The sequence below is a fragment of the Pristis pectinata genome, chromosome 1 (genome assembly GCF_009764475.1).
Source record: "Pristis pectinata isolate sPriPec2 chromosome 1, sPriPec2.1.pri, whole genome shotgun sequence".
Lineage (NCBI taxonomy): Eukaryota > Metazoa > Chordata > Chondrichthyes > Rhinopristiformes > Pristidae > Pristis > Pristis pectinata.
Window position 1 is genome coordinate 91,203,677 of NC_067405.1, and position 248,208 is coordinate 91,451,884.

The 248,208-nt window shown below is 45.1% G+C and overlaps 2 protein-coding genes across 2 annotated transcripts; one reads left to right on the top strand and one right to left on the bottom strand.

The window, feature by feature from the left end:
• The first annotated feature begins 47,129 nt into the window (after positions 1 to 47,129).
• srp14 (signal recognition particle 14) lies at positions 47,130 to 60,987 on the top strand. The gene is made up of 5 exons (XM_052041427.1): positions 47,130 to 47,221; positions 49,170 to 49,242; positions 51,867 to 51,979; positions 53,657 to 53,689; positions 59,839 to 60,987. The coding sequence occupies exons 1-5, from the start codon at positions 47,198 to 47,200 to the stop codon at positions 59,926 to 59,928; spliced, it is 333 nt and encodes a 110-aa protein (XP_051897387.1). The 5' UTR covers positions 47,130 to 47,197; the 3' UTR covers positions 59,929 to 60,987.
• Positions 60,988 to 65,056: 4,069 nt separating this feature from the next.
• Positions 65,057 to 236,558, bottom strand: LOC127584657 (pleckstrin homology domain-containing family G member 3-like). Its single transcript, XM_052041548.1, has 20 exons — positions 236,376 to 236,558; positions 198,469 to 198,544; positions 175,154 to 175,258; positions 129,760 to 130,187; positions 109,635 to 109,735; positions 104,673 to 104,742; positions 103,356 to 103,402; positions 101,522 to 101,672; positions 96,904 to 97,035; positions 96,482 to 96,664; positions 95,581 to 95,673; positions 93,149 to 93,235; positions 92,279 to 92,312; positions 91,028 to 91,123; positions 89,693 to 89,721; positions 85,411 to 85,425; positions 84,587 to 84,922; positions 80,696 to 80,812; positions 73,020 to 74,808; positions 65,057 to 68,784 (listed from the first exon to the last, which is right to left on the bottom strand). Exons 2-20 carry the CDS (start codon positions 198,515 to 198,517, stop codon positions 67,640 to 67,642), a joined length of 5,007 nt encoding a protein of 1,668 aa, XP_051897508.1. The 5' UTR covers positions 198,518 to 198,544; positions 236,376 to 236,558; the 3' UTR covers positions 65,057 to 67,639.
• Positions 236,559 to 248,208: the final 11,650 nt, after the last annotated feature.

Sequence of the window (248,208 nt, forward strand, 5' to 3'; positions counted from 1 at the left end):
ACTCGTGCTGGTCGTCACAATGCCTGAATCCTGTGAGCTTAGTTTTTATACAATGGAAGGTGAAGAATAAGTTACCACCATTGCCAATTCCGAAATTATAAGTCCTTTTATTTATGTGTCCACTGAGTAATTGTACTCCATTTTGTGTCTCCCAATGTCCTTTGATACCCAGACATAGGACTTCCTGTTGTGTTCCCAGGTTTACTTATATCCTGCAGTTGTGTTATATTCAGAGAAAAGCCTTTCAAGATCTACGACCAGAGGATGCAGTTCAGGAAGTTGTTGAATAAGTTTTTATTCCGCCAGTGACAGCTGAATCACTGAATCGAGAAAGAACTCCATCTTGAAAAGCATATCTATGTTTTGATAAATTACTGGGAGTAAAGGATATGACATCAATGGGTTTCTGTAGGTGGAGTTAATGGCTTCAAATGAATGGGTAGAGATCTACACTCTCAGCAGGTTGTCCTTGTGAAGTTAGTTTGGGCAGAGTCATGCTAATTCAGAGTGGGGCAGGGTAAAGTAACCGTAGTATTAATAGGATGAAGTGGTTCTAAAAATTCACATTCTCATTTTCAAATCCCTTTGTAGCCTTCACCACCCTATAACCCTTTGAGATATCTGTAATCCTCAGCTTTTCACTCTCTTGGCAGATTTGCCTGGAACTGCCTCCACCTTTCTAGGTCCAAAATTATGGACTATCCTTGCTAATCTTCCTTTCTATTATGCTCTCTTCCTTTAAACTGCTCCTTAAAACAACCTCAGTCTAATAAAAAAGGAGTTTTGTAAATTGCTCCTGTAATGTGCCTTAGGTTTAACTGTATTGGAGGTGCTATGAAAATGTTGGTTGCTGTTACTCTCAGGGTACTGAGAATTTGTCTAATTTCAATAAATTAGGAACCTCATTGATATGGTATCTTTCGTTCCCTTAAAATGTCCAAGAGTGCTCAGCAATCATTGTTGTTACATAAGAATATAAGAAATAGAAGCAGGAGTAGGACATTTGGCCTGTTTTGGCTTACTCTTTTGTTCAATTAGATCATGGCTAACCTTTTACCTTTCCTGCACTAACCTTTTCCCTTTAACAGATGACTCTCCATCCTCAATATACTCAGTGACTAGGCCTCTGAAGACTAACTACTCTCGAGCAGAGGAAATTTCTTCTCATCTCCATCTTGAATGGCTGTCCCCTTATTTTGAAACTGTAATCTCTGGTTCCAGATACACAAGCCCTGGGAAACATAAGCTCTACACCCACCCTGTCAAACCCATAAGAATTTTGTATGTTTCAATGAGATGATATCTCATTCTTCTAAACTCTAGAAGGTGTCAGTCCAGCCTGCTTAATCTCCCTTCAATAATTAACAAGTTGGAATTATTGGAAATCGGAAATAAAAACAGAAAATGCTGGAAACACTCAGCAGGTCAGGCAGCATCTGTGGAGAGAGAAACAGAGTTAATGTTTCTGGTCAAATTCCCTTTGTCAGAACAACTATGGCTATACTTCAGAAGTACTTTGGTGGTTGTAAAGCACTTCAACACAACAGAAAGTGTGAAGGGCTTCTCTGCTTTCCCTTCTAGACTGAGACATGAAGAACACTAGGGAGAGAGAGTTCTATTCCACTGCAACATTCAGGACACCAGGAAAAATCAGGACGTTTTGCTTAAACGTCTTCTGCAATTTCTGTGTGCTGCAAAATAATATTTCTGTAATTATTGATGGAGTCTATCCAATTTTATTTCATTAAATGGCTTTAGCCAGCTGTGACTCTGGGAGGTCCATGTGGAAATTTAATTTCTCTGTGGCAATGATGGTATGTGATGACAAATACAAGTCATTGACTGCATGTAATAAGGACCAAAGGAGAAAGGAAGAACCTGCATGTCTTGTGACATCAAGATGTGTCATAGCAGTTAACATCCAATGCAGTATTTTTTGAGAAACAAAGGACTGCATATGCTGGAATCTAGATGAAAAACACGATGATGCTGGAGGAACTCAGTAGGCCAGGCAGATTCATGGAGAAAAGCAAGTGGTCAATGTTTCGTGTTAGGACCCTTCTTCAGGACCTGACACAAAACATTGACCACCTGCTTTTCTCCACAGATGCTGCCTGGCCTGCTGAGTTCCTCCAGCATCACAGTATTTTTTGAGGTGTGTTCATTGATATAATGTAGGAACTACAACAACTATGTTATGTATAAAACAAGCTCCACTTGAGGGGTGAATATTAAGGGACGAATATAAGGGAGAATTCTTCAGAATAATTCTCTGGGACCTGAGAGGTGGACAATGCTCAGTTTAATTCTTCATCTGAAAGAGTGCATGGGATCTATTAAATACCCCCAATAGAACAGATAAATCCTCAGTTCACATTTTGTATTTCCATTTTTTTCTTACAACAGTAAAGAAGGCCATTTGGCCCATTGAGTCAATGCCAACTCACAGAGAAATCTCAATCCCTCACTAATTTTCCTTGTTACCTATTTTCCCTTCATGCCCACCATCTCCCCCCAGATTCTACCACTCACCTACACGCCAAGGGCAATTTACATGGGGGCAATTAACCTAATAATCTGCATGTCTTTGAGATGAGGGAGCACCTGGGGGAGACCAACGCAATCACAGGGAGAACACGCAAACTTCACACAGACAGCACCCAAGGTTAGGATCAAACCTGAGTCGCTGGCACCATGAGGCAGCAGCTCGACCAGATGCACCACTAGGCCACGTGGTTTAATGCTTCATCTAAAAGATAGCACTTCTGACGGTGTAGCATTCTGAAGTACAGGCTGTCCCTGAGTTACAAAAACCCAACTTATGGAAACCCCTACATACGAATGAGCTCCCATAATATTATTAAATTCAAAATTCTGATGTGTGCATATATGTGCGTTCCCACAAATGGTAGAACTGTTTTCCTCTCTCTCTCCACTTTTTCTGATTGTTATTTCTTATCAGCCTTTTGTGATGCCATTCATTACAATACTGTGGAGATATGGTTACCATATTGAGTGATTTTTGTGTATTTTCCAACTTACGGACAAAATCAACTGAAGGATGTTCGTAAACCCATTCGTTACCCAGGGAGGGCCTGTACTGCACTTGAGTGTTTGCTTGAATTAATTCACAGAAGTTTGTGGACCCACAAACTCTTGACTCAAAAGGTGAAATGTGCTGCATAGTACATAACAGCACATGGGCATATGCTGACAGATCAGATCCAGATACCTAAAGAAGGAACGTGGTTCTATGATAAAAGGAGATCTAGATGTCATTGTCAGGTCACAGGATAGCTTCAGTCCTCTCTGATGATCTGCAACACTGTGCATCTCCACTGGATAAAGAGAATGTAGAATCTTGAGAAGGCAAGGGTGTGCCTTGTACTGAGGTAATACAACAGGCGATACAAGGAGGAGAAAAGATAAAGTAAAGTAGACAAGCTGGTAAATAATTTGACAGCTGGAAATCTGTAAAAACCAGATCAGGAAGAATAGATATCTTGTTGCTTCCTGGAGGAGAAACTAATGTTCCATGCTGACAGAATGGGAGAGGGAGCATTGAAGGACACAGCCAGTGGTGTAAACATGGGAGTACGTTACACAGGCAGAAGTAGACAAGAGGACAACACTTAAGGGATTGGGAGGGAACCTTATGAGAATGGTGTACTCAAGTATAATGCAAGCTGTATCACAGGCCAGTGAAGAGGGACAGAGTGTTAACAGAGAGATCAGTGCTTTGGTGCAGGGAATCATGGCTTTGGTTTGGAGATATACACTGTTGCAGATCATCAGAGAGGACTGAAGCTGTCCTGTGACCTGACCACGACATCTAGATCTCCTTCTATCATAGAACCACATTCCTTCTTAAGGTGTCTGGATCTGACCTGTCAAGCAATAGTACAACATTTGGAAGGTAGGGAGCCCAGAAAGAGCCATTGAAACAAAAGAGGGGCATTGAGTTATTGGCAGGGAGGAAAGACAGACTGTTTAAGCTGAAGATGGAGGTGATTTCAATAGTTACGGGAGTGTCTCCATGCTGATAGGACAAACATTGAGTCACACTAGTGAAATTGTACATCAGTATTTAATTAATCTAATTTTAATAGTGGGAGATTTTAAAAAAAGTAAAAATATTAATAAAGGGAGAGATGGAACCTGAGCTTGCATTAATGTAAGAAGTATGTCAAAAAAGATGTGAATAGAATGTATTGCAGGAGTTGACAGATTGGTCATCTTAGGGTTGAATGGCTACAATCAATGGGAAACCTATTTGAAAAGACATATATTGTTCAGGAAAGGAAGTAATGTGGCAGTACAGTAAATGAACTTCAATACTGAAGCACAGGTGAGAAAGGACATACAAAAGAAGAGGACAGACACAGAATCTCTTTGGGCAGAATTAATAGATGCTAACAGATGTAATCTCTTACGAGGGATGTGCTGCAGACAGTCCAGGGTGAAAGCCTTGATCTGCAACTATAGAAGGAGATAAGGTTGGCGACTGGTGAGAGACCAACCACACACAAACGGAGATTTCAGTTTAGACTGGGACAATAATGCATCTATTGCTAAAACAGAAGGGATTGCTAGAGTTCATGGAAGACTGTCTCATGAATCAATTTGTAAACAAGCCATGGGGTGAAAACATCCTGGATTTGATTAATAGAGCTGATCAAATCTCCAGTGTAAGTATGGGTGAGGCTCTAATGTGATCACATTCCACCCATGACAACCCAAGCAAAATTGGAGAGAGGAGGAATTGTAGAGTTCTTTCAAAGAGGTGATTCTGAATAAAATGGATCAACGTGTGTCTGTAGCGTATATCAATGTATGAAATGAAATGAATCAATGTGTACCAATTCCAGCAAAGGATTGTGGTTAAAGGCATACATGTCTGGTTGGTATATTAAGTTGGTGAATTGGTAAATTGGTTTATCATTGTCAAATGCACCGAAGATACCAAGGTACAGTGAAAAACTTTGTTTTGCATACCATCCATACAGATCATTCATTACAACAGTGCATTGAGGTACTACAAGGGAAAACAATAACAGGATGCAGAATAAAGTGTTACAGTTACAGAGAAAGTGCAGTGCAGGCAGACAATAAGGCACAAGGCCATAATGAGGTAGATTGTGAGGTCAAGAGTCCCTCTTATTGCACTAGACTATTGGACTATTGGACTGTTCAGTAGTCTTATAACAGTGGGATAGAAGCTGTCCTTGAGCCTGGTGGTACATGCTTTCAGGTTTTTGTATCTTCTGCCCGATGGGAGGGGGGAGAAGAGAGAATGACTGGGGTGGGTGGGTCTTTGATTATGCTGGCTGCCTTACCGAGGAAGCGAGAAGTGTAGACAGAGTCAATGGAAGGAACTTTCAGGTACACTAGAAGATATCCAGTTCCAATATCCATATTGTAAAAACATCTGAAATTTAAATTGATTTTCAAGAACTATTTATGGTGATAATTAATACAATAAATAAATACAATAAATGCTTTTATGTATTTGCATAGATTTTTTTTACTTGTACACACAAGGACCCTGGATATATGATCCAAAGGTATCCATAATCTGGACACTGCTCAGTCCCAAGGAATGTGGATTAAAGATCTTAAACTGTAGTTCATGAAGAAGTTGACAAAAACAGTTAAGGCCGGGAAGGGAAATGGAAAAAGTAAAGATAGATTCAGTTACAATAGGACTCTTAGGAGTGTAAAATGGGTTTCAAAGTAAATAATTCAGTCAAACATAGCAATTGAGATGTTAGGAATTTGTGTAGTTTGTTAGAAGGAACTGAGTGATAGACTGGGGATGTTGAAAATGTTGAAGGTGTGTTCAGGTGTAGCTGTGACAATTGTAACACAGAGGCTGCAAACATGTGCAATAGGCTTTTTGACTCTAGTTTTCACCATGAAGGAGACAAGTAACTTATCTGACCTGAAAACGGATCCAGAACGTTTTGTGGATTTGAGCTGGGATTCTTCACATTTCTACCAGAGCAGCTGTGGAAACTTAAGGTGAATACATCTCAAGGGCTGGATAAGATGCACAGACAACAAGGGAGGAAAGTGCAGAAACTCTGGCCTGAAGCTGCTAAAAATGACTGAACAATGAGGACTGGCCTGCAGACTGAAGACAGATACTGTTCCTATTTCTCTTTTGTTACAGGAAACAAAGGTTGCCCAGGAGACAAGGGGGTAGTGAGTTTAACATCTATGGTAGGTAATGTTATGGAAATGCTTCTTAAGGAATAATCATAGAGTGCATGGACAGAAAAAAGATCAGAAAAGATATTGCCAATCTAATTAATTTCCTTTGAGTTAAATAGGGACAAGAGCGTAGATATGGCTGAATTTCAGGAGGGCCTTGGCATGATTCCCCAAAGCAAAGTGCTGAGGATCCTCCCTCAATACTATTCAGGGCCCCAAACAGTCCTTCCAGATGAGGCAGCACTTCACACGTGAATCCATCAGTGTCATTTATTGCATCCAGTGCTGCCGGTGTGGACTCCTCTACATCAGTGAGACCCGACTCAGATTGGGGGATCGCTTTGTTGAGCACATTTGCTCCGCCTGCTGTAACAGCCAGCATCTCCTGGTGGCCAACCATTTTAATTCCACTTCCCATTCCCACACTGACATGTCTGTCCACGGCCTCCTCTACTGCAAAAGTGAGGCTAGACACAGATTAGAGGAACGACACCTCATATTTCATCTTGGTAGTCTCCAACATGACGGCATCAACATCGATTTCTCTATCATCTGGTAACCACTCCCCTCTGTCCCTCGCTGTCCCTTTGTTTTCCCTTATCCCTCTGGCCCCTTTACCCCTTCTCTTTCCCCACCCTCATGACCTGCCCATCACCCACACCTTCCTCCTCCTGGTTCCCCACCTCCTTCCCTTTATTCCATGGTCCACTGTTCCACTGTCCTCTCCTATCAGATTCTATCTTCTTCAGCCCTTTTCCTCTTCTACTTATCACATCCCAGCTTCTTACACCTTTCTCACTTCACCCCCTCCCCTCTCCAATAACCTTCCCCTTCTCACTTGGATTCACCTATCACCCGCCAGCTCATGCTCCTCCCACTCTCACTCCTCCCATCCTTTTATTCTGGCTTCTGCCCTCTTTCTTTCCAGTCCCAATGAAGGGTCTCAGCCAGAAACATCGACTGTCTATTTCCCTCCATAGATGCTGCCTGACCTGCTGAGTTCCTCCAGCATTTTGTGTGTGAAAGAATTGGTGGTTCCTTCATCTCACATCTCAATAATAAAACTGCAGAACTTTACAACAGAGATGGAGTTCATTTGGCTCATCATGTCCATGCCTTCCAAAAATGAAGCTATTTAGGTTGTTCCAACTTCCAGCTCCCTCATTTGGGATTTTTGCTGGTTCCAGGTCCACCAGTGCTCATCCAAGTACTGTTTGAATTACAATAAGAACACAAGACAATAGGATTAAGAGTAGGCCACTTGGCCCCTGCCCCACCTTTCAATACAATCATGGCTGATCCGCCCCAGGCCCCTTCTGCGCCAGTTCCCTGTAGCCCTCAATTCCTTGATCTTTCAACCACATCAATTTCCTCTTTAAATACCCCTAATGATCCCGCCTCCACAACTGTCTGGGTTAGAGAATTCCAGAGATTCACCTGCTCCCTCTGTGAGAAGAAAATTGGAGTTTCTGCTTCCACCATCCTTTCAGGCTCTGATTTCTAGACTCTCAGCTTAGCTTGGATGAAAGTATTTTCCTTCATCTGCCCTGGATCAGTTAGCAAAGAGTGATTGTAATGAGTAGTCAACTCTTACATGTTTGTATTTTGCAAAGATGAACCAAAAAGATCATTGATCATTGGCTTATTAATTCCAACACCCTAGTTAAGACGCTCAACAACTGCAAGTTCTTCCTTTCTCTTAAACAAATGGAGCTTGGTTTGCTATTCCATCCAAAGGATGGCACCTCCAACTAACACTGGACCCTATCAGCACTATGTTGATATGTTGGCCTAGGTGCTGTAGCCAAGCCCTCGGAGCATGTCCTGAGCTCTCAAACCTTTGGCGTCTCAACTGAGGCAAGCTGACATGAAAAGAGGGGGAGAAAGATCATTGCAGGCAAAAAGCTAAAGGAAAAGGACGGGAAGAAAGACGCATGGTTGGGCAACGCAAGCACGATAAGGTACAAGAGGATCAAAGATGCAAGAGGGAGTTGGGGGGACTGGTGGAAGGGAGAGATCACACAGGGAGAAAGAACCTTGTTTGGCTCTCAAATGACCTTGAGATCAGAGAGTGTGATCAAACTGATTCTCTGTATAATTCTGGACGAAATAATGTTGTTAAATGTAACCTTCCTCTAGAAGGGGCTACCCAAGCAGACGCTTAATGGCATTTGGACTGTTGGCAAGCCATCACGGATAGGGAGGTAAGAAGCGAAGAATGGTTTATATTGTCCCTTTGCAATATGTCTTCTAATTTCTCCTGCAGATCTGATGTATTGTACAGATTATGATACAGAATGAGTGGTTCTTACTGCTTTTGACTTTATGCCCAGGAACGTGTACACATCCATTTAGACTATTATGGAAAACTTGGGACCATAGTTACAGGGAGCTGGCAATGGAAGAACATTTAAAATTATGGTTAGAGGGAGAGAATTAATGGCTTCTGACAAAGGGCAGTGTTCTGGAAGTCGTCCTGGAGCATTTAAGGTGTGATTGATTGACTAAGAGCCCGAATTGCCAAGTGAGCCATGCATTCTGCATCTGACGAGTGGGAGTGTTGCCTATTTTCCCACCCAAGTAGGCCTCAGGCTGATTCACTAAATGTGAACCAGATATTGTACACTTTGCAAGATAGTGACACATGGGAGGAATTTTAACCCCAAAAGTAGGCAGGTTTTAGTCTATGAGTAGAGTCATTCAAACAGTTCAAGCACAATCTAACACACTTCCAGTGGGCCCTTGTTTAGCTTTAATGGAGGAACATTTGGCTCAGTTTGGGAAACCTTCTCTTTGGAAATGACTAGATCATTATTAGCAACATCAGCAACTGGTACCTATATTGTGCCTTTAACATAGATAATGTTGCAAGGCACTTCAAAGGAACATCAGCAAAATAAAATTAATATAACATAATAAAAGACCCTTCCCACCCTGGTCATTCTCTCTTCTCATCCTTCCATCGGGCAGAAGATACAAAAGCTTGACAACTCATACCACCAGGCTCAAGGACTGCTTCTAAGCCACTGTCATAAGACTCTTGAATGGACTTCTTGTTCAATAAAGATGAACTCTTGATCTCACAATCTACCATGTCATAGTCCTTGCACCTTATCAGCCAAAAGACCATAAGGCAATAACATTTAAGAGCAGGATTAGGCCATTCAGCCCACTGAGTCTGCTCCGCCATTCAATCATGGCTGATTTTTTTTTCAACCCCATTCTCCCACTTTCTCCCCGTAACACTTAATCCCCTTACCTATCAAGCCTACTTTCACTGCACTTTCATTGGAACCATAACACTATAATCTGCATTCTATTATTGTTTTTTTTTCCTTTTGTACTAACTTGATGTACTTATGTTTGGAATGATCTGTCTGAATGGCATGCAAAACAATGCTTTTCACTGTATTTCAGTACATGTGTCAATAATAAACCAATTACCAAATTTGATAACATACGACAAGGAGATCTTAGAGCTAATGTGTCAAAGATTTAAGTGCTGAGGACCTTCTTAAAAGAAGGAATGAGAGGTGCAAAGGCAGAGCTGTTTAGGGAGGTATTTGCAGAGCCTGGGGTGTGTTCATTTGAAAGCACAACAGCCATATCTAAACTTAGAGTTGAACAGTATCCAGAATGTCAATATCTCAGAAGGTTATAGGAATGAAGGAGGTGCCAGAGATAGAGAGAAATGACCAAAGAGATTTGAAAACAAAAGTGAGAATTTTACAATCACTGTAATACATAGCTGGGAGTCAATTTAAGTCAAGGGGTGATGAGTGAACTGGATGGAGCAAGTTAGGACTTGAGCTGTTAAGATTTGGATGATCTCAGGATATACTGAGGACAGCCAGGAGAGAGTCTGAATGGCCAGTGATAGAGGTGGAAAGGCATGGGAATGGATTTCAGCAGCAAGGCCAGAGTCAAGCAACCTTACAAAGGTGGAAGTAGGCAGTTCCATGAGGACACAGATACTGATCTAAGCTCACCTCTGGTCAAGTGTTGCAAGCAGTCTGGTTCAGTTTCAGACAGTTATCAAGAGAACAAGTGGAGTGGGTCGATAGGAACAGGGTTTGTGACTGGAACCAATGAGAGATTCTTTGGTCTTCCCAATATTCAGCTGTAGAAACATTTCTACTCTGTTGGATGAATAAATTTAGAGGCAATCTAAAGCCTTTACAGGGTTCGAGGGAGGTGATGGTCTGGAAGAGCTGAGTATCATTGGCATACATGTAAAAACCAGGGAATGATGAGAGTTTGGGCTAAAGAAGAACCTTAGTTCTTATCATATACATCTAACACACAGAGGAGGACATTCAGCCCATTGCGTCCTTGTTGGTTCCCAAGGGAGCTATCCTATTAGTCCTATTCCCTCCTCTCTTTACTTCCCTGGGCTGGATGATCCAGGGAAAGAGCAACACATGGCAGAGCTGTCAGATGGTCTTAATCTTAGTGCCAGAGGAAATAGTTGAGGCGGGTACAATGACAACATTTAAAAGACACTTGGACAGGTATATGGATAGGAAAGGTATAGAGGGATATGTACCAAATGTGGGCAAATAGGGCTACATCAGATGGGCATCTTCGTCGGCATGAATGAGCTGGGCTGAAGGGCCTGTTTCCATGCTGTATTACTCTATGACTCTATGACAAAGAAATCCATGAGTCATTTGCACTTGTTGGGCCAGAATGCTAAACCTGCCATTCACCAGATACTTACCTGCAGACTGGGAACATACTGCACACCACTCATCAGACCTTTGCCAATCCTGTCAAACTACCCATGACACCCCAACCATTAGCAAGTTTCTTTGATCTCACCGGTGAGTGCGGGAGGGCACGTGACCTGTCTTCTCTCACCAGCATTATATACACACCCTCAGAAACCGGGGTTTCATGTTCACAGGCTGTCCCTGATGCTACATTAAGATGTAGCAAATGTGATCATTGCTCCTGGATCAGTGCTGAGCCCAGTGACGTGGAGTGAAATTTGAAACAAATGTCAGTACTATCTGATCTTAAGCCCATTAAGGACAAGCTATGGGAAAACCTAATTACAGTACCATAAATAGAGAGGTGAACAAAGTCAGTTTGGGGTATATCTCTGTGCAAATAGAGATGTGAGCGCTGTCAATGCACAGGTATCCCTGTGTAAATAGGCAGATGAGCATTTCCAATGTGAGTATATCCCCGTGAAAATAGCTTTTAAATTTCGACATTGACCTTCCTGGATTTCACTCACAGATGATTACATGTGCAGATGTTAAAAGCAAAAGCACGTAATGCCAGACGGGTCATCAATGCCTTTAACTGGCCAACTCAATTAGACTCTGCTGAACAGGAACGTTTGCTTACCTATCAAGAGACCTAACATAAGCATGTTTGTTTAGGCATGAGGCGAGAGCTAGTGATGGAATGTACCCAGTGCACACAGAGGGAAGCCAGGATAAACACCCTGGCTGTCTCCCCTTTCCAGAGATAATGGATCATGTTGCAGCTCAGTAGAGTTTCATAGTTGGGGATGAATTGAATTTTGCGATTAGACTTTCTCTTACTTCTGGGATCTCTTGGAGTTGTCAAAAAGCACTTCACACAATTTGAAATGAAGTGCCTCTTATGTAAGCATGTTCAGCAGCCAATTGCGACACTGCAAAGGTCCTATGTAAGTAAGCAAGATGAGTGGCAGCTCATTTTGCTTTTGTTGGTGTTGGCTGAGGGAGGAATATTGGTCAGGACTCCGGGAAACTCTCAGCTCTCTACACAGTGCCATGAGATTGTTATTGCTCACTTGGATATCTTGATCTAACATCTCACCAAAGGCTTAGGGTGACACATCAGTGGTCCCTCCTTCATAGTGTGCCAGTTCTGAGGAGAACTTTTGCCAAAATGTAGTCAAAGTCAAAGTCAAATTTGAGTTTATTGTCATCTGCACAAGTACATGTATGCACAGGTGCAATGAAAATTTTACTTGCAGCAGCATCACAGGCACATTGCATCAGATAAACACCATTCACAAGTAAAACATATATTAAACATAAATTATGAACAATTTTTACAAGAAATAACACAATTAGAACAAATAAAAAAACAAGGTCCATTGTAGTGCAAAGTGATCAAAGTGGTCATAGTGTTGCCATATTGAGGTAGTGACTAGTGTTGTGCCAGCTGGTTCAAGAACCAAACGGTTGAAGGGAAGTAGCTGTTCTTGAACCTGGTGGTGTGGGACTTCAGGCTTCTGTAACTCCTGCCCGATGGTAGCTGTGAGAAGGTGGTATGGCCTGGATGGTAGGGATCTTTGATGATGGATGTTCCTTCTTGAGGCAGCGCTTCCTGTAAATACTACTGACGGTGGGGAGGGATGTGCCCGTGATGTATTGAGTTGAATCCACTACTCTCTACAGCTTTGTATGTTCCTGCACATTCGAATTGCCATACTAGACCATGATGACTAGTCAGGATACTTTCAACAATACATCTGTAGAAGTTTGTTAGAGTGTTCGGTGACAAGCCGAACCTCCTTAACCTCTTAAGAAAGTAAAGACGCTGGCACGCCTCCCTTGTGATTGCATCTATGTGCTGGGTCCAGGACAGCTCATCCGATATGTTAATGCCCAGGAATTTAAAGCTGCAGTCTCTCTCCACCCTCGATCCTCCAATATAGACTGGTGCATGTTCGCCTTCCTTCCCCTTCCTGAAGTTAATAATCAGTTCTTCGGTTTTACTGATGTTGAACAAGAGGTTGTTGTTGCGGCACCACTCAACCAGGTGTCCTATCTTGCTCCTGTACGCTGACCCATCACCACCTGTGATACGTCCAACAACAGATATATGGATATAAAAGATAGATGGGTGGGTTAGTAGGTTTGAGAATGACACAAAGATTGTGGACAGCGTAGAGGGATGTCAAAGGATACAGCAGAAAGTAGATCAGTTACAGATATGGGCAGACAAATAGCAGATGGAGTTTAATCCGAGCAAGTATGAAATATTGCACTTTGGGAGGTGTAATGTAAGGGAAAGTATATAGTTAATGACAGGATCCTTAGCAGCATTGACGTACAGAGGGATCTTGGAGTCCAAGCCCACAGCTCACTGAAAGTGGCAATGCAAGTAGATAAGGTTGTAAAGAAGGCATATGACATGCTTTCCTTTATTGGACAGGGCATTGAGTATCAGAGTCAGGAAGTCATGTTGCCGCTATACAAAACTTTGGTTAGGCTGCACCTGGAGTATTGTGTGCAGTTCTGGTTGCTCCATTACAGGAAGGATGTGGAGGCTTTGAAAAGGGTGCGGTAGATGTTTACCAGGATGCGGCCTGGATTAGAGGGTATGAGCTATAAGGAGATGTCGGACAAACTTGGGTTGTTTTCTTTGGAGCATCAGAGGCTGAGGGGAGACCTGATAGAAGCTTATAAGATTATGAGAGGCATTGATAGGCTAGACAGTCAGAATCTGTTTCCCAGGGTGGGAATGTCAAGTACTGGAGGACGTGCATTTAAGGTGGGGGGGGGGGGGTGGAGTTTAAAGGTAATGTGAGGGGCAATTTCTTTTATGCAGAGAGCAATAGGTGCCTGAAATACATTACCCAGAGTAGTGGTGGAAGCAGTTATGATAGTGGCACTTAAGAGGCTGTTAGATAGACACATGAATGTGCAGGAATGGAGGGATATAGATCATAGATTTAGATTAGATTTAGTAGAATAGACTTAGTTTAATTTGGTATTGTGTTCGGCAAAGACATTGTGGGCTAAAGTGCCTGTTCCTGTGCTGTGTGTTCTCTGTTCTAAAATGGGCTCATTCAGTGAGACACCTGAGAAAATTCACCAATGTATGGGATAGAATCATACTTAATTAATGTTGTGTTTCTTGGAGTTGTTGGACTGTGCTATTTACCCTTCATTCCTACCTAAGAGTCTCTTGCTTACCCCTGCCTTGCTCAGTTTTGACTATCACACCACTGCGAGCCGAAAATAGAGAGAATGATTCTTTAGTCAGAGTAGTTTTGTAGTTTTTTTTGTAATTTGTTGTTTGGCACTGAGCAATAGCCAGGGATGTTAAGTTCTGCTGATTTTTGCACAGTAGGGGAATTTTTTGCATAGTAGGGGAATTAAGGGTTTTGGGGAAAAGGCAGGTAGGTGGATCTGAGTCCACGGCCAGATCAACCATGATCTTATTGAATAGCGGAGCAGGCTTGATGGGCCAGATGGCCTACTCCTGCTCCTATTTCTTATACTCTTATTACCTCTTGTGTCATCCTGCACATATAATCAACCAAAGCAGCCATAAAGGAAATATCACAGGGTAGCCTATGGTCTTGTGGGCACCAAGGCCATGCCCGACTCAATGACACTATGCAAAACTAAAGCTATGACGAAGCAAGATTTTCTGCTGTCACTGCTTAATTCAGTCACAAAAGTGGAAACAAGTCATAGATATCAACACAGATGGTCAGAAGTTGGCTAGTTAGACAACCAGTGAGAGACTCCACCAATCCAGCCACTTTCCTTCCCACATGAAATGAAGGAAAGTTTTCAATTACCCTGAAATATCTGCAGAAAGTTCATGATGAATCGAGAACTGCACCTACCACAGATCCTGTGTGAGGAAGTATATGTTTTGTCATTACATATTGTTATAACATTATTCACAAAGGCTGTCAAGGAATTACAAAAACTAAACAATTACAGGTGTTCCTCAATTTACCGGCATACAATTTATACATTTTCTTATTCCATTAACTCTTTAGGGTATGAGTTTTTGATTAACAGAGCTGTTTTTCACCATAATGAATAGTGTAGCAAAGTAACCATAATGCATTTCATCTTTTATTATTCACAAAATTTAGCTCATCAAAATAATTTCCAAGAATGCAAACCCCTTGTAAATCGAGGAATATATGTATTGAGGGAGAAGGTACAGTCCCCAGGAAGAAATTGTTTGATTGAGCACATATGTCTAGCATATCAAGTAACCTCAAGTCTACAGGAACTGATACAAGTGTCAGAGTTACCCAAAGGGTAGTGTTATTTTATAGATCTACACTCTGATGATCATTTGCTTTTGATTGTCTATGATTAGTAGATTTCCTGTTGTAGAAATTCCACTTCCGTAAAAGCCACTATCCCAAAGCTTGATTGTGCCTTTGCACTGGTTGGTGTACCGCAGGTAGCGAGGATGGATGACGGACCGCCATTCAGCACAGATAACTTCAGGAAGTTTGCAAATTACTTAGGTTTCACACTTATGCAAAACCACACCTCATTGGCCACACGCCAATGGTGAAGCAGAGAGATTTATGTGAAGACTAATGAGAGTCATTTGCACTAATCGTGCTGAAGTAAAATCATGGAAGCCAGAATTTTATATGTTTAAATAGAGTAATGTTGCATTCATTGACAGAAATACCAACAACCATGCTTGTTTGTGCACAACCCAAGTGTACATGTCTGCCAGGGATATCCCATGAGATGATCAACTTCTAAGTGAGTGTGACAAAGCCAAGAAGAACAGCCTGAAAACTAATGCAGAGAAACACATGCAATTCAGATCTCTGCCATTATAGTCAAGGGATGGAATTTTTTGTGAAACGCGATAACCATATGGGCAGTAGAGCAACTCCATATTACATTACACGCACTTGGAGTGATTGCCACGAAAGGCTCAATGATTACACCATTGCATGGTTCACAAAGCATCACTTGAAACACATCGTTCTTCAAAGCATCAAAATTCCACCCACCAGTGGTGAGTCTGAAATGGATAATCAAAAGGTTGAAGAGGAAATAGGGCAACCACTGTTGACCCCTCAGCCAACACGCTCACATCCAGAAAGTGACCCATTTCACAAGCAGAAAGTTCCTTCATTTCTATGAGACATTGTAATAAAGCAATACAAAGACCAAGGGATAGGAATGCTTCTTTTCATTTCCGTATTTTCTGACGACAGAAAATGAGGCCACTTTGGCCCATCGAGCCAATTCCAGCTCTCAGAGCCATCCCATCCCCCTCTTTTGATTCTCCCTTAACCTTTTCTCCCCACATTCCTGTCAACTTATAAGACATTTAGATGAGTAAGAAAGGTTTAGAGGGATATGGGCCAAACGCAGGCAAGTGGGACTAGCTTAGATGAGCGTTTTGGTCAGTGCAGGCCAAAGGGCCTGTTTCCAAGCTGTATTACTCTACGACTCTAACTGCCCACAGCTTCTGCCACTCACTGGGAGAAATTGACCATGGCCAATTAACTGACCAACCCGCGTGTTTTTGGGATGTTGGAAGAAACTGGTGCTCACAGGGAAAATCCACATGGTCACAGGGAGAACATACAAACTCCACACAGAGAGCTTCAGAAGTCAGGATCAATCTTGTGGTTATGGAGCTGTGAGGCAGCAGGTCTAACAGCTGTCCCATTATGACATCCAAAGTAACAAGGAGAGGGACGTAGTGTTGTTACAGTGATGCAATGTTAGTATATTTTCTTTCAAAGAATACTTTGCATGTATTTTTTCCTTAAGACTGTGTATAGCTCTGGAGTGTGGTAATAAGGAAAGTTGCCATTGTGAACCATCATGAACCAGTGAGTTTGTCTAATTAATCATGCACATCAAATGCCTACAATTTACATGTACCAGATTATCTGGCAGCTGTCATGATGTTTCTAGACAGCAGCAATCCAACATTCCAAACCTTCTCATGTTAGGAAACAGGTCCAAAGTCAGGGATATAATATAGGAGACAGGAGATTCTCTTTTCAAACTGTGGGGACCCCAACCTCGCCACGCTGAGAGCCAGCAAGAGACAGAAGGCAACAAGATGTGTCATCATGTGGAATGGGCTGCCGGAAACGGTGGTGGAGGCTGATACGATAGGGTCTTTCAAGAGACTGTTAGATAGGTACACGGAGCTGAGTAAAATAGAGGGCTATGGGTAAGCCTAGTAATTTCTAGGATAGGGACATGTTCGGCACAGCTTTGTGGGCCGAAGGGCCTGAATTGTGCTGTAATTGTTCTATGTTCTAACCATGTTGAACATCTGCCTCACATGCTTACATGGGTCTGGAGGTGTCATGATGTGTGCACCAGCGAGCATCTTCAAGATCACATTGGTGTTCTGCTTCATCCACTACATCACACGGCAGAGGAATGACAAAGAAACTCATCCATCATCTTCAAATGAGGAGGCTGATGCTGGGCCACTCATCACCAGGCCTAGCCTTGTCCACTGCTGCCTGGATTCCAGGATTGCTCCAGTAGCTCAACAATGCAGCTCGTGGAGAATCACGTGAAAAATTTAGAATTAACTTCCTCCCACCTCCACCTAACCCACCAACCAGGCAAAAATTCATTGCATAGCTCGATGGGTCTGGTTACGAAACATGTGAAAGTTGGCAAGACATGGGAGAGGGAAGAGCATCATTAAAGTAGACATTAAGTTACTGAACTAGTAACTTGAAGTCCTTTACTAACAATCTGGAGACACGTTCAAATCCTACCTCAGCAGCTACAGAATTTAGATACAGTTAAATGAAAGTTGTGGAACTGGAGAGCCAGTTTCAGCAAAAATGACCAGGAAAAACAGCAAGGTTATTGTTGAAACCCAACCAGTGCATTAATGACCTTTATATGTTCACCAAGTCTGGCCTGTATGTGAAACACAGCCATGTAGTTGACCATAGTGAACCACTCAGTTTAAGAGCAATTAGTAATGGGAAACAAATAGGCAATAAGCACAAGCATTAGAATCATTGCTCCCATCCTGTGAAAAAAAATCCATGTGGCATTATAATAAAGAAAACTTCACAACATAGCATTTTGTGAAATGCCCTTATATTTACTCTGAGTGAATAATACTGGCCTAGACATTTGACCATATGTTTATCAGGTGAACCCTGCGTTACAGGAGGGGTTGCATCGCTAGAAACAGGCCATATCACGATTTTCCATAACTGTAAAGTCATCTGCACACAAGTCAAGAAACCCCGAGTTGGAAAAAAATTGTGTTGATTTACTTACTTTATTTTCATATAAATTCTGTGAGAACAAATTTTATTCAGTATCTCAAATTTTTGGGTAGTGATTCATGAATTCTGTGAGGGCAGATTTCAAAGGCCGTAACACAGTGATCACCTGTATACTTTTTCAGCACGACACGATCAAAATTAAACTTTGGACGGAGTGAAATGCATTCATGACCATTTATAGGTCATTTCATCTCATTCCGGAAATATGACCGGGTACTCCAGGTGTGAGTCGCACTTGACCACCTGATATGGTTTTAGCAAGAGATATGCATCAAATAACATCATTCCCCATGGAGCAACATTATTGGTCACTCAGCATTGCCAGAATCTCATGGTACTGCATCTGCCCTGCACCCAACCTGATAAGTCCTGTTATTTACCACGGTCCCATTTCCCCTCACATACAAATTCTACAGACAAACCAATTCCATTCTCTGTCCCCAGTTGCCCAAGGAGTCTGCCCCTCTCATCACCTTGGTGACCACCCACTCGGATTCTGCTCGCAGACATGATCTCCCACCCTTTACCTAAACATCAACACAACCCATGATCCCAATCATGGTCTCTGATATGATTCTGACTCCTTACCTGATCACTGACTTGACCACAGACCCTGATCCTCATTAATAGCTGGGCCTTCAGGCTGGCTCAATCAACGTCAAGCCCCAGGCCGTGACTGGGCCTCCAACAACTGTTTTCTCCCCCTGAACCTGCTGTCTTGGACACCTCAGTTTTGTTTGTAAAAAACATGTACGGGTTGGTAGGTTAATTCACCATTATTACTTGTGCCTAGAGTGTAGGTGAGTGATAGAGTCTGGGGGGAGTTAACAGGAATGTGGGGAGAATAAAATGGGTTAGAGTAACTTGGTACTTGATTGTCAGTGCAGACTCAGAGGGCCGAAGGGCCTGTTTCCAAGCTGTGTCGCTCTCTAAAAATTTCATCCAGACATGCCCAAAGTCCACTGGCAGCCCTTTGTGTTCCTGCTTATCTCCCTCCAGCAGCTGTCACCAGCCTTCACGCTCCCCTTCTTCCACCTTGCTCCATCCGCCTCTCAATATATTTTCTCTCCCTCTCTCTCTCCCCCTTTGTCTGTCTCCATCCATCATTCACCTGCCACTTCATCCCAACTCCACCCCTGATCCCCTCCCCTACCTGTCACCACTGGCCTGTCATCTTATGTCCCTCCGCAGTCCACCAATCACCTCAGGCTCCTGCCTCACCACTCCCCTTCCCCTCTGTGTGCTGGCCACCTTGTCTCTCCACTCTCAGTCCTGATGCAGGGTTTCGACCCAAACGTTGACAATTCCTTTCCTCCTACAGACGCTGCTCGACCTGCTGAGTTCCCCAGAAGACTCTTTGATGCTGAACGTCCTGGTGGTGCTGAGCTTTGCAGCAGCAGGTCCATATCCAAAATGGTAGAAGGCGCATCACATATGGAGCGCCGATAGTGGTGCAGTAGAATTTCTAGGCCAATGCACTTTACTAATACTTTCTACCCTTTCTATGTGTTGCACCCCTGTGACTTCAGCCGTGATAGAGGGGATTGCTTAAGTCCCTATCTTGAGTGGGCTGTGTGTGTTGGAGCATGTAAATGCCCCACTACAGACTGCTCCTTTTGTATAGTGCAAGTATGAGTTTGTCAACTGAGAGACCAGGCAGCTTGTCAGACCCTGACTACAGGCAAAGAAGTAAGTGTTTAGTGTGGGCTTCCCACTTCCAAGTTTCTTCGTGCTGTTGCCTCTCTATGTGATGAAGAGACTCCATCAGTAGCTTGTTGAAGATGGGCCACAATCAAGGTAACTGTCATTGTTTTTAAGGTGCCAGCCATCTCCTCAGCAACCTTGGGTCATGGGCTCCATAGACTTACTTGGGAGTCATCCTTCAAGTTCTGAGAAGACAACCACTTCACCCACGGCAGATATTCCCACAGTTCCCTGTACTACCAATCCACTATTGATCAAGTGGGAGTCCTCCATCCTCCCAAATCTGTACCTGTTTGGCCAAAATGCAAGAAATTGAGCTGGTCCCTGGATGTAGGTCCTGTGACAGCATTTCCACAGAAGGGACAGATTTCTCTGAGGAATCATCCTTACACATATCCTGCAACACTTGCTTTATGCATGAAGAACCTGGAAGTCAAAGAACAGGATGTGATTTAGTTGTAGCAGTCATAACTTTCGCCACACTTGGAGTGCTCATTGTATGGTCATTGATGAACAAGGTCAGCATTTGTGCCTCAGAGATATTTGCAAATCTGTCACCAGCTCTCTGATTGATGATCTGCAAATATGCCATTAACCTGTAGGGCCTCTGCATCAGTGAGCCGGAATGTCTGTAGTGGTCCACCTCCAGTTCTCATCCTGTCCCTTGCACTTTGAGCTCTCTTTTCCTGTAAGGGGAAAATACAACTGGATTCCTGAGTATGAAGGTCAATTGTTGTGCCAGTGGATGTAGCGTATTTGGGAAGATGACTGAAGAATCAGGCACCATATTGTATAGGACAGATAAGAGTGAAAGTGGTGACGTGGCTACAAACTGAATTCTGTTTGCTGTGGGAACGGAAGTGGTGGTAGGGATGATCTGATGAAGTAGACTTGGTGAGACAGTGAAAGGAAAGGAACCTGCAAAACACAGGATGTAGGTGAATCAGCAAATTTATTTACCTTATCTGATCTGGTTAGATCATAATACTTGTGTTCCATCCAAAACTTGGAGCCCTGGTTTTATCCACAGAAATGCATAACCACCTCCAAACATGGCTTCTTGGTGATTGAAGCAGATTTTTTCCTCCTCATGCTCAGGTAAACTATGTCCTTTCTGCTTCTGACTATACTTAGCAGTATTCCAATGGAAGCATATTGAATCTGTAAGAGACATTACAACGTTTAGCACCAACTAAATTTAATGCAGCATCCTAAAGCACCGAGCATTTCCAGATTAGCAAGTGCTGCCAAGATATAGGACAAGCAGATTCCAGGCTTCTGAGTAGCTGAGAGGTAATCTTGTGACAAGATTCGCCAACACCCAAAGCATGTAATATGTTATTTAAAGAAAGGACAGACACTGGGTGCAGCATGAAGTAACATGGTGTCAGAAAATTCATTGGGGGCTTTTAAGAGAGGCTTGGATGGGCACATGAATGAGAGGAAAATGGAGGGATATGTGCAATCTGTAGGTAGGAGGGATTAGCTATGCTGGCACAACATTGTAGGCTGAAGGGCCTGTTCTGTGCTGTACTGTTCTATGTTCTAAAGGGTTTTGAACTTGTGTTACATTGACTTCAAGTGTAGTTTTGTCTGGAACATTGATGCTGTTAAGAAATACTGCAGAATGAAAACAAAATGGTGAGGCTTAACAGAGATGGGTTTGGGATCCATCTGCTAGAATGGGCTACCGATGACCATGTGAATAGATGCTAGATAGATATATCCCAAAGATTCGTGGTGCATACAAAGTATACAAAGATTGGTGGTGTTATGGATAATGTAGAAGATTGCCAAAGGATACAATGGGATATAGATCAGTTGTGGAAAGGGGTGGAGAAACGGCAGATAGAGTTTAATCCAGCTAAGTGTGAGGTTTTGCACTTTGGGAGGTCAAACATAAAAGGGACAGTACACAGTTAATGGCAGGACCCTTAACAGTGTTGATGTACAGAGGGATCTTGGCGTTCAAGTCCATAGCTCCCTGGAAGTGGCTACACAGGTTGATAGGGCGGTAAAGAAGGCCTATGGCTTGCTTGACTTTATTAGTCAAGGCACTGAGTTCAAGAGTCAGGAAGTTATGCTGTAGCTTTATAAAACTCTGGTTAGGCCGCATCTGGAGTATTCCATTCAATTCTGGTTGTCCTATTATAAGGATGTGGAGGCTTTGGAGAAGGTGCAGAAGAGGTTTACCAGGATGCTGCCTGGATTAGACAGCATGTGCTATAAGGAGAGGTTGAATAAATTTGGGGTGTTTTCTCTGGAGTGGTGGAGGCTGAGGGGAGACCTGATAGAAGTTTCTAAGATTATGTGGGGCATAGATAGGGTAGACAGCCAGTATCTTTTTCCCAGGGTCGAAATGTCTCATACTAGAGAGCATGCATTTAAGTTGAGAGGTGGTAAGTTCAAAGGAGATGTGTGGGGCAAGTTTTTTTACACAGAGAGTGGTGGGTGCCTGGAATGTGCTGCCAGGGGTGGTGGTGGAGGCAAATATAATAGAGGTGTTTAAGATGCTCTTAGACAGGCACATGATGAAGGGATATGGACATTGTGTAGGCAGAAGGGATTAGTTTAGTTAGGTGTTTAATGACTAGCTTAATTAGTTCAGCACAACATCATGGGCCAGAGGACCTATTCCTGTGCTGTACTGTTTTATGTCCTATGTTAACCCCATTGAGATGGCAGCAATAGACACACTGCTGAAGATGAAAAATTCAAAGAATGGAAAAAGTACAAAACTATTGTCCGTGAAGAGAAATGTGCGCTGATCTTTGGTGGCTGTGCACCCAGTAAGCTGGAGAAAACTTGGTGGGATGACAAGCTACTGCAGATGCAAGTTGTACAGTCAACAAGAAACAGATGCTTGATGTCCTTGCAGGTGTGCTTGAAGGGGGTAGAAAGCTAAATGGAAATTAATATCTAGAACTTGGTGAGAGTCAGTAGTGGCAGATGCGTTTCATGAACTGTTAAAGAGAAACCAAAAGTGGAAGGACCAATGGAGGCAGAGGCCACAGACACCTCTCCCCCTTGGGTACTGATATAGTGTGTGGAAGCTGCAGATCCATTTGGACCCATGTTATCTGGATAAGATGTAGAAGAGGGACTATTCTCCAATGAAGACAACTGAAGATGTCTTGTTAGTTCTGAGTAGAGCAGAAATCTTATTGTGCTAGATAACAAGAATAGATCTTGGCATGTAAAACTCAACAGTGGCAATTCATTTCTAATGGCCTTCAAGTACCTTTTGAGAGATATTGGTGGCTAAGACTGCTTTTTAGCATCAGCATTGCACCTAAAGAGTTTCAGTGAAAGCTGGATCAGGCACTTGAAGGACTTGTTGGTTAAAGTCCATCCTCGTCTTTATTCTGACAGTATGGGAACTGATGTTAGGAAGTATTTTAAACTGCATGGAGACTAAATTGTTTCTGAAATGCAAGGAATATTGATTCTGTTGTATTTAATGTTGTAATTAAAACATTGTTAAACAAATATAAAAAAGAAGGATGTAAGAAACATTGGGTTATCCAGTGCCATCTAATAGTAAAAGAGCAATTGTAAGCACCAAGCATTTCCAGGCTGAAGGGTGTTACCAAGAAGGACAACCACATCTCAGGCTCTTGAGTGGCTCAAAATACATAAGATTATGAAGTGACTTACCCACAAGAAGTACCTGCTTAAAGAAAGAGGTGCTACTGGGGACAGCATAACAGAAGAAACTCCTCCAAATTCCATTTATACCATGTCTCTTTAAAGGAGTGACTTAAGATCATGCCTGATGATTATATAATCATATTTGCTGCACGGCTTAGAGATATGAAACCTGGAAGAAGAAGTTTAGTTTCGCAAGTTTAAAATCAGAGAACCTGGCCCATTAAGGTTTCTAATGGAGCACTTTTTCTCTACTCCCAACCTAAACCAGCTTTATTTTAATGTTAGCAACTGTGAGTCTTGCAAATTAAATTTTTTTTGAATTAATTGTTAGCCATGCACTCTGATAACAACAACTTACCCACCTATACCACAGTGAAACATCCCAACATCAGATATAATTTGACACTAAATAACATATTAGATCAGGTGACCAAACTCCTGGTCAAAAATCCTTAAAGAAGGATTTTATTGGAGGATGGAGAAGTGGAGAGGCAGTGGGAAGACAATTCACAGATGAAACTAGACAGACCCTTCAGACAAATAGGACTAGAGAGCTGAAGACATGTGACCTGTGCAGGGGGCAGTGAAAGTTGGGGATGGGCAATATATCAATGTTGAGGGACCACAGACAGCTTAGAGGGTTGGGCTGAACAAAGGTTAGAGAGTTAGGGAGTGCCATGGTAAGGACCTGATGCCAATCAAAACATAAGGGTAATGGGATATCAAGATTCAGTGCAAAGCAGATTATGGGCAGTAGAGTTTTGGATGCATTAATATATATATTGGATGACCTGTCCTGGGCCCAGCACATAGATGCAATCACAAGGAAGGCGCGCCAGCTTCTTTATTTTCTTAGGATACTAAGGATGTTTGACTTGTCACTGAACACTCTTCTACGAAACTTCTACAGATGTACTATTGAAGGTATCCTGACTGGTTGCATCATGGTCTGGTACAGCAATTTGAATGCGCAGGAATGTAAGAAGCTGCAGAGAGTAGTGGACTAGGCCCAATACAGCACGGGCACATCCCTCCCCACCATCGGTTACATCTACTGCTTCAAGAAGGCAACATACATCATCTTTCTTGTAAAAATTGTGTATAATTTATGTTTTCTTCTGAATCTTGCTTATATGATGCTATGTGCCTGTGATGCTGCTGCAAGTAGGTTTTTCATTGCACCTGTTCAGACATGCACTTGTGCTTATGACAATAAACTTAACTTTGACTTTGATTTTGTTTATGGATGGAGAAATCTGAGAAGCTGATTGGCTAAACAGGGGAGTTTTCAAGTTTAGAAACGATAAAGCCATGATTGGAGCTTTAACAGCAACAATGAACAGACATGTTGATGGGCAATGTCACTGTGGTGGAAATAGACAGTCTTGATGATGAAGGGGAAATTGAGTCGATAGCTCTGCTCAGGTTCAAAGCTTCTGAGCAGTCTGGTTCAGCCTGATACATTGGCCATGAAGAGGGACAGAAGATGAAGGTACATTGCTGGAATAATCAAATGATGACCTGAGCAAGAGTTCAGTGCTCTGGGTGTCACTGGGGAGGCTGTTTGCTACTCTGCAACCTGACGTGGTTAAAGAGGTCATGACTTCCCACATTGCATCCAATTATTTGCTGTGTAAATGAACAACCAACATAACGCTAAAATGATATGTGATATACAGTAATCTAATGCCTGTAAACCTGCTTCTGAATCTTAGATACAAGCTTGCATCTGACCCCCAGGTAACCATTAACCTATACTTAACCATCCGAAACCTACCATTACAGCCCTGCATTCAGCTGACTCCTGAGAAGGCATCAATCAAATTAAAGACCAACTAAATCCATTAATTAAATTTCAGGCTGTAATTCACATCCTGGTGTCTATTATTCCATAAGTTAATCATTAGAATCCCTACTTAGATCCAGCAAGGAACTCAGTCCTAGTTATCTGTATTTTTGAGTGCACAAAATCACTTTAACCCCTCGATTAAATTTTAGCCTAGAATTCAGTATACGAGATTGGAACCCTTTGCTTAATGAGATTTATATATTGTTCCTAGATATTCAAGATTTATATATAAATCTTCTGAAATCAAATCTCACCACCTCAATTAGATTCTGATCTGGAATTCTCCTCCACTCTGTTCATAAACCATCTGAACCCCTTGATTCAATTCTAGATTATTGTACATCCCAAATATCTGTTAATCTATAAATAAGCAACCTGAACTGCAATTAAATAATAGACTTAAACTATCCTCAGGGCAATCTATTAACCAATCAGATTATCAGGATTCTACTATTCTAGCGTTAAACCATGTTCAATTATGTTCAATAAGGATTGTCCTTCATTCTCAGCCATCTGAAACCCTTAACTAAACTCCAGCCTGCAACACATTCCTGAGTATATGAACCATTTGAATCCCATGATTGGATTCCTGTCCATAGCTCACACCCCAATGTCAATTATTCTGTATGTAACCCAACAGAGACTTGAGATTTGATCCCAATCTATAATCCCACCCCAAGTTATCTGGTATCCTACACACTATGCAAAGCATTCAAAAACTTTAATGGATTACCATCTGTAACTCATTTCTGGATAGCCATTATTCTAAATGTTAACAAGTCAAATCCATCAATTAGATTCCAACCTTGAATTGACTTCCAGGTATCCATTTTACTGTGCTTAAGTTATCTGAACTCTGATTAGATTCCAGCCTATGACTCACTCACACATATCTATAGGTCCGTATATAAGCCACCCAAGCATCAGCAAATAAAGCTTACAAAATTCTCAAACAAGTTCCAGTGTTGCATGATGCTGTTATTTTCAGTGCTAATACAATTAAAAGTTGATTCTTTTTTGGGACATTTCTGGGTCATTTTGTGTTAATTAAAAAAATTCAGTCAGACATTTCTGGCATCAGTCATCCTTGCATCCCTGATGTGAATTTTGGGTTAGAGGTGTATGGGATCAGGTCATTTCCCACTCAATACTCTTTTTGCAACGTAGAAAGGGAATAAGGACCACATAGTCCTGGCGATCCCCATCCTGTGACAGCATCGCCCTACCAGCCCAGGAACCCATTCCTTTACACAACTTTTCCAACAACCTGACCAGCAACTTATTCCTTGATGCCCACCCCACTTCCCAACCAAGTGATCCTTCTCCAAGCCCCGGATCCCACCACCATGTGCTGGCACTCTTGTTTTCCCCCACTTCAGAATCTGATCATCAACCCCCCGCCTACCATAAACAAGCGAAACTTTCCCTGACTGCTTCCTGAATCCAAGTGTAGATCATTCATGTAACATATGCAATGTTATTTGTTAACAACACATTGGCGATTTAAGGCTGTACTGCTCTAGCTATTGTATCGCATGACCAGCTGCACCCTGTATTGATGCAACATTGCTTAGTGTGGAAAGTGTCAGAATCTGGCTGGCTTTATGGAGGAACTCACAGCGAAAATGCTCCCTGACTGTGTAAGCTTTTCTTTTATCTAATAATGTTCTCTTGCAGTTGAATTACTGACTATTTTCCAGGAAAAGACATTGACTCTCTTCAATCCCTTCCCAAGTGTCAGCCTCCTCCCTGGTCTTATTCCGAACCCAAGTGAATGTATTCTCCCCAACCAAATGTCAGTTGTAGCCAACCCTTCCTACTCTCAGTCCCACCCCGATACCACCAATCAGTTCTCCACTTCCTAACCCACCCTCACCCCTCCAAATCCAAGCTCCATAAATCCCCAGGCACAAGTGGGCCTGTGGATGATGACCTCCTGGGCTGGCTTTGGGGCAAGAGTACTGGATGGCACTTTTTGCCTATGGCAAGTGAAACCAGTTGTCTGTTATGCCGGAGTTCATTTGAACCTGCCACTGCACCATCCTTATGGGGGCACAGGAATCTCTAGACACATACAAGTTACCTACTTTTGTACATACAAGAAATCTGAATCGATCCATTAAATTTTAGCTTGGAACTCACTCACAGGTATCCATTACTCTGTATATGAATCATCTGAAACACTGGGTTGGATCCCAGCCTTTAACACACTCCTTGCTATCTATTACATATCCTATTAAAAGGTAGGGCAGTTTAAAGAGACAATTGGCAGCAACATGACTGTTCCAAAGGAACCAGCTGCTCTCTATCTCGACTTGGCAAGATCTCTTCTCAAAAGTACTGGTGATTCATTGCTTTCACCTGTTGCATTGGACACTGTCCAACCGCATCACACTGAAGAGCCTCGTAATGATTTAAAGTAATCTTTTGATTAATAAAATTGCTGAATGTACAGAAAGCTGTGTCGGGGTACAGGGAGGATTGGAAGTGAATGATGGACTGCTTTTCGTTTGGAAAGAAATTTCTTTTTTTTTTTCTCTCGCTATTAATTCGTCGGCTGTGAAGTTGAAGAAAGGGCCTTGGCTTCCCTATGGTTATTTGAAACCAGTTTCCCTCAGGTTGCTTCTCTCACCGAACTCAAGTAAAGTGGCTTAGCACTCCTGCTGCCTGCAACGTACCATCCAAGATCTACTCAGAGGAGTTAGATCATCTTTTGCATCTCCCTAGGAATTGCACAGGATGTGCCAGTAAAGAAGGGGGAATGAGTCAACCTTTTTTTCCTGTTGCATGCTATCAGAGGTGTCACCGAGAGCAACAATTCCCATTAAGGCTTACATAAATACATCAAGGAAATACGGCCCAGATCAGACGCCAGCTGGAGTACTGCATTAATTTCTGGGCATCCTACAACGGGAAGAATGTATTGGGCTTGGACAGTGTTCACCAGAAAGTACCTGGGTGCTAAATGGTTAAATTATGAGGATAGTTCCGACAGGATTCTCATGAACCCTGGAACATCATCTCATTTGAGCTCATATCATAGCCACTCCCCTCATCTTCTTTGGACAACCATTGCCACTTATGGCTCTGCCATCCCCAGTGACCCCTATTCTGGACCTAGCTCTTGTTCCTGTGTTAGCCTTCCTTTGTGTTGCTCTCCCTCTACCCTTTCTGCCTCACCGACCCTCTCACCATCTTACCCTCCCCTCCCCCATTCCTCGCTTCTGCGTTTGCTCAAAACCTGTTACCTCTCGAACCGTTTCCCAATTCTGAGGAAAGTCATCAATCTGTGACGTTAACTCTGTTTTCCCCTCCCAATGGACGCTGCCTGACCTGTTGTGTGTTTCCAGCACTTGGTGTTTTTATTGCAGAACAAAGGCTTCCATTGTCTTAAGTGGAGAAGATTAATAAATTTTAAATTGGATCCAGGTCCAATCAGAAGGGCTCGTGCTGCTTTTTAATGTAGATTTTATATCCATATAGCTTCTGTCAGCCTGGGCTCAGCCACATTCTCCCAGCCTTGGCATCCTCTCTTCTGCACCCATCCTTATAGAGCCCCTGCTGCTTGAACTCACCCACCCAATGGACTCCTGCTACCTGGGCTCACCCACTGTCTCCTGAGCACCTCATCCATAGGACCCTGCTATCTGGGCTCACTCACCCACCCTTCCTGAGTACCCACCCATAGGACCCAGCTATACAGGCTCACCAACCCCTTCCTGACTACCCACCCATAGGACCCTGCTATCTGGGCTCTCTCATCCCTTCCTGAGTACCCACCCAGAGGACCTTGGTATCTAGGCTCACCCACCATTCCTGAGGACCCACCCATAGGAGCCTGTCTAGCAGAAGCCCCTTTGCCACCTGAAGGCATATTCAAAAATCAAAATTGATTCTAATTTGGATGCAATTGAGTTGGAGGGGTTGGGGAGGTAGGAGGGTTATTGAATTGGGGGCTTTGGTGGGGACAAGGAGCTTATTGAGTGGGTGGGAGGTATGGACGGGGGGGTATGATTGACAAGGGTTTGGGAAACGGGGATGTGATTTGGTTGGGGAACTTGGGGGACAGGGATGTGTATAAACTGGGAGATTAGGAAGAGATGTGATTGAGTTGATGGGATTGGGGGTGTGGAAGGAATGAAGACCGTACAATCTGTCACAGTGAGAGAATAACTCAGGACAGAAGAGGTTGTCATCAACAAAAGATAAGATATCTTTATTAGTCACATGTACATCGAAACACATAGTGAAATACATCTTTTTGCGTAGTGTTCTGGGGGCAGCCCGCAAGTATCGCCATGCTTCCAGCACCAACATAGCATGCCCACAACTTCCTAGCCTGTACGTCTTTGGAATGTGGGAGGAAACCGGAGCACCCGGTGGAAACCCACGCGGACACGGGGATAACATACAAACTCCTTACAGACAGCGGCAGGATTTGAACCCGGGTCGCTGGTGCTGTAAAGCGTTACGCTAACCGCTACACCACCGTGCCTGCCCTTGATTGGACAAATTCCTTGAAGTTTCATCACATGACCTGCTGCCTCCATCAGCCCCTGCGATTGGCCCCCTTCCCCTAACCCATTTAGATGATTCGATGATCTTCCATCAAGCAGTTTTTATTTCCACGTATCCCACACTCTTAAATAAAATGAACAAAAAGATTACAGAGAATTAAAATAAGCATTTTTATTTAAATGTCCTTACAATACGTTTCTCCTTATGGGAGTTTGTCTTTAATTTCTGGAGAGATGTGCGCAGACTGGAAGGTTGGAATGCCCTGGATAGTGTGGATTTGAGTTCACAGTGTTAACTGACACAATTTCCAGACCCATAGACTTTTATAATCCAAAAGTAATTTTAAGAAGGAGGAAATGAATATGGTTACCGAACTGCAGACAATGGGAGGACTTTTTCCTCTTTGTTCCAACTAACCCTGAGGCCTAGTCACAGAGGGAAGCCTTTCCCACCATTGTTTGAGTGAGAAAAACAGGAAATAATAGCTGGCTACAGAACACTAAAGGCCACACAACAGACAATCAACGGCAACACCTTCACTCACCAACCAGGCAGGTACCGACATGGATAGATTCCAGAAGTCCATCCTAGAAAGACTTGTTTACATCAGGAAGACTTCCCAGGAAGCTCCATTGCTAGAAACATTCCTCGAGATCGGGGAAAACAGGATCCAAGTGACAGAAGTCAGAATTAATGGAGAGTAATAACCCAATCAAATTGGAACGTGTTTTATAAACATTCGGATCTGTCAGTAGAGAAACTACCTGCAAATAAGCTTCCATGACATTTCAAATTCAGGACAGCGGTGTTAGCACAGGCTGCCCCTGGCAGAAGGAGGGTAATGAGGAGATCTTTGTTTATGCAAAGAGTTGTTGCTGCTCAGGTAGTGGAAGCAGAGTTGATTATAACTTTGGAAAAGGAATTGGGTAAATATTTGAAAAGCTTGGAGACTATGGGAGAAAGCAGGAGGGTGCGACTCATTGAACAAAGCAGCCAGAGCAGGAAATGGGCCCCTTCTGCCCTGGATGATCCTCACTCCTCAGGTAGGTGGGTGGATCCTTGCTGGAGGTGGTCATTGCCTGGCAAACGCCTGGGCAGGCACGGTAGTGTAGTGGTTAGCACAACGCTATTACAGCGCCAGCGACCCTGGTTCAATTCTGGCCACTGTCTGTAAGGAGTTTGTACATTCTCCCCATGACTACATGGGTTTCCTCCAGGTGTTCTGGTTTTCTCCCACATTCCAAAGACGTACGAGTTAGGAAGTTGCGGACATGCTATGTTGGCGCCAGAAGTATGGTGACACTTGCGGGCTGCCCCCAGAACGTTCTACGCAAAAGATGCTTTTCACTGTGTGTTTCGATGTACATGTGACTAATAAAGGTATCTTATCTTATCTTAAATGTTGCTTGCCACTTATCAGCCCATGCCTGAATCTTGCAGAAGCAGGCAGGGGCTGTTTTGTGTGCTGAGGAGTTGCGAATAGAATTGAACATTGTGCATTCGTCAGTGGACATCCTCACTTCTGACTTTATGGTGGAAGCAGCTGAAAATGATTGGGGGTAGGACAATGCCCCCAGGAAGTCCTGCAGCAGTGTCCCAGGACTTGGATAGTTCATCTCCAATGACCACAGCCATCTTCCTTTGTGCAAGGTATGACTCCAAACTCTGGAATGCTTTCCCTTTGATGCCTGTTGATTTCAGTTTCATTGGGACTCCTTGATGGCACAATCTGTTAAATCTTACCTTGATGTCAAGGACAGGTACTCTCATCTCAACTCTAGAAATCAGCTCTTTGGTCCATGTTTGGGTCAAAGCCATGATAAGGTCTAGAGCTGAGTCCTGGCAAAACTTAATTTGGGTATTGGCAAGGAGATTATTGATGAGTAGGTGCTACTTGATAGGACCATCAATGACGCTTTTTACTTTGCTTGTGATGGGGAGTAGACTGATCAAGTTGTAATTAGCCAGATTGGATCTGTCCTGTTTATTTCTGAAGCAATGTTTCACATTGTCAGGTAGATGCACTGTGTAATTGCATTGGAACAGTTTGTCTCAAAACCCAACTAATTCTGGAGCATGGGTCTTTAATACCACAGCTGATACATTGTTCGCCCCCACAGCCTTTGCCGTATCCAGTACTCTCGACAGTCACGTGGAGTGAACCTAATTGGCTGAAGACCAGCTGCTGTAATGGTGGGGATCTCGGGAGGAAGCAGAGGTAGATCAGCCACCCGGCACTTCCAGCTGATTATTGCTGCAAATGCTTCAGCCTTGTCATTGGCCCTCACATGTTGGGCCTGTCCTCACTGAGAATGGGGATCATCTCGGAGCATCCTCCTGTTTAATTGTCCACCACCGTTCTGGACCGGATGTGCCAGGACTACAAAGTTTTGATCTGATCCACTGGTTGTGAGATCACTTTACACCGTCCATTACGTGTTGTTTGGCACATACTCCTGTAAGGCTGGCAGCTCATTGCCAGAAAGTTTGGTGCTCCACCCAGCACAAACTTCTGCACTCTTCACTGAACCAGGGTCAATGCCCTGGCTTTACAGTACTAGTAGAGTGAGGTATCTGCCAGGCCTCAGGCTAAAGATTGCAGTGACGGACATTCCTGCTCCTAATGGTAGTCCACACAGCCTCATGGACATCCAATTTTGAGTTGCCAGATCAGTTCTGAGTCTATCCCATTTAGCACATTTGCAGTGCCACGCAATATGATGGAGGGAATCCTCAAAATGAAGATGAGCCTACCTTGCTACAAGGGCTGTGTGGTGGTCACTTGTACCAATGCTATTGTGGACAGATGCATCTGCCACAACTAGATTGGTGAGAATGAGCTCAAGGAGATTTATCCCTTGTATTGGTCCATTCACTATCTGCCACGGACCAAATCTGGAAGCTATGTCCTTCAGGACTTAGCCAGTGGTTGTGCTACCAAATCAGTGACATTGAAATTCCACTGACCTGTATCCTTGCTACATCCAATACTGCTTCTGATTCATCAGCTGAGATTGGTGGTAATCAGTAGGTTTTTTGTGCCTGGGGAGTTTGGCCTGATACCATGAGGACTTCCAGATCTACCTCCTACTACTTGTATACCACTGTACTGCCACCTCCTGCACCCAAGGATTATGATGAAGAAGTTGTTCACATTTTCCGTAAGGTATGACCCTATGTGGACAACAATGTCAGGCTGTTGCTCGAATAGTCTGGGTCACACCAGTCCCCAAATGTTTGTGAAGAGAACTTTACAAGATCAACTGGGCTGGGAGTAACTTTGTTGCATCCGAACCCAGTCCCTAAATTGATGGCAAGTGCTGTGTCCAGTTTTATTCTTCCTCTGTTTCCATTTAGCAGTTATGGCACAACAGAGTAGCTGGCTAGGTTGTTCCGGAGCCAACCATATTTACCAAACTAGTGTCACACACATATAGACACCAGACCAAGAAAGGATTAAAGATTTTCTTCCTGAAGGCCATTCTTGAACCAGGTCAGATTTTGCACCAATGCAGTGGTTATGATGAGTTTTTTTTTAAATTCCAAATTGTTGCCTGAATTTAAATTCCACAACGGCCATGGTGAGAGTTGAACTCTGGTCTCTTGTTAGATTAGGCCTCTGACTTACTGGTCTGGTAACTTAACTGCTGCACAATTTCTGTAGCATATTTCTAATTTGCTTTGAACATTTTTTTTTCTTATTAATTAAAAGGAACATAATAGGGATTGGAAATTGTCATTCAACTGGCGGTTAAAGTGTACGGGATACATGTCACCATTAGCAAGGGCATAGAGTTTAAGAGCAGGAAGGTTATGGTACAAATATTTAAAATATTAATTACTTGTTCTTCTTGCCACACTGTAGGAAGGACGTGATTGCACTGGAGGAGGTTCACCAGGATGTTCCTCGTGATGGATCATTTCAGCTATGAGGAAAGACTGGATAAGCTGTGTTTGTTTTCCTTGGAATGGAAAAGGCTGACGACCTGATTGAGATATACAAAATTATGAAGGATCCAGACAGGGTAGATAGTGGGAAGCTTTTCCTATAACCAGAGGAAGTGGGTTAGGGTATGGGGTAGATGATTTTGAGGGGTTGTAAGGAGAATTTTCTTCCCACCCTGAAGGTGGTTGAAATCTGAAATGAACTGCCTGATGGGTGCTGGATGGGTATTCTCAAACATTTAAAAAGGATTTAGATATGTGATTGAAACATCATGACATAAAAAGCCACAGGCCGAGCGCTGGAAAATGGGATTAGTATGTGTACCCGATTGCTGACATGGGTATGATGTGCCAAAGGGCCTTTTCCCATGCTGTATAGGCCTATGACTGAAATTGAGAATCACCAATTGGGTATTGAAGAGTTTCCTCACTTCGTAGTTGGGGGGTAGTTGGGTCACTGTCAGTGTGTTATGGATGGGAGTATGCTGACCAATGTTGGGAATGTAGGCCAGTTAGAAGCAGGAGTTCATGAGATTAAACTTCCAGGGTTATGGCTGATCAGAGCTGCCAACCACAACAGAGGCCGTATTAGATCAGCTGTCTGCGAAACATCAGTGCCATCAATGGTATCAATGGAAACTAAAAGGTGGGGAGATGTGTAAAGGATAACTAATTCAAAATCACCTCACCTTGAAAGTTAGAACTACCCTCAAAGAGTCTGAAGATCTCCACCTTTGTGTGGACTTGAAAGACATTAGCCTTCCGTTTGTAAGATCACTGCTAGTTTCTGCATTGGTTTGGTTGGTCACATTCACAATCATCTGAACACCAAACACTCCTGCACTTACTGAAGGCTGTCATACTGCTCTCTGACTCATTCTATTGGATGTGCTGTCCTTCAGAAGAAGCATCGACCTGCAACTTGTCCATCATCACCATAAGAAATCCCAGGCCATTACTTTGGAGAATAGCTGGAGAGTTCAAGATTTCTCCTGTATCCTGAGCAATACTCAACTTTCAACCCATACCAACAAAAAAAAATTATGAAGGCATTTACTCTATTGCTATTTGTGGGATCTTACTGTGCACAAACAAGGCTACCATCTATTTTGCGGTACAACAGTGATTATGTTTGAATGAAAGAACTTAGTTGGCTGGCTAACACTTGGGGATCTCCTGAGGTTGTGAAAGGTGCTAAAAGTCCATCCTTTTAGTTAACATCCTTTCAGATTTTTAAATGGACTCTTGACCTCACAATCTTTCTCATCAAGGCCTTGCACCTTACTGTCTGCCTACACTGCACTTTCTCTGTAACTGTAACACTATATCCTACATTCTGTTATTGCTTTTCCCTTGTACTACCTTGATGTACTGATGTTGTAAAATGATCTGTATGGATGGCCTGCAAAACAAAGTTTTTCGCTGTGACAATAATAAACCAATTACCATTCACATTCCTAGCTAAGGGCTGTGACTTCTCCTGAATGGTCTCAAAGTATTTCAAGAACTGCGAATTATTCCCAAAATCATCCAAGGAATTCCATCCAAATTTTCATTTTAACATCTGATCCACCCTTTGGGGTGACACCCGTGACACAGTTAGTAGCACTGTTGCTTCACAGCTGCAGCAACCCAGGTTCAGTCCTGACCTCAGGTGCTATCAGTGTGGAGCTTGCACGTTCTCCCTGTGACTGTGTGAGATTCCTCCCACATCCCAATAATGTGTGGGCTGGTAGGTTAATCAGCCACTGTAAGTTGACCCTAGGTGAGTGGTAGAATCTGGGGAAAGTTGATGAGAATGTCAGGATAATAAAATGGCATTAAGATAAGATTAGTGTAAAAATGGGTGTTTGATGGCATAGACTTGGTTGGCCAAAGGGTCTCTTTCCATTTTATATCTCTACGTGATTCTATGACTCTATCCTTAGGCTGATACTGGCATCTATTAAAACTCTGCAGCGATCCCTTGGTAATGTTCTGGTATGTCATTTTTACTTTTCAGTAAGTTTCTCCAGTTTTTAAGAAAGACTTGCATTTATATAGCACCTTTCATGAACTCGGGATACACTATATGCACATTATTGTCAGTGAAATATGTTTGCAATGGAATTACTGCTGTACCATTGAAAATCCAGGAGCTGGTTTGTCCTCCAACAGCAAAGCTAGACGATGTTTCTTCAGTAATGTTGACTCAGGGATAAATCTAATTGACACAATGAGGTATAACTTTGTCTTGGGATTAAAATCAGATGGGGTGTAAAACAGCTGGCTGATTTGCAATAGCTCATTTTGTACTGCTGCCCAAGGTGAATTTGATACCCTGAAGGCTTTAGGCTCTTATTTAACAAGGTACACCTGACCAGCAAGCAGTTTGTCAATAAAGACAACATCACCATCTAGTGCCGAAAGCTCAAATTGCAGATACATCTCAACTCTGGTGAAATAAATGAGGATTGTCATAGAGGCATACAGCATGGAAACAGGGCATTTGGCCCATCATGTCCATGCTGACTAGTGGGCACCCATTCTTACTACTCCCATTTTCTAGCACTTGGCCTGTAGCCTTCTATGCCTAGGCAATTTAAGTGCCCATCTGGATACTTAAATGCCCCTATTGACTCTGCTTCCACTACTTTCTCTGGCAATGCATTCCAGGAACTCACCACTCTCTGGGTGAAAGAGGTCCCCCTCAAATCCACTCTAAATCTATTGCCCCCTTACCCTAAACCTGTACCCTCTAGTTTTATCCACCTCCGATAAGGGAAAAAGTTTCTTGCACTCTATCTATACCCCACATAATTTTATTTACCTCTATCATGTCCCTTCTTAACTTAACTTCCTCCTCTCTGGAGAAAACTCTGCATATGATGGACAAAGGAGAACATTTGAAGCCAAAATGGAAATTGCAGCACAGAAGAAGGCCACTCAGCCCACCGTCCCTGACCTGGGAATAGTCTCAAATATGTCATTTCACACACTTCCCAGATCCCCTTTTAAATGGTCCATTGTTTGATCTGCCATTTCTCCATCAACCCACCTGGAGGTCTGAACAGGTCACTGACCTGTAATATTCACTGTTTCTCTCTACACACCACAGGTGTTGCCTGACCAGCTGAGTATATCCTACATTTTCTATTTCAGATTCCCAGCACCTGCAGAGTTTTTCTTTCAAACTGGACTACCATTCATCCATTGAAATTGGCCAAATTCTGCTCCAGTCACTGTATATTAGATATGTCTACCCTTTTTTTGTCACATTCAATCTCTGGTCTATTTTTACTATTTTCTCAGCGCAAAACTACTCAAATAAAATTCAAAAATAACTTACATTACCCTAATATCATGGAAAAAGTATACCATCAGAAAAAGAATAGTGATTTATTTCTTAGGCATCAGAGGGTGGAGAGGAAGTTAGTTTAGGTGCACTATAGGGTGGTGAGTTAGATGGTTAGGGGTATACAAGAGAGTGGAGAGTTGTTTGGGGATGTGTACACTCGACACTGGAGAATAATTTAGTTAAGGTACAGTGGAGGGTGGAGAGCTGATTTGTTCAGGTGCACTGAAAAGTTGGATAGGGGTCATGGAGGATGGAGAATTGGTTAGAAATACACTGTTGGGTGGAGATTTAATTAGATAGGGGTATGCTGTAGAGTGAAGGGTCATCAGGTTACGGTACAGTGCACGGTAGAGATTTAGCTTGTTTGAGATATATTGAAAGGTGGAGAGTTAGTTGGTTAGGGGTACACTGGAGGGTTAATGATTAGTTGGTTGGGACTGTATTAGGAGTACAAAATTAATTGGTTAGAGATAAACTGGAGTGTAGTGAGTTTATTAGATAAAAATATATAGGAGCATTAATTGGGTTGGGATGTGTAGGAGAGCGGAGGTATGGTTGGTTTGTAAGGAATCCACATCCAGTGGGATATTTCCTTAATTATTTGCTGTTTGCAGGGCACAATATATTTTTCGTAACAATCTTTAGTGCCTACTTGTGACTGTTTCATGTGGGTTGTGAGTATCTGGGACTCTTCTTCAAAGGATGGTGGAAGCAGAGTTTTTGAATATTTTTAAGGCAGCGGTCATTAAATTCTTGATAAGCAAGGGGGTGAAATGTTCCTGGGGATGGACAGGCATGTGGGTTGAGGTTACGATTGAGTCAGCTGTGATCTTATGGAACGGTAGAGCAGGCTCGAGGGGGTGAGTGGCCCAGTCTTGCTCCTAATTCAGGTGTTTGTCTGTCTGATTGTCTTACAATGAAATCAAGAGCAGCCTAAGGATGTGTCATAATTTGATGGGGTTGTGAATATCAAAGAAAACCAGTGAACAAAATTACTTTGAAAGGTTAATAAAGTGCAGGAGGTGCATGGATATGCCTTCCTGTTGTTTTAATTTTCCTCTCCTGCAGGAGATGACTCAGACTGAGACTTGGGACTTGCCACACCCAACTGACTCCTCGTTCTTTCTTCTGATTTCTGGTTCCTTTGATCATTTTTTGAGATGACTGTTGTGACTTTGAATGAACCACACAGAGACAAGAAATGTGGATGTAACAGGTTCAGCACAAGCAGACACATAAAGTTGTACAGCATGAAAACAGGCCCTTTGGCACAACGTGTCCATGCTGACCAAGTTGTTTACTTGAGCTAGTCCCTGTGTTTGGCTCATAGCCTTCTAAACCTTTCCTGTCCAAATGTCTTTTAATTGTTCTAATTGTACCTGCCTCTACCACTTCCTCTGGCAGCTTGTTCCATATACCTGCCGCCCTCTGTTTTTTTTCTTAAAAAAAGTTGCCCCTCAAATCCCTTTTAAAGCTCTCCCTTTTATCTTAAACCTGTAGCGGCCCGGACCCGCAGGACTCGAACCGCCATCGGCGGCCACGGGCGCATGCGCGGGAGCATGACGCGGACTAACCGCGGGGCAGGCCTTCCGGCGGGGACCGCACATCACGTCCGCCAGAGAGGCCCTCGGTTACTTTAGCGAGCGCGCGCACTTTGTTTGAGTCAGTAAAGTGTGCTCCAGTCCAGCCTCCGTGTTTCTGCGTTTTCTTTCCTGCCACGTGCTGTGTTCGGCTACATTTGGTGACCCCGACGCTCCCAGACGGCATCTGGAACCCGCGACATGAATCCCAACGACTCATACAACGCAGTCCCGCTCAAGCTCCCGACTTTCTGGGCTGCTCAGCCCCATGTTTGGTTCGAGCAGGCTGAGGCCCAGATCAGCATCAGAGGCATTACAGCCGATGCCACGCAGTACTAGTACGTGATCAGCATGCTCGACCAGGACATGGCAGCGCGGATCCTCGATTTCCTGCACCATCCACCAATGGAGGACAGGTACATTAAAATCAAGGCACTCCTCCACCGTGTGCCTTCCCGGGAAGTGCCGGAGCCGGCCGTCGCTAGTGGCTTCGATGGCTGGCCATCGCAACAGCCTCCTGTTCCTCTGGGACCAACACTCCGGGCGACGTTTCCTGGTGGACACCAGGGCCGAGATCAGTGTCCTTCCCCCCTCAAACATGGACACCCGTACCGCGGCCCCAGGCCCCGACCTCACCGCCGCGAACGGCACCACCATCCGGACGTTTGGCTCGCGTACCATCCCGCTGCGTTTCGGCCCCAGCTGTTTTACCTGGACCTTCACAGTAGCAGCAGTGTCACGGCCATTACTAGGCGCGGATTTCCTACGAGCCAACCGCCTTCTGGTCCACGCCGAGACTTTCCAAACCTTCCAGCTCGGGGAAGCCCTGTTCCCAGCCCTTCACCTGCACTCCGTCACGCTCTCGGGTGACGAGTTCGCCAGGGTGCTGATGGATTTCCCCTCCATCATCATCCCACAGTTCTCCGTTATCGGCCCCAAGCACGACGTACGGCACCACATTCCCACACAAGGACCACTGCTGCATGCCCGGGCCCGTAGGCTGCCACCCGACAAGCTTTGCCTCGCCAAGGAGGAGTTCCGGAAAATGGAGGAGATGGGGATCATCCGCTGCTCGGACAGTCCTTGGGCATCGCCGATGCACATGGTGCCCAAGTCCGCAGGAGGTTGGAGGCCCTGCGGGGACTACAGGAGACAATGACGCCACAACCGCTGACAGATATCTGGTGCCCCACATCCAGGACTTCACAGCCAACCTCCATGGGGCGATCATCTTTTCAAAAATCGACCTGGTCCGAGGTTATCGTCCCGACGATGTGCCCAAGACAGCCCTCATCACCTCTTTCGGACTGTTTCAATTCCTAAGGATGCCCTTCGGCCTCAAGAACACCACTCAGACTTTCCAGAGGCTAATGGACTCGGTTGGGCGAGGCCTGGATTTCGTTTTCATCTACCTAGACGACATCCTGGTGGCCAGCAAGTCACGCAAGGAGCACGTGGCACACTTGCGCCAGCTCTGCCAGCGCCTGGGCGGCCACGGACTAGCAATCAACCCGGCGAAGTGCCAGTTTGGGCTGCCGGAAATCAACTTCTTGGGCCACCGGGTCAACCAGCATGGAGCCGCCCCTCTGCCGGACAAAGTTCAGGCCATCTGCCAGTTTCCCAAACCCAGCACGGTCAAGGGCCTGCAAGAGTTCGTGGGGATGGTGAATATCTACCACCGGTTCGTGCTGGCGGCGGCATGCATCATGAAACCCCTGTTTGGTCTGATGGCCGGCAAGGCCAAGGAGGTGGAATGGGACGTGGAGTCCACGGAAGCCTTCGAGCAGACCAAAGAGGCGTTGGTGAAGGCGGCCCTCCTAGTACACCCGAGAGTCAATTTACCCACTGCGCTCACGGTCGACGCTACCGACATGGCGGTCAGCGGAGTCCTGGAGCAGCTCATCGAGGGCCAGTGGCGACCGCTCGCCTTTTTCAGCCGACACCTGCAACTGCCAGAGGTGAAGTACAGCACTTTCGACAGTGAGTTGTTAGCGCTCTACCTAGCCATCTGGCACTTCCGGTATTTCCTCGAAGGAAGGGATTTCACCGCGTATATGGACCACTCACCTTTGCCCTCGCAAAGGTATCGGACCCATGGTCAGCTCGGCAGCAGAGGCACCTATCATTTATCTCGGAGTTTACCACCGACATCCGCCACATTGCGGGGAAGAACAACGTGGTCGCCGACATGCTGTCTCGTCCCCACATCCACTCAGTGACCACCTCAGCTCCAGGGGTTGATTACACAGCGCTGGCGCAGGCACAACAAGCGGACACCGAGATCCCGGCCTATTGCACCGCCGTTTCGGGACTCCGGCTGGAGGACGTCTCCGTCGGCCCTACAGTGGTTCGGCTCCTGTGCGACACGTCGACTGGCAGACCTCGGCCTGTGGTATCAACAGCATGGGGGTGGCGGGTTTTCGACACGCTACACGGCCTGGCCCACCTGTCCATCCGGCGTCCATCAAATTGGTCTCAGACAAATTTGTCTGGCATGGTCTGCGCAAGCAGGTCGGACACTGGGCCAGGACCTGCATACACTGCCAGACCGTCAAAGTGCAGCGGCATGTGAAGGCTCCCCTCCAACAGTTCCAACCGACGCTCGGCAGGTTTCAGCACATCCACGTGGACATCGTTGGCCCCCTGCCCGTCTCCCGGGGCACCAGGTATATCTTCACCATGGTCGACAGGTTCATCAGATGGCCGGAGGCCGTGCCGCTAGCGGACACATCCATGGAGTCCTGCGCCAGGACGCTCATTGCAAACTGGATCGCCAGGTTCGGACTTCCAGTGGACATCACCTCTGACAGAGGGGCACGGTTCACGTCAGGGTTGTGGACAGCCCTGGCACAGTTCCTGGGCACCTGTTTACACCACACCATGGCATACCACCCACAGGCCAATGGTTTGGTCGAGCGTTTCCACAGGCACCTCAAGTCAGCCCTGATGGCGTGCCTCACAGGGCCCAACTGGGCAGATGAACTTCCTTGAGTTCTACTGGGCATCCGCACGGCCCCCAAGGAGGACCTGGGCACCTCTTCGGCGGAGATGGTTTACGGCACCCCCCTGACGGTCCCGGGCGAGTTCATGCCGGAGGCCCAAGGTCCAACAGGGACGCCGGCGGAAGTGCTGAAGAAGCTGCGGGACAAGGCAGGGAGCCTGGCACCGGTTCCAACCTCCAGACATGGCACTACACCGACTTTTGTTCCTAGGGATCTCAGGGACTGTGAGTACGTTTTCATTCGCAGGGCCATGCACAAGTCCCCTCTGCAGAGGCCGTACAAAGGACCCTTCAAGGTGTCGTGGAGGTGGGGGGCAGCCAAGAGACCTTCACAGTGGACCGCCTCAAACCGACGCATTTGGACATCGGACAGCCCGTGAAGGTGTCCTCACCGCGCCGGCGGGGCAGGCCACCCAAGGTGGACACACAGACTGGGGATCCCACGCCTCCGATGGGTGGTTCTGGGGAGGGTGGTGTAGCGGCCCGGACCCACAGGACTCGAACCGCCATCAGCGGCCTCAGGCGCATGCGCGGGACCGCGACGCGGACTAACTGCGACACAGGCTAACCGCGGGGTGGGCCTTCCGGTGGGGACTGCACATCACATCCGCCAGAGAGGCTCTCGGTTACTTTAGCGAGCGCGCGCGCGCGCTTTGTTTTGAGTCAGTAAAGTGTGCTCCAGTCCAGCCTCCATGTTTCTGCCATTTCTTTCCTGCCACACGCTGCGTTTGGCTACAAACTTATGCCCGCTAGTTTTAGACTCCCTTAACCCTGGGAAAAAGACTGTGATTTATCTATTTCCCTCATGATTTTATAAACCTCTATAAGGTCACTTCTCAGCCTTTTTGTGGGTGAGGGGGGAGGGAGGGGGAGTGGGGAGGAGGGGAAGGGGGGAGAGGGGGAGAGTCCCAGCCTATCCAGTCTCTCCTTATAGCTAGAAGGGGACCTGGTGGGAGAATTTGGCAGACTCTCTTTGAACTTGCAGTACATTGAATTTTATACTCTTTTACATACAAAGATAGCAGCAGATGATTGAATACTATTGCTTGGTTTACTTCAATATTTTGGGTGCGGATAAATGGTTCCATAGAATTATATATTTACAGTGGAAGCATATTCTAACTGACAAGATCCATCTCCGAATATTCAAAAATCTTTTGTTGGGACTAAGTAATTCGCATGGATGATCTAAAAGCTTTTCAAGACAAAAGTTCCAGACACTCAAAATATACTTATTTTATTACAGTATTGTGAGGACTGACTCTCTGTGTACACAAATATGATTGACTATAATCATATTTAATGTGCTAAGTGCCAAAAAGCCACTCTGGAACCTTGTTCTCTGTCACAATGGTGCAAAATATCTTGGCTTAAGATGGTGTCGGATCCGGTTATTTTCGAATCCACAGGTTCATTCAGGAGTCCAGGAATGAGTTGAAAATAACTTGGTGCTTCACAAAGTTTTATTGGAAAGGTTTAAAACAAAGAAACAGTCACAGGGCACATGGCACTAACTTTGATGAGCCGAGAAAAAGGGAACAAAAGATGAGCTCAGGCCAGGGGAGAGGAAGAGCAAGAGAGAGATCAACAAAAAGCGACACCTTTTACACCTGAGATAAGAGATGCTCTTCAGCTAACAATAGTCCAATCAGGAAACCTATTAGATACTTGCGGCCAAACCAACTAATGAAAAAACCACATATTCACCTGATGGACGAACCAATAAGCTAGTAAGTGGCCATTCCTTGTGCAGCCACTTGAGGTGTATTAAACACTATACATGTTAAAAAAAAACTAATTAAAACAGTCAAATCCAACAATGGCTGAGGCCCAGTTTGATGTAGGCCCATTATCATGGTTCTTAACATTGTCTGTACATTTGGCCAATGCTTATGGGAATGTCTCATGGCCATGCCATTTTCTTAAATGGCCTCCTAGTGTGAGCCTACAGATTGCTCTCTTCATGGGCACTGGTGTTCATTTATGCAGCTGTCCTTCGTAGATTCAAGACTGACTACTGATAGCTACATTTGGACAGTTTGAAGGCTGGTACTCATTTGTGTTCATGGTTCTTGTACTTTATATTTATGGACTAAGGCTACTTCTCCCAAACAACAAAAGCAAATTTTCTTTCAAAAGCTGGCTTTAAAATGTGTGTTTCAACCAACCAAGATAAGAATAGAAGTCTGGTACTTTATTCAAAGACTTTTCTGAGGTAGGCAGGTATTAAGAATTCATTGGACACCAGTGTAAGGAAATTCAGGAATCAAAGAAGTGTGGGGAAAGAGGCTGAGGAATTACAATATAAGCAACCAGAGGGATGAACTCTCAGACAGTGACCTAGTCATCATAAACCTGCAATCAAAAATTGACTGGGACTCAAAGAGCTCCTCTATTCTTTTGCAAAAGTGTGGTATCCTATGCACCAATTGAATGGGAAAAAGTTTCCTTGGATAGAGCTTTCAACCTTCAGGGAGTCTTTGGACCATAATTACTGCTGTAATTAGTAACGGCAGCAGCACTTTGTACAGAGCCAATTCCCACAAAAAGTAACGTGGAAAATTACCAATTTGTTTCCACAAAGCTAGCTGAGGGATTAATATTGAGCAGAACATGATGGACAATTTTTTGATGTGACAGGGTGTAATAATGAAAGGCATGGAGGCTCTTTTGGCATCTTGACTAACTTTCCTCCCTCAATCAACATCACTTAAAGTAATCGAATGGACATTAGCTACATCTTATGGCCCCAACTAAATGTATTCCAAAATGGCAGATAGGTTTTGGGGGTGCCTTGTGGATCACCATCACACTGCCTGTCTTGTACTGCATGTTGATTAGCCAAGTGAACATAGAACAGCACAGTACAGTACAGGAGCAGGTCCTTTGGCCCATGATGTTGTGCCAAACTAATTAAACCAGTAGTTAAGCACCTAACTAAACTAATCCCTTTGGCCTACACAATGTCCATATCCTTCCATTCTCTGCACATTCTATCTAAGAGCCTCTTAAAAGCTTGTGTTGTATTTGCCTCCACTACCACCCCTGGCAGTGTATTCCAGGCACTCACCACTCTATTTAAAAAAAACTTGCCCTGCACATCTCCTTTGAACATACCCCCTCTCACCTTAAATGCATGCCCTCTAGTTTTAGACATTTCAACCCCAGGGAGAAAAAATACCAGCTGTCTACTCCACGTATTCCTCTCATAATCTTATAAACTTCTATCAGGTCTCCCCTCAGACTCTGTTGCTTCAGACAAAACAACCCAAGTTTGTCCAACTTCTCCTAGCATGTGCCCTCTAATCCAGACAGAAACCTGGTAAACTTCTTCTGCACCTTCTCCAAAGCCTCCACATCTTTACAATAATGGGTCGGAGAGTGAACCTGAGGGAAGCATCTGGCCTGGATGGTGTCCCTGGCCGTGTGCTCAGATATTGTGCTGATCATCTGGCAGGGGTATTTGCAGACATATTTAACCTCTCTGTGCTTCAATCTGAGGTTCCTACCTGTTTTAAGAAGACCACCATCATCCCGGTACCTAAGAAAAACAAAGTAACATGCCTTAATGACTACCAACCAGTGGCTCTGACGTCCACCATCATGAAGTGTTTTGAGAGGCTGGTCATGGCACGCATTAATTCCAGCCTCCCAGACAACCTTGATCCACTGCAATTCACCTACCACCAAAACAGGTCAACAGTGGATGCCATCTCCCTGGCCCTACAGTCATCTCTGAAGCATCTGGACAGTAAAGACATCTACGTTAGACTATTGTTTATTAATTACAGCTCTTCCTTCAATACTCTAATTCCAAGCAAACTCATCACCAAACTCCAAGACCTGGCAATCGACATCTGCCTCTGCAACTGGATCCTTGATTTTCTGACCAACAGATTGCAATCAGTGATGATAGGCAGCAACACCTCCAGCACGATTATTCTCAACGCTGGTGCCCCACAAGGCTGCATCCTCAGCCCTCTACTCCCTTTACACTCATGACTGCATGGCCAGCTTCTGCTCTAACTCCATCTACAAGTTTGCAGATGATACAGAAAGGAGATAGAGAGCTTAGTGACATGGTGTCATGACAACAACCTTTCCCTCAATGTCAGAAAAACAAAAGACCTGGTCATTGGCTTCAGGAAAGGGGTGGTGTACGTGCACCTGTTTACATCAATGGTGCTGAGGTCGAGAGGGTTCACTCTTAGGTTTCATGTTCCTAGGAGTGAACATCAACAATAGCCTGTCCTGGTCCAACCACGTAGACGCCATGGCCAAGAAAGCTCACTGGCACCTCTGCTTCCTCAGAAGGCTAAAGAAATTTGGCATTTCCCCTTTGACACTCACCAACTTTTATCGATGCACCATGGAAAGCATCCTATCTGGATGCATCACAGCTTGGTATGGCAACTGCTCTGCCTGGGACTGCAAGGAACTGCAGAGAGTTTTGGACACTGCCCAGCGCGTCACGGAAACCAGCCTCCCCTCCATGGAGTCTGTCCTGACCTCTTGCTGCCTTGGTGAAGCAGCCACGATAATCAAAGACCCCACCCACCCAGGTCATTTTCTCTTCTCTCCCATCAGGCAGAAGATACAGGAGCCTGAAGGCACGTACCACCGGGCTCAAGGACAGCTTCTATCGCACTGTGATAAGACTATTGAACGGTTCCCTTATACGATGAGATGGACTCTTGACCTCACAATCTACTTTGTTATGACATTGCACCTTATTGTTTACCTGCAATGCACTTCCCTGTAGCTGTGATACTTTACTCTGTATTCTGTTATTGTTTTAACCCCGTGCTACCTCAATGCACTGTGTAATGAATTGATCTGTATAAATGGCACGCAAGATAAGATTTTCACTGTACCTCGGTACAAGTGACAATAATAATCCAACACCAAGTGCAATGTTTATTGTGTGTAATGTGCCTGATTTAGGTTGGTTTTGAAGGGCATTTGTTAGAAAAGGCATACCACGGTGGCATTTCTGCCACTGACAGCGTATTGACAGTCAAGTGAGGTTTCTGACTTGAACCCTCAATTTCGAATCCTAGTCAAATACTTCAAATAACTTGACCCTCTCTTCAATCCGAAGCTTCAGACCCAAACTGTACCCAATAGACAAATGTACCCGCCTTACCCAGCTCATGAAGACTCGTCCAAACCCTGAACCCGGGCTTAAACCCACGGCTGCCAATCATCCCTGTGACGTAACAATCCGTCTGTCCCGCCGCTGTCAAGAAAGCGGGCGGCCGGGCCCCGCACACAACACATTGCCAAGAACCAATAAAAACACACGAGTGGCGGCGCGCGGTCGGGCGTAATTTTGCGCTTCCGGTGGAGTTGGGAGGGGGCTTCCGGCTGAGACTTGCTTGTCATGGTGCTGCTGGAGAACGACTCGGTGAGGGCTTGAGGGCTACATAGCTGGTGCAGGGGACCAGGGGGAGGGTAACACTGGGGCGGGGGAGAACTGGGTCCAGGGGAGAGGGTTATATTGGGGCAGGGGGTGACTGGGTCCGGGGGTGAGGGTGCAGTGGGTGACTGGGTCCGGCGGGGGGAGGGGGGTGCAGAGGGTTACACTGGAGCAGGGGGTGACTGGGTCGGGGGGGGGGGGTGCAGAGGGTTACACTGGGGCCAGGGGGTAACTGAGTCGGGGGGGGGGTGCAGAGGGTTACATTGGGGCAGGGGGTGACTGGGTCTTGGGGGGGAGGGTTACACTGGGGCAGGGGGTGACTAGGTCCGGGGGGAGTGGAGGGTTACACTGGGGCAGGGGGTGACTGGGTCCGGGGGGAGGGGAGGGTTACACTGGGGCAGGGGGTGAACTGGGTCTGTGGGGAGGGTTACACTGGGGCAGGGGGTGACTGGGTTGGGGTGGGGGTGCAGAGGGTTACACTGGAGCAGGGGGTGACTGGGTCCGGCGGAGGGGGGGTGCAGAGGGTTACATTGGGGCCAGGGGGTGACAGGGTCTTGGGGGGGAGGGTTACACTGGGGCAGGGGGTGACTGGGTCTTGGGGGGGAGGGTTACACTGGGGCAGGGGGTGACTGGGTTCGGGGGAGCGGAGGGTTACACTGGGGCAGGGGGTGACTGGGTCTGGGGGAGTGGAGGGTTACACTGGGGCAGGGGGTGACTGGGTCCGGTGGTGGGGGAGGGTTACACTGGGACAGTGGGTAATTAGCCTTGAGATGATGGTTACACTGCTGTCGTGGGTGACTAACTGTCCATATGGGTACAGTTACTGTCAGAAAGGTGGGGTAACTCTGCCTTGGAGACCTTCATGGGTGGCAGTTAATCAGGTCTAGGATTGGTTCCCAGGATAAGGATAAGTGGTACAGGGAACAATGGGGTTTGGGGAGGATTTGCCTGGGCCAGAGGCTGGGCATAGATAGAGCGATACCCAGGGTCAGGAGGTAACGTTGGGCAAAGGGTTTAACAGAAGACCTAGGAGGAGGTGGGATAATGATGGACCCAGATAGGGTTACACTGAGGTAGGGGGTGACTGGGTATTTGGGGAGGGTTACACTGGGACAGGGGTGAGCAGTGGGATGTCGTAGGGTTACATTGGGACGGGTGAGCAGTGGGCTGGCATAGGGTTACAATGAGACAGGGTGATCAGTGGACTGGCGTAGAGTTACATTTCAGCAGTGGTTAATAATGTGCCAATGGGCTGGGTTGTCGTGGGGAAGACAATATCAGTGGGGCAGGGGTTAATAGTGCTCAAGGGGGAGGGTTCCAAAAGGAAGGATATGGGAGGCTGAGGATTACACAGCACACTGGATAATTGTTGGATAAGGGGGTGATGGTGCGGCAAGGTGGGTGGAATAATTGAAGCAGTTGTTGGGGTCGGCCATGCAGGATCAAGTCTGGAGCTCTTGAACAAGTGGTGCAATAGATACAATAGGAAACCAAGTCAGATAGATAGATATATATATGTGTTGTGATGTGGGGGACCATTTGGCCCACTGAGTCTAGTTTGGCTGTCATTGTCCTACTTTCCTGTAATCCCCCTCCCCCCCCGAGGACCATTGATTTCCCTTCAATTTTCCTACCTCCATGTACACTTGCGGATATGTGGGAGGAAACTGGAGCACCCAAAGCAATCCATGTAGTCATGGGGGAAATTTGCATTCTCCACACAGCCTGCACCAAGGGTCAGAATTGAACCTGTGCTGCTGGAGCTGTGATGTAGCAGCAGTACCTCCTGCCTCACTGTGTCACCCAAAATGATGTGTGGTGGTGCCTCTGTGGAACTTGCACCTTACCAGTCCAACATGTACTGTTTCTCTTGTGTTGACAGCTCTGATGTAGTCTATGTGTGTAGTATGCCAACTGATTTTTGTTCCTATTACAGTTCCTGACAGAGCTAACCCGGCTTTTCCAGAAATGCCGAACCTCAGGAAGCATTTACCTCACCATGAAGAAATGTGAGTATCACTGCGTGCATGTCTTGCTTTGTTTTGGACCTGTAGGGGTCATCTGAAAACCCATAGAGCTGCTTGTACATCGTGAGGTGATGCCTGATGCTCAGCCTAAGCATATGGGTATGGTAGCACTGGACTTGGAGCTGGAGTTCTTGATCCAAAGATATGTTTGAATCCAGCCATGGCAGCTGATGAAATTAAATTCAAGTAATTAATTCTTTTGTTTTATGAATGCTAATCTCAGTCATTTTAAACTTGGAAACTACCAGATTGTTTTAAAAAAAAATACCCATTTGGTTCATAATATCTTTCAATTCTGCCACGGGCCCATATATGATACTAGACTCAAACTATTTTTGTGGGTCTAATATCCTGCTCAGTTTGGGAGACGGACAATGACTGCCAATAACATCCACATCTTGTGAATGAAGAAAACAAAATTCCATCTGTTTGGTTGCATATACTTTGATATCCTTTTGTAACAAATATCCATTGGTCTTGAACATTTTGGTTGGCCTAGCGTTCACTGATAGCTGTGGTGTAGCAGTTGTGTTCTTACCTGTGAGTCAGCTCGTTGGTTTTAAATCCCATTCAGATTGAGCATTCAATCCAGGTTGATATTCCCATTGCATTGCTGGGGCTGCGCTGTGTTGTTGGATGTGTTGTCCTTCAGATGAGACATTAAACCCAGGTTTTGCTGATGGATCACTATCCTCTCATGTTGCATACCCCTCTCTTTCAAATTTGCCTTCATCTCCCCATTCCTGAAAATCCAGCTATTGGCATTTCCCTCTGTGGAATCTCCTGCCAATGTCCAACCTACCTAAGCCCTTAAACAATGTTGAATCTCTTAAATTTGTTCCTGAGCTCCTTATTTGAATTGCTCCATTCAGGTTTCCATTCCTGTCAAAATATTGAAAAGCTCTGTTCAAAGCCATAAATGACATCTTGCATGATTGTGAAGATCTATCCTCTTTGTACTTCTCAACCTGTTTGGAGTTTTTTTTTATGCAGTTGTCTGCAACATCCCACTACAATGTTTGTAGATTCCAGATTGGCCTCATCAGCCAACTTGGAACAGAGTGGAAGTAAATTTTTGATTTTGATTCTCTAATCCCGTTGTAACCATGTGAGGTACAACTGCCCTTCCCTGGATCCATTTTAATCTATCCAATCATAACCAGAGGATCACCAGTAATAGCTCCACTTCAGCATTTCCTCCAGAGTTTCTCAAGGATCTATCTTTGACTGCCTCCTGTTTATCATTTGTAATTCACTTCTCAGTCATGTGGTTTATCAATGGTGGGTTTCCACATATGTGCAGATGATACCCATCTTTACCCCACCACTACCTCCCTGCATCAGTGTCTAAATTATCAGGCTGTTTGTCTAGGACTGGATAAGCAGAGATTAGATGTTGGAATCCGTGGACTTCAGTCCCACCACAACCTCAGTCCCTAGCCATCAACATCCCTCTCTCTGGCAACATCTGGAACTGAACTGACCTTCACAATTTTGAAGACAAACTTGACTCTGATTTTTTTTTCATCCCCCTTCTCCAATCCATTTGTAACTACTGATCTCAACCTTCTGATGTTGCCTCAACTGTTGAAACTTGTTCCTGGTCACCCTTATTCTACTCTATCAATCTGAGATACTGGGGGATAGGAATAAAACATTGTGTGATAGGTTTAGGTGCAGGATTGGGAGAGGCTTGTTTGAACCTCAGGCATGGACAGTTTCTTCCTTCTAATTTCTACCCCACCTCCCATTCCTAGTGGCTCTGTAGTGCTTACCTATTTTTATCAACATCTGCCCTCCATAAAGAAAATGGAAGCAGGGATCAAGGTGAAAATTGACAACCATCTTTATTTCATGTTGGTCTGGAAACTCAAATTTTCATTCAAATAAGTTACATTTCTTTCAGAAGCTCATATTTTGCTGTAAAGTTTGAGATGACATCTGCTAAGTGAAGTGTGGGTGGCAGATGAAGATGATTTCCAGAGCATTGCACTGCTGGTGCTTGGTGTTCCATCTGAGTCTCTTGCACACTCTGGACATTAATTGCCATGTTTAGTCAACTGCTCTATTACTCCACTCCACGTAGTGGGATGGCTAGAATGTGAGCGGTGGTCCTGCAACTCTTGTGTTCCCTCTCGGGCAATATCCGTTTGGGTAGAGTTCAGAGGTTAGTCAAAGCCTTGCTTGTGTAGCAACTTTAACATATTTAATAATGTGCCAAAACATTTTGCTGAATGATTTGACACCCAGCCATAAAGGGAAGCTGTTAGGATAGATGAGAGAAGACATCTGACCTCAGGAGCACCTTGACATATGGGGGCCAGCTGCCTTTCCCCACCATAACCACATATCAGACAAAGAGGCATGTTATAAGCAGTATCTTAAAGGAAGGGAATTGTAGAGAGGAGGGAATTCCAGAGCTCGGGGCCAAGGTAGCTGAAGTCACAGCTGTCAGTGGTGAGGCAAATGAAATCAGAACACTGGCTATCGTTGTAGGAACTCTGAAATCTGAGATTGTTGGGCTGGAGGAAGGTAGAGAAAGGCATGAACCATCAGGTATGTGAATTGGAGAGAACTGACAGATATTAACGCATCCCTTTCTGTAGATGATGGTCGGACAAAGCCAGTCCCGCGGAAAGGGAACCCTGACAATTTTGAACCTGCTGATAACAAGTGTCTCCTGCGGGCAACTGATGGAAAAAAGAAGATCAGCACAGTGGTAAGTCTCAGGGTGAAGGTGAGCAGCAGCCCTCAACAAACCAACAAGTAAAAGCAGGAGGTGATTCAGCCCTGCAAGCGTGTTCCTCCTTTTCAGATGGACCATGACTTCATTCACTTACCTTTGTTCTACATTACTTAATACCTTAGCTAAGAAATCTGTCGAGCTCAGTTTAAAAAAATATCTACTGATCCAAAGCATCGAAGGACTTTTGGAAAGCTCCAGAGTATATTCATAGTGACCTGCTTTGAACAATATACTGGTCTACATGATCATACAGGATGGTCTTAATTGAGAATTTAGTCGGAATAGGAATTCAATACACAGGTACATGGGGAAGGAAATGCCTCCACTTCCAGTGGTTCTTGTGAAGTTGAGGCAATAGGTAGTTAACATTTTGCCATGTGTTTTGGTAGCTGATACAAATTTATTGTTTGAACCTTTGTAACATTCTGAAGAGTAAATTATAAATAACATAGATTAAGTTATAACAGTGCAGGCTAACTAGCTGAAAAACAATGTAGTTTCTGGCAAGTAAGACAGATCATACCTGCAAGCTGATATCTCTGTCTCCATCTGTCTGGCTCCAAACCTGAGTTGGAGACACTCTGACATGTAGGAGATGGGGAGGAGTATTTGAATGGTTTGATCCAAGCTTCAGTCACACTTCTGAGAAAAGAGCTGGATCAGATGGGGTTAGTGGGATCAACTGTTTAGAGTAACGGGAACTTGGGTGAGATAACAAATGAGTTTATTCAGAGACTGGTCCTATCTCATAAGTACGATGTACTTGCTACTTGGAGGATAAGGACTGACAGAAGGATAGCCAATAATGTTGACTGTGGCAACTTGGAAGAGGAAGACCGAGGGGAGGAGGTGGGGGAGGGTATGGGGGTAGATGCAAAGGATTCCATATTCAGGAGGTATGAATTTTTTTGTGTGGAGTCAAGAGTCTCATGGGTTACCTACCAGTACCAGCAAGAGGGGCATCTTGTATTAGCTTGAAAGGATATTAGTAAAATGGTTTATAATTGTCACATGTACCAAGGTACAGTGAAATACTTTGTTTTGCATGCCATCCATACAGATCATTTCTTTGGAGAAAAAAAGAGCAAATAATTTGAGGCTAATGTCTTATCCAGATCAGGGCCCTATTCCTTATAGGTTACAATGCTAGAAATGCTGCTTGTTTAAATATGCCGATGATTTCTGTACAGCAATCCCATCTACCCACCCCAGGCCAATATTTCCTTTCTGAGGTGTGATGCCCAGAACTGCTTGCTTTTGGGGATGGGATTGCAGCCAGCAGAATTCTATCTGGGTTCCAAGGGTCTTTTTGCAATGAATTTACAAGGTTTAAGGGGTAGTTTGATTAAAAAATTTCAAGATATCATGTGTAACTTTGGGTAGACTTTATTTTGGTTGATGACCCCAGGTCAAGAGGACATGAGGAGTGGTAGAAATTTGCAGCTTGTCTGGCGTCTGAAGTTAGGTCAATTGTTAATTTTAAATCTACTGGCTTTTCCCATCTTTCTTTAGTCAAAAGTGGAGATGAGTCATAAATCTCACTGAGTACCACAGAATACTCAAGGGGTCAAATGACCTACCCTCCTATTCTTATCGTGGTGAAAGTATTTCTGCAGTTTGTGCAATTAAGTTATGTCCTTTTACTTTCAGATAAGCTCCAAGGAAGTAAACAAGTTTCAGATGGTATGTATATAAGTGCAGTGTGATGCATAATTACAGTTACTTTATTGGTGTACATCTTGAATATGCTCAGTACATAATCATGTAACAAAATGAATGGTGGTTTAACAATTGATGGTTATCCCAGCTGTGGAAAGTTGCCTCTTTCCCCCTTTTGTCAGTACCAGTCTTAAAGGGGGCATAAGTAATATTGCCAAGGGGAATGGATGTTGGGAAAATTTATGGAACAATTTGGAATAATGCCCTGGGGTCATAGCAACTGCAGAATATCTGTGGTGGGAATGGAGTTACTGAAAATGAACATAACTAGTGCAATACACCTTGATGTGTACTATTTTAATTTGATTGACCCAATTAATTATTTTCCTATTGGTGTTCAGTCCTCTTCATCAATTAAGATAACCAGCAACCTTTGACAGTACAGGAAGTCCCCAGATTACGAACAAATTCCATTTTTGAGTCTGTTCGTAAGGTGAATTTGTATGCAAGTCGGAACAGTTACGTACAGTTCACATCTAGCATCAATTAGTCCTAAATCACTACAAGCTTCAGTTACTTATTGCTATATATTAAGATCCAAATGGAATTTTGATTCCAGTTTCATTATAATTCCACACATAATGTGAAGCAATCAAAAATACAGCATAACTTGTTATCGCCAGGCCATGTGAAGACTGTCATCAGTCTTATGTGTGTTTGGTGTCATTCATTACAGTACTGTGGAGGTACAGTTACCACATCGAGTGAATTTTGTGTATTTTCCAACTGACGGACAAAAAAAAACATCTGTAGAAATGGACCTCGGTCATTACCCGGGGACGGCCTGTTGGGGGAGAGCGAGTGCTGGATAGACAGAGGGAGGGAGAGAGAGAGATGGTGGGTGGGTGGGGGCAGCGGGAGAGGGGGCTGGTGACCATTCATGGCGTCCCTCATCATTCGGAACTCCTTGAACATCCCTGCCCCGAAATAGCGGTACGGACTGTAACACATGAAATCCACAATCCAGCTGTTCGCCACCTCCATCACCTGGACAAAGTCAACACTGACAGGCTAACCGTTCTGCACCCAATTCCGTGCCGCCTTCCTGCCGTTCGCAAGTATGGGCGTTCTTAAGTCGGGCATTCGTAACCCGGGGACTTCCTGTACTCTGAAAGGGACAGGCCCTTGCACTTCCTCTGCTGTTGTTTGAACGCAACCCGTCTATACTTTGGTTCCATGTTGTTATCTTTACTGTGCACCTACTAATGTCCGTAGCCTTAAAAAGAGACCTCCAGATTTCCACTACCCTTTGTAGGAGGAGTCTCCTGATTTCACTCTAGCATGCCCAATTTTTAATTTTGTGCTGCTTTGCTCTGGATTCGTGCATCAAAGGAAATGGTTTTCCCTATGAAATATTACAACTTTAAATACCTGATGCCATAACTGATGCAATACAGGCTAATACAGCTTGTTCCCATATGTAACTGTTCATGCTCTTGCATGTAATTCAGGTGAATTTATGAATGGCTTTTCTAACGGCAATACATCATTCCCTGTTGCAGCATCCTAAGCTAAACCCCTATCTATTTCTGCATTAAAATTGCCCATTCAGCTGGAGATTGTGAAGCACAGAACTATTGCAGATTGGAAAGTTCCTAGGTTTATTCCCCCCTCCCCCTGACATGAATTAGTTGACCTTTGCCAAAATAGAAATATTTTACTGCCTCAGGATAGAATAGACCAAAGTACTTCTGACCTGTTGAAGTATGTGGGTAAATAATTAACACAGCAGTGATGGGTAGTTTTTGGTGTGCAGTAATATTGCACACCACCAGGTGTCACTATGGTCTCCAAGATGGACATTTCACTCAGAACTTATTTCATTGGCCTGATTATTTTTCCGGTTTTTATATTATTATATAATATTTATTATATTTAGTATTTATTATATTTAGTATAATGCAAAACACAAAAGCTGTTGTCTTCCTGGCTTCAATCAGTCTTAATCTGAGAATATAAACCAGCTAAACAATTTATATTTAAATAGAAATTGTTTTGCTGGCTTAAAATAACCCTTGCTTTAGAGAACAGAGTTGATGTATTAGGACAGGTAATTAAAAGCTTAGTTACAGGTAGGTTTTGAGGAGAATCTTCAGGGAAGTGCAGAGAGGGAATGCTTGGGGCTGAAGATAACTAAGTTGTTGCAAATGGATAAGGAAGGCCACAATAGGAGGAGCACAGACAGTTATACACAAAGTACTGGAGGAACTCAGCAGGTCAGGCAGCATCCATGGAGGGAAATAAACAGTCGACGTTTTGGGCCGAGACCCTTCATCAGGACTGGAAAGGAAGAGGACAGAAGCTAGAATAAGAAGGTGGGGGGAGGGGGAGGAGCACACAGGAAGGTGATAGATGAGTTCAGGGGATAGGTGAGTCCAGGTGTGAGGGGGAAGGTAGGTGGGTGGGGGAGGGGGAGAAGATGTAATAAGCTGAGAGGTGATAGGCAGAAGAGGCAAAGGGCTGAAGGAGGAATCCAGTAGGAGAGGGCAGTGGACCATGGAATAAAGGATAGGGGAGGAGAGGAGATGGGCAGGTCATCAAGGTGGGGGAAGGGAGCCATAGGAATAAGGGAAGACATAGGAGTTGGGAGGTGGGGGGGGGGGGGAAGAAAAAGGGGTGGGGTTACTGGAAGTTAGAGAAATCAATGTTAAGGCCATCAGGTTGGAGACTCCCAAGGTGGAATAGAAACATAGAAAAACTACAGCACAATTCAGGCCCTTCAGCCCACAAAGCTGTGCCAAACATGTCCCTACCCTAGAAATTACTGGGCTTACCCATAGCCCTCTTTTTCTCAGCTCCATGTACCTATCCAACAGTCTCTTAAAAGACCCTATTGTATCCGCCTCCACCACAGTTGCCGGCAGCCCATTCCATGCACTCACCATCTCTGACTAAAAAACTTAGCCCTGACATCTCCTCTATACCTACTCCCCAGCACCTTAAACCTATGTCCTCTTGTGGCCACCATTTCAGCCCTGGGGAAAAGCCTCTGACTATCTACCTGATCAATACCTCTCATCATCTTATATACCTCTATCAGGTCCCCCCTCATCATCCGTCGCTCCAAGGAGAAAAGGCCGAGTTCCCTCAACCTACTTACATAAGGCATGCTCCGCATTCCAGGCAGCATCCTAGTAAATCTTCTCTGCACCCTTTCTATGGCTTCCACATCCTTCCTATAGTGAGGTGACCAGAAATGAGCAGAGTACTCCAAGTGGGGTCTGACCAGGGACCTATATAGCTGCAACAATACCTCTTGGCTCCTAAATTCAATTCCCCGATTGATGAAGGACAATACACCGTATGCCGCCTTAACCACAGAGTCAACCTGTGCAGCCGCTTTGAGCGTCCTGTGGACTCGGACCCCAAGATCCTTCTGATCCTCCACACTGCCAAGAGTCCTACCATTAAGACTATATTCTGTCATCATATTTGACCTACCAAAATGAACCACTTCACACTTATCTGGGTTGAACTGCATCTGCCACTTCTCAGCCCAACTTTACAGAGATCCCTCTGTAACCTCTGACAGCCCTCCAAACTATCCACAACACCCCCAACCTTTGTGTCATCTGCAAACTTACTAACCCACCCCTCCACTTCCTCAGCCAGGTCATTTATAAAAATCACAAAGAGCAAGGGTCCCAGTACAGATCCCTGAGGTACACCACTGGTCACTGACCTCCACACACAGTACGACCCTTCAACAACCACTCTTCCCCTTCTGTGGTCCAGCCAGTTCTGAATCCACACTGTAATGACCCCTTGGATCCCATGCCTCCTTACTTTCTCAATAAGCCTTGCATGGGGTACTTTATCAAACGCTTTGCTGAAATCCATATACACTACATCTACTGCTCTCCCTTCATCGATGTGTTTAGTCACATCCTCAAAAAATTCAATCAGGCTCGGAAGGCAGGACCTGCCCTTGACAAAGCCATGCTGACTATTCCTAATCATATTATACCTCACCAAATGTTCATAAATCTTGCCTTTCAGGAGCTTTTCCATTAGCTTACCAACCACTGAGGTGAGACTCACGGGTCTACAATTCCCTGGGCTATCCCTACTCCCTTTCTTGAATAAGGGAACAACATTCACAACCCTCCAATCTTCCAGAACCTCTCCCGTCTCCATCGACGATGCAAAGATCATCATCAGAGGCTCAGCAATCTCTTCCCTCGCCTCCCACAGCAGCCTGGGGTACATCTCAATATGAGGTGTTGTTCCATTATCCTGTGCCTGGCCTCAATGTGGCAGTAGAGGAGGCCATGGGATAGATGTGTCGGTATGGGGGTGGGATGTGGAATTGAAGTGGGTGGCCACCAGGAAGTCCTGGCTGTTGCAGTGGACGGAGCGAAAGTGCTCGACGAAGCGGTCATCCAATCTGCGTCGGGTCTCACTGACGTACAGGAGGTTGCACCGGATGCAATAAATGACACCCTCAGACTCTCAGATCAAGTGCTGCCTTACCTGGAAGGATTGTCTGGGACGCTGAATGGTGGTGAGAGGGAGGAGGTGTAGGAACAGGTGTAGCACTTGGTGCGGTTGCAGGGATAAGTGCCGGGGGGGTGGGTACAGTGGGGAGGGACAAGTGGGATCCTGTTGGGGGTGGCGGAAGTTGCAGAGAATGATGTGTTGGATGTGGAGGCTCGTGGGGTAGTAGGTGAGGACAAGGGGAGCCCTGTCCCTTTTATGTCGGCGGGGGAGGGGGCAGACATGCAGGAAGTGGAGGAGATACGGGTAAGGGCAGCATTGATGGTGATGGAAGGGAAACCCTGGTTACTGAAAAAGGACATCTCTGATGTCCTAGAATGGAAAGCCTCATGGGAACAGATGTGGTGGAGGTACTGAGAGAAGGGGGTGGTGTCCTTGCAAGTGACAGGGTGGGAAGAGGTGTAGGCAAGGTAACTATGGGTTTGTAGAAGATGTCTGTGGCTAATCTATCTCCGGAGATGGAGACAGAGAGATCCAGAAAGGGGGGAGAGAGAGGTGTCAGAGATGGACCAAGTGAAATCTGTCTCAGACAGTTCCAGTGCTGGAAAAGTTAAAGGTATGGAGAATGAAATCTTGGAAGGTTTTAAATACTAGGATGAGATTTTTTAAAAATCCAAATTGCTGAGAGCTGGTGTGAAGAATAAAGTAACAAATGAATGGAATTTGGTGAAACTTAGGATTGAGGCAGCAGAAAGTTTGATTTGAAATTAAGGTAGAGAAGGGTAGCAGGCCATGAGAACTCTGGAATACTGGAGTCTAGAGCAAGGTAATGTGTGACAATTCTAATCTTTAATAGACAACTACCTGCTGTCAGGTTTGGGTAGATGCTAAAAGTCAGGCTGGGATTTTTTTTCTTTTGCAGTTGAGAGCCATTAATTACATTCTCAGTGATACTACTTGGTCAACTTCAGGATGTAGGAGTTTGGAATGTAATTGCTGAACTTGAGTAAACTGCTGGGAAAGTTTCCGTATCGGTTGATGAGACAGCCTATTGCAGCACTCTGTCTTGTGGGTGTGCAATACTACTTGACCTCTTTCATCATTGAAAGAGGTTAAGTAGTACTGCACACCCATAAATTATTGGGAGAAGCTTGATTTCCATAGATCAGTGTCTCAGTGGGTGGCACTTGGTTTAAGTCAGTATTTCGTGGTTTCAAAGCTTGCTCTAGGACTTAAACTATGTCACATCCAGAGCAATGTTAGTGTTAGTGATGCTGCCTTTCCTTTTGTTAGTGATGACAAGGCATCAGCTCTAGTCATTATCATCTTATTGTTTGAGGGATCTTGCTGAGTATAAATTGGCTTTTTTTTAAACTGCATTACAACAGTGACTATACATTCAAAATACTTCACCGGCTGTAATGTGTTTTGGGAAGTCCTGAGGTCATGAAAGTCAATGAGTAGTAGTGCAGGTCTTTCTTAAGTGTTTAAAGTAGGAGACTTCTGTACCCAAATCTCACAGATTGGTTATGTCAGGCTCAATACCTTTAATTTATTCCTCTTTCCTCCTGCACCCCCCCCCCCTTGTTCTTTAAGAAATAAGATTTGTTTTCAGTTGATATTATTCAGCTTGACATCCTCTGAGGTTTGTTTCTTTCAATGATCTGATTTTTCAGGCATATTCAAACCTGTTGCGGGCGCACATGGATGGTTTAAAGAAGAAAGACAAAAAGAGCAAGAGTAAGAAGACAAAGGCCACGCAGTGATGGCATAGTGTGGGGATTTCCTGGGAGTGGGGTTAGGGAGAAGAAGGGTTGACTTTACTTGTACCCAGCATCTTAAAAATTGCTTGCGTATCAAATGGAGATGTAAAGGAATCAATGTTGGGAGAGGAATGGGTTCCAGAAGAGCATTGATTAGAAATGCACAACTCCCACAGTAATGGATAACTGTTTCCCCCACTTGTGATGGGTATGTTTATAAATGTCTGTCATGGATACATGGTGGGAATGGCAAGTATGATGAAAGGAATTTGTTGGACATTGGTTAGAAAAGCTTACTATCTAACAATATTTCTCCCCCCTCACTTTTTCTGCAGTTAACCATGTTGTGACAATATTGTTAGGTGTTGCAGGACATGACCAAAAATAATGCCCTGGGCTTCTTTGATCCTGGTTGGGATTTTGCTTCTCATTTGTCCATTATAGGCAAGTAATCACTACAGTCAAAGGTCATTTTACATAGATCATAATTACTGTGCATTCTCCATCTTCAAAGGTGAGCATGTTCCTCTGATCAATACATCTTTGAAATAATTTGAATTAACTTCATTTGATAAAGTTGCACCCTCTGTTTACTTTCTCCCTGCTCCTCTTTCCCACACTATTTGAATGTTATCCTGATGTTCTGACTACCACAGAGACCAAATTCTTAATGTCATGCATAGGCACTGCCTTTTAAGTTTACTATCGGAGCCTTTTCAGTTTAGTATAGGAGCCTTTTCTCCTGCTAGTGCAGAAACCAGCCAGAACGAGCTGGTTTCTGCAATAGCAGAAGAAAAGGCTCATAGAATTAAAAATCCTTAAGGTGAATGTGAAAAAGGAGAATAGAGTTTTGATTTTTCTTATGGGAGCTTTGACCTCCTCTCCTAGAATGGTTTTCTGGTTGACTAGGAGGTAGGTTTTTTTAAAGACTTCAAGAAATTTGTGCAATGTGACTTAAGTTTCATGCAGAGCTCGCTTTGGGTTTAGATTCAATTATATATTGATAATTATTGTAGATCTATATTAAGTACATTAAAAAGCTTTCTCTGACCTGTTTTACTACACCAAGATTTGTTTTTTTTCTTGTAGAGTCTATGTTAGTAAGAGGTTGTAGGCCTGAGCAGCAGTCAGTACTCCCCCCAAACAACTGACTGTGGGTTCAGTTTGCTCCGGGGACTTGTGCATATATTTAGGCTGGCACAGTACAGCACTGCAGGTGTGCTACACTGCTGGAGCTGCTGTCTTTTGGATAAGATATTAAACAAAGGTTCACCTGTCCAGGATGGATGCAGCAGATTCCATGACCCTACTTTTAAGATCAAGGGAGTGAGTTCTTGGTTTGTTCATTTGATTATCCAAAATCATTTAAACAGGTTGAATGGCTATTACCTCATTTACTTTTTGAGATACTTTGCTGTTTTTCCAACATTATAGCAGTGACTTTATTTAAAATACTTTGGCTAGTATGTTCTGAGTTCACCAATGGAGGAGTTTTTTTCTTGCTTGGTTAACCTGCATGCAATAAATATTAGATGATTTCTATACCTGACAGCTGATCTTAACTCTTTTTACACCCAAGTAACAATTAAAGATGTGCTCTAACTCTAAATAGTGTATCTGAATTCAAAGCCAAAGTGGTTAAACAACAAAATATATAATTGAGAAGCCTTTCCACCAGTTTCCTTTAATGAGAACTGCATGCGCAACTAGTCACTCAGCATGTTCCAGCTAAGTTTATTCAGTAAAGCAGTGACAGTACAATAGTGCTCAAGCAGTAACCAAAAAATAATTGGTTCTTTCACAAAGCTGCTGAAAGGTTTTCAATGAAGTGTCAGCTTTCCACACATGCTGCCTGAGCTGTGTTTGTAGCAATCCATTATTATAATAGTGCTGGTTATTTCACTGCAGGTACACAAAGCTGATTCACTTTCTGCTATTTACTTAACTGTTACTAGTCTCCATCATCACTTCCCTTGAGAGCATTGACTTTTGTTGGGGTTTAGTTCTTTGGCTGCTAGATGTCTACTTAATGAGTTGGTTGGCTTTTGCATTTGTTTAAAAAAAATCTGCATGTCTACATTGAGCTTCACATCTCAGCCTTATCCAATCCACTCATCCAACACACTCCTTATCAATGAAATACCAACTGAATCACCATTTCTCTGTAGTGCAGTGGTATTGTATTGATTATATGATTGTAATTAGCTGCAAATCAGTGTTAGCTCTCGCCTCATTCTGCATCAGAAAGCAATTGTACAAGCTCCAGGCAAGAGATTAGCACTTCAATACAGCAATGGAGCACTGTACAGTTTGAGATAGTAGGTTAATTTGCCCTGGCCAGTGAAACCCAAAATAAAATCCAGGTGATTTTGGACCTTACTGTGTACAAAATGGTTGTCACATTCCTTACACAAAAGTGTTACTGCACTTAAAAGCAACTCCATTGCTTTTGTACAGCTTGTATGAAAGGTGCTACATTAACAGTTCTTTCATGGTAACACTTAATTTTCAGTGCAATTCTCTATAAATGCAGAAATTGGCTTGGATTACATTTGTGGACAATCTTGTGTCCTGTTCTGGTCTCATTATAGTAAGGATATGGAAGCTTTAGGAGGTGCAGAGATTTACCAGGATGAGAGGTGACTTGATAGAGGTGTATAAGATTATGAGGGGCATTGATAGAGTGGACAGCCAGCACTTTTTCCCCAGGGTGGCAATGGCCAATACCAGAGGACATCAAGAGGGAGGAAAGTTCAGGGGAGGTGCCAGAGGTAGTTTATTTTCTTTTTAAAATAGAGTGGTGGGTGCCTGGGACACACTGCCGGGGTTGGTGGTAAAGGCTAATATAATAGGGACATTTAAAAGACACTTAAGTAGGCACCTGGATGTAAGAAAAATGGAAGGTTATAGGCGGAGTATGAGGGAAAGGTTAGATTGATCACGGAGTAGGTGTTTACATAGGTCGGCACAACATTGTGGGCTGAAGGGCCTTTACTGTACTGTGCTATGTAAAGGCAAGCTAAAATTACAAATTCATGTTAACTACAAACTTAGTTAATTCTATATTTTTCATCCATAATAGCCAAGTGCTAGCACCACAATAATCAATTGAATAATTTTAAAAACAAGAGCTTTTTCCACTGTTCTGCTTTGATGTCCACTCCAATTGTGGAAAATTCTAAACAGTGATTAATCTCCCTATGAAACAAGCAATAGCATCCTTGTGGAACAGCAGTCAGCAACAACTTGTATAGCACCTTTAACACAGTAAAACATCCCAAAGTGATTTAGAGATACGATCATGAAATAATGTTTGAGTGAGCCACACAATAAGCCCAAGTGAACAACAATTTGATCAAAGGGACTATTTTAAGGAGGGTCTTAGAGTCGAGGTTTAGGGAAGGATTTTGCCAGCAGAGGCATTGTTAATGTTCAGGCACACAGGAGACCAAAATTTGGATCATACAGTGATGAAGGACTAGGACTGCTGAAGGATTTTAAAATCAAGGCATTATTATATCAGAAACTAATGTATGTCAGCAAATACAAGAGTGATGGTGAATGGGACTTGTTACAAGTTGGGATTCACGCAGCAGAGCTGTGGGTTTGCTCATGTTTGGGGAAGATGCAAGGTGGGACTTATCACTGACCCACAAATCTTTCAGTATCACATAAGGAGATTAGTATCTACCACAAGTTGGTGTACACCCACTCACCTAAATATAGTACATTGTGTGTGCTATCCAGATTGTGCATAAACAAAAAAAAAATTCAGGTGGCCACTATAATTTGTCTGATCTAATATGCAAGTATTTTACAAGTACTACAATATAGATCAGTGCTGGAAGGAAACATAATGATAGTCTAATGGCTTGTATTAGCTTTTCATCAATACTGCATTGTTTTCACCACGGACTGAAAAAACAAACCAACACCTTCCATACTGTAAAGGATGCAATATACTTAAAGCAATTCATTGTTGTTCTACTTGTGTTCCTAAACCATACAAACCTCAACTTGGGTGATTTACTGCTTGCAACTCAGTTCCAGTTTATATGAAAATGTGTGCCAATTCTGGTTGTATTCTTGGAGATTAATCATATAATGATGTCAACCCCAACTCCACCCCACCAATATGCAGCCACACCAAACAAAAGGCAGATAAACTCTTCATTATTTTGACTGGACTGCTGGTCACATAACCCTTTTTAAAAACTTTTCCAATTGTTATTTTTTTCCCCATGTAGCTATTTTCATATATATTTATAAGCATAAATAATGCCCTTCAAGGACATTTGGGGTTTGCTTGCAGCAGCAGCAACCTTGTCTTTCATCCTGGAAACTCCAAGGAATTCCTATAGCTTGCATTTGTGAGACATACTGTGGTTATCTAGTGTCAGGAACTCCATGCTGCAGTTGACCTTTTTAAGTTCCAGCATCCCGTGATAGGTGGCCACCAAGCATCTGTCCACCCCAACTCCCATTGAAGGCACATTGGAGAGATTTAAAGTGCTCCCTGCTGACGTACAATTTCTGTAATTGATTAAAAAAAAGGTGGGTGATGCCATAACTGACAAAAAAGGAAAGCCAATCTGGGCCACAATATCTCCTCCGTTCTCCCTCCAGTTCCCACTTCCCTCAGCTGAGGCAGTTTTAAAAAAAAAATAAATCAATTTGTCTCCCTTTTTATCTCCTGTAAGCAGTGAAGTTCCAGGCTTCCCATACCTTCCTGTGTCTTGCTCTTGTTTTCATTCCTCTATAGGGCAAGCAGGATATTTTAAGATGGGGAAACATAATGGCCACAGCAAATTGTACCCTCACCTGAAATCTGCATGCTCACCTTTCATCAACTGGCCTTACCTGCTGGTGGATCTTTGTCCTCTACCAGCCCAAGGACAATTCCAGCATGGGGACAGGCACCAGGCCAAGCCTGGCTAACTCAACCCAATCTTTCGTTTGCTCAGTTTCCCAGTGTCTGTGTGGAGGTGCTGCAGGAGTCAATTTTTGCTTTATCAATGAACTCTCCAGGTACTTGAGGTACTAGATTTCCCTCTTAAAAAAAACTCCAAAGACACATCTTCAAAACCACACACCAGCTCCTTCAAACACAATGAAAGGCACACAATTAATATGCAGTTATTTTGTTTTGCTTCTTTACAAGTGACACAATTCACATCATAGCCATTAAACAGTGTAGTTACAGATTTATAGGGTAATCACAAATTAATCCAGCAAACTTTGGGACTATTATGGAGACAGGTAGTGTGAGATTTTTAATTTTCTTTTCAGGAAGTATTAAAGTGATAAGGTGCCCAGCGATTGATTACAACTCTTAATACAAAATAGCTCAGTCTTTAAGGAGTCACTGCACAGGAGATTCATGCATAGATTCCACAGGACAATGAGCATTGAGAAGGGTTTAAACACAGTACTGGCAGTGAGACTGAAGCTGGCATTCCCACAGAATCTGTAATGTGGTAACACCATGGTGTGAGCCAACCACTAGAGAATCTCAACAAGCAGCTACCTGGTCCCATCAAGTCAATGATCACATCAGATTAAAAACCTTTGACGGGGTCAACCTCAGTTTAATGGGTGGCACTGTTTAATTGGTCAAAGTTTGTCCCACTGCATTGACTTTAGCACATAACCAAACTGACATTTCCAGTGCTAAACTGAGGGAGTACTGCACTGTCACAGGTGCCTTCGGTTAGATAGGACATTAAGCCTTAGTCCTGTCTGCACTGTCATACAAATGTAAAGATCCCACAGCAATATTTTAAAGAGCAGGGGAGTTTTTCCCATTGTCATCGCCAATAAGTGTTCTTTAATCATCATTAGTAAAACAGATTATCTGGTCATTATCACATTATTGTTCATGGGAGTTTGCTGTGTGCAGATTGTTGTAATGTGAGAAATACAACAACTAATGGCTACATCTCCAAAAAGTTCTTAATTGACTGTGAAGCTTTGGTAGGTCCTGATGTCATGAAATGAACTATGTCATTTGGGCAGCACAGTGGCACAGCTGCTGCCTCACAGCTCAGTGACAGGAGGTTCAATCCTGACCTCCGGTGCTGTCTGCAAGTTCTCCCTTGTGATCACATGCATTGGTTTCCTCTAGGTGCTGCAGTTTCTTCCCACGTCCCACAGACATGGGGCTTGCTAGGTTAAATGGTCACTGTGAATTGGCCCTAGTGTGTAGGCAAGGTGGTAAATTTCAGGGGGAGGGGTGGGAGTTGACAGAATGGGATTAATGTGGGGTTAGTCTAAATGGTTCTTGATAATCAGCGTGGACTCAGTGGGCTAAAGGGCCTGTTTCTATGCTGTATAATTGCAAGTGTGCTTTTAAGGCATTATTGTTGGTTGCCTGGACCAATGTTTCTTTATTTTTAACAATGGAAAATGCAAACTGAGATTGCCCCTCCCCAACTGCCATACACCAGGAACAAGGGAGAATGACGTTTTTGTGGAGCTTGTCCAAAGTATATATTAAACTGGTGAGTGCTGGCCATTTGTCAGCAACAGGGAGGACAGCAGAATAGAGACAACCTTGTCATAAACTGATAACCTACATTAATTTTCCAGTCTGGGCTCTGAGGCAGCAACTCCAAACTTGGGGCACTGAAACCAATTCCTGCAACCATACCTGCTGCCATGGCTGAGGGCAGCTCAACCAGCACATAACAAGGCAAAAAAATCTGGATATTTCATACCAAACATTAATCTGGCGATGGTACACTGAGAGCCAATAAGAGTTCCTGAGGGACAGAAAACAATTGCCTATAAATTTATCCCCCACAGTTAGTGCTAAGCATGCTGTAAAGTGACAGAGTGGATTCTACTCTACCACACTGAAATTCACTCCATTGAAGTCAACAGAAACAATTTGAGAGAAGAAAAATGACTGCTCTAATGCAATTGTATAGCATGTTTAGCTCTCTAACAACAGGTAATGAATTTCTTGGCATATAAACATGATTTACACTCCATCTTTAACACAGTAAAACAGCACAAAGTTCTTCACAAAGGGTTATCAAACAAGTTTTGATACACAAAGTGATACTAAGACAGTTTGGTTAAAAAGGTAGGTTCTGAGACAAGCCTTAAAAAGGTCAAAAGCAAGCTGCAGGTGGTTTAGGGGAGGAATTACTGAGCTTTAGGGCCAGGGAAGTTGAAGGCACAGCCACCAATAGAGGCCAGAAGTGGAGGAGAGTAGAAATCACAGATAAAGGACTACAGGTTACAAAGATGGGGAAGAACAGGCCATGGAAGGAGTGGAAAGTATAATTCATTTAAACAAAGAGAGACCCCTTCTCAGAAGGGAAGACACTGTAAAGCATATTGTCAGAGGACGCCCACATCAACAGAGGAAACTGACTGAATATTTAAACAGACAGTGCTCTCGCATGGACCTGACCATTGCTAGGTTGCAGTGACCACAGTAGTTTAAGGAGAATATTTTACTTTTAAATTAACATGAGGGTGTGCAAAATGTAAATCTGTTCAACCATATATTTATTGAGGAATGATAAATAACCTGGCTAAGCATCGCAATGTCATTTACTGGTTTCAGTTGCCATATGGTTCAGTAAAAGTCTTGGCCACATGTCCAAAACAAATTTTCACATCTCAAACAATATTTTACACCCATTTGTTCAGGTACAGTGGTTTGATTTGAATCTGGCACCTGAGAGGGAACCCAGATCAAGCTTTAGCTGGCAGAAGTCAGGCTTTGAAACTTTTCTCTCAGGTTCTTCACCAGGCCTTGTTGGGTCAGATCTGTCCTACTGCCGAGTTGGCGCGTCTCCCTCCTTGGCTCCAGCGGCTGAGTGTTGGAGGTCACCTTCTCTGTTCCTTTGTAACTCCGTTGTTTGGCCTTTGGGTTAGAAGTTCCTGGCCTCCTGCCCTTATCTTCGCCCTCTTGCCTGGACTTGTACTCTTCCGATTCTTGGTAAGCCCTGCACCTTTCCACTACTGCTCGAATAGAGATTTTCTCTCGGGATGTTGGAGACCTGATCTGGACGTAGCCCTCATCATCACTGCTGTTGTCCTTAGCGACCTGCTCATTCCTATGAATACTCCAACTATCACCATCACATGGCAATTTCTCCATGATTATGACTTTCTGATCGTCTTGCAGAGTTAACTCTGAAGATACATAGTGGGTTGTCTCTGTACCTTTAGCAGAGTGGCAGAACTTGCAATCTGAACTGGAACTTTGCTCAGTGCACCTACAATCCAAGGGAGTAGTCCTCGAACATGTGTGGTTGTCGGTCGAACTCTCGGGTGCCACTTCCAGAAGATACTGGATGGAAGAATCGGAATGCAACATTTTCCTGGCCACGGTGTCAGAAACTGCTCGTTTCCCCATTGTGCTAGGGCAGAGGCCAGGTTTAGAATTGCCCTTTTGTTCCAGAAAACCAGAATGGGACATTCTGCCTTCCATCATTCCATTCGGCATGGACATGCTCTTGGCAAATCGGCCCAGCTTTGCGCAACAACTTTCAGATGGCTTGAAGAGGTTTGTTCTGGCTACCCTCAGCATAGAATCTTTTGTGACTTGATCACGCATAGAGGTGTACTTGGAACGGAGCTCCCGAACATCAGGCCATGGAAAGGTTTCCATTTCAGTGGGGCTCAGTGGCCTCTTGGATTGGGGCCTCACTGGAGGTGTCATTAGACTGATAACAGTACGTCTGGGTGAAGTGATCTTGGTGGAAGATGGAAGGAACGTTTGCGCATCCTTATTTTGCAAGACAACATCAGGTTCCTCTATCAATGTCGCCAATGGGACCTGTTCTTGAATAATTACCTGGTCATAGAGAGGCAAAGATGGCAATTCCTTTGGCTTGTCTGCTGGAGATTAAACAGAAATGAGTAATTAAAAAGGATTCTTCTTCTGACATCTGCAATACTGACATTTAAATCTTATTTTAAGTCTTGTAGATGTTCAGGTTCCCAGAGGGAGCAAAGGAGATTTTTCAAACTGGCACTAGAAATGAGCGCTCTTCCTTAAAGGATCCTTAACTAGAAGATTATTAATTAGTCCTTTCACATTGCACCATATTAGGTCCAAAATAGACTATTCCCTTATTGGTTCCTCTACATTCTGGTCTAAAAAATTATATATAACCTATGAATTTGTCCTCCATTCCATTCCATCTAATTTATTGTGCCCAGTCCATCTGTAGATTAAAGTCCTCCATGACAATAGTATTACCTCGTTATGTGCCCAATATTTCCCTTGGTCACCCCATTACAGGAAGGATGTGGAGGCTTTGGAGAGGGTGCAGAAGAGGTTTACCAGGATGCTGCTTGGATTAGAGGGTGTGAGCTAAAAGGAAAGGTTGGACAAACTTGGGTTGTTTTCTTTGAAGTGTCAGAGGCTGAAGAGAGACCTGATAGAAGTTTATAAGATCTTGAGAGGCATAAATCAAGTAGGCAGTCAGAATTGGTTTTCCAGGGTAGAGATGTCAAGTACCAGAGGACATGCATTTAAGGTGAGAGGGAGAAAATTTAAAAGGAGATAAGCAGGGCAAGTTGTCTTTTTTTTACACAGAGAGCAGTAGGTGCCTAGAACTGACTGCCAAGGGTAGTGGTGGAAGCAGGTATATAGTGGCATTTAAGAGGCTGTTAAATAGACACATAAATATGCAGGGAATGGAGGGATAGGGATCATGTGCAGGCAGAAGAGATTTAGTTTAATTCAGCATTGTGCTCAGCACAGACATTGTGGGCTGGAGAGCCCATTCCTGTGCTGTACTGTTCTATGTTCTACCATTTAGGGCCTGTAGATAGCTCCCATCCACTGTTTCCTGCTTCTTGCCGTTTCTTAGCTCCACCTAAACTGATTCCACTGCTTGATTTTTCCGGACTTCGATTCATTCTTTCTTTCCATTCCCTTTATCTCATTCTTTATTATCAGGAACACCCTTCCTCTATTTTGCTTTTCTTGTCTAAAAGTTAAGAATCCTGGAATATTTCATTCTTAATCTCGGTCACTGTATTTGATTCTGTGTTGCACCCATTTATTCCTCTTCGTGCTATTAACTCACCTCTTCTGGTACCAATGACATGATCATTCAGATAGAGCCTTCAATTTGTCTTTGTACCATTTTTCGCTGCTCTGACTCCAATAAGAAGTCTTATCGTTTGCGTGCTCTGTCCCTTTCTGACAAACTCTGGTTATCATTACCCATTTTGCAAAACTAGACTATCACTGTATCCTTTCCCTTTAACTTCCTAAATTTATCCCCCACCAGAACCCTATTTAGTTTATAATCTTAACTACACCTAGATTCACTGGGACAGCTCAAGTGATGCCCTTTGTACGGAACAGCAGTTTCTTTCCCAAAAGTGATGCTGATAGCAGTCCCCAGGAAATGAAACCTGCATGAAATCATGTTCCGCCCCCCCCCCCACTAGAGAAATCCGCACTCCCCTCCTCTTTCCTAACCTATCAAACACTTTCATAATCTACAAGACCTCATTCAGAGGTCTTCAAGACCTCAACCCTCTTTTGGAGAAAGGAGCCTCAGGCTGGTCAATCTTCCCCTTCAGTTCTGCAATTACTCCAGTAAACTTTAATGAAACCTATTCTGATTTTAACTGCACCTTAACTGACACATTAGGTCAAAGGGCCTCACCCCATCAGAGATCATAAGATACAGGAGCAAAATTTGGCCAATCAGCCCATCGAGTTTGCTCCGTCATTCAATTGTGGCTGATTTTCTTTTCCCAACCCCATTCTCCTGCCTTCTCCCCGTAACCCTTTACCAATCAAGAACCTATCAATCTCTGCCTCAAATACACCCAATGACTTGGCCTCAACTGCCCTCTGTGGCAATGAATTCCACAGATTAGCCATCCTCTGTCTGAAGAAATTCCTCCTCATCTCAGTTTTAAAGGGTCGTCACCTTATTCCGAGGCTGTGCCTAGACTCCTACTAACGGAAACCTCCTCTCCATGTCCATTCTGTTCAGGCCTTTCAGTACCTTTTTGTTTTTGATTTTCATTTACTGAACAGTCATGCGGTGTCTGAGTAACTCTAAAATTAGCCAGTGAACATTAGCCCTTCAATTGAAAGGCTAAACTCAAAGTAGTTGCTTCAGACGAAGTCACATCCAAGCTCTGACTTTCACTCACTTTACTCCCACGGCATTTCTACAAAACTACTTTAAGTTGGAAGGTGGTGGTGAGATTCAGCGAAAACACCTCTTCAAATACCGTCAGCAGTGCCGGGAACTGAGAAGCTTGCAGAAGGGTATGACAACAACTACCACAAGACAGGCTGGTTTAGTCACTCTCATAGACCCAGCTCATTGAGGCTATTTACTTTCAAGCAGTGTAAGCTTAAAGGCAATCCAAGTTGGGGTCAAAAGAAGTAGTCAAAGGGCTGAATAGTTTACCTATTATTCCAGCTTGACAGATTGGCCTGGATCAGAGATATAAACTACTCAATATGTCTTATGAGGATAGGCTGAGCAAGCCAGGGTTTTTCTCTTTGGAGAGAAGGAGGATGAGAGGTGACTTGATAGAGGTGTACAAGATGATAAGAGGCATAGATCAAGTGGACAGTCAGAGACTTTTTCCCAGGGTGAAAATGGCTAACACAAGGGGACGTAATTTTAAGGTAACTGGAGGAAGGTATAAGGGGGATGTCAGGGGTAAGTTTTTTTTAAACACCCAGAGTAGTGGGTGCGTGGAACGCACTGCCTGCAGAGGTTGTGGGGGCAGATACATTAGGGGCATTTAAGAGGCCCTTAGATAGACACATGAATGATAGAAAATTAGGGGGTTATGTGGGAAGGAAGGGTTAGATAGATCTTAGAGCAGGATAAAATGTCAGCACAACATTGTGGGCCGAAGGGCCTGTACTGTGCTGTAGTGTTCTATGTTCTAATAATAGGAATGGACAATGTTCAAGTGATTCTTCATTTCCCAGCTAGTAGTTAACCTGTGGAATGTGTTGGCAACTCATGTAGTGCTAGCAGTTTCCTATGGTAGGGGTATCAAAAACAAGGGGGCACAGATTTAAGGTGAGAGGAAGGAAATTTAAAGGGGATCTGAGAGGTGGTTTTGTTTTACACACAGAGTGGTTGATATCTGGAACAATTGCCAGAGGAGGTGTTAGAATCAGATATAATCACTACATTTAAGAGGCACTTAGACAGGCAAGGTGCAGAAGATTGTGGGTAAATGGGATTAGTGTAGCTGGGCAAAAAGGTTGGATGAAGGGCCCACTTCTGTGCTGTATGACTCTGGTTCATTGCTGGTTCACCAATACCTGCCTTAACCTTACAATCCTCATCTGTGTGTTCAAATCTCTGCACCTCTCCAACATCCTTCAGTCTTCCTTTTCTCATAGATCTCTATGTTCCTCCAGTTTACATTATTCCAGTGATTGCTTCTAGATAGCCATGTGAGTTCCATCCCTAACCCTATCTAATTCTTCATCTCCCTTATAACCCATCTCAATGACCAAGCTTTGCACCATCTGTACTTGCATCGCCTCATGTAACACAGTACCAAATATGGTCTCCTGTGAGCCACACCAAGATGTTTTCCATCTTAAGCATCTCAAATCATCCATGAAAATCAAAAGAGCTGCAGATGCTGGAAATCTGAAGGAAAAACAGAAAATGATGGAAAAACTCAACAGGTCAGGCAGCATCTGTGGAAAGAGAAGTGGTCAAACGTTTTAGGTCCACGACCCTTCATCAGAACAGAGAGAGAGAGGGATGCAATAGTTTTCAGTAGAGAAGGTGTGGGATGGATGTGTAGAATGAAGGGAATGTCTGTGATAGGATGTCAAAATAGCTTAATAAAGGCAGTTACTAACACATTAAGCTTCTTGGTCTGTGTAATGCATTGTTAATGGTAGGTTGGTGGGAACTGCCTAAGCAAGCTAGATTTATGCAAGTAGGCTAAGAAAAACTGAGCCAACATGATATACAAACAAAGTGGAAAGTGCTGGAAAAACAACCTGTTGGTTGGTACAAAAATTTCATTGAAATGAACTTTTAGTAAAATGGACAAGTATGTAGAGTCCACAAAACAACAAGAGTGGAAAAAAATAAATGTGCACCCACCAGCAGCAACGATTTCCTTCTCATCTTCCTGAACCGTTATCAGTTTGCTGACTTCACTGCCCTGTTCCTCTTCCTTCTCCAGTGCCTCCTCCAGCAGCTTGCCTCTCTTTCTGACCACTGGCCTGCTGTTCTTAATTCTCTGACTGTATATCCTGGCCAGCTGGTAGACCTTGGTCTTCATCTTCTCCGTCACCTCTCTTAGCAGCTCTTCACTCTGTGCCTGGACTACCTGTGGTCTCGTGATTGGAGCACTGTGGTCACACCTCTTCAGAGTTAGATCGGAACTGGAATCCGGCAGCAATGTGGGTTTGTCTTCTGGTTCCGAGCTTTTGAGTGTTTGCACACACATTGGTGATTGAGACAGTGGAACAGATTCTTTGGTTTGGTTGCAGACCTCGCTTACTGATACAGCATTTGGTCTTTCTTGCAACCCACTTTCTCTAGTGGGCCTTGCTTGGGAAGAAGTGGGAGACACTTCTGTAGTGGCACTTAGATCACCATCTTCTAAAATAACCAATGGTTCGTTGAAATCTTGGCCAAGATTAGCTCTACCGTTACTGAGTCGTTTCATTTTGGATTCCTCTGGGTCCTTGCCTTCCCTTTTCTTTGTATTCTCAGGGTTATGCTCAAAGGACTCAAACCCTTGCACTGTCTCGTGCTTCTGCTCTGTCCTCTTTGGAGACTTTGTGGCAGCGTTCGCCATGCTTTCCATCTCTTGCCAGATCTTAATCATGTCCACAGATGATCGGAATTCACTCTCTGTAATCGGGTCCTGTTCCCCAGGACTGGGCTCCCTCGAGAAGTCCGAAGGTGGCTTTCCTGCCGAAGGATCACTTGACTCTGTCTGCTGCTTTTCCAAAACCTGCCCTGGCTCCGAAGACAAGTGAGCATCTCTACAGGTGCTCGGGTTTGGAAGGTCTTGCACAGCCCGAACTGGTGGACTATTCCTCCGGGGAACAGTGACATTGGAAGACGCCAGTCGTCGCCTCAATGTGGCCTCTCGCAGATCCTCTTCCTTGTTTTGACCATTTAACTTGGACACAGAGTTCCTGACCAGACCCGCTGGGATGTAGGTCAGGCTTTCTCGCCTCTTGATGCTAAAACTGGCGTCTTCATGCTCTGCGTTGTCGTAGTAACTTTTAATCTTCTCGATGAGGAGTCGGTCCTGCCTGGAGAGGGTGGAGTCCCTTCTCTTAGGAACATTCCGATCAGTGTCCGGTTCCATATCCTCCTGGCCTTTCAGGTTAGACTCATCGAAGAGGTTCTCCTTCTCTTGGCCATTGCTGCCCCGGACGACATCACTCAGTTGCCAATCATCACGCACACCCCTGTTCCTCAATGGTTTGTCGCCGCTTTCAAGGCTACTTTGCCTGTTGGTTACCCTTGGCGTCACGCAGCCATAGGAGCTGCCATCGTCTGTCACCAAGCTGTTGCACCTCGACTGGCCGTTCATGAAGTGCTCCGCAATGAGGCTAGCCTGCCCCAGCACCGATGGCGGAAGGATGCTCTGCGAGTCCCGCTCCTGCTCCTCCTCCTCTGAAGAGTCTTCGCTGCTGAAGTGCTTCGGCTCCTCGCCCACTTCGTTGAATGAGCACTCCACGGCAGATTCCACGCTCCCCCTCCCGGAACCACTCAGGTCGGCGTCGATCGCCTCTGGGACCTCGTCTGCTCCCTTGGGTCCCTCTGGGCTGTGAGTAGCCTCGGTGTCCGACTGCATTTCCTCAAGGGCAGACTGGCAGGCCTCAGTCACCATCTGTTGAATGGACATAGGTTCCACATCAGGGGTGACCTAATGATTACAAAAACATAGCAACATTAATTAGGGCAACAAAAGTAGCACAAGAGGCTGCAGATGCTGGAATCTGGAGCAACAAATAACCTGCTGGAGGATCTCAGCGGGTCGAGCAGCACCTATGGAGGGAAATGGACAGTCAACGTTTCGGGTCAAGACCCTTCCTCTGGACCGAAAGAGGGGAGATAGCCAGCGTGAAAAGGTGGAGAAGGGGTGGGACAAGAGCTGGCAGGTAATAGGTGGATTCAAGTGAGGGAGTGTGATAGGCAGATGAGAGAGGGGGTGAGAATGGGAATGATGTCAGAAGCTGGGAGGTGATAGGTGGAGGTGAACCCTCCATCACCCCCCTCACCTGAATCCACCTATCACCTACCAGCTCTTGCCTCACCCCTTCCCTCCACCTTTTCACACTGTCTCCCCTCTTTCTTTTAGTCCAGATGAAGGGTCTTGACCCAAAATGTCAAATGTCCATTTCACTCTTTATAAGTGCTACACATTTCCTCTAGATCTGTTTCCTTTGCACGTTAAGCTATTAGGTACATACATTCACCCCTCTTCACCTCCAGCTCAGAAGTCACTACACTTCCTCCAGATTAACCCTTCCATGCCCATGTTGCCTTTGAACAATGGACAAGACCCACAACCTTTGCCTTCAGGAATTTGCAGTGGTCAAGTAAAAGTACATACACCAGTACGGAATGGTTGGTCTTGTGCCTCTTTTTTGTGCTGTACGTTCAATGAAATAATATCACTGATTTGAAAAGTTAATTAACTGGGCAAAATTAATTTGTGCAATAATGCAAGATCACATCAACACATCCACCATCAGGAACAGAACACTGAATAGATCTGAAGGTGGTGGCGGCAGGTACTCTCACAACAGTTAAGCAGCATCTGGATGAGCACTTGAATCACCAAGGCATAGAAGGCCACGGACCAAGTGCTAGGAAATGAGATGAGTAATAGATAGGTATCAGATGGTCAGCATTGACATGGTGGGCCGAAGGGCCTGTTTCTGTGCTGCATCATTCTATGACTAAAACTATATCAGTTCATTGCAACACCAGCTTCTTCAACACTTTACATTTGCAGGCATATCTGTTTCATCAGGGATTCAGGGAGAAGATGTGCACCCAATAAGATGATCTTGATATTATGAAGAAGTTCAATAAAGTAAAGATGTTCTTCACATCAACATTGTGTACTATAAAACCAGGTTCCTCTCCTGCTAAGTAGTCTTTGGCAAGGAGGTACCTTCTCAGAATTTCCCCAAGCTAAGTCCACTACATTACATGAGATATGTGCCCATTTCCCCTTCTGCATCTAGATTAGTGTTCGGTGGACAATGAAGCCATGATGGCCAAGCATTACGTACACAGCTATCCAATTTTTTCCTGAACTGTTGGACTCGTTATCCAAAGGCCTGACTAATAATCCAGAGAACACGGATACAAGCATGGCAATTAGGAGCAGTTGGAGCTCACTGAGCACGCTCCACCAGTAAGAACATGGCTGATTGGATTGTCCGCACATCCACACATTCTCACCTACCCCAGCAACCTTATCAAGAACCTACCAATCTCTTCGAGCTGCCAAAGGAAGTGGTTGAGGCAGATACAATAACATTTAAAGGACATTTGGACAGGTACATGGATAGGAAAGATCTAGAGGGATCTGGTTCAAATGTGTGAAAATCGGACAAGCATTGATGGGGGTCTTGGTCAGCATGGATGAGTTAGGCCAAAGGGCCTGTTTCCATACTGTATTACTCCTGCGACTCTGCCTTAAAAATATTCAGAGACTCTGCTTCCACTGACTCACATCCCCCAGAGAGGGGGGGAATCACTTATCTGTCTTAAATGGGCAACCCCTTATTTTTAAACAAGTGCTTTGAGAATTTGAATACCCTTTAAAGAAAATGGATTTTTTTTAAAGTTAGTTTAGTAAGAAGTATCAGATTGTTGCAAAGTTATTAACATCGTCTAAGGACCGTCAGCACCCATTTATGGATTATTACCAACTCACAAGACAAAGGAGCAGAAGTAGGCCATTCGGCCCATCGAGTTTGCTCCATGAGCTAAATTAAAACTATTCCTGTCTAGCCCCAATTTCCGGCCTTATCCCCATATCCCTTGATACCTTGACTAATTAGATACCTATCAATCTTCTCCTTAAACGCCCCCAATGATTGGGCCTCCACAGCTGTATGTGGCAAAGAATTCCATAATTTCACGACCCTCTGGCTAAAGAAATTTCTCCTCATTTCTGTTTTAAACCGGTACCCTCTAATTCTAAGACTGTGCCCTCTAGTCCTGGACTCACCCACCAAGGGAAACAGCTTAGCCACATCTACTCTGTCCAGTCCTTTCAACATTTTAAATGTTTCTATGAGGTCCCCTCTCATTCTTCTGTTCTCCAGTGAGTACAGTCCAAGAGCTGACAAACACTCATCGTATGTAAGCCCTTTCATTCCAGGAATCATCCTCGTAAATCTCCTCTGAACCCTCTCCAGCATCAGTACATCCTTCCTAAGATAAGGGGCCCATATAATAACTCCAGTCCCACACTGGTTACCTGAACTGCTCTCTGAAGTGGCAAAATTATCCCGTTGTTTGGAAGTGGTTCAAAAGGAAGTGTTTGGAACCAAAGGAAATGGGAGAGATTTTTAATGAATATTTCTCTTCAGTTTTTACTGTGGTGAAAACGATGGAGGCTAAGGAAATGAGGGAAATGAGTGGTGATATCTTGGACCACAAATAAATTACGAGGGAGGAGGTATTGGAGGCCGTAAGCGCATTAAGGTGGATAAATCCCCAGGGCATGACCTGGTTCATTCTCAGACCTTGTGGGAAGCTAAAGAAGAAATTGTGGAGGTCCTTGCAGAGGTTTTTACTTCATCTTTGGCCACAGGTGAGGTTCAGCTGGACTGGAGAGAGACTAATGTGGTACCATTGTTCAAAAAGAGTAGCAAAAACAAGCCAGAAAACTACAGGCTGGTGAGTCTGACCTTGGTGGTGGGTAAATTGCTGGTGGGGACTCTGAGGGACAGGGGACCTACCAACATTTGGAGAGATGGTCTGATTCAGGCAGTCAGCATGGCTTTGCGCTGGGAAGTCATGTCTGAGAAATCTCTTGGAGTTCTTCAAGGAGGTAACCAAGAGGGTAGGATAGTAGATGTTGTCTATATGGACTTTAGCAAGGCCTTTGACAAGGTCCATCATGGCAGGCTTGTCTGGAAGGTTAGATTGCATGGAATACAGGGGGAGAGTGTGGATTGGATTCATATTTGGCTGAAGTCGTAGGAAGCAGAAGGTGATGGTCGAGGGTTGTTTCTCGGACTGAAGGCCTGTGTCTAGTGGTGTGCCACAGGTGTCGGCGCTGGAAGCTTTGTTTGTAATTTATATAAACGATTTGGGTGTAAATGTACAAGGCACAGTTAGTAGGTTTGTGGATGATACTAAAATAGGTGGTGGTGTAGACAGTGTAGAAAGTTATGAAAAATACAGGGGGATCTTGATCAGCTAGGTACGTGGGCTGAGGACTGGCAAATGGCTTTCAATCCAGATAAATGCAAGGTATCGCATTTTGGGAGATTGAACCAGGGTAGGACTTGTACAGTAAGTGGTAGGGCCCTGGGCAGTAGTGCAAGTGCATAGTTCGTTGAAAGCGACATCTCAGGTAGATAAGGTGATGAAGGTGGCATTTGGCATGCTGGTCTTCATCAGTCAGGGCATTGAGTATAGGAGTTGGGAAATTATGTTGCAGTTATGTAAGATGTTGGTGAAGCCGCACTTGAAGTATCGTATTCAGTTTTGGTCACCCTGTTATAGGAAAGATGTTATTAAACTAGAAAGAGTGCAGAAGAGATTTACCAGGATGTTGCCTGGACTTGACGGCCAGAGTTACAAGGAGAGGTTGCATAGACTAGGACTTTATTCCCTGGAATGTAGGAGATTGAGAGGTGACCCGATAGAGGTATATAAGATCATGAGGGGCATAGACAGGGTGAAAGCACATAGTCTCTTTCCCCAGGGAGGGGGTGCTAAAAACAAGAGGGCATAGGTTTAAGATCAGAGGTGAGAGAATTAAAAGGGACATCAGGGGCAGCTTCTTCATGCAAAGGGTGGTGCGCATTTGGAATGAGCTGCCAGAAATAGTGGTGGAGGCGGGCACATTAGTGACATTTAAAAGTCATCTGGGTAAGTACGTGGATAGGAGAGGTTTAGAGGGCTAAAACACAGGCAGCTGGGACCAGCTTGCTAGGTAACACAGTTGGCATGGAAGAGTTGGACCGAAGGGCCCGTTTCCATGCAGTAAGACTCGATGAAGGCCCAGGACAACTTTCTTCCAGCAACTAGGGACAAGCAACAAATGCCATCTTCAGAACCATCTTAGCCCAACACCTCCTTGTGAGGGTGCAAGTTGTTTGATCAAGTTCCCCTGAAACAACTGGGGATGCTTTACCATGTTACAGCTGCTATACAAATGCAAGGTGTTGTGGTTGCAGTGGCATCAGAAGCTGCTTGCAAAGTTCAGATAAATCCTATCTGTTTATCACATGGAGTTGCTGAATTAGCCAATGCTCCTGGTCAGTATCCAGTAACCCTTGACATTAGGAACAGGATCATACAGCACAGACCATTGTTTGGGGCAAGGACAGGACTAAGACACTTGACACCACAGTGTGTGATGTCCCCTTCTGAAACTCTCTCTCTTGGGGAAGTAGGTGGCTTCAAGTAGGTGGCTCAGTTTCAGGGCTCTCACCTCGAGGTTACAAGGTTGTAGGTTCAAGTCCTACTACAGCAACTTCAGCACAAAAATCTAGGCCTGACGTTTCCAATGCAGATTGGTTGCCAGCATTATACTTCAAAAAAAAAAGATGTTATAGTCATTGCTGCTGCTCCTCCTCTCCTCCCAAAGCAGTTACATGGAAATGGTTGAGAGCTTTGGCTGCAGCTGGCTCAGTGTGCAGGGGTTCTTCTGCCTTGCTGGGTGTGATTCCTTCCAGTGAATCCCAAAAATTCCCAAGGGGTGGATCACAGAGGGCAAAGTGTCAGATTATTTCAAATTAAGCAAAATATGGAACATTTGCTGACTCTGTCCTATTAGAGGTTGTCACCTTTCAGCCAAGATTCTGATATAAAGGTCCCTTTAATCAATGATGTGGAAGCTCTCCCTAACTTCCCGGCCAATATTTGTCCCACAATCAACATTACTGGTGACCCCCGCATTACAGCCATTCAGGCAATGGAAATTTGCCTGAAGGGAATTCACAAATCACTATCCAAAAATTTGAGATACAGAATAAAATTCACTCTAGAACTAATGAAAGAAAATAAACACAAATTTCTTTTCTCCAAGTCACATTTCGCACACACAGATGACACGGCTTCACGTTAAGGATAAACAAAATTCACGATTTAGGCCACTTTCTAGGAACGCAACCCCTGTGTAACACTGTAACACTTGCCTGTACTGTTTTATGCAGCCATTGTCATATTGTTCTTTGCGAAAAAAATAATGCCCAGAAATTGGACCTTAAAGCATTTTTGGTGCACTAAATGGGGACTGCGTAAATTAGAACAGGCAACTAACACAAAAATCAGAAGGCACAAAAACTAATAATTGCAAGATTGTTAAGGAAAGGTTGAAAACATTTCAAAACATGTGAATAATATTTTATGCACAATTTATACACAAGGAACATGTGCAAAACGGTCTAATTCCTGGGCATAACTGTCCTTGGATTAACTGCTGCATTATCTATGTTGATAAAGTGACCTCATTTCAAAGTATTTCATGAAGTGCAAAGCACCTTGGAATGCTTGAAATGGACAATAAATGGGCAATGCAAACTCAAGTCTTTCTTCTTTCTTGTACATACCCCTTCAGATGCACTGGTATCAGCTTCCCAGACACGCCGCTTCTCAGCATTTGCGGATGGCTGGCTGTTCTGCCTTTTGAATCCTTTGGCTTCCTGTAGCTCAACAGGAGTCTCAGTCTGCTGAAAGGCGACATAAATAGTGCTGAGCAAGAGGCTGTGATTGGTGCGGATTGGCCCAGAGCGGGAAGGATGCCGTTCACTCCACTCATCCCCTACCCCCATCAGAATCATAAGCGCAGGTCCCCAAGTCTCTTAACCCTAGATCCCTTCCCACAAGGCTAATCTTGTCCCTGATGAGCCAACCTAATAATTGGATTGTTCTGTTAAATGCAGGTTAGAGATTAACAGCACCAAGTTAGCTGCAAACATGCGAATTATGACTGAATAAGATTACAGCAACATTAGAAGTAACGTGACTGGTGTACAAGTCACTTTATTCAGAGTGTTTATAGCTAACACTTGCTCCATGTTATTTCCTGGACTGGTTTTGCTTCCTTCAGGGAAATAAATCTTCACAAACACTTTTTTTCCCTCTCTTATTGATTCTTTACCTGACCATTGATTTTGTTTGTCCACAGTCACTTAAAAGATCCATCAGAAAGTGAGTTGGTAACATAAGAAATAAAGACAAAGGAATTGGGAATTGAGAGAAATTTAGTGGTGTGGGGGGTGGGGAAGGAGGTGGGAGAGAGTAGGTGCTAAATAAAGCAGCTGATCTAATTAACATAAACTTATAAGCGAAACAAACTAAGAAAATCCAAATCACTAAACCAGCACAGCTACGTTTGAAATCCAAATACAAAGTGGAATGAGCAACAAAAGCCAGAACATCATGGTAGGTAAGGAATCAACAAGTTAGTGCAAAGTAGGTTGAGAAAATGGCACAGAACAGTAGAGCACAACATGACAATTTTAAAAAAGATTTTTTTTACAAAAGGCACAGAAAAAGTACATGCCATGCAAGTGATCAGTGGGGTAGTTTAAGGCTTATAGAATAAGAAGGAAAACAAACAAGATTAAAAGGTGGATAGCAAGGAGAAAATTAGTAGTAGAAAGTTAGGATTGTTTCTCCAGAGTGGTTGGGGGCAGATATTGGCATTCCCAAGAGTTCTGTCCACCGTGCAAGCCAATGATCTGGACAAAAGCCCAAGCCAGTGGTGTTGAAATGTACAAATATCAGCAAAATAGCTTTTGTTACTTCCTTGGAAGGCTGCTATGGGTGGATGTGCTTAAACAGCGGCAGATGGAGTTCAGCGACAATAAATACAAGGTCATACATTTGGTAAGAAAAAATCTGCGGCAGTGAATATACTGCCTGTCAGAGATAGCTCAGTGCTGTGGAAGAGGGGATTCAAGCTGACAGGACACTAAAGGCAGTACCTCAAGTCGTTTAGACCGTTAAAGCAAATAGAATTTGGTTTTTAATCACATATAGGATTTAAGTCTGTAATAAGATCTCAGTTAGAGTACTGTGGAGTGTATTTTGTTCCTCTGTAGAGGAAAGGTGACAAGCCTATCAAGAGGCCACAATGCAGATCAACTGGGATATTGCCTGGGATAAAGACATGAAACAAACAGTGATGGAAATAGCAAAAGATAAAATGCAGATGCTGGAAACCTGAAATAAAAACAGAAAACACTGGAAACCCTCAGCAGGTCAGGCAGCATCTGTGGAAAGAGAAGCACAGAGTGTTTCAGATCATTGGCCAGACATTTCTAACCCAAAACGTGAACCAGTTTTTCCCTCCACAGATGCTGCCTGCCCTGCTGATCATCTCCAGCAGTTTTTCATTTTTATATTCAACAAAGCTGTGTTTCCCCCCCTCCCCCCAATCAGGCAATGCAGGAGACAAGATATGATAATGTTTAAGGTTGTGAAAGGATGGTACATAGTTGATAGAAGAAAACTTTGTTTTCGTGGGGTTGTAACAATGGAGCTACTGGTGCAATATTAAACACAAAAGATAAGCACAGAGGTCAAGGGAGTGTACAGAATTCATGCCCGGGATGTCAATGAAGCAGAAATTGTGATGTAAGATTTGATTGGGTAAGTGGATAAAAGAAAAAATCTAAGACTGGTAGGTAGACCAGTTATGGAGGGTAAACATTGGCATGGACTGATTTGATCAAGTGGCCTGTTTCACTGTTGAAACTCCCATTTCTATGTTGGTTTTATAATTAGGAAAATTTAATGGTGCAGTTGATCAGGCATCAAAATTTCCACCTCTAGAACCTGGCTTCATATCTAGCCCACACATTGGAGATCAGCGCTAAAAGTTCTACACCAAACAAAGTTTTGCCAATCTCCATCCTGCTTTGTAGACGCTGTGCAAGATCACCCTTTCTTTGACACCAAATTGGGGAAACGAGCTGCTTTCTGGTGTCCAAAATTGGAGCTTCAATCTGCTGAACTGCAGAGAAGGATCTGAGGTCTGGAAGTGCGGTAGGGATAGGACTTATTGTTGGGGTACGAGGGGAGAGTTTGATTCTTCATCTAACTGGGCTACACCAGAGTTTGGAGCCAACACGTGGCAGTTCAGAGTCTACAATAGTAACATTCATCACCTAGATAAACAGGCAAACAATAATCCTTTCCATCTTTATTATTTAACATCCATTTCTTCCCAAATGGTAACTCCACAGAATTCCCATTCCAGACAGTCATAACATTATGCACGCATAAAGCTTTTGCAAGGCAGCTGCAGACTAAATCTTCTTTAAAATTGTTCCTCCAAAAACTCCCAGGTCAGTACAGGGCAGATATAAAGTAAAGCTCCCTCAACCCTGTCCCATCAAACTCTGCCCGGCATTTAAGCTATCCTTTATCAGCCAAAGTTCACTTTAGGCAATTCAATCAAAAACTCCTGAGTCAGGTACAAGTTATATTCAGTGCAAAAGTTAGCTCTAGATCTTAACCCAATTCAACAGCTTATTTAATGCACAGTGTTACATTTCCCTTGCCCAAGGTAACCACCCTCGTGCTCCCTCAGGTAAAGTGGTGCATTCATTATTTTGGTACCTGCTTCCATCTACAGTCTAATTTACACCATGAAGATAAGTCCACACATAATTGGTGCAAGGTTGCCCAAACTAATTTACTTAGAAACCTCATGAACATCAAACAGCCACCTATCAGGGTCAGGGCTGGCTTGAACCTCTGTAACAGAATCTTCCCATTCATTCAGCCATTAAGCCCTCTTTCAAACACTAAATTGATACCCAGGTGTAGGAGCAACACACAACATGCTCGAGAAACTCAGTGGGTCAGGCAGCATCTGTGAAGGGAAATGGACAGTCGACGTTTTGGGTCGAGACCCTTCATCTGGACTTCATCAGTACAGATGAAGGGTCTTGACCCAAAACGTCTACTATCCATTTCCCACCACAGGTGCTGCCTGACCTGCTGAGTTCCTCCAGCATTTTTTGTGTGTTGCTCCAGATTCCGGCATCTTGTGTCTCCAGATGTGGGAGGCCTTGTTCATCCTGTTGAGTGTGATAGATTTGAATTGAGTTCCATTCTTAAATTAATCAGCAATCACAAAGGATCACTGACAACACATTCAATGTCATCTGCTTCAGCTTCTATCTGCAGTTCATGGGTTAATGGTTTCTTGACTTGACATTAGGGTTGTCTATTGATCTGGATATATAGACAGTAATGTGCAAACCTGCTGAATTATCCAATGCATTCCTCGTCATAGCAATCAGAGCCCCGGAGCATGCTGGGGATAGCGGCAGCAAACATAAGCAGCAAGGGTTAAGAAGTTAGTGGTGTAGTCACTCCGAGCTGGTTCAAACCAGCAGAGCAGGCAGCCATGGCTTTTTCCATGCAGGAGGGCAGACAGAGAGAGAGAGAGAGAGAGAGAGAAAGACAGAAATAGAGGCGCTCACCATGGAGAACTTAGCAGAAAGCAAAGCTCTGGCTCTATAGTGCCAGCAGGAGATGGCAGCCAGCAGTGAGCTGGCAAAGTCGGCTACCTGGTCGCCCTCTATCATCAACTCCTCTTCTGGCTCCACGTCTCCCAAGGCAAGCTCAGTACCTCTGGACAGCTCCTCTGAGTCACTTGCATTCAGGAAGTTCAGGGAGTCCTTGCTGTGGGCCAGGTCATCCTCGTTGTCATGCTTATCGCTTTCAGGCTCACTCGTACTAGATCCCAGAGAACTGACAACCGTCAGAGTGTTCACAGAGTCTTTATTGCCTAGGAGTTCTCCGTCACTACCTGCGTGCTGTTTGAAGGGGTCAAATGGTTTAGTCATCGGGGAAAAATGCACACTGAGACTTTCTCTAACTTGGAGACATTCTGACTCCTTCCAACAATGGTCATCATTGTAGATGATCACTGGTGAAGATTAACCTGATACTTTCTTTCATGAGTGCTTGTTATGATTCAGTAGGATAATATCATAAAGGACTCCCACTCAGTATTCTCATCTGTTGACATAGGTTGTGGTCTCTCTAAATCAAAAGCAGGCAGTCCTGATAGAGTATTATCTGGAGCAGTTGCATCAGTTTGAACAGTTTGAATTTAGGTTCTTGAACTTTCCTGATGCTTTTAATTCCACTGGTGCAAGACTGAGTGCCAAAATCAGACAAATGGACATTCTCTGACCCCACGTGCAGTCATGTAACTCGTCCCCAAGACAGAAGATTGTGGGTTCACATCCCACTCAAGAAATTCAAGGGCACAGTCCAAGCAGTTCCTCCGGTGTGGTACTGAAAGAATGCTAAACTATCAGAGGAGCCATTGTTCACATCTGACAAACCAAGCCCTTATCTACCTCTCAGGTGGAAATAAAAGATCCTATTTTGAAGACTAGTAGAAGGGTTCACACCAGTATCCGGGACAATATTTATTCTTCAATTGTGTCAATAAAAGAAATTATTCGGAGATAATTACATCTCCTACATTAGCACGCTTCAACAGTAATTCATTGGCTGTGAAATATTTTAGCTGAGGCTGTGAAAGAAATTCAAATCCTTTTACTTGTACACTTTTAATCACTTAAGGCCAGCATTTATTGCCCATCCCTAAAGATCCCGAGAGAATAATTACTGACCGCCATCTCAAGCACAATGGATGCCTTCTTTACCCTGTCCGTCCTCGGTGAGTTCCAATCCCAAATCAATTGGGATGCAACTTAGTGGTTTGGTCGGTCAGTTAGTATCTATCAAAATGGTAGATACTAACTGACCTACCAAACCACGAAGCTGCATCATTCAGGTCTGACAAACATTCTCACCAGTGTCCTAAACTATTACCAAAAACTGAAAATGAATGGAAGTATTAGGACTAATAGCCTATAAAGGTGACAAGAAACAGATAATAAAACACCATCATCTTGCAATCTTTTCGTATTCCTCATGCTAATATACCAGGTCTCTGCCATGATATCCAACTCAACACATAGACTTGTATATCTGGCAGTTTGGGTTGAGAAGTGGCGGAACAGCTAGGGAGAAGCTTCTGAGGACCAGATGCAAGACAGTACATTTGGAATCTGTCTTCACTGAAAGTACTGTAGCCACCTGAAAACATGACAAGCAATGTAGTCTGCTCTGGCTAGCTTTCTTCCAAATCTACAGGTATAAATTCTGGAACTTGTCAGCTTCATATAAGAGGGCGTATTTTAAAGTTTAAAAAGTGGCTGAATTACAACAGCATTTACAAGCAAGCTGAAATCCCAGCTCATCTTAATCCTACTCCTTTCAATGTTATTTCTTAAGAGATTGGTTTATTAATTTTTAGTGTATGGTTTGTTCAACATGGTTGGAAAAGTTATTAGGAGATCCAACGTGCTTCTTGAAGACTTATTATTGATCTTGCAGCCCAGTGACTATTTTCTGCATGATCATGTTTTGGTTGACAGGCAATGTGGACTTCAGGTCGCCTCAAAATTCTCCTGGCTGGAGGCCTCTGGTAGCGACCCCAGAGTCTAAAAGCAACTGAGGAGACATCTCATTTGAATGGGGTTGGTGGGCCTACAAATTAACAGGGGCTCTTGCTGGTGTTCACACCTGCTGCTGGGTACCTTTACCTGGCCAAAAGATACAGGAGCTGAATTAGTCCATTCGCCCCATTGAATCTGCTCTGTCATTCAATCATGGCTGATTTTTTTTTCAACCCCATTCTCCCCGTAACCCTTAACCCCCTTATCAAGAACCTATCAATCTCTGCCTTAAATATACCCAAATAGTGGAACAGTGAGCGAGGAGACATCTCCCCTCAAAGACACCATAAGCATTGCACCCACGCCCCTCCAAACCACCGAGGATGATCCATAACATTTCCTGAATAAATTAATGATCTGGTCTTCAATAATTAATTCTCATTTTCAGATCTACTTATCCTCCTCTAATGTTCAGTCCCATTTTCACTACAATGCTAACCTAGGTGTTCCCCATTAGATTGGCCACAGATGCCTCTAGCCTAATACCAACACCATCAGAGAAGCATCAACTCCCAGTATGTGGTGTCTGTGCCCCTGGTCCCACCCCATTAGGATTTCCTTGGGGCCCAGTACATGTGGGTCCCGGACTTTTCCCAACCCATTCAGAGGATGGAGTTATGGTTGCGTGTGCTTGATAAGGGGCAGGGGTATAACCCAACCACTACTCTTGTGCTCTCACCTCGTACCCCAAAGAACCAAGGGACAAAGCAAGAACAACTCAAAATACTGTCAAGCACCAGTGTGTTTAGATACTCGGCAATTGAGTCATGGGGCATAATAATCAGCCACACATTCTAACAGCAAAGAGGCTTCTGCTGCCGTGAAACCCCAGCCTCGCTCATAATTATCAGCTTGCCTGAAAATTGGCCAGGGATAGCCATCCAGGTGACAGGAGCCGGGGTGACACAACTGCAGTGGGCAGGGCAGCTAAGGCAACAGTGATATATTGCTCGTCCAGGTCCAACAAAAATAATTTGACACCATTTTGGTCAGAGTGAGCACAGTTCAGGCTCAGATGAATGCACTACATAAATTGGTAATTGCAATCTTATTTACGTCATGGAACTCTGACTGAAGAAGGGAGTTGTCATCTGGGGAAAAAAAAAGTTGCTTTGGTCAGTGGGCAAGATGGAACCTCTCTGCTGGAGTAAACCAGGCAAAAAGAGCCAAGGCTTAGCTCCAAATTGCAACCTGTTCTTTGGTCTAACATCTGAAAGTCAATGAGTGAGAGAACCTGCTTCCCCACGCAAGAGAGAGTGTGGGGCTTGGGGTGGTACAGAGGAAAGACCCATGGGACACTGCAGACCAACAGTTCAGCAGAGTTTTCCCCAATGTCCCAATCGTGGGATATTATTTGGGACTGAACCCCTTGGCTTCAGCTGCAAGGTCTTGCAGTACGAGTTATTAACAACTCCATGCTCTAGTTCACAGAAATCAGAGCCATTATAATTGTAGAGCCATAGAGCTGCACAGCTCCAACAGTTCTCTTCAACACCCCTATTTTAGGTGGAGTGGTTGGTGAAGCCTCTTTCCTGATCATTCACATCAAGGCCTAATCATACATGAAGACACAATACAATGCACAGGTAAACAGGCCCTTCTCTCCACCCTCCCCATCTAGGCCTGAAATCCAGAAGGCAGCCAAGGGCTCACGAACCAGTCAACTCCCACACAAGACAAATAACGAAGGCTTCAATTATTACAAAAATGACCCAACATCACCAACACTCACGTCAAGTAAAAAGTAACAGTAACAACTTGGTGAAAGGAAAAGCACTGCTCTTACCTTGAGAGAAACTGGAGTTCAAGGGGAGATCATCAGGAGGACCAAAAGGAGTGCAGGGAAGGGGAAAGAGAGGGAGAGAGAAGGTTAGACATCACGGCTTAGATGATCGGTAATTACTCTTGAATTGAGACTGAAACTGAGGCTTCCTGATCGAGGAGGGATGGGAAAGCAGAGGGTTCAAGGGCCCAATTTGTGAGGGGACCACCACCACCTTGTCAGCTAGGCAGCCCACTCAGTGCCTTGTAATGGGAACAAATAGTGGAGAGGTGTGGGGTTAAACAATTAGTTGCCAAGAAGTGCTTTACAGTCACTTTCAGAAGCGTGGTCACTCGTCAGTAGGAAATTTGCAAACTGCAAAGCCCCACAAACTGAATCAGCAGTTTCTCCCCCAGAGATTTCTCAAAAAAATAAGTATTGGCCAAAGCACCAGCGAGAACTTGGCTACGGTTCCTCAAAGCAAGGTTGTGGTTCTTTTTAGTGTCCACCTGAGAGGTGGATGGGATGTTGGTGTAACATCTCACCCTGGAGATGGCACCTCTCTTGGTGCCACATGATACGAGCACTGCAGTATTATTGTGGACTCCCGTGCTCAGGTCAATTGGACCTGAACTTACAACTTTCTCACTCAGAGGCAACTGCGCCAAGCTGGTGCCCAAGGCTGCTACCCAAAGGGCAATTAGGCAGTAAAGATCAGGAGGATCCCAGATGACGGACCTTTCACTGCAGCTCACTAGCTCGTTACCTCAAAATCCAAATAGAAAATGCAGGAACAAAGGACAAGTGTAGAAAAAACAGGAGTGAAAATGTTTAAAATAAATGGCTGTGGCTTAGTGTATACCACTAAAAGATCTTGGGTTCAAACTTCTCTGGAGGGACATAAACACCTAATCTAAGCTGCCTCTCCAGTGCAACACTGAAGGACTGCTGTACTGTTGGCGATGCTGCCCCTTGGCTGAGACATTAAACTTTTGGATAGACCAGGGCACCATCTGCCCTATGAGGAGGATCCACGAGATCCAATATCAACATCTTGAAGGCTAGGGGAGCTCTCCTTAGTGCCCCACCAATATTATCCACCAGCCAGCATCCTTAATAAAAGATTATACAGTTATTTATCCGATCGGCACTTTGTTGTACTCAAATCAGCTGCTACACTCTGTATGATGATACTTCAGTGGCACTTCCTTGGTTTGAAGCACCTCCTGACATTGTGGCAGGTGCGAGTTACTGTGCACTGGACTCTCTCACTTACCACTCTGCACCAAAGATTTCAGGATCTGTTTTGCTGGCTCTGCAAGAGGAAAAGAAACAAATAAATAAGAGGCTAAAGGCACATTGTCAGAGTATCAACATTATACATTAACAGGGACCAAAAAGATTCCCGTTCTTTTCATCAGCCCAGGTGGCACAGTGGTGCAGCAGGTAGTGCTGCTGCCTCCCAGCTCCAGGGTCCTTGACCTCTTGGTGCTGCCTGTGTGGAATTTATACATTTTCCCCCAACCTTGTGGGTTCCCTATGGGTGCGCCCCACAGCCCAAAGGCTTGTGGTTTGGTAGTTTCATTGGCCATTGTAAATCACCTTGGGGTAGGTGGGTGGCAGGAGGATCAGCCAGGGGGAGGAAGTGATGGGAATATGAGAGAGTACAGGTTGCAGGGAAGTAAATGGGGCCATGGGATTTCTCCGAGCACTGGCATAGACTTGATGGGCTAAATGGACTTCCTGCGTCTTAAGTCAATACAAAGACACCAATGGTGAGCAATGTTAACAGTTGATTCATGTTGCTCCACCCAGTAATGCAAGTTTTTTTTTGAGCAACAATTTTCTAACCTGCAGAGCTTTGAGACCTCAGCACTTTTTAAAAAATATTTCTCTCTTGTCCAATACTCCCTTGTCTTGGCTCCATCTGGTTGCTCAAAGACCATGCGCACAGCAACCTCAGTAAAATGAACATGTAGTGTACTCCCTGAGTTGTTCCTCATACACAAGATTTCGGTAGGAAAGGAACAGATAGTCTCCTGGTGTTTATAGCACCCCACAAGATTCACGGCAGGGCTACAAGGACACTAGTGCTTCTGAGGTGCTGCGAGAGTTCTCAGAGGCACCCTTGGGTAGAACGGGTTGTCTGCTGGTGTTCTAGATGACCTCTCTAGAGGTAGCAATGTTTCTGGACAATAGCGGACCGGGCACCTGGATTGGACGTTCTCCACCCGCCCATGCTTACCATGCCAGGCTCAATCCCCACAATCACCAACGCAGGCCCACTGTCCCACACTCAGTCCCCACTGCCATTTCATCAGGTCCACTGTCCCAGGCTCAATCCCCACCAACACCTTAAGAGAACCCTACTACCACCCTCACCAAGGTCAACCACGGTACTCCAGCAGAGGTGAAGGGCCAGATGGGGTTGTTGAAGGAGAGGATTGCTTCCTCATGGAAACATAGGAAAGTAGAAGCACTTGGCCCTTCGAATCTGCTCTGCCATTCAATGTGATCTTGGATGATTCTCTGTCTCAATACCATATTCCCACACTTCCCTTACACCCTTTGATGCTTCCTTTGTCTACCTCTTGCTTGACTGGCCCCAGACTTGGCCTTACCAGACTGCCTGCGACCCTTACGATAGCCCAATAACTCCTCCTGGGTAGACATTGGCTTTTTTAATCGTTCTGGACTGTATCGGTATTTGGAAGGATCTGGAAGGAACACAGCAGGAAGAGCAGTCAATTACCAATCAGTCACCCGCCTCGCCGCCAAGATACACAGAAGGGATGGAGCAGAACTATTGAGGTTTATGCACACATCACTTGCTGGAGGAGGGAAGACCGAAATTTATTTAGTCGTCTACAATCCTGGCAATAGCAAGTCTGAATGATTATGAAGCTGTTGAACAGTTATAATAATTAATCTTTAGCAATCAGTTTATAGTAGACCCAGATAAAGGGTCCTGGGATCCAATGGTCCAAATTTCTCACTCCTTACCTTAAAGGAATCAATCCAGTTTATAATTGAATGAGTTATCAAATCTCTCTAAGGAATCTCTTCCACTGATTTGCAACCCACTCACTGAAATATTATTTCAAGGACAAAGGCTTCTGGGTCTTTTGTCCTGTACCAGGTAAAGCGGCTCATCATGCTAACGTTATCTCATCCTTTCTTGGAAGGAATGAGCTCACATGGGGATCTTCCTTCAGAGATGATGTGGGTTGATGGAGGAGTCACTTTCTTGGTGGAAGCTGTTCGGAGTGTGTTGAACAGGAGCAGCCTACCAGTGCTGGACATTGGAACACATTTTGATATCTGCTGCATGGAGTCCCTGGCCAGATGTACAATAACGTTTCCTCTACTTTGCCCTGACAAAGGCCACTGGCCCAATCCCCCTGCAACGTTCCCTCAGCTTTCCTCCCTGTTACACACTCTGGGTTTGATCACTCTGAAGATAATGGAACCATGGGGCACCCAGTTTTGGGAAAGTTATTTCCCATGGATACCCTATCACAAGGAAGAAATGCACCTGAGATTTATTGAAGAATCATTGCCAAGGGGTTGATGGAGGTAGACACCCCACTTAAATATTTGGCCACACATTTGAATCACCAGGGCATAAAAGACTATGGACCAAATGCTGATAATTGGGATTAGTAAAGATGGGTGCTCAATGGTTGACATGGACACTGAGCTGAAGGATTTGACAACTCCTCTATGATTCTACAACTCCTCAATCCCTAGGGATGGCTAAATCATCCAGGACCTGCTCTCTCCTGTTGATAAGATGAATTTTACTCGAAGAAATTTGAGATTTACGACTTCAACTTGTAAAGTATTAAGGTAATTTATTGGATTATACTTACAATAGGAGTCCATTTCCAAGATGGCTTCTTTTGCCTGAAAGGAAAGAACAAAGCATTAAGTCACTTCAGACCAAGGGGGGAATAAGTATCGGCAATGGTTATAAAGCTACAACAAACTCCCTAGGAGAGATGGCATCAAGGACAACAGCTCAATTTGCCCCATGTCCTGCATTGAATAAGCACAAAGAATACAATTGAATCTAATCACATAACCAGAACACCAATGCTTCTGCAGTTAAAAGCTCAGCACACCTGGGGTGTGATGGATTTGTGTGGCTCAGATTGAAGTAGGAACAGGCAGAATTGGATAGGGGCTGGGCAGGCTAGATACTGAGTGAGTTAGATTGATAAGAGATAGAGTGGGTTAGACAGAGTAGGATTAGTACGAGCTGGGGACTGGATTGGACTCTATTTTGATGCCAGGATCAGGCTGGTTTGGTTCGATTAGAGTAGGATGGATGGTACCAGGACAAAACCAATGACCCAAGGATAAAACAAAAGGTATGTTATCCATTTCACCCAGCATCCAACCTCCATTGAAGAGAAGATCTTCCTCCTGAAGGCACCCATCTGGGTCCCAGAAGCAAAAAGAAAACATGGTATATGGAATTCCTTCAAAGCCCTTCACCGTAATAGTCTGAAATGAATTAGTGCTGTTTCCTCGAAGGTGAAGGCAAATACGTTTATTTAGTCCTTGGTCTTTGTTGAAAGACTCACATTAGCTCTGTGATTAAACATTACCCTGATTACAGTTCTGAATTAAACTCTACTTCCCAGTATCCTGGTATTATGTGCTTCCTTCTGAAGCCACGATGGGCCTGATATTAAGTAGTGCGTTGTGCGGCCCAGTATGTTTCACCAGGAGCTCACCTTCTGAGGAATGATGGCATGGTGATTCTCTAGGATCAGCCTCTTTATGTGATGAGTCCAGAGGCGCTTCTCTTCCACGGTCTTTGCCTGCGGAAGACGAGAACATCATGGTTACTATGATACAGAGAGACACTGAGGCATCGGAAAGAGCCGAGGGAATGCTCTGGTGTCTTAATGAAATGTTTCTTTACAAAGTGTCAATATCAATCGCTCAGGTAAATTTACTAGGTCAAGGTATAATCCAATGGCAATTTATTATCAAAGTTTCTGAGTCAGAAGGTTTTAGGTTCAAGTCTTGCTTCAGTACAAAGCACAGAAGTTACTGTGTACAATACTGAGGGAGTGCCACACTGTCAAAAGTGCTGTGAAACCTCATAAAGTGACCTTGCCTGCCTCTCTAGTGGGATGTAAAAAAAAATCCCAAGGCACTACTTTGAAGAGTTGGGACATTCTCTATGGCATTTTGAACAATGCCTATTCCTCAGAATGGATTACTTGGCCATTTCGTCACTGCTCTTTGCGGGAGCTTGCTGTGCTCAATCTGAATGCCACCTTTCCTACGTTACAAAAGTGACCATGCAATTGTCTGCAAGCCATTTTTCAGTTGTCCTACAGTGCTATAAATACAAATTCTTTTTTCTTTTCTTTCACTGGCCTGCTGAGGGACAGCATATAGGAGCATCCTGTGCAGTCTCCATATTTGTTTGGACTCATAGTTCTGGTATGTTCTTGCAGTGTTTCTTCAACTGCACAGAAAACAACAGGCCAGATCTCACTAGCAAATGCTAGCGTTTAAGGTATATAAAATTATGAGGGGAATAGATAGTGTAGATAATAAAAATCTTTTTGCCCATGGCAGGACTGTCTAAATCAAGAGAGGATATATTTCAAGTGAGAGAGATGAGGTTCAGGGAGGATTTGAGGGGGCATTTTTCCACACAGCAGGTGGTTGGAGTCTGGAACACACTGCCTGAGGTGGTGATGGAGGCAGATACCCTTACGACATTCATGCAACATCTAAACAAATACTTGAATTACCAAGGCATTGAGTGCTATGGACCTAATGGGAGCAAGTGGGATTAGTGTAGAAAGATACAACGGGCAGCAATGACATGGTGGGCTGAAGGGCCCATTTCAGTGCTCTACGGCACCATATGGAAGAGCAGGACTGCAGTACGTGCATTGTCAAATGTCCAAGTCCCGACGAACTTGATGAACGAGAGATGGAGCTTCCCCTTTCAATATGTTCCCTCGTTAGAATCCTGGGCAGAGCTGCAACTTGCTGAGACTCCCTAGCTGTTACTCTGGGTCAACTAACTGGATAGAGCTTGATGTAGGATCCCAGATCCTACTGGTTCCAAGGAGATTATAAGTCTACAGTTTTCAGGCAAGGGGAAGGTAGCTACTTCTCAAAAAAAAATTATTTTGGTTGTTTAATGTTTGAATTATTTATAAGCTTTTAGAAACTATTAACGTTTTGAAAAAATATTTTAATTACTTATTTGCTGTTTTCGCCTTTATGTGTCTGAGTCTCAGAGACATTTAAGGTAAGATTTCTTTATTAGTCACATGTACATTGAAACACACAGTGAAATGTACCTTTTACAATAGAGTGTTCTGGGGGCAGCCCGCAAGTGTCGCCACACTTCCAGCGCCAACATAGCATGCCCACAACTTCCTAACCCGTATGTCTTTGGAATGTGGGAGGAAACCGGAGCATCTGGAGGAAACCCACACACACATGGGGATAACGTACAAACTCCTTACAGACAGCGGCCAGAATTGAACCCAGGTTGCTGGCACTGTAATAGTGTTACGCTAACCGCTACACTACCTCACCTGCCCTAAATTTAAAAGTGAAGTGTTCCTCAGCTTTTACAACTTGCAAAAATGGAGGGATGGTGGGGGGGCTTTGCCAGCTGTCAAAACTTTCAGCAATGTTTTGAGGTGGGGCTTCACCGCCAATGCTCCTGGAAGGATATACTGCCCTCATGTCTATAATGCCGTTAAGGTGGCAACATTGTGGAAAAGAAGAGAGGAAAACATCATTACATGGCATTCAGTGGCTTAACAAGGCACCAGTCAAACTCTCCTCAACTATTTATCGACATGAAGTGTCTGGGATGTGGGGAGGTTAAGATGGACAATGATGTTTGTGTGGGGAGTGGAAGGAAGTCAAAAGCTCCATGTGGTACTAATGGAGACACAAGAAATTCTGCAGATGCTGGAATCTGGAGCAATACACAAAAAGTGCTGGAGGAACTCAGCAGGTCAGGCAGCATCCATGGAGGGAAATAAATCGTCGCCGTTTCGGGCCGAGACCCTTCATCAGGACCAGAAAGGAAGAGGGCAGAAGCCAGAATAGAAGGTAGGGAGAGGGGGAAGAGCACACACAGGCAGGTGATGTTCTTTAAACCATTGGACTCCCATACCTGGACAGTGTGCTGCTGCTTTGGGTTCTTGTAATGGGACAGTCCGAAGCATAAAGAGTCTCTTGTGCTTTCAATGAGCATTAATGCAGAGCACTGTTAGAGAGAGAGAAGACAAATCCATTACAATGCAAGCTTGACATTTTACTTCCTTCCGTTAGGCTGACCTGAGCTCCCCTTGCTCCCCGAACAAAATGACAACCAGCAACATCCATTCCCATCACCTACTTTTGGTGCCAGCAGCAATTAACCTTGATGCTCCTCTCCATGATACGTCTCGAGTTTGCACAGGGTACAACCCTGAGGTGCTTGGGCAGCACTCACAACATTGGTAGCAAGCAACTCTCTGAAGGCTTCCCGAGTATATACTATTTTACATGTCCGCAGTGAAATTAGCTTCCAGCTGGTTACTCACTTCCTTAAGGACATAGACAAACCACCTGAACCCCTTCAGTAGGTTCTAGCCTGTAACTCACACTCAAAATCACCCAGACTACACGATTAGATTTTAGCCACCACCTCCAGGTACTTATCATACTACATGCAAATCGTCTGGACATGTTGATTAGATTCCAGCCTGTCACTCACACCCAGGAATCCACCCATCAACAGACCTCCGTGTATTTAACTCTGTGCCCTAGAGAAACAAAGGACTGCAGATGCTGGAATCTAGATGAAGAAACAACAGGATGCTGGAGGAACTCAGCAGGCCAGGCAGCACCCATGGAGAAAAGCAGACGGTCAACATTTCAAGTCAGGACCCTTCTTCAGAACAGGTCAGGACCCTTCTGACTGACTGCTTTTCTCCACGGATGCTGCCTGACCTGCCGAGTTCCTCCAGCATCCTGTTATTTTCTTTTTAAACTCTATGCACTGATTTATAAACACTGGATGTAGGAGATACCATGATATGAGTCTTGTAAATGAAGTGTTCGCCTCTTTTCTTGGCCAGTAGCAGGACCTTGTCAAAAAGGAATAAAGTGCGTTCATTTTTGGCTCGGTGAATCCGAAAGGTTCCTTCCAGGACAAGCTCTCCGTACGTCGTCAGGTCCGGCCCATTCCAGTGTATCAGCAAGCTCTGTACTTCCTGGGAAGGCAATGTGAAAGGTCAGCTTCTTCCCAACCATTATCACAGAGGAAGAACATATTCCACATAACCCAACACCCCTACCAGGATTCTACCTGGAACATGTGAGAGAGGAGCGAGGAACAAAAACATGGGATAGAAGATGGAAGAACCAAGGTATAAGGAAGGAGCGAGTTTGTTGTGTGTGTACGCGCCCCTGTGAGAGGGAGCGATTCAGTGTAGGGAGAGTGCTTACGTACCTGCAGTCGGATAGCATGCTCGTGCTTCCTCTTCATGTCATTGATGTACCAGGCCACACCCGTCATAGTATCAATAGCTTCGTCAATCACCTCATAGCCCTCCTGGTTGACATCAAAGTGCTTTGCTATTTCCTGCGGTAAGGACAGATAGGAATATCAGAATGCAGCCACTCAAATCTGCTTCATCATTCAATTAGAACACAGGTTCCTCTCCTTTCTCTTCCACGGTTTTTTCTCTTCAGTTGTTACACTCCACTCGGTTCTCGACTTTCATTAGCAAACTGATACTCTTCTTGCACAAGCTCCTTTTACTACTTCATCCAACTCTCCAGTCTTTCTGCCACCCAGGAAGCTCTGCATTGGGTTGCTCTCCCATGCCAAATTCCCCCATGGACACGCCTGCACTGTGCCCATTACCCAGACCTGCTGAAGAAGCCTTCAGCCTTAATTATGCTCTGCATCCAACCTAAACCTTACAGTACCATGATCATTATTATCCAAGATACACACCAACTATCACAAAATGCTGGAGGAACTCAGCAGGTCAGGCTATGGAGAAAAATTTATTTATTTCTCTCCATAGATGCTGCCTGACCTGCTGAGTTCCTCCAGCATTTTGTGTGTGTTGCTCCAGATTCCAGCATCTGCAGAATCTCTTGTGTACTCACCAACTATGATATTTTCCAAATGACCTACTCCATTCCTGGTATTGCTCAGAAAATATTTGGACCAAGAAAATTCTCTTGAACCCAATTTGTAAATTCCTTCCACTATCCGCTCTTAGTGGAATCAGTTCCACTTCTGAGCCTGTATCAGGGCAATTGGATGATTGGTGTCTTCTGGACAGAGGGGATGGACTGAGAGATTAGAGCCTACAGCGGAAGGGTGGAGATGGGCAATGGAGGATGGGTGTCTAGTGGGGGCTTGGAGATCAGGACACTGTTGCATTAGTGGCTTTGGAATATCAGAGAGTTATGTGATCAGGAAGTGACATTGGTGGCAGTCAGAACCAGGAGGGAAGTAGGAGGCTGATAGATGGAAGGCAAATACAGTGCTTACTTAAGGAAGGTCCTAGTCCAGTGCCCTGCTCTCTAAATATGGTCGCCTGGGACAAATGTGAACCAATTTCCTAAGGATCTTTACATGGGAAATTACATCACTTGATGAGAGATTAACATTTTGTCAGACAGGCAGTTCACACTAGCAGAGGGTCCGTTAAAATTTCCAGAGTGACATGAAACAACCCAGAAGTGGTTGTTAGCGTTCAGCCGAAGGTGAATTTTCAATCACCTGGCACTGAAATAAACAACAGCACACCAAAGAAATTTTAGGCTTTCATATTTTCCGGAAGGAAAAAAGGACTTTGATTAATATAATGCCTTTCAATAACATTAAGATGTCTGAAAACACTTCAGCGGCAATTGAGTGCTTTAGAGTCATACAGCAGGGATACAGGCCCTTCGGCCCATCAAGTCCATGCCGACCACGGTGCCCACCCAGTTAGTCCCAATTTCCTGTGTTCGGCCCATATCCCTCTAAGCCCCACCCAAGTGCTTCTGAAATTATACTATTGTACCTGCCTCTGGCAGCTTGTTCCATATACTCATCACCCTCTGCATGAAAAAATTGCCCCTCAGGTCCCTTTTAAATCTTTCCCCCCTCACCCTAAACCTATGCCCCATTGTTTTGGACTACACGGTCCTGGGGGAAAGACTCTTACCATCTACCTTGTCTAAGCCTCTCATAATTTTGAACATTTCTACAAGGTCACTCCTCATTCTCTTCTGTTCCATGGAATAAAGACATAGCCTGGCCAACCATTCCCTATAACTCAGGCCCACTAATCCTGGCAACATCCTGGTAAATCTTTTCTGCATTCTTTCCAGTTTAACCACATCTTTCCCATAACAGTACACAGTACTCCAAGTACGCCTCACCAGTGACTTATGCAACTGCAACATAATGCCCCAACTCCGATACTCAATGCCCTGACTGATGAAGGCCAGCGTGCTAAACACCTTTTCACCACCATCTACCTGTGATGTCGCTTTCAATGAATGATGCACTTGTACTCCTCGGTCCCTCTGTTCCATTACACTCCCAAGTGCCCCAACATTCATAGTACAAGTCCTACTCTGGTTTGACTTCCCAAAATGCATCACCTCACACTTATCTGTATTGAAATCCATTTGCCACTCCTTGGCCCATTTCCCTAACTGATCAAGACCCTCCTGTAATCTATGATAACCTTCTTCACTATCGTCAACGCCTCCTAATTTTGTGTCATCCACAAACTTACTGATCAAGCCTTGTGCATTTGCATCCAAATCATATATATATATATATATATATATATATATATATATATATATATATATATATATATATATATACACATACATATATATACACACATATAAAACGAACACCAACCCCTGCGGCACACCACTAGTCACCGGTCTCCGTTCCGAGAAATAACCTTCAACCACCGCTGTCTGTTTCCTACCTCTGAACCAATTTTGAATCCACCTAATTAGTTCTCCCTGGATTTCACGGGACCTAACCTTCCAGACCAGCCTACCATGCGGGACCTTGTTGAAGGCCTTACTAAAGTCCAAACAGACAACATCCACTGCCCTGCACTCATCTACCCTTTTGGCTACTTCTTCAATGAAATCTAAAAGATTCATCAAGCACAACTTTCCACGCACAAAGCCATGCTGACTCCTCCTAATCAGAGTTTGCCTGTTCAAATGTTGGTAGAGATCCTGTCCCTCAGAATTCCCTCCAGTAACTTCTCCAATACTGACATCAGGCTAACTGGCCTCTGGTTTCCTGGCTTGTCCTTACTACCCTCTTTAAACAACGGAACGACATTAGCCACCTTCCAGTCTTTGGGAACTTCACCAGAGGCTAACAATGAAACAAATATCTCCGGAGGGCCTCCGCAATTTTTCTCTAACCTCCTACAAAGTCTGAGAATGCCCTTGGTCAGGCCACAGGGATTTATCTACCTTAATGCGTTGTAAGGCTGCAAATACCTCCTCCTTGGTAATATAAATGTTCCCTAAAACATCTCCACTTGTTTTCCTTATCTCTTGAGCAACCATGATTTTCTCCTCAGTAAACACAGAGGAGAAATATCATTAAAAATCCCACCCATCTCCTGTGGCTCGAGATATGGGTGGCCCTGCTGATCTCCAAGGAGTCCAACTCTCTCCCTAGCTTTACTCTTAATATAGCCATGGAACCTCTTGGGATTTTCCTTAACCTTACCTGCCAGATCCATCTCATACCTTCTCTTTGCCCTCCTGATTTTCCTCTCGTGTATTCTTAATCATTTTATAGTCAGAGGAATTCACTTGTCCCCGACCTCATAATCCCAATGTATTCTTCTTTCTTTTTCTTGACCAGAGCCTCAATATCTCTCATCAGCCAGGGTTCCCCTTCACTCGAACAGGAACATCCTGGACTCTTGATATTACATTCTTAAAAGACCCCTACTTGCCATTCATTCCTTTCCTTTCAAACAGGTTCTTCCAATTGACCTTTGCTAGATCTTGCCTAATTTCCCCCAAAATTGGATAACGCAACAGCCAATTTGTGCACGGCAAGCTCCCACAAAAAGCAATGTGTTTTAGTAATCGGAGCTGAGATTTAATCATTGGCCATGACATTGGTGATATTTTCCCTGCTCCTCTCCCATATTCTTATGGAATCTTATTGAGCAGAGTTTAACATCCTTTCTGAAAAACAGCACCTCTATCGGTGCAACACTCCCTCAGCACACTGTTAGCAATGTTAGAATGGATTTTGTTTTAATTAATTTACAAGGCAAGGTCAGCATTTATTTTCAATCCTTAACTGGCCTTGGAAAAAGCGGTGGTGAGTGCTTTCTTGAACCGCTGTGGTCCTTCTGGTGCTGTTGGGTCAGGGGTACCACCATCTAGATCCAGCGATGATAAAGGAATGGCGATCTGTTACCCCAGATAATGCGCCACTTGGAGTGGAACCTGAAGGTGGTGGTGTTTCCACCTGCCTGCTGCCCTTGTCCTTCTTGGTGGTAGAGGTTGCTACCTTCTTGGGAGGTGTTGGCGGAGCAGCCTGGGTGAGGTAGTGCAATGCGTTGTGTCGAAGACACCTCCTGTAGTCAGGGTCCAATGGTGGGGGGATTGGATATTGAATAATGTACTTAAACCTCCTGAGTGGAGCTTTAAACAACAAACACCTGACATAGGTGAGAGTGTCAGTGCTCGGCCAGTGTACACGTCCATGGAAAAGGGAAGAAGGTAACAAAACTCTTTTATCCCGACACCAATCTGAAATAACTACACCTACACTGATACAAAGAGAAGAGCAGCTGGTGATCATGACGTGGTGGTGAGCAGTCTTCTAGAGCCACTGCAGTCCCCTGGTCAAGGAACGCCCACAGTGCTGCTTAGAAGGGAGCTCCAGGATGTGGATCCAGCCATATACTTACAGGATGGGGAACCTGAAGGAGCTGGTGTTACCTGCGCCCTATGTCCTTGCCCTTCATGGTGGCGGAGGTTGCTGGTCGATGCCCTGGGTGGATTCTGACATAAACTAATGATCAGGTCCGACCCTTCATCCTGCTCACCTGCAGCAGGAGGTGGTACTTGAGGATCCTCTGAACTGGCTTCAGCAGATAGGAACCCAGTGGGAGGTAGCGCTTTAGCGTCGACTGGCGTTCCCTGAAGAACTTGGCCAGGACTTTGTTCCTCATGCACTCAGTCAGGGCCGCCACAGAGCTGCAGGAGGCAAAAAGGTGAAGAGGGTAACTCACTCAGTGCGAGGAAGGAGGAAACTAAAGCAACAGTGAGGAGGCTCTTGGAAGACAGACAGATGAAACCCAGTGGGAGTCACACTGTGCTGAAACGGAGTCATTCATCCATTCAAGCTGTGCTCATAAAAGGTATCCAATTGGTTCTAAGCCTAGCTTTTGCATATTCTCAAACACTTAACCAGTTTCCCTTTGAAAGTTACTGCTTGTAGAATTGCTATGTCATTGCTCTTTTTATAATGGGCATGGTAGTGTAGCAGTTAGTGTAATGCTATTACAGCACCAGCAACCTGGGTTCAATTCCGGCTGCTGTCTGTAAGGAGTTTGTATGTTCTCCCCGTGTCTGCGTGGGTTTCCTCTGGGTGCTCCGGTTTCCTCCCACATTCCAAAGACATACGGGTTAGGAAGTTGTGGGCATGCTATGTTGGCGCCGGAAGCGTGGCGACACTTGTGGGCTGCCCCCCAGAACATTCTACACAAAAGGTGCATTTCACTGTGCATTTTGACGTACATGTGACTAATAAAGAAACCTTATCTTGTCTAATGTCTACTGTGGATTTCTCTCCAACACAGATCTGAGGCAAAGCACTCGTAACATCTCCGTTTTTCTGAGTAGCAATGTGTGTGTTTAGTCACTAACATAGGAGCTTACTCATTGGCGTTTACCCCACTGAGCATCCACCTCCCTTCCAGGTTGAGGAGACTAAAGTTTCCACGGCAAAGGGAGAGGGCAGAGAGTAGGACAAGCTGGATTGCTCTGAGAGAGCCGGTATGGCCTGGATGGACCGAATGGCCTCCTTTCGTGCTGTAATCATTCAAAGGTTCAGTGTTCCACTTGAAAATATTAACCTCAACTTGTCTCTGGTTGTTTAGCAAGTCACCTTAAATAATTTTTTTTTCCCTGGATACCGACCTTCCTGCCAGCTGAAACAATTTTTCCTCATTTGCCTCTTATTAATTTTAAGGATCTCTGCTAAATCTTTCCTTCACCTTCTCTATTCTGAGAACAACTTCAGTTTCACTAATCTCTCAGCAAAACCAAACTCTCTTTCATGTTTGATAACGTAGCAGCAACATGACCCAAGTTTAAATTCAGGAGTAGAGCAGAAAGCGAGAGAAATGGGAGCTTAACATCTCATCTGAAATACAGTTTGACATTCCTTCAAGTCATTACATACATTCAAGGAGGAGGTAGTTATGCTTCTCAATGCTGGAAGGCCAAGGACATGGGGAGAATGTAGAAACAGGGTGCAGAAGTAAATGATCAACCATTAAATGGTGAAGCAAGGCCGACAGGTCTACTCTTGCTAATGTTACTGTGTTGTTGCATAGGGGATGGCAGCTTAGATTAGATGCTCTAATATCTGAAGTAGGGACTTGAACCAGTGAACTTTTGACACAGAGACAGAAATGTTATCAGTAACACTCAAAGTCAACCCGCATGGACACAACCAACATCATGGACATGTTGGGTCTGAAACAATGCAAGGAGCCATTCCGGATACCACTACTGGTGACCACCTGCCTTCGTTTACAGAATAGTAACCACTGATAGTGTAATAAAGAACTCCCTTCTTGTGCTCAACCCTAGCACATGCTGTGCCAGAGTGTTAAATGAGTATGATAGCTTGATTAGAAGATATATACTTACTTGGGGTAGTTGGTGCAATACTGGGTGTAGATATCAAAATCCTGACTCTAGAAGAGAGAATAGAAGACTTTGTCATTTCTCCATAATGTAAGCAGTACAACAACTGAACGACTGAATCCTCCCAACATTTCCACTCACCCAGCAACGTTTCCATGTACAGAAGCCCCAGGACTCGCCTCTCAAATAATACAGGGTCCTGAGGTAGGCTTTAGACTTCATTCACAAAATATCATTTCACAATAAAGGACATGGGTAACTGTCCCATATCTAAGGAAGGACATGGTGGCCTTGGAAAAGGTCCCAGAGAAGGTTCACAAGAACGATCCCGGGGATGACAGAGTTAACATATGAGGAGTGTTTGATGTCTCTGGGCCTGTACTCGATGGAGTTCAAAAGGATGAGGGGGAGATCTCATTGAAACCTTCTGGATACTGAAAGGTCTGGATAGAGTGGACATGGAGAGGATTTTTCCATTGGTAGGAGAGTCTAGATTCCGAGGGCACAGCCTCCGAATAAAGAGACGTCCTTTTAAAACTGAGATGAGGAACAATTTCGTCAATTAGAGGATAGTGAATCTGTGGAATTTGTTACCATAGACAGCTGTGGCAGCCAATTCTTTGGGCATATTTAAGGCAGAGATTGGTAAGGGGGTTAAGGGTTACAGGGAGAAAGCAGGAGAATGGGGTCGAAAAAAAAATCAGCCATGATTGAATGGTGGAGCAGGCTCGATGGGCCGAGTGGCCTAATTCTGCTCGTATCTTTTGGTCTTATGACCTTATGTTTGGGAGCCTGTTCCAAATTTAATGGGATTTACTCTCTGGGTTGACCCCAAGCCACAAGTTTTGGGGAGTTTCAGCCCTTTAAAATTCTGATTTTCTGTGCAGATGCCATATTCTTTGTCCCCCTCATACCACGTTCAGTCTGGTGGCCCTCAATAAGCTAATTAACTCCACGATATGCAGTAACTTATTCCCCGGAAGGACTGCCAGGGCAGGAGAAGGAATCCCAGGTTCAGGCTCCAACAGACTAGCTTCTAAAGGCAAGTTTCCCAAGATGCCGAGATCAAAAGTGAAGGAGCCCCTTGCCCCACTGTACATGTTTGTTGAACTTGGATCTGCTAACCACACAACAGCAGATAAAAAAAATGGCATCTCCCTTTAGGGCTAATAAACCAGTTGGTGGATGCCATACCTGGCACAGCTCACGGTTTTGTGCCATTCCTGGGGGAGAAGGTAGCCAGCACAGAGAGCAGGAGATGGCCTACTCCTGCTCCTGTTTTCTTGGGTGCATTCTGGTGCGTGTTAAAACGTAACCCACCTTGTCCACAAAGCACCTTGCAATGGCAACTGGGTCATGGTGACAGCTGTCAAGGTCTTGCAGGAGGTCGCTGTGAAGAGACAAAATCCGTGAGAGAGAGTGAGAGAGAAGTTGGGGGGGGGGGGGTGGGGAGAAACAGAGTGAGAACACCAGAAGTGGGAATGAGGGAGATGCGGGGAGGGAGAAGGTGAAGGAACCAGGGAGCGAGAGCCACAAGAGACTGCAGATGCTGGAAATCTGGACCAACACACAAAGGAGCTGGAAGAACTCAGCAGGTCAGGCGGCATCTACAGAGGGAAATGAACAGTAGGCATTTCAGGACTGATGAAGGGTCTCCACCCGAAATGTCTACTGTTCATTTCCCTCCACAGATGCTGCCCAACTCACTGAGTTCCTCCAGCTCCTTTGTGTTGCAGGGAGTGAAAGAGAGTCTGGAAGAAACAGAGGGAGAGAGACAATTGAAAGGGGGAGAACGGGTTGGGAAACAAAAGGGCATACACTGGAAAAAAGAGTAAAGATATCAGAAAATAACACTTGTTGAAATAAAATTTGCCAACTCAATACTTTCATTCCAACTGATAAATTTACGTAGATTTGCTTAGAAAGGAAACACGAAAACAATCTGTTGGACGGAGTGAGCACATCCAGAGTCCGCAAGTCAATCAGTCATTTGCACTCATTTCCCACATCTGGTCATTCTTTACATTACGTGAGTGGACATCAAGCAACAACAAGTCCGTTTGACGTACCCACTACGTTCAATGCTTTGTTGAAGTGGTTATTATTACCTGATCAGCTGTCTCACACCACAAGTCATGGTCCACGGCTGTCCCTTTACAATGACAGAGCCACTTTGCAATCTCTCCCAGGCAGAGAACCTGCCAAGTTATAGAGCAGGAATCACGGAGCCAGGGAGGGCGAGGACATGAGACAGCTCAACACAAGCTGGACGGCACAGCGGCTAGTAGAGATGCTGCGTTGCAGCTTCAGATGACTTATAACTGCAGGGTGCCAACCTGTTCCGTGCACCATCGCTCCATCTGTACTAGTGTACCATACCATTTGGTAACCATTCTGGACGTTATTCTAAATGAGTATCTATTCCAATGTCCTATCCTATGGACATAGTCTGGTGGTGAGTGTAATTTAGCGTGCCATCAGGATAGGCACAGTAGTGTAGTGGTTAGCGTAACGCTATTACAGTGCCAGCGACCCGGGTTCAATTCCAGCCTCTGTCTGTAAGGAGTTTGTATATTCTCCCTGTGTCTGCGTGGGTTTCCTCCAGGTGCTCCGGTTTCCTCCCACATTCCAAAGATGTATGGGTTAGGAAGTTGTGGGCATGCTATGTTGGCGCCAGAAGCGTGGCAACACTTGCGGGCTGCCCCCAGAACACTCTACGCAAAAGATGTGTTTCACTGTGTGTTTCGATGTACATGTGACTAATAAAGATATCTTTCTCATCTCATCATACATGATTTGCATCTCCTACCTTATAGCTAACGTGTCCAGCATTCCTTTTTAGAACAGTTTTTCAATACCTGAAGATCTCATCAGATCACTGATTACACTGGAGATGGCTGCTAAGTAATACACTGGGGGAAGGAACAGAGAATCTGCCCCCAGTATCTGAAGTTCCACGTTTAATACCAAGTGTAGACGACAAAAATGTCCATTGGTTTCATGATGTTTTGAGCGCAAAAACTGACCGTTTCACGAAATTCAGGATGTTCGATCCATAGCTTGCATTACGTGACGAAGTTCATGTCTATTCCAGTAGCCAGGGACGCACAAGATCTTATAGTGGCTTGTTTTATTTGAAGGAAGGAACTGGAAAATTTCATCCAGTCAAAGGTAGTTAATGATGGATGGCTCTGCATTCAACTAACTGGTGAGCTCAGCATGGGGTGGGGTAGAGGGACTGAAAAATCCTTGATGAGAAGGCAATAGATAAAGCCAGGAACCGACTATCAAGGAGGGCGTTAGGAGAACTGTGAAGTCAGACGGAAGAAGCTGAACAAAAGGAGAAAGTCAGATGCAACCGAAAGGAATGTGTCTAATATGCTGCGGCTAGAATAGACTGAAATGGTAGGTGAATTGCAGTATTCCAGCTTGTGGATCTCAGGAAGGATTGGTGATCTACAAGTCAGAGGTCATAGCAGGAAGATTGCCAGGGGACACAAGAATGGAGATGGTGAGATGGTCAGAGGAACAATGACTTGATGCCTGCTGGAAGCCTAGTTCGGCTGGGTGGCTGCAGTTATCAGAGTCACTGTGCACTCTCTCCCAGGCAGAGAACCTGCTGAGCTATACAGCTGGAATCACAGAGATGAGGAGGGCAAGGACGTGGAGAGAACTAAACACCAGCTGGGTGGCACAGTGGTGCGGCTAGTAGAGCTGCTGCCTTACAGCTCCAGTGACTAGTGTGTGAACCTGACCTCCGGTGCTGTCTGTGTGGAGTTTGCAGGCACTCCCTGTGACCATGTGGGTTTCCCCTGGGTGCTCCAGTCTCCTCCCATATCAGAAAGACTTATGGGTTGGTAGATTGATTGGCCTGTAAATTCCCCTACTCAGTGCGTGTTGGGATCTGGGAAAGTTGGTGGGAATGTTGGGAGAATAAAATGGCTTAGTGTGGAATTAGTGCACATGAGTGCTGGGTAGTCAGTGAGGATTCAGTGGGCTGAAGGGCCTGTTGCAGTGCTGTGTGACTCTGACTATGATCAAGAAGCTAAATTCCAAGGTATTGAGAGGGACTGGACACCGGTGTAGCAATGGTCCCAAACAGGCGCTGCCATCCAGTGACAACTTCACTGCTTTCCTTCACCCTGCCGCAGAAACAAACAGGGAAAGGAGCAGGAGACACAAGAAATTCTGCAGACGCCGGAATCTGGAGCAATACATGAAAAGTGCTGGAGGAACTCAGCAGGTCAGGCAGCATCCATGGAGGGAAATCAACAGTCGGCGTTTCGGGTCGAGACCCTTCATCAGGACTGGAACGGAAGAGGGCAGAAGCCAGAAGGAGAAGGTGGGGGTAGGGGGAGGAGACACGCTGGCAGGTGATAAACCACGTGCTCACCCAGACTCGCTTCCACAGTCACAAGGCCTTCCTGGGCACTTGCATCTGCCGATGACCTGCCCATCTCCTCTCCTCCCCTCCTCCATCGCTTATTCCATGGTCAACTGCCCTCTCCTACTGGATTCCTCCTTCTTCAGCCCCTTTGCCTCTTCTACCTATCACCTCTCAGCTTATTACATCTTCCACCCCCCCCTTCCCTTCCCCCTCTCACCCGAACTCACCAATCCCCTGCCTGCGTGTGCTCCTCCCTCTATCTTCCCAGTCCTGACAAAGGGTCTCGGCCCAAAATGTCGACTGTTTATTTCCCTCCATAGATGCTGCCTGACCTGCTGAGTTCCTGCAGCACTTTTTGTGTATTGGGTAAGGAGCAGGGCTTGGTCCCGTCTCGATCTGGCAATTAGTTGATGACTTTCTCTGGCAGGAGACCGACTGAATGAGGGGAGTGAGGAGACATCAGTGTGGGGCAGATGGTGATGCAACCCTGCCCCTCTAGTCATGCATGGGAGAGGGAGAGGGAGACACACACACATACCTTCATCAGCAAACTCGTGCAGAAGAGCACACACATGCACAGTACACTAGAATGGGAAGTGACAGCAAGATTGTGATGGGGAGATGAAGATCTGTGCACAAAACTCACCGCCAGAAAAGGCACAAGTCCTATCTGAAGGAAAGATCAATTCACAGCAGTGAGATCGACCAACATCAGGTGATTACAATTAACAACCGAGCTACCACAATTAACTTGCCAGCTGTGAACACCACTCTAACCAGTGCCCAAAAGTACCTGTAAACACAGCTTCTCCTACTGAGCTGAGTGGTACATTGCAAGTGAAGAGGAGGAGATGGCGTGGGCAGAGGTGACTTTAACAAGACCAGCAGCCAGACCTCAGAATCTCACATACACCCACATGGTGCTTGGGGTCTGACATGCTGACCCACGCAGTGACAGGAGGTTTCAACCCACCCACTCACCATCTTGGGGTCTCAGCACAAACTCAGCCTGTGAGAGTCAAGAGTGGGCTCACTTTGAGCCAGACGATTATCAGGGCATGTGCTATGTTGGCATAACTTGACAACAGCTTTGTCACACAGGCTCCATCAGAGCTGGCGCACAGCTCCCTAAAGCCGAATTTTCTCCCCAGTCTTTTGTTACTCCAAAGTTTCTGACGGATCGTGTTGGCAATTCCCCGAAAAGCAGCTTTGTGCTCAGGCTGCGCAGACCACAGTAACACACACCATCGACTAGATTTTTACGAAGTGTTACACATGTAATACCAACTTTGCAATGATTAATTTGTATGTAGACAGTGCACACGATTCTCAGGGACCAGGTGAAGACCCCATTATTACTGATCAAGGCCTTACTCTGGAATGCTGGGGATAATATGTACAATTTACATGAAAGAGTACAAAAATTATTAAAATCTTGCAGCTAAGACACCCATTCTTTGAAAGTACCCTCTAAATGGTCTTATTCCCAGGTCATCCCCTTTAATGCTTCCCAAGTACCCAAGGTCCCATTATATCTACTTGCAGCATTCTCTAAAATAGCACTTTTCAGTTCATAACACCTCATGGCATTGAGATGAATTCTCCTGAGTTACCTTCAAGTATCTGAACCAGTGTCCCACATCAGCAGAAATCCCTCCCTCTCTCGGTTCTATCAAAACCACCCTCGATTTATTTTTTTTTTATAAACGCCTCTGTCAAATATCAAAATGAATGCCAGAAAGCAAACCAAGAGCTAAAGAGAGGAATTGCCCTGGTAAACAATCAAAGGAGGAGACTAAAGAGGGAGAAAGTAAGTGGGGATAAAAAAAAGGAATTGAACAAATAATCAGAGATGAGAACACTTAAGTGAGAAGATGCGTCTCCTCTCTCCATACCTGTTAAACTCATAGATGTCCTCAATGTTTCCAAACAGTGCAGAGACGTGCTCAGGTCTGATAGGCAAATCTGAAGCATCAATGATGCAACCAAGGTAGTCCTGGCATGGGAAAATGCAAAGGATACAAGAGGTTAGATGTGCAACCATTGAAACAGAAGTCAATACTGGTGGCCAATGTCTTTTGCCCAACTTTGCCAAGTCACTGACCCACCGACCCCACTACCAGGCCAGTTAGAATGAATCAGACCGTTTGTCACCTGAGCATTCCACTTGACCCTGAGCTGAACTACCATTCCCAAATCCTCCACAAGACTAGAAAAACAAAGGACTGCAGATGCTGGAATCTAGATTATAAACACGATGATGCTGGAGGAACTCAGCAGGCCGGGCAGCATCCATGGAGAAAAACAGGCGGTCAAAGCTTCGAGTCAGGACCCTTCTTCAGGACTGAAGATAGGAAAAGGGGAAGCTCAATAATATAGGAGGGAAAAGCAGGGCAGCGATAGGTGGACACAAGAGGGGAGGCGGGGTGGGCACAAGGTGGTGATAGGTAGATGCAGGTAAGAGACAGTGATAGGCAGGTGCAGGGGAGGAGGGGAGAGCAGATCCACCGGGGGATGGGTCAAAGGTAGGGAGGAAAAAAGGGGGATAGAAAAAAGAGAGAGAGGCTAGGAAAGGGAAGAAAAGAAGAGGCATGGTTGGGGGTGAGGGTGGGGTGTGGGGATTACTCAAAGTGGGAGAATTCAATGCTCATGCTGTTAGGCTGCAAAGCTCCAAGATGGAATATGAGGTGGTGTTCCTCCAGTTTGCGCTTGGAATTCTCCTGGCAGTGGAGAAGGCCGAGGACTGACATATGTGTGATGGAGTGGGAGGGGGCATTGAAGTGACTGGCAACAGGGAGGTGCAAGACTGCTGTCTTTCACTACCCCCCCCCATCACAATTCACGTGCCCCCAAACTCTCATTAGTGTTTTAATTATGTTCAATGTTAATTATGTTAATTATGTTCAATCTTGCCCATTCCAGTAATCTCCAAAGGAACATCCAAACCTCTGCTGACTGTACCCTGCCTTGTATAGCAAATGCAGTTGGTGCTTTCTGATCCACATTGACTCCAGAGTCCATCAATGCCTCAAATCCCTTATGGCCCCACCCTCTTTTTCTGTAACCTGCTCCATCCCACAACCCTCCCTGCAGTCCTCCAATCCTGTCCTCTTGTAAAACACTATTGCTCCTCTACTTGGGGCAATGCTTTCAGCTTGCCCACAGAGTGCTGCAGTGGGTAGACTCACTGCCTCATAGATCTGACAACATAGGCTCAATCTTACCCTTGGGTGCTGTCTTGTGGAGTTTGCATGTGTTCCCTGTGACCACATAGGTGCTCCAGTTTCCTCCCACATCCCAAAGACGTTCAGGTAGATTAATTGGCCACTGTCAACAACCCCCTTGTGTAGACAGAAGGGGTTAGGTGTCATTAGCTTAATTAGTTTGGCACAACATTGTGGGCCGAAGGGCTTGTTCCTGTGCTGTATTGTTCTACAACTGTTGGGAGAATCGGGGGAAGTTGATAGGCATGTATGGGAAAATAAGTTGCAGGAAAAAAAGATAGAGGGATTGCTCTGACAGCCAGCATAGACTCGATGGGCCAAATGTCCTACATCTATGTCAGTAAACAGAGTGAAAACATAATGAACTTGTCTACACCAAATATCTGGCATAAAAACAGAAAATGCTGGAAATACTCAGCAGGTCAGGCCAGGCCAGGCCAGGCCACGCCTGTTGGGGAGAGAAAAAGAGCTAATGTTTCAGGTAGGGGAGGGTATAAAAATGGGAAGGGGTTAGGATGGAAAGGATGAACAAAGGGTGAGAGGCCCTGGGTCGACTGGTGCGAGTGGGAAAGCTCCGGACAGCCCTCCCAGAAACTCTCTCCCATTGTTCATCTTTCCCACCTCTTCTCCCACCTGATTCCATCTGCCCACCATCCCTCCCTTATCTGATCCCTCTCATCACCTCCATCTCCAACTCCCCCTACTTCCCCCATGTGGCTCCATTTTCCCATCATCCCCTCCTTACCTGGTTCCACCCATCACCTTCTAGTCCCTGTCTCACCCCTCCCTTCCACCTATGCACTGGCTATCTTCCCTCAACACACTTAGTCCTGATGCCAGGTCTCGACTCAAAACATCAACCATCCCTCTGCCTCCACAGATGCTGCTCCATCCGCCGAGTTCTTCCAGCAGTTTATTTTTTTTTTTGCACTGGACGTTCCTTGCCCAGTTCTGGCCTTTTAGTTTTTTTGAGATCTCCAGTGAATGATTCTCTTTGGCCAAGCCTTGGTCATCCTTCCTTATACCCATCTCATTGGATGAGCATTCGTCCCTGGGTGACACCGTGACCATTATGGAGACCTTTACCATAAAAGATTGGTTTATCCTTGCAAGTGAGGGCCCCCTGGCAACTTGCCCTTGCTGAAGCAGAGATGAAGGACGTCAAGAGGCAACTTAACGTCCGGGCCACTTCAGTCAATGCAAAATGGTTCTCATCTACACATCGTGCATGGCCCAGTGACAGAAATCAGAAGCTGCATCCTGGCTGCTTTACTCTCCTTGCACCTCCCAGCCCGCACAACATGAGCCACCACCCTCCCCACCATCAGCGCAGCAAAACACTGGTCCGTGTCGGTTCAAGATGAGTTAGCTGGCAGAGGTTCAGTATGAGATCCTTCCTGGTGTGCAGAATTGAACAACTGATTCTTCACTTCATTTGTGAAATTACCGACAGAAAGGCTTGCACCTGCAACATTGACAACGTGAACTTCCATAGCACCTTTCAAGATCTCTCAATGTCCCACAGCATCTTACAGGTAATGAAAAAAAAATTACAGAAAATTTTGGAAACACTCAGCAGGTCAGGTAGCATCTGTGGAGAGACACAGAGTTAACTTTTCAGGTCAAATTTCTGATAGAGGGTCTTTGAGCTGAAACATTAACTTCTTTCTCCTTTCACAGAGGCTACCTGACCCCTTAGCCTTTTCTGTTTTTATTTCAGTTTCCAGCATCTGCAGTTTTCCATGTCCAGCTAATGAAGTGGTACTGAAGTGTGGAACCCATAGAAATGTATGAAAAGTGGCTGCCAAATAGTGCACAGCAAGCTCCCAGAAATAGTTGAAGATGATGATTGAAACAAGTAAGTATTGGGTACAACATAAGGGGAACACCACACTCTTCTGAAACAGTGCTGTGGGATCTTTCACATCCACTGGGGCAGAGAAGACCACCCATTAATATATCATTCAAAAGACAAGTCCTAGGCAGCAGCTGGCACAAGACAATCCAGCTCCCTCACTACTTTTTCAAAAAGCTCGTGGCATGTTCCTCCCTCCCTTCCCGTCTCTCTCTCTGGCAACAGAGATAACACAAACAAGAGATAAGAGAGTGTGCAGAACATACACAGCCTCGCCCATATGTGGTCTCTGCCAAGATTCTTTCTGTATCCAGAATATTGCAAGCTGAAAGAACAGATTTGTAAACATTGGCGGAGGGAGCCATGGTGGGGACTGTCAACTGGGGCACGGCAGAGACTTCCTGGGGAAATAGTTCAAGATAAACACTGTTCTTGGGAATTTTCAACAGAAACTGTGAAAGCTCTCAACTTAACAGTCCATTTGATTGCAAGGCAGCCTAGCAATATTATAAAGGCAGTAGAGACCATAGATGCTGGAATCTGGAACAGAGAACAGAACGCAGGGAGAACTCAGCAGGTCGAGCAGCATCTGTGGATGCAAAGGGACGGTCAATGCTTCGGGTCGAGAACCTGCATCAAAACTGAGAGGGAAGCAGAAGGAATGGCAGTATACAGCAGTACAAGTGAGGATGGGGGAGGCTGGTAGGTGGAACCAGAAGGGCTTCACATCTCAAATTCTCCTGGGGTTGCTTATAACCCAATGGTATGAACACTGAACTTTCCAGTTACATGTAACCCACACCACTGATGCTCTCCTCTCACACACACACACACTCACCCATCCGCCTAGTTTTCTTCCTCCGTTGTTCATCTCTCCCATCTCCCTCTCCCCAACCACCACCCCCCCACCCCCCCCCAACCTGGTTTCATCTGCCCATCATCCCCTCCCCATCTCGTTCCACCTATCAGCCCCTGTCCCTCTTCCCCCTTCTACGGTTATATCCTGGCAATACTTCCTCTTCCCTCTCAGCCCTGATGCAAGGTTTCGACCTGAAACGTTGACTTGCACCTTCTGCCTCCACCGATGCTGCTCGACCTGCTGAGTTCTCCCAGCGTCCTGGTTGTCAGCCTGGCAACATTGCTTCACCGTGGGTTTTTGTTTTTGCATTTGCATTGCAATGAAGCAAAACGGTTGCTGAGTAGAGCTGAGTATAAGCTGTAGCTCGGAGTTTTAAAGCAAGTTCCCTTCCCACTCTGGACGTCAATCCCCAAGAGACTGCAGCAAGATACCAGAAGGGTCTCCTTCCAGTTTTATGACATCCAGCCATTTGCAAGACTGTTGAAGCACTGCAGAATGGGTTTGGAATTGAAGGTACTTGTGGAAAGTGGGAAAAAAAATTCCACAAAGGACTCCCTGCCTGGGTAACAAACTGCAGCTGGATCCCACTGCATGGTCGTCGACTGACGTCAAGATAGGAGCGTCGTCATCAGGACAGGCTCAGTGGGGGTGGTTTGAGGGGACATGGGGGAAGCGGGATGGGCTACAATTTGAGATCTTTAGGTAGGGAGGGACAGGGCAAGGGGTTGAGTGTGGGGCAAGGAAACCAATTGGGCAAACTTTCCAGTCGCAGTGCTCTCGGCGCTTTGCGCTGGGAAGGGTGGGGTGGTAGACAGGACAGTGAAAGGCCTCGAGGCTGAGCGGACTTGGCCAACTGAAGTGCAGCTCAGCACAGGAGGAGGGGGCAAGAGAGGGGAAGGGGTCAGTAAGAGGGGTGGGGAAAATAGGATGAAGGGTAGAGGGAAAGGGTATTAGGGACTGGGATGAGGAGCACCTGATGAGGGAGGGGGCTTGCTGAAATAGCTAATGGACAAGGGGGTGGTGGCTGACTGGGAGGTGGGAGGGAGGGCAAGGTAATGATATTCCTAAGGTGCGTTATTAAGCAAAATATTGAGGCACAACTACAAAGCATGACCGTTGTGGCTTAGTAGGCAACAAGCTGGCCTCTGAGCGTTCTGTTATTGTTTTACCTTGTAAGGAGGAGCTGGGATACAAAGCCCAAGGGTGGTCAGGGTTCGATAGGGAATCTTTTGGGAATGTTGGGTTGGGGAGGTGGGGGGGGGGGGTTGTTGGTGGAGACTGAGGAAGTGGTCAAGGATCAACACAGGTGGGGGAGGTGACAGGGCAGTGGATAGGAGGTACAAACAGAAGTGGTGAAGGTGCATGTGGATAGCACGGGGCGAGGTGGAAGGGCGAGGACTGGAGGAGGAGGAGGAAGAGGCTAAAGGCCCACACTCCAACAACAGACCAGAGGCTGCTGTGTTCTTAAGTACAAAGTGCCACAGGACAGGGCGGGCAGAGCGAGGGCCACGTTTAAGCTGTGTAAACAACCTGTATGAAAGACAACATTGTCTCAGTTTGCATCATTATCTGGAAACTACTGGCACCTACCTGCTTGAACATTGAACACACACCCTGCACGGCAAGAGACTGGAATGAAACAGGATATGGGACCACGCACAGTTTGTACCCGATGACTTGTTAAGGTCAGCTCACAGCCCAAAACCCCAGGCACTGCATTATTACATGCAGAGGCAGTCAGCTGGTGGACTGGGGCTGCCCTGGCCAATTCCCCTACGTCGGACATCCCTCTTTGTCAGATTGGTGAAAGAATTCCCATATAGTGCCTCGCACAGCCTCAGTTGCCCCAATGCATTGCACAACCAATACTGTACTTTGGAAACGTTGCCACCATTGTAAGAAACGCTGCAGCCAATTGTGCACAGAAAGATCCCACACAAAGAGAATAGTCATAACAGCCAGTTAGTTATACTGACCAAATTATACATTTTGGCCAAGACACCAGGGCGTGCCGTGGGAAGAAGGTGGGGATGTTTGCACAATTTTTTTTCACTCCTCAGCAAACAAAGCAGCCCAGACCTGCATACAGCAAGACTAAGACAATATTCTTGCATGGGCTAATAAGTGGGAAACAATATTCATTCCACCTGCAAAAAAAATTTTTATATATATATTTCATTCAAGGGATATGGACTTTGCAGGCTGAGCCCATCCCCAATTGCCCTCAAGAAGGTGACGGTGAGCTGCCTTCTTGAACCACTACAGGTGCTGGAGGTGTGGGTTTACTCACCAAGCTGTTGGGGAGGGAGTTACAGGATTTTCACCCAGTGATGGTGAAGGAACAGCAATAGATTTCCAAGTCATGATGGTGTATGGCTCTGAGGGTAAATTCTACATGGTAGTGTTCCCATGCTTTGCTGCCCTTGTCCTTCTAGCGGGGAGAGATTGTGGGTTTGGAAGGTGCTGTCTGAGGAGTCTTGGCGAGTTGCTGCAGTGCATCCTATAGATGGTGCAAACTGCTGCTGCTGGGAGTCGGTGGAGGAATGGGTGAACGGTTGTGGATGGGGTGCCTATCAGGCAGGCTGCTGTGTTTTGCATGGTGTTGAGCTTCTTGAGTGTTGTTGAAGCTGCACTCATCCAGGCAAGTGGAGAGTATCCCATCACACTCCTGCCTTGAGTCTCGTAGATGACGGACAGGCTTCAGGGAGTTAGGAGGCGAGTTACTTGCCACAGGATTCCTAGCCTTTGACCTGCTCTGGTAACCACATTGTATAGATGGCTACTCCAGTTCCGTTTCTGGTCAATGGTAACCCCCAGGATATTGATAGTGGGGGATTCAGTGATGGTAACGCAATCCAACCACCTACCCCAGACTTGCAACAACATCACCCACACTGAGCTGCTATACCACCTACGCTATTGGGGTCTCCAACTAGAGACCCATTCACAAGTGCAACATTTCCAATGCATGTCTGGTGGAATACTTGCCTGAATCAGCCCTGCTCAACGTCATCTCAGTGAAGCAGTCAGCTTACCTGGAACCTCATTCACCACCTTACTCGTTCACTCCCATCACTGCTCTGGAGAGCGGAGCACAAAATGTAGGCTGGCTGTTGGCCGCTGCACTTGTCAACTTTTGGTAGGAGGTGACAACCTGCTCAAATATCCGATGCCACTTATTTTAAGGAAGAGTTGGGAGTTCAACCAGACATCATGCTCAATACTTCCTCAGCCTACATCCTGACACCCAATTACCTAATCATTTATCAGATTACTGGTAGTGGGACCTCCTTGCTGAGTGCAGGTCCTACATTGCATTTGGCTGTGAAGCATTCTAAGAGCCAAACATTACAAAGGTCACTGTGTATATGCTCTGACCTTTTTAGTCAGGCTCCATTCCTTTTTGTAGCACACAACAGACATTATGGAACCGTTTCATGTTGAATGCTCTGATTAACTTTCAAAAAGAAATATTTTCAGTTGAACTCTCTTAAGGAACACTTCAATGCGATCCCCTTGGGAAAACATTTCCACGGTAACCTGATATATTAAGAAAAATCCATTGCACCTAGGCACAACATCAATTAACACAGAGAAGATGAAAGCAGCTCTAAAGGAAGCTACTATCTGAAGCATGTGGTGGTGGTACACAGATCAAGTTACCAGATGAATAACCCAGAGGCTGACAGTAATGATCTGGAGGCTGAAGTTCAAATCCCACCCTGCAAGCTGTAGCCACAGTTGGTTTCAGTCAATGAATTACTTCCTGAAACAGTTTCTGTCATAACATCAGAACTTCAGCAGCAATCTGTGCACAGCAAAGTCCCACAAACAGTAATGCCACAATAACTAAGTAATTCATTTTACTGATATTACTTGAGGAAAACACAAAAAGCAGAATGTTCCTTGGTTTTATTCTAATTATACTGCGGGATCTTTCAATGCCACCCAAGAGGGAAGATGGTGCCTTGGTTAAACATTCCCATCGGAAGACAATGCCATGCCATTCACAGTGGAGCACGCCCTCAATAATTGATCTGAAACGTCAACCTGGATTAAATTGATGGGATTGCTTCAAGAGTCAGCATAGACTTGAAGGCCCAAATGGCCTCTTGCAATGCCAGGAGGAAACATGAAAAATACAAGAGCCCTTCTGACTAAAAATCACCCCAAATCCGTACTGACAGAATGTCTGGAAAACAATCATGAAACGTATCTCCAGCTTTTCATTCCTTCAGCTCTTGATGCCTGCTCCTTCGGGTGGAATGCATAGGCCTGCCTGCCTCCCCTGCCAGTTACCTCCCTCGTTAGAGCAGCCAGCAGCCTCACGTGACTGCTGCTGCCAACACCAGCAAACTATTTCCATTGCCAGAGAGCAAGTTTGGAATTAACACGGTCACCATGAAACAAGGGAACGTGGGCACAATGTGGGAGCAGGTGCATGCACAAGTGTGGTAGGGAGACAGTGCGAGTGAGAGAGGATGACTGTGTAAGAGCATAGAACATCCAGCATGTGCTTTTTACACCAGAAGGAAGAGTCACAAGTAATCAGAGGTTCCCAAATATTACTGTCTTACTACTGGACAGGAAGCCCATTTGGATGGTCGCCCTACAGCTGAGGTATGATGACTCAATGCCCCGCACCCACTCCACCCTCAAAACGTTTCCCACAGGTGAATCCCTCAATCCTAATGCAGGGCACCAGATCGACAGGCAGGTTCCTGTGGCAGTCACAGCTCTGTTAATGCCTCTGCTTCCCATCTCTGACCGATTGCTCAGGTGTTCTCTTTCCAACTCCAGTCCTCAGCTCATCGACAAAAAAATCTGTACACCTTTGCAATAGAGGAGAAGGTCACCTGTTCCTAGCCTAGGATTTTGGGAAGAGCTGTTCAAGACCTCCCATTCCCCTTACTCTCTGGTCCAATCAAATGTGTCTTTTAAATATTAATCTGATTCCCATTTGAAAGATCCTGTAGAATACATTTCTATTACCCTTTCAGGCAATGCATTCCAGACCGTAATTCACTGTAATATGAAGCAATTCCCTCATTGCCTTTTTCACAATTACCTTGCATCCAGTTGCCAATCCTCCTGCCAGTGACAACTGTTTCACCCCATTAACTCAATGAAAACACCTCATGAATATTTCCACTAAAATCACACCTTAAATGTCTTAGCTCATGCTTAGCCCACTGCTCTACTCTCTCTAAACTCATGACTGTGTGGCTAGGCACAGCTCAAATGCCATCTATAAATTTGCCGATGACATGACTGTTTTTTGCAGAATCTCAGATGGTGATGAGGTGGCGTACAAGAGTGAGGTAGGTCGGCTGGTTGAGTGGTGTCACAACAATAACCTTGCACTCAACATCAACAAGACCAAGTAATTGATTGTGGACTTCAGAAAGGGAAAGTCCAGAGAACACACATCAGTCTTTATTAGGGGTCGGCAGTGGAAAGGGTGAGCAGCTTCAAGTTCCTGGGTGTCAACATCTCGGAGGATTTATCCTGGGCATATTTATCCTATATTGATGCAAACCACAAAGAAGGCACGCCACTGGCTCTACTTCATTCGGAGTTTGAGGAGATTCGGTGCATCACAAAAGACTTACAAATTTCTCTATATTTACGGTGGAGAGTATTCTGACTGGTTGCTTCACCACCTAGTATGGAGGGTCCAATGCACAGGACTGCAAGAGGCTGCAGAGGAATTTAGACTCAGCCAGCTCCCTCATAGGCACAACCCTCCCCACCATCGAGGACCTCACCATCCAGGACATGACCTCTTCTCATTACTACCATTGGGGAGGTGGTACAGGAGCCTGAAGACCCACACTCAACAATTCAGAAACAGCTGCTTCCCTTCCACCATCAGATTTCTAAACAGTCCATGAACACTACCTCGTTATTCCTTTTTTTTGCACTATTTATATTTGTAATTTATTAGTAACTTTACGTCTTTGCACTGTACTGCTGCCGCAGAACAACACATTTCACGTCATTTAAGTCAGTGATAAGAAATCTAATTCTGAGCTCTAAAGAGAGCCATTGCCTAAAGGATACAGCAGCAATGTAGTGTTCAAGTTAGAGACCTGCACTAACAAATTAGAGCGGCAAATTCAGATCCCACAGAGGCTGTAGAATGCAAGTTCAGTTAATCTCGAATTTAAATAAAGGTGAACAATGACAATGGCCACAAAACTAACTCGGTTATTGGTAACTCTTAACTACCCTCTGAACGGCTGAGCAAACCATTCAGTTTATCCAGAAAGAGGATAAAATGAGACAGGCCATCAGCATTGACCTAGGCTGCAATCACCCACAGCCCAGTTGATCTCACAAAGTCCTCCTGACAGACATCTGGTGCTGGTGACCACACTGGGACGGCAGTCAAGCTACAGCCCAGCAGAGGTGCACTTGTGGAACCACAATATGCCCTGGGTACAGCCTGTCCCACCAGATGTGAGGCACAGTGGAATACAGGCAGGAGAGAGTAGCCCTAGGAGTTCTCAACACTGGCTCCAGACCGCATGATATCTCATGGTATCAAGTGAAATACAGGCGAGGTAGCCTCCTCCTGGTTACCACCGACGGTCCTCCCTCAGCTGATGATGAATCAGCGCTCCTCCATGTTGACCGACACCTGGAAGAAGCACTGAAAGTTGCAGGGGCACAGAATGCATTCTGGAACAATAATGTGGCAGCCACCCGTGCACAGCAAGATCCCACAAATGCCACGATAACTAAATAGGTCGAGAGTGGTTCAGTGGCAATACAGAGTCTTGAAGGACAGATCTGCCAGACCTGGTCTGCTGCAGGTAGTGAATGAACTGACAAGAGGGGTGAACTAACTTGACCTAGTCCTCACCAGTGTAACTGTGGCAAGTGTATCTGTCCGTAACAGCACTGGCAGGATTAACCACCACACAGTCTTCAGGGGCAAGCTTGCACCACCCTTCAATGAGGCCGTGACTGATCTGACTGTCCCCTCAGCTCGGCATTCCAGCCTATCCTCAGTTACCTTCCACCCTTGCTCATCAAATGTCCATCTAATTCTGCCTTAAAAAATATTCGAAGACTGCCCTTTGAGGAAGTCCAAAGGCTCACAACCTTCAGGGGAAAAAAAATTCTTCTTCTCCATCCTAAATGGGCAACCATATATTTTTAAACAGTGAACCCAAGCTCTAGATTCTCTGACCTCCCCCCACATCCACCATATTTTTGAAGATCCTAGATTTCAATCATCTCCTCTCATCGTTCTACACTCCAGTGCATACAAGCGCAGCCTGTCCAACCTTTCCCCAGAAGACAGTGTGCCCATTCCAAATACTAGCCTAGTAAATCACCTCTGAACTCTTTGCAATTCATTAACATGCTTCCTTAAATAGAAACCAATTCTGTACACATCTAATTCTGTGATCTCACCAATGCTTTATAATTGAAGCCTAACCTCTTTTTTTGCATTCAATTCTCCTACCAATAAATGATAATATTGTTATCTTTCCTAATTACTTTCTGTAACTGCATACAAACCTTCTCTGAATCATGCACTCAGTGACCCAGGTCCCGCTGCATCTCAGAACTCTCACCACTTAGATAATAAGGGCATTTATTTTTCCTGCAAAAAGTGGACAATTTCACATTTTCCTACATTATACTCCATTTGCCAGATCTTTGTCCACTCTCTTTATCCTGTTTACATCTCTTTGTAACCTTCTTTTGACCTTGCTTTCCTACCTATTTTTGTGTCATCAGCAAATTCAGCAACCATACCTCCAGTGCCTTCACCCAATTGTAAAAGGTTGTGCCCCAGCAATGATTTCTCTGACACACTACCTGTTACATCTTTTCAATCAGGAAAATACCTATTTATGCCTGCTCTCCATTTCCAGCCAATCTTTTACCCATGCCAATAAGTTACCCACTTTACCACAAGTTTTCATTTTCTGCAATACCTTAGATGCAGCACCTTATCAAATGCCTTCTGGAAATCCAAGTATATTGACTGGTTTGCCTTTATCCATGGCACATGTTACTCCTTCAATGAACTCCAATAAACTGGTCATACATAATTTCCACCAATAAACTGTGGCAGGAGATTACATTCATAGCGTGTGGGGAATTCAGCTAGTGATATCCTCGATCATTAACACTTGCACTTTTTGTGACGTGTGTCTGTATTATTAAGTGTGTACCCCCTTAAGAACTGTAGCATGTGACCAATTGCTCACTGAACATCTTTTACAACTCCATATAGCATAGAGTTTGTCAGGGACTTACTGTTTACTTCTGGGGAGAGGCTGTCTCTGTAGACAAAACCACAAGAAATGCTGCTTTACACAATGTAAATCCACATATAATTAAAGTACCTTTCTCATTTTACATCAAGTAACTGGCCATACTACAGAATCTGAGAGAGAGCTCACAAGGGCCAACGATGCACTCTACTCTGCCAGACCGTTTTGGCTCCACGATCTGTAGGACCACTCACAGAGAGCTCTGCTTGACCTCAGGGAGACTCTTTCCGAAAGTGCCCATCAGGATCCCACTTACAACATACGCTTGGTATATAGACTGAAACACCAAAAGGCCGACCTCTTTTGAAATGGGGCTGGTTGCATCGCTGACGTGAACAGGTGCAGGAAGATGTCTGGCCACAGTTCAAATCCACTCCTGTCCGACTAACAGCAGACTGGGGAAGTCAACCCTGCCTCGCCCATGCGCTCCCCATGCACTTTGGACATCTATATTTCAGCTTCAAATTAAGGTTGGGTGTGGGGGCAAAAGAAAGTTTTTTGTTACTTGAATAGTCTGCAGAAAACTAAAGATTGTGCAAAATTGCCTTTGGAAGCTTCTGATGGGGAAGAAATGCATTTTATTTCTAAAAATAATTGCCCTGCTGCTTGAAGGCGTTGCTAGGTATCTGGTTTTGCAATTGGTTTTCTCTCTCTCTCTGAGCACCAGCCTGCTGAGTCATGTTTAAACCCTGATGTCCGAAGGAGTCTGACACCTCAGAATTCTCTGTAACCACAGGCAGCTCTCTCCGCAAACCCCCCCCCCCACCCCCTCCCCCCAATATGCAGGGTTCTGGAGGTGCCAACAGCTCCCCCACCTTAAATCAATCTCATTGTGCTCATGTCCTTGAGAATGCCTGGGGCTGCCAAAATGGAACAAGGATTGAAGTCAGTGGGTGAAAGAAGAATTTGTTGCCTTGTTTTTCCACCTCCCAGATGAGCTGGAGAGGGCGCAGAAAAGATTCACAAGGACATTGCTTATTTAGGAGGGCTAGAGTTACGAGGAGCGATTGGATAGGCTGTGTCTGTTTTCCCTGGAGTGAAGGAAGCTGAGAAGTGACATGATAGAGGCGTATAAAATTCATAATATATATCTCATATAGATAGGGTAGATAGCCAGAGTCTGTTTCCCATGGTAGGTGTGTCTATAACTAAAGGGCATAGGTCTAAGGTGAGAGAGAGGAGGTTTAAAGGAGATCTGAGGGGTAAATTTTACCACACAGAGAGTAGTTGGTATCTGGAATGAGCTGCCGGAGGAGGTGATGAAGGCGGGAACAGTAATGACATTTAAGAGAAATCTGGACAGGTACTTGAATGAGCAGGGTATAGAGGGACATGAAGTTAATGCAGGCAAGTGGGATTAGTATAGATAGGTATAATGGTCAGCATAGAAACAGTGGGCCAAAAGGTTGTACAACTCTATGACCAACCATCTTTGATTCCTGATAGACTGCTGGTATCTCACTCAAGTCAGTTGTGACCCAGGTGGCAGAGACTCTCGCCCTCTCAATCAGTCGCTCAACAGTTTGACTTCAGAGACAAGCACACAGGACCCAGACTGGCATACTCGTATTTACTGAGGGAGCGTTGGATTTCAGATGAAGTGTCAACTCGAGCTCCCATCTGCCTCTCGCGGAGTTGGGGGGGGGGCAGTGGGGACAGGAGCGAAATGACTACTTTGAAGAAATGCAGAGGTCTCTCCCTGGTGTCCGACTCAACATTTATCCCCCAAACATATTAAAGGAATCGAGAGATATGGGGCAAGTGCTGGAAAGTGGTGCTGAGGTAAGAGATCAACTGTGATCTTACTGAATGGCAAACATCTGGCTGCTCTGAATAAGGGGTCAAATCATCTACTCTGGCTTCTAAGAATAAACACCTGAAAACAGATGAAAAGACAGTTTCACAAAAGTCTGTGGAGGTTCCGGTGCATAAATTACCTGCTATGTTTTACATTACAACAGCAATTATGCTTCAAAATTACTTCACTGACTGTGGCACACCTTGCAAATCACTTTACAAACACACCTCTCAATTATTTGACAGCATTCTCTATAGGATTGTTAAACCTTCAGAGCTGACAAACTTCTGTCAACAACAAATATGACCCAATACCAAGTCAGTGAGCAATTGCTCCTTACTAATTATCAAAAACCACTTAGCTCCAAGCGGAGATCTTACCTACACTGCTCCATAGACTGACTCCTCATACCTAGCCTTTGCAATAAAGAGTCTGAATAAAGCTTTTCACCATTTGTCAGTGGTGTGTCCCTTGTATGGGTACAAATTTGGCACAGAACTCCCAAAGCGTTAATTAATACACAATAAAACCTCTCTATGGTTCATGGTGCTGCCTGTGAAATAGTGGTTTCATTGCTTGCAGAGTACTATGGACCTCACCATTAACTTGTGTACCTCCTGCCACTTCACTGCACCCTGGAAGACACAGCACACATCGAGTCTGTGATCAATGATACTGTGCCACATGAAGACAACTTGAGTTCTGATCTCGTCTACTTCAGGTGCAGGGGTGATGGAGATACTGCTGTGGATTTAATGCTGGGACTATGAAACAGAAGGGTGGGGGGGCGTGGTAGACGAGGACGAACCAGAGAGTGGGGCAGGCAGGAAACAGAAAAAAGTTTAAAAAACTGCCGAAATATTCTGGAAATAATTAGCAGGTCAGGAGGCATCTGTGGAAAGAGAAACAAACATTAACTCTGTTTCTCCACTGGTGCTCCCTAACCTCTCAAGTATTTCCAGCATGGTTTTCATGGTAACAAGGGTAATTGGAGCAAGGGTGATGTTAACTGGAAGCTATGATCAGGGAGGAAGTGACGAGTGCATGCATTGGGGGTGGGGGGGGATAGTGGTGGAAGGACTGTCACCATAACAAATTTAAAATTACTTCACAAATCAGTTTGATCAGGAGAGGTTGACTTTAATGTTCAAGTTTTGCAGAAGACACAAGGGTTTTACCATTTCCATTTATTGCCAGGATTTCTACTGTATGGGTGGTATATGAATTCTGGGTTACAACATGTCTGCACCACCATGAATATGATATTATAACATAACAGCTCAAAAACTTCAAGGCTATCACAAGCATGAATCTGTCAGACAATCCCCTGCTGGTTTTTCAGGCTAGTCTGTGGGTTTTGGCGAGGGTAAAGATTAAATTTGATGCAGACAGATAGTCATGCAACAGAAAACAAAGGTTTCCCAGAATGTAGTAGCTCAGACAGGAAGCCACACAGCCCATCGAGCTCCGAACTATCCCAATTAAATGAAAATCCAAATAAGGCAGATACTGAAGGTCAAAAACAAAACTCGAAAATGCTGGAAACACTCAGCAGGTCGGGCAGCATCTGAGAGAAGAGAAATGAAGTTAACATTTCAGTTCTGGTAAAGGGTCTTCAACCTGAAGCATTAACGGTTTCTCTTTCTCCAGATGCTGCCTGACCTGCTGAGTATTTCCAGCATTTTCTATTTTTGATTTAGTTATCCAATCAGTTCCATTTTCCTTGCTCTTTATTCACTGCCTGCAACCGTTTGAAGTTGTATTTATCCTTTTCCGTTTTGTATGCTGCTAATGAATTGTCTTCCACCATCTTTTCAGACAGTACGTCCCAGACCATAACTCCCCATTTAAAAAAAACTCCTCCCCATTCTTCTTGTTTTTACCAACCATCTTAAACCTGCCATCTCCAACCATGGATCACCAGGAAGTAGAAACTACCAGATCAAAACCCTTCAATAACACTGCCATTAAATCTTCCCTTAATGTAGCATGTGTCCAGGAAAACAATCCAAGCTCCTGTAATCACTATAAAGAACTGAGGTCCCTCATATTTTGTAATTCTATTAAATCTTCTCTTTCCCTTCTCAGTGCTGTATCACACTCAGTAGAATGAAGCCTTTGTTTAAACAAGGTTCAAAGGGCAGTCTCCAATCAAATCTTTGCAGGACTATCGCCCAGAAGCAAATTAATTTGCCTGACACAGTGCAATAAATGCCAGCGTAACTGAGCACTCACACCACGTTGGAAGAATCTAATGCAAAGTTAAAGGACCCTCTTCTGTTGGCCTTGATTGCAAAGATCAGATTAGTGGTGTTGCTGTGACAGAGGGAGGAACTGATCCCACTTAACACGTGGGAAAAGAAAAGCAGGGAAGAAAAACAGATTCTGGGTTTTTGAGCATCTGCTACAGATACAATAAAGTTTCAGGCTGGCTGGCCACACCCTGGTTCAAAGCCGGCCAGGAAGCAAGCCGAGACCATTCTTTACGTGTTAGCATTGGAGCACTGGCTCTTCCAACTCAAAACTTGGGGCTTCAATTCCCACTCCGGGGAGGATGTGCTGCACTGTTAGAGCTGCCAACCTTTTGACTGAGTCATAGAATCATAGAGAGACGTAGCAGAGAAACAGACCCTTTGGCCCAATGAGTTTGTGCCAACTGTCAACCAATTTACACCAATCCTACATTAATCCCATTTTTTTTTATTCTCCCCACACTCTCATCAATTCCCCACAGATTCTACCACTCTACCTACACACTAGGGGCAATTTATAGTGGCCAATTAACCCACCAAACTACATGTCTGTGAGATATGGGAGGAAACCAGAACAACTAGAGGAAACCCACGAAGTCAGAGACAAATTCCATACCAGACAGCACCCAGGGTCAGGTTCGAGCCCGGGTCTCTGGCGCTGAGAGGCAGCAGCTCCACCAGCTGTGCCTCTGTGCTGCAAATGTTAAACCAAGACCTCGTCTGCCTTATGACTGCACTATTTGAGAGGAGAACAGTGGCATGTCCCTGATGACCTGGCCGACATTCTTAAACAGCATCCCAAACAGATGGGGACCAAACCAAGTGTTGGAATTTGCCATGCACAAATTGCTGCATTGCCTACTTTTCAGTGTGACTGCATTTTTAAACAACTTCATAGGCTCTAGAGGGGTCCAAGATGTCCTGAAGACACGGAAATATCCTGCACTTAGATCACACCTTTGTTTACATTTTCAGGCGTCATTTGGTCCCAGAGAAACATTAATACCGCAGCATTTGAAGATCATAGAAAGATAGACAAAATTCTTGGCCCAAGAACCAGCAATGTGGAGTTGAACTAAGGTTCAATAGAAAGGTGTGCGCGCGGAACTGGGCAAAGCTCCTTGCGGTACACTTAATTTCTCTTTTTAGATTTGGGAAAAACAGGAATGGGTTTGGTGCATTGGGAATGCGTACACAGATAACAGACAGCCTGAGGTTTTTTCTCCCCCCCCCCAAACTATTGGGAATCTACACTATTGGGAATGAATGGTAAAGGATTTAATCCACTGAGATTGTGCAGGTTCCTTAACGTTCCTGTGTACACAGTTTACGGTGGACAGTTTGCCCTCAGGAGGAATTCAGTACTTCTTATGGTGGGCTCCTGGAATCCTGCACTGCACGCAATGGCATTGTTAGACCTTGGGTTGTCTGTGATTGTGAACTGAAAGCTCTGCTGCTTATGGGTGTGAAGCACAGGTGGTTACTGCACTCTCACTGAGGCGGTAACTAATGAGCAATATTTGAGGTTGTGTCATGCAAGATGACTTCACACAGTTAGGGAGTGTGTCTGTTTTACTTTGATTACTTTTCTAAGTAGTGTAGTCCAATTATGCCTGTTCTCCCCTCTCCATTGCAATACAATGTCACACACTACCTAATGCCAAATACACTAAAAAAAACTCCAGGAGCAGAAAGAACCACATACAGGTGGCAAAAAAGGAATAATTTTTGGGTACTGCAAGTTCCCTTAGACCACTAAATACTCACACATTCCTTCACAAGTCGCCATTATTCAGGGCACAAGCACATGCTCAGTAAACATCTACCAGCACTATGCAGAGAAGGTTCATCATGATCCCTTTTTGCCATCTGGTGAGAGACGACATTTGAGGATGCATTCACCGACCCTAAGCATTCATGTGGAGTTATTAAACTTCTTGCTACTGTGTCAAGGTCGTTGAAACCCAATTCCTACCATTGAACATCACTGCTGTCACCGCCTTTGGAGCAAGTGCCTGGGATTCCGGGCCCCAGGACATATCTGCTAAGCACCTTCTCCACCAGGGTTTGGTGCCCACTCTCTCCACTTCTGGAGCAGTTTCCCAGCTTGGGTTCATGCCCTGTATAAATGCAAGCCCTGCTGCAGTCACAATGCACTTCCCCTGTGGAGATGCAAGCTTACAAGAATCAATATGGGTCAGCTTTAACTGGAGCTAGCCTATCACAATATAGGTTGATGCTTATTGGAATAAGCAGTGCACTTAGCACTGACTGGGTCATTCCAATTAGCAGGCAGCACAAACTTGGCATCTGCCAGCCTTATAATCAAGGGGCACAAGCTAAACCCTTCATCACAACCCTCACACATTTTTGGGACAATCAAATTTAGCTCTCACAATGTCTGCAAGGTCTTAATTGACCTTTCAGCAGTCAAATCTGCGCTCCAGTCTCCTGCCAATGCTGCATTTAAATTTTGAATGAATTAACCATTCTACATTAACTAGTCTTCAACGTGTCACGTGTACACTTCAACAGAAGAATAACAGATTGTCTTTTGAATGAGATCAAGGTCCTGGAGTTGTTTGAGTGGGATTGCTTTCTGACATGAATCAGTACCGATAGGCTAGACAGTTGGTGGATTACAGCTTTGTTGTGGGCACCAATCACTGGAGCAGAACATTCCTGCATTGGGCAAGGGGAACAAGAATTGTTTTCTGCTCATCTGATACCTTCCAGCCTGTAACAGGGCGCTGAGCAATAACAGGGAAATGTCCAGACTGGAGTGCTTATGTGGTATTGTCACTCCCCAGTCTGGTACCAAGCCCATTGATTACCCTAGTTGCTACCTGGAAGTTTGCCAAAATAGGTGGTGATCTCAGCTGAAAAGTATTTAGGACATAGGACAAACAACCTCAGTCTTAGGTAGCGCTGGATAGCAGCACTTGAAGGTTGTGTGTGATTAGAATCCGGTCCAGAGCAGAAGAACCCACCGCCAAGAGATCACACGTAGCCCCAGTGTGAGGGGCCACATATCCCAGAGAGCACAAGATAAAGCACTTAACAGGAGCCAACCAAAGAAACTCCTGTCCCAGCTGAAGGGATATTTCACACTCCACTAATCACAGAAAGCCTGATTAAGAAATCATATTGTTCAATTCAAAGAGATCCTTCCATTATCCAGCAGTGCATCCAGATTAAAGCACATTTGTCCAGGATGTCTGTCCTGTCTCATTGAAAGAACAATCCAATTGGTCCCACCCTTGACATCTTCGCAGAAGACCTGAAAATATCTCTTCTTCAATTAAGGTATCAATGCCAACCTGATACAAAAGTAAAATAATAAGGATGCTGGAAATACTCTCTACACTCATTGCACATCATACAACAACAAATTTCACATCATACAAGTCAGTGATAATAAATCTGATTCTGAAAAACTGGAAATACTCTGCAGATCAGGCACCATCTGTGGAGACGGGAACAGAGTTAAAGTTTCAGGTCAATGACCTTTCAACAGAACACAAAGAAAGTTGTGATAAGTCATTGACTGGAAACAATCACCATTTCTTGCTCCATGATGCTGTCTGAATTTCTAGCCTTTTAACGTCAACATTATCCACATTTCTTAAAGCGTCGCTGGTTTGCTGTCGCCTTTTATTTACATCCTGCCTCATTTGCATTCCGCTCTGAGGGCTTTGTGCCACCAGTGGAAAAGGTGAAAGGTCAGACACCCACCTCAATGATGCTCCTCAGATCCTGCACATACATTCGCTCGGTCTCGATAATTTCCATGACGACCCTGTCCACATACGACAGTTTGGGATTGGGGGCCATGGCCCTGGTTGCTATGGGAGACAAAGGGAGTTGGCGGAAGCTGACGTTCAAGTTTGTCCGGTCCACCAGGTTGTTGTTGTTGTTGCATTCCTGCTCGGCCTTGCGTGCTCGCAGGGGCAGAGCCGACTCCACCTGGACATCATCACCCGGTCGGCTCGTGGTCTCCGAGGGGCCACGGCAATCCTGCAAGGAGCCCAAGGAGCTGGCGCTCACGGGGCGTTCGTTGTCCGAGCAGTCGGTGTTGACCGATGTGGAGCTGGTGGAGACGGTGACTGTAGACATCCTGTCATGGCTGCTCAGTGAAGAGGTGGAAGAAGTCCTGGGAGATTCTGAGGGAGCGGAGAAGAAAAAGAAGAATTCATCATTCCCTTCAAGCTTACGGGAACACTTACTATTTATCCAGAGACCTGGCTTAATAGGCAAACGGTCACAAACTAATTTCATTAATAAATCCATGTGTGCTCAGAGTGCCCAGGAACAGGCCAGTCTCTTCTGCTATACCCCAGTCAAATCATCCCCACCCATTAGCACAATGGGCGGTGCTAAACCTTCATTTATAGCATCATCTAAAAAGGAATGTGTTTATTTCATGCCTTGTACAACCTCAGTGTCCAAAGTATTTTTGAAGGATAGTTACTGTTGCAACATAGGAAGCGTCCCAGCTAATTTGGGCTCAACAAGATCCCACACTCAGAAACATGAGAATGACTGTATCGTCTATTTCAGTGGCATTGGTCAAGGGATAAATATCTTCCAGGACACTATGGAAATCATTCTTGTTCTTCTGCTAGTAGTGACATGGCTTTTTTTCTATCCAATCGAGAGGTGCAGTGTGGAACTTGTCAGTAGCTAGACAGTCCATCACTCTGCTGACACTCCCGGGAGTGTCAGCCTTGATTATGTGCTGAAATCTCCAAAGTGGGACTTCACTCCACAGTGCTTTGATTCTTTTGACTGAAGAGATCATCTTCCATCCCAGACTAACTTCCCATATCCATCCAACCCCCACCAGCAGCCCACCCTCAGCATGTCTTGAAAACCAGCCTCCCCTCCACAGTCTACACTTCTTGCTGCCTCGGTAAACATAATCAAAGACCCCTTCCGACCCGGACATTCACTCTTCTACCCCCCGCCCCCCCCCCAATCGGGCAGAAGATACAAAAGCCTGAAAGCACGTACCACAGACTCAAGGGCAGCTTTTACCCCACTGTTGTAAGACTATTGAATGTTTCCCTAGTACGGTAAAATGGACTCTTGACCTCACAATCTACCTCATTATGGCCTTGCATCTTATTGTCTGCCTGCACTGCACTTTCTCTGTAACTGTAACACTATATTCTGTTGTTGCTTTTCCCTTGTACTGCCTCGATGTACCTGATATGATGAAATGATCTGTATGGATGGCACGCAAAACAAAGTTTTTCCACTGTACCTCGGTACATGTGACAATAATAAGACAATTTACCCTCCTCCATAACTCCATTACTTTGTGTTGTTTTATCATCACTGTGCTCTGTGGCGAACATAGGCTCCTGATGCCAAATTATTAATTATAATCCCTGACCTTCCTCGCCACTCAGAGCATCGGCTGACAAAGAAGGACCTTAAATGGGGAGAATAAAGGACATTTTCTCGGCATTCTTTAAACTGTGGAAGGTGCAGTTCACCTTGTCTCTGACACCAAAACATATCCTCCACTAAAGTCTTTCCGTGAGCTCCTTAACCCATTTTCTGTTGTTCTATTTAGGAGGATTACTTCAGGATTATGGTGGGGGAGGGAGGTTAAGGCGCACCTCCCCTGCACTTCATTGATAATCTCCAGCCATCCTGCAGGGCTGGACAGCCAAGGGTTTGTAAAAACAGGACAAAAACAAATGCTGGAAACAGCAGGTGGGATCCCATTCCAGCTGGGAGGGGAGGAGGAGGAGGAGAAGGGATTTCTCAAGGTTATTAAGACCAAGTAGTTAAACTACACAAACCACTTAGGTCCTGAAATTAGCTTGGAAGAGATCATCTTCCACCATGGCTCAACTTCCCACAACTTCCCATCATTCACCATCTTCCCACCCCCTCCCTGATTCTTATCGCACTCGTTACTTTGTATTACTCTATAATCTTTATAGATGCACCATAGCGCGCATCCTGTCCAGATGCATCACAGCTTGGTATGGTAACTGCTCTGCCCGAGACCGCAAGAAACTGCAGAGAGTTGTGGACACAGCTCAGTCCGTCACAAAAACCAGCCACTCCTACATGGACTCTGCCTCCACTTCTCGCTGCCTCATCAAGTGTTCATCTAATTATGCCTTACAAAAAATTCAAAGACCATGCTTCCACTGCCCTCTGAGGAAGTCCCAAAGGCCCATAACCTTCAGGGAAAAAAAAATTCTTCTTCTCCATCCTAAATGGGCAAACATTGATATTTAAACAGTGAACCCAAGCTCTAGATTCTCTGACCTCCTCTCCACATCCACGTATCAAGACTAATCATCGCCTCTTACCATTCTACACTCTTGTAAATACAAGTGCAGCCTGTTCGACCTTTCCTCATAGGACAATGTGCCCATTCCAGATACTGGCCTAGTAAATCACCTCTGAACTTTGTAACTCATTAGCATCCTTCCTTATATAGAGACCAATTCTGTACACAATACTCCAGATGTGATCTCACCAATGCATTATAACTGAAGCCCAACATCTGTCCTTTTGTATTTAATTCCCCGAGCAACAAATGATAATATTGTTATCTTTCCTAATTACTTTCTGTAACTACATACAAGCCTTCTGTGAATCATGCATTGGGTGACCCAGGTCCCTCTGCTTCTTGGAGCTCTGCTATCTCTCACCACATAGATAATAAAGGTCTTTATTTTTCCTGCAAAAATAGACAATTTTTGCTAAAGAAATTTGGCATGTCCCCGTTGACCCTCACCAGTTTTTAATAGATGCACCATAGAAAACATCCTATCAGGATGCATCATGGATTGGTATGGCACCTGCTCTGCCTGTGACCACAAGAAACCACAGAGAGTTGTGGACACAGCTCAGCATATCATAGAAATCATTTTCCAGCCATGGATATCCCTCCATAAAGAAGCCAACAGAATCAAAGATCCCTCCCATCCTAGGCATTCTCCCTCCTCCCCCCTCCCATTGAGCAGAAGATACAAAAGACTGAAAGCATGTACCACCAGGGTCAAGGACAGTTTCTACCCTACTGTTATAGGACTATTGAACGAACCTCTTACACATTAAGATGGACTCTTGACCTCATAATCTACCTTATCGTGGGCTTACACCTTATTGTCTGCCTACACTGCACTTTCTCTGTAACTGCAACAGTTCATTCTGCATTCTGTTTATGCTTTTCCCTTGTATTACCTCAATGTACCGATGTGATGAAATGATCTGTATGCATGGCATGCGAAGTTTTTCACTGTACCTCAGTGCATGTGACAATAATAAACAAATTTTCCAATCTATCATCACTGTGCACCATGGCCTACACTGGCTCCTGGTGCCAAATTCAGGATTCCAATCCCCAGCTTTCTGCCCTCCTCCTCCCAAAAGAACCCCACCTCCACCCCCACCCCTCTTCTACAACCCTACCGAGCCGCGAGCTCTGGCCTCCTATCCATCATTCACTCACATCGTGGACATGTGTGTCATGAACTGGACCAGGCCCCAGAATACCATTATTAGCTCTCTCTACCTTATTTGCACTCTTTCAAGCTACCTCCTTGACCAAGCATTTAATCAACTTTCCTAATCATCTCTACCTTTGGCTCACAACCAAATTGTGTCAGATGATTGCTCCCACAGCCCCAATGTGCACCTCAAATTAAAGGTATTACACAAATCCATACTGGTCACTCCACTCCACAATGGTCGGGACTTTGTAACCGATTCTGAATCCTGACTGGATGCATTATGGTCTGGTACGGCAATTCAAATGTGCAGGAATGCAAGAAGCTGCAGAGTGTAATGGACTCAGCCCAATACATCACAGACATGTTCCTCCCCACCAATGGTAGTATCTACATTAGGCACTACCTCAAGGCAGCAACATCTACTATCAAAGATGCCCACCATCCAGGCCATGCCATCTTCTCGCAGCTACCATCGGGCAGGAGGTACAGACGCCTGAAGCTCCACACCACCAGGTTCAAGAATGGCTACTTCTTTTCAACCAATCCGTCCTTGAACTAACCTGCACAACCCTAATCACTACCTCAGCATAGCAACACTGACCATTTTGCACTACAATGGACTTTGGGGTTTTTTTTGTTCTAATTTGTGTTCTTTCTTGTATGATTTTGTGTAATTTATGTTTAATTTATGTTTCTTTCATTAATGTTGTGTATCTGGATCTATGTGCATTTGATGCTGCTACAAGTAAATTTTTCATTGCACCTGTGCCTACATGTACTTATGCACATGACAATAAACTCGACTCAGCTTGATTCTAGGGAGCTTTGGGGGCAAAAAGGGTTCCATCACCAGTTTCACCTATTCATTCAAGGTCAAGAAACTACAGGCACCTTCCCATATGTTCGCAACTAAGAAAAATAAATCTTCCATTTATGTAGCACCTTTACAACCTCAGGACACCCCAATGCTTTCCATGCCAGTGAAGTACTTTTGAAGTGTAGACACTGTTTTATGGAGGAAATATTACTCGCTGGGCAAAGGCTTCTGTGCGAGAGATTCATAGTTTTCAGCCATCAAGAGAGGAGGTGGCTTAAAAATGCTCTCACATTCAGAGTGTAAGAATAAGGATTGCCATTAACTTAAAAAACAGTTCACAAGGGTCTTCAAAGCAGTCTTGAAACAAACAAAACACCAAGAGCTGATAACCTAGAAACTGTTGACAGAGGGATGTTTTGAAGGAGTGAACAAATTGGGCGGAGATGAAGATGGTGGGCAGGATTTCTGACACCCTTTGCCTTGGCAGCTGAAGGTGAGTGATGGATGGATTAAGACCGAGGGTGAAGAGGTGTGGGCATGTGTTTCTGGAGCAGATGAACTGAGGCAGGAATGCAACTGGGCACCATTGGTGGGGTAAGAGAAATCATTTCACAAGCAAGACAGTGTATTAGTTTCTCATTGATGGGTAAGTCCTGCAGGCATGCATTTACAATGTTGATTGTTTGACCCAATGTTGAATAACGATAGCCTTTTCATCCAATGGTCTCATCATTACAGGAGGTGGTGCGGTCGGACCTACGGGCCATTCAGCCCTCAAACCCATTCTGTGCCATTAGATCCGATTGACCTGCAGCATTACCTTGAATATTTGTGCCTAATAAAATTCCATCATCTCAGTTTTAAGGTTTTCAATTGACTCCTGGCTCTAACAGCTTTTGGGATGGAAAGTTGGTGGGGGGGGGGGGGGGTCGCTGTCGGGAGGGAGAGAAAGAAAGACTTCCAAATTTCCACTGTGCAAAGCCAAACTTCCTGGAAATCTAACTCAAACAAAATGGGAGAGAGCAAGAGTATCTGTCACGAGCTCATCCAGTTCAAGGGAAGAGAACAGAAGTAGCAGGAGGCGCCCTTAAAATGATTCAGCTGGCAGCAAGTTCATCTTTGTGTATAGGAAGCCATTACTCAAAACAATGCTGAGATATTTTAGATTTAGATATTTATTTATTAGTCTGATGTACATCGAAACACATAGTGAAATGCGTCTTTTTGCGTTATTCAGAATGTGCTGGGGCAGCCCGCAAGTGTCACCACTCTTCCGGCGCCAACATGGCACGCCCACAACTCCTAACCTGTACGTCTTTGGAATGTGGGAGGAAACCGGAGCAACCGGGAGGAAACCCTTTTAAGCTGAGAAAGGCCCATTTCACCAAGCAATCACATTACCCCACTAATTTTCCCTGTAACCTATTCTCTGAACATTCGCATCAACTCCCCTACATTCCATCACTCATCTGCACACTTGGACAATTTGCAGTGGCCCTACTGGTTGAGATGTTATGGTATGTGGAAGAGCCCGGGTCTGCAAATTCCTGTATTTATTGCCCATGTCTAATGGGCACTGAACTGAGGAGGCAGTTAAGAGTAAGCCACAGCAGTCTGTAGTCACACATGGGCAGCATCAGTGAACAAGACGGCTTTTTAAACCACAATCCAATATTTTCATTGTCACTGCCACTAAGATTACTCTATTTTTATTCCAGAGTTAATTACTTAAATTTAAATTCCCCAGCTGCTATTGTGGGATTTGAACTCAGGTCTCTGGATCAGCGGGCCAGAACTCTGGCTGCTAATCTAGTAATTTAACCATTAGGCCACAAGGCCAATTAATGTTAGGTGGCTACCAAGAATGGAAGGAATCTATTTCTGGTTCTCAGAGCAATTCCTTCCTCCCATTAATTTTCCCTGTAACCTATTCTCCCCACATCAACTCCTCTCCCCCAAATTCTACCACTCGCCTGCATACTACGGGCAACATACCATGGACTTAATGGTGAGGTGATATGGTATCTTAAAGAGCAAGTGGCCAATTAACCTACCAACCCACACTGAGGTGGGGGGTAAACTGGAGCACCCAGAAGAAACCCACACCATCACAGGGAGAACGTGCAAGCTCCACACTGACAGCATCTGAGATCAAGGTTGAAGCTGGGAGTTGCTGGAACTGTGAAGTAGTAGATCTACCAGCTGTGCGACTATGCTGCTCAAAGAAAACTTGGTACCTCAAAGTTATTCATTCATAGATGAAAAGGAGAGGCTTTTCTCACTGTATTCATGCAATCTGATCGAGACAGGGAAGGAAATGTTTAGTGCTACATTCTTACCTGCCCCAAGGACTTTGAGTTAAATACAGAGAACAGAACCAGGGTCATTTGTACCCACAGGTTGGAGAAATCAGCAAGTTCCCTTCCCTGAAGGTTATATGACATTCCAGTTACTATCATGGTTTAATTTCTTGGTTCCAGGCAAGTTTAATCAAACTCGATAAATGGGATTTCCAAACTTCCGTTTAATGGGATTTGAACCCACAGCATGCTAATGGTATCAATACATACTCTACAAAAATCTGCGTCCTTGTTCCCATGATCACTTTTCAGAAATGGAATCACAACAAATGGTCTGATCCATTTTACCATGTCTTAAGATAAGATAAGATAAGATATGATATCTTTATTAGTCACATGTACATCGAAACACAGTGAAATGCATCTTGTATAGCGTTCTGGGGCAACCCACAAGTGTCGCCACACTTCCGGCGCCAACACAGCATGCCCACAACTCCTAACCCGTACATCTTTGGAACGTGGGAGGAAACCAGAGCACCCGGTGGAAACCCATGCAGTCACGGGGAGAACATACGAACTCCTTACAGACAGCGGCTGGAATTGAACCCGGGTCGCTGGCGTTGCAATAGCGTCACGCTAACCGCTACATTACCGTGCTGCCCTTAACTGGTTTCTGAAGACATCAAGAGGGAATTAGTCAGGGGAGTGATTGCTGTGTGTGGCAGGAACAACAGCTTGCAATTGCACTCATCTTTGATATAGTGAAACATCTGAAGGTGTATCGCAAGATCACAATCTATCCCGCATGCAGCAATTTAGTGACAGGTCACCGGAACATTGGCCAAAACAGTAGGTTTTAAAGAGCATTTTTAAACAGGTAAGGGTGTGACAGAACGGTGTAGTGAAGAAGTTCCAGGGTGAAGGACTAAATAACCAAAAACACAGCTACCAATACTGGAGAGAATGCAATTGATGCACACCTCAGGAAGACTGGAGCTGAGCCACACAACAGAAGGATCATGAACATCATCGATCGGCACAATGAATTAATGAATTTTCCATTTACAAACTTTAGCTGTGCTCAGAGTCAGAATTTTGGCAGTAGCAAGAGAAAAAATCTCGGCTGCAGTATTGTCCAGTGAGACATCCCCTCTCTGAGGAATAGGTCCCACAAAACTAATCTAAGGAACAGCAACGTTTATCCTCAACCCTTCCTTCAGATTATCCTGGCAGAATCACATGGCTGGCTGTGGGACGAGTTGCTGCCACTATTCTCTTCCCTTGAATTGAAAGTTACACCAAAAAAAAAATCAGACAACACCAAGGCAAAACAGGCTAAATAAGGCCACCTTCAACACAATAACTTTACTCCAATGTCCAAGGCAGAGTGCTGTGATCTGAAAAGACCTCAAGGCAACAAACACCAAATCCAGTGTTGGAGCATCTCTGCCTCTCCTGTTCTCGGGGGTTTCACACCGTCCACCTGAGGAATCAATGCATCAGCAGCCATTCAATTAATCACATTGTTCAGCTCTTCTCCCACAGCCAGGTAATTTTTTTTTCTCTTCCGGGGCATATCTGATTTCATTTTCAACATTACAAATGAAACTGCCACCATTTTAGGCACTGAATACCAGACCACAACAAGTCACTGCACAACACAACTTTTCATCTTGCCCTTGGGTATTTTGCCAACAATCACTATTTGTTCTTGACCCACCTGCCAGTGGAAACAGTTATGAGGAAGAATGAGGGAACTTGATTTTTGCTTTTTTTTGGCCTTTTATTGTCTTTTAACGTGCCAAAAAGCTTCACAGTCAGTGAAATATCTTTGAAGGTCAGTGTTGTAACTTAGGAAGTGCAACAGCCAATTTGAGCACAGCAAATACCACAAACAGTAAAATGATAATCACCAAGTAACCTTCAAGCAGAAAGAAATTTTTTTCCCTGGAACACTGCGGTGAACTCAGCCACTCTTCTTTGAAAAGCACCATGGGATCTTTTACCACCAACTGAGTGGACAGACTGAGCTTCAACTCGAAAGGTTTTTATCTGCTCTTTATAGTTGTCAGATGGTGAGTGTGTTTAACTAAGGCACAGAATTTGGAAGATGGGATTAAAAAAAAAGGTCAAGGTCCATCTATTTCCCCTTCAACATAATGATAATCGCATCATACAACAAATATAGTTATCACTACAGCAACGACACAACCAATTGGTCTACATCGGACCAGAATGCAAAAGAAGGAAAGCCTCAGTGGTGAAAAGCTTTGGTAATCTTAGGTCAAAGTATTATTTCAATTTATATATACAAAGTGGGAGTTGTTGGAAAAGCAGCATTTATAGCCCAATGTTAATTCTTCTTGAAAAGGTAAGTGATGAGCCATCACCTGGAACTTCACTAGTTCATGGGTGATTGTACTCCCACTGCTCTGCTGAGCACCTACAGGATTTGGACCCAGTGACAAAGGAGGTAATCAAAAATTGCATTTGATTGTGATATGACAGTGCTCCCATGTATCTGCTGTCCTAGGGAGGCAGAGGTAGGGGTGTTGGGATTACTATTGAGAAAACGTTGAAGAGTTTCTGTGCTGCATTTGGCAGACAATATGTAGTAGAGTTGTGTGGTGCACCAAATGGTCAGAGAAGTAAATGCATAGAGTGCCAGACAAACAGACCATTTGGCCTGGATAATGTAGAGCTGCTTGTTGTTGTTGGGACTGCACATTGCCAGGCAAATGGAAGGCATTCCTTCACACTTCAGATTTGTGCCACCTACGTGGGGAAATGCTTTGAGAAGCCAAGAGGTGAGTGATTCATCACAGGATACCTAACCTCTACCTGTCGTGGAATTTGTGCGACTGGTTGTTGTCAGCCTTCTGGTCAGTGACTGCACAATGTTGACAGTGGAGAATTTTATGATGGTAATACTGTTGAATGGGAATGGCATTAGACTTTCTTCAGGGATAGTCACTGCCTGGCACTTATGTGGCATAAATGTTACCTGCAACTTGCCAGTCCAAGCCTGACAATAGCCTGCACATGTGGATCACTCTATTCTATGATATATTGCAAAGGGAATTGAACAATGATGCACTATATCAATGATCAATAGATTCCAGACTGCTTCCCACAGATAGGAAGATAGCAAATGTAACCCCACTAAGAAAGGAGGAAGAAAACAGGGAACCATGGACCAGGTCACTGATACCTGGCATGGGGGGAAATGCTGGAATCTGTCATTAAGGAAGTGGCAAATAGAATAATAGGGGTCCACAAGGATTTATAAAAGGGAAATGATGTTTGACAAACTTTGTATATAGCAGAATAAATGAAGAACCTGTTGAAGTGGTATACCTGGACTTTCAGAATGCCAATAAGATTCCACACAAGAAATTATTTAGTTATTCCCAATAACGTGTGCACTAATTTTATTAATTGGCATGGGCTGAGGACTGGTTAACACACAGAAAACAAAATAGTAATAAAGGGAAATCAAAATGTTGACTCTTTTTCTTGCCGCAGATGCTGCCTGACCTGCTTAGGTTTCCAGCATTTTTCATTTCCTGTTTTTATATCATGATGCCTCAGTTTTCCTTATGCTACTTGTATAAGTATAACCTGCAAGGTGGGTCCCACCAACTTATTATTAACAACCATGATACAGACCAAGCAGTTTAATGTACTTATTACTGCCACTGTTAAACCACTTCAACCAGTCCTATCACAGACATTCCCTTTGTTCTGCACATCCCTCCCCCACATTCTCTCCTACTGAAAACTAACTTGCATCTTTCTCTTTCGCAGTTCTGATGAAGGGTCGGGGACCTGAAACGTTAACTGTTCTTTTTCCACAGATGCTGCCCAGTGTTTCCTGTTTTTTTTAATATTAGGAATAAAAAGGTTATTTTTGAGTTGGAAGAATGTTATTAATGGGGTTCTGTGGGGACCTGCCTTGCTCCAATTTCATAGGCACCTGGTGAGTCTGCGAATATTATGTACGGATCTAGTGGTTGTACTGAAGGAACAATAAAGTCGCAATAGAGGGAGTGCAATGAAGCTCACCGGATTGATCCTTAGGATGGTGGGTTTGTTGTATGACAAGAGATTAAGACTGGGTGGAGGTTCATTGAAAAATAAAATTCTTATGGGGTTTGACAAAGTGGTTGTAGAGCTCACATTTCCCTTGGGTGGGATATCTAGAACCAGGAGTCAGCGTCAAGATAAGGGGCCGGCCATTCAGGACTGAGGTGAAAATAAATTTTGTCATCCAGGGCAGTGCTTCTTTGGAATTCTCTACCCAAGAGGACTATGGAGGCTCAGGTGTATTTGCAACAGAGATCAGGAGGTTTTTAGATATTAAGGGAACGAAGGAATACGGGGCTAGTGCAGGAAAAGTGTTGCTGAGGTAGAAGATCACCTGTGATCTCATTGACTAATGCAGCAGGCACGAGGGGCAAATGGACTACTTTTGCTTCCATTTCTTATCTTCTAGGTGAATATTCCCACTTCTACTGTTATAATGAAGAGAAGTAACTGATGAGCAGGTGAAGATAGTTGGGTGCAAGGCACTACTCAGAGGATCTCCTGCAGTTTTGTACTAGGATCAGGGTGATTGACTTCCAACTACCATGTTCATCTTCTCTTGTGCAAGGTACAGCTACAGTGAAGGGTTCCTCCTCAATTGCCATCAGCTTCACTTATAGAGTAATACAGCATGGAAACAGGTCCTTCAGCCCAATTCATCGATGCCGGCCAAGGTATCTATCCAAGCTAGTCCCATTTCCCTGTGCTTGGCCCATAACCCTCTCAACCTTCACTATCAATGTACCTGTCTAAATGTCTTTTAAACATTGTAATTGTACTTGCCTCTACAGCTTCCTTTGGCAGCTTGTTCCATATACCCACCACCCTGTGTGAAAAAGTTACCCCAGGTGCCTTTTAAATCTTTCCCCTCTCACTTTAAATCTACGTTCTCTAGTATTCGACTCCCCTACCCTGGGGAAAGAGACTGTGACTATCCACCGTAACTATGCCCCTCATGATTTTGGGCAGGCACGGTAGTGTAGCAGTTAGCGTAACGCTATTACAGTGCCAGCGACCCAGGTTCAATTCCAGCCACTGTCTGTAAGGAGTTTGTACCTTCTCCCCGTGTCTGCGTGAGTTTCCTCCAGGTGCTCCGGTTTCCTCCCACATTCCAAAGATGTACGGGTTAGGAAGTTGTGGGTGTGCCATGTTGGTGCCGGAAGCGTGGCGACACTTGCGGGCTGCCCCCAGAACATTCTACGCAAAAAGATGTATTTCACTGTGTGTTTCGATGTACATGTGACTAATAAAGAAATCTTATCTTATATACCTGAGCCTCCTACACTCCAGGGGAAAAAGTCCCACATAACTCAAGCCTCTAGTCCCAGCAACATCCTTGTGAATCTTTGCTGCACCCTTTCCAGCTTAATGACGTCCTTCCTATAACTGGGTGACCAGAACGGCACACGATACTCCAAGTGTGGTCTCACCAACAACGTGTACAGTTGCTAATGTTCCTTGATGTCACACTCAGCCACATCGATAACAGTGACTCTGACCTCAGATTTAGAATTCAGATCTTTTGTCCATATTTGGACCAAAGATGGAATGAGGTGTGGAGCCAGGTTGCCCTGGTGAACCCAGCAATGATACCATTGGAGACTTTGCAGATGATTAAGAGCAGAGTAACTGAGAGAAAAATCAGCCATTTGAATTTATCTTTTTTTTTGTGGACAGGGAAGTCAGTGTCGCACTGACTCCAAACCCTCAGAATACCTCAAAGTTTGAAGAGAATAAAACTGGATTAGTGTAGGATGAGCATAAATGGGTGCTTGATGGATGGCACACACCCGATGGGCAGAAGGGCCCATTTCCATGCACAATGATACTATTCAGCACATCACTAGATACTGACGCGAACCACATGGTCACTTTCCTCTCAAGCATGACACACTCACTGCATGCCATGTCTCAAAATATCCATGTACTGTATTCCACAACAGACTTGAGAAAGGCCTTATTTGGAAACATACTGCTCTCTGTTACAAACTTTTACCAATTGGTTGCCAACTCTAATTGGGCATGTTCCTGTGGGTTTCATCACCACCCGTCTTCTGTTATCTTGACATAAAGTTGATAAGATGTAGATCAGTGCCCACTTGGATAAGTGCTAAGTGCCCTGCTTAACCTCAACAAGTGGGTCTCAATGATCTGAATGTAAGCTGGGAGGGACAGGTGGGACAAAAAATGTTTCATGCTGAGCATGGGAACAAAAATAATATTGCTATTTATGGATTTTATTTTGAAGAGCTGACTAAAGTACTGGATAGTGGGTGTTATTTATATGAACGTTATTTATATGGGCTTCTGGAAGGCTATTGATGGATGCCTGCATAAAACACTTTTAGCTCAAAGTGAAGCCCATGGAATCGAAGGCAAATTATTGACCTGACTGGGAGGCTGGAATAACGGGGAAGTCCTCAACTTGGCAGAACATGACCAGTGGAGTCACATAAAGATGTGTTGGGGCCACCACTATTCCCGGTATTGGATGATAGGATGGAAAGTCATACATCCAGGTTTGCTGATTACAGAAAGATAGGTGGCACAGCAAATAGTTTGGATGGAAGCATTAAAATACAGAGATATTAATAGGTTAAGTAAACAGAAACTGCGGCCAATGATTTCAATATAGGCAAATGTGTGATCATCCACCGTGTTTCTAAACAAGGAAGAACAGAGTAAAATAATGAAAAGGTGGAAGCAGAGGAAAGCTAATGAGAGTCTGGATGGAGTCGGGCACGGTCATGAACAGGTACAGGATGTGATCAAGCGGGCTAGTTCAGTTCCAGCTTTTATATCTGGAGGACTACAGTACAATGGAGAGAAGTTATGCTACATTAGAGAATAAAGAGATGTCACTTGAAAACTGAGATGAGGAGGAATTTCCACACCCAGAGGGTGGAAAATCCATGAAATTCTTTGCTGTGGAGGCTAAGTCATTGTGTATATTTAAGGCAGAGACTGATAGGTTCTTGAGTGATAAGGGGGTTAAAGAGTTAGAAACATAGAAAACCTACAGCACAATTGAGGACCTTCAGCCCACAAAGCTGTGCTGAACATGTTCCTACCCTAGAAATTACTAGGCTTACCCATAGCCCTCTATTTTTCTCAGCTCCATGTACCTATCCAACAGTGTCTTAAAAGACCCTATCGTATCCACCTCCACCACTGTTGCTGGCAGCCCGTTCCACGCACTCACCACTCTCTGACTAAAAAACTTACCCCTGACATCTCCTCTATACCTACTCCCCAGCACCTTAAACCTATGTCCTCTTGTGGCCACCATTTCAGCCCTGGGGAAAAGCCTCTGACTATCTACCTGATCAATACCTCTCATCATCTTGTATACCTCTATCAGGTCCCCCCGCATCCTCCGTCGCTCGAAGGAGAAAAGGCCGAGTTCCCTCAACCTGCTTTCATGAGGCATGCTTCGCATTCCAGGCAGCATCCTTGGAGATCTCCGCTGCACCCTTTCTATGGCTTCCACATCCTTCCTATAGTGAGGTGACCAGAACCGAGCACAGTACTCCAAGTGGGGTCTGACCAGGGACCTATATAGCTGCAACAATACCTCTCAGCTCCTAAGGAGAATGGGGTTGGGAAAAAAAAATCAGCCATAATTGAATAGCACAGCAGATTCAATGCACCAAATGGCCTAATTCTGCTCCTATATCTTATGGTCTTATTATACAAAGCCATAGGTTAAACCATACCTAGGGCACAGAGAAGGTCATAAATCATACAGGTCATGGAATCATACAGCACAGGAGGCCATTCAACCCGTCATATCTATACCACCCATTGTACCCATCTGCACTAATCCCAGTTATCTGCATTAGGTCTGTAGCCTTCTGTGCCTTGGCTATTGAATACATGCTTCTAAAATGTCTCCACCACCTCCTTAGGCAGTGCATTTCAGACTCCAAACACCCTCTGTGTGAAAACTGCCTGCCTCAGACTCCCTCCAAACCTACTACGTCTCATCTTAGACACCCCCACCATGGGAAAGGAATTTTACCATCTATCCCCTTATAATTTTATACACCTCTATCTCCTCCACTCCAGGGAAAACAAACCCAGTCTCTCCTTTTATCTGAAAAGTTTCAATCCAAGCAACTTCCTGGTGAATGTCTTCTGCACTCTCACATCCTTCCTCTAATGAGGCAACTTGAACAGCACATAATACTCCAAGTATGTCCTAACCAATGTTTTATAAAGTTGTAACAGAACATCCCAGCTCTTAACTTCTATGCCACAGCTGAAGGCCAGCATCCCATGTACCTTCACCACCACCTTATCCACCTGTGCTGCCACTTTCATGGACCTATGGACTTGCACCCCCAAGGTCCCTCTGTTCATCAATACCTCACTTGGGCCCTAAAGGTACTGTAGGTCCTACTTGTGTTTGCCCTACTGAACTGCATCACCTCAGAATGGTCAGGATTAAATTCCATTTGCCATTATTCCACCCAATTTTCCAGCTAACCTACAGCCTGCTGTAGCCTTAGACAGCCTTCCTTGCTATCCCCGACAACACCAATCTCCGCACTACCTGCGAACCTACTTATCATACCTCCTACATTCACATCCAATTCATTAATGTACATCACAAACATCAAGGTCCCAGCACCTATCCTGTGGCACATGATCAGTGACAGATTTCCAATCAGAAAAGTAATTCTTCCACCACCACCCCTGCCTCCAATTTTGGATCCAATTTGCTAGCTTGCCTTGGATCCCACAGGCTCTGATAAGGTCCTGCATGAAAAGCTGGTCCAAAAGGTTAAAGGCCTTACTGAAGTCCCTGCAGACAATCTCTACCACACTCCCCTCATCAACATACATAGTTATCACCTCAAAAAATTTAAATTGGTGAGACATGATCTCCTGCCACCAAAACCATGCCGACTCTCCTGAATCAATCCCTGCCTTTCCAAGTGAAGATAAATACTGCCCCTTGGAATTTTTTTCCCCAACAGTTTCCCTAGTCAAAAAGTGAGGTGTGCGCAGAACTATATGGCAAGAGGAGACTGCAGGGAAGAGGCCAGGGATGTATACAAAGACAAAATGAGAAGTTTGATACACATGCACTTACAGATTAGGTCAGCAAGGACCAAATCAATGGTTAGATGGGCAAAATCAAAGTAAAAATTTGTTAAGAGTGGCCTGACTTCACATAATGAGGACAGAGGACACCTTCATGGTAATTGGTTTATTATTGTCTCATGTACTGAGGTACAATGAAAAACTTTGTTCTGCATGCCATCCATACAGATCATTTCAAAACACAAGTACATTGAGGTAGTACAAAGGGAAAAGCAATAACAGAATGCAAAATAAAGTGTTACAGTTACAGAGAAAGTGCAGTGCAGGTAGACAATAAGGGGCAAGGGTCATGACGAGGTAGATTGCGAGGTCAAGAGTGTTTCTTAACATACAAGAGGTCCATTCGATAGTCTTATAACAGCGGGATAGAAGCTGTCCTTGAGCCTGGTGTTGCATGTTTTCAAGCTTTTGTATCTTTTGCCTAATGTGGGGGGTGGGGGGGGGGGAGGGGGAGGAGAGAGAGAAGAGGGTACGACTGGGGTGGGAGGGGGTTTTTGATTATGTTGGCTGCTTTCCCGAGGCAGTGGGAAGTGTAGACAGAGTCCTTGGAGGGGAGTCCGGTTCTCATGATGGACTAGGCTGCGTCCACAACTCTCTGCAGTTTCTTGCGGCCTTGGGCAGAGCAGTTGCCATACCGAGTTGTGATGTACCCGGATAGGATGCTTTCTATGGTGCTTCTATAAAAATTGGTGAGGGTCAATCAACCCCACATAAGGCTAAAGCTTACAGCCTGCAAGTAAGATGGGAATCTCAGTTGCTTTTCCACTTTCAACCCATGTTCACGGAAGCCATCTGCAGCAAATCAGATACCCTCCTGAATTACCATCAGACAACTTGGTGCAGAGAGAAGACTGGAACTTCCAGGTCAGTCCCACATACTTACAAATAGAGCCACCAAAACAGGCTCACCACTGCTACAAGGAAGGCTGTACCAATGTAACAAAGGCTGTACAGAAAAACACAGAGCAGCTGAAGTGAAAACCAACTAAAGGCTCCTTGCACGACAAGTTGACACCTGTTCCAGTTCTCCCAGATTCAACAGTTAAGTGTTGGCGAGGCTGCAGCACAAGCTCTGAGATGCCCCAGCATGCTCACCAGGAAGTGTCGAAAGCTGCCACTTTGGAGGAAGTGTGTCACTTTGGAGGCTGCACTACCACACTGGGTCATAGTCCTTTGCAATCATGTAATTTTGATGCTCGTTTTCCTGCGCCCCCACTCGTGCACAGAACAGTGAGCAACGCCAGAATTTATTGCCTTTGCTGGACCATTTCAGAAGGCAGTCAATCACTTTGGTGTGTCTGCAGTCACATACTGACCAGACCAGGCAAGGATGGCACATTTCCTTCCTCATATAAAAAACGTTTGTGAGCCAGATGGGTTTCTACAACAATCCAGCTGTTTTATGATCACTGTTTTCACAAGCTTTTTTTTTGAAAACTCCACATTTACCGAAAGACTTAAATTTAAACTTTCCAGCTACTGTGGTGGGATTTGAACTTGTGTTTCTGGGGTCATTTTCCTGGCCTCTAGATGCTTAATCACTATGCTACCATCTCTCTAGCTGCTGATGGGAGACATGGCTAGCAATTAACACAAGGCATAAACAGCAATGTGATAATGACTAGTTAATTAACATTCCTAAATATTTAAAAAAAATCAGCTATAGATGCAGAATGCTGGGGATAACTTCAACCAGTAGAGTTGGCTTTAATCCACTCAAAGGGTAGGCAGGGCCTTGGTTTAAAGTTCCATTAAAAATAAGGCATTTCTAAAAAGGCAGACTACCTTCAGTGATGCACTGGGACATCAGTCAAGGTTAAGTCCTCAAACGTCTGGAGTAAGATTTGAACTCATATCCTTCTGATTCAGAACCACTGAATGCCTGGAGAGTAAACCTATAACTTAGCGGTGCACCATAATTTCAGGTGGCCAACCACAAATGGCCACTGTATTTTTGTGGTAGACATTGGCCGGGCTATTAAAGGACAGCAATTGTTATAAAAGAAATGTTTTATTTTGGCTTCTGGCACATGTAATTAAGACCCTTTCGATTTAATCAAGAAAGCTTATGCCCAGTAAGAGTTGGCTTAAAAAAAATGGGATGTTTAAAATGTAGGGGCCCGGGTTACATTCATAGGATGGCAACCTGGATCGGAACATTGCAGCACAAACAGGACTTGCCATTGCTCATCCTCCAAGCCAGCTTTTCCTTATCTTAAGCAAAAACAAACAGCTGAAAGAACTCAGCAGGTCAAGCAGCATCTGTGGCTTGACCTGGGTTCTTGGAGTGGTCTGGTTTTTGCTCCAGATTCCAACATCTACAGTCCCTTGCATCTCCTCTCTTTTCCTCCTACCTCACTTCATCCTGCCTAATCGTTGTTTTTCTTCCTTCCTCTTGCCCTTAAATGCAGCTACTCTACCCTGCAAGCCTTGAAGGTTCCATCTCCCCACCTGGTATTGGTATATTATTGTCAAATGTACCGATACGTTGAAAAAGGAACGTGGGAGGAATCTTTATAAAATTTATTAGAGATAGTTTTGGATAACCTGCGGTCTTCCAAGTGGAAACATCATCCCTATCCCTAACCTGTCAAACAATGCCACAATTTTAATGATCCCTTATCAGAGAAAGGACCACTAGCCTGCTCAGGCTTCCCCAAGTTCATTCTTATAAATTTTTGTTGCACCGCCTTTTATTTTTTGATATCTGTATCACACCAAAGAGCAGGAGGTGACAGGGTGTGAATATCCCAGCATGATATATCAGAGTTGAAACAGAGAACTTTACAAAAAGGCTGGTTGTTTAAACATGTTATAATACGGTATAACAAACAAAGGATACAGTCTTGAACTATACCCAAAATTACATAGTAACCCTGCCTGTGTAAGGTTACTATGTAATTTAATGCACAGCACAAGAGGGCCAATGGGCTACTTGAATACCTGTCTGAGAACTGTATTGCCTGGCCAATGTCTACCTGACTGTGTATTGATTCATTAGGCAGGTGTAAAGAGGGAAGAGTCACAGTGCATCAACTTATCCCCTCAGGTCCGCCATTCTCACCATACGCCCCCTCCTACATTGGGAAGAGGGTGAAGGATGACAGCTTAAGTGCATCTGTCAAAGGGCATGGCTGGCACTCAGTGGGAGAAGATCCCCGTCCACCACACACCAGCTCCAACCAACACCATACCACACAAAGAAAACAGGACAGAGCCAGAGAAACAAACAAACCCCGAGAAGATGATCATTCAAATTCAACTCAGGGCCACAGCACACAACCTCAATTGTGTGTGTGGATAAACAAGTGACTCTTTGTACTGCATCAAACAGACAGTGGCTCATTTTGAAAGCTGCACCCAATCTAGACAGCTTTCCCTCTGCTGCTCAGAAAATGTAATTCAGTGGCTATGCTGCAACATTCCAGCTCCTGGTGGGACAGGCTCAACATATACCAGCTCCTAGCCAATAGTCAGTGTACACATCAGTGCCAGTACACGTACCAGCTGGTAGTCAGTGTACACATCAGTGCCAGTACACGTACCAGCTCCCAGCTGGTATTGGTATATTATTGTCACATGTACCGATACATTGAAAAATTTTGTTTGCGTGCCATCCAGGCCGATCATGCTATACACAAGTACATCGGAGTAGTAAAAGGAAAACAGAATGCAAAATGTAGCATTAGTCAATATAGATGGTCAGTGTATGCATCCGAGCCAGTACACATCCCAGCTTCCAGCTGAGAGTCAGTGTACATATCAATGCCTGTACATATACCAGCTCCCACAGGCAAGAAGCAAGGCATATAGTGGTTTCCATCACAATCCCACAGTACCTCCCACCAATGCACTGGGGTAGGACCAGCATGAACAAAAACTCTTAAAAGACACCAATACAAATCCGGTCGACCGGACTTTTTCCTGAGGCAGTCCCTCAGGATTGAGGACACCTTGCAGTCTTGTTCTGTGGTGGTCAGAGTGGCTGATGAGACCTGCAGTTTCTGCAATAATTTCAATAATTTAGGGGAAAGGGAGCCGAGAGAGAGAAAAAGGCCACAGAAGCACAGAGACCTGCTGATCAACTTCAGATGCTAATTACATACAAGCCGGAGGGGGTTAGAGTAGGAAGTTTCCTCACCTAAAAGAAACAAGTGAATTACAGTCGGATTGTTATGAGTAGTCAACTGCTTTGTAATCAATGTCTAAAGCAGAGCTTTGTTTAAACTTATATTTCAAATTCTCAAGCTGTCAATGGTGTGACTTGCACCTTCTCTACCTGCGCAAAAATGCAACCACCCTGCGTCACACCCGATGTAAGTCAGCATGCCACATGATCCAGACACTGTATGCAGTGGAGAATGTCAAGACTGTTGCCACAGAATGGGAGAACAACAGAATGTTAAGCCATTCAACCCATTTTGTTACTGTCAATATTGAAAGTTTTCCAATATAATACCAATTTGGTATGCATTTTCATTTAGGGCAGGATAAACACTCAATTCTACATGCTATCAGAAACAGCATGACTCATTGGCACACAGCTCCTGTTAGCACATGCCCAGAACTGCTTTAACACCAGCCATTGCTCAATATATGTCTTAAAAAAAAGGGCCATGAAAAACAGTTTCCTTGACAACTGTAGATGGCAAGTGGCCCACAATCCAGAGTTCAGCTGATATGAAACACAACCTCTCCTCCTCATGCAGGAACATCAGCCTAGTCCACAGTGACCAACCACAACAGGTGTGATGATGTGGAACAGCCTCCTTGGGCATATCCCTCATGGTCTCTGAGCATGCTCAGGAGTGTAACCGAGCAATCAGGTGGGTCAGTCATGTTTCACCAAACAGACAAGGTAGGGAGACCAGCTATCACTTCCCAAAGAATTGTTCCATTACACTTTCATCTGTTCCTGAATTATACCTTCCCCTCTTCCAATGGATAAACAAGTGTGCTTAAACTACTTGGAGCAGAAAGATCCCAGTTTAAGGTACAACTAAGCTAGATCAATGCAATAAGGGTTGAGGTGCTTTGGCAAATTTGACAACGTCCTCACCCCCTCAGCTTTAACTAGTCATCTCTTCACCGGCATGCATCAAGAATCACGTCAGGTTCAGTTTCGATACCCCAGCAGTTGAATATCCTTCTTCATACACAAACCCTTAATGACATAGAATCAGACTTGATTTTATCTTTTATAATAAATATTAAACTGAGGTCTGGGACCTCAGTCAGGTAGACTTGAACCATTGCACTCTTTGGAGATGAGCAAGGTGCTTAGCTCATGACCTCCACACCCTGAAATAAAGGAGGGCAGGTGGGAAGATTAGGAACAGCCAAGAGGGAGGGAGTGATGAACAAATGGAGTGAAGGAAGGAAAGACAGTAAGCAAGAGGAAAGAAGGGAGGAAGAAATAGGAAAAATAGAGTAAAAAGGTCTTGCTTTTCACAAATTCAGAACACCCCAAAACCCCCAATCAACTAAGTGGGGTCATTGCTGCATTGTAAGGAATGCAACAGCCAGTTTGTACACACGATTCACAAGCACCAAGATAATAGTGACCGATCATCTGCTTCAGTGATGTTGATTGAGGTTTAAATATTGGAAAAGGCACCCGGGAGAAGCATCTTGCTCATCCTCAAATAGTGTCATGGGATCTTTGCAGGCCACTTGAGTGTGCACCCAGGCCTCAGTTTAACATTTCATATGAAAGATGAAACCAACAAGTTAGGTACTGTACACGCACTTCTTGAGCAAGACTTAGACCCAAAACATTCTGAGTCTGTGTTGAAAATATTACCACTGAGCCAAGACTGACACCAACAACTCCTGCCAGTGGTAGCACGAGACCAGCTTTAACGCTTGGCTTGGTTAGTCTACTGACTAAGCTCTTGAGGCATTCCTTATGGGTGGAACAGACTTTGGACGGTGGCAATGGAGTCATCCACCGACATGCGCTGTCCCTTTAAGAGCACTACTTAGGTAGTTTCTTGGAGAAGTCAGCTAACTGTAATGCTGTCAGTTTCTGACATCAAGTGAATTACTACTGCATATTAGAAGAAACCCTACTAAATGCTTATACAGCAGATTGTTTCACATCTATAACATGTGCCCTGTGGCAATGCTGCAAACTTATTCCAGTCTCCAGAATTTTATCCATCTTTGTCTTTCAATGATATGTCAGAAGAAATACAGGCATGTGGAACAATGCTGTAATCTCACTTGAAAGACAAACCAGTATTTTTCCAGTGAAGTATGACTGTGAGACCCAAGTCCAATTGATGTTCAAAAGACACTGGGGTTAACTCATTCAAAGATCCTGCACAATCCTATAGATCAGAACCCGGATTTATTGGACCAAAGGATAATTAAGAGATTGTAAACATTGTAGACCAAGTACTTCATGTTCCTGGAGAGTTTCCTGTACAGTCTCTGCATTTGATAGTGTGTGACATAATAGTGGGATGAACAGGAAGTACAGACAATAAAGTTTTGAGTTTTACACAAATGTCTTGACACAACGTCACTGGCTTAAATTTCACTCATTGCTCCCAGCCCCAGTGTAAGAGCATAACCACCAATCCTTCACACCCCCACATAGCACAGTTTGTAACTGTCTTTCAGAAACAATTCAAGTTCTAAGTCCATCTTTGATGATTTTTGCTCTGTGGGTACAGTGCAAGATTCCACACCTCCACCTCTGCACACGGGAATCCTCGGGATACTGAGGCCATCTACTTTACCAGTTTACATGATAACTGGAATATCAATAAGTCTCTGATCATATAAAGTACAATGTCAGAGCAGGGTTCCAATGGACTAAACCCCTTTTCACTCGCACCTACTGCCCAGCATCTCACAGCTCCTAGTCTTCCTCAGTCTTCTGAGCAGACTAAATTCAGACCCATCTTTTCCCATTGCTTCAATTCCCAACAGAAAGCAAGTGCTTTCCATTAATTGCCATTGTTGTGAAATCCCAATGGGCCAAATCCACTTCCATTCACTGCCACTGCTCAGCGTCCCAAATTTCCTATCTTCCCATGCCTGCTAAACAAGCCCTTCTCACAAGCTCATCGTGCAGTCAGTGGAACAAACCCATCCTGTTCATTACTATGTCACATAACCCTGATGGCCACAACTTTCTCCTGTCCCTTCCAAACCCTTTCCCATCATTCCCAAAACAGCATCACAAAGGTCAGAGCCAGCCATCCAATCCAACTCTCATTCACTCCAATTGAATCAACCTTCCTTTCCCAATTCATTTCCAAGTGTAGAATCCCTATGAACCAAGCCAGTCCCACCGTGAGACCAGATTCACCAAGATATGGGGTTGGGATTTTCCCCCAGGGTTGGGGAATCAAGAACTAGAGGGTGTAGGTTGAAGGTGAGAGGGGAGAGATTTGATAGGAACCAGAGGGGCAACTTTTCAGTACGTGGAATGAGCTGCCAGAGGAAATGGCTGAGGCAGGTATATTAACAATATTTAAAAGGTACTTGGATAGGTAAGGTTTGGAAGAATATGAGCCAAACACGGGCAAAGGAGACTAGTTTAGTTGGGAATCTCGTTTGGCATGGACCAGTTGGGCCAAAGGGCCTGTTTCTGTGCTCTATGGCTCTAACAGAGTAATTCCCCTTGCACTTAAAGTAAATGACCCATTCTGGTTAAAGCAATTGTGGTAACCTGGCCCAGATGGTTACCACAAGCACTTTAACCAGAATGGGTCATTCATGCGTCACCATTTCCATTTTCTGCCTATTGATTACTGAATAATTTTACTACAGAAAGAAGATTCTGTTTCCAACCTCTCCTGTTTTGGAAACACTGCCTCCTTAAGACTGAAGTGCTGCATGGATGATTAAAGGCCCTCAGTCTAGGAACAGGGGTGCTGCCAAAATCAATCCAAATTTGTCAGAATAAGTGGAATCAGTGACATAATAGATTCCAAAGGTTAATGTTTTTTTAGTCAAGTTAGCTGAAAGCAGAGGCGAGGTGTTTTTTTAATACTAAAAGTACTTATACACAGTGGGTTGTTGTGATTTGGGGGACACAGCCAAGAGGAAGCAGGTTCAATGTCAACTTTTAAAAGAGAATCACAGATTTTTTTTTAGAAGTTAAAATCTGCCAGGTTACAGAAAAGTCAGAGGAATAATTAAATAGGAGAGGCCTTTCAATGAGCTGACATAGCCCTCCTTGTGACGTAGGGTTCCGTGAACTTACTCAGCAGTATGCAGGGTTAACAGTCAAGGCAGTGGACCCGAGTCTTCGTTAATCAGCTCGGGGGAGGGGTTGTGGTAATAAAAGGGCAAACACTAGGATACATTTGCTCACCGTCTCATTGGGAACTCCAATGCACTCAAAGCAACTGGCATCTCCTGGAGACGATACCAACTATTTGACGGACGAAAATAAACCCGGCAAAACTGTGACAATTTCCACGTGATACCCGGGCACGGTAAATAGAGACGGTCCCTCGTTGTATCGCCCAGCTCCGAGCCTTCAAACACTGCAGCGGGTCTGGCTCGGCAACACAAGCAGCTTTACTAGTATGGCGCAAAAACAACACTGCACAGACGTTAGCCGGCAGCCTGTAATGTTTCCGCGGCTGGGTCGAGACACATTCTGGGTTGTGTGAACTCTCAGCACAAACCCTAAATGATTACACTGCGGGATGAAAGGGTGTCCGCACAGCACGCTATAGCTCTGAGAGTGGGGACTGCACAGGGGCCGGTCGGTTTCACAAGCCCAGTGTTCGACACGCGACTCGCTGCAAGAGCCAATGCGAGGAAATAAAGAGGGGAAAAACACTTAACCTTACCAAGCCACCTTGTAAATCTTCTGTTCAAAGTCGTCATTGACACATCCTTACAGCCAGCAAGTTTGTAAAGCAATCGCCTCCACTCCGCTGGGAAATAAATCTGAAATTTACTGAGCAGCTCCCACTTTGAATGTAAAGCAAACAACTCGGCTTCCTCGCAGACTTCTGGTGTCAGCTCGCTCTCTCTCTCTCTCTCTGTGGCTTGGAATAATACACAGCTCGCCCACGGTCCCTCTCTCTCTCTGTCTCCCTCCCTCTCCTCCAACAAGGTGTGGCAATGACATCAGAGCACAATCACCTGTCTGCTTCAGGTCATACTTGAAAGCACAGCAGCCAGTTTGCAGAACTGGAACACAGCTCCACCAGACCCTTTTACTGCACACACATGTCCCACAACAGCCAGTTTGCAGAACTGGAACACAGCTCCACCAGGCCCTTTTACTGCACACACATGTCCCACAACAGCCAGTTTGCAGAACTGGAACACAGCTCCACCAGACCCTTTTACTGCACACACGTCCCACAACAGCTCCGGCTTGCTCGTGTCTCTGAACACACGGCCTACCCTTGACTCGCCTGGACACTCCACTACCTTATTTCCTGGAGTGCAAGAGAGTTCCATTTGGCATCTAGAAGACCAGCCAGTGCCACTTCTTTGCACATGCACCATAGACTTGATCAAAATACTCGATCAAAAGTTACCAGGCGGGTCAGAAGGTCATTTCTTTCAAGGTAGCAAATTCTCTTTATTAAGGTAGAATACACCTTGAACAAATTTCAACATCACCAGCAAAGTCCAACTTTTGCTACAGCAAATTTCAGAAGTCACCCATTTAAACCCATACCCTCCCAGGCCCAGCAAATGGATTCTTTGCAAGGTCACGAGTTAAGAGGAGAGATCTGATAGAGGTTTATAAGATTATGAGAGGCATAGATAGAGAAGGCAGCTGGTATCTTTTTCCCAGGGTTGAAATGTCTAATACTAGAGGGCATGCATTTAAGGTGAGAGGGGGAAAGTTCAAAGGAGATGTGTGGGGCGTTTATTTTCGCACAGAGAGTGGTGGGTGTCTGGAATGCACTGCCAGGGGTGGTAGTGGAGGCAAATACGACAGAGGTGTTTAAGAGGCTCTTAGACAGGCAGATGAGTGCGTAGAGAATGGAAGGATAAGGACATTGTGTAGGCAGGCAGAAGGGATTAGTTTAGTTAGGTGTTTAATTAGTCCGGCACAACATCGTGGGCTGAAGGGCCTGTTCCAGTGCATGTTGTTCGAAGACTACTCAAAGAATCTGGGGTTTACATTCTAGTGGGAGTGCCAGAGTGTCATTGTGAGTGTGAGACATTACAGTGAGGTGGCACTCTATCCTCCCAGATGGTCATAAAAGATCTGAAGGCACATTTTTTTTCAAAGAAAGATAGTGGGAGCTCTTTCTGTTACCCCACCCAAAACATATACATCAACCATAACCATGAGCAAAACAAAAATCCCCAGCGCCAGCGACCCGGGTTCAATTCCCGCCGCTGTCTGTAAGGAGTTTGTACGTTCTCCCCGTGACTGTGTGGGTTTCCTCTGCATGCTCCGGTTTCCTCCCACATTCCAAAGACATATGGGTTAGGAAGTTGTGGGCATACTATGTTGGCGCCGGAAGCGTGGCGACACTTGCGGGCTGCCCCCAGAACATTCTACGCAAAAGATGCATTTCACTGTGTGTTTCGATGTACATCTGACTAACAAAGATATCTTATCCTTATCTTAATGCATTGCTTTTTAAAAAAATTGCTGCATGTAGGTCAGTTGCTTCATCTCCTGCATTGCAAGGTGACTATTTTGTTGGCCGTGAAGCACTTTTGGACCATCCCAATATTGCAAAAGACTCTCCAGAAATTCAAAAGTTATTTCTTTCCACCCAGAGACAGTGCCAATAATCACATCGCATCTCCCATCAGCCAGAGGGGAGGGTCACAGGTGCTAGATTCAGGTTGAAGGAGGGTGAATGAGCATTGTTAGAGCATCACCTTGGGGAGGGTCAACAGCAAGAATGTCACGGCGGGAGCTGTGGCTGAAATCCTCGGCAATTCATCTTTACCTTTTGAAACATGACACATACCTTCGAGCTTATGTCATCATGACTGCTTCAGTTTCGGGCGCTGATTACTTCAGAGCAGCCTTGTCAGCCTAATGTGCAAAGACCAATCAATTGGTTGTTTCCTTTGCTCTTGAGGCAGGTATTCTCTCATTCAAGCACTATTCAAAGACTGGTATGGAATCCAGTCAGGTGTTCCCCGTATAGCACTGAGATAGGCAGGGCGTTGGTTTATAATCTTATTTTCCCATCTTTCAGGTAAGACTTTAAACCAAGGCCCTGCCTACCTATTAAAAAAAGTTCTAGGGCACTTTTAAGGAAGACCAGGAGAGCTCTCCCTAATGTTTTGGGCAGTATTTATCCCCCACCCATCATCATCACTGACAGATCTAATAGCAGAAAACTGCAGATGCTGGAAATCTGATGAAAGGTCATTAACTTGAAATGTTAATTCTGTTTCTCGCTCCACAGATGCTGCCCGACCTGCCGAGTTTTTCCAGCACTTTATTTTTATTAAGGACTGATTATCTGGTCACTATCACACTTGTGAAGCATTATTCCAGATCTAACTGCCCTGCTTCTGAGGCAGTCCCCCAAGGTTGAGGATGACTTGCTCGCCAACTACAGTTCTGAGGGCAAGAGATTACTGAAGAGTCTTTTGCAGGATCTCAGACTCAGACAGAAGTGGTATGGGAGGTAGAGTACTCCTTCCTGTTTTTAGGAGGACCCTGTATGCTTGCAAATGGCTGAGATTCTCAGTGCCATTACTCAGGCACGGTGGTGTAGCGGTTAGCGTAACACTAATACAGCGCCAACAACCCTGGGTTCAATTCCGGCTGCTGTCTGTAAGGAGTTTGTACATACTCCATGTGTCTGTGTGGGTTTCCTCCCACATTCCAAAGACGTACAGGTTAGGAAGTTGTGGGCATGCTATGTTGGCACCGGAAGTGTGGTGACACTTGCAGGCTGCCCCCAGAACACTCTACGCAAAGGATGCATTTCACTGTGTGTTTCAATGTACATGTGACTAACAAAGATATCTTATGTTCCTTTTCCATTTTGAACAGTCATGGGCTTGAGATTCCCATGTGTAGGTGGGAGTATTACAGATTTTCAAGTAGACTTTGAGAAAGGACTTGAATCTTTTCCCCTGTCCACCTTCTTGCCACAAAGGAACTTGGAGCAGTGTCTCTTTTGGGAGTCAGATACTGAAAAATGTGGCCTGATTATCAGAGTTGACTGAGCTTAACTAGAGCCTTGCTGCTGGAGAAGCTGGCCTGAGAGTGGACCTGACCTTAGTCTGCTTGTCCTGCCTGTGGAGTTAGAGGATTTTGCAGTGATGGTGTTGATGATATCCCTCCAGTGTTTGGAGGTGCCTCTGTAAGTTATCCAAGTTTCAGTGAGATTTGTGCTGGGCCTGAGGACCTAATCATCAACCCAGGGAGGTGAAAGTAGGCTGGTACAGTGCCTCAGTAAAAAAAAGTCGGCTACTTTCACTCTTGCTTCTAATAGTCTTTTCCTCAGAGAGTCAAGGGCTGTTCTGGTGCTTTGAAGGCAACGATAAATTTCATCATTGAAATCTGACTTCATTGAGACTTGATTCCCTAGATGTAGTAGTGCACATTTTTCAAGGACTTGCTGTGGTCATTATTGTTGGAGGTAGGGTGGTAATGTACAGTGGCAGTAGGTTGGTTGAGGATCTTTGCTGTGTGACTGTTCAATGCAAAACCCTCCTATGTACATTTCAGTGAGCTCAGCCTCTGAACATGCTAGCCTTCCCTGCGTACTCCAGCTTGATGACTGAAGATGGACCAACCTTGGTTCTGCAGTGGAGGGGACAGAGATTGAATAGTTTCCCAATTATCCTGTAGATTAGCTCCATTCCAACAGGAGGTTGGGCCAGTGATGGGTTAAACCTTGCTCCACACTGGTTTGCATTGATGTCAGGTCTATCATGGACCCATGAGTTAAAATTGCAGCACAATGTAGCAGACAGGATGGTGAGGAATTTCAGAAAGAAACCAAACTTGAGAAGGATGCTCCACAGTTCCTCTCTGTTGACAGAGGCAAGATCAAGAACTTTTAATATAGTGACTGCACTTCAACAGTACATGTACTCCTCAAGTTACATCAGGGTTCAACTCCTGAGAACTGTCCATAAGCCAGAAATGTCTGTTTACTAGAGTTACCCATATTATATCATTCTACATACACTTATACAATTCTTTCATTTAATTGAATAATCACCCTAACACTACCTGTAATTAAACTAATAGAATATATACTGCATCCAGTCAGTAAGAAACACCAAGAAATATTTTATTATTACTATCTTGAAAAATGCTTTAAAATATATGGGAGAATTTGGGTAAATTAAGATTTCCGCAAGTCAGGTCATCCTTAACCCAGGGAGCACCTGTATTTCATTGGCTGTAAATCAGTGGATTGCAAAAACATTGCAATAAAAATGCAAGACTTTTCCAGATAAGAGGAACCTCGAGGTTAAACAACACGGCTACTGGAGTTATACCAAAACCTTTCACCCCAAAGTTGGTTGCTCTCGTTCTCTCTCCTCTCTTGCCATTCACACAGCTTCCTCCCGTGCTCAGGGAAATTGCACATTACAAGGAGCAAACACTCTCCAAAGCAATCCCACACCAGGAAACAAATTCCCAATCAGGGAGGTTGGCTCCTTGACCCAACAGCCACAGAACACAAGACAAACTGTTGGGGTGACATCTTTGTTTTACTGGGCAACACCAGCAGGAACCTTGGGAATGAAATGACTGCTGCATGGTAAAACCAGTGACATCGAGAGTCCCAGTGAACAGCCTCAAACTCAATCCAATACCCAGCAGACCTGATTCTCCATAATTCATTAATTCCATATCCTGGTTTGGGGATGAGAACAACAGAATGATACAGAGTCTTTCACAACCTTGGGTATCGCAATATCCTTCACAGATAATGAAGGGCTTCCAAACTGTTTTTAAGGTAGGAAACACAGCAGTCAATTTGCAATGAGCAATCTCCTACAAACGGCATTGTGCTAATGGCCAGATTATCATTTAATATTGGCCAATACACCAAGAGTACGACTTCTCTGCTTTAAAATCAGGCATTGTGACCTCTTCTAGACAGGACCTCGATTTAACATCTCATCCAATATGCTGCAAGGGTAAGGGTGGGAAATGATGTCAAAAACACTTTCCCCACATAAACAACTACATTCAAAGTGATTCACTCTTAACTTTGAGGGCAAGTGAATGAAAGTGATCAAATGAATTGCCTCAGGCCCTGCTGGCACATGTTAAACGATAAGGTTTATTTTAACATAAATGAAGGTTCTACTCACTTGCACATAAGCAAAAAAACTTTGGCTTTACTCAGAGAATAGACCTCTCCCCTGATATGTCCAGAATTCCCCTCTCGGTCAAGATCCCAGGCAGAACAGTCCATCCATTCTGTTTCAGGGTACTTGCTATACACTCCAAAAGGTTCTCCCTGTGACCACATGGGTTTCCTCTAGGTGTTTCGGTTTCCTCCCATGTCCCAAACACGTGCAGGTCGGTAGGTAAAGTGGCCACAGTAAATTGTCCCTATTCTGTAGGTGAATGGTAAAACTGTGGGGGAGGGCAGGTGAGTTGAAGGGGAATGTGGGAGAATACAATGGGATTAATGCACTTAATGATCAGAGCAGACTCAGTGGGCTGTTTTGTAATGACTGTATAAAATCTATATTCTGTGAAATACTGGGAATTTTGGATAAAACAACATAAATGCCGGAACTACTTTATCTCCCTTGATTCTTAATGTCGTTCTTTTAGTATGTTAATGTATGAGGGGTTGGAGGCATGCAGGCAAGGCTGCTCTTGCATCCTCCTCCTCCTCCAGTAGTAGAGTGTAGGGTGGAGCGAGTGAGGCAGGTGGAGAGAAGTGAACCATCTCTGGGCTTGCCAGCCCCCAGGTATCGGTCAGCTCTTAGCACACCTTCTCAAGGGGGCTTCAACATACAGCTGTCCAGCTGGCAGGCAAGCAGGACACCACAGAGGCACTGCAGACTAGACCCTGCAAACTGCTCTGCTACCCAACCAGGCTGTACGCTGGCGCTGCACGGGTGCCCTGTGAAGGTTGTAGCACAACAGAGGGGCGGCAGGTTGGGGAGGGGTGGCATCGCAGGTCAAGGTGACGACAGCAGATCGCAAGCGGACAAGAGTAGGGTTGACGGCGCACTTCAAGGGAATACTTCTGTTAGCATTAAGGCACTGAGTTTTGGAGATTGTGTGCAGTCACGTTTCAAGTTGTTTACAGTCCAATTTTTTTTAAATTGCAGGGTTTGCTAGAAGTCAGCTTCAGCAGCCATTGGTGTGTTGTGTGGGGTCCTGTGTTGTGGAATCCCACACACAGGCATACACACAGAAGAATGCAACTGAGCCCACAGTAAAGGCTGGGGTGGGGTTGGGAGAAGGGGGTGGCTCTGTTGTTTGAATATGCCTTTCCTGCTGCCCTGGAGGCCTTGGAGATCAACAGCTCATCTGATGTGAGCGAACTGAAAACCTCTCAGCTGGAGGGGGGAAGATTGCGGGGTGCTTGGGGAAGAGGGAGGGACCACCTTTGCGTTGTAATTTCCAGCTCCTGCGTAAAGAGGTAAAACAAAGGGAAGAAAAAGGCGTATTTACACAGCATCGTTCCATACTTCAGGAGGTCCTAAAGCACTTTAACAGCCAAGTACTTAAGAAGTACAGCCACTGCAGGAACCAAGGCGGATAGGCTTTGCACAGCAAGAACCCACAAACAGCTGAACAACTAATGACTAGATAATCTCTCTTACCAATATCGTCTGACGAAGTTTTTAAATCGATGACCATAGAAAGCAAGAAACTGCAGAGAGTTGTGGACACAGCTCAGCACATCTCAGAAACTAGCCTCCCCTTCATGGACTCTGTCTACACTTCTCACTGCCCCGGTAAAGCAGCCAGCATAATCAAATACCCCCCTCAGCACATGTGACAATAATAAACCAATTTACCAATTTAAAAGCTCTGATGAATTATGAGGGAAGACTGAAAAGGCTCTGTGTTTTCCTTGGAGCAGAGCAGGTACCTGATAGGAATGTAGAACATAATGAGAGGTGTGGATAGGAGGGGTAACTGTCAGTAGAGGCCACAAGTTTAGGGTTAGGTTGTTAGTCAGCGGGCAGTGGGAAAATGATCCCTCTTGTGTTTATTAATCTCGTTACTGGAGATTCAGTCTCACTGGACCCTGCCACTTTGATCTGGCCCACGCCTTCATTAGCCTGGTCTCCCTCCACTGACCTTTATTGGGATCTGTGCCTTATTCTTTATTCCATACCTTAATAGGGTGGGATAGGGGTCCCAGATATTGTAGTATAGTGTGTGAGGTGGGGGGGGTGGTTATTGGGTTTGTGGGTGCATTGGCTAGGGTCTGTGGGGGATCAGGGTTGTGGGATTGTGGGATTTTAGGATTAGGGGAAGGGGTGGAGATGGTGGTGAATTTTGAATGTGTGGGAATATTTGTGAAGTGGAGGAGGTGTTGGCTAGAATTTGTGGGCAATCAGTGTTGTGGGATCTTAGGGTTAGGGTCAGGGTCAGTGACAAGTTCAGTGGTGGAGTGCGAGGGAGGTGCACTACAACTGACCTCCAGCACATCCTGTACTGCTGCAATGTGCACTCTGTACCGCAGTGGAGAGGGTGCAGAGCAGATTGACAAGTATGTTCTTGGGATGGAGTGTTTCAGCTGTGAGGTAGTCTTCCTTGGAGTGGAGAAAGCTGAGGGGCAACCTGATAGAGGTGTACAAAATTGCAAGTGCCATAGATAAAGTGGACAGTAAGAAACTGTACCCTATGTCAGAGGTGTCTATAACTAGGGGACATGGGTTTAAGGTAAGTAGTAGGGGGAGAGAGAGTCCGAGGATGAAGTTTCCCCACGGCCCAGGGGGTGGTTGGAACCTGGAACGCACTACCTGGGTGAGAAGTGGAGGCAGGTACTCTCATAACATTTAGGAAGTATCTGGACTTCAATCATCAAAGCATAGAAGGCCACAGAGCTGGTAAGTGGATGAATGTACTGTAGATAGGTATTTGACATGATGGGCCAAGGGGCTTTTTCCATGCTGCATGATTCTCTGACTCTAAGAAATATAAGCTGGGAAGAATATCCTGCTCACCTTCAAAGTATTGCCACAGAATTTTTTATTCACCTGTGAAGGTAACACCTCGTCTGAAGGACCGCACCCTTGACAGGGCAGCTCTCTCTCACTGCTGCCCAGTGTGATGTCAGCCTTGACCATGTGCTCAGACCTCCAGGGGAGGGCAACCTCTGACCCAGGGGCAAGAGTGTCACTGACTGACCCACGGTTGATGTTCTCTCCACAGTCCCTGCTAATGCAGTGATGTTGGCCTCCACCTGTACTTCTCCGTGCCTCTGCCACATCACCCAGCTAGTCCAGCAGTGGCCCAGAATGGATGCCCCAGAGGTGCAAACAGTGCAAGGAGAAGGAATGGGGAATGGTGGGGGAGAAATGATGGGGGGGAATGGGAATGGGAATGGGAATGGGGAATGGGCAAATTGGGGAACAGGGAGAGGGAATGGTGGGGGAATGGTGTGTGGGGGAGGGGGAATGGGGTGAAGGGGAATGGGGAGGGGGAATGGTGGGGGAATGGGAGAGGGGATAGGAGGGAATGGGGAAATGGGGAGTGGGGAAATGGGGAGGAGAAATGGTGGAGGGGAAATGGGGAGGTGGGAAATGTGGAAGAGAGGAATGGGGAGGAAGGGGTAATGGGGAAGGAGGAATGGGGAGGGGGAATTGTGAATGGGGGAGTGACAGAATGGGGAATGGGAGGAGGGGAGGAGAATGGGGGAATTGGGAGAAGAATGGGGATGGGGTAGGGGAGAATGGGGGAAGGGGAATGGGGAGGAGAGAGGGGAGTGGGGAATGGAGGGGAGAAGGGGAGAGAATGTGGGGAGAATGGGGAGAGGGAGAATGGAGGGGGAGAATGGGTGGAATAGGGGAGAATGGGGGCGAGTATGGAGGCAGGGGAGAATGGGGGTAGGGGGAGAATGGGGAGGGAGAGAATGGGGGAGGTGGAAATGGGAGGAATGGTGGGAGAGTGGGGAGGGGGAATGGGGAGGAGAAAGGGGGAGAGGGAAATGGGAGGGGGAGTGGGGAATGGAGGGGAGAATGGGGAAGGAGAGGGAGGGAGATGGGGAGGGGGAGAATGGAGGGGGAGAATGTGGTGGGGAGAATGGGTTGATGGGGTAGAATGGGGGCGATTGGGGGAGAATGGGTGGTGGGGAGATTGGGGAGGGGGAGAATGGGCGGGAGGAACGGGGAATGGGTGGGAGTGTGGGGGAATGGGTGGGAGAATGAGCAGGTGGAGGGTGGGAGACAGGAGGGGTAATGGGGAGGGGGTAGTGGAATGGGGTGGGGGAGGGTGATGGAGAATGGGGAGGGGGAATGGGGAGTGAGGGGATTGAGTGGTGGAGGGTGGAATGAGGGAGAAAGAGATGGAGGGAGGGTGGGTGACGCACCTCTAGGTTCATTAGTTGCTGTAGATTACTCTTTAGTGGAAGTAATGGCAAGAAGAATCAAAGGGGTTGATTAGCCTTGTGAAGATCAGAGAGGGCACACTGAAGGGCAACGGGGGGGGGGGGAAGGGAAGGCAAATGGGTCTGATGTGAGAATGCACAGACCCAATGGGTTGCGTGACCTCTTTCTGTGCTGTAATAACTGGGAGAAAGATGGCGAAGAGGACAGGAGATGGAGCGGGAAAAAACTCCCAACCAGGAACAATGTGATCTCTCAAACCCTGTAAATTCCGGCAGGAATCCCAAGCAACTTGTCACCGTGATGTTTTAAGTCACCCACAATTAACACCAGGTTAAAGCGGCCAAAGAGATCCGTGTCGCCAGAGGAAGAACGAGGAGGAGGAGGAGGCGCGGAACGAACCACCTGCCATTCCTCAGCGGCCTGTGTTTGTGCTTTGAAACGCGTGGCTTGGAAATGTAGGTGAGGGGCCAAGGTTCACTCAGCAGGACGTTAGCAAGGTTAGGATTGAACGCGAGGTACATTAGAAGCAGACACCAAACTAGGACCTCTCGAACATTAGACATGGCACAAATTATTTGAACGCAGGGTCCACTAGTTTGCCCATTAATTAGATACGGTTAAACGATACAGCGCAAAAACACACACACACACACACACACATCAATGGTTTCAGCTTCCGACGTGACACGTACCAAGACAGAGAGTTAAGGGGACGGGAGTCAGATTTGAAAGAGTCGGTCGTGGCTCAGTGGGACGTTCATAGGTCCCAGCACCAGTTCAGGGGCTGCGGGAGTGGAGACTGCTGCTGTTTTACACGCCCATACCAAACGGAGATCTTCTTTCCCTCCTTCCCCGCACACTCCATCTTTTGCAACACGCATAAGATTTCAAGGAGATCTTTTGAGCAGAATTTACCTTCCATTAACACCAAAGAGCAGACTGTCCTGCAATTCTCCCACTGCTGTGAGTGGGAGCTTCCCGTGCGTGCCGGGGCGGGGGTGGGGGTACCTGCGCTCCATATTACAACCGCCACATTTTAAAAGTATTGCATTGGCTAGACAGCACTTTGGGACGCCGCGATTGAGAGAAGCGCTAGATCAATGCAAATTCTGTCTCTGGACAGGCGGTAAGGTGCATTGATCAGGTCATAATCTTTCCTCTTGTTATAATAACCAGTGAGCCCCTTATCTCGCCGCCACTGTTTAGCCGGAGCAGGTTGAGTGGGGTGGGGAGGAGCAGGTCCCTGTTTCCCGAGCCAGGGCCCTGTCCTGTTGCTGAATGTCCCTCCCTGGTGTGAGCGTTGAGGCACCAGCAGCCTCCAAAGATTCCGCCAGGGGAGTAGGAGAAGGAGGAAAACTGAGCGATACCTTGGTGCAGATGAACTTCGGTGCTGTCTGCTGGCAGCCCCGCCACGCTGAGACTCCAGCAGGTTGTTGTTGGCGACAGGGCACCGTGCACAGCTGGTGGTGTCAGGCAGTGCCTGCCACCAGCAGTGCCTGTCAATACAGCATTAACCCTCTCCGGGGAGACAGCCATTCAACGCACCTCTCCCTCGTCGCCTCAACCCTTTCCCAATGCATCACTCTGCCCTCTGTTCAAGGATGCACCTGTGTGTATGTTTGTGTGAACTCTCAGTTGATTCAACGCGGCCAGAGGGAGTGAGGGGAATGCAGAACTTTTATCTTACTCCCTGTCCAACTCGAAAACATCGTTTCACCGACACTCCCCGAGTCGGGGAGGAGAGCATCAGCAGTATCTGCGGCCCGCTGGTTTGCTGTTCAAGTGCCTGGGCAGAAAATGTCCACTCCAGCTGAGGAGTTACAGAACTGTCCACCTGTAATGCACCGTGATGGAGAAGCTGGGAAGGAGGGGAGAGGTGGGGTGATAGAAAGGTAGGACGGGGTGGGGGGAAATGGGGTAAGGGAGGTGGGGATGGGGTGGGGAGGGGTTTGGGGCAAGGGTGGGGAGGGTGAGGGGTTTGGGGGCAAGGGTGGGATGTGGAGGTTGAGGGGGTTTGGGGTTGGGAGGAGGGGTGGGGAGGGTGAGGGGTTTGGGGGCAAGGGTGGGGTGGGGAGGGTGAGAGGGTTGGGTGGAGGGTGGGGGGAGCTGTGGAGGGAGGGGAGGGGAGTGGGGAGGTTTCTGACTAAGGGGCATCAACCTGAAATGTTATCTGTTTCTTTTCCCACAGATGCAGCCTGACCTGCTGAGTATTTCCAGCATTTTCTATACGTAGTGGTTAGCATAACGCTATTACAGCGCCAGAGATCAGGGTTCAATTCCTGCCACTGTACGTTCCCCCGTGACTGCGTGGGTTTCCTCCCACATTCCAAAAACATACGGGTTAGTGTAATTGGGCGGCGTGGGTTCATTGGGCCTGAAGGGCCTATTACCGTGCTGTATGAATAAAGTTTAGATGCAGCCTAGCTTTCTGAGAATTTCCAGCATTTTCTGTTTTTATTTAGGATTTCCAGTACGTGCAGATTTTTTTATTTTCTCTTGCCATTACTCTTTTTCCTGCTACTACATGATTTTCTATCCACACTACTATTGTCCCTTTTATTTCATCGCCTTCAGTCTTATTGACAAGCCTACTACTGTATATGGCACCCTAGCAACTGCAACTGCCCTGTGTCACTGGCAAATGGGACTTGGTAATGATAAGATGCACAGCTTTGGACATTGCCAAGTTTACAGAGAGCACAAGGTGGGTGACCAGCCAGGAAAGCATTGGAGTAGAAGAGTTAACACCAAGGGGCAGGTTGCAATGACAAATGAGCTGACAGGTATAATTGTAACTCTCTATTTCGGGAATGTTTCTCCCTCCGCAACTCACCAACTTCCTCCTCCAAAACTGCAGTAGGTTAACAAGCCCACAAGATAGCTCCAGATAATACAAGTCAGGGGGTCCTTACTGATTTGTGCAGCCGGATGGCAAATGAGTGGCAGCCATTATCAAGGCTGGGGAAGGGGAGGGTGCAATGGACACTATCCTAAAATCAGCAAATGACCATACAACCTATGCAGTCCAATCAGGACACAAGAGACTGCAGATGCTGGAATCTGGAGCAACACACAAAACGCTGGAGGAACTCAGCGGGTCAGGCAGCATCTGTGGAGGGAAATTGACAGTCGATGTCTTTGGTCGAGACCATCTGGACTGATGAAGGGTGTTGGCTGATTCAATCCCTCTCGAACACAGAGTGTGACATTTCTACTGCAACAAACAATCTGCTGGAAGAACTCAGCAGGTCGAGCAGCATCTGTGGGAGGAAAGGAACTGTCGATGTTTCGGGTTGAAACCCTGCAATTCCTTTCCTTCCACAGATGCTGCTCAACCCGCCGAGTTCTTCCAGCAGATTGTTTGTTGCTCCGGATTCCGGCACCTGCAGTTTCTTGAGTCCTGACTCTTCTACTTGACTAGAGTAACTGCATTTCACAAGTACTTCAATTACTGTAGAAGATTTGAGGTAAGGTACTTTGGCAAGATACTGCTGAAATGAAAGTTCTTTCTTTGAAGCATACTGTTTTGACAATGCTGCAGGTCACCTGACCTACTATACCTTCTATTGGCTGGGTGTCAGGTTACAATTCTGAGAAGCACCTTGTTTTACTGTCTTAAATGGTGTTATATAGTGGTGCCTTGTTTAATGAGGGGGAAGCAGTCTTGTGGCTCATTAAGTACAAACCAAAGCAATGTGACATCAAGACTCATGACCCAGGTTGAAATGGGAATTTCTCAAGAGTTCCTTAGCCCACACAGAATGGGGCAAATCATCAGTAGCAAGTCTGTTGCTGATATTACTAAAGAATAGCTTCCCCCATCATATTCCGCCTTGGCACACTGAGGCCAGGCGTAGGTTGGAGGAACAACACCTCATATTCCGCCTTGGGACTCTCCAACCTGATGTCCTCAACATCGATTCCACTACCTTCCGGTAACTCCACCCCTTCGTTTCCTCCCCCCACCCCACTCCCCAACTCCCTTTGTCTTCCCTTATTCCTGTGGCTCCCTTCCCCCATCTCGATGACCTGCCCATCTCTTCTCCTCCCCTCCCCCACCCTTTATTCCATGGTCCACTGCCCTCTCCTTCTTCTTCAGCCCTTTGCCTCTTCTACCTATCACTTCTCAGCTTATTACATCTTCTCCCCCCCCACCCACCTACCTTCCCCCCCTCACCTGAACTCGCCTATCACCTGAACTCGCCTATCACCTTCCTGCGTGTGCTCCTCCCCCTCCCCCCCACCTTCCTATTTCTGACTTCTGCCCTCTTCCTTTCCAGTCCTGATCAAGGGTCTCGGCCCAAAATGTCGACTGTTTACTTCCCCCCATGGATACTGCCTGACCTGCTGAGTTCCTCCAGCACTTTTTGTGTATTGCTCCAGATTTCAGCATCTGCAGAATTTCTTGTGTCTCCCTGAGCTTCCCCCCAAAAGGATATCATGCACCACAGAAACAGGTTCTTTGGCCCACTGAGTCCACGTTGATCATCAACCACCCATCTACATTAATCCCGCACTAATCCCATTCCATTCCTCTCCCATTCCCATCAATTTGCCCTCAGATTCTACCACTCATCTGCACACTAGCTGGTAATTTACAGTGGCTGATTAACCTACCAACCCTCACATCTTTGGGATGTGTGCAGGAAACCCATGCGTTCACAGGGAGAACGTGCAAACTCCACACAGACAGCACCCAGGGTTAGGATTGAACCCGGATTGCTTTACTAGCTGCACTGCTTCTCCACCACCGAGTTGTGACAATCCCAGATTCAAATCCCTGGTTGAGGCCAGGTTGCCTGACCTTTAGTCAGACCTGAAATAGGCCGGGAAGCAGGGAGGTAATCATCCAGGGTTCTGACCCATGTACTGCAGTCAGTCCCTGGTGTCAGGGATTCAGATGAGGCAGACTAAGGAAGGCTTGTGATGCCCCAGTCAGCCAAATAGCCCAAGATTCTCGAGTTCACTCACAAAGTGCATAGACTTGGAGAAGGAACTACTGGGGTCCAACTACCAAGATACAGATCAGCCACAATATAATTCAGGCCATCTGCCCACCATTGCTACATTTTCCTCTATTCTGCCCCCAGGCAAAGCTCAAGTTGAGCCCAGGCAACAGCACTTGTACAAGGGGAAGAGAATTGGTTCAAGTTCAAGTTTATAGGCAAACATACCCAGGGTATAAATGCCATATAAAAAAATAGCTTTCTGCAGCAGCAGCACAGTACGTTACAGGATTTGAGATTTCACATGAAAACCTACTTCCCAATTTATTCCCCACTATCCTGTTTATTCCCACTAGAGGAAGTAGATTTTCTGTGTATTCTGTAATAAATTGCTATGATTTTAAATGCCTTCCAAACGCAAGGAAATAATGCCCATCACTTGTTTAAACTGTCAGTGGGCGAGATAAAATTGGAGTATATAAGGGCTGCAGTGTTTCAATCAGTATGAAATCTGAGCAGCGTAGCAGCTTTAAAGGACAGCATCCCTGGCTCACAATCAAACACTGCTTCTACAGTCTTTAATTACAGTATCAAGGAACTATCAGTGTAACATCAGACTACCTGTGCAGTAAGATTCCTAGGCATCAAGTGAATAGTACATACCAGCCTCAGGATAGGGACATATGGGCACCAGGGGAGGGGAGGGAAGGAGGAGGAGTGCACTCAGAGTGCCAGGGCTTGATGTAGTACAGGGAAGTGATGGATCAATGGGAGGGCGGGAAGACAATCGGGGAAGGAAGGATACACACAGGCTCCGAGCATGGAGGGAAAGAGTGCACACAGGAAGCAGAAGCAGGAGAAGTAGAATGGAGCTGCATGCACTGGGATTAAGGGAGGAAGGAAAAAGAGGAGGAGACTATTCAGGACCCCAGCTTTTTCCATCATGCAATTAGCGGACGTGTACCTCCACTTTGTACCTTGATACCCCTACCTAACAACAATCAACCCAGATTATTTTATGATTCTTTTTTACATAGATTATTTTCTCTCTTCCTCTTTTACATAGGTTTTATTATACATATTTTCCAGCTTTTAAACACAGATTATTTTCTTTCCTTTTTTAATTACACTGATTACTTTCTCAGTTTTGTTTAATGAAGATTATATTCTTTCCTTCTGAACTTCTTCATGGTCACACGGCTTTGATGGAGAGGGTGTTTCAGATTTGTACTATTCAACTGTAAGGATTGTATTTACAGAATTCATTCCTAAACAGTCCAAGTTTTAAGAAAATGCCTCTCTTGCTCTGCACTCTACTTAGTGGAAACAGATTCTCTCTCTCTCTGAATCCCTTTAAACAGCCTGATTAGATCACTCATGACATGAATGAGGGGGGATCTGATTGAAACCTACCAGGTACAGAAAGGCTTGGATAGAGTGGACATGGAGAGCATGTTTCCATAAGTAGGAGAGTCTAGGATCTGAGGGCACAGCTTCGGAATAAAGGGACATCCCTTTAAAACTGAGATGAGGAGGAATTTCTTCTGCCAGCGGGTGGTGAATCTGTGGAATTCATTCCCACAGAGGGCTGTGGAGGCCAAGTCATTGTGTGTATTTAAGGCAGAGATTGATAGGTTCTTGATTGGTAAGGGGGGGGGCGGGGTGTTAAGGGTTACGGGAGAAAGCGGGAGAATGGGGTTGAAAGAAAAGTCAGCCGTGATCGAATGGTGGAGCAGACTCGATGGGCTGAATAGCCTAATTCTGCTCCTACTGTATGTCTTATGGAGTAGACAATACGATACTTCAAGCCTGCTCCATCATTCATCGATCATGGCTTAGACTCTACCTCAGCAACATTTTTCTGCACTATCCCCATATCCTGCGATTTCCTCTGTGTTCAGAGATCTATCAATTTTTATTGTGAATGAGCACAATGACTGATCTTCCACAGCACTCCGGGGTACAGAATTCCAAAGTTTCACCACCCGCTGAGTGAAGAAATTTCCCCTCATCTCAGTCCGAAACAGCCTACGTCTTATTCTGAAACTGTGCTTCTGAACCTAGACTCCTCAGCCAGGGGAAACATCTTCCTTACATCCAGTCTGTCAACCCCTTTAAGAATTTTGTAAGTTTCAATGAGATCTCACCTCATTCTTCTAAAATCTAAAGGAATACCGTCTACAAGGAATTGCAGAGAGCTGTGAACACAGCCCAGTCCATCACACAAAACATCCTCCTCTCCATTGACTCCATCTACACTTCCCACTGCCTCGGGAAAGCAGCCAACATAATCAAGGACTCCTCTCACCCTGATCATTCTCTCTTCTTCCCTCTCCTGTCAGGCAGAAGATACAAAAGCCTGAGAGAGTGAGCACCAGACTCAAGGACAGCTTCTATCCCACTGTTAGACTCTTGAACAGACCTCTCATACACTAAAAGATGAGCTTTTGAACTCTTGTTTTACCAATCTACCTTGTCGTGGCTCTCACATTTTATTTGTCTACCTGCAGTGCATTTTCTCTGTAACTGTAACAATATATTTCTACATTCTGTTTTCTTTTTACTACCTTGAAGTAATTATGTATAGTACGATTTGTCTGGATTGCATACAAAATAAAAGCTTTTCACTGTATCTCAGTACATGTGACTAAAATAAACCAACCATAGACCATTTACTTAATCTCTCCTTGTATGACAAACCTGACAACTCGGCAACCAGGACAGTGAATCTTCGCTGCACTGCCTCCATTGGCAAGCACATCCTTTCTTGGGTAAGGAGACCAGGACTGTACAGAACAGTCCAGATGTCGTTTTACGAAGGCCCTGCACAATTGCATTAAGACTTCCTTATTCCTGTATTCAAATCCTCTCATAAGAAAGGTTAACATAATATTTGCCCTCCTCAGTGTTTGCTGCATCTGACTGCTGGCCTTCAGTGACTTGTGTACAAGTCCACCCAGGTTCCTTTGAATGTCAACACTCCGCAATCTCCCACCATTTAATATGCTTTTCTCTTCGGTGTACGCAAGTGGATGACCTCATATTTTCCCACCTCATATTTCCATCTGCCATGTTTTCACCCACACACCGAGCTTGTCCATACCCCCTGGAAGCACCTTCACATCCTCCTTTGTCCTCACAGTCCCACCTAGATTTGTATCGTCAGCAAACTTAGAAAGATGGCATTTGGTCCTCCTTGCCAAATTGTTGATATGTGTCATGGACAGCTCGGGCCCAAGCACCGATCCCTACAGTACCCCACGAGTCACAGCCTGCCAACCTGAGAATGATCCATTTCATCCCACTCTTTGCTAGCTGTCCAGTAACCAGTTCTGTCAGTATATGAACCCCCAATTCCATGTGCTCTAATCTTTTTGCCCAACCTCCTGTCTGGGACCTTATAAAATGTCTTTTGAAAATACACCATGTCCATTGGTTTCCCCACCATCTTCTCCTCATCACATCCTCAAAAGAACTCCAGCAGATTAGGCAAACATAATCTTCATTTCATAAATCCATGTAGAGTCTGCTCAATAGTTTTTTTTCTTCTCAAGGTGTTCTGTATTACATGTTTCATTATGGATCCCAGCATCTTCCCTACCACTCCTCCATCTACTCCCCTCAAGCAATAGAAGACAGGTTGTTGTAACCAATCTTCATAACTTATTCTGCCACAATATTGTGCACTCAATTCTAGAATCCCTTGCAATTGCCCTCCCTCTTTTCCTGAAGGCGCTGACTTAATTCGTTCATCGGCACAGACACAATTGAACATGGCACATCTCAAGAGGGGTTGGGTAAGGATAACCGATGCCTTTGGTCCAACATTCCTTGTGGAAGTACACAGCTGGGTTGGCGTAAGAGAATTGTGGTCCCCATAAAGTCCCTCCTCAGTAAGCCTTTATGAAATCAGGTTGTGTTTCAGGGTGAGGGAAGATATCCATCCACTTCTAGTGCCCCACACCCTCGACAAAATATTTTACATCCTGTTACATCACAACTTCTTTAACTAACAGCTCACCTCCCGACCCACCAAAGGGTTACCGGTTCCCAAAACACTCTGAAAACGCGGGGATGGTTGGGGTTAGGTGGAAATGAATGACCCTGCAGACTGATGGGGAAAAAGTGCGATTGTTCTCGTTGAAAGAAAGAAAAATAACAGGAGGTTTAACAAAAGGAGTTTAAAATTACAAGGGGTATTGATACAGCAAATAGGGAGGAAATATCCCGATTGTAGATTGGTCGGTAACCAGAGCATACAGGGTTAAGGAATTTGGCAAGAAAGGATATGAGGTTTTTTTTGAAAACAACAGCTGTTTGCTGTGGAATGCACTGCTTGAGAGGATGGAGGAAGAACATTTGATAGTAACCAACTTTCAAAAGGAAATTGTGTATATATATATATATATATATATATATATATATATATATATACACACACACTCATGATACAGAAAATGCAATATGACCAAATAATCTACATTTAACTCTGTTGTCTGAGCTCTACATATCAGAGGGGCACTGGAGAGAATCCTTTGAAATATTGCAACAAGATTACTACATCCACCCGAATAGGCAAAGGGGCTTTAGTTTAACGTCTTGTTCAAAAAGGTGGAAATCCAACAGCGTAGCTGTGGATTGCACTGGAATGTCAGCTCGGAATATGAGCTCAAGACTTGAGCCCACGTCTCCCTGACTCGACAGCAAGATTGGTACCAGTGAGCCATAGTAGGCTGCAAGATATAGGTTGGCACACTCCCTCTTCATCAGGTCCAGAGAAGCCAGAATGGTACCACCCTCAAGATACTGGTTGGGGAGCATGACTACAAGTGATAGGCCTGTTGGTTGAGTCTCTTGGTGCCTGGGTTTCATTCAAGACCCTGGAAATAATGTTGACTCAAATGTCCAAGTGGGAAAAGGGAATGAGGCAGTGGTCAGCCCTTAAAGAGCAGTTGTTGCAATATTTGAACGGAAATACCTTGTGTGTTTCAGACTTGCCTTATTGTTCCTGGTGTGTAATCAGAAACCCAGGGATAAAACTCAGGAAAAGCATCATTAGCAGGGAACGTTGCCTATAAACTCCCGTGTAATCCAATCCCAATTCAGCTTCAATGGCAGTAAACAAATGCTTCTACATTTTTCCTTTATACCTGACACCAGCTGTGGCTAACTGATCCATTCTACAATATGCACCTCCTAAATGACATTGTCATTGGTTCCAAGACAGGCTTGCAATTCTCGTGAAAAGTTATAAGATGTTTATTTATTAGTCACATGTACATCGAAACACACAGGGAATTGCGTCTTTTTGCATTACTGAGAATGTACTGGGGGCAGCCCGCAAGTGTCGCCACTCTTCTGGCGCCAACATAGCATGCCCACAACTTCTAACCTGTATGTCTTTGGAATGTGGGAGGAAACCGGAGCACCCGAAGGAAACCCACATAGTCACGGGAAGAAAGTACAAACTCCTTACAGACAGCGGCAGGAATTGAACCCGGGTTGCTGGTGCTGTAATAGCGTTAAACTAACTGCTACATTACCGTGCTGCCCATGGCATCCCAGGCCATTCCAAAACACACTGCAACCAACAAAATACCTCTCACAGGTTATAAACACAGCAGGCAATTTATAGTGAACAAGGTCCCACATAAAGGAACAAAATAACAAGCAGGCTGAGGGATAATTATCAGCCGTGACACTTGAAAGAATTCCCCTGCTTTACTTCAAATAGTCTCCTGGGATCTTTTACATCTAGCCAGATTTGCAGTTTAACAACTCAGATGACACTCTTGACACTGCAGCACTCCTTCAACACAGCACTTAACTGCCGGCCTGGATTTCTGGAGTGGGTCTTCAAGCCGTGATCTTCTACCACCCTACTGCCACAGCCCTCCAAACCTGCCATTTCCTCACCTGGAGCAGCTCGCCTCACAGCTTGCTTCCGATAGAACCGGGCGTTGCATGGGCAAAAGCCAGAGTGCGAAGGTCGAAGATGTCGGACCATCCAATCAGCGGCAGCTGCAGAATATGAAGAGGTGCATCTTGAGTTGTCCTGATGCTCCATTGGGTTATCTCGGTTTGCCCCTGTCGTTTCTGGGCCTTGTGTTTGGAATGACTCACGAGCAGACCCTCTAACCATACAGGACGTTGCCAATCAGGCCCTCTCCACACCAAATCCCAGTCAACCCCCACTAAATGTAGAGACAAGAGACAATAACCCACATGGGTCAGCTTCCTCACGGGGAGAAGCACATTCCTTTATGATACATTTAATTGGAAATTTATTTTTAATTTGCTTCATGTGCTTACACTCTCAAGTCTAAGACAGAAAGTCACGGATTCCAATCCTATTCCAGAGCTGAAAATCTGGGCAGATGATCCCTGAGCTGCCCCGAGGAGCAGTATTCTGAGCAAGCTCTCTACTGTTAGAAGGGAAAACGTTAAGGCGAGATGGTGAACTGAGGTCCCATCTGTTCGCTCAGAAGGTGCAAATCATTTTGTGGTTCTGGTCAAAGGACCGTCCAGTTCTCACCCTTAACCTGAATGAGATTTACCATTCAACCAAGATCACCGAAGCCAATAATTTGGTCATTAGATAATATTGCTGTTTGTGAGGAGGTTACACTGTACAAGGTGACAGACACGTTTCCCCTAACAAAGCATGATGTTAGGGGAAATGCGGATGTTACCTTTTACACCCCCCTCCTCTCGACCTCAGTGACAACCCACTCACAGAGTACCGCGAGGCCGTGTTGTGCTGAGGTTGGGCAGCTGAAGATTTGAGAGAGGTTGTGTGGGGGAAGGGGATTTCAGTGCTAGGTCACAGGGTTCATGTGGCATGGCTACTGGGACAGGGGCTGGAGGAAGGTGATGTTAGCGTAACGCTATTACTGCGCCAGCGACCCGGGTTCAATTCCAGCCGCTGTCTGTAAGGAGTTTGTACGTTCTCCCCGTGTCTGTGTAGGTTTCCTCGGGGTGCTCTGGTTTCCTCCCACGTTCCAAAGACATACGGGTTAGGAAGGTGTGGGCATACTATGTTGGCGCCGGAAGCGTGGCGACACTTGCGGGCTGCCACTGTGTGTTTCGGTGTGCACATGACTAATAAAGAAATCTTATCTTAAACCAGGGAGCAGTCCTGAAGGTGGCAACTGGCAGCAGCCAGGGGCAGCCTCGCTCCAGGAGCTGAGACCTGGGAGAGGATCAGCCCTAATCAGACTGAATGGTGAGGCAGGCCTGAGGGGACAAGTGGCCTATTCCTGCTGCTACTTTCTTGTGGTTCAGTGTGAGCAGCCAGCAGCTGGAGAGCTGGGATGGGGAAGAAGGGGGTGGTGGAAGAAAGGCGCAGAATCAAGAGCAAAAGAAGAGGAAAAGGGCTAAAAGGGAAGAAATTGTATGTGTGGGGGTGGTTGGAGGGGGGGAGACAATGGGAGTCAATTAGAGGAAAAGAGACAGAGGGGAGATGATGTAGGTGTAGGGAAGGTATCGTGGCCAAGAGGAAGGGGATGAGCAATATCACGTTTACGGCCTTGCGTGTGTATGGTCAGGATCTAAACATTCGAATGTGAGTGTGCTAAGGCAGCGCAGTAGAGTCTAGTCTCCCAGATAGTCATAGCGTTCTGGAGCACAGAAACAGGAATCTTTGGTCCATGCTGGCCAAATTATTCTACCTGAGCTAGTCCCACTAGCCTGCGTTTGGTCCATATCACTCTAATCCTTTCCTATCCATGTGCCTGTCTAAATATCTTCTGAACATTACAATTGTCCCCACCTCCACAGCTTCCTCTGACAGCTTGTTCCATATGGAGACGCAAGAGACTGCAGATGCTGGAAGCTGGGGCAAAGAAAACAAGATGCTGGAGGAACTCCGCAGGTCAGGCAGCATCTGTGGAGGGAAATGAACAGTTGACGTTCCAGGTCAAGACCCTTATATTAGATATCTCCACTCTATCTTTCGGTACAGATGAAGGGTCTCAACCCAAAACAGCAACAGTCCATTTCCCTCCACAGATGCTGCCTGACCCACTGAGTTCCTCCAGCACTTTGTTTCTTTTTGTTCCTTTTTTAAAAACTAGTTCCATATACCCACCACCCTCTGTGCGAAAAAGTTGCCTCTCAGGTTACTTTTAAATCTTTCCCTATCACCTTAAGCCTCTGCTCTCCAGTTTTAGACTCCCCAGCTCTGGGAAAAAGACTATGGCCATTCAACTTATTTATGTCTCTCATGATTTGATAAGATGAGATCTCTTTATTAATCACACGTACATCGAAACACACAGCGAAATGCATCTTTTGCGTAGAGTGTTCTGGGGGGCAGCCCGCAAGTGTCGCCACGCTTCCGGCGCCAACGTAGCATGCCCACAACTTCCTAACCCGTACGCCTTTGGAATGTGGGAGGAAACTGGAGCACCCGGAGGAAACCCACGCAGACACGGGGAGAACGTACAAACTCCTTACAGACAGTGGCCAGAATTGAACCCAGGTCGCTGGCGCTGTATAGCGTTACACTAACCGCTACACTACCGTCCCTGTCCACGATAAGACCACCTCTTGGCCACCTACACACCAAGAGAAAGAAGTCCCAGCCTATCCAGCTTCTTCTTATAACTCAAACCTTGGTAACATCCTCATGAATCTTTTCTGCACCCTTTCCCTTAATGACATCCTTCCTATAGCTGGGTGACCAAAACTGCATACAATCCTCCAATAACATTGGAACTCCTTACCATTGGATCAAGACCTCGCTCTGTCAAGACCATGTGGTAGCTGCATGCAGTTTTAAAAGAATTCACATGCAGGAAGAACCTTTTTCTCCTCAGGAGTGGGACCAAATCATCCTCAATCCTGACGGAGTGCCTATGAAGGACCAAAGCATTTCCTTTGCTGCAAAGTGTATTTGTATCCCAAAGTCTTGCAGGCCACGGTCTTAATGACAACCTCTTTATTCTTTAAATGCAGATTATGCTGTAACATTTGGAACGTAATCCCTTTCACTTGTAACGAGAGAGATGATCTTACAATCGTTGAACCGATACCCTCACTCGGCACTTTGCTTTTCAGTCTGCATTGCCAAATGTCATAATAATGTGCTTTTGGTTTCCTGGGAGACCAAGGAAATGTCATCAGATCTTCATGAATCATAAGTCAGCCCTCATCTGGAACATTGGGCAGAGCTGTCTGCCCCAGACTCTGGGAAGTATGTCAGAATCTAGGAGAGGGTGCATAGGAGTTCATGGGAATAGTGGCAGGAACAGGGGGTTCAGTGCACATCAGAGAGAATTCTGTCTGGTTGCATCACGGCCTGGTATAGAAACTCCAATGCACAGGAGCGCAAGAGGCTACAGGGAGTGGTGGACTCAGCCGGTTCCATCACAGTGGTGCAGCAGGTAGTGCTATTGCCTCACAGCTCCTGCGGCCATGGCTCCCTCCCATCTGTGTGGAGTTTGCACATTCTCCCTGTGACTAGGTAGGTTTCCTCCCGGTGCTCTGGTTTCCTCCCACATCCCAAAGGAGGTGCTGGTTGGTAGATTAATCAACCACTGTAAGTTGCCCCTAAGGTGGCTGGCAGAAAATTCAGGGGGAGTTGATGGGCATGTGAAATAAGTCAGGGAGTGGGATTGTCCAGTGAGCTGGCAAAGACTCGATGGGCCAATTGGCCTCCTCAAATGTCTTAAATCCTTATCTCCTGTTTCCTTAAGATAACTGACACAAGATCCAGAGAGAAGATAGGGATTTTCTTTTTTCAAGTGTGGCAAGTTATTACTGTCTGGAATGCACAGTTTGAAAAAGCAGCAGAACCATATTCAAAGTGAATCACTACTTGGAGAGGAATCACAGCATTGCAGGGAAAGGGCGCAGGGGAGCACAAGTAAATGCAGAGGCCGAACAAGACTTCTTCCCTGATGAAAGCTTCCATCATTCACTCAACCTCTTGGACAAATTAAAACAGATTGAGGAGAGCCAGTCAGCTGCAGCCGGTGTCAAGGGTCATAGGGGAAGGCCATTTGGACCAGCGTGAATATGATTACTCTTAAATTTCTCGAATTGGTCCCACGACTTGGGATGGTGTTGCCATGTGCAAGCTGCCTTACTGTTCAAGGTAGAGGAGGCCATGAAATTGGGGAGATGCTGTGGCGGACTTGGGGAAATCGCTGCAGAGCATCTAGTAGCTGGCACACATTGCAGGATCTCTGCTCTTGGACAGGATCAGTTCTGTGAGGTCACTGCGGCTGCTGGTCGACTTTGCATCCACCCCATTATCACCAGCCCACTCTGTTCCCTGGCTGATATTGTCTATTATCAAATCATATACAACTCTGCTTCCTTATTTTACTTTTAGCCAACGAAAGAGGCCTCTGTCCTGCTCACACTCACTCCTGCCCTTGCTGCTATGCAAATTTTCTAAATTAGTGCTTCAAACAGCATAGCTGCTGCTCATCGAGATGTAACAGAGTGGGGCCCATTCCGTCAGCCTTAATTTGAGTGCACTGGTTTAGCAGATGATTAACCTGAGCAGGAGCCCACTTGGCTGCACTCCATTGAAAAATGGATCCAAAAGAAACAAGAGCTGGAAACTTCCATTCAGTAAATAGCAGATATGAGCCTTGAGCATTAAAGCATATCTCCCTCACTGGCCTGTGATGAGAGGCGGGGTTGCTTTGTTGCTGCACCTTGTGGCCTATCACATGCTCCACTCACTCCTGCCACCACCCAATCAGCATTGGGTCTGTCGCAGGTTGGCACAGGTTAGCTACAGATTAACTTGTCCTCAAACATTCAGTACAGAAGGACAGATACAGAGAAAAGATCCCCCTACAACAGCCCAACAAAATCCTTCCCAAGTAAAGGTATGCAAAATCTCCCCCTCAACACCGCCCCAATAGTCAAAGTCACGTAAACAAATGTAGTCAGTCCAGATGAAGGGTCTCGACCTGAAATGTTGACTGTCCATTTTCCTCCATGGATGCTGCCCGACCTGCTGAGTTCCTCCAGCGTTTTGTGTATTGCTCCAGATTCCAGCATCTGCAGTCTCTTGTGTCTCCAAATATATAAAGGTTATGGTCAAGGAGGCTCTGTATCCAATTTGACAACGGCCATTAACAGTCAGGCGAACAGAGTGGGGTGAGTGCATCTATGCCACTATTTTTGGAAAGAGTAAGGTTGTGGGCAGTCACCCCTTAAACATTAAGTGGATCTCTCCAAAAGCTAAGGAACTTGTTCTTACACACACCACTGCTCCAAGTAACAGGGTGCTTAAAGTGTAAAGACTGGAAATACTCCTTGATATCCTAGCCAACGTTTACCTGGCAGCATTAATTTGGATTTATCTAGCACCTTGACATTGTAAAGCTTCCCCAGTGAGTTTCCCAACTTAAAACAGTGACCACACTTCGAAGGTATGTAATTGGGTATAAAATGCTTTGAGATGTCCCGAAGCCATTAAAATACACAGCAGAAATACAAGCTCCTTCTGTTATTCTTTAGGAAAAAAAGAAGTTGGCAGACTCTTTTTTTTCCCCCCGGTATTGCTGCAGCAAGTCTGAGCTGCCACAAACCCTGGGCTGCATGCCCGCCAAGTTAAGCATCTATTAGTGTATCTGAACAGGATGTGTCCGAGACGCAGTGTACCCTGGGGACAGCCCAGTGCCTTCATGGCAAGCTAGGTAAAGAGACTCCACCCTCTATATCCTCAACCTTTCCATCTTAATTCTGCCACGTGCCCCACCATATCCAAGCTGAGATTAATGTTGCTTTATTATGCCATATGGAAACCCATTTCGATTCAACCGTCTTTCCCACAAGGTCGAGGTCAACTCTGTCGCATGAGCCCTGGACCATGGAACTCTGTCCCTTTCCCAGATTTCTAAATTAAAGCAAGTGCTTAACAAAGTCTGGAAGGGGTGCAGAGAATCTTCAACCATGCAAAGCAACATTTTTCCCGTTTTTGCCCAATTGCCTCACCCGTCAATCCCCATTAATCAGCATCAATCCCCATTGGCACACGAGGAGATGTGGGAGTGAGCGTAGCCCCTTCCCATGGTGTCCTGGAAGCAAACAAATGAGTCCCAAAGTTGGTACCCGACACAGTGTGTTTGCAGCTAGTTCCACTCATTTGTCACCCTCCATAATCTCGAGATGATCTGGTGCCCACCTGCTAAATCGCACCATGTCTCATTAACACACGGCCACTTTTTAGATTCTATCATTGTCCAAGCAAGGGACCACAAGCAGCAGGACAACCACCATTGTCTGAAGATAAGACGTAGACGTAGAGAAACATAGAGAGAGTAATTACAAAATCCAAATGTTCCACGATGGAACCCAAGCGACACTTCAGCGTTTACTCGGTAGTGACTTCCTCACCCCGAAAAGCATCCGAATCGTGGTCGTCCACACAAATACCTGTTTCCTTCTACGGTGATGGTTGGACTGACCACCGCTTAACCCCCTCCATTATCTCCATCAGCCAGGCCCCAAAACAACGGCGGCAGCAGAGACACTGCCGAAAGAAAATCAATGTTGAAGGTCTCAAGGACCTCACAAAAGGTAGCTGCCCTTACACAGCACCTCACTGACAACCTGATGATTCCCCCAGCAATGGGAGTCACCCTGCTCACACTATGTGGACTGCCCCAAAAATCCGTCATAATTAACACATTGGAAGAGACTCTACTGGGAAATACTGTGAGATCCAGGAGATAATTAAACGCAAATTCAAATCATTTTTCCACAGGGATATGTTGGCGCCGGAAGTGTGGTGACACTTGCGGGCTGCCCCCAGAACACTTTACTCAAAAAAAGATGTATTTCACTGTGTGTTTCGATGTACATGTCACTAATAAAGATAACTTCTCTTATAAACACATGGGCAGCAATGTCAGCACCACCTTGTCCCATTGGGTTAAAATCAACCAAGTTATGCAGTGGGAACCAGAGCAAAGCAGTGCTGAATTTCACCCATCATCCTTAACAGGCAGCAGTGGCCCTGACTCAGTGTAAGCATGTTGGGTCCTGATGCATCAGGACCAAGGGGCACGGGTCAGGAGGAGGCAGCAATTTTCCATTAGGCCCAACAAAGCAAGGGAAAGAGTTAGGGCCTGAGGAGTTCTGAAGTGGTCATTTTTTCCAGTTAGGAACTCACACAGCAGAAACCATGTGGCCACTGGATTACCAGATGAGCTGCACAACCAGAGCCTTAATTTACCTGTCAACTGCACAAAATGGCAGCTGGATTTACTAACTATCGTCTTTGCAATTCTTTGCCTGACCCTGACCACAGAAGGATCAATGCAATTCAGCGTTTGATGTTGAAGGAAGCAGAGGCTCTTGCTTCTGAGAGTGGGGGGTGGGGGGGGGGGGTTGGAGGGCAGCAGTGGCTAATCCCCTGGTGAGGTGGAATGGTGAACAATTAACTTCCTGGCAATCAGCAGCCTTACAAACTGTGCTCCCCGGACCCTCTGAACAGCTGCAGGCAGTTCACCACACACCGAACATTCCCCTCCCCTAATCCATCCAGACTTGGAATGTTAACAACACCTCAGCGGGGATTAAGCTCCAAATCCAAATGCTGTTGGCAGGGGCTGGCTGGAGAGTTCTCAGGTTGCTGGGTGGAAACGCCTGATAGAAAGAAAGTGCTTCCATTTACGCACCTCCACCACAAGTCTTAGGATGTGTGAGCTCTTCACACCCAAGGCACATTCTAACACTTATGAAATGCGGTCATGGACGTATCACAAGAAACAGGAGTAGGCCACTCAGCCCCTCTAGTCTGCCTTGCCATCCAATATAAGATAAGATAATAAGATAGGATGAGATTTCTTTATTAGTCACGTGTACATTGAAACACACAGTGAAATGCATCTTTTGCGTAGAGTGTTCTGGGGGCAGCCTGCAAGTGTCGCCACACTTCCGGCGCCAACATAGCATGCCCACACCTTCCTAACCCATACGTCTTTGGAAGGTGGGAGGAAACCGGAGCACCCAGAGGAAACCCACACAGACACGGGGAGAACATACAAACTCCTTACAGACAACGACCAGAATTGAACCCGGGTCGCTGGCGCTGTAATAGCGTTACGCTAACCACTGCACTACCGTGCCTGCCTTATGAACCTTGTTGCTCTATACTGGCCTCACCTCCTCTTCCATAGCCCTCAATTCCATGATCTTTCAAATATTTATCTATCCCCACCTTAAATATATCTAATGTTCCTACCTCCACCATTCTCGGGGGCAGGGAACTCCACAGATTTGCAGGCCTCCAAGAGTGGTAGAATCTTTGGGGAGTTAAAGGGAATGTCAATAGAATTTAAACAAAAATGTGGGGTTTATGTAGGATTAGTATAGGTGGGTAGTTGATGGTTGGCATGGACTCAGTGGGCCGAATGGCCCGTTTCCACACTGCGTCTCCCTATGACTCATTCTGGAAGAGATAGGACGCAGGAACCACAGAGTGGACTGCCTCCTCAGGAGGGAGAAGGAAAGGAAAACCTGTGAACAGCAGAGCGGGAGCCAACAGCCTCACCTCGCTGTGATTTACTCGGCCTGGGGTTACGTGGTGTGCTAAGGCCAGCCCTGACCCGTGTCCCCCTGGAGGAAACAGATGGGAAGGTGCTCCCACAGGCTGGGTAAACAAATCTAACCGCAAGAGCCCAGGAAGTTTTGTGTTCAAAGGAAAACCAAACCCAGCCACTTCTGCCCACTGAATGGGTGACCGAGCAAAGGTCAGGCAGTCGAAAAGGGTCAAGCCTGTTTGTTTAGAGATAGGCCCATTCCTTTAAATACATGGCCTGGATCTAACTAAGGCTTCACAGAGGATAAAGTGTAGTCAAGCTCTCTGCCACTGTTTGCTGAGATAGCAATCTAGTGGCTTTCACGTTGCCCCAAATAGCTTTACAGCCAACCAGGTACAGTTACTATCGTAAGGTAGGGAATGCAGCAGCAAGTGTGTGCCAAGCAAGATCCCTCAATTAGCAATGCAGAAACAACTAAGTAACACACCCCAAATGTTGGAAGAACACAGCAGGTCAGGCAGCATCTATGGAGGGAGATAAACAGTCGACGTTTTGGGTCGTGACCCTTCATCAGGACTGGAAAGGAAGAGGGCAGAAGCCAGAATAAGAAGAAGGTCAGAGGAAGGGGGAGGAGCACAGGCTGGCAGGTGATAGGTGAGTCCCGGTGAGAGGGGGAAGGTAGGTGGGTGGGGGAGGGGGGACAAAAGGGAGTGATGTAAGAAGCAGAGAGGTGATAGGTGGAAGAGGCAAAGGGCTGAAGGAGGAGGAATCCGGTAGGAGAGGACAGCAGACCATGGAATAAAGGGAAGGAGGTGGGGAATAGATGGGCAGGTCATGAGGGTGGGGGAGGGGAAAGATAACAGTTGAGGGGACCACAGGAATGAGGGAAAACAAAGAGGGTGGAGGAGGATAAAAAGAAAAGGAGGGGGCAAGAGGGGAGGGGTTACCAGAAGTTAGAGAAGGAGGCCGTGGACAGACATGTCAGTGTGGGAGTGGGATGTGTAATTGAAGTGGGTGGCCACCGGGAGATCCTGGCTTTGGTGGCGGATGGAGCAAAGGTGCTCGATGAAGTAGTCACCCAATCTGCATCGGGTCTCACCGATGTAGAGGAGGCCGCACCAGGTGCAATAAATGACACCCTCAGATTCACAAGTGAAGCGCTGCCTCACCTGGAAGGACTGTCTAGGGCCCTGTATAGTGGTGAGGGAGGAGGTGTAGGGACAGGTGTAGCACCTAGAGCAGTTGCAGGGATAAGTGCTGGGAGGGTCATCAGTGTGGAGGGACGAGTGGACAAGGGAGTCGCAGAGAGAGTGATCCCTGCGGAAAGCGTTGGGGGGGGATGGGGTGGGGAGGGATAGATATGCCTGGTGGTGGGATCCTGTTAGAGGTGGTGGAAGTTACAGAGAGTAATGTTTTGGATATGGAGGCTCATGGGGTGGTAGGTGAGTACAAGGGGAACTCTGTCCCTGTTATGTCGGGGGGGTGGTGGGGTGAGGGCAGATGTGGGTTTTCAGTGACTTTGGTTAATATTGACCAATACCAGGGGAAACTTCTCTGCACTTCTTTGTACAAGACCATGAGATCCTTAGCTGGAGAAGTCATATCCAAAATATGGCTTGTCCAACAATGCAGGATTCCTTCAGTACCACTCTGGGATCGTCAGCTTGGGTGTTGTTTGGAAAGGGCCCAGAGCTTCCTGACTCACTTACTGAGGAGCAGCTGATACCTTTCTGAGAGTGAATGAAAAGCTTCTCTCTCTACCAAGGCCTGACGTGGTTCTCTGGAATCCTGTGGATCAGAGCCATTGGCTCTGGGTATGCGGTAACAGAGCAGTCAATGTGCAGAGTAAACAAAGAATGGAACGTAATTAAATAGACAAGGACTGACTGCAAACTCATCTAATCCAGACAGGCAGGTGTGTGTGTGTGTGTGTGTGTGTGTGTGTGTGTGTGTGTGTGTGTGTGTGTGTGTGTGTGTGTGTGTGTGTGTGTGTGTGTGTGTGTGTGTGTGTGAGAGAGAGAGAGAGAGACAGAGAGAGAGATATTGATCGGTGGGGTGGGGCTATATTTTTAACAAAGTCTTTTGATGATATTTATTTGACAAACATTACATCAAGATTTACTGACCTTGAAAATAGCAGGTTAATAATGAAACTGGGTACATCTGCAACTGGTCATTCACTAAATCAATTTATAATTATGCTACACTTTTAATATTGCAACACAGCCAAGGTGCTTCACAGTAACACATTTTATACAGAGCCAGAAAGGACATTGGGATAGGAGACTAAAAAGTTCAAAGAGGTAGGTTTCAAAGAGCTTTTAAACAGGGGAAAAAGGTGGAACAAACTTAGGGATCAAATTCCATCTCTAGGGGCCTAAACCGTGAAAAGCTCGGCCATTGGTGCAGCATTGAAACTAACTGTGGACATGCTGGAGGCTACAATTGGAGGAATGCAAAGACTGCTGGACATTGCAAGTCTGAAGGAAGATAAAGAGATAAGGATTGGACAAGACCTTGGCTGAATATAAGGACCATAACAACATAAGAAACAGAAGCAGAAGCAGGCCAGTTGGCCCCTGGTTCCTGCTCTGCCATTCCGTAAGATTATAGCTGATCTTTTATCTCAGTGCAACTTTCCTGCACTATCTGCATATCCCTCATTTCTTTAATACCTGAAAGCACATTGCTCTCTGGTTTGAATAGACTCAGTGACTGAGCCTCCACAGCCTTCAGGTAGAGAATTCCAAAGATACACCATGCATGACTGAAGAAATTTCTCCCCATTGTCCTAAATGGCAGTCCTTTATTTTGAGACAGACTCTTGGTTTTAAACACCCCAGTCAGGGGAAGCATCAACTTTTGGCATCCACCCTTTCAAGCCCTGTAATAATTCTCTACATTTCAACGAGATCACCTTTCACTCTTTTAAAATCAGACAGTATAGGCTTAGATTGCTTAAGTCGGGGACAACAAGCCCACCTCCCCAGGAATCAATCTTCATGGTTGGGGTGCTTATAGACAACTCCCGCCCGTTCTTTTCTGCTCCTTGCTGTTTCTGAGCTCCACACAAACTTTTTCTACTACTCAGTTTTCTGAGCTTTGATCCTTCCTCCTGACTACCTTTATTCCATTCTTTAATATCAGGACTTCCCCACCTCCTTTTCCATTCTCGACCCGAAACGTTGACTGTCCATTTCCCTCCACAGATGCGGCCTGACCCATTGAGTTCCTCCAGTTTTTTGTGTATTGCTCTAGATTCCAGCTTCTGCAGTCTCTTGTGTCTCCATTTTACTAGTCCACTGTGAAGTCTCTTCAAGGTACGCCCACTTTGAGGAGGTTTTCCTCCTCTCTTCGGCAGGAGTTGTGTGAGACCCTCTCTCACTGGTTCCCTCTGTGATTTCTGCTGCTCTACAACTCTTCAATCACATTCTCACCCAGACTCACTACCACAAGGGTCTCGACCTGAAACATCGACTGTCCATGTCCTTCCATGTTCCTCCAGCTTTTAGGTTGTTGCTCCAGATTCCAGCATCTGCAGTCTCTTGTGTCTCCTTTTCAAGTTTGCCTGTTTCTTCTAAATGCTAAATTTGCTGGAACATCAAATTTCCAACCATATTTCTGCAGTAGCTATCAGTTTCATTTGTGTCTACTTTGGACTTTTAGTCACCCACCTTGTTATAATGGTTACACAGGGATTTGGAGAAACAACCTTCAATTTCATCTTTTAACCATTTTTCGCAGCTCTGCTTCTATTTGGAGGTACACTCTTACGTTCACGTGCTTTGTCTCTTCACTCTGGTTATCACTACCTAATTTGCTGCCTTGCCTTTCTATTTAACTTTCTGAACTTTCCCCCACCCTCAACATTTAGTTTCGCCTTTGTTATCATTCTTAGTTCTTAGATTCGTTTGCTCATAGCAACAAAGTCGGAGGCCATTTGGCCCATCAACTTCCTGCTGGTCCCCAAGTAATCTATTGCATTATTCCCACTACTCCTCTCCATATTTCCCCAGACCCCACAACATTCTCTCTCACACAGTCCCATCTTTTGATCCTTTTTGCCGCTGACCCACATTAAGGGTGAGTCAGTTAATCTACCATGAGACATGCAAGGTCAGATTCACTAGGACACCTAGGTCCCAGCACAATTTAAGTGGAGCCTGTCTTAGTCGAGGGGCTCCTCCTCTCCTCAGTACTAGTACCAGTGCCTCATGAATGGAAACCCATTTTTTCCCCAAGTGGACCACTGAGCCATGCATTCAGCTCTTTGACCTCATTCACCTTTACGCTGTAGCATAATCTTAGTGAAGAAGGGGAATAAATGATTTGCTTGAAACTTAAAGTCACCACACTGCAACCCAGTGTAGTGCTAGGAAGACTGTAAACCCACAAATCTCAAAATCATCCATTCCAATTCCAGCTTCTGACACACTCCCAGTTTTGGTCATCGCACCTCCTGGCGGCATATCTCAAGCTCCCCATCGCTAGACTCCAAAGTTCCTTCCACAAAGCCTGTGCACATCTTCTCTCTCCCTCCTCACAAAGCTCCTTAAAACCCACAGTTTTGGCCAAGCACTTGACCACTTATCCGATGTGTCTTAGTATCTGATTCTTTTCTGAAGGACCTTGGAGGTGACAGTAAAGCTGTTTTATAAATGCAAGTCTGGATGCAGGGTCACGACCCAAAACATTGACCATCCCTTTGTCCCCACGGATGCTGCTTGACCCATTGAGTTCCTCCAGCAGCTTCTTTGCTTATAAATGCAAGTTCTGTTATTGCATGTATTACCACAGCACTGAAAGCAGAGAATTAAGCACATTATTACACAGACATGATACTGAATGCAATAGACACATCACTACAAAATTGGGCCGTTATGAAGAGTACCAAAAACACCAGTACCACACTTGGTAGTGGGAATATCAAACACACCATCACGTGTGGTAAACACAGGAAGATCACCCCAATCCAGCGTAAAGAGGATTAAACACACCATCAAACGTTCTTGGTACTTAGAGAGTCAGATACGAAGAAAAGGCATTTTGTTGGGTAAGTTTGATTTCATTTGTCCAGTAGCCAGTAAGATTAAAGAACCCAAACCTTAATTCAGCACCTTGCTCCAAGCAAATTTCTGACACTTCACCCAGATACTGAGGTTAGAATTAAGCAGCTGTAAAATATCAACCCATATTTGCTCTAGAGTTTACAGACATTGATCATTTAGTCAAACAATGAAAAGCAAATGCTTTGTTTGATTGCTGTTTGTTTGATCCTGATCAGACCAAATTAACTTATTGCAAGGTTGATAAATGTCTTCAGCTGCTTTGAGGAAATTCAGAACAGAGGAGGGTACAGGATATTTCACACCCGCTATCCAGCTCAACGACCACCAGCACACCAACTCGGGGGAGGACATCCCAGCTATCCACTAATCCATGCCCACTCGAACCAGCCCTCTCCCCACTTCCGCTTCACGCACGTGACCCTCTCCAACACACACACAGTCCCTCTCCCACCTTAGCAATATACTTCCCAATTCCCTACCTTCCCAAATCTGCCCAACATATCCCATCTCCCCAGCCCCCTCGTAATCAATCCCTCTCCCAACTCACTCCCGTCAACCCAATATTTCTCCTCTTGCCCCTCCCTCAACCTCAATCAGCCTCATTTTCCAGTCATTTTCCCGAAATATATTCTCCAAACCATAATACACTGTTATATTACATTCTTGCTGCTTATTACCTGATGAATGATCCCATGCCAGATCCTTACTGAGCCACAGGGCACTTCCACCCCCACAAACTGACACTTTCCCCCTTCATGTGGATCAGTAGCACTGGGGTTTGCCACCAGAGGTAAAATTCTTCACTTGATCAACACCCAGAAACCCAGAAGGAGGTCTCAACTCTCTACGTGATTTACAAGCTGTGACTGACACGTTTAAAGCCACACTGGAGATTTAAAAGCAGAGTGAAATGATTGTCAAAGACAAACAATGGAGGGGCAAGGATCACAAGAAATAGATAGAACTTACTGCTGTTAACACAAAAGTAGCAGCTCACTATCTCCGAGTGACACGTCCAAGTGTGGCCCTTAGCTTTCTGGCGCCTGTGTACGATGTCGTACCCGGACATCACAAAGAGGTTCAGTACACAGCAGTTGCAACTGTGTTAAAGGTGAATGTTGTTACTCACAATTGAAAATAAGCTCACTATGCACTTCATGGCCTTCACACTGAGGCTTCACGACACTCACCTACAACCGCTGTAAGCCTGGGTTTGTCCAGGGGCTGAGTCCCCATTTAAATGGCCCGTCGACAGCTAAAAGAGCTGGCACCATGAAGGTGTGGAAGAATGGCTTTAGTCATTGTGCCTGTGGCCTAGAAAACCACCATTACTGACTTCATATTGCATCAAACACAGGAAAAAGGAGGAACTAATCTTAAGGAAGGAGAGGGTTAACTGTCCTGATAAACCTCTTTGACATAGTAACAAAAGACAGACCAATAGGATTTCTTTCCCAGCAACACTTGGTCTGCACTACCGTGAACTTGAGCTCTCTCCTCCTCAATCACCATGGTGACTAGATCTTTGGGTTCCTTGAGGCCTATTGTTCCCCATCCATCCTGTGTTATGCTAGTAGAAACATTCCTACTCCTCCTGTACACTTGAGGGGAAATGGAGGGAGGTGTCCACCAGTCCTGGCAGATGACATCACGAGGGAACGAGACCTAATCACTAATCGCTCATCACACATTCTGGACTGCAGAGGTGGAAGTTTGCTGACAGTGTTCTCTGCCTGGAGATTCGCACAGTTCTTTCCAGACCCCGTGAAGGTAAAGGGTAATTTCTATGCTTGGAGAGTTAATTGGGAAGGGTTGGTTAGGGTAGGGGGAAGATGGGTTGTGGGATGGTAACAGGTGGGTAAATAAATTAGATAGAGTGCCACTGAACCTGTGTAGGTCAATTCCAGATTCAGTGCTTGGTCTGGGCAGAGTAGCAGTAAGAAACATTGAAATGAGTGCAATGAGTTCAGTGTGGTGTTAAGCAGAGAAGCCCCAACACTGCTGTGCTGTGAACCTCTCAACTGAAGTTTGTGCTTGTTATGCAACTTTCAAAGAACAATGTTATAGTGCAAATCAAAACATTGTTTAAATGCATCCCCAAAAATATTGCTTTGGAATAATTTCTAGATCAGGACTTGTGATGAGACACTGACTGGCCCTTGAACTCCCCAATGACTCTGGTGAATACCACATCTAGGCAGCTTGACTAGGAGGTCTTGGATTCCAAAGCTAATTACTGTTGGGCTGGCTGATCGTGGTCACTGCATGAGTTACAGGGGAGTGTACAACTGACCACAGCATAGTTCTGGCTAATAAGAGGCAATGACACCAGGCAGGGACCACCAGCTCTCTTCGCCGACCACTGTTTCCTAAATTGTCAAAGTGCCTATCCAATATCCACTACTTCCTCCAACCTCTCAATATTCAACCTCTCGCTTCTGTGGTCTGAGGTCCCCATCTGCTTCAGAAAGGCCTCTATTGTACCGGGACCCAAGAAAAATGTGGTGACCTGCTTCAATGACTACCGTTCAGTAGCGCTTACATCAAATGTAATGAAGTGCTTCGAGAGGTTGGTTTTGGCACAAATAAACTCCTGCATCAGAGATGACCTGAATCCACTTCTATTTGCCTAACGCCACAGCAGGTCAACAGCAGATGCAATTTCTCTGGTTCTTCACTCTGCTCTGGACCATCTGGACAACAGGGACACATACGTCAGGCTGCTGTTCATTGACTACAGCTCGGCATTCAACACGATCATCCTATCCAAACTCATCATCGAGCTTCAAGACCTGGGCCTCTGTACCTCCCTCTGCAAATGGATCCTCAGCTTCCTCACTGGCAGACCTCAGTCAGTGAGGATTGGTAACAACATCTCCTCCTCATTGACCATCAACACAGGTGCACCTCAAGGCTGCATGCTTAGCCCCCTTCTCTACTCCATATATGTCTTTACTTTCTTAGAAGGTTAAGGAGGTTTGGCTTGTCACCAAACACTCTAACAAACTTCGACAGATGTGTTGTTGAAAGTATCCTGACTGGCTGCATCATGGTCTGGTACGGCAATTTGAATGCACAGGAACATAAGAAGCTGCAGAGTAGTCACCCAATACATCACTGGCACATCCCTCCCCATCATCAGTAGTATCTACACGAGGCGCTGCCTTTGATCAATCATCAAAGATCCCCACCATACGGGCCATGCCATCTTCTCGCAGCTACCATCGGGCAGGAGGTACAGGAGCCTGAAGTCCCACACCACCAGGTTCAAGAACAGCTACTTCCCTTCAACCATTCAGTTCTTGAACCAACCTGCCACAACCCTAATCACTACCTCAGTATAGCAACACTATGAACACATTGACCACTTGGCACTACAATGGACATGGTTTTTTTTATTCTAATTGTGTTCTTTCTTGTATAATTTATGTTTTTCTTGTGAATGTTGTGTATCTGATGCTTTGTCCCTCTGATATTGCTGCAAGTAAGTGTAAGTTTTTCACTGAACCTGTGCATGTGACAATAAACTCAACTTTGACTTTAACTTTGACTTGGGAAAACAACAGAGATTACCTTTGGTCTCCATTAGAAATTTCATCCTGATCTACTGTTTTCATCACTTGCCTTGACACGTATGTGAAATCAAAGCTCATGATGCTGAGGTGAGCTTCAGATGACATTCTTTTTATCACAATGAACACCATTTTAATCTCTGCAATGTTGACGAGCTCTTTAGCATATGAAGGAAGCCCTGCCTACATGCAACATGATAAGGACAGATAAATGGGCAAGGACAAATAAATTGCACCGCTTGTGATCATCTCCAAGGGAGAGTCCAACCAACCGCTTTTCACTTTCAATGGCATTAACACTACTGCAACCTGTAATCAACAACCATGATTGACCTAAAGCTCAACCGAACCAACATGTAAATGCTGTGGTTACATGAGCAGGTCAAGGGGCAGGGATCTCATGACACATCTCCTAACCCTCCTGCCTCAGCTGCTGAAATCCTCATCCATGCCTTTGTTATAACACAGACGCCCAATGCTCTCCTGCCTGCCCTTTTCGATTGCCATAAACCTGAGCTCATCCAAGCAATACTGCTCTAACTTACACCAGTTTCCATCCGCACATCAGCCCCATGCTTATCCCTTACATTAGTTCACGATTATAAAAACACCCTATTTTCAAGTTCCTCTGCAGCCTCTTTCTCCAACCCCCCCCCCCCCCCCCCCCCAAAACCATCACCACCACCACCACCAATGCAAGTCTTCATAACCCTCTCCAGCCCTCTAAACTACTTGGACTCTTCCCATTCTGACTGGGATTTAATTGCTCTACTGTTGGTGACCATGCCTTCGGTTGCCAGGATCTTAACCTCTAACATTTCCTCCCTAAACCTTTTGCCTCTGAATATCAATTTTCACCTTTTAACTAGTTCCCTATGATGACTGACATGACCAATCGTTGTTCATCAGCCCAAACTTCTCCCTAAGGCACATACTTAGACTGAGACATGGTAGAGATCAGTAGCCACAGTTGACCTGATCCTGAAACTGGGAAGTTGAAGGTGACTGTGATAAAGCAGGCTGCGTGCACGTGAGACTGACGTTTGACCTTGCAGAAGGTCTTCAAATCTCACCAAGGACAAAGGGTGCAGTCTGAGTGTCAAACTTTTAAATAGCACAGATTGAGAGGAAACAGGATTAGCAAAATCAGGCTGCTCTGTGAGTAAAGAACAAATATTTTTTGAAGCAGCTTTGAAAATCTCGCTGCAGACAAATTTTGCATGTTGGATTACTGTCAACTTCAGAATGGATAGGGCTGAGGGGGGAGTTTATTCCAGAGAAACTGCTTGGGAGGACAAAAACCCATTTAAATAAAACAAGATAACGAATTTCTCCACAGACACCACAGCACCTGGAAACATACAGTTGGTCTGCTTGGGTTAACCCGACTTTCAACTGCACGGTACTTTGTATGAACAACTTTCTAGACACTTATGTTAATGTCACCTTGGAGTCTTGCTGCATACAAGCACCTTCAAAGCAGGAAAATCTAGCACAGCACTTTATATATCTTCAAAGTACTTTCATTTAAGTGCTGCCGACCTTGAGAAGTCTAAAAGCATGTGGCAGGTAGCGCTGCATCATAGCCATTCTTGGAAAGTAACACAACAGCCAATTTTGTAGATGGCATGGTCATTGTATAAAGGATCATCTTTTACAAATCACAAATCCCAGCAGGATTTCGCCTTTTAAGTTCGATGGATCCTCAGAAACTAAGGGGAGTCTGCTTTCCAATCCCCATCAGTCATTTATTGCCCGAGACCCAGACTCAGAGGCCGAGAGCAGATCAGATAACATATCTTTATTAGTCACATGTACATCAAAATACACAGTGAAATGCACTTCTTGTGTAGAGTGTTCTGGGGGCAGCCCGCAAGTGTCACCACGCTTCCGGCACCAACATAGCATGCCCACAACTTCCTAACCCGTAGGTCTTTGGAATGTGGAAGGAAACCGGAGCACCCGGAGGAAACTCACCCAGACAAATGGAGAACGTACAAGCTCCCTACAGACAGTGACCGGAATTGAACCTGGGTCACTGGTGCTCTAATAGCATTACACTAACCACTACACTACTGTGCCTGCCCTGCCATATTAAATGGTGGGGTAGGCTTGAGTAGCCTACTTCTGCTCCAATTTTCTTATCTTAATATGTAATAAGAGAGAGAGTGCAATTGATTAAGTCATCTTTACAGACCTCTGGAATGCCAGTCCTGGCTGGACAGCAAGCATCAATTACATTGACATGTTATACTCTGTGCCAACCATATTAGTACCCTCTGACATCAAGCCCTCTGTAGAAGTATCAGAGAAGCATCTGCAACCTCTTGTCTCCACTTATCACCTTCCAGCCTCTGTCCCTACCTGCATCACCCCTCCTCCCTACCCGGCTCTATCTGCCCCTTTATTCTCTCTCTTTATCTATCCCTACCTATCACCCACCAGCCACTGTCCCCCCACCTCCCTTCCCGACTCCATCTACCCATCAACTCCCTCCTCACCTGGTTCCACCTATCACCTGCCAGCCACTACCTCACCCCTCCCTCTCACCTCTTTATACTGATTATTTCCCCAACCTCCACCCCTTTACCCTCTCAGTCCAGGTGCAGAGTCTCAAACTGAAACGTTGACCTACCATCCCCCTCCCACCACAGATGCTGCCTGACCTGCTGAGTGCCTCCTTCAGTTTGTTTCTTTGCTCTAGGTTCCAGCATCTGCAGTCTCTTCTGTCCCCATTTAAACCCTCATATGTTTGGTTTAAACGAATCTTATTCCCACCTCTCTTTACAAGGTGGCTCACTGTGCCATGCATTGTCAGAGATCAAAACACCCGGTGGCATGTGTATTAGTGGTGAACTCCACACAGGCAGGAACTGAGGTCAGGATCAAACCCAGCTCCCTGCAGCTGTAAGACAGCAGCATTATCTTCTGCTCCAATTTTCCTGGGCTCAGCAGCAAGTTAAGTAGCCTCCTGACATTTTGGTAGTCCCATCACTGGCAACAACTCTCCTCCCTCTGCCACGCCCACAACTTAACCCAATGCCTCCCTCTCAAAACAGTCAATCAACCTTTCCCCACTCCCCCAAGGATATCTGCCATGCGGATGACTGCCAAACAGAAAGGAGGAGAATGCCTGAAGGAAGGAGGGTTGTAGGTGAGGGCAGGGCTGGCATGCAACTAAGAAACAAGGGCTAATCACTAATCAAGTAAGCTCACAAGTTGACATGGACTCTGTCAGTTTATAACTAAAGGCCTACAAGACACAGCGAGGGAGCCTTAGCTGAAATGCACCAATGACAGCAAGTCAGAGTGTCAGAATCAGAAGCTGCGGACTCAGCCCAATACATCACGGGCTCATCCATCCCCACCACCAGTAGTATCTACATGAGGCGATGCCTCAGGAAGGCAACATCTATCATCAAAGATCCCCACTATATCTAGGTTTAGGAGAGGGACCACTGCAAATCTATCAAAGATCCCCACCGTCCGCGCCATGCCATCTTCACACAGCTACCATCGGGCAGGAGGTACAGAAGCCTGAAGCCCCACACCACCAGGTTCAAGAACAGCTGCTTCCCTTCAACCTTTCAGTTCTTGAACCAACCGGCACAACCCTAATCACTACCTCAGTACAGCAACACTATGACCACCTTTCACTACAATGGACTGTTTTCTTTTGTTCTAATTGTGTTCGTTCTTGTAGAAATTATATATAATCTATATTTTTCTTGTGAATGTTGTGCATCTGATGCTATGTGCCTGTGTTGCTGCAGCAAGTAAGTTTTTCATTGCACCTGTGCATACATGTACTTGTGCATATGACAGTAACCTTAACTTTGACTTTTGAGCTCAGGGATTTCCAATGGTGCACAAAGTAAGAGCATCCCCTTGGCCATGGAAATGATCTGTGTCCTGGTTATTGCTTCCACCACGATCAGTAAACACATCACTCAACCCAACACAGTAGCTCAGCTCCAGTGTTTAGAGCTACACGTTCAGAATGAGGGGGTTGTACAAGAGGGAAGGGGCAAGAGATTATTTTTTTAAACTTGTTCTGAAAAGGAAAGCTGATATCACAAGGCTCAGGTAATCCCCTGGGCTAAACTCTTGCCAGTGACCAACGGGTTCTTAAACAATCACTCAACAGATTCATGGTCAGTTTTACTGAGGCCACCTTTTTAAAAAAAACTTCAAATGCTCAAAAATGCACTGGTGGGATTTGAACTCTCGTTCTCTGGATCATTAGTGGACTGGTAGACCTATAACAGACCCACCACTGATCCGTTGATTCAAGTATCCCACATCCCATACTAAACTAATACATTTTGCACCTGTTGGGTGTGAGAGGGAAAGAAATAGCAGATAAGTCAAGATGAAGGAGGGTGGGAGAGACTCACATGGACATCAGAATAGGTGGACCGAGTGGTCTATCTGTGCTGTAAGTTCACATAATCAAATCACTGTGATAGATACATCTTCTCAATAAATCTGACTTTTGAAGAACTACCACTGGAAGATTTCTAAACTTGAGTACACTGTGCCGTCCTAGTGTTTCGAAGTTTTAAGTTTTAAGCGTTCCCTTTGCACAAAGGAAGTCTACAGGGCCACAGTTTACCAAAGGTGGCCACAAATACAAGACCTAAACTTTCACAATGGAAGAACCTCACCAGAAATAATTTCACATTATCACTACATCACAACTACCACAAACAAAAATGCCTTGAATTTAGTTCCATATCATTCCATGGATCCAATCCACCAGTTTGACAGAACTCCCTCTTAACAAGGGTCACATAAGTTCCATGGCCACAAACGCAAAATATACACATACCACAACAAGAAACATACACGTACTACCCAAAAGAATGTTGCCATCTGATATTAAGAGGGTGGCACTCAGGACCATGAGATTTCACTGAGCACCCACTCTGGATGCACTGCAAGATCCCACAGAGGATAAATGTGACATCAGTTTAATGTCTTATCTGCAGGACGTACCAGATATATCTGCGCTGGAAAAAGCAAGCCAGCCAATCAGCAAGGGATCCAATCTGCAACCCTTCTGGTCTGAATAAACTCCAGAGAGTAACATCTTTAATAATAACCATAATATCAAACATCACCATTAAATCCAACTGAGAATGCAGGAGATACTCTGTTAACAAAAGGAGAATAAAATGTGGAATTCAATGCAAGTTGAAGCGAGTGGCATTGATGGGAGACAAACACATGGGAGAAAGAAATAGGAGGAGAAGCATCTAGGATTAAATGAAGTTAGTGTCAGCTCATGTACTGTATAAAGCTCCCAATCACATCTGTTGGAGAGTGGCCCAATATTATTCAATAACAACAGCTTCCATTCATCTGTTGCTTTCAACAGAGCACAACCAGCTCAAGGTACTTAATGGAAGAGCCACTAAACAATATCAACACCTGTGGGGAAATACTAAGACCAATGACCATGGGCTTGGTCAAAAGGACAGATCATAAGGAGCACCTTAGAGGAGCAAGGAAAAGATTCAGTGACAAAGGTCCATTGGTTAGGGCCCTGGCAGCAGAAGGAATGGAGACAATGAAGAACTGATTCATTGCAGGTAAGATTAGGAGGCTAGAATTGGAGGAATGTAGATTTCTGGGAGGGTTGGAGAGCTGTAGGAGGGTACAGAGACAGGGAAGGGTAAAGCCATGGAAGGGACTGAACACTAACATGAAGATTTTAAATTGCTTGTGTTGCTTAAGCTCCGGGTTGTGTTGCTATAGCTCATGATGTATATGGGTGGTGTACAGCACTTGGTGAGAGCTACCACACAGACAGCAGAGTTGTAGATCACCTTAATTTTTCAGAAAATAGAAGAAAGGAAGGCAGCCAGGAACGTCAAGTCAAAAGTCAAGTCAGTTGGAAAAGTCAAGCGTGGAAATAACAAAGACATGAATAACTGTTTCAGCAGCAGACATGGAAGACGGGGGTAGATTTGGACAGTGCCACCAGGCCAGAAATAGGCATTTGGCACAGACACAAAAAGTGCAAAAGTCTACACAGGGTCAAACCTCTTTACTGAAGTAAGGCAGGTACTGACCTTCTACACCTGGTACTTCCTTGGCAGAACACAACGAACCTTCAGGCATCTCTACATGGGCTTGGCAGAGTTACCACTGTGAAAACAAAGAAATTTGGATTTCAAATGCATGCCTTCTAGGTCTCAGGCTTCAAGATAACATAGGATTGTTCCTACAGTGGGCAAATTCCGAACACCCATTCAACTCATTCAGGCAGTTAGGAGATAGCTGACAATGTTCCACTTTGTGGTCTTTTCTGTTAAGGCCTTGGTTCATTTGGCCATGCCATTGCTGCAAGTGATGCGAGACAGAAGTGTATACACTTGCATCATAGCTTTAACTAGCTTGAACATCCAAACGTGCTTTAGAGCCAATTAAGTGTAATCGCTGTTGTAACACAGGGAGCACTGCAACCAATTTGCACATAGAGATGTCTTGCAAGAGCAATGACATAATGTTTTGATGGTATGGTTGAGAAATAAACATTAGTTGGGACATCAGGGAGACCTGCCCTGGTCTTCTTTGAAATAATGCCATGGGATTAAGCAGATAGGAACTGTATTTAGCGCTCCAACAGAAAGATAACACCTGCCTCATTGTCTCATTGCACTGTCAGCCTAGCCTTTGTGTAGTTTCTGAAGTCGGCCTTGAACTCACAGCCAGGGGGATGCCAGCTGAGTCTTGGAGACATCCAGAATCCCTCCTCCTTTTCAAATGATGCCATGGTATCCCAAGCATTCACAAAATAGTGAGATAGGGGCAAAAACTCTGGTCTAATGAGGAGAGGACAGCGGACCTCCAATGATGCATTAAGTGCCTTAGCACGCACTGGGTTATCAGCATAACTTTGACACTGGTGTGGAGATCAACCTAATTTCGGATCCCAAAGTAGCAGAACTAAGCTCAGCTGCCACAATAACTAGTAATTTCACTGCTCTACTGATCCTGATCAATAACTTGCATTTAAACAATGTACTTATCATAACTGATGTGGTTCACGGCAGTATCATCAGTTCAATCTGGCCATTCACAGAGACATCAAAAGCAAATATAAACATTTTGCACAGATAAAATCATCTGGTCCATTGTCTCCATGCTGGCCAAGAGTGAACACATTAGGCTAGTCCAACTTCCCAGTTCTCAGTCCAGGACCCTGTAGGTTACCGCAGCTCCCACTGCTAATGCAAGTACCTTCTAAATGCAGTGAATGTTCTACCTCCTGCAGCCTTTCAGACACTAAGTTTTGGATTCCTACCGATTGTTGAGCAAAACGGTTTTCCTCAGCTCACCTTCTATCCATTACTTTATATCCATGCCCCCTGGTTATTGACTTGCTTGCTAAGTAAAATAGTTCTTTTTCTGTTCCCCCCCTAAATATGCACATTTGTTAAATCTCCTCTCAGCCTCCCTTGCTCCAAGGGAAACAATCCCAGTCTAAATCTGTCCTCATAATTAACACTCACTAGCGCTGGCTACATCTCCCTGACTCTCTTCTGCACCCTCTCTAGTGCTGTCACATCCCCCCTGTAGTGTGGTGACCCGTACTTAGCTGCAGCCTAACTGTTGTTGCATACAGGAAAACAAATAGAAGTGCAGATGCTGGGATCGGAAACAAAAACGCTGGAAGAACTCAGCAGTCAAGCAGGATCTGTGGAAAGAGAAACCAGTCATCATAGAACATAGAACATAGAACAGTACAGCACAGGAACAGGACCTTCAGCCCACGATGTTGTGCCGAATTTATTAAGCTAATGATGCCTAATTAAACTAATCCCTTCTGCCTGCACATGGTTCATATCCCTCCATTCTCTGCATATTCATGTGCCTATCTAAGAGCCTCTTAAATGCCTCAATCATATCTGCCTCCACCACCACCCCTGGCAGCACATTCCAGGCACCCACCACTCTCTGTATAAAATACTTGCCCCATACATCGCCTTTGAACTTACCCTCTCTCATGCCCTCTGGTATTAGACATTTCAACCCTGGGAAAAGATACCAGCTGTCCACTCAGTCTATGCCTCTCGTAATTTTTATAAACTTTATCAGGTGTCCCCTCAGTCTCTGACTCTTCAGTGAATACAACCCTAGTTTGTCCAACCTCTCCTTATAGCACATGCCCTCTAATCCAGGCAGCATCCTGGTGAATCTCTTCTGAACCCTCTGCATAGACTCCACATCCTTCCTATAATGGGGCGACCAGAATTGAATGCAATGCTCCAGATGCAGCCTAAAAAGAGTTTTATAAAGCTGCAACATAACTTCCTGACTCTTAAACTCAGTGCCTCGACTAATAAAGGCAAGCATGCCGTACACCTTCTTTATCACCCTATCAACCTGTGCGGCCACTTTCAGGGAGCTATGGACTTGGACTCCAAGATCCCATCATTTTGGGTTGGTTTTGAGGAAGGGTCATTTTGTGCCAGCAACCCTTCCTCAAAACCAACCCACAGATGCTGCTTGACTGGCTAAGTCCTTCCAGCATTTCTGTTCTTGTACTTGAAGTTTTATATGGAGCCAGACCTCCCCATTTCTTCTATTCAGCATCTTGGCCAAAAGGCAAGGACCCAAGTGGTTATGTCTTCCTAACCACCTGATCTATCTATCCTGCTACGTTAGGGATATGTGGACAGGCACTACTTCTGTTCCTTCATCTGGACTCGGTCTTAACTCCAAACGTCAACTGTCCATTTCACTCCATAGATGCTGCCTGACCCACTGAGGTCCTCCAGCGCCTTTTGTGTTGCTCCGGATTCCAGTATCTGTAGTCTCCTATGTCAGTCAGCTAGATACTTCTTAAATGTCTTGAGTACCTGTCTCCACCACCCCCTCAGGCAGTGCGATCCAGATTCTAACCACCCTCTGAGTGAAAGAATTCTTCCTTAGATCCCCTCAACATCTCTTCCCCCTTACCCTGAATCCACGCCCTCTAGGTTTTGAAACCACTGTTGTGGAGAAAGGTTTCCTACTATCTACCCTGTTTATGCCCCTCAGTCCTTCCCATTCCAAGGAGAAAAAACACAGCATATTCAGCCTCTTCTCAATAACTGAAATACTCCAGAGGAGACACAAGAGACTGCAGATGCTGGAATCTCTAGCAACAAACAATCTGCTGGAGGAACTCAGCAGGTCAAGCAGCTTCTATGGAGAGGACAGGAATTGTCAACATTTTGGGTCAAGACCCTGCGTCAAGTCCTGATGAAACGTCAATATTTCCTTTCCCTCCCCCCACAGATGCAGCTTGACCTGCTGAGTTCCTCCAGCAGATCTTTTGTTGCTACTGAACCGCTCCATCTCGGCAACGTGCTGGTGAATCTCCTTTGTACCTTCTCAGTACACTTAAGATAAGGTAAGATAAGATAAGACATCTTTATCAGTCACATGTACATTGAAACACACAGTGAAATGCATCCTATTGCGTAGAGTGTTCTGGGGGCAGCCTGCAAGTGTCGCCACGCTTCCGGCGCCAGCATAGCATGCCCACAACTTCCAGACCTCCTGACCTGTACGTCTTTGAAATGTGGGAGGAAACTGGAGCACCCAGAGGAAACCCACGCAGATACAGGGAGAACGTACAAACTCCTTACAGACAGTGGCTGGAACAGAACCCGGGTCGCTGGCACTGTAATAGCATTACGCTAACCGCTACACTACCGTGCCTTTATCCCACCATTTACTGTGTATTCCCTTCCCTCGTTAGCACCCCCAAAAGCACTCTCTCTCTCATCTCTCCGGACTGAATTCCACTTTCTATTTTCTTACCCTCCAAACCAGCCCCCTGATAAGTTCAGCAGCCTAAAACTTCTCTCCTCGCCTTCAACCACTTGGACCATTTGATGTTATCTACAAAGCTTTTAATTGTGCCTCCAGTGCTCAAAACCATTGATATATAAGCAAGGGAGTTGGCACCGTATCAACCTTCCAGTCACTAAAACTACATCGACCATAAACCTTTCCTTCCTGGCACTCTGCCAGTTCCATATCCAGCTTGCATTTTCACTTGGATTCTGTAGGGTTTTCCGTTCCGGACCAGTTCCAAGTAAGACTTTGTCAAACACCTTACCAAAATGTACACAACTTACATCATGCATTACCCTAAAATACACCTTCTTCTAACCTCCTCAAAACATTCAATCATTAGTCAGAGATGGTCTTCCCTTAAACCCACACCAACTACCTTTGATTATGTGCCCTTCCTCCGAAAGAGTAAAGCTTTTGGCCAAGTGAGGTTTTAAGAAGCATCGCTGAAGACAATTGCAATGTGGAAAGACAGTAAAGTTGAGGTGGTGGGGAGTCCAGAGCCTAGGGTGTTAATAATTGAAGGCAAAGCTGACATTGTTGGGGTGAAGAAAACTGGGAGTTCACAAGAGGGCCGGATGAAAGGAGCAGGGTGATCTCGGAGAAAGTAGGACTGGTGTAGGTTTAAGAGATAGGAAGTAGCAGGACAGTGGAAGGGTTTGAATTTGAGGTAGAAGAGTTCTAGCAATTAAGGCTTTATGGATGTTCTCCAAGTTCCAGTGTTTCTAGGGATAGACCAAACTAGATTCCCATCCAAGCTAATTCCCTTTGCCCATATTTGGCCCATGTGCCTCTCAACCTTTCCTATCTATGTACCTGTCCAAGTACCTTTTAAATGTTGTTAATGTACCTGCCTCAACCACTTCTTCCGGCAGCTCGTTCCATATACTGACCACCCTCTGGGTGAAAAAGTTGCCCCTCAGGTTCTCACCTCACACCTTAAACCTATGCCCTCTAGTTCTTGATTCCCCAATCCTGGGAAAAAAGACTGTGCGCATTCACCCTATCTATGCCCCTCATAATTTTAAACACTTCTTTTAGATCATCTCTCATTCTCCTATGATCCAATGTAAGGAGTCCCAGCCTGCTCAACCTCTCTCTATAACTTAGTCCCTTGAGTCCCAGCAACATCCTCTTAAATCTCCTCTGCACTCTTTCCAGCTTAATGCATCGTTCCTCCAGCAGTATTTCTCCACGATGGACACCACTTGAAAGTAGCAAAGACACAGCATGGAGTGTGGATGGGGGATGTCAAAGTTCATCACTGTGGTAACACCTCATTAGTCAAGTTCCAAAGGAGAGAATTGTCAGACTGCATCAGCATAGGTGCAAGTGAAACAAACTAACTTTGAAGGTCCTCAACCTGAAATGTTAATTCTGTTTCTCTCTCCACAAATGCTGCCTGACCCCCTGAGTATTTCCAACATTCCTTTATTTTCTGAATAAGAGCTAACTGTACTTGACCTCATCCCTGCCAATCTACTTGACTTAGAAGTGTCTGGTCATGATGGTATTGGAAGGAGTGACAACTGTGCGGGCACGGTGGTGGTAAAGTCCCATCTTCACACTGAGGGCACCTTCCATTGTATTGTATTGTGTGGCATACCAATAAAATGAATGAGAATACCATAGAAGAAAGCCAAGAGCTCAAAAGTGGGAATCCAAGAGGTGCTGTGGGCCATCAGAAATAATGTTCCACAACAATTTTTAACCTTGTGTGATGAGACGATTTTCATCACTACAACTAGGCCAGGCAGCCAGCCCTGTTTAGTCATAGTCATAGAGTTGTACAGCACAGAAACAGGCCCTTTGGCCCAACTCATCCATGCTGACCAAGATGTCTATCCAAGCTAGTCTCATTTGTCTGCCTTTGGCCTATATTGCTTTTGTATCTATGAAACTGTCTAAATATCTTTTAAACATTGTAATTGTCCCCGCCTCTAAAGCTTCCTCTGGCAGCTTGTTCCATATGCCCACCACCTTCTGTGTGGAAAAGTTTCCCCTCAGGTCCCTTTTTAATCTTTCCCCTCTCATCTTAAACCTATGCCCTCTAGTTTTAGACTCCCTTACCCTGGGATAAAGAGTGTGACCATCTACCTTATCTATACCCTTCCTAATTTTATATAGGTCTATGAGTCACCCCTCAGCCTCCTACACTCCAGGGAAAAAAGTCCCAGCCTATACAGCCTCTCTTTATAACTCAAGCCCTCCAACACCAGTAACATCCTCGTGAATCTTTTCTGCACCTTTTCCAGCTGAATGACATTCTTCCTATAGCTGGGTGACCAAAACTACACACAATACTCCAAATGTGGTCCCACCAATGTCTTGTACAGTTGCAACGTAACATCACAACTCCTGTACTCAATGTCCTGACTAATGAAGGCAAGCATGACAAACACCTTCTTCACCATCTTGTCAACCTGTGCCAAATCAATGAAGAGCGCAGGCAAAACATGCAAAGAGTGATACCACACAAATAAGGTGCCAAGCTAAGAAAGTTGTATCTTGTGGCTGCCGAAGGCCTTGCCAGAAACCCCAACATCCCGAACATAAATGAAAATAAGCTTAGGTCCTAAGGGCCGGGCTCAAAGAAAGACCCTCACCATCCATCACACTTTATAAATATAAACTATCTATTACATCAAAGTCCAGAATAGGCCAGCGAAATGAAGTCCAGCCAGCAATATTAGCAGAGGCTCTCTCTTCCATCTGTTGATTTATCTGCTGCAGATTAAATGAGATGATAATGAATGGATAAAGAGAGAACATGGCAGATGTATTCAAGCAGGCCAAGCAGCATCTGTGTAGAGGAAAACAGAGTTAATGTTTCAGGTTGATGACCCTACATCAGAACCATTTTTATTTCAGATTTCATGCATCTGTATTTTTTTGATTTTCATGAATGCAGGTTGGATACTGCGATCTGCCCAGTTGGGGGCAACGTTATCATTCAGGCCATAAACAGGTCCCCCTGTAAACAATGGGATCTCCTGTGTTTTCTTAACGTCAGCTGAGAAGTAGAGTGCTAGGGTAGGTGTTTCTGGGCAATAGTGTGAGGGAGCTGGATTAACCCCAGTGGAGATACAGTCAGTGAAAACAGGGACTGAGGGAGAGGGGTTACTGAGTGACAGTGTGAGGGAGCTGGATGAACACCAGAAGAGATACAACCAGTGACACAGGGTGCTGGGTGATGTGACAGTGCCAGTCTGTGTCTCTATCACTGCCCAATTCCTGGGATGCGGCAGTGCCAGTATGAGCCTCTGACACTGCCCTATTCCAGAGCTCTCCACAATTGCTTTTTTTTCTTCCATTCTCTATAAACTTAAACTCATCCAAAACTCTGCTGGCTTTGTCCCAACTGCCACCATGATTGGTTGTTGGACTTGTGTCCCCTCTCAATTTTACTTAAAATCCATGTCATAGATCCCTTCAAAACCTTCCTGCTCCATGTCTATGTAACACCAGAGAGGTGTAATAATTCACTTTTGCCACACGTCGATGCAAAATATCTTCAGATCTCTCCGTTACAGCAACTGTGATACAGAGCAGGTAATGTGCTGGGCTTTGACACACAAAGGTTAATTGCAAGAATCATTGGAAATGGAAAAGGAAGAGGACGAGTTTTGTCCTGCAGTGTACCTAAAACATGGGGTTTATTAGCACCTTTATCAATGTTAAAAGTCTCAATATGCTTCAGAGGATAGTAAGCATCAAGTATAGCAAAAAGGATTCAAAGAGGGGAGATATTAGACAATGTGAACACTGTGGCATGCTTGCCTTTATTAATCGAGGCATTGGGTTCAAGAGTCAGTAAGTAATGTTGCAACTTTGTAAAACTCTGGTTAGGCTGCATCTGGAGTATTGCACTCATTTCTGATTGCCCCATTATAGGAAGAATGTGGAAGTTTTGGAAGTTTTGGAGAGGGTGCAGAAGAGATTTACCAGGATGCTACCTGGATTAGAGGGCATGTGATATAAGGAGAGGTTGGACAAACCTGGAGCAGTAGATGCTGAGGGGAGACATGATAGAAGTTTATAAGATTATAAGAGGCATAGATAGACAGCTGGTATCTTTTTTTTCAGGGTCTATATGTCTAATACTAAGGCATGCCTTTAAGGTGAGAGGAGGTAAGTTCAAAGGAGATGTGCAGGGCAAGTTTCCCCCCCCCCCCCCCCAAAGAGAGTGGAATGCACTGCCAGGAGTGGTGGAGGTGGAGGCAGATGCAGATATGACAGAGGTGTTTAAGAGGCTCTTAAATAGGCACGTGAATGTGCAGAGAATGGAGGGATTATGGACATTGTGTAAACAGAAGGGATTAGTTTAGTTAAGATTTTAATAACTAGTTTAATTAGTTCGATACAACATTGAGGGCCAAAGGGCCTGTTCCTATGTTCTATGAACTAAAATCTCATTGAGAAAGTAGGTTTCAGGAAATCTGAAAGAGGAAATGCGATATACTGTCCCAATACAGGCAAATGGAATTAATGTAAATGGGCAAAAAGGTTGGCATGGATGTGGTGGGCTGAGGGGCCCATTTCTGTGCTGTACAACTCCATGACTCTATGAAATGTGAAGACGTTTCAGGAAAGAATCCCAGAGTTTCGGATGTTTGCAGCTAAAGGCATGGTGCCAGTGGTGGAGTGGTGAAAATCTGGGATGTGTAGGAGTGCTGATACACTGGAGGGTCATGGGATTGTTGGAGATACAGAAAGGGAGAGGCAAGACCGAGGCATAGAGGCTATTGAGATAAAGGGTGAGAAGCAGCTGTTTCCACCCACCGCCCCCCCCCCCCCCCCCCCCCCCCCCCCCACCCTTGCAGTCCACAGAACGCAGTATCCTGTTCCAGATGGGGATACGTGCATTGTCAGAATCTGTATCTAGTGCAGTGCAGAGAGCTGGTTCCTGTGGGAAGAGTCTGACCCCAGGTCACTGGTCTGTTTACTCACAGAGAGTTTCATTACCAGACTTTTCCATTTACCACACTGCCCGGAAACTTCAACAGCAAATGCCAGGTGACTGAGAGAAGGGATTTGCATTTTACTTAGCACCAAAGTCTCAAAAATTCCCAGTGGCTTTACTCTTAATTAAATAGTTTTGAAACCCAGTCACCATTGGATTAAAATAATCAGAAATATTCCTGCAAGTTCCATCAATAAATGTTTAGTTATTGGCCCAGTCTTTGAGGAAATATGTCAATACTTCCCCACCAATGCAGAGGTCAGTTGTCTACGTGGTCTGGAGGATGCTCTTCTGCACCAAACTCCTCAGGGCAGAGTGGCAGGTTGCAGCACATGCTTGGCATTGATGCTGAGAATCCACGCGGACAAACTATGCCAGGTTGGATCTGCCAAAGAGCAGGGTCTCAATTGATTTAGAAACATAGAAACATAGAAAACCTACAGCACAATTCAGGCCCTTCGGCCCACAAAGCTGTGCCGAACATGTCCCTACCTTACAGACCTATAGCCCTCTATTTTTCTCAGCTCCATGTACCTATCCAAAAGTCTCTTAAAAGACCCTATTGTATCCACCTCCGCCACCATTGCTGGCAGCCCATTCCACGCACTCACTAGTCTCTGACTAAAAAATTTACCCCTGACATCTCCCCTATACCTACTCCCCAGCACCTTAAACCTATGTCCTCTTGTGGCAACCATTTCAGCCTTGGGAAAAAGTCTCTGACTATCTACCTGATCAATGGCCCTCATCATCTTATATACCTCTATCAGGTCTCCCCTCATCCTCCGTCGCTCCAAGGAGAAAAGGCCATGTTCCCTCAACCTGCTTTCATAAGGCATGCTCCGCAATCCAGGCAGCATTCCCAATCCAGGCAGAAATGGTTGTGAGGGACAAAGGTAAACCTGAGTTAATCTACATTTTAATTTACATTTTAAGAGATTTAGTTAATCTCTTAGATAGACAGATGAATGTGCAGAAAATGGAGGGATATGGATATTGTGTAGGCAGAAGAGATTAGTTTAGTTAGGTGTTTAATTACTAGTTTAATTAGTCTGGCACAACATCGTGGGCTGAAGGGCCTGTTCCTGTGCTGCACTGTTCTATGTTCTATGTACATTTGCTTCAATTGTTCAATTTTATTTAAGATGAGATAAAATGAGATATCTTTATTAGTCACATGTACATCGAAACACACAGTGAAGTACATCTTTTGAGTAGAGTGTTCTGGGGGCAGCCCGCAAGTGTCACCACGCTTCCGGCACCAACATAGCATGCCCACAACTTCCTAACCCATACATCTTTGGAATGTGGGAGGAAACTGGAGCACAAAGGAGGAAATTCACGCAGTCACGGGGAGAACGTACAAACTCCTTACAGAGTGTGGCCGGAATTGAACTCGGGTCGCTGGTGCTGTAGTAGCGTTACGCTAACCACTACACTACAGTGCCTGCATTTTTGTGGTGTTATGTTTTGTTTAACATCTTTTATAATTTTAATTAGCCTGAACAGTTTTTAAAATGGTTTTGGAATGTTTTCTTTAAGATGATTACGAATGTCAGAAATATTCAAAAGTACTCAGTATTGTAACAGTCATCTAAACTAGGGGGCTGCCTAAGTCGGGAAATTAAACAGCCTTGGAAGCACAAGATATGATGACACAAACCACACAAGTGCAAGGTTTTTCTCCCTCAAAGCTCGCTCAGTTGTGTTCAGTTCTGGTTGCGTCATTATAAGAAGGATGTGGAAGCTTTAGAGAGGGTGCAGAGGAGATTTACCAGGATGCTGCCTGGATTGGAGAGCATGTCTTATGAGGATAGGTTGAGTGAGTTAGGGCTTTTCTCTTTGGAGAGAAGGAGGATGAGAGGTGACTTGATAGAGGTGTACAAGATGATAAGAGGCATAGATCGAGTGGACCAGTCAGAGACTTTTTCCCAGGGCAAAAATGGCTAACATGAGGGGGCATCATTTTAAGGTGATTGGAGGAAGGTATAAGGGGATTGTCAGAGGTAAGTTTTTTTTAAACAGAGAGTGGTGTGTGCATGGAATGCACTGCTGGCAGAGGTTGTAGGGGCAGATATATTAGGAACATTTAAGAGACTCTTAGATAACCACATGAATGATAGAGAAATGGAGGGCTATGTGGGAGGGAAGGGTTAGATAGATCTTAGAGCAGGATAAAATATCGGCACAAGATCGTGGGCCGAAGGTCCTGTACTGTAATGTTCTATGTTCTACGTTCAGATTTGTCAGTACACTTCTGTAATGCAGAATGAAGGATAAACATGGGCTGTGGAATTGGGAAAAAAATTCCACATGGTTTTTGAATAGTATCATAGCATTATTTTTTATCCATCTGAGAGGGTAAATGAGTCCCTTGTTTAATGGCTCATTTGAAAGCTGACATCCTTGACAGCACTGCTCTCCCTCAGTACTACACTGAATTATCTGCTGAGATATTGTGTGCAGTCTTTGCAGTGGAACTTAAATCTATGGCCTTCTGATCCATTGCAGCCCTTCACAAAATACTTGATTGGCTGTAAAGTGCTTTGGGATGTCCTAAAGTCATGGAAAAGTACCATTTAAATGCAGGTTATTTTAAATGAATTTACAAGCCAATGAAATATAATAGTCAGTGCAATAGATGGGAAAACTACTTGCCAGTTAACATGAATAAAGGTTGATGCACAAGACCCATATCTTCAGAGTTTACCAGTGGGTTTCCCCACAGGGGCAACTCCAGTTCTAGCCCCATCCAATCCTCAGGATAAATAACACACAGCTGCCAAAGCAGTATTACATACAGGTAACAAAAATACCACACCCACATCCACTGGCAACGTGGCACAATGACTTTCCCCACTTTCTGCATTGTTAACTGCTCCTTGTTTAGCCTCATTCCTGCACATAAATACCACACACTATAACCAGTTCATCTACACAAACACATCCTTTCACTACAGAGTGAAGCATCCACCTATGCCTGTTGGTTCAGTGCCAGCCTGCAACTCACCAAAGGTATCCATTTTTCTATATATAATGAACACAAATGCTGGAGATACTTAGCAGGCCAGGCAGCATCCATGGAGAGAGAAAGAGCTCTGATGTCACTGACCTTAAATCTATATGTAAATCATCTGAACCACTTAATGCTAAAATGGGAGAACTAAGAGCTTGGACAAAGGGACAGGTTTTAAGGAAATGCTCAAACATTATCCTGCATTCATATAATACATTTAACATAGAAAAAGATCCCAAACATAGAAATAAATTTGTAGAATCTTAGAAAGTCACGGCACAACAGTCAGTCCATCTTGTCTGTCCCAAGGCAATTCACACAGCATAATCCACATCCTGTAAATGAATATATATTAAAAAAACTCACAGAAAGCATGCCTTAAGGGAGGAAAGAAATGCTTGGAAATTCTTCAGTGCTTTTGCAGATCACGCAAAGGGAAAACAGATGGGTTCAGTTCTGATTTAAGAAAGGGATTGTGTGTTCAGGTGAGTTGGGAGAGGAATAATATCAGGGTCACCTGCACAAGGTGGGGAGTGTTACAATCAGCCGATGGGGTGGAGATAATGTTTGTGTTTAAGGTGTATGGGTTTCACTAGGAAGGTTGTGCAAGGCTGCTGTCACAAGGGATAAATGTTTATCTTAAAGAGTAGCCGACTGCCTACATCAAGTGGGTTCCCAGTGCCAGACTCCAGCTGAGGACCTGCTCAGGTAGACCCTTCTGAGTTAGGCTGAAACACTATGCAAGGCCTTCTTCACGTTTGAGTGGCCTGTTTGCATAAGCACGAAAATCATGGAAGCTGTGAGAGTCTCCAGGCATTAGTAGGTCCGATCCACAGAGGACCAGAAGGAAAATCTGGAGGTGATGCATGGGGTAAATCCCCGATTCTCTCTACTGAACATGTCATTGCAGAAATTTCACCAGGTAGCACGTGTCTCTGGGCCATAGGGTTTTAAGGAGGGAAGGCCAAAATAGTTGTAGGTACAGCCACTTTAAAATGAGGAGTTGGTGCAGAAAGTCCGGAGTTGGAGCCAGCTTTGAGGGTTATGGAGATAGGTTTGAAGGTTATGGAGATACAGTAGGTGTGAGGGTTATGGAGATAGGTGTGAAGGAGAGCCCACAGAGAGATTGGAACACACAGATCCAAATTTTAAATCAAAACCAGAAACCAATATTGATTAATGAACAAGTGGGGTGATGGTGTAAGTTGACACAAAGACAGGATGACCCCGAGTGCATTTAGTTGATTAAAAACCACCACCAGTTGTGCTGTGCTTACTTCTGCCATCTTAATTCCAGGCAATTATATTTGGGATTCACCCACCCCTTTGTTCCCACAGTTGATGAAGGGGTGGTCTACTTTCACATAGCATTGCCCCCTCCCCTCCCAATCTCAGTCTTCACAGCTGCCTGCGATTTCATATTCCTCTTCTGACTACCAACAATTCCCTTACTGACCCCAGCCACAGCATAACAGGCACTCAACGAGACTGACACAGAATGTACAGAGCAGACATTTGGCCTAAATAGCTTAAAGCTGGTGTTTGTGCTCAATGTATCCTCCCTCCCCTCCTTCATCTGAGCCGAGCTGCATTACCTTTTGCTCAAGTGGACTTTGACTGCTTCGGTTCAGTGAAGGAGTGACTATTGCATTCACCACATTGTTGCTATTTACAGTGCCCAGGGCAGGAGGAGAAGCTCACCAATTAGCATTGCTGCAGAACAAACAACATCAGAGGGGATTAAGTCTCACTCTGTGGGTGGTGGCGGCGAGTTTCTAAAGAAGGAAGGGTACAGCGAGGCACCAGGAATGCATGAGCAACAGGGACCACCACCTTAGCTGGTGTGCTTAAATAGAACGCATCAAAAGGCTGAGCCCAATTCAGGGAAAAGCCTGCCTTTGCGGTGGAGGGAGGGGCTTCAATAATATTGGATAGTTGGCTCGTGCGGCAAGAATGCTGAAGCTGGACCCGCTACAAGTGACCCTGTCCCACCCCTCATGTTACAACCGTTAAAATTACAGAAATTCGCCCTTAAAGAATTTACAAATCGCTACTCAAGAATTTGGGATATAGAATAAAATTCGCTAACATGGAATTTATGTGAAAAAGAGTTAAATAAAAAACACAACATTTATGTGCAGCTTCTTATTGTGGAAAATCGCGATTGTGAAGAGTTTTCTTAACTTACTTATTAAGATATATTGGGAGGCCACTCATTCCACTGAGTCCAGCAGAGCAATTCATCAAAACCATTTCCCCCTCTCATTATTTCTCTGAAAGCCTGTACGTGCATTCTCATATACCCATCCTCCCAGATTCCAGAAAGACATCAATAAATACATTTTCTTAATGAAAAACACGATGATGCTGGAGGAACTCAGCAGGCCAGGCAGCATCAGTGGAGAAAAGCAGGCAGTCAACGTTTCAGGTCAGGACCCTTCCTCAGGGCTGAAGATAGGAAAAGGGGAAGCCCAATATACAGGAGGGAAAAGCAGAGCAGTGATAGGTGGACAAAAGAGGGGAGGTGGGTGGGGGGGGGCACAAGGTGATGATAGGTAGATGCAGGTAAGAGATGGTGATAGGCAGGTGTGGGGGAGGAGGGGAGAGCAGATCCACTGGGGGATGGGTCAAAGGTAAGGAGAGAAAGGGGAAAAAAAGGTAGGAAAAAAAGAGGCTAGGATAGGGAATCATAGTTGGGGGGGTGGGTTGTGGGGATTACTTAAAGTGGGAGAATTCAATGTTCATGCCATTAGGCTGAAAGGTTCTAAGATGGAAAATGAGGTGCTGTTCCTCCAGTTTGTGCTTGAAATTCTCTTGGCAGGGGAGGAGGCCGAGGACTGAAATATCAACAATACATTTTCTTGTTGTGTGTTTCAGAAGATTGGAACAGGATCGAGCTATTCAGCCAACTCACCATCCAGAGTGTCAGGGTCACACAACAAAGGCCCACTATCCGTGCCAAGCATCCAGCACTCATTTACACCAAATGCCATTTTATTCTCACCACATTTCCATTAACTCCCTTCAGATTTCACCACTCACCTACAGTCTAGAGGCAATTTACAGTTGCTGATTAACCTACCAACCCACAAGTCATACGATGTGGGAGGAAACCCATGTGATCACAGGGAGAATGTGCAAACTTCACACAGACAGCACCAGAGGACAGGATCGAACCTGGGCCATCTGAGCTGTGAGACAGCGTCTCTACCAGCTGCGCCACTGGGTTACCCCTTAAGTTGGAGCTTCTCTTTTCATACAGAATTCAAAACCCATATGCCTAAAGGCCCTTGCCTCCATTCCGTCATGAAACACTTGACATGCTCAACCTTTCTCCTTCCCGCCTTCCCTTTCCAGCTCTCCCATTTCATCCCCAGGCTATTCCCACACTATTGCTTCCCCCACTCCAGCGGAAACATTTAAATGCAGAGCAATCGGCACTTAACAGGAAACGAGCAAAGGGGAGACAGGCCAAGAAAAGCAACCTTGTACTTCGAAACTTCACCATGGCAACAGCCTTCAGCTTTCCCCTAAACATCTGGGAAGATTCAAAATACAATTTTCCCTCTGATCTGCTATTTATGAAGTTCTGGGAATTGATTGCCATTAGATTCCTATCCAACCAGCACTTCGCTTTATTGGAAACGTCCGATAATTGACTGTGCCCGGTAACTTGTACTGGAAGCTCTCTGTCCAGCAGATAGCAGGTACAGCACATTGAGCTGAACACTTTGAGCTGAACTGGCTCAGGAGACCGAGATACATGATTCTGCAGGACACAGCACACATGCATGTAAGCTGATCCAAAAAAAATCTCATAGTGATCACCATAGTGAGCAAGAAAGATGGTGTAACAGATGTCACTGGGTGAGGGCCTTTGTGCGCGTACACACACACGCGCACGCACACACACACACACACACACACACACACACACACACTTATAAATGACTTTTATGTGGTAAAGCATGTCGCAGAATGCATACAGGGTTAGGTGTTGTCAGATTGATCAGGGAGATGAACTTTGAAAAACCCCTTCTGGACGGCACGGCCAGTAGAGCCACTGCCTCACAGCTCCACTGGCCCAGGTTCCATCGTGACGCCTGGTGCTGCCTGTACGGAGTTTGCTCATTCTCCCTGTGACTGCGAGGGTTTGCTCCGGTTTTCTCCCACATTTCCAGGGAGGGCTGCTTGGTGGGCTAACCAGCCACTGTAAATTGCTCTTAATGTGTAAGTGAGTGGTAGAATCTTGGGGGGTGGGGGGGAATAGATGGGAATGTGGGGAGGATAAAAAAATGGGATTAATATAGGATTAGTGTAAAGAGGTCAGCATGGACAGTGGGCTGAAGGGCCTGCTTCTATGTTACATCACTCTATGACTCTATTAAAAGTAAGAGCAGTGGAGAGGTGGAGGCATTTTGGGAGGAAGTTGTAGACTATAGTTCCCAGTCATTAGCTGCTGATAGTGAAGCAATAGTGGAAAAAATGCAAAACATTCAAGGGGCCAGAATTACAGGAGAGCCGAAGCAGCCCATCAGCTACCTCATAGACTTGACGGAGCTAGGGCTTGGTCCAATGGCAAGGTGGTCCAAGCTGATTGCAGGAAGGACGAGATTGCACTGGAGAGGGGACAGAGGAGAACCACCAGGATAAGATTTTATTTATTAGTCACATGTACATCGAAACACACAGTGAAATGCATCTTTTTGCGTGACCGAGAATGTGCTGGGGGCAGCCCGCAAATGTCGCCACTCTACCAGCGCCAACATAGCATGCCCACAGCTCCTAACCTGTGCATCTTTGGAATGTGGGAGGAAACCGGAGCACCCGGAGGAAACCCATGCAGACACGGGGAGAACGTACAAACTCCTTACAGACAGCAGTGGAATCGAACCCGGGTCACTGTAACAGCATTACGCTAACCGCTACCCAACCGTGTGCCAGGGATGGAGTCTGGATAGCTATGTTGGTTTTCTAAGGATGAGTGGAGGCTGAGGGGGACCTGATCGAGGTATACATATTAGGAGAAGCACAGATAGGGAAGATGGTAGGAAACTTCTCCCTGGTGCTGAGGGCATAGATTTAGGGTAAGAAATTCAGTGAAAGAGTTTTTTTGCCATCCAGGGGTTGGTTAGAATCTGGAACACACCGCCTGAGGCTACTGCCAATTACCAACTGTGTGGGCTGGCCTAAAATACAAAATATACCAAAACCGGTCCATGCAGCATACCAATACTTAGTACACAGAAGAGCTACATGGATGTGGGACAGAGTACCAAAGAAAATCATGCCCAGCACAAAAGGAAAGAGGAAGGGAAACAGAATAAGGCATTGTCTCAGCAGGTCAAACTCTCAGGAATGGTTCATCATGGTTCTGTTGCAGATGAGAGGTCAACAACTTGTCACATTAATCACTCTCTCTCTCTCTCCACAGATGCTGCCTGACCTGCCGGGTGTTTCCAGCATTTTCTGATTTCATTTTAAATTGCCAGCATCTGCAGTTTTATTTTTCTGATTTTCTGGACATAATGCTATCCAACTCAAGACGCCCCAAGTTCAAGCTCCACACCAGAGATTTGGTGGGGTGGTATGCAATTGGGAAGTGACATCATTCAGCTGAGGCAATAGGTGGCATGAAGAATCACACTGCTCTATCTCTAGTGTTAGGTGGGGAGTTCTCTCGTGTCCTGGCCAATATTTATTCCACAAACAAAATCACTAAAGCCTGGTTGTTACACTGTTGTTTGTGCTGTGTAACTGTTGGCACATTAGCTGCTGTTTCTATATTATAGCAGCCAATGTATTTTAAAAAATATTATATTGGCCTTAAAGAGCTGTGCAATGTTCCTAAAGGTGGTGCAGAAATACAAGTTGGTTTTTTCCTTCGTGGAATCTGAAGCAAGCCTAGAGCATGCCTTTCCTCAGAGATCGGAATGCAGCAGAGTGATCAGAAGTGATTTCAGTGGCTAAAAAAGGTAAAACTATGCCGAGTGTTTAACCGCACCCCTGATCTTACTCTGCATGAACATACTGAATGAGGGCAGAAAAAAATTAAAAATATTTCCAATGAAACAAACCCTCTTTGGTAAAGCAATGGAGGCTGGGAATGATGGGACCAGTGGAGGGTGGGAGTGATGGGAGCTCTAACCTACTTACCTCTGGGGAAGAACGAGGATGAAGAGAGTTCAGAAAAACTGCCTACCGCACAGAAAGGCATTTCCGGCTGAGCCAAGCATGCGTAGAGAGGCAGGTGGGATCCAACACACAGGGGGAGGATGCTTGAGGGAACATTGAAAAGGTTCCGGAGAGAATAGGTGAAAAGAGAGGGAGAGAAAGTGCATGAGACAGACCCACAGAAGGAAGGATGAAGCTCCAAACCTGGTGAAAGAGCCACAGACCAGGGGAATGAGAGGGAGAAACACTACAGGTGCTGGAAATCTAAAGTAAAAATACTCAGCCAGTCAGGCCATATCTGCAGGTAGAGAAACAGAGTTAACTTTTCAGGTCCAAGATCTGTCGTCAGAACTGAAGCATTGACTCTGTTTCTCCCTCCACAGATGCTGCCTGACCTGCTGAGCATTTCCTGCATTTCTTGCTTCAGAGCGTGAGAGAGAGAGCGCAGATGCATTCTGAATATTCGAGGGTCAGGTTGTGTCAGAGAACGTAGTGCGGGGAGACACAGTGAGACACAGAAATGGGACATTGAGAGGAAACAGACAAGGGGTTGGGAAGGATAACACAAATGGGAGAATGTGAGCCCTCAAGGCAGCAGAAGTTTTCACAGTGTGGCTTTGATCTTGTTTGCTTTAAAATTCTTCCCCTTACCCCAGGGATTCTTTTTCGGCTGGGAGATAACAACAGCATCAGTCGTAAAGGCTGTGTGGCCTCACAGGCATTGCAACAGAGTTCATTCAAGTTATTGGTTGAAGTGGACACAAGCAGTAGTTGTGAATGAGCAGCTTACCAAGGATGCAAGGGGGGTGGGTGGGGAGGGAAGGGCAGCCAGGAGAGCACTGGAATAACTTCAAGGTAACAAGGGGATGGGGGAAGAGTTCAGATGCTGAGTAAAGCATTGGAATAGGGAGCAACGTGACAAGAAGCATTGTAAAAGATTGCACTCCAAATAATTCACATGCACAGCCCAAAAGCATTGGCAATTGTGTCATGCTAAGACAAGCCAAGCAACATCTGGTATTATTGACTTGCGAAAGGCAAGTTCCAGAGGTGCAGTGCAACCATTAGTGAAGGACTTGGACAGCTGGGGAGGAACATCTGGAAGGAGTATTCTTTACTCAAGTTCTCAAATTAAAAATACTATATTCTTGTGGTTTAACATTGCCAACCCAGCTGTTTCTGCTCGTCAGATTGCTTTATGTCAGTCTTGACTCAACGAATAGCACTCTGAGTCAGAATGTCAATGGTTCAAGTCCCACTCAAGAGAGTTGAGCAAGAAATCTGGATTAACACCATCAGGACCACAGTTGGAGATGCTTTGTATTAAATGAGACATTAAACTATCTCCCCTTTCAGGTGAACATAATACATCCCACTGGGAGTTCTCTGCAGTGTGCTTGACAATACTTATCTCCTTTTCAACTTCAATAAAAGTAGATTACCTGATCAGTGTCACACCGTTGGTTGTGAAGAGTAATGAGCACAAACTGGCAGCGCTCTTTCCAGCAGTTATTCTTCAAGAACACAGACACCTACAAGGCGCTCCAAATATGCTGGGTTAGTGAAAGGCACCACATAAATGCAAATTTTTCCTTGCTTTGAAGGTGACATCTCTGGCAGATGCTCACTAGCCCTGCAGCCACTCAGAATGCATTGAGGAAGAACCTATCCTTGCTGCCCTGCAATCTACATTTATGCAATAGGCCCCGTGGGGAACATAGTTTTCTACTGGAGCAAGGAACTTGTTACAAGTGTAAACTGGGTCTTGAAGGACAGCAACAAAACAATAACTCAGTATGGAGACACCAGAGATTCTGCAGATGCTGGACTCTGGAGCAACACACACAAAATGCTGGAGGAACTCAGCAGGTCAGGCAGCACCTACGGAGCGAAACAAACAGGCAACATCTCGGGTTGAGACGCCTCATCAGGACTGGAAAGGAAGAGGGCAGAAGATAGAATGAAAAGGTGGAGGGGGAGAAACACGGGCTGGCAGGTGATAGGGGAGTCCAGCTGAGAGGGAGAAGGTAGGTGGGTGGGGGGGGTGAGGGATGAAAGGGAGTGATGTAAGAAGCTGAGAGATGATTGGTGGACAGCTCAATATCACCAGACACTAACACCCCTTCCATGGTGCAGATGTAAGAACAGCTGGAAGTTCAATACCAAGGGATATGCATGGTGGGCAAAATGAATTTCACAATCCCACCCCATCATTTCTTTCCTTTAGGGTGAAGGTGGAATATACCAACTAGGACTATCTAAAACCTGTATTCCTGGTCCCCCTTAGAACAGAACGACGAAACATAAAAGCGATCAGCTTAATGCTTTACGGCGCCAGCGACCCAGGTTCAATTCCGGCCACTGTCCGTAAGGAGTTTGTACGTTCTCCCCGTGTCTCCGTGGGTTTCCTCCGGGTGCTCTGGTTTCCTCCCACCTTCCAAAGACGCTCGGGTTAGGAAGTTGTGGGCATGCTATGTTGGCGCCGGAAGCGTGGCGACACTTGCGGGCTGCCCCCAGAACACTCAATGCAAAAGATGCATTTCATTGTGTGTTTCAATGTACATGTGACTAATAAAGATATCTTATAAAGAGAGAAAAGGGGATTGAGTTTGAGAGCAGACGGGGACCGCACTGGAAATTCATTCAGGGATAAATTTGTCATGGAGTTGAGCTACACTGCCATCAGTGGTCTGGAGCCAGGTATGGGTTAAGGTACAGAGGAAATCCCCCTCTATGCTATCCAACCAAACATGTGTAATTCATTTTGCATCCCCACGTTGGTGTTGTCAATGTGTCCAGCAATTCACTATCCAGCTGCTTGTTGTTCCAACCTTCCAAGATCCAGTTTGCATTCACATTCATAGAGCCATACAGCACAGAAACAGGCCCTTCGGCCCACCGTGTCCATACTGACCACTGTACTCATCTATAGAAGTCCCATTTACCCGCATTTGGTCCATACCCCTCTATGCCTTGGTGATTCAAGTGCTTGTCTAGATGCTTCTTAAATGTTGTGACAGTGTCTGCCTCCACCACCTCCTCAAGTAGCACATTCCAATCGCTCCCTGTGGGAAATAATTCACCCTCAGATCCCCTTAAAACATCCTATCTCAAATGTTATACCCATATCCTGTTGTTTTAGACATCCCCCACTAAGGGAAAAGGATTCTTACTTTCTACCTTATCTATCCCCTCTATAACTTTGTATTACCACTTGATTCAAGTTTAAAGCTCCATTTACACTGAGAACCAATATGAAGCCCCACCTCTGAAGACCACCTCCCTCAACCCTCTTGCAGCATGACGCTAATATCTGTCCTCTGCCACAACACCATCACTCTAGGCCCTCAGAGAAATAAATTAGCCTCCAGCAATACTGGATTTATGGCTGATTCAATGCTATGGACGCATAATCATTGGGTTGAGGCTTCCCCAGATGCACTTTGTGCAGTTTGTTACAGCCAGCAAACAGAGAAGACTTTCATTAGTTTCGATCCCAGGGGTGTAAACTGGCCAACCCAAAGCACCACCCAGCCCCCAGAAATGGGGCCAATGTCTCAAACCTTGGCACATTGAAGATATTTCCAGAGCAAACACTAAGGTTGCAAAACTGCTCTACCCCCATTACTTGGAACCATCGCCTGGTTCCCTTTGCATTATTTTCAAGGGAGATCATGGGACTGACAATAGAATTGAATGAAATTTAGAGCATGGGATCAGGCCATTCTGCCCAGCAATGGTAGTGTTTGTGCTCCACAAAAGCATCCTTCCACTTAACTTCATCTGACACTAATAGTGGATCTTATTGTCGTATATATATTTTAACTTATCCTTAAATCTATCTCTGCTATCCATCTTAACTTCTGCATCTGGTGGCATTCCCTGTTCTCAAATTCACATGATCCACCTATTATAGAAGTATACAGCCTAAATATATATGTCAGTACAATAGCTACATTGGATCTTGTGTATAAAGATAGGAGCTTATATATATTCATAAATACATTGGATCTTATATTTATGACTTCAGACATTTAAAAAAGACCAGCAGCCGAAAAGAATACCTCTCTTTTTCTCTCCACAAATACTGCCTGATCTGCTGTGTATTTGCAGTAAGTGCCATTTTTGCTATACGTTTCTGGCTCCAAGTTTGGACCCAAAAAATGGAAACATCACAAGGAAACACTTCCATTATTTTAGTATTCTATTGGCTCATCCTTCAGGAATCTCTTAAAAGAAAGGATTCCAGCCTGTTTAGATGACTAGTTAAAATGTTATCCTTTACCCTGCCACCTTGCATTATTTCCTACAAAATAGAAACCAGTACAATGCACAGTACTTTAATCAATGCCTAACCAAGATTATATACCATGCCCCCAGTCTTTCATTATATTCCTTTAAAAGTCTACACTCCAAATCAGTAGACAAGATTTAATTTTTAAAAATTGGGTTATTATTGTCACATGTACTGAGGTGCAGTGAAAAACTTAGTTTTGCATGCCATCCATACAGATCACATCAGTACATTGAGGTAGTACAAGGGAAAACAATAACAGAATGCATAATAAAGTGTTAGTTACAGAGAAAGTGCAGCACAGGCAGACAATAAGGTGCAAGGCCATGGCGAGGTAGATTGAGAGTTCGCGAATCCATCTTATCATACTAGGGGTCTGTTCAGTAGTCTTATTACAGCTGGCTAGAAGCTGTTCTTGAGCCTGGTGGTATGTGCTTTCAGGGTTTTGTATCTTCTGCCCAATGGGAGGGGGAGAAGAGTCCAGGGTGGGTGAGGTCTTTGATTATGTTGACTGCTTTATGGAGGCAGCAAGAAGTGTAGATGGAGATCATGATGTTGGCAGATGGAGTATAATATGTGAAAATGTGAGGTTATCCACCTTGGTAGGAAGAATAGAATGGAAGAATATAGTTTCTATTGAGTGAGAATACAGAACACTGCTACAGAGGGGGTTTGGTGTCCTCGTAGATGAAATGCAGAATCAGCATGCAGAAACAGCAAGTAATTAGGAAGGTAAATTGAATGTTGGCTTCTATTGCAAAGGGGATGGAGAATAAAAATAGGAAAGTCTTGCTGCAACTGTACACGACCTTGACAAGACCACAGGTGCAGCTTTTCCCTCATTCTGGGAAGGATATACTTATATTGATGGCAGTTCAATGAAGGTTCACTTGCCTTGATTCCTGGAATGATGATGATGATTTATGAGGAAAGGTTGAGGTCATGTTCATTCATAACTGAAAGAGTGAGAGGTGATCTCATTGAAACATTAGATACCAAGAGAGCTTGACAAGGTAGATGTGGACAGGTTGATCCCCCTCATGGGGGAATCTGTAATGCGGAGACAGAATAAGGGCTTGTCCATTTGTGACAGAGATGAGGAGAAATTTGTTCTCAGAGGGTCATGAATTTCTGGAATTTTTTTTTTATCCTAGGGAGCCAAGGAGGCCAAATCATTGGATATATTCAATGATCAATTGGTTGTTGAGCTACAGGGGAACCATGGGTTATGGAGAACAGGCAGGAAAAGTGGAGCAGAGACCAAGATCAAATCAGCCACAATCATCCTGAATGATGGACCAGAATCAAGGATATATAAAGCCAATTCCCGCTTCTAGTTCTCATGTTCTTAAGATGGAATGATGGTTGGGGAAGGCTCTGCCACCAATTTCTCTTCATCACTCCCACCACATGGATGTCTCTTGCCATCCCTGATATGGTCAGGAACTTCACATAATAGTTTCAAAGAGAACAGTAACCAGATCCAGTCTTACCACTACATATGGCACACTGCCAGGATACCAGCTTCTTGTGCCAATGTATTTTTTCCTTCCTTGCAGTGCTACGTCCTTCGCAAAACAAACAGCCTCAACTCTTGCGAACTCTGCCCACTCTCAAATGCTGCCGTTGATCCAGCCAAGCTCTCACCAACACAGCTCCCATTGATTCCAACAGCACCAGCTTTGTATGTAAGAGCAGCTTCCCTCTTAAACAATGATCTCCTTGTAACCCAGTGTCAATACAAAAGCAGCAATGGTTGGCGGCACCAAGCAGCGCCATTCTGCTCTGCAGCCTGTGTAGTGTAGGGGGCACCAGGAAAGAAGGAAAAGCAACTTGCATTTATATAACACCTTTTACGATCACAGGATATCCCAAAATGCACTGAAGCCAATTATGTACTTTTACTCTCAACTAAAGAAATTAAGATCTTCAAAACAGCAGTAAGATCAGAATCTGATCATCCTTTTTTTTAGATATTGTTGGATATATATTATCCCAGACAGTGGAAGAATTCACCTCAGTAGGATTTATTTTTAATGTACATTTGAGTGGGAAGTCAAGGGCTAAATTTAATATCTCAAGGCAGATCCTTTGACAGTGTAACACTCCAAACATCACACCGGCGTGTCATCAGGAATATAGGCTCAAGTCTTGAAGTGAAATTTGAAGCTAAATTGTTGTGTCTCAGTGACGAGAATGCTTCCATAGAGCTGTGGGTAGCATCTTACCATTGATCCATCAGTTATTCAGGCCAGACATACGTGGTGTTTCAAAAAGCAAAACAAAATGGAAATGCTGGAAATCTGAAATGAAAACAGAAAATGTAGGAAATGCTCAGCAGGTCAGGTAGCATCTGCAGAGAGAGACACAGGGTTACTGTTCCAGGTTGATGACTTTTCATCATATGTGATGTATGTCCGTTAGCTACCGCCTTAAGGTTGGTGGATTGATATTATCTTAGGGAACAGTGCCACACGGTTATCTGTTTCAATATTGTGGTGGGTAACTTTCAACATGCATGTTACAAACAATAAGCTTGCTGTCTTGAAGCTCCGCAGTTTAGGTGTGCTTATTCGACAGCCCAGAAAGAACCCAACATACTACAACCTGCAACTCATTGTAATTTTGCAGATGCACCTTACATCCACTGTGTTCTGGCACGCCCACTCATTGTGAAAACAGCACCAAGTTCATTCTTAACGAAAAGACTACAGGTTACAAATGCCTGACTTAGGTATATCTCGCACATATGAACAAGTGTTTGGGAGACTGGTGGGATGGATTTGCCAGATATTGTGGGGCTGCAGGCATCTTCTGCCATGTGGGAACTCTGTTCACAGCAATATCTGAATGGTTGAGTTAAACCGGGACATTTAACTCAACCAGCTAAATGCCTTGGTTTAACTACATCTTGCCATTGGTTAGCCTATGTTTTTTTATTTAAATATAGTGCCGAGTGGCCACATTTCCAACTTGCAAATGTAACCCGGTAAAGATCTGTACAGGCGATTGGGATGTATCCTTAATGAAAAGAATACAGGTCCTACCCAGGTTGAGTTAAAGGTGCTTTATAAATGCACGTTCTTGCTGGGGTTGATATGACGGTTCTGGATAAATTGGAAAGAAAATGTTTCAAGAAATGAGGATTAGGAAAAGCGGAACAGTTTGGGGCTTCATTCTCTACGAAAGAGAAGGCTGGGGAATGACTGGCAGAAGTCTCAAAAACTTTGAAGAGATCCGGGAGGGTGGATGCAGAGAAGATGTCTCCACGTGTGAGGGAGAACAAAACTAGGTATTGCAAACAAGATCCTTAATAAATCCAGTCGCACACTCGGGAGAAACTTGCTTACCCATTGTGAGAGGGGTTAGAATGCAAAACCTCTCCCACAGGAAGTGGTTGAGGTGAATAGCACTGATGCATTCAAATAGGAGCTGGACAGACAAACGAGGCAGAAGGGAGCAGAGCAAGGGTTTCGAAGCACTTAGGCTAGACAACCCCTTCCAGTTCGGAGCAGAAGACTGTGGGACGAAATAGCTGCCAGTTCTTGTGATGCACTGGTGCAGAGATCGCTGGGCGGGCATGGTGATGTCAAGTGGTCTGGAGTGCTGGGAAAATGCATTTAAACTGAAGGACTAAGGCTGGTTTGGCATTACCCGAGTCGCCAGCTGGCCTGCTACTTGGAGAGTCCATCTTCAACTCCCCAACGTTACTGATCACCCTCACCACCCCAACACACAGCTGATACTCTCAGCCCCTAATGATTTTTTTAAAACTTTATTTACAGCGTGGTAACAGGCCCTTCCGGCCCAACGAGTCCGTGCCGCCTATTTTTTAAACCCAAATTAACCTACTCGTACGTCTTTGGAATGTGCGAGGAAACCGGAGCTCCCAGAGGAAACCCACGCAGACATGGGAGAACGTACAAACTCCTTACAGACAGCGACGGGAATCGAACCCTGATCGCTGGCACTGTAATAGTGTCGCACTAACCACTATGCTACCCCAACTGAACAACCCCCACCCCGCCCCCCTCACACAACTGATATAGATACCAACCTCCCCATTACGGGCCCCATCCCTAACATCTTTTAAACAGCCCAGATCATCTTACTGACTCTACCCCTCCCTCTCAAAATCTGCACCAATCCACACCACCCCACCTACTCCCTCACCCCTGCCAACTAATCCTCTCTCTAGCTCCTGGCTCCCCCCACTCCAAAAGCCCTAGGTCTCTCCCCAACACCTTTCCACCAAGAAGAAGATAAGATGAGATATCTTTATTAGTCACATGTACATCGAAACACACAGTGAAATGCATCTTTTGCGTAGAGTGTTCTGGGGGCAGCCTGTAAGTGTCGCCACGCTTCCGGCGCCAACATAACATGCCCACAATTTCCCGTACATCTTTGGGATGTGGGAGGAAACTGGAGCACCTGGAAGAAACCCGCGCAGACACAGGAAGAACATACAAACTTCTTACAGACAGCAGCTGGAATTGAACCCGGGTGGCTGGTGCTGTAATAGCAACATGCTAACCGCTACACTACCGCGTGCTACACTACAATCTCCAAAATGGAAAGAAGTTGCAGAGGAAGGGTCTATTCAGAACACAATGAGTCTCAAGCATGGTGGGGTATCAGAGCCTCACCTTCAGGGGGCCATCAAGAGCTGCTGCAGTCTTAACTTGGCCTGCGGACCATTGGTAGTACATCCTTGAATGGTGGCACGTGTTGAATGAGTGAGATGGAGGAAGGTGGAAGGTGATGTACGTGGAGTATAACCAGCAACACGGCCAAGTGACCTGTCTCTCTGCTGCAAATTTCTGAGTACATTCACAGCCTTGACCCTGAGCATATCATCTACCCTAGTGTCCTCTTCCTGACCAATACCTTCTCCTACTTCCATTATATAGGCCCTCTCTGCTTTCATGCTGCTGTAATTCTCAGCTGCGCCTCTGTCCTCTGCATTCTATCACAGCTTGTCCCAGTGCTCGCGGGCCTGGATTGGCTCCTGATCTGGTAAAGCCACCATTGTAACATTTGCCATTCTACCGATTGGACTGGTTTATTTCTAGTCAACCGGTGATGAAAGGTCATCGACCTGAAACACCAGCTCTGCTTCTCTCTCCTCAGAATCTGCCTGACTTGCTGAGCATTTCAAGCATTCTGTTTTCATGTTATTTTTCCAACACATGCAGTGTATTTCGACCAGTTTATACTGGGGTTGCTGTTGACTGTTTGAAGCCAGCACATCTGCAGCAGGAAGCATTATATCCATTTAAAAAGAGATTGAGATGGGCAGCAACAGACTGGTGCCATTTCCCATTTGCGACTGGATTGTTAAGAAGCACTCAGTTCCCAAATAAGCAAACAAATTTTAACATAGAACAGTACAGCACAGGAACAGGCCCTTCGGCCCACAATGTTGTGCCAAACTAATTAAGCTAATGATGCCTAATTAAACTAATCTCTTCTGCCTGACCATAGTTCACATCCCTCCATTCTCTGCACATTCATGTGCCTATCTAAGAGCCTCTTAAACGCATCTATCATATCTGCCTCCATCACCACCTTAGCAGCGCATTACAGGCACCCACCAGTCGCCATGTGAAAGGAACTTGCCCCACATATCTCCTTTGAACTTTCCCCCTCTCACCCTAAATGCATGCCTTCTAGTATTAGACATTTTGACTTTGGGATAAAGATACCGGCACTCTACTCTGCATTGCTAAAGTTCATATAGTTCAAAGTTTTATTTTCAAGCCTATGACATAAAGTTCCAGTGATGACCTTTGTGGGAAACGCACTTCCATGCTCCTCCCTAATCTAGAAGTATATATTCTGTCTCCTGGTCCTTAATTCACTGGTTCCCAAGCTTATTTTACTGAGCATCTCCCAGAAATATGCTTTTCCTGTGTAGTTCTGTCGTCCCATACTGCCTGCCAGTTGTAGACAATTAATTGTTAATTTTGTTCGATATCTATCTTCTAAGATGACCTCTCCCATCCACAGGAGTTGTCCCTCCCACTTTGAAAACCAGTATCTTAGTCAATTAGGAATCTTAGTTGCTACAGTCCCTTCAGTACAATGTGTAAATATATCTTTACAGCCAGTTGTTCGGTGGTTCAGGAGGGTTTAAACTAGTTTGTGAGGGGGATGGGAACCGGAGGAGTAGGTCAGAGGAAGAAGGGGATGGGGAAAAGTCAGATCTAACAGGTAGAGAGGCTTTGAGGAAGGAGAAGCAGAATACAGGCTATAAAAGTAGTAAGGCGGATGGGCTATAGTTCATGTACTCAAATGCAAGAAGCATCAGGAATAAGGGAGATGAACTGAGAGCTTGGATAAGTACATGGGACTACGATATTGTGGCTATCACAGAGACATGGCTGACATCAGGACAGGAATGGATACTGAATATTCCTGGTTTTCAGTGTTTTAAAAGGGATAGGAAGGGGGGGGGGGGAGAAGAGGAAGAGGGGTGGCGATACTGGTCAGGGACACTATTACAGCGGCAGAAAGGGTGGATAATATAGAAGGATCCTCTCTAGAGTCAATATGGGTGGAAGTTAGGAACAAGAAAGGAGCAGTTACTCTATTAGGAGTATTCTATAGGCCCCCCGGTAGCAGTAGGGATACTGAGGAGCAGATTGGGAGGCAGATTTTGGAAAGATGCGAAAATAACAGGGTTATTGTAGTGGGAAACTGCAACTTCCCAAATATTGATTGGCACCTGCTTAGTGCCAAAGGCTTAGACGGGGCAGAGTTTGTTAAGTGTGTCCAGGACGGATTCCTGTCACAGTATGTTAACAGGCTGACTAGAGGGAATGTCATATTAGATCTAGTTTTAGGTAATGAACCGGGTCAGATGACAGATCTATCGGTGGGTGAACATTTGGGGGACAGTGACCACTGCTCCCTAACCTTTAGAATTGTCATGGACAGGGATAGGAGCAAAGAGGATGGGAAGATATTTAAGTGGGGAAAGGCAAATTATGGGGCTATAAGGTGAGAACTTGAGAGTGTAAATTGGGGTGACATTTTTGAGGGGAAATGTACATAGAGATGTGGTCGATATTCAGGGATCTCTTGCAGGATGTTAGGGATAAATTTATCCCAGTGATGCAGAGAAGGAATGGCAGGGTGAAGGAACCATGGGTGACAAGGGAGGTGGAACAACTGGTTAGGAAGAAGAAGGCAGCATACGTAAGGTGTAAGCAGCAAGGATCAGACAGGGCTCGTGAGGAATATAGAGTAGCAAGGAGGGAACTTAAGAAGGGGCTGTGGAGAGCGAGAAGGGGACGTGAAAAGGCTTTGGCGAGCAGGGTTAAGGAGAATCCCAAGGCTTTTTACTCGTACGTGAAGAGCAGAAGGATGGCTAGAGTGAAGGTAGGTCCAAATAACGACAAAGATGGGAAGATGTGCCTGGAAGCTGTGGAAGTGGGTGAGGTTCTCAATGAATACTTCTCTTCAGTATTCACCAAGGAGAGGGTTCTTGATGATGCTGAGGGCAGTGTTGGTAAGGGTAATGTTCTAGAGTATGTAGATATCAAGAGAGCGGATGTGTTGGAGCTGTTAGAAAATATTAGGACAGATAAGTTCCCGGGGTCTGACGGAATATTCCCCAGGCTGCGCCGTGAAGCGAGGGAGGAGATTGCTGAACCGTTGGCTAGGATCTTTGCGTCCTCGTTGTCCACGGGAATGGTACCGGAGGATTGGAGGGTGGCGAATGTGTCCCCTTGTTCAAAAAAGGTAGGAGGGATAGTCCAGGGAATTACAGACCAGTGAGCCTTACGTCTGTGGTGGGCAAGCTGTTGGAAAGGATTCTTAGAGATAGGATCTATGAGCATTTAGAGAATCATGGACTGATTAGGGACAGCCAGCATGGCTTTGTGAAGGAAAGATCTTGCCTCACTAGCCTGATAGGGTTCTTTGAAGAGGTGACCAGGAAGATTGATGAGGGTAGTGCAGTAGATGTGGTCTACATGGATTTTATTAAGGCATTGGACAAGGTTCTGCATGGTAGGCTTCTTCAGAAGGTCAGAGGCCAAGGGATCCAGGGAGGCTTGGCCGTGTGGATTCAGAATTGGCTTGCCTGTAGAAAGCAGAGGGTTGTGGTGGAGGGAGTGCATTCAGATTGGAGGGCTGTGACTAGTGGTGTCCCACAGGGATCGGTTCTGGGACCTCTACTTTTTGTGATATTTATTAATGACTTGGATGGGGGAGTGGAAGGTTAGCAAGTTTGCAGATGACACAAAGATCGGTGGTGTTGTGGATAGTGTGGAGGGCTGTCGAAGCTTACAGAGGGATATTGATAGGATGCAGAGCTGGGCTGACAAGTGGCAGATGGAGTTCAATCCGGAGAAGTGTGAGGTCGTACACTTTGGAAGGACAAACTCCAAGGCGGAATACAAGTTAAATGGCAGTATTCTGGGCAGTGTAGAGGAACAGAGGGATCTGGGGGTTCATATCCACAGATCACTGAAAGTTGCCACACAGGTGGATAGGGTAGTTAAGAAAGCTTATGGGATGTTAGCTTTCATAAGTTGTGGGATCGAGCTTAAGGACCGCGAAGTAATGATGCAGCTTTACAAACCTCTGGTTAGACCACACTTAGAGTACTGTGTCCAGTTCTGGTCGCCTCATTATAGGAAGGATGTGGAGGCGTTGGAAAGGGTGCAGAGGAGATTTACAAGGATGCTGCCTGGATTAGAGAGTATGGATTATGAGGAGACACTAAAGGAGCTAGGGCTGTTCTCATTGGAGAGAAGGAGGATGAGGGGGGATATGATAGAGGTATACAAAATATTAAGAGGAATAGATAGAGTGGACAGCCAGCGCCTCTTTCCCAGGGCACCAATGCTCAATACAAGAGGGCATGGCTTTAAGGTAATGGGTGGGAAGTTCAAGGAGGACGTCAGAGGGAGGTTTTTCACCCAGAGAGTGGTTGGTGCATGGAATGCGCTGCCGGGGGTGGTGGTGGAGGCTGATATGTTGGGTGAGTTCAAGAGATTGTTAGATAAGCATATGGAGGAATTTAAGTTAGAGGGATATGTGGGAGGAAGGAGTTAGATAGTCTTAGGAGTGGTTTGAAGGTCGGCACATCGTGGTGGGCCCAAAGGCCTGTATGGTTCTATGGTTCTAATTTTATAAACTTCTACCAGGTCTCCCCTCAGCCTCCACCACTCCAGAGAAAACAACCCAAGTCTGTCCAACCTCTCCTTATAGCTCACACCCTCTACTCCAGGCAGTATCCTGGTAAACCTCACCTACACCTTCTCCAAAGTCTCCAGATTCTTCCTATAATAGAGCAACCAGATGCAATACTCCAGATGCGGCCTAACAAGCAGTTTATAAAGCTGCATCAAAACTTCCTGACTCTTGAACTCAGTGCCTTGACTAATAAAGGAAAGCATGCCGTACACTCCGCAAATTTTTCTCCCCTAAAGTTGCTCACACTTTGCCTGTGCAGCATCGAGGCAGTGCAGTACCAAAGGTGCTGTGTTCTGGAATTGATGTTAAACCAAGATTACACCTGCCTTCTGTAAAATATCCTGTTTCAAAGAACAGAGGAGTTCTTCCTGGCTTCTGGACAGTCCTTGTCCATCAGCTGACATCACCAAAGCAGAATTACCCATGGTTTATTTCAATTGAGCCACCCCACCGTGTGTATTTTGGCTACTGTGTTTATTTAACCAATAGTGGTCTTCCTTCACAAGTCTTGGACTAAATGTGAAGTGCTTTGGAATGTAATACTATGGTGCTATATTTGTTTCTTTCCTCTTGTCAGGTGCTGCTCCAGTCCTGATACAAGCACAGTAGCTCAAAGCTGCTGTATCTGACTCGAACTGCCTCCACAGGAACGGACTCAGCCGACTCCAGCAGGCAGCCACATTGATCGCCTGCCCAACAGCAGACTCCAAACAGACACTCAATTCCGAGCTCTGCACGGCAAGGGATTATCAAGTAAACCGAGGAAAAGATTCAACACACTGCTCCTTGAAGAAACGCGAAAATCGCCAGTGGGAATCCCTGGCCCATGACTGCTCAAAGTGAAGAGAGACCATTAGGGATGGTTGTAGTCAATTTGGCACAGAAACAGGCCCTTCGGCCCACTCTGTCTGACCATCAAGCACCCTTTTATACTATCCCCATTTACCAGCACTAGGTCCATTGCCTTCTATGTCTTGGTGATTCAAGTGCTTCTTTAGATCCTTCTTTAATGTTGTGAGAGTACCTGCCTTCACCACCTTCACAGGCAGTGTGTTCCAAGCTTCAACCACTCTCTGGGTGAAAAATATTCTTCCTTATTTGCCCTCTAAACCATTTACTCCTTGACTTATGCCCTCTGGTTATAGAGACCTAGTACTGAGGACCTCAAGTCCCGGGGTACATGGAGAAAGGAGAAAACCAGCTCACTGACTACCCACCCACCATATCAAGCACATCCTGCCCCATCTGTGGAAGAAAGTGCAGTGTCTATATTGGCCTTCGAACCCAAAGAACTTGAGTGGAAACAAGTAATCACAAGAATGATCCCAGGAATGAAAGGTTTACCTATGAGAAGCATTTGATGTCTCTGGGGCTGTTGTTCAGAAGGATGAGGGAAGATCTCATTGAAACCTACCAGATACTCAAAGGCCTGAATAGAGTGGACGTGGAGAGTAAGTGTCTATTAGTAGGAGAGTCCATGACCCAAGGGCTCAGCCTCAGAATAAAGGGACATCCCTTTAAAACTGAGATGAGGAGGAATTTCTTCAGCCAGAGGGTGGTGAATCTGTGGAATTCGTTGCCACAGAGGTCGGTGGAGGCAAGTCATTGGGTGTATTTAAGGCAGAGACTGATAGGTTCTTGATTGGTAAAGGGGGTTAAGAGTTACGGGGAGAAGGCGAGAGTATGGGGTTGAAAAAAGATCAGCCATGATTGAATGGCGGAGCAGACTCGATGGACCGAATGGCCTAATTCTGTTCCTCCATATTATGGTCTTAATCCTCAAACTCAAGAGACGGCCAAAGAGGAGAAGAAGAAAATGGACGCGGAGATCCTGCATCGGGGAAGGGACAGCTGGGGGGGCTAAGGGGAAGAGAAACAATTCTCCTGTCACCCACCCAGCACAAAGACCAGCTTTGCAGCAGGGTTTAGAAAGCAGAGCATCAGGAACCTTGACTGATTTATTTTTAAACCTTCCCTTCCCCTAGCCCTGGTAGACTTGCTTTTACATCCTGCCTCTCAAAGAGGGCTCAGATTACAAGGACAAGACCTCTGTAATTCTCCCTGGTCCTGACAGTTGTGCCAGCCATAGCTCAATCATATCAGTCCCGCCCCTGACCCCAAGCCCTGCATGATACGAGTTTAGGTGTTGAAACGTTACGTTGCAGCTGTACAAGACATTGGTTAGCCCGCACTTGGAGTTTTGCATACAGTTTTGGTCACCCTGTTATAAAAAAGACAATGTTAAGCTGGAAAGAGAGCAAAGAAGATTTACAAGAACGTTGCCAGGACTCGAGGGCCTGAGTTATAGGGAGAGGTTGGACAGGCTAGGACTTTATTCCTTGGAACATAGGGGACTGAGAGGCAATCTTATGAAGGTATATAAAATCACAAGGGGCATAGATAGAGTGAATGCACTAGTCTTTTCCCCAAGGAAAATGAACCCAAAAACTAAAGGCCATAGGTTTAAGGTGAGAGGGGAAAGATTTAAAAGGAATCTGAGGGGCAATTTCTTCATGCAGAGGGTGGTGCATGTATGGAACGAGCTGCCAGAGAAAGTAGTTGAGGCAGGTACAATAACATTCAAGATACATTTAGATAAGTAGATACATAGGAAAGGTTTAGAGGCATATGTGCCAAATGCATCCAAATGGGATTAGTTTAGGTCAGCATGGACAAGTTGGGCCAAAGGGCCTGTTTCCATGCTGCCAGACTCTGTGACAAAATCCAGGCTTACACTCTCAGCACAGTTTTGTCAGACCTGCCAGCTTTTTGGAGGAGACGTTAAACCAAGCTCCAAGTGGTGGATGTTAAAGATCCCCTGGTTTTATCTGAAAAAGATAGAGGTTTTTTCCCTAGTGTCCCAGTCAATATATCGCTCCCTGCGGACTGAATTTTGAAAGCTTGGGTTTGCACAAAGCTGTCACCTTGTTTCCTAAAGTAATCCTGCAACTGTACTTCAGAAGTACTTAATTGGCTGTAAAGCATTTGGCACATCCTGAGGTCATGCACAACACTATAGAAATGCAAATTTCTTTATCTTCCCATCCTGTAATATTAAGGGCACCAGAGGTGTAATATTAAGGGAGTGACCCAGCTCAATTTCACTGGAACCGGTTCTGCAATATACATGGGATGTAAATCTGTCAGTACTTCAGCTCAATGTCAAAAATGCTCTCTCCTGACACGGTTACAAGTCGGAAGGTCAGAATCTACTGAATGTTTTCATTACGTCACACCAAAAACATGAACATTTCTTAACACACACACACCCATTTGGCTGAGATTTCAATTCTTGTTCAAATCCCCCTACATCTGTGTGAATGGTGAACAAGTCCTGCCAGTCAAAGGGGATTATAAGCAATTGTAGAATCACAAGCCACTTGGCCCATCAGCTCTATGCAATCCCACCCATCCCATTCCTCCACTCTTTTCCCAAAGCTCTGCCTATTATCTTCCCTCAAGTTCCTATTCAATTCCTCTTTGAAGGCCTTGACTGACTCTGTTCCCACCACTCTCGCCAGCGGTGAATTCCAATTCATACTGCACTGGAACATACTACACTTCCCTCACAACCACATGCATCTTCTTCCAAAAATTTTAATATCTGTGTTCCCTGGTCATTGAACCATCTGCTTCCTTCTAACTCAACTAGTCATGATCTTGTACACTTTAACCACCCTTGGCTGCACAGTGGCTCAACCAGCCTGACTTGCAGAGTTTAACTCTCACTTACACAGGATGTATAGAACAGAAAGAAAGAATATCTGGCTCAACAGATCATTGGAGAGCCAAGGCTCCACATTATCCTCCTCCAGCTTTATCTACAACTTTTATTTATAAATAGAGACACAAGGGAGACTGCAAATGCTGGAACTGTGGAGCAAGGCACACAAAATGCTGAAGGTGCGGTGAGTCCTGATGAAGGGTCTCGGCCCGAAACGTCCACTGTTCATTTCCCTCCATTGATGCTGCCTGACCTGCTGAGTTCCTCCAACATTTTGTGTGCGTTGTATTTATAATTGTTACCCAGCAAAATGTCTCAAGGTGCCTTAAAAGAGCATTTCCTCACCCCTTACTTCCTATTAAGTGCATCCATCCTATTCATCTCAATCACTCTATGTAGCCAAGAGTCTTATCATTAACTGAGTGAAGATTTTTTTCCCCTCTCTCTCAATTGCTCACTGGATTTACTGGTATATTATAGCCCCTAATTTTTGATTCACACCACAAAGAAATATCTCCTCAAATCAAATATCACGTCAAATCTGTTAATAATGTTAAAGACAGCCATTAGGTCACCTTATTCAGTGTACAATTAATCATACTTTTACACCATAACAATTGCAGAAAAGGTAATGAGGACATGCAAACAGGCAAGTGGACAACACGGCTGCATCTGTTTGACTTTGGTGATATATTTAGCGGTCTAGCCCAATGAGCAGTTTAACCAGGGGCTTACATGCAGCTTGGATGCTGATGACATTGTTGTGATGTTGACCAGAAGTCATCCAGCAAAATCCTGGTAATAATAGTTAGAGTTTACCAGAGGAGATTTACCAGGATGCTGCCTGGATTGGAAGGCACATCTTATGAGGATAGGTTGAGCGAGTTAGGGCTTTTCTCTTTGGAGAGGAGGATGAGAGGTGACTTGATAGAGGTCATAGAGTTATAGAGCAATACAGCACAGATACAGGCCCTTTGGCCCAACCAGTTCATGCCAACCACGGTGCCCACTCAGCTAGTCCCAATGTCCTGTGTGCGGCCCATATCCCTCTAAGCCCCGCCCCTCCATGTACCTATCCAAGTGCTTCTTAAATTGATACTATTGTACCTGCCTCAATCACCTCCTCTGGCAGCTCATCCCATATACTCAGCACCTCTGGCATGAAAAAGTTGCCCCTCAGGTCCCTTTTAAATCTTCCCCTCTCACACTAAATCTATGCCCCCTAGTTTTAGACACCCCTAACCTGGTGTACAAGATGATAAGAGGCATAGATCGAGTGGACCAGTCAGAGACTTTTTCCCAGGGTGAAAATGGCTAATACAAGGGGGGCATAATTTTAAGGTGATTGGAGGAAGGTATAAGGGGGATGTCAGGGGTACGTTTTTTTTACACAGAGAGTGGTGGGTGTGTGGAACGCACTGCCGGCAGAGGTTGTAGGGGCAGATATGTTAGGGACATTTAAGAGACTCTTAGCCACATGAATGATAGAAAAATGGAGGGCTATGTGGGAGGGAAGGGTGAGATAGATCTTAGAGCAGGATAAGGTGTCAGCACAACATCGAGGGCCGAAGGGCCTGTACTGTGCTGTAGTGTTCTGTTCTATGTTCTAATTTCACATTCTTTAAAGTAGGGTTCTGAAGCAAGACACTCATTGCCAGCCAGCACCAATGTACCCCATGCCCACAGGACATAATCTGTAGGCCTTGCTTCCAAAACATCCCTGTACAACACTACCACCATTCCCTCCATTCTCTGCCATTGTCACACATGCCCACCTCTGCCCTGTCATCCCACATTCTTCTTGCCCTTCCTCTGTCACACATGCCCCTCATCTTTATGCCCTGTCCTCGTCAACCCTCCCTCTCTGTAAAAGGTCCCAGTCAAACCCTCCCCCTCTCCAACCTCACTGTGTGCCCTATCCCAGTCAAACCTTCCCCCCCACCTCACCAACCTCACTGTGTGCCCCGTCCCCTCCACCCCTCTTTGTGCCCCTTATTTGCCCTTCTGTCTCTCTCCCTTAACCTTCTCCAGGACCTCTGTCCCACCACCCTCCTCTCTGCCACCTTCCCCTTTCTTCCTCAGCCGTGCAACCAATCCATCAGAACCCAAGAAAATAGGAGCTGGAGTAGGCCACTCGGCCCCTCAAACCTACCCCACCATTCAATACGACCATGGCTGATCTGCCCCAGGCCTCATCTCTTCTGTGCCAGTTCCCTACAGCCCTCAATTCCCTGATTTCCCAAACACGTATCGAACTACACTTTACAAACTTCTAATGATCTCCTCTCCACAATCCTCTGGGGTAGAGGACTCTGAAGGATCACCAGCCCCTGAAAATAGAGTTTCTACATACCTTGGTTTTAAGTGACTGAACCCTCACCTTGGAACTATGTCCCCTAATTTGAGATTCTCCCAACATCTCAACATCTAGCCTGTCAAGCCCCCTTACAATCTGATGTGTTTCAATAAGGTCACCCCTCCTTCTAAACTCCAAGGAATACAGATCCAACCTGTTTAGCCTCCCTTGATAGGACAATACTTACATCCCAGGAACCCCTTTTGGACTGATCCTTCCCGCCAACCGTGTCTGCACCATGCCCCATCCCACACCAGAACCACACACACAGTCCAGATTTCTCCTGATGTGAACGTGAAGCAACTTCAAACACGTCAGCACCAAATCTCAAGCATGCACCCCGCAAACGGCGGGCAGTAGGAACCAGGGCATCGGCAGGAGCTGCACCTTACCGGGAATCTGCCCTCGGGCGAGCCGCCGCTCCTCGGTCCGCAGACACCGAGTCCAGAAGCGGTTGCGGGGGGAACCTGCAACACGGCTCCTTCGTTTTCAGCGGTCCCTCACCTCTCGACTGCCTGTGTCAATTTCCCTGATACTCACTGGAGCCGGACTCCGCCGGCAATCGTGCTTGTCAATTTCAGCGGCGCAATAAGCATGCGCCAAAACTTTTCAAAAAGTTTTCCCGTCCCCACCCTGCTCCGGCGCCTCAGAGATCTGCCCTTTTCCCACCGACAGGGCACTGCACTTTTAGTTACATTCATGTAGATAACTGCACAAACATTCAACTGAAGGAATAGGAACCATCAACGCCATTTGCTAAACTTTTACACTGCCTGCGAGTAAATCAGTGTTTCAAAATTTATAGGGAAGTAATCTGGTCATTTTTTTAAAAAAGTGTTTGTGTTGTTATAAACCCACAACAACATGCCGAATGCTCTATTTGAGTATATTCATATCATTTGCGTCATAACTATACCAGATACTGAATAGTTTCATGAATTGAAAGTGAGTTTATCATTGGATTGCAGTTTCGCTCTGATTGGTCACTGTTTGGAGCGCTTGCTTTGAATCTGCACACGTGGTTGAAATCTGGCAAGAGAGTCTTCCAAACTTGCGTAGAGACATCCTCTAGGGACAGACCGTGCTGAAATCCTGCCCAACTATCCCTGTTAGCCCAGCCCAAGGGGCATTTCCCCGCCTCCTGTGCTGAGCTTAATCCCGGGGAAGTTCTTGCAAATGATTTCACACGCAAGGCTGATGTGACTGGCTGGAGCTACATGGATTCCGCTTGGCCCCAGTTGCCCTTCAGGAGATGGTGCCCTCTCCTTTAATCACTGTGGTAGAAGGTCTCCCGCCGTGCATTTAGGAAGGGAGTTTCAGCATTGCATTTCGGTGCCAAATAGTAATGGTACTAAAAACAGAAAATGTTCGTCAGGTCAGGCAGCATCCGTGAAGAGAGAATCAGAGTAAACATTTCAGGTTGATGGCCCTTCAAGTGAAAAGATAGCTATATATTTCCATTGGAGCTATGTGACTTGGAGGGAATGGTGTTCCTCTCTACTTGATCTTCTGACCTTTCCACTGGCAATGGTAAAGTGACACTGGCGACAGGCTGTAGTGCATCCTGTAGATCGCACATAGCCCAGTCCCTTTCATGATGGAGGGAGTGGATGTGGTCAGTGGATGGTTCACTAATCACACAAACAGGTCAGTTCCCAATGCCGTCAAACATCTTACTTATTGCTGTGGCCACAGCAGCCTGACTGTGTCACAAGCACCCCAGCACACTCTTGACACAAGCCTGATTGAAGGTGTGATGGGAGATAAGCCACTCACCACAGAGTACTCAGTCCCCTTTGACATGGCTGGTGCAGTTAAAAGAACTTTGTATTTACTTAATAACTTTCAAAAATCTAAGGTGACAAATGCACTTTACAGCCAATGAATACATCAACCACAGGTAGTACAGTACAGAGGCCTCACCTAACATTTAAAAGCTACTAAAAATGATATAGATGAATAAAGTTAATGGAAAACTCATTAAAACACCAAAATAATTAAAAAAAACATTAATCTAAAGTAAAATAACTTAAACCCTTTCCCTTCTAATTTACCATTAAAATGAACACATTGCACATTGATGCAATCAAGAAGGCGGCACAACAGTGGCTCCACTTTGTTCGGAGTTTGAGGAGATTTGGTACGTCATCAAAGACTCTTGCAAACTTCTACAGATGTACGGTGGAGAGCATTCTGACTGGTTGCATCACAGCCTGGTACAGAGGCTCCAATGCACAGGATCGCAAGAGGCTGCAGAGGGTTGTAGCCTCAGCCAGCTCCATCACAGGCACAACCCTCCCCACCATCAAGGACATCTTCAAGAGGCGGTGACTCAAGAAGGCAGCATCCATCACTAAGGACCCTCACCATCTGGAACATGCCCTCTTCTCGTTACTACTATCGGGGAGGAGGTACAGGAGCCTGAAGACCCACACTCAATGATTCAGGAACAGCTCCTTCCCCTCCACCATCAGATTTCTGAACGGTCCATGAACCCATGGACACTACCTTGTTCTTCCTTTTTTTTGCACTATTTATTTATTTTTGTAAGTTATATTAATTTTATGTCTTTGCACTGTACTGCTGCCGCAAAAGAACAAATTTCATGGCATATAAGCCAGTGATAATAAATCTGATTCTAATTCTGAATAAATTAAATAAACCCTCTTCCTTCTAATTCACCATTAAAAAGGATGGGTTCAGACCTGGCATGGCAGTGGAGAAGAGATTTCCCAGCTTAATGCTAGGAAATCCCAGCAAAATGATCTTCCACATGGAGTCCAGTAAAAGGGCACGGAGACAAATGTAGTGCCATCTGTCTCTCTGCAGGTCCTTACATGTATCACTTCAATCAGCATGGGCAAATGCTGGCAGAACCACATGCTGCATCCAAGATTTTCCCCTTTGTACGTGTGAAAAATGAATCAGTCTTTCTACAAGCAGTTTCCCCTGGCGGAGGAGTCCAGAATCAGGGCTCGCAGTCTCAGGACGAGGAGGAGGCCAGTTTGGACTGAGATGAGGAGAAATTACTTCAGTTGGAGGCTAGACTTCTCAATCCCAGAGAGTTGTGAAGGCTCAGTCATTCCAAACAGAGGACAATTGATTTCTGGATATTAAAGGAATCAAAGGATATGGAAATCATGCAGGAAAATGGTGCTGAGGTAAAGGATAAGCTATGATCTTGATAGATGATGAAACAGGAACCACTCCTGGTCCTTATAAAGTCATACAGCCCATCAAGTCTGTGCAGACAAAGATTCGCACATTCCTGTCAACTCCCCCCAGATTTCACCACTCACCTACACACCAGGGGCAATTTACAGTAGCCAGTCAACCTATCAACCTGGATGTCCTTGGGATGTGGGAGGAAACCAGAGCACCCAGAGGAAATCCATACGGTCACAGGGAGAATGCGCAAACTCCATATGGACAGCACTGAAGATCAGGATTGAACTGAGTCACTGCAGGACTGGGATCAGGATTAAGATCAGGACTGGGTCACTGCAGCTGTGAAGCAGCAGTCTTACTGGCTGTAACATTATGCTTCCTAATCCATCGCAGTGTATGGGATCTTTGGACACCAACAGTATGGCATTCAGTTCTGAGAACAGTACCTCAGGAGGAAGGTACTAGCCTTGAGCGGCCTGCAGACATTCACCAGAGTGATACCAGGGCAAACAGTATTTAATCATGAGGACATGCTACTCACCTTGACTAGCTACCCGTAGAACTTAGAAGGTCGAGGAACATTTAAGAAACTCTTAGATAGGCACATGAATGATAGAAAAATAGGGGGCTATGTGGGAGGGAAGGGTTAGATAGATCTTAGAGCAGGATAAAATGTCGGCACAACATTGTGGGCCGAAGGGCTTGTACTGTGCTGTAGTGTTCTATGTTCTAACATTGTGCTTGACGTGATCTAGGGGTTCAGAAGGCAAACTACTAACTGCATTGGACATAACAAAATGAGTCATAACAAAACTGGAGCTGGGCTGATCGGAAAAAGTCACAATGCATTAGTACTCACAAAGGCTGGTGGTGATCTCTGACTCTCTCCCTCAGAAGGCCTATAGATGCTGGGACGGAATGGAGATTTTAAGCATTTCCATTTGGGCAGCACAGCTATTAGAGCTGCCGCCTCACAGCACCAAAGAGCCCAGGTTCAATCTTGATGTCGGGTGCTGTCTGTGTGGTGTTTGCAAGTTTTCCCTTGACTGCGTGGGTTTCCTAATGGTCCTCCAGTTTCCTCCCACATCCCAAAGATGTGGTGGTTGGTAGGTTAATTAGGTGCTGTAAATTGCCCCCGAGTGTATGGGTGAGTGGTAGAATCCAGGGGGGAGTTGATGGGAATGTGGGGAGAATAAAATGGAATTAGTGTAGATCTATGCTTGATGGTCAGTGCATATCTGGTGGGCTGAAGGGCCTGTTTCCATAATGTAAGAATCTATGACTCTGTAATAAGCTGTTTGGATTTTTGCTAGGTTAATGGATCAAGATGCAAAGTTGGTAAACAGAACTGAGGCAGAATTCATTCGTGAGCTAATTGAACCGTGGAACAGGCTCAAGGTCATGGCTGGAGACACACAAGGCTGCAGATGCTGGAATCTGAAGCAAAAAAAAACAAACTGCTGGAGGAACTCAGCAGGTCAGGCAGCATCTGTAGAGGGAACTGGACAGTCGACGTTTCGGGTTGAGATCCTGCATCTGAACTTCATGGGAAAGTTTCATACCGGCAGCCCCATCTAATGACAACAGATGAAACACCGACTGTCCATTTCCCTCTACAGATGCTGCCTAACCCACCAAGTTCCTCCAGCAGTTTGTTTTGGCTCAGAGTTGTGCCTGCTCTGCACTGCTTTGAGCCCCAATATTCTGAACGCAGCAATGATGGTTGCTATCCATTGACTTCCATTACTGACAAACATTTGGGTGAGGAAAATTGGTCAGGAAATTAAGGATACTCCCTGTTCTTTCTCAAATAGTTCCACCCACACAGACAAGTTGGGACTTCGATATGTGAAAACACCTTGGACAAGACAGCACCTCTGACACATTCGAAAAGCAAAAACCTGCAGATGCTGGAAATAATCAGCAGGCCAGGCCACATCTGTGGACAGAGAAACACAGTTAACAAACTGAAGCATGATCTATTTTTCTCCCTCTCCGGCTGCTACCTGATCTACTGACACAATGCTGTCTGCCTCCAATACACTTTAGTGTCAGCTACGGTAGTAGACTAACGTGTGGCTAAACCCAGAACCTACTGACTGGGAAAGAAGGGAGTTACCCAAGTGACGCCAATTTAACCTTCACCCCGCAGAAAACAAAAAAAAATCGAAATTTTAAATTTAATCTGCGTGTCAAACTAATTCCTAAAAGTAATGACCGGTGATTAAAGGGTAACTAATAAGATAAATTGTAGCTTCTACCTTGTAACAGACGCATTACCCACATGGTTTAGCGAGATTGAAGCTACTTTAAATATTAGAGTGGTTTCACTGTCGCTAAGACGTATGGGTAGCGACCCTTCCATTGATGGTCTGTTTTACAGCAGCTGATTGTTTTGTTTTAATGTGCGTGGTGCATAATCCTTGAATAATCGAAAACAATGAATGTATTTTATTAAATAGTAGCCCAAGTAGTCTGCTTTCTTAGTCCTAATAAACCGACATTTTTTTTCTACGGGGGATAGGGAAGGATTCACGTTTGAAGAGGGGTGGCACAACACACACCAAGTACTGGAGGAATTCAACAGCTCAGGCAGCATCTGTGGAGGGAAATAAAACAGTCGACGAGGATCTCGACCCGAAACGTCGGCTGTTTATTTCCTTCCATAGATGCTGTCTGACCTGTAGAGTTCCTTCAGCATTTTGTGTGTGTGTGTGTGTGTTGCTCCAGATTTCAGTATCTGCAGAATGTCTTTTGTCTCCGTCTCAGGAAGGATAGAGTCAAACGTTCCTTCATGAGCAGCAATGTTAACGTTGCCTGACCACCCTCGAGGCTGAGAAACAGAAATGTTGCCGTCGAAACTCCATAGGATGGTTGCGTACCGGCAGCCCCACCTAGTGACAATAGTGGGGAAAACACTGAACTGTCCGGATATCAGGATCAACTTTACAATGGGAAATGAGTTCACATTACAAATTTAGAAAACTCGATGCCACCTCTTATTCATACACAGAAATAAAAGTTTCCACTCCCTCATATTTAGTAAGGGTTATGTAAGCCATTATACAGTGAAATAAGGTCATAAGAAATAGGGATAGGACTGAGCCATCAGGCCTCTCTGTCATACAATAAGACTGTAGGATCCAATCTTCCTGATCCACTTTGCTGCCCACTCTCCTGCTTACTCTCCATGTTTCCTGACTCCCTTACTGATTAAAAATCAGTCTATCTCAGTTTTGATAGACAGAATTCAGCCTTCACAGCTTTCTGGGACAAATACTCACAACCCCTTGCAAGAAGAAATTCCCCCTCATCCCTTATTCCTAGACTAGAGGCGAAATATCCTCTGAGCATTTACCTTGTCAAGCTCACTAAGAATTTTACATATTTCAGTAAAATCACCTCTCAATCTCCTAAACTCCAAAAAGTATGGACCCGATTTATCCAACTTTATTTCACATGACAATCTGGGATCGTTCTAGTGAATCTTCTTTGAACTACCTCCAATGATAATATATTTTTCCATTAATAAGGAGACCCAACTTTTCAAGGCACATCAAGGCTGATTCATGACCAAATTCCAAATATCTATCTTTGGCCTAATTCCTTTAATACCACTGGTTAACTTTACTCTGTACTGTTATTGTTTTTACCTGTACTACCTCAATGCACTCTGTACTAACGCAATGTAACTGCACTGTGTAATGAATTGACCTGTACAATTGGTATGTAAGACAAGTTTTTCACTGTACCTCGGTACAAGTGACAATAATCAAGCAATACCAATACCAATTCAGATTTATAATTAACAACTGATCAAGCAACTATTGCCTACTGCATTCTTTGTAGAGAATTTTTTCCATGTTTCACTGCTAGCAGCCCCAATTACTAATTTTTAAGATTATTCTTCCTTTTCTCGGCTCCCAACTTTTGACCCTTTTAGTTCCCCGAAATAACCTGAAACCTTGGAACAATCACCTAAATTCCAGGAAAGCCAGCCCTACTTTTGAAACTTCTGGTAGGGACTTAACTCTTGGGGTAATCTACATCTATACTGCACTTATTTATGTCCGATGTATTCATTCCTAAGGGACGTTGTAGAGCTGTAGCATAAATTTTATTCCCTTGTAGCTTACTTATATTTTATTCCCTTGTAGCTCCCATTAGCCTTTTTGATGATTTTCTGCACCATAAAGTACATTTTAAAAATATGTGTTCATATTGTTACTCGCATGGAACTGTAACAGCACAGAAGGAAGCAATTCAGCCCATTGAGTATATGTCAGCTCCTAAAAGAGCAATCCCAGTATTTCTATTCCCCGGTTCTTTCCCCAACCCTGCATATCCATATTTAAGTCACGGTAGTGTAGCGGGAACCTGGGTGCAATTCTGACTTCAGATGCTGTCTGTGTGGAGTTTGTACATTGTCTCCATGGCTGTGTGGGTTTCCTCTGGCTGTTCCGGTATCATCCTATGTCCCAAAAAACATGCTGGTGGGTTAATTGGCTACGGTAAATTACCTCTTAATGGACGTTAACAGCAATAAGAATCAAAGGAGAGTTGATGGGCATGTGTGAGACAGAATAAGTTGCAGGCATGCAGGGAAATAAGGGGGAATGGGACTGTCGGGATTGCTCCCTTGGGAACAGCATGGTACCATTTGGATGAATGATCTCCTATTGTGCTTAAGTAAGTGTAAGATATAAAATTAAGGCAGCATTTGCAGTGCTGTCATGTGGGAACAAAATTGTCGCCCATCTTCTGATCTGAAAAACAATCGATTACCACCACTCTCTACCTTTAAGCCAATTTCCTATCCACAATATAGAAGGAGCGCTTTAATTCCTTGGACCTCAAATTTGCTCACAGCCTTTTGTATGATTATCAACACCTTCCGAAAATTCACATGGTGACATCTACTTACATTCCTTTCATTGACCTCTGCGTAACCTGATCAAAAAATTCAGTTTAGTCAAACACATATAACTTTAACAAATCCATGTTGGTTCCTCCTTATTTTTCCTAATGCATATTAATGTTTTTCATGATTTTTGTTTCTAAAAGATGCATCACATCTGAGGTTAAACTGAACGGTCTAGGTTTCTGTTGTTACATTTATTTTTTTATGGTCTTCTGACATTTCTTTTCTACCCAGAAGGGATTGAAAGATTATGGCAAGCTACTCTGAAACTTCCACCCCACCTCTCTAAGCCACCTAGAGTGCATTACAATTGGAAATGGTGACTTGCTTATTTTGACCACAGCCAACCTTTTGAGTACCTCCTCCTGATAGACATACATCACTCCCAGATTCCTCTGTTCCTGCACATCCTTGGGAAATGTGCCACTTGGGATAAACTAAACAACAGGAATCACAGTCCAAGTTTTCTTTAGACTTCCCTTGATCCTGTAATGCTCTTCTCTCATTTTCACCACCCTTTGTCATCAATTTCCATTGTACTCTGGTTCCAGTCTTTAGGACCTTTTTGGTCCTAAACCTACGGTGATGTTTCTGGCACAGCCTCCATTTCGGGAGTGCATGTTATTTTTGGACCAGCCTTCACAAAAAGCAGTAGTTCCCGTCAATTTTTTCATTCTTTTTCCAATTCAGTACTGTTTGCTTTACATCTAAGACTTCATTGGCTTTGGTGGTCTTCATTGTGTCTTCATGTGGCCTTCTTGACCTACTCCCAGCCTAGATCAGTTGGATGTCCCAGCAAAGTTGTACACAACTTTGGCCCAGGATGTTCAAATTTCCATTTGAGTGTCTCTGAATCAACATGTTCCCCACCTTGTGTCAACTCTACCTTTGGATTACTTACGTTGCCGTAAAAGTGGATGACTATAGACAGACCACCAACTGCAGCACATGGGTCCATCTCAATGCTGGTTATGTAGTCACTTTATTCTCAGAATCAATAGGATGAACAGAAGTGAGCAGTGTCACAACAACAACCTCGCACTCAGCATCAGCAAGACCAAGGAATTGATTGTGGGTTTCAGGAAGGGGAGGTCGGGAGAACACACACCAGTCTTCATTGAGGGGACAACGATGGAAAGGGTGAGCAGCTTCAAGTTCCTGGGTGTCAACATCTCAGAGGATCTATCTTGGGCCCAACACATTGATGCAATCAAGAAGAAGGCACGCTAGTGGCTCTACTTCATTAGGAGTTTGAGGAGATTTGGTATGTCACCAAAGGCTCTTGCAAATTTCTACAGATGTATGGTGGAGAGCATTCTGACTGGTTGCATCACCGCCTGGTATGGAGGCTCCAATGCACAAGATTGAAAGAGGCTGCAGAGGGTTGTAGATTCAGCCCGCTCCATCACAGACACAACCTTCCCCACTATCGAGGACGTCTTCAAGAGGCAGTGCCTCAAGAAGGCAGCATCCATCATTAAGGACCCTCACCATCCGGGACATACCCTCTTCACGTTACTACCATCAGGGAAAAGGTACAGGAGCCTGAAGACCCACACTCAATGTTTCAGGAATAGCTTCTTCCCCTCCGGCATCAGATTTCTGAACAGTCCATGAACCCATGAACACTACCTCGTTATTCCTCTTTTGCACTATTTATTGATTTTTGTAACTTAGTGATTTTTATGTCTTGCACTGTACTGCTGCTGCAAAACAACAACAAAGTGATAATAAACTTGATTCAGATTCTGAGATTCAACTGCTAGACAAACTAAGCTAACTTCGGGGGCTGACATCTTCAAAGATTTCCTTGAAGTCAACTAACAACATCTTGTGAGGAGATTTATTGACAAAGAATGTTTCACAGCCCCTTTCTGGGTTGTCTTTACTCCTGTAACATCAGCTTCTTTCTAGTTAGTCTTTACCTTGGGCAAGTCCCTTTCCTCCGTGCAATTTCCAAGTATTGGACCTCTTAAAGTTCTTGCTCTGAAGCACTGGCTTGTCCTGTACCAAACCATATTAATGGAAACTCTCAGCTAAGGCGCATTGGCATTTCCCAAACCTCAGCTACTTGTCTATGTAAAACTTCCAACTTCAAACGATGCCCAAACTCGGTTTGGAGGGAAAGCCCTTCTTCTTCTTCTAAAAGCATTAATTCATTGGCAATGCTTTATGTAATTTCTGGAAGTAAGCCCTTCACTCAGTGAAATATGACTCTGTAAATTCTCAGTCTCTCTTTTTGTCGGATAGAGTTTGCTTTATTTCACTTAAGGCAATTTCAAACTAAAACCAAATATGAATTAATCTAATACAGCTGAACTTCAAACACTTTCTGCCTTTTGAAACCTGTGCTCTGTGTTCTTTTAGGTGAATCACACAGTTTGTGACAGAAATGACTGTTCTGAAAGTTTCTCTTGTAAATGACTCATGTAACCTTTCTATTTTCAAGCTGTTATGTAATTTTCCACACCAGTCTCTTTCCCATCTAAATCCTCCTCTCTGCCGCTGCTGCTCCAAGCAGCAGGTTGTGTGAGTCCTGACTTTCTCTCTACATTGCGCATTGCCAGAGACAGTGTTGCAGCTTTCTCCTATATTGCAGTCCAGAGCATAATTCCTGCTCAACCATCATTCCTCCAGGTCTTCATTCCCTCATACTATTTCAGGGCACCACTTCATAATTATTCTTCTTGCATGTTTCCCTGCCATCAGGATGTCCTTGGACCATAATCCTCCATAACGTCAGTATTACCACGTTGTCAGGCTTTCCTTCCTTCCAGTTCACGTGAACTGATGGCTTCCTGCTCAAACCAGACTTCTCAACCCTATGACCAGGTCCAGCAAGGAAGAAGATGACAATGCTATTGCTGCATCTTTGCACACCTCCTGCTGGGACATAGTGGATCCATAGTTTACCCTGGTTCCATGCTTGCCTTCGTCAGTCGGGGCACTGAGTATAAAAGTTGGGAAGTCATGTTGCAGCTGTATAAAACTTTAGTTAGGCCGTGCTTGGAGCATTGTGTGCAATTCTGGTCACCGCACTATAGGAAGGATGTGCAGGATTTGGAGAGGGTGCAGAAGAGGTTCACCAGGATGTTGCCTGAATTGGGGACTATTAGTTATAAGGAGGTGCTGGTCAAACTTGGATTGTTTTCTCTGGAGCAGCAAAGGCTGAGAGGTGACCTGATTTAAAATTATGAAAGTATAGTTAGTCAGAGTCTTTTTCCCAGGTGGAAATGTCAGGTACTAGAGGGCATAGGTTTAAGGTGAGTGGGAAAAGTTTAAAGGAGACTTGCAAGGCAAGTTTTTTTTAAACAGAATGTACTGTCAGGGAAGGGGTGGAAGCAGATACAATAGCAATGTTTAAGAGGCATTTAGACAGACCGTTGAACAAGGCAGGGAATAGAGGGACACGGACTATATGCAGGCAGATAGAGTCAGTTAGATTGCATCGTGGTCAGCCCAGATATGGTGGGTCGAAGGGCCTGTTCCCGTGCTGTTCGGTTCGGTTCTATGGTATTTCAATGTCGTCATCGAAAGCGTCTCCTGTGCTCTTGCATTTTGTTAGCAATCAGACGAACACCTCCCATACACTCCCATTGTTTTGGTATTTGAAGCAGAATGCAGTATGGGCTTGGTTTTCCAAAACGTCACTAACCAGCATCCTGCAGTAACCCATAACTCAGGGGAAGCATCCAAGCCAAAGTTAGGACAATGGGGAGGGAGTACCCGGGCTGACCCTTGGGCTGCAGAGAGCAAATGGCCAGGCTTGTGTTGGGTTACTCGGCCTGCTTCATAAATTGTGTTAAGTCTGGCACTCACCAGATAACTCAGCTACAACTGTTCAACCTGACACAGCTTCTCAAAGTCGTTGCAACCCTCAAGTCAGCAGTTTCCTTAATGGCTAATTGACATATGCCACAACTAAACCTTCCTACTGAAATTTCAGCAGCATCCTTGTCATTGGTAAAAATTAACACAAAATCTCCTTTAGTGTTCTAGCTGTGCTCCAATGTTCAACGTCATTATCCCCATCCAGCCCCATCCTCCAATTACTGTCCCCTTATTACTTTACATGCCCATGAAGACTTCAGGGTTCTTTTGATATTAACCACCACTCTCTTCTCATGATTTCTTTA

Bases quoted from the DNA above. Each gene is read 5' to 3' on its own strand.
- srp14 (XM_052041427.1), top strand. From the start codon at position 47,198: ATGGTGCTGCTGGAGAACGACTCG. The intron at 51,980-53,656 runs GTAAGTCTCAGG...TTTTACTTTCAG, and splicing joins AAAAGAAGATCAGCACAGTG to ATAAGCTCCAAGGAAGTAAA. The intron at 53,690-59,838 runs GTATGTATATAA...CTGATTTTTCAG, and splicing joins AAGTAAACAAGTTTCAGATG to GCATATTCAAACCTGTTGCG.
- LOC127584657 (XM_052041548.1), bottom strand. From the start codon at position 198,517: ATGCCTGAAGGTTCGTTGTGTTCTGCCAAGGAAGTACCAGGTGTAGAA. The intron at 92,313-93,148 runs GTGAGCTCCTGG...CTTTCCTTTCAG, and splicing joins ATGCCATCATTCCTCAGAAG to GCAAAAGAAGCCATCTTGGA. The intron at 89,722-91,027 runs GTAAGGCCAAGT...TTCCTCTTGCAG, and splicing joins TAAGGGTCGCAGGCAGTCTG to AGCCAGCAAAACAGATCCTG.